The sequence below is a fragment of the Leuciscus leuciscus genome, assembly GCF_965113295.1.
Source record: "Leuciscus leuciscus genome assembly, chromosome: 11".
NCBI classification, from domain to species: domain Eukaryota; kingdom Metazoa; phylum Chordata; class Actinopteri; order Cypriniformes; family Leuciscidae; genus Leuciscus; species Leuciscus leuciscus.
This window is the reverse complement of record NC_138735.1, coordinates 21508399-21753784: the sequence shown is the minus strand read 5'-3', so window position 1 is coordinate 21753784 and position 245386 is coordinate 21508399. Positions and strand designations below refer to the sequence as shown.

Below are 245386 nucleotides of genomic sequence, written 5' to 3'. Positions count from 1 at the left end.
TCTGTTAATATTTTTTAAATGCTTGAATAGACGCTACATTATTTCAACAAATCATAGGTTCACAACCTTAAGAGTAAAACCGTATGATTTGTTGAATTTCTAGAAGTAATAGCCTAGGCTATTATTCAGTGGGAGTCCGGAGTCGCTAATAAGAGAAAACAGTTTACGCGGTCACTTTAAAACATGAATCAATTAGTTTCAGTGTAATGCTGTGCATGGCTAACTGCAATCATACAGTAGGCTAAAGTAAACATTTATGTTGTGGAAACAGCCTTTTTGTTTGTTTCAGTTTGCTATAAATGATTGAGGATAATTTATGTCCATAATACATAACGTAGGCCTATTTATTTTTATTTAGTCGGATGATGATATTCATGACGGCTCTATTATCCAAAGCTTGACAAAAAGCGCCTTGTAATTATTCCGCCATCTCATCCGTTGTAGCCTAGGCCTTACAACTTGTAGAGGCGCTAAATTGGACGCAACATCTGTAAATGCCCAACACAGTTAAGTCCCTTTCTCATTAATGAAGTAACAAGCAGTTTATCAAAAAGTCTTTCTTTCGAATTCCTTATTTAATTCCCCAAATCCCTCTCCGTTGGATCTCACGCGCGAAACGATGCCATTACGGCAATCAATGCGCTCCATTCAAACGAAGTCATTTTCGCCCATTTGACCCGTCCATGGTGTCGAACCAAATCGCGTGAAATTACCTCAAGGATTAATTTTCTCCTTTATCGCGCGCGCCGCTGAAAAGATTTCTCCTTTCCTTGTTTTACCCACGCTAATCCGTTTCATTATGACGCCACAAACAAGCAGGATCAGTGAAGATGGAAACGACCGAAATGAAGACGGGTTGGGAGGCGTGAGGGGATCAGTGCTCCTATAACGCCCAACAAATTGTTCTAAACATCGCGCGTCAAGGACCCCCCTCTTGCAGCAAGTCCGTATTAAACATGTTGGCATGCGAGAATATGTTCAAAGGAGCATTAAGCAAAGGAAACCAATTTTCTCTCCAGTGCTATACCTCCAAGCGAGGTGCATAGACTTTTTCTTTTTTTTAACCCCCCTCTATTTGTAGAAGGGACCACTGGAGCGTGCAGCCCACTTATGTTGGGATTTTTATGAGATTTTCTAGAATGCCTTAATCTCATTGTCAACATTATTAATGAATCGCAAACCAATTTGCTCGTAATATCTAGGGAATGCTCGCCACAATTGTAGAGGCACTGACCTGAAGTGCTTAGGCCGACTTTCTCTTTAACTCTTTTCTTACAATGCATGAATGAAGAAACAGACTTTGTGGAGACTAAATGTGCCTCTCTTTTTGTGGAGAGTGTGTAGATGATTCATTGCCAATGTTCTGACCACAAAGTACACTCTAGAGTGCCAAAACACCTGTTTGGGAACCACTATAAAAAATAAATTAAAAAAGATAACTCCAGTAAATAGATGCAATTTCATTTTCAAAAAGCAAAATTCAAAGCCACAACAAAAAGGCTTTATGTGTTAATTGAAAATATTTGATTATATATATATATATATATATATATATACGTTGGGAATGGGATACATCTAAAACTTCAAAAAAGTAACAGGGTTAATAATTGTAGACAATGATTTTATAAGAAAAATGATAATTTTGATATTTCTACAAATATCCAGTTTAATAATGTATAGGGTTCCATATTTAAGACTGTGTTGTACTGACAAACTCTTGTCTTTTCAAAGTTCATTATGGCATATTTTTTTAGTTAATGGAATTGTGCAGCATTTTAATAACCCTTATGATGGTAACAGGGTTGACACAATCTTAAGTCTCTTTAATAAAATGTCCACAAAAAAAAAGAGAATAAATAATTTGCCCACAAAAAATAAATTGTCCATATTAGCTAAACAAGAAGTTGGAGAAACAACTGGAGACTGGGCAAAAAGCATCCTGATGGAGAAAAAAAGCTGGATTTTTGTGTGTGTTAAAAATGGTAACTTTTTAAGTCATAGTTTACTTGTTAAAAAGGAACACAAAAGCATTTTTTTGAGTGTGTGGAAAGACCCACCAATATACAGTACAAACTACAGCATTTCAAATTAAGTATACACTGACAGTTCATAAATGCATGGTAAAATTCCACATGCATTCCCTTGATTTTAGCTCACTGGGCTGCGCTTCAACAACCAGCGAATAATCACGCTTTTCCATCCCGACAGCTCGAGACACCGGGGGTAGGTGAAAGCACTAAAGGCGCTTTGATGAGCCTCTCGTTTCCTATTGGAGCAGTAGAGTAAGAAATCACGGTGAAAAGGGCTGAATGGCGGGCCACTGGAACCCTGTCCCCTTTTGGTTTGCCTTAATTCCTTCGTCTCTTTTACCCTCATCCAATTAGTCCAGTGTATTAAGCGGTTTATCATCTCATAGCCTGCTATTCAGAGAAACAAGAGGAGCACTTTGCAATAGGGCCGGCTTTCCTTTTGACACCCACGGGTACTTACATATTCCGCGATGCCATGAATAATAGAGAAAGAATAGGGCACTAATTCCCTCATCAAAGAGAACCTTGTCCACCGCTTTGCTCAACACCACCATTCTGGTCAAAAAGACAGGCAATAAAGCTTAGCATAACAAAAACGAATCATTCTTATTAGCTTAGTGGGGTAAATTAATGCAAAGCCTCGTCTGCATTGAGTGGCCCAGTTTGAAAACAGCCTCCGCGGGCACGACAAAAGCACGTTTACGGTTAAAGGAATGTCCTGTTGAAAGCCCCAGATTCATATGATGACTTAATCTTGTAAAAGTGCGACATAACGTTCAGGAACTACCTGCATCTGTTAAGTATAATTCCAAGCTTGGCTCACACATTAAGCTAAATGTATATATAGGCCTATATATGTTTAATACATTGGCAGCAAAGACCTACAATGCTGTCTGTCATGCTGGGGACAGAAAGTAGCTCTTAAGTGTTGCTGCACTCTCCAAGGTCGGTGCCATTAGTCGCAGCCGTTTAAGGCGATTTTTTCAAGCATGGCATTTATGGAAATTGACATCTGATGAAATGGTTTAAGACATCGTCTAACTGTCATTATAAACACATGGAATGAGCGAGTGAAGCACCACATTCTTAAAACCGACTCGATTTAAGTGGACTAATCTCGCTTTCACACACTCTTGGCTTGCCATTCTCCAGGTCTTGAAAATGAAGCCTTCCATTTGGAGAAGTTAACTGGCCCTCTTCAAATGTGTAAATGTCATCACTCCCTGCAGCATAGTGAAATAAAATAATCAAAGAGATGGAAAAAAGGGAAATGTGAAAGTGTTAAGAAATGCTTTTATTGGTGCTTCCATATCAAAAACAATTAAGAATCCTAAGACATATTCATAGGCAATGAACATTCAAAACATACAACATAAGCTACCAGGCGCAGACCGAACGATGCGATCCAATAAATTCACAACATACCAGCTGAGAGCAGTTCAAACATGAGTTCAATTGTTCGAAACTCCAGAAATCACTGGCTACCTCTGTATCATTGGCTAATTGCTGTGCTGTTAAAGATGAAGGGGGTGGTAGAGAAGTCATTACTGAACTAAGACCCCTTCAAACCGCTACAAGCCCCCCCCCCCCCCCAATGAACTTGCCTGTCATTACCCCTGATTGTTATCTCTAAAAACCCTGTGTGTGGTGCTAACGGGGGAGTGGGGGGCTGGGTTGTGTTGAGAGTGTCTTTAGCCCCTTATCATGGCCATTTTACCACAGATTCATCATCGATTAGACCTGGACAAAGGCTAAATTGGATGGGATACAAGAACACAGATTAGAGTGAGAGACAGGTGCTCAAACATGGAAAGGTTTGGTGATTACATGCAGATTGACTCTGAGATCGTCACCTTTGACCTTAATTCACGCCTAAGACGTCAGCCACAAAAACTCTGTCAGGGATTACAAATGTAAAGCAAGTGAGCTAGAAAATAGAATAGATCACAAAATCACAAGGTGTATTTACAGCAGACAGGAATTAAAATGAAAATATAACATTGTACGGCTTCTGTTGGTGGGCAGAAAGGCATAAATATTATGCCATATCTGATTCCCCAGGACTGCTTTGGGACAGTTGGTCAGTGCTTGAGGGATATAAAGGCCTGGAAAAGTTTGGCGAGGTTGACCTCAGAGTATCCGCTGGTGGCGAGGAGGTTGTCGGTTACATCCTTCAGCATTTTGTACACTTCCATTTCTCCTTTCCAGCCAGTCTTGAATCTCGCTGAGAAGAGAACCAAACAATACATTAAAAATCACCAGACTGTTCAAACTTTTTGATGCCAGGGAGCCCCAAATATCATGATCCCCTCACAAAGGACCCCTTCCCTAAAATATAAAGCCATCTATATATTTTCAATGCATAAACATCCATTTATACTGTATAAAAATGCTCATAAATGATGGAAAATTATTAATAGAAAAATAAATGAATAAATATATTTGTAATATTTATAATAATAATAAACAAGATTAATAATATTAATAATCATATTATATCTTAAGCTCCAATTGTGTTTTTATGAGGTCATGGTTAAAGTTTGCATGGTTAGCATGGTATTGTACAGCCAGTCTTTCGAAAGTAAAAATATTAATCACTACAAGTGTGACACGTCCCCAAACATACATTTGGTCACAAATATATTTTAACCAGATTTTTATTTTCTCCCACCTGCGTGCCATTAAAAAAAAAAAAAAAAAAAAACCCAGCAGCAGACAGGGTTGGAGTGGATCCATACCGAGTCAAAACTGATTCGAAAAGAAAAATATCAGTCATAATATCGAACTATGCTCACGGACATGTGCTTCGAGAGGTCTATCAAGTATCATTTCAAATGAAAGTCTTTGAGAATCGATAAGGAACCAGCAATCCAGACAGTTTGAGGGTAGAGCGCTGGCGAGAGGGGCTAGGTGTCTGCAGAAGCTAAATAGACTCTTCTGCCAGGGGTCCACGGGGTCATGCAATCGGGTCGATATCCAAGGTCATTTATCCCATCAGGAGGGCCTTCAATACCATAGAGACGATAGAGGAGTCACCGGCAGGATAGCAGGACTGAATGAGAATTACAGACTAAATCAAAAGCCTTTAACCAAAGACTTTTGTTAAAAGCAAGTCTTTGCTTTGAGAAGAGGAGATCCAGCCAAGAAGAACATTTACATGAATGTTCCTTGAGAATATTTAAATGCTCGGACTGAAATTCATGTTTATGCTTGAAAGACGATTGAATCTGTGCCCCTAAATGTTGTTGAGCACCCAACTGGTGCTGATGGTCCATTTCCATTAGCAGGTGCAAGAGAAACAGTTACAGAGTTGAGAAAGGTCAATCGCAGAAAATGGCCAAACCTGAACATCAAAAAAGGGGAATAGTATTCCAAACGCACCATCTGCAGAGCCAGTTACCATTATCACTTGTGCATTTTTACCTCCAGCAGAAGAAAGAGATGGTGAAAGAAAACAGAATGCTGGCACATAGAATAGGGAGAGGGGGACTATTTACCAGAGGAAAGAAAGAAAAAAAGGGGGGCTGGAGAAAGATGATGATGCATGATCAAGGGAAAGCAATCATGTCATCATTTTTGAAAGGTGGGAGAAAATAATTTTTTTCTCTTTCCCTCTTCTTCATTCTTTTCCCTCAATCACTGTGTGCAGAATTTATAAAAGAAACCTAAAAGCCACAGAGGTTGTCAGAGACCTCGCGTTCCCTCCCGGCCCGGCAGGGGTCGCATTTAAAATAAATAGCATTTTTAAGAGGGAGAAAAGATGTGAAGAGATAGTGAGGGAAGACGTGAGAAAAAGAGGTGAGCAGACAGCAAAAGAAAGAGGGGAATACAGAGCGGAAAAAAAAGAAAGAAGGCGGGTGCGACAGGACGGAGAAGATAGTCTGGGGAGAGGGAGAGAGAGAGAGAGAGAGAGAGAGAGAGAGAGAGAGAGAGAGAGAGAGAGAGAGAGAGAGAGAGAGAGAGAGAGAGAGAGAGAGAGAGAGAGAGAGAGAGAGAGAGAGAGAGAGAGAGAGAGAGAGAGAGAGAGAGAGAGAGAGAGAGAGAGAGAGAAAGAGAGTGTATCAGCTTCCATGTGCTCTAACAAGGTGTAAATACAATAACAAGCATGTAATTAAGTGAGCATGATGAAGTTAATGGGGATCATACATTCCATTTGGGCTGCTTATGAATATTCTATTAGATGTTATCAGGCAGCTGGAATAGCTTTTAATTTAATCATCATTCCGAGCAGAGAAAAGTTCTTTGTGCGAGTGTAATTGCACAGAATGAATAATTGATTTGACAATCGCACCCGCGGATTTCCAGCAGCTCAAGGCAGGCAGAGCGTGGGGGAGGAGGGATGGGGGAGGGCACACGCGTCGTGCCCTGAAGAGGTTGCCGAGGAGCTCGCCTGCAAATTGAGCACTATCAGTACACAGATAAAGGACAATTTCTATTTTATCAATGCAGTGAAATTACATTACTGCCTGAACATAATCACACTGCCCACACTTAAGAGGAGACAAGGCAGAGAGGGAGAGCGAATTAGAAAGAGTAAGAGATACAGAGAGCGACGGATGTTGAGAGCGGGAGAGAGAGAGGAGGAAATGGAACGGCGGGAGCAAAAGGGCTTGCCTAAAAGACGTTATGAATTGCTCTTCATGAAAAGAATGAAATCAGAGTTCAACATGATTTGGAAGTCATTGATATGGGATATCTAATTTTTTTGAAACCGCAGAAAAAACTGTTTTATTATGGAAGGACTCCTGCCGTGCATGAAATTGCCTCCACATTTAACTCAGTAGCTGCAATCAGGCAGAGGACTGTGGTTTACATGTAGATCAGACTCTAAATGTCTCATTTCTCACACGCGTACGCGCCGATATACACAAAGAAAAAGCACCCCACGCATGCTGCGTGCAGACACAATGCATGCGTGTGATATAATCCACTGGCGGAGCCACTAAGAATGTCGGTGAAGGCGGTTGGACAGGAGGATCATGGGAGTCAAATGTTCATTTTTACTGTCAGAAGACCAGAGACTCCACTGGGTCTGTAGATGTATGTTCCAGTAGAATTAGCCCAAAATAGAAGGTGCCCTAAAGGGCTGTTAATGAATTAAATCTGAATTATTAATTATTAATTAATTTAATCTATTAAAATCATAAAAATAAATTACATTTAATACATAAGTCTTAAATTTATTCTTCTTTATTTATTAGTCTTAAATGTTTATAATTTTTTTATTATTAGTTTATTACTAAAGTTTATTAGTTTATTACTAAAATTTATTAGTCTTAAATGTAAATGTAAATTTATTTAAGGCATTTATCAAATTTGACATCCCAACCGTTTTATTCTGTGTGATTTCTAAAGGCTATTCTGAATATGAGCAGAAGCCCAGGTGTCTCAATGGAATACACACAAAAATGCTTGGGGAGAACACACACCAAAAAAAAAAACATTTAATTCAAACTGAGACAGGATGTTTAAAAATAAAGTTTCATTAGCAGTTTTTGCATGGCAAAGGTTCAACTAGTATAAAAAAAAAAAAATCTACTAGCAATATTATCAATACCACCATAGCAATACTTTTTACTACTATTTTATGATATAAAATTAAACGATTGAGTTTATGTAGCAGCAGTATATATATATATATATATATATATATATATATATATACACACACACACACACACACATACATATATACATATTAGGGGTGTAACGGTTCACAAAATTCACGGTTCGGTTCGATTCGATACACTTGTGTCACGGTTCGGTACGGTACGTTTTCCATACAGCAAAAATAAATAAATGGCAGAGAAATTTCCTTGAATTAATTCTTTTTTTATTATTATTTTATTTAATGAAACTAACATCATAAAGTATGATTTTTTTATAAATTTTTTTTGTTGTTGCTTTTTTTACTGAGCAATAATGGAGCTATACTTGACTCTTCTTATGAGCATATAAAACAAAACAGCTCCTTGGATAAAATGAAATGTAATATTGTAGTAGCAGGCTAGTTATAAACAAAGGTTTATTTTAGTTCAGATTAACATTTGAGGGTAGCAATTGAATTCATAATGTCAAAATAAAACCGACGTAATGTTACTTGAAAGCATTATAGCCCACTATTCCTGACAAACTTCCATACCTTGCAGTTAGTGTTACTACAGCAAATCCATTCCACGGTGAATGTTGCTGATCTGTGGACACCGGCCAGTTCATTCATGGCACGATGTTTCTTCCTGGTTTCCACGTCAGCGCTGTTTGATCCGTTAATAACAGAGAAATGTGCATGTTTCTCACTAGATCTCGCAGCGATGTTATTACTTCAGTGGTGAATTCAAAAAGCATTTGAAATTCAAATGCTTTCTTTACTGGTCTGGATCTCTTAGCGCTGTGTGGTGTTGCTTGATCAGGCTCGCGCATAGGTCAAAACTGATAAACGGTCCACACAAACACAATAAGAGTAGCTCAGTTTCGTTCCTTACATTGCATTTGCCAGTTGATGTTGTGGTCGCGCCAGCCTCTATGAGCGAGCTTGCCACCCGCGACGCGCCTTCATTTGAAATAACTAAATTTTGGTCGGCAGAAAAAATGGTCCAACGAACCGTTCGGTACGTAATGCGTACCGAAAACCGAACCGAAAGCCTCGTACCGAACGGTTCGATACGAATACGCGTATCGTTACACCCCTAATATATATATATATATATATATATATATATACACACACACATACACATATATACATACACACACACAGAGATACACATACATACATATATATATATATATATATATATATATGTATGTATGTGTATCTCTGTGTGTGTGTATGTATATATGTGTATGTGTGTGTGTGTGTGTGTGTGTGTATATATATATATATATATATATGTATGTATGTGTGTATGTATATATATATATATATATATATATATATATATATATATATATATGTGTATATGTATGTATGTATGTATGTATGTATGTATGTATATATATATGTATATGTATGTATGTATATATACACATATACACACATATATATATATATACACACACACACACACACACACACACACATATATATATATATACACACATGCATATATATATATATATATATATATATATGCATGTGTATATATATATATATATATATATACACATACATATACACATACACACATACATACATATATATATACACATACACACATACATACATATATATAAATTGTATTAGTGCTATCAATCATTTAAAAAAAAAAGTATACCAATACTGCTATTGAAGTCTCTATGAAATAGATTTTTTCACTCAATTTTAGCCATTTATTATAGACATTCAGCATTACAGTATAATTAAAAGCTATCTATTTGAACATTTATTAAGCTTTAAAAAATATAACTTTTAATTTAAGTGAACTTAAAATTGAATAAAGTTATCAAATGCGTCACATACTTCAGTACATAAATTATAAATTAAATATAGATGAACACTTATTAAATCTACAAATGTTATCCAGTCAAGAGCAGTGATTTTTTCTTTTTCTTTTGTTCTTCGATTATCCTTAATGACAAACAGCAGCAGGTTTAATAGGCTGCTGTCACTTTAACACCTGACGCAGATCTGACACACTATAAAAAAAAAAGGTGCTGCCTTAAATTTTTAAGTATAATAACTTGAATGTTTAAGTAATTTCAACTTAAATTACATTAAACTCTGACTTAAATTAGTTGAATCTTGTATAACTTTAAAAAAAGAGTTGGAAATTGCTTAACCTATTTTAAGGAGTGAAAGCAATGTAAAAACATATGTTGTCATTACTTATTGATCATATAATTTTTTATACAGTGCACATCCCATTTTCTCACAACCCTTTATGTTCATTTAAGACTTCATTTAACTAATTTAAGAAGATACTCATCAAAACAGGCAACATTTTGTGTTTTTGTCCGTTCAAGCGCTATCTGCAGTGGCTTTCTGTGCGCACGAGTGTGTGCGCGCACAGATAGGAGTTTCACAGATGCGCACCAGTACCAGTAGTACTTTTATTGCGCTTGAATGGTTTAAAAGCATTTGCATGAATAAGAACGTGATCACATTGTACCGCTAGCCAAAGAATGGCTGGGAAAAAAACGGATGCTGCATTACATTTACATTTAGTCATTTAGCAGACGCTTTTGTCCAAAGCGACTTACAAATTGGGACTAAATTAAGCAAGTCATCGTGAAGAGGCAAAAACAACGCAAGAAGTGCTCAAAATACGAAGTTCAGGCATTATTCAGAGTAGCATAAGCCCGATAAGCGAGAATTTACAGGAAAATATATATATATATTTTTTTTTTTATGAGGTTAACTGTACGTTCACACCGCCACCGACTTGAGCTGCAAAGAAGCTCTGGCCGCCCTGTCAAGGACGCTTGTCAAAAAGTACGGGGAAGCTTGTTGACGCTTTGGCCGCTCTGAAGTCTATGTCACACCGTGAAATGTTATAATGACAGCATTTTTATAACCGTTTTGGTCACATTTGGTCGGGAAAAAATAATAATTAGCTATTATTATTGTCATTAATAGTGAGTGCGCGCGCGCGCGGCCGGGGCGGGCTCGCGGGCTCGCTCGCTCTCGCTCTCTCTCCTCGTTCTTATATATGCCCTGTCAAGCGCGCCGTGTTAAACTGACAGGACTTAAAAACACATGCAAATGATAAACTTTAACTCTATGGTTTAACTGTACAATTAATCCGATAATGATAAGAAACCCAGCAACGGCGATGATCAGCTTCTCCTCCATTTTCTCGGAACTAATGTTTTGGTAGGAACGAAAGTTTACATCGTATGTTTCTCCGGAATCAGCCAGCGCGAAGGACGTCTTCTGATTGGTTTCTGCCGTTTTGCCGCTGAACTGCGTCATAGCTCATTAGCATAAAGTTTAGCTACTTTCAACTTTCTGATTGACGCTCAAAACGCGACGCCGATGGATTTGACGCTCCTTGCAGCTGAGAGAAGCCAGCTTCCATTGAAAATGAATGACTTCCGGTAACTTTGGAAGCTCAAGTCGGCGGCGGAGTGAACGTACAGTAAGTGCTCACGGAAGAGAAGAGTTTTCAGCTCTTTTTTGAATGTTATCATGGATTCTGCAATCCGGATGCGGGTGGGGAGATCATTCCACCAGCATGGAACTGTGAATGAGAATGTTCTGGAAAGTGATTTTTTGGCTCTCTGTGATGGAACCACGAGACGTCGCTCGTTGACCGATCGAAGGCTTCTGGTAGGGATGTAGACTTGTAGGAGTGAGTGAAAGTAGGAGGGAGCTGAGCCTGTGACAGATCTGTAAGCAAGCGTCAATGCCTTGAACTTGATGCGAGCAGAGAGAGGTAGCCAGTGCAGTGAGATGAACAAAGGAGTGACGTGGCCCTCTTGGGCTCGTTGAAGACAAGATGAGCTGCAGCGTTCTGAATCATTTGTAGAGGTTTAGTTGCACATGATGGAAGTCCAGCCAGAAGAGCATTGCAGTAATCAAGCCTAGTAATGACCAGGGCCTGGACGAGAAGTTGTGTTGCATGCTCAGTTAGGAAAGGCCTGACCTTCCTGATGTTGTGCAGTGCAAACCTGCATGATCGAGCTGTCTTTGAAATGATATTTAACGCATTAATTGCGTTAAATATTTTTAATGCATTAATCAGAAAAATGAATTGCATGCGTTAACTCTGTAATTTGTATTTATTTATATATATATATATATATATATATATATATATATATATATATATATATATATATATATATATATATATATATATATATATATATATATATATATATATATAGTGTATTTATTTATATATGTACACTAATTGGACTTGATTTGGAAAGCCACACACCTGTCTATATAAGACCTTACAGCTCACAGTGCATGTCAGAGCTAATGAGAATCATGAGCTCAAAGGAACTGCCTGAAGAGCTCAGAGACAGAATTGTGGCAAGGTACAGATCTGGCCAAGGTTACAAAACATTTCTGCTGCACTTAAGGTTCCTAAGAGCACAGTGGCCTCCATAATCCTTAAATGGAAGACGTTTGGGACGACCAGAACCCTTCCTAGAGCTGGCCGTCCGGCCAAACTGAGCTATCGGGGGAGAAGAGCCTTGGTGAGAGAGGTAAAAAAGAACCCAAAGATCACTGTGGCTGAGCTCCAGAGATGCAGTCGGGAGATGGGAGAAAGTTGTAGTAAGTCAACCATCACTGCAGCCATCCACCAGTCGGGGCTTTATGGCAGAGTGGCCCGACGGAAGCCTCTCCTCAGTGCAAGACACATGAAAGCACACCTAAAGGACTCCAAGATGGTGATAAATAAGATTCTCTAGTCTGATGAGACCAAGATAGAACTTTTTGGCCTTAATTCTAAGCGGTATGTGTGGAGAAAACCAGGCACTGCTCATCACCTGTCCAATACAGTCTCAACAGTGAAGCATGGTGGTGGCAGCATCATGCTGTGGGGGGTGTTTTTCAGCTGCAGGGACAGGACGACTGGTTGCAATCGAGGGAAAGATGAATGCGGCCAAGTACAGGGATATCCTGGACAAAAACCTTCTCCAGAGTGCTCTGGACCTCAGACTGGGCCGAAGGTTCACTTTCCAACAAGACAATGACCCTAAGCACACAGCTAAAATAAAGACTTCACAACAACTCCGTGTCTGTTCTTGAATGGCCCAGCCAGAGCCCTGACTTGAACCCAATTGAGCATCTCTGGAGAGACCTGAAAATGGCTGTCCACCAACGTTTACCATCCAACCTGACAGAACCGGAGAGGATCTGCAAAGAGGAATGGCAGAGGATACCCAAATCCAGGTGTGAAAAACTTGTTGCATCTTTCCCAAAAAGACTCATGGCTGTATTAGATCAAAAGGGTGCTTCTACTAAATACTGAGCAAAGGGTCTGAATACTTAGGACCATGTGATATTTCAGTTTTTCTTTTTTAATAAATGTGCAAAAATGTCAACAATTCTGTGTTTTTCTGTCAATATGGGGTGCTGTGTGTACAATGAGAAAAAAAAAAAAGAACTTAAATGATTTTAGCAAATGGCAGCAATATAACAAAGAGTGAAAAATTTAAGGGGGTCTGAATACACACACACATATATATATAACAACGACTTAGAAATCCACTGCAGCAACACAAAATATTTTTAAAATCAAATAAAAGATTACAATTATAAATATCTAAAATAATACAAATATCCAAGTAGAAATAAAATAAAAATATATATATAATCATATAAAATAAAAATTTTTTAAGACGCATTAAAAACTGATTAAACTATATAAATAGAAAAAAGCTAGAGTAATTGCATTAACTACAGAGTAAATTTAGATTAGTGATCTATTAACAACCAAACTTTAAACATTACTGAGATGAAAACAATTAGCTGGAGGGGTCAGAGTGTGTCCAGTGGAGTGAATCTGACATTGTGGGTTGTGGCAAAGGGACAGGTCAGGGGCAGAGGAATGGGCATTCTCTACTGATTTCCTAGGATATAGATACTCGAGAGGAAGCACTCTCTTTCCTTTACCTTGCTCTCTGTGTCTGTGTGTCTGTGTGTCTGTGTGTGTGTGTGTGTGTGTGTGTGTGTGTGTGTGTGTGTGTGTGTGTGTGTGTGTGTGTGTGTGTGTGTGTGTGTGTGTGTGTGTGTGTGTGTGTGTGTGTGTGTGTGTGTGTAAGTAAGTGAGAGAGTGTGTACGAGTGTGTATTTGTGTGATGGGGGTTGGGACGCCAATTTCCATCAGTCTTTCCTCTCTGAAGGAATCAGGTAATCTAGTGAGGAAAAGACTGCAAATGGATAAAGCACTGACCAGCAATTTCACCATCAAGCAACAGAGGGATGAATTCACCACGGCCCTCCTCCATCACAGCCCTGCAATACATCCCACCAGACCCAAACCACAGCACCACCCCTGGCAAAGACAAAACACTGCAGTCTGTCCTAACAAACTCCATCAAGGCAGCATGTAATTTTAACACCTCTTTGGGCTTAACTTCCCAGACTGACCAAAAAGGTTCATTCAGCCCTTCTCATTGTTCACAATGCTTCCAGCGACCGTGGCCGAAGACAGCTGGAGACTTCTAACCTCCAGCCTTGGAGTCCAGCAGAAACAGCTCTCTCTTGCTCAATCTACCAGCAACGTGCGTCTCCAGTTATCTAAAGCTCCACAATAACAGCGGAGCAGACAGAATAGGGGGAAGATTGGTTTTTCTATTGTGCTGCTGGTCTGGCATAATGCCCACTTTAAAAGCAATTCCTCCGTCATCAGAGACAGACAGAAAATCTGGCAGATACGACACTAAATGTCTCATGGTGTGAGGAGGAGGTGGTTGGTAAATTACGAGAAGGCGTGCGTGTGTGTGTGTGTGTGTGAAGAGGGCAGCTAAAAGTTTTCTGAACTGTACTTTATTCCACTATCGCTTCCAAGCATTTCCATCGCAGTCAACAGCGGCAGACCACAGCTCAACCCTCTACCTTTGTTTGCTGTGCTCTGGTAATCGGTGTAAATGCATCGAAGAAAACACACTTTGGTTGTGGAGTGTTACAAGCTTCAACAAAGATCTACAAACACACCTTTCCAAGCCCTTGAGTGGTTTATTGTATGTTATGGTTATTTTAATTTTACAATTTGACCATTCAATGTTATGCCTCAGGTGTGACCAGCATTACTAACCTGCTTTTAATCTGTTTGACTAAACTCTTTTTGCATCAACGAATCATTATTTTCCTGTTAACCACTCTAAAGCTGCTTTGAAACAATCTATATTGTATAAAGCAGTGGTATTCAAATAGCGGTACATAATTGCGCCATTTTACTGTTTCTACAGTTTAAATTTAGTTGCACGTCACAACAACGGAGCGGTTCACACCACAAGCGCTCAAGGTTATGCTAATGATCTTTCGGTGCAACATCCTCTAATATTTTTATCTAGAGCCAAATGCGCCTCATTCAATCCCTTTCTGCTCCATGCGTGTTGCTTTCTCCCGATAAAGACGTTAAGCGCCGTATTACGAGCTGCAGATGACGTGGTTATTCAAACAGTAGCAGAATCACGGTGAGCAGAAAAATAATTACTTTTGCTAAAATGTTGTAGAAAACAAGAATGCAGCAAATACAATTATTTTTATCTGTCATACAGATGACTCTGACCGTTTAAAGTTGCAGACTTGTCATATACATAAACAGAGAAGTATCTCCAGCTACAATGTTCTTCCACAAGACGCATGCAGTTGTTTATTAACCGCTAGAGTGCCAAAAGTTATGGACTGCAGCTTTAACTAGACCAGGTTTGTGACAACTAAGTTAACGTGTGGCACCTTAAAGGGCCCCTATTATGGATTTTTGAAAATGACCTTTCTTGTAGTGTGTAACATAGCTCTAAGTGAAAGAATACATCCTGCAAAGTTTTAAATCTGAAAGTGCACCGTATATAAAGTTATTGTCTTTCAAAAGTAAGAGTCGACTCTGAGTCAATCGAATTAATTGTTTTTCAAATGAGTCATAAGCGGTTTCGTTGTGACGTCAAGACGAAACATTAGCATACTGCCCGCCAACTTATAGGGGAATTATCACCCTACATCACACAGGTTCTTCTGCGCATGTCGGGACCAAAAGTGGTAAAAAACATACGCGGAAAACATTCCGAAAACTAAATATAAACTCAAATATACATAAAATTTTTTTTTAAATCGAGCTATTAGTATTATTCTTATCCGTATCTGTGTAATTATCATCTGTTAAACGGGTCTTTCTGCAACCACGATGCGCGCGCATCCCGGATGTTTACAAAACTATAATTGGTCTATTGCGCGCGCAGACACCAGGGAAAACTTGAACCTCAAACCGGCAGCTGATTCCTGTGGATACTGGTCTGGATAGCAACGTCGAGAAGATGCTGTGCTCTACGATGTGAAGGTAAAGCCATTTTTTTTTTTTTTTTCACTGCCCAAGGACGAGCATGTTAAGAATCGGTGGTTAAAATTAATCTTTACCATGATACCACAGCAGTATAATCCTAAACTTTTGCTGTGTTCCCTTTATTTCACTGAAGACTGCTTCTCAAATCTCAGAGTCCAATGCAGGATTCGCAAACCGTTTGCTCTTGAAAGATGGTGTTCAAAAATACTTCGTTTTGAGTTTTATATTGTGCAGGTTTCCTGCTAACTGGCTAACTCACATTATCACTGTCTTACTTAAATACTTCTGCTAATCAGTTTGTGGGCCACTATTTCCTATAACGGTGTCTATTAATGCAGATTGCCTGTCATTCTCACTACTTTGAGGAAAGATTAAACATGGAGCAAGATTTGTTTTACCAACGTTTATGTTACACCAGTCATTCACGCTAGAGCTTGGCTAATGTAAACATTGTATACATGCACTGTTATTGAGTTTCCACATGTTCACTGCAATATATTACAAAAATACTCAGTAAATAAATCAATACAAGTAAAATAATCGATTTGTTGATGGACATGCACTTGTTAATGCTGATGGTGAGGAATTACAGTTGCAACATCTCATAATGTACCTCAAACTGAGTAGCGTCCTGCTTGAGTCATCCTTGCGATGGAGGTTCGGGTTGAATAACTAGTTCTTCCAGTGTTTCATCATAGGACTCGCGCTCGCATTGATATGGTAAAATCGACGTCATTGTTCGTTACTGTGTTTATTGTACGGTGTAAGAAGCCTCAGGACAGCTGACGTTGTTATGGCAATGGGCATTTTTGTTTTCGACGCACTCGAGCTGTCTGGCCAATCAGAGCAGAGTAGCTCACAGAAAGGAGGGATTTAGAGAGATTGATTCATTTGACGAGTCGTTTGAGAATCATTGAAAAATGTGATGATGTGCAAATGTATATTATGAGGAAATTAAACAGTTTTTTGACCTTTGATGCATGTAAACCTGTTGTAGGAGACTCCAAAACAACATTAGAAAACTTTAAAATAGCATAATGGGACACTTTAAGACGTTTAGTTTTTTTTTCCATATTTAGCATGATAAATCAGCATATTAAGAGCATTTCATAATAATGTTATAATTTTTTCAGAATAATTGATTTTATTACTTTGAGCAAAATATAAAAATGGCCCATACTTTTCAGGTAAACCCTGCACCCCCAGTGTCTTTTCTAAGTCCCAAGGCCTTCTATGTGCCATACATGTAGATGTCTACATGTTAAAAATAAATAAATGCATAAAAACAGCCTGATAAACATCTGATCTAACCTTTTATATTTATATCCATTTGGGAGAATTCTTTTGGTAAAAAATCTTAGAAAATCACTGCTTTGGCTCTCGGGGCCCAAGATTCTTATCTTTGATGGCTATTTTGAGCGTTTAGGATTTTTTCTTTTACAAAGTACTACGGCTGCCCCGAAGGAAAGATTTTTAAACATTTTTGAAAGACGTCTCTTATGCTCACCAAGGCTGTATTTATTAGATAAAAAATAGTAAATTTTTTAAATAAGTTTTCTATTTGAATACATTTTAAAATCGAATTTATTCCTGTGATGGCAAAGGCTGCATTTTCAGCATCAATACTCCAGTCTTCAGTCACAAAAACCATTTCTCATTATCATTAATATTAAAAACAGCTGCTCAATATTTTTGTGGAAACCGTGATTTTTTTAAAGTTTTGTTTTTTGATGAATTTAAAGTTTAAAAGCACATTTATTTGAAATTGCATTTTGTAACACTCTCAACTTTTTTTGGTAACATTGTAACATTCTTAACTGTCACTTTTGATCGTTTTAATGCATCCTTAAAGAATAAAAGTTTTAATTTCTTTCAACAACAAACAAAACATACTGACCCTAAAATTTTGTGCGGTAGTGTGTTTATTTTGATATACTGTATATATGTATAGGGGTGTTAAGATCAAATACACTAATTACAAGCATAGATAAATACAGTATAACAAAGTTACAAAATGAAGTAAGGTCTAACTGTTGTGTATTCAGGTACAGACATGTAATACATTTATAGTACTCTATTATTCTTAATTTTTTTATAAATTATTAATAAGAATAAATTAATCTAATCCATAATTAATTATTTAATTTAACTGATCAGACATGTTTTTGATTACTGAAATCTGAATAAACAAAACAAATGGTTTCAAGTTTGTTATAATAAAGTATTCTGTTTTCATTCAAAGGTCATTTTAACTGATGACACTAATAATAATTGATTGTTTAATACTGTATACTGTGAAGTTTTGGTTATCATGGTTATCATTCCGTCCAAAATCGCATACCGTTACAACCCTACTAGCATTACTGGCGTAGCTTCATCATGAACTTTCCACCTAGCTTGTTGTAGCTAAACCTACAGTAAGAAAATACACTGCCATTATAGGGGTTCTGAATTTACTGTCTCAGAGTTACATCCCAGGGTCTAAATAAGAAACTGGACCAGGTAAAGGGAAGTACAAACCATGCAGCCCTGTAATTTCACCCCTAGACCCCTGTAAACCCTGTGGTCTATAATACAGTAATGTGTAGTATTATGGTGAGAGGGGAGATAACCATTCCAAGGCTATACTTCAAAGCCGTGTGTGATGTCCTCCCCTAATCCCACAATATATGTGTATGTGGTGGAGCTGCACATACATGTGACATGTTATAGCATAATAAATAAGATCCTTTAATCTGCTACACTAAATACAACTAGAAACCAAAAATTCCAAATAATAAATGGAATAAACAAATGGTTTCTGAGAACAATTGTGAAGGAAAAAAAAGAGGAGGAGGAGGACAGGAGTAGTAACGTCACCTCTCATTCCGCCTGGTGAAAATCAGGACTAGAGGGTTAAAATCACTCCTTCAGGAATTAGAGCCCCGGCTGCAGTGATGGGCAGTGTGGCTGACAGAATGCCACAGATTGGCCACAATTACTCACAGAAACAAGTCGAGAAAAAGTAAAGAAATAAAATTTCGCGAAGAAGCCAAGTCTATAATCATGTTAGGCCCCCGCCCCCCGATACACACTCTCCTCGGCCTGCTTCACATTCTGAGTGGTCATCTATTGATTACACATTATATTTATCTACGGCTCTCGCGCCCGCCTCGGAACCTCATCGGCACATGTAAAAATAAATAAATAAATGTATAAGTCTATTCCAAGAGGTCCTTTTTAATCAAGTGACATCAATCAAAAAGGATTGTGGGTAAGTAGCCACGGCTCGGCTAGCAGCGGCCGTGAGCGGTCTGGATCCTCCAACGGCCTGTTGAAAACATATGCTCCATGTCCCATTATTTATGAAGGGCTATCCTTTAGCCTTCTCTCCAATTACTCGCCCTATCATTTTCCAAAATCTAAAAACTGTTTTCAATCAACATAGCCAGCGCTATTACCGAAGGTCTACGGGATGAGAGGAGGCTCTCTCTCTCACTCACTCCCCTCTTCCTTCCAACTGATTGGACCGCTTTGCATTCCGCACCGCGCCATTCGGTGATTGAATCCGTCGCCTGAATTACGGCTGTCGACTTGAGGAGCTGAGGATTCTTAACCCAACCTAGTGACCGCCTCCAGCCGCTGTGAGGTGTGTGTGCGCGTAAGTGCACGTTGAGCCAGAAATATGTGCCGGACGAGCGCTTATAGGTAATGTTTGGGAGTGAATTTTCAGGCTAATTAGTAATAGCTGATGTTAATGCGAAGTCTTACATTTATCCTCAGCCGACAGGACCTTGTTGATGGCATATTCCCAGTCAAAGATGTATCTGTAGAAGCTCAGTTGGTTGTAGAGGGCTTTCTCTGAATACTAAAAATGAGAAGAAAAAAAGACAAAACACAGATTAAATCAGTTATCACAACATATAGGGTGATGACATAAAGAGAAAACTCCCAGGTTATGCTGAAAACTGAAAACGAAAACAAGATTAACAAGGTTTGTCTGAAGCTGGTCAAGGCACCAGACTAAATGAAGGCCAAAACCAATGGCTTTCGCCACCTGGTTCCAGACAAACTGATCTGTTAAACTCTGTGATATCATTACTACAGGTATAACATAGGGAACATTTAACTGCATTCAGCCATTTCCTCAGGTTCCTAGCTGATTTCTTGCAGACTTCCAACAAGAACAAATTTCATTGTACTGATGTCACAAGAATTACAAACCAATGCTACAATAAAATAAATGTAACAATATTGATAGAACAGACTAAATTCAATACCCCCATGCAAGCCAGCCACAGTTTTGGCACAAAAAAAACTGGGACAAAGTCTTACTGTCTCATTCAAGAACTGCTTAAAAAAAATTATAATAAAAAAATTAAAATAAAGTACAACTATCACTTTAACATTTTTAAAGCTCTTTACCAATTCTTTACTGACACTGCAGTAGCTGATTATTCCTTTGCATATTCAATACATAAAAAAAAGAGAGAACCAATTAGGTAAAATCATACTGATGTAGTTTAGTACTATGTGTTATTGTCCCAGGGAAAATGAAAGGCTGAAGCGTAATGAGATTGGTACGACTCAATCAGGGAAAGCTGGAGAATCACCTGTGTTAATTACAGCTGTGGAGACAGGTAGTGTTTGTCATATATTCTCCACTGTCACAGACAAAGACAAACACACACGCTCAGTCAAACCCAGAGTTTGGAGTCACAGAACCTGTGAAACTGTCTGATTGGCTGAAAACAGCCAGCATACTCCCCATCTTCTCTCCTGACAAAAGCAGGAAACGGTGTTTGGTTTGTAAATTCGGCTGTAATTACCGTTAGCCATGTGTCTAACTGCCAGAGGCGCGCAGGTCGAGCGAGAGAATAAAAGACATTGGGGAGGGAGAGAGAGAGGGAGAGAGAGAGAGAGAGACAGAGAGAGAGACAGACAGAGAGAGAGACGTTCAGCTCTGAAATTACCTCTTTCATAATAGTTTGTTTTGATAAGGCAGCGTGTGTGGATCTGATGAACAACTGTTGCTGTCAATTTGATTAGCCATTATACTTTTATGTTAATTGCTGTTATTGGGTCACAGTCTTTCTGTGTCACCATAGAATCAGAGCAATGTGGATGCCGGAGGAGTTTAGCAAGGGCTCTCTCTTCAGCACAACGGCTTTTAATTGCCCTCTACAGCTTCCGATGAGCCCAGCAGCTGTTGACCCATAATGCACTGGCTGGTCAACAGCAGTGCCTGTCGATGCAGCAATGCGGCCATAATGGAGCTCCTATAATCAGAGACAGGTCACCATGTGCACGCGAATGCACTCCGCTCAGCGAAGGAGATCGTGGACTAAAACCGCAGTCCAAGAAATAAGTGGATGGACATGCGAAGCAGGGCCAGGACGAGCCTCACAGCTGTGCTGACAGGTGTCAAAAGGGGTGTGACCAAGGCGCCGTCAAACGTTATTGAATTTAACCCCCACCCCACCCCACCCCACCCCGCAAACAGAGGCCCCTCCCTTATGCAGCTTTGCTCTGCTCAATGCTTTGTTCCTGTACTGACACCATTTCAATTTTCTCCACAAATCTGCAGCATTTTCGGCCCGAGTGACTGGGGAGCAAACCAGCTGTGAAATTGCCTCTCTCCTGAGACCCCCGCCTCATCCCCCCTTCTTGATAGAGACGTGGCAGCCAGTGCCGTACCACCAAACCTTTGCTACAGCCCAAACACAACCTGCCGGAAGAGCTGAATGGAGGGGAACAGAGAAAAGGTGTCAAGAGTGAGGCCTTATACTATGACCAAAGGGGTGTAAAAATTAAGTAGTTACGTTTAAAGACACTCAAAGAAGATCATTGGCCACACTTATGATGGGGGATCATTTAAAGACAGGGAATTGAAATGATTTAGCTGCTTACGATCACGTTGCTTATATGTAAAGGGAGTATAATGTCCGCTGAGCAGAGCAGCAGAGAAATTGGCTACTTTCAATTCGCACAGATCTGTGCAGCTGCAAAAGAGAGGACAGGAAAAAAGAAAAATCTCCAAACAGTTTTAATGAGGCTTAACAAAAAAAGCTCCAATCTGAGTTAATTTTAACGGGCTGAGCTGGAAAAGGAAGGCGATCGGCATCACAAGGTTTCATAACGAGTCAATATATGTAAATCTTTACAAGGCAAACACAGTGGGAAACAAAGACATTTAACTGAAGCGCCAGTTGATGTCTCCACTTTTTGTGCACATAATTTCTCCCCATTGAAAGGTATAATTGCCTGCTATTTGAAGATATTCATGCTCAATTTTTGAAATTAATTTCAATTGGGGGGAAATGTAGAAATGTCAGCTCCCGTGAAAGGGATTTGATTTCAATTATCCTTGCTCAAAGGACTGTGATTTCCAAATACACTTAAGCAAAATTATGACAAGAATTTTTGTTCCCAGAAATTCAGTGTTTAAAGAGCGATTAGACGATAAATGGACTGGCTTTGAATTGAAGTGAATGCGCCGGTTACCATCTGAAAGGCACTCAATTATCCCTGATTGCTCCTGTTATAATGTATCAAATAGAGATACCTGCTATTGCTGTAATTTGTGTGAAAATTAACATGCTGCAATTTCCACTAGAGGGAAAAAAGGAAGCCCTAATGGGTGCCTGAACGTACATCAATAAAATGGAGAGGGAGAGAGAGAGAGAGACAGCGGGTGGGGGTGGTTGGAGAGATCTGAGCGAGGGGAAAGCAGCTGAAAAAGAAAAACGGAGAGAGAGAGAGCCAGTGCAAAGAAAAAGAGAGCGCGGGGGAAAAAAATTTAATTTACTGAAAATATTATAAATTGCACCTGTGTACAACTCCTTCAAATTACCGGCCAATCAGCCGAGGGTGCCTATTACGCATCCATTTAATCTGGATACAATGGTAGTCAATGTCTCTGTGTCCGTGGAGACACCAGAGGAGACGCATTGCTGTCAGCCGAGCTGTAAAGCCCAGAACGACAGAGGGATGGTAGAGGGGTGAGGAAGTTAATGTTTTATTCAGCCAGCAGTTTAAACTGCCATCTCACCAGGCAGAGCGGAGGAAAGCTAAGTGGCTATGGTGACAAGAGAAATTGTCCTTTTGGGTTTCAACCTGTCGCCACAGAACTAGACGCAGAAATAAAGCACGAGAAGGAGGACAGAATTGGGGGGGAGAGATGTGTCTGTACTGGATGAAATTGATAAAGAAGATGGACAGGGACAAAGATAGACACTAATTTTTGGAAGGGACATCCCAAACTGTGTCTTTGAACCAGGCAAAGATGCTCTTGAAGTGATCACAAGATGAAGTAAGAGCAAAACACCCCACATACACCCCACATCTTTTTGCAATGAGTCCAAGGCCAAGTCCATCTGGAGGCTGGATAGTAGCTTGTTGAGGCAGGAAGCAAATGCATAATGTCATATGGGTAAGACGGGTCAGGTAATATGTAATGGTTAGAAATACGGGTGATGGGATGGATGGAAAAAGCTACACGGACAGGGAAAAAAAGCCTGGGCAGAGGCAGGGAGAACATTCACAGGCTCCACAGCACCACCATCTGGACAAAATGACTGATTCTGTATGTGTGTGCAGTACCTCAGGCCTCAGCGTGGATCTGAGACAGGCTGGACAAATCGGTCCAGACCTCGAGAACGCAATGGGCAGCCGGCGGGTTCGGTTCCGGCAGGCCTGATCCTCACACAGCAGCCAACCCTGTGTATAGAGAGAAAGAAAACAATTTAAAAAGCTGATTGGCAGAGAGCTACTGCGGCCCCCAGGAGTTGGGGCGCTGGTGCTTTTGCCTGTGGTGGGGCAGTGAGAGGCCTCAGCCTGCAGCAGATGCAGCTGCCCCCCGCTAACACTGCCTTTCCTGCCCCTGTTATTAGAGCAGGGGCCAGGGGGTAATATGGGTAATGCCCTGCTAATGATGGAGCACTAAATAAACCCCTAGTATCAGAGGAGCACCTGTCCCTGAAGAATTACCACCACCTCCTTACTATAGACTGTTATCACCATCACCCTCTTTCTCTCTCTTTTTCAGCCTCCTTCAGAGACAGGAAAATAGGGTCTGGTAAAATAGGTTAAAATAAAAAACATATTACATATAAAAAATAAAATAAGATATACTCTTCTACTCTAAAAGGTTAAGATTTCTTTTGGAGGGAAATAAATAAATACTTTTATTCACCAAGGATGCATGAAATTCATCATAAATGACAGCAAATACATTTATAATGTTACAAAGGACTCAAATGCAGAATTCTGATAAAAAAAAAAGTTTCTGCAACAAAAAAAATTAAAATTAAAATTAAGCAACACGTTTTCAACATTGATAATGAGATTTTCTTTCTTTTTTAAGCACCAAATCAACATATTAGAATCATTTCTAAAGGATCATGTGACACTGAAGACTGAGTAATGGCCGCTGAAAAAATCAGATTTGCCATCACAGGGAAATTTTTTTTTTTACAATATTAAAATAAAATATTTCATTATATTACTATTTTTCTTCAAATAAATGTAGCCTTTGTGAGCACAAGAGAATTATTTCAAAACCATTAAACTTTTAAATTCCACTTTGACAACTTTTGTAAATAAAAAAAACAAACTAAAAGTTAACAAGAAAATTGTAAAGGATGAGGACCAAAGGAAGATGAGAAAACTAAAAAAGGAAATGCCATCACACACAGTTATAAGTGGTTTAATTTGCTTCCATTTTCTGAGCTATGAGCATCCCTGGATGGTTCTACTCAGCTTATCACCCCTGTTGTATCTAGAGATGAGTCTTCTCTATCTCCTCTAGCCCATCTGTGTCGTCGGTAATACCTGGTTACCATGCTCGGAATACCTGGGTTACTGTTCAGACCTCAAAGTATTATCGAATCAACAGGTTGTTTTAATTTCTGAATTAATCTCATCTGGGTGGCGTTTTGTGCGGATGTTATTTGGGTAATTAGCAGTAAGCCCTGGGGCTGAGGGGAACCCAGAGTGTGTAATTGAATCTGAACATATGTGAGCTGTTTGGCTTTCATTTTGAAGGGAGCGCCGGTGTTATCACCCCTCTGTTTGCCATAACGGATCTTTTGTGCTTCTGGAGGCCCAAGACTAAACCAACAGTTCAGTTCCCATGGGCTTAGCAAAAGACTGCGTCTACAGGAACACACACAGGCCAACTGAAAAACACAAAAGTATGTCATTGTTTTCAGACACAAAATTCAGCAGGGACAGCCATTTGAGACTTTGTTTTATGTACAGTGGTCTGATTTGAAGGAAAAGGGTAGGATGGAGACTTTTTGCCATTTCACCCGATTTGTGACCTCAGAAAGGTTTGTGGTGGCATTGGGACTGCACATGTGCATACTTCTGAAGGATTCTTTCCCTCCTCCTTGGGCACAAGAATAAAAACACAGTGGTGGTGAAACAGTGTTATCAGTGTCAGTGCACACAAGAAACATTTCTTATTATTAGCATTGTTGAAAACAGTTGCTTCATATTTTGTGGAGACCATGATGTATACATGTATGCAAATGTACACGCATATATATAGTACATCCTATACTACACTAAATCACAACTGGCCTTCATGTGTCTGACCTATGCATGCTTAGAACAATCTAAGAATCTTTTATTTCTATTACTAAGAATATGTTATTTATGTTTTTTTCTAAGAATATTTTATAGGCAGATTCTGTTTGCATCTTCATTGTAACCAAGAAATGGAGGATGGGGGGGAAAAAAGAAGAAAATCAGGGAGCAAAAGAGAGAAAAAACATCTAATTGAAACACTAAGAGCCCGCTCTGTGAGAGAGAGAGGCAGGATAAAGCTTCATAATTGCATAATTATACCAGTCGATACCTGACACTGCGAATACAGCCACTTCTGCAGCCGTCAAATGAGTTCCACATAATTTAACCAAACACTGGGCAAAGACTGGGGCCCACAGATCAGTGCAAGCTACCGGAAAAACGTTCTCGCTCTCCTCCTTTCTTTCTCTCTTTCTCCATTTCACAATTCCACCGTCGCATCTATACCTGTATGTCTTTTTCTACAGCGGTTTCACCCAGAGTATTTCAGTTCACCTCTGACTACAATCAGAGCTTAGCACTTAAGGTTTCATTTCTGTGTCAGGTTTGTAAGAAGATGTGTTGTTTCTAAACCATTTTGAATGTGAAATGCAACTCGTGCAACTGCTTTAACACCTGATGCCGGAAAGCAAACTAGATTTTTTACAGTTTCCAAAGAAAATGATGCAAAATGTGCGATGACACTTTGCTAGGGTGGTTGTCAGGGTGTGCCTATGCAGCTGCAAAGGCATCTAAATGTTTTTAGCGCATTGTCATGTGATTGCTATGGTATTATGGGGCATTACTATGGCGTTGCTTACCGGCCCAGCCCCAAGTCTCTAAGATGTTCCAGTCCATATGGATGTACACTTGATCTGAATAAAACTGAAATCGCAATATGGCTAGTGCAATTTAATTAAATAAATATATCCACTGCTTGTTTCAGAGTGAATCGCAGTATGTTCCTTTACACGTGAGCAGCTCATGATCTGGTGTTTTCAGTGTCTCAGAGCAGCAGTGGTGCAGTAGTGGCGGAATTAGAGATTTATACATAGGGTAGCCAAGGCTAATTAAAGGGTCTATTGACCATGATCTGTTTATTCCGCCATTGAAACACTGATTAAGAAGTTACACGAGACATGATTAATCTCAGCAAGTTGTACGGTTTCTTTTTAATATACCCTCGGATGTTCATTCATGTTTATTTCGTGCTGTAACTAGTAGTAAAGAGGAAGTGATTATCAGTTCACGTGCTGCTTCAACTACAACAATCCGTTAGACAACCGTCACAATCAAAATAGAATCAAAACGTTGTCAAAATTACAAAGAGAATCAATGATATTTATTTGAATTTCATCTTGTCTGTCAGTGTGTTGTCAGTGTCATCTTTGCTCTGCGATGGTTTTCACAGCCCACCAGATGGAGCTAAAGCCAGATTCCACTGCAGACACAGCCTGAGCCTGCCGGAGATAACGCGTCAGCGAGCCCAACTGAGCCGTACCACGCCCCAGAGCCCAATAACGCATCTGACCAGGTGTGTGAGTCGGCACTCAGCAACAGGCCCCAGCTCCATCTTGGCTTGAGGATCCTGTCTCCGCCTACAACCACCGAACCCCGGATTCCACCTTGGTTCTCCGAACTGTCGGTTCCGCCTTGGCTCCATGATCCCTCGTCTCCACCGTGGTCCGTCATCCCACCAGCTCCGGTGGGCTCCCTCATCCCTCGGTCTTCGCCCTGGTCAGTCGTCAACCTGGTTCTGCTCAGCCGTTGTCCTCGGTCGCTCCAGCTTCAGGGCAGTCTTATGGGTCCTCACCTCTGCCTCGGTCCCAAGAGCCACCAGCTCCACCAAAGCCCTCTAGACCTGCGGTGTCACCCTGGATCCGTGTCTCCTCGGCTCTGTCTGGGTCTCCACCACGATCGGCTCTGTCGCAGGAGACCGCATACCTGGTCCCTCCTCCCAGGCATCCACCATGGCTCCTCCCTCCTACGACTAGGGACGCGCCGATCCTATACTTAGTATCGGTATCGGCTCCAATACTGCCATTCTTTGCCGGATACCGAGACCCATCCAAATCCGATATTGTGCGTATACTATTCTGTGTTTTGTTAAGCCTCACAAAAGGCACAAAAGGTTTAAAAATTAAATTTGTCAGAGATACACAAACAACATGGCAAATGAAGAAGACTGCGGCAGCACAAGCACACCCTCCAAAAACATTTACAAACCAAATCAGCAGGGCTGCCAACTCTCCTGAATTCACCTTGAGACTCACGCAATTGTCACTTTTTACACGCTCTCACACCACACATCTATTTTCTCAAGCAGAGAAAAATCGCGAAGCAAAGAGGACACTAACAGGACACCGCCAGACAAGACAGAGAAGGTTACTATTGATATGAAACAAATTCTCAGCTCTCAGATTAACACCGTTTATCTGAAATAATAAACAAACACCGTTTTGTCGCTTGTAAATGTGACGTGACAGATCGCTGAAAGATCTCAGTTCAAGCGGCACGTGAAGCGATCATCTGTTACTCTTTACTACTAGTTAATAGTAAATAAACACGAATGATCAATAGCTAATTTGAAAGATATAGTTCAACTTACCAAAATGTAATAAAATCGATCGATCAGTGTTTTTCAACCGCGGAAAGAGGTCCATAAAACAGCTGGAGAACAATGTCACGTAACGTCACATTTACCTCAGGAAAGTCAATTATGACCATAGCACGTTAGTTGGACTTAAAAAATTTGCCATAAGAGTATTTTGCTAAATATGATAACTATATTACATATTTATTATATTTTTACCTATATATACACATTATTCAAATATTATAATATAATATTATAAAATAAATGTTATTATAAAAAACGCATTATAATTAATTTGAGATGTTATTTTTAACCTTTAATAATAATACAAGCTGACAGGGCTCTGTATGTTTACAGCATTAGGTGAGATATTTTTTGGGGAGAAACATTAACATAATACATTAACATATCTACTGTACCTAATATTCAAAAGGTCTAATAGTCCAAAAGAATCGATACTGAATCAAGATCAGAATCAAATCACAAAAATTTAATTTGTGAAATTTGTGTCACGCAATAATAAAAACAGTAGCATACCAGTCATTGTACCATGTAGCATTGTGTTGTCACTAAACTTAATAAAATTCTGTTTAGTTACCAAATGTTTTGACAATGCCAATCCACCCATTTTATGTTAGGTTACGTTATGTTATGTTAGATTTTCACTGTTTACAAAGGCAGGGCCTGAAATCTTGTCTTTTTGGCCTGTTGTTTCTGATTGCACTTAAACCCCAAGGGGGAAATCCCACAAGGGATAATAAAAATAATAATAAATAAATAAATAAAAAGTTAAAACTTGTTTTGAACAATTTCTTTGTCATCTGCAGATTGATTTTAAGTAGGAAAAAAAAATCTATTTAAATCGGAAATGGGATTTTTTGTCAAGTCAAGTCAAGTTTATTTGTATAGCGCTTTTCACAATACAGATTGTATCAAAGCAGCTTCACAGTATTAAATTAAAATAATACAACAAAGTTTGTTTCAAGAGGAATTTATTGATTGATAAAATTTAATTAAATATCCCCAAAATATCCCCAACTGAGCAAGCCAAAGGCAACAGTGGCAAGGAACCGAAAAACTCCATCAAGTGACCTAATGGTGTCCTAAAACTCCATCAGGTGACCTAATGGAGAAAAAAAAACCTTGGGAGAACCCAGGCTCAGTCGGGGGCCAGTTCTCCTCTGGCATTTATGAGCTAGAGGCCGGATTGTAGTTTGAACTGTAGGATTATATGAATGCCTGGCTGAAGAGATGCGACTTTAATCTAGTTTTAAACTGGGAGAGCGAGTCTGAGCAACGAACAGTATCAGGAAGACTATTCCAGAGTTTTGGAGCCAAATGTGAAAATGCTCTCCCTCCTTTGGTGGTTCTGGATATCCTAGGTATGACCAAAAGCCTTGAATTTAGTGATCTTAAAGAGCGCAATGGATTATAGGGTGATAGAAGATCCGTTAAATAGACTGGAGCTAAGCCGTTTAGGGCTTTATAAGTCAGTAGCAATACCTTGTAATTAATACGGAACTTTATAGGTAACCAATGCAGTGATGATAAAATCGGTGTTATATCATATGATCATATTTTCTTGATCTCGTAAGAACTCTAGCGGCGGCATTTTGGACTAACTGTAGCTTGTTTACTGAGGATGCAGGACAACCAGCTAATAAAGCATTACAGTAATCCAGTCTCGAGGTCATGAATGCATGAACTAACTTTTCTGCATCAGAAACTGATAGCATATTACGTAGCTTAGCAATGTTTCTAAGGTAGAAAAAGGCTGTTTTTGTAACATATGAAATATGATTTTCAAAAGACAGGTTGCAATCGAGTATAACACCCAGGTCTTTTACTGTAGAGGATAAAGTAACAGGACATCCTATGATGTTAAAGTTGTATTGTGTGAGGTTTTGTGGGCGGTTTTTTGAACCGATAAGTATTACCTCTGTCTTGTCTGGATTTAATAAAAGAAAATTACGCGTCATCCAATCTTTTATATCTTTAACACACTCTGTCAATTTGGAAAATGTAGCGTTTTCATCCGGCCGTGATGAAATATATATTTGAGTGTCATCAGCATAACAATGGAAACTAATTCCATGTTTCCTTATAATATTTCCAAGTGGCATCATATATATATTGAAAATAACAGAGGGCCTAATACAGATCCCTGCGGCACTCCATAGTTTACTGGAGTTATGATCGATTTTTCTCCATTTAAATAGACAAAATGGTAGCGGTCAGATAGGTATGATTTGAACCAGCTTAGTGCTTGTCCTTGAACACCAGTATAATTTTGTAGTCGATCTAAGAGTAATGTATGATCTATAGTATCGAACGCAGCATTTTTTTGTGAAAAAAAATCAAGGATTTTTTTCCCCGGCCATATCGCCCAGCCCTAGTATGTACAATGTTTTTTTACTTTATTAATTGTAGTGCACAGTGTTTATTATAAGGGGGAAGTATCCACGGCTCAGTACTCACTAATCATGAGTACTTTGAGTAAAAACTACTCGTAGTAGCTTATTTAAAAGTACTTTTTAACTCTACTCACACTACATTTTTTGGAATGTAATGGTACTTTTACTTAAATATGTTTTTTCAGTACTCTTTCCATCACTGGTCGCTGCCTCAAACAGCTGCGCTATATATTCAAAAGAAATGTCTTTTAATTTTATAGTATATATTATAAATATATTTACTTGTTTTTCATGAATGTATTTTACAACAATACAAAGAGCAATTAGTAACATTTTAACAGATTTAGTGCTATACTTATTCACTTTTATTTGTTCTCCATCTCCACTGTTTTTTCACTAAATGTTTAGATTTTATAAAAAAATTCTAGAGTAACTATTGAATTTTCAACTAATCTAGTTTATAATAGCATTTTGTCAGATTGTGATCATATATTTTTTTTCATTTGTTGTTTTTCTTTATAATGATGTTTAACACACAAAAGAGTAATTATCAGTTCAACAAACAGGTGTAGAAATTCTACATTGATTAAAAAATTGTTTTTAAAAACCTGTGCTGATATCGGATTATTTACTGCCGTTACTCAGAATTTTTGGTATCGGATCGGTTCTGAAAAAATGGTATCCCTACCTATGACCCAGCCTTGGATCATCTTGTTGGCTGTGGCCGGGGTCCCTGCCTGGTTACTCCTGGCTCCCCCCTGGCTCCTCCTATACTCCACTGCCCCATGGACCGTTTTGACTGTCTCAGTTTGGTTTTGTCTGTACTGTAACGGTTCTGTGCTTGTTTGCCTGTGTGACCCAGTTTCCAAGCATCTGTGCCAGTTTGTTCCCTTGATTGATTATTTCGTTCACCTGTTGCCCAATTAATTCACTCTTTTGTTCCTCTGTGTATTTAAGTCCTGTCTTCCTACGGTTCTTTGCTCTGTGTTGTCAGTGCAAGCAAGTGTGCTGCACAAGCAATGTGCAGAAATGGGATGCAATAAACACTCACCTAAAGGATTATTAGGAACACCTGTTCAATTTCTCATTAATGCAATTATCTAATCAACCAATCACATGGCAGTTGCTTCAATGCATTTAGGGGTGTGGTCCTGGTCAAGACAATCTCCTGAACTCCAAACCGAATGTCAGAATGGGAAAGAAAGGTGATTTAAGCAATTTTGAGCGTGGCATGGTTGTTGGTGCCAGACGAGCTGGTCTGAGTATTTCACAATCTGCTCAGTTACTGGGATTTTCACGCACAACCATTTCTAGGGTTTACAAAGAATGGTGTGTAAAGGGAAAAACATCCAGTATGCGGCAGTCCTGTGGGCGAAAAGGTCTTGTTGATGCTAGAGGTCAGAGGAGAATGGGCCGACTGATTCAAGCTGATAGAAGAGCAACTTTGACTGAAATAACCACTCGTTACAACCGAGGTATGCAGCAAAGCATTTGTGAAGCCACAACACGCACAACCTTGAGGCGGATGGGCTACAACAGCAGAAGACCCCACCGGGTACCACTCATCTCCACTACAAATAGGAAAAAGAGGCTACAATTTGCACGAGCTCACCAAAATTGGACAGTTGAAGACTGGAAAAATGTTGCCTGGTCTGATGAGTCTCGATTTCTGTTGAGACATTCAGATGGTAGAGTCAGAATTTGGCGTAAACAGAATGAGAACATGGATCCATTATGCCTTGTTACCACTGTGCAGGCTGGTGGTGGTGGTGTAATGGTGTGGGGGATGTTTTCCTGGCACACTTTAGGCCCCTTAGTGCCAATTGGGCATCGTTTAAATGCCACGGCCTACCTGAGCATTGTTTCTGACCATGTCCATCCCTTTATGACCACCATGTACCCATCCTCTGATGGCTACTTCCAGCAGGATAATGCACCATGTCACAAAGCTCGAATAATTTCAAATTGGTTTCTTGAACATGACAATGAGTTCACTGTACTAAAATGGCCCCCACAGTCACCAGATCTCAACCCAATAGAGCATCTTTGGGATGTGGTGGAACGGGAGCTTCGTGCCCTGGATGTGCATCCCACAAATCTCCATTAACTGTAAGATGCTATCCTATCAATATGGGCCAACAAATTATTATTAACAAATTATTATTATTATTATTAAATATTGAGAATGCAACAGCGCGTATTATTTCACTAGAGTTTCACCTTCACTGGAGCTTTAATCAAGAGAGGGAAGAGTTCAGAAGTGAGTAGGAGGAGGGCAGCAGTATGCAAACTGAACAGTAGCTACTGTTAGTGGAGTTATTTAATAAAGTAGTTTAAATTATATACACCTTGTAATCGTATTATTATTTTACTCAAGCCCGCTGGAGACTAAGACGCCACCACTGCTCAGCCTTTCATTTTCACCTGTCATGGCGCGAGCGCACGTCTTTTCCATCATTAAAATTTGTGATTATCAGCTGGTTCCGAACAGTGGCCGATTTGGAGTTAAAAATATCTGCTGCACTGTTCTTTGTTCCATCGTTCAGTCAACATTTAGAATATTGATTTTTGAAATATATGAATAGATTTGAATCGTTTAGAAGATAGAATTGCAATTCATAAATGAATCGATATTATAGACGATTTTCATTACGAATTTGGGAAGATGGTTGCCACATGTTGTGTTCCCAAATGCAATCGAATCTGAAAAAAATCAACAGTTCTGTGCTTTACTCTGAAACATGCAGCGCGACAGACTATATATAATTATATTAATAATATATAATTACATCATAACCGTTGCAATCTGATGATTGCACCAAGCCACATTCTCAGAACCATGCATTTTCAAAATGTCTTAAAAAAATAAGTTACCTGGCAACTGGTTAGAAACCATTTCAATACCTATTTTAACTCGCATGAAATAAATGTATTAGAAAACGTAACATTTTGCAGTTTATTTTGTAATTGTTTGAGGCCATTTTGCAATTTCAAATCATCATACAGTAACAAAAAAATTTTTTCTCTGATTAACGCAATTCACATGGGTCACACTTTTCGGGTCGGAAAAAACGAAGGAGGAGAAATTCAAAAAAAAATTCAAAAAAAAAATCACATCCCTGCCAGTGGCAATTTTATATTAGTCAAATAATAAAAAATTTAGAATAAGAAATATTGCTATTATATTAAATATTAAATGATAAAAATGATAACATTTTTAGGCTCTTTATATTAAATATTAATGATAAAAATGATACAAATTTTAGGCTCTTTTTTATAATTATTATTTTATTATTATTCAACTATTATTATTACTAGCCAAATTGTGCAACCCTACAAAAGAGTTTTTTTTTGTTTGTTTGTTTGCTTTTTATCAGAGAGTAAATAAATAAATAGTTCCCCCAAATCATACAGCCCTACTGGTCCTAGTTAAGGCAAATTTGCACCTTCAGGATTTTTTTCAGGTTAAGTGTGAAAATCTTAAGTACTTAACCCATACAATTTAAGTTTGTAGCTTAAACTATGTTAGATGAGTTGCAGACCAAAGTTTAATAAAAAGAAAAAAAGAAAAGGCACTGCTAAATGAAGGAATTTTGCCATCCAAACACCAAGAAACCCACCAGCTCCACTGAATACGCACACAACCACTCTCTGATGCCCTTAATCCAGAACCGCCCCTTTTAGGCAAAAAAAGAAGCTGCTGCGATTACAGGCGGCTTGGAGCAAAAAAGCCCCCAAGACAACAGCCTCTCACAGGCTTTGTGCCTCAGTAATCAACAGCTGTACATTCACACAGTGGCTGCGGAGCCCAAGAGCGACTGAATGGACGCAAATGCGTCCACTTTGTACATCTCTGCTTTAATCAAGCCTTTTCTATTCAGCAATCTGACCTTTTGTTCAAAACAGGATTATCACTTTTTTTTTTTTTTCACTCACCACCACCCCCCACCCCCAACAACCACCACCACCACCATCATCATCATCATCATCACATCCCCAAGCCAGTCACCAAGGGGCGAAGCACATGATGAACATAATAGCAATAATTTGTTAAACGCCATGGCAACCCACATTAGAATGGGGTAAATACGGGGGGTGCCACTTTGTGCCACACTCTCATTTTGCAGAAGACGCCAGGAGTCAGAACGGATGACAAGGAAGGAGAGAAGTGGGGGGGGGGCAAGAAAGGGGGGGGGGGGGAGCAAGAAAGGGGGAAGGGAAGGAGACAAGAGCAAAGCATATTTGCTTTGTCTCTAAAGGGTGGTTTTATTGGTAATGGTGGTGGGCTGAAGGTGAGGGTGGCAGTGATTTCTTTCATGATTAATGCCTCGCTGGTGTTCCGTAGGAAACTCAACAAACACCGCTGACTTCCAATCTGTAACCATGTAAGCCGCGAGTCCTCCCTCATGCAGGCAGGCTTTCTCCCTCTATCTCTGCGAACAAACAACTCTATTTGAGCTCTCCCCTCAGCTGAAAGGAATCCTTAATTACACAATATCAGCCTCTTCATTGCTCCTAGTGTGGGAGGGGACGGCTGAGCTGTGTCCACTGAAGCCGGGCCTGGGCAAGGAGGGGGGCGCATTCACTACCAGCAGCTGTTTCACACATACTGACAAAAGAGCCTACAGGCACCGTCCCAACGAGGGAGGTGGCTACATTCAGGCTGCTAATTGATTTTTCTGCACGGCCCTGTGGGAGAATATACCCCCACAACTTTCAAGTCGGATTCGTAAGTTTCCGGCATTCCAGAACTTCCCTGAGTTCCAGAACCTGGCTTGCTCGTCCAGATTGGACGCGTTGTGCAGTGATTATGGCTGTCAATCAAAATCCTCAGCTGGGAAATTAGATACACAGATGTATGCGTGCTCTTAACGTAGGTCCAATATCTGCACACTTGCCACAGCGCCAGGGCCTGTATTTCTGCCATGCCGCGAAAACTCTGAGAGTGCATACAAAATTAAACCCATTTGTGAAGCAACGGGAGGGGGCAGTTGCTGTTTTGGAGCAACGCTCAGGAGCGAAAAAAAAAACGCATCAATAAAAGACAAACAGCATGAGGAAGGTGAGCTCAAATTAACCCCTGTAAGATGCTCATGGAGAGCCCAGGTGGTCAAATGTGAATGTAGCACATATTACTGCCATCAGAACATTTCAGATCAACTCAAATAAGTACTCAACTACTATAATTAAGGTAGAAAATGAAACCTCTCAGACAAGGAACTTGATAATGCGTACCTGTGATGTTACTGTATAAAACAAGTTTTACAAGGGAGACACACTGGACAAATGAGCACTGAACTACTGCAAAAGCATATGCAAACAACTTTTGTTTGACTCTAGATACGTTAACATAGACGTTAGACCAATCGAAGATGACTCCAAGTCATCAAGCTATTTGCCTGTCAAAAAAATAAACTAATTGCTGCATGGTTTTGGAAAATTTGGTTTATTTGAACATTTGAAAAAAAAAATTGAGAAACACTAATATAATAGATATAATCATAGATTATTGATGTAAATTAAACACTGTAATTATGCAAAGTTGCCACTAGACTGTACTGTAATCTATTTGTTTTTTGTCATTATAAATGTATGCACATCTATACATATATTCTTTTGTTTGTTCTGACCTTTGTTTATTTATTTATTAATTAGTTGTGAATGATTCAGGTTCTTTAAATATTATTAATTTATTGTGAAATTTCTAGGAAGTCAGCTGGACTGAGTATATTTATTTTCCCTTTAATTTTGTAATGCATTTTTGAAGAAAAATATTAAATATGCTGGTAATTATTTATTCTACTTATAGATTGATATCAAAAGACAATTAATAATAATAGTAATAATAATAATAAATATTATTATTATCAACATTATCCACGAAATTATTATTTTTTTTTTATGATGTAGTATTAATGTAGATAATTAGAAAACAGAAAAATTATCCTGAATATCATAATTTGTCATTAAAAATATTAATATTAATACTTGTTAATATTAATAAGGAATGCTATTAATAATAATACTATTATTCATGTTAATTATAATATTAATATAATATATATTTAGAAAAAACTTCATAGGTTAATGCTAATGTAATTATTACTGTTAAAATGCATTAAAAAACATTTGGTCATAATTTTTTTTTTTTTTTAAGCGGGTCATTTGGTGGGAATTTTCACTAGTGATTTGCACCATTCCTGGTGCAAAATGGTCTTTAACAGTTACATACCTCATTATGCAACACCATATTCACAAAACCTGCAGTGGCCAATCTCGAACACATGGGCAGTGCATTACAAAATAAACATTTACTAATACTCACACTGTAGTATTTCCTGATGTGCCGGCGAATGTCCAATTGCAGTTTGTTGCTAATACGGATGGGATATTCCATCGGGCTGCCCCCACAGGGGATATGGCAGCAATTCTTGAGGCTGGGCTGCAAGGTGCTCCCCTGGAAACAAACAAATTCACTTTTAACACAGCATTTGATCACGATACACAAGCCCACATAAAAAAATAAATAAAAAAAACACATAATCAGGGCATTTATCCTGTTGACTGGCATTGCCCAAAGAAGCTTTTAAAGGCTATTAGACCTGACCTATTAGACATTCAAACATACTAAAAGTATAATGTCGGTGCCCCCACACCAAGCCTCTAGGGTATCCAGATAGGAAAAGAAACAAGCAGGAGCAAAAATGGCACTGCATTAAGCGTTCAGCTGTGTATCTGGGTGACAGCAAGTAACAAATGCCATACTGCGCAATGATTTGCAAGCTTTGCCTGCTTTTCTACATCTTAAAAGGCCCCAGACCTCCCATTGAGCAACAGTGGCAACAATTGTAGTTAAACAGTGGATAAGAACTATTGTAGCCTGATATTTCTTCAATCTAACCTCACATGGGCACTAGCAGAGCTGTTTATGGCGCTCATTATGCCTCAAATAAGCTGAAGGACCGAGCGTGTGTGTGCGCGGCTAATGCATCAGCACACTTGCTCAAGCTCACTGTCTCACACAAACAAATTACTCTTTATTTTATGGCACGGTGGTGGTGAAGCGGTAGTCGCTGCGAGCCATTAGCGTTTTTATGATCTTTGCATCTTTCACTGAGCGCCACTTTAAGGGAGAACTGTGCGTCTATGCAAATACCGTCTCTAGTATCGTCTGTTTGCATTCCTGTTGTCCTCCTCCCTCTCTCCATGGCTGGCTTTGATAAGAGAACGATCTGCAGTGTCTATGAGTCAAGGCTGTTCCTTCAAGTCTTCCTTTCATCAGCCCCCTCCCTATAACCAGAGCTCTGCTATAACCCTGTACTCCTAATTATTAGATACTTCATCAGATGAATACGGGAGTATATGTAACAAGCCCATTTACTCATCAACATAACATACACTGGGTTCCACATGCATGAAAGTGTATACTGGATGGGGATATCTGTAAAAACTACAAGATAGCTTAGTCAGGTTAGACGCCACATCGTATTTGTAAATAAGGCTCTTATGGGATTAGGGCTGCACGCTATACTGGTACTGGAAAAATATTGATCTATATCATATTTCAAACAATATCATGACTTTGCTCATTTCGGTACTTGATACGCTGTTGTTCCGAAGTTCACTGCTATATGGTAGTGTGTCACCCAAACTGATGCAAAACCAGCAAATGTGATAAAAGGGACAAGATTATCTAAACGTTAATTTTGCTGATGATATATCAAATTAGAGAATAACGTGAATATCAATATGTTAATGCTTCTGTATACATTTGTGTAAGCACTCCGTGAAGAGCAGAGTTTGCAGCGTTGAGCATTGTAGCCAATCACAGACATAACTATTGAGCATGTGAACATATTGGCCAATCAGAGGTGTTTAAGTTAGTCAGAAGCCACTGAAAACGCATTTTTGTTTCACAAGCTTAGAGTTCAGCACATCCACGAATCATTATAAAATAAAAATCACAATTTAAATAAGAGATTCATTGTGCAGTGTTGTCAGCTTCATTGATTATAACAGGAGTTTTCGCTGCTGAGCTTTAGTGATTGTACTGGGAGTCCTCTTTGCTCACGTTTTGTAAACAATAAGCATGTGTCATGCTGCTTACAGCTCATTGCAAAGTTTCTGAATTGATAACCTTATCTAAATGTGGGATTGAACCCAAAACTGCAATGACTGACAGTGATAACCATAGCAGCAGATGTGACAAAAATCTGTTACTGTCAATATAGATCTGTGCATAAAGTCTTGAAATGTAAATGCAAATTAATAGATCTGCCACTTGTTCTATGTAATGTGTAATATGCTTCTTTTTGTAGGAAGATAGCACTTTTTGTATAATTCAATAATAGTTCTATAACAACAAATACCATTTTAATTGTATCACCTTGTGGCAGTCATGGCCTAATGGTTAGAGTCAGACTGGTAACTGGAAGGTTGCGGGTACAATCCTCAATACCGGCAGGAAATGACAGATGCCCTTGAGCAAGGCACCTAACCCCAAATCGCTACATAAAAAAAAAGGCTGCCCACTGCTCTGGGTGTGTGTGTGTCCACGGCTTGCAGTGTGTGCGCGTTCACTAACTTGGATGGGTTAAATGCAGAGGACAAATTCTGAGTATGGGATACCATACTTGGCCTTCATATGTCATACGTATCACTTCAAGTTTACAGAGTATGGAGCACTGAGAAGGGCTATTTATGTTGTTCATAAATTTATGTTTGAAAACAAGCAACACATTTGTTACTGCAGAGTGTCATGCAGTGTTCTTAATAAAAATTACTTTTAATTCAGTTATCTTTTGAGGCTGGTTTTCACTTACGGCATCAATTTAGCATCTGTACCGAGGTATTAGATTCTGATATCGTACTGAAGTCAAAATTGTGGCATCAAGCAAACCCTAGATGGGATGCATGTATATTCTGTTCAATGGGCTTAGTGTTTCCTGCACTTCTATTCTGGAGTGTCGCCATGTTGCAGATGAATCTGCAGCACTATGGCAAAATATTTGTAAGCTAGCATACAGTGCTGCCAAATTTGTAAACAAAGCACTTAGTTGTGGTTCTTTGATTCACCAGTCAGTTGAACTGATTTGTTATACATTGGTCTAAATCAGTCTGACAACTCAAATACTCAATGATTCTGCAAAGACAACAAATGTGCTCACTGAACAATCCAATGAAGAGAGCAGAGAAATTTTAAAATACTGTAATATGAAACAAACAAAAAACAATATTAACTATAAAAAAAAACTCATTAACGTTCATTAAATTAATAATTGTAACTGAAGTTAAACATACAGACTGATCAATAAACATATTGATCAGTCTGTACCATATTCATAGACTTGTTTTCATGCCACGTTAATTTAAATATGGCTTCCACCCTGATTAAAGTCTATTAGCGCTTATAAAGCATGTTTAAGTTACAGTGCACATAAATGTCATAAAGTCTTTCCCAGAATTCCAAGCCTTCCCTGGCCTGCAGAGTGCAATATCTCCAAACAACTAGGAGGACAGAGATCAGCCCAGTGGAGAGGTCAATGTCACTTTTTATGAGTCTTGGACAAGAGAAAGCTGTGCATTAGCATATGTGTGTGCGGACCCTTAATTAGTGGCAGATTACACATGCTCCTCTAGCCCCCGCTGACCTCGGCCTGGAGTATGACGGACATCCTGTGTACTGAAGAGCTCCAGGAATACACCCTGACAAAACCGCTCTCTCTCCCCCCCACACAGCTCTGCCAAGCCTCTATAAATAAAAGTGTGTGGCTCTGAAATTAATAGGCCGGTAAAAGCCAGAAGCAGAGGAAGTAATCACCTGCACCGCTCAAATTTATTGTTACCTGTCATTACACAATATTTAACAGGAAGTTGAGGTAGGACGCAATTGAATGGTGAGAAATGCATGAATCGAGATGGACTGGTAGGCATTTTGTTGACTGATAAGATCAGATTTGTTAATGGATGTGAATATGAGAGCTGATAACTCACCGTCCCCTCAAACACATTGTCGTATATGTTTTCGGTACCACAGTCAGGGCAAGTGAAAGTAAACCTCTCGCAATCACGGTAGCGCTCTTCGTCAGTGAGCTGGGCCGGAGCACCAAGAAAAGTGTCCCCTTCTTCCTCACGTTGCTGCTGCTGTTGGGCTCGGAAGTGACTTGGGTCGAGTCCTGGACAAGCAGGTAAAATTTTTGTAAAAGTTTGTGCCGTGAACACCCTTTTAAAAGGCACTCAAACTAAAAGCTTCATATTTAGCATTAAACAGCAAAGAAAGTGAACCAACTATGTAAATATAAATTAAAAAGTCAGCAATGCAAGTTGGAACATTCTGGCACTTCCTGTGTTGGTGATAATGCCGGGCAGACTCAGACATCCCCACGGTTGTATTTATGGACAGTGGAAAGACAGTGATGGAAAGAGAGGTATAAGGAAAGGCTGAAAGAGGAGAGAGGGACAGGAAGAAAGAGAAGATGGCACGGCTGCAGAAGGCAAGAGGAGAGAGACTAGCAAACGATAAGAATAAACTGGAAACATAATAAGGGGAAAAAGGAGGGGTAGAGAAAGCACAGCTATCCGATTTTTCCCAGGCAGCTGAGATCATCAAATCATTAAGAGACAGCAGCTGAATCTCCATTTAATCCCCCCAGGTGACACCGAACACTACTAGAGCATGGAAAAACAGTCTACGTCCCCCTGGGTAATTTGGCTAAGTGAATAAATGAGCACATAAGTAAGTGTTGACTATGAGACTTCAGGGATTAGCCGGCGTCTCTGAGGATCCAAGCCCGCTGACGCCCGAGTGCTGCTGCCATCTACAGGCAAACATGCAGCATGTCACACACCGGCAGCCAAGGGAACGGGGTGGTGCGTGAACTGTAGTTAGGAACGGACACAGAACGTAGTGTGTATTTCAATTTTGAGACTACATGAGAAGCAAATTCTGGGAGCAAATGTGACATAAAAGTGTTGCTAATCGTTAAATAATTAAGGAAACCCACAATTTGGTTCTAGTAACATGGTGGATAGACTGAGTTTTGGACCCAACTGCAGGATACCAAACAACCAGGGTCTGTTGTCATGGAGACAGAGTGGCAGGGTTCATGCACTTTTTAAAGAAACTGAATTTCAATCTGGGGGGAAATGAATTCTCAGCTGCTAGGCAAAAGAAAACAACAATATATTATATATATATATATATATATATAAATACATTTAAATAAATAAATAATAAATAAATAAATAAATGTTTTATATATATATATATATATATATATATAAAACATTTATTTTATTTTATGTTTATATATAACATAAACATAAGTATATATATATATATATATATATATAAATATAAACACACACTTGATGTTTAAAAGCTCCAAAATTATCATGTTTACGAAGTATTTTTAAAAAGTGATTTTTTTTTTATTAAAATATATTTTTAACTAGCATTAAGTTAACAAATTAATGCGTCCAGAAGTAGTTTTTATTAAATAAAAGAAATAATAAATAAAATAAAATAAAATAAAATAAAATAAAATAAAATAAAATAAAATAAAATAAAATAAAATAAAATAAAATAAAATAAAATAAAATAAAATAAAATAAAATAAAATAAAATAAATCAATGGAGTGCATGCTACTTAGAAATTGGTCCTAATTCAAATGTCCTTTTTGGCAAAATATAATGAATGCTAGTCCCGAAAGTCTCACCTAGCCAAGTAGCAATCAGCACTGAATCAATGCCTTCGATAGGCTCACAGATTCGGCCCACCACAGGGTGCACCTGCTGGGACAGGTAGTACTGTGTGTCCAGGCTGAGTCCCGGCTGTTTCTGAAGCTGTTCCAGGGCATACGCCCTCTGACTGGCTGCCAGGTTTGAACCGTCCTAATAGGCAGCGGTAGAAGGTTAGTGTGGGTTTACTGCCAATTTATAGAGTCAGAGATACAAATACACTGGATTCTCACCTGACAGATGACATAAGAAACAGTATCACCCGCTTTAACCTTCTTCCCACCCTGAGAGTTGATCCAGAGGGCAACATGGACGTGGGGGAGACTCTTCTTGTCAGGGTAGTCCTGAGGTTCCTTTGTAAGGGACTGAAAGGAAAAACAACTTATTCCCCTGAACACACTACATGAGACTACCAGTCAAAAGTTTAAACACCCATGAAATTATATTCTCATGATCTCATGAAACAACAACAAAAAAGTTATTTAAATCTATTTTGTACAATTCTTTAAATAGTCTGAAATTAGCATTAAATTAGAGTACTAGATTTTAAAAAAAATCCTTGATTGCAATTTACCCATTGTCGGGTAACTGGCAAAATACTGGAAGTAGCGCATTTCACAGACAGGAAAATACATGAACCGCATTATTAGACCATTTTCTGACGGTGCGTGTCCACTGGCACGGAGCGAGAGCGGAGCGAGCGTTTTCAGTTCATTCCTATGGAAGTTGAGCTTCACGCTCGCACAGTGCATTGTGGGATTGACAGCGGACTGGAGAAAGCGTTGAGAGCGTCAAAAGGTTGGGCAGTTCTCGACTTTATGCAAATATCAAATGAAAAACGCGGTCGGCAGTCAAGCTGAGGTTCGGGATGTGACGTCTGTTTTGAGAGTTTAAAAATATGCAAATTGTGCTGGAGTTTATGCTGGATTTAGTGCGCAAATCATTTTGCTTACAAATTAGACGCTTTGCAGTTGTTATATATATGTTAAGTATTTCATTTTGGATGTGTTCATTGTGATTATATTGGCTGGTTTTATAAAAGTTTATACAATTGAAAGGATATCTTTGTTTGGTGTATTTGGAAACAAAGCTTGTCTATTTCTAAATGTAATCGCGTGCATCTCTAATGATTATACTGTGTGTTGAAAAAAACATATTAAACACACTCGCAACAGACACACACCAAAGCGGAGGGGTTATAGCGTTGCCAGCGGCACTTTTAACGCTGTAGTGGACATGCAAGTATTAAGCTTAAAACCATACTATAGCATAGTGCTGTTGTGAATTTACAATGGCTCCAATTCTATTAAATAAATATATTCCCAGAGGGTTTAATATATAGATACGCTTTAATTATTTACATGCATGTAGGTGCGTCTGAGAACGGCTCCGTTCACAGTAAATGCTGCTCCACATGAACTGTTATCATTCACATGCATGGAGTTTGCTTGCTCATATGCTGTGAGTTTGGTTGGCTTATAACTTTCATCTGGGAACGCAATGTGCACCATTACATCAGATTCGTAAGGTAAATCATTGATAAACCTATGCCAACACAGGAGAATGCATAAATATGTTTCTAAATATGCAAACTGTTCATCATGACTTCAAATAAAAGTTTAAATCCACGCTTTGAGTTTGCATGTTTTGATGTCCACATATTCTTGTTCTAGAAATTACAGCGGCTGTTACAGCCCTAGTTTGAACTCTCCTAATTTTATTATCTCCGAGTTTTTATCGTTTCTAATTCAGTCCTTTACCTTGTGTATCTCGAACATGTTGAGTGGGATACTGCTATTGGCCACCTTCTCTCCAACCTCAATCAGATGTTTCTGAATGTTCTCAACGATGGTGTCACGGTTCTGGTCTGACAGAATCTGACCAATCACATAACTAGATGAAAGGGAAAAAGATCATGTAAAACCACAACCATATTACAAAAGAATATACAGTGGGCTAAGAATACTACTACATTACAGTCTTTATAAAGGACTGATAGGGCTAATGAAAGTTCAGTGCACTGACTTGCCACACTCCTTGGCCAGGTCACACCAGTCTCTGCGCACAATGTCCAGGCCTTTGAGCTCTTGTTTGGTGGTGTATTTGCCATCTCCCTGCGGCTCAACCATCAGTGCTGCGTATTTCTTCTTCTTCAGCAGCAGAAGAGACTTAAACACGCCATCGATGTCAATCTCCAAGAGTTTATAGAGTTTATTCACCTCGCTTTTCACCTACAAAGACACATTTATTCGATTGGAGCTGGTTGCAGAATGGCTGGTTTAATTTTCTCCTGATTGTCAGTGATGTCTCAATCACTAGTGTCAGACTCATTCATGCTTTAAAGATCCGACAGCATTTTTCTGAGCGACGTGCAGAAACCCCCTCCCACTCCTTCCTAAACTTACCTTGTTTCCCAATTTGAAGACCTCCTCCAGGTTGGTGCTGTTGGTGTTGATCATGATGGAGTCGGTATCCCCGTATATGACCTCCAGATTCATCTAAGGGAGAATCGTAAACCGTCAAACCCACGCACGGCTTACAAATAACCAACGCGGCAAGTGCCGCTTAATTATTACTGTAACATACACTAATCATGACTCACCCTCTGCACCATTTCTTTGGTGTGCATCAAAATCTGTGGGAGACAAAAGACCGCATGTCACCCGGGAAACACAATAAACACTAAACACAGCAAGCAGAGAACAATATCAATTTCAAATCGGTCAAACTGGAAAGTCAAACAAACCCACTCACTTTGGTGTATATACATCTATCAACAAAATGTAGAAGAAATAGTACAGGGGAAAAAAAAAGAAAAGAAAAAACGCACATGCATAAACTCCAATACACGAATACGAGGATTCGCACATGCAAAACACACAAAGAATTTAATTAGCAAATCTATTCAGTAATTCAACATTTATCAAAGGGGGAGAGAAAAAGCCTCTGTGATTTGCTTCTAAATGGAGGATAATTGGCTAAGAGGTCTATTAGCTGCTCTGAAATGAGGCTCCAAACCCACACACCAGCAGAGTCATTATAAGGCCTAATAGTCTTAATCACCACTGGACTGCATGACGAGAGAGAGAAAGAGAGAAAGAAAGAGAGAGAGAGAGAGAGGAGAGGGGGGGGGGGGGGGGGGGGGGGGGTTGTCCAGCTGCAAAGAGAGACCCATGTAAACCACAGCTGTCAGAGAAAAAAATAGAGGCAGACAAAAGGAAAAATGAAAGACACAGAGGGAGTAGAGCGCAAGGAAAAAAAGAATACATGTTAAGCAAAAGAAAAAATAAACAGAGGCTAAGGGGGGGGGGGGGGGTGGGGGGGGTCATGGTTTAGTGGTTAGAGCTATGGTGCTTCATTGACTGTATTTACATATAAAATCCATAATGAAGCTCAAATAGGGGTTTACAATTACTGAAACATTCCTGTAATTAAATGAACTACACTACCATTCAAAAGTTTGGTGTCACTTTGATTTTTATGTTTTTGAAAGAAGTCTGTTGTGGTCACCAAGGCTGCATTTATTTGATTAAAATAAAGTTGCAAAAACAGTAATATTGTGATGTGTTCTTAAACTTTAAAATAATTTTTCAATTTTAATATATAAAAATAAATAAATAAATTCAGTAACCGCAAAGCTGAATTTTCAGCAGCCATTATTCCAGTCTTCCGTGTGATCCTTCATAAAGCATTCAAAACTTCTCTTATTATAATGAATGTTGAAAACAGCTGTGCAGTTTAATATTTATGTGAAAAGCTTGTACCTTTCCAATTGTATGTGTATATGTAATATGACAACAACAAAAAAATTACGAAATACAGGCATATAACCTGATGTCGTATTTGGAAATCTCAAAACCGGAATGTTGCTTACATATAACATTTATAATTAGAATATGACCAAATTCTGATTTCTAAAAGAATATTCCTTTGCATGAAAACACCTTTAATTTTCACGTTATTTCCTAACACCTCTTTACTTTCTAACTGATTCAAATTATAGATATGCCTCAAAAGGGCACAATAAAGGAGACAAACCTATCCTCCAAACCCACTGCAGACAGTGACAGGTAGACAGAGAGACTGTACATATCTGAAGTGTCATGATAACAGTGACTGTTTACTCAGGGTGTCCAGCCTTAAACATACACCCCACAGCCGCTGTGCCGGCATGCAGGGTGACCTCTATGGGAGAGGGACTCGGACAGGTGGGGGGGTCGGTAGGGGAATAAGGGGCGCTAATCTGAGGCCTCAAAGAGACAGGGACACACTGCAGCCTGTCAACAGCAATCGAGCAAGACACCAGGATTCATGCACCCCAGCACACACACACACACACACACACACACACACACACACACACACCGTAGCCAAACCCAAGCCCCCGGAGGGACAAGGACGAGGCTATTTCAGAACACGGGAAGCTCCACTCCTTGAAACTGGAGCAGGACTTAAGCATGCTTTATGAGGTGTAACATGCCTCCCAGAGGGAAGTAGGAGGTCAGGTCTGAGTAATAACAAAATAGCTGTCGGCATTAACCAACATAGCCAAGGTCACCCCAAAACACACAAACATGCACCTAATTAAGCAGGATTAAACATGAAACTATTATATGGGGTTTGCTGTTGGTGTGTCTTCCGTTTATCCATTCTCAAAACTGTAATAACTTTATTAAAACAAGAATTTTGCAAGAAAATGCAAGTACTTGCCCATGCAAAAGTTATTGCTAAGGTGTTTTGAACAATTTTAAGGGTGTTTTGGGTGGCCTTAGCACTAAGCTTAATACTTAATGCTAAGGGAAGGGTTTTTTCAAATCCCTAACCTCAAGTATGTGCAAGTGGCAATATTGAACCACTAATAATGCACAATACAATACAAACTCTAGGTGGCATCACAGAGACTTCACAGAAGGCTGAGGTGGCTCTAGTCATCAGACTTTGCTCCGCACCCGGCTCTCCAACGGTACCCTTAGAGCCCACACATAAATTGCTACACCATCTGTTTCTGTGTGTGTGAGTGTTTCTGACCTTAAGCAGGTGCGAGTTTACTTCACAGGGAGTCGTAAAGTTACAGCCACTTAGCAATGCAACCGTACACTGTACATAGTTTATTTAGCTCCACTGTTAACGCTGAAGCAGTCAGATATTAATGAAGTATAGTTTAGTATAGTATAGTATAGTATAGTTAGACCAGCAAAAAGGAAAGGAAAAGAGAAAAGAGGGTACAGTAGTGAGTTAGATTATGAACCTATGCATAGGTTTCCATGAGCACTGTAATGTATGTCAGTGCATTAGGACAACAGAAACAGGTTGGGGGGGGGGGGGGGGCACATGCAGCTGAAAGACAAGTCATTTGACTATGCCTCAGAAATAAGAGCGGGGACATCTCGTCTTAAAACGCATGCCAACCAACACATCTGAGAGTAAGCATACAGAAGGCACAGAGATGGGGATATATTGGGGATATTTTGGGGATATTTAATCTAATTTTAGCAATCAATAAATTCCTCTTGAAACAAACTTTGTTGTATTATTTTAATTTAATACTGTGAAGCTGCTTTGATACAATCTGTATTGTGAAAAGCGCTATACAAATAAACTTGACTTGACTTGACAGAGCCGACTGTTCGGCCCACGTCCTGGATTAATTACACTTAATTACATACTATATTAAAACAATATCTTTATTCAGCCTAAAATCTAATTCAGTCTTTATGCTGATTAAATAAATGTATAATTTCTTTGTTGTGCAGGAATGACTAAACACAAAGACCACACTATCTCATCTGTAAATGTTTTCGACATTCTGTACTTTTGTCCAGTGGGCCAACAGTGCCCCATTTAGCCTTTTCTCAGCTCCCTGTCTGACTGCGGGCAGAAGTGACAAAAGTGGACTGTAATTACAAAGCCCAGTGAATTAGCGGCTGTGTTGGAGCAAAAGCCGCCTGTTAGTAAGACGGAAAAGGGGACCAGACCCTCTCTGTCACATGCCTGGGGACACATCTGGAGCGTGACATGATAAAGAGTCAGCAGAGGGTCATTATGGAGCCTACCATCAGATCACTAATGCCTCTGTCACACACACATCTAAGCAAAAACGCCTGACTAATTTTTCTTTGATGCATCAGTAAATACTAAATTTTTTCACTTAGTTGCTTCTTAAACATCATTATTGAACTGCATTTTCTCTCCATTTAAATGCCCAATAATGTAACATGTGAAAGACAACATGGCATCAGTAAACCTGTACAGGCAATCTGTAGTTGTGACTGCAACTACTGTCCATTCTTGGCCAGGACTCTCCTGTGAAAGATTTTTAATCTCAGAGAGATTTTCCTGGTTAAATAAAGGTAAAAAAAAAATAATAATACAAAATAATAACAATAATAATAATAATAATAATAACACCTACTTTTCATACTCTAATTACATCCTGATGGATTAAATGAAGTCTCAGCCTACTTTAATATTCAATACAAACTGGAAATGCGTCACTTTACGGAAGTTAAATTCATTCCAAATGCCTCATACTGCAAATTGACTCCAATAAGCACGTAATGGAAGGTGATACCAAGCAGTGCATCCTAAAGTTAAAATGGTGTTAAAATACCACCAATGAACTGAAGCAACTGGCTCAGATTGCAGTGATTGACAGAACAGGAGTGTTTGGCCCAGTCTACACAAGGCCCTCCATCTTTTTGCCCCAATTGACAGGTCTGTCATTAACACGTTCATTTATCTCTTCCCAACCATTTCAAGCGGCTGGTGGAATGGTTATAGAGAAAAAAACGAAGTCTACGGCTGCTCTCATAAACAGTTCATTCCTCATGCCCTGTGGTGCCATTTGCTCGCCCGGGGCATCTGGCCTTCTGTTGACTTCGGTGCACATCATAGCAGGCATTTTAAGCCCCAGAGCGGTACAGAAACCTTGTAAAAGAAAGTATCTGGTGACGATTGTTTTGAAAAGCATCCTGCTGAAAAGCATTTTGAGGATGACAGTCCTCTGCCTGAAATAGCAACAACCACACAGCACTGTCAGGGTGAAATACGTCCGCTGTCATCTCTCTATCCTCTGCCCAGAGGATCTAAAACACACACACACACACAGGCAGATTTAAACCACAGTGGGACGCGCAAAAACGAATTGCCCTCGTAGCATGCAAACACATCTTTTAGGTAGATGGCCACATAAAGTCACCTCTCAGACAATGTGCAAATCATGATCCAAAGGACGTAACAGCAAACACACAAAGACAACAGTAAAATGACAGTCATTTCTAAAGACATTTATACAACAAAGGTGTGCACAGATTCTACATAAACCATGTGGAAGCAATCGGGGCAGATCACATGGAGTCTGAGCTCTATGGGGTAAAATATCACTGCAAATTCTCTCTCTGATTTAATACGACCGCCTGAAATCACTTTAGTGGGCAGCCTGGCATTCATAACTGGAGGTAAAAATACACCACTAAAAAGAACGCCGCGTCCCCTTCCCAAACCCCTACATAATACCCCTGATCAATATTTCCCAACAAAATTTATTAGATCTTGTTTCTAAATTAAGAGTTTGAGCTGAAACAGAGACACACTAATGCACTCTATTTTCTCATACTGTACAAATAATCTCAACACAGGTTGCAAGACCTTCATATCCATGGGGGCCCGTGTGAAAACATTTCGGGCTAGTTGACAGCAGGCTTATTATAGTTAACCAATACTTAAACTAAAACCATTAAAAAAATATATTTGTAAAACTTAAATTTATTGCAAAGGCAACATTTCTCATTTTTATTTAGTTTAACTTGATATGCGAAAACAAATAAAGTAATAAAAACTATAGACTTTTTTTTTTTAAATCAATCAAAACAAATGTACTAAAACTAACTCAAATTAAAATCAAAACCAAAAATATATTTTAAAAAAAACTACAATAATATCTCCATACTAAAAAAACACTATACAAATAATATATATCAATATTGGCTACTTAATTGTCCCAATTTTTACATGTAATTAATTACCTTAGCAGTCATCTAATGCTTAAAGTTAATCTTTAAAAACACTAATACTTAACATGGGTAAAAGTAATCTTTAGCAAATCTTAAAATAAATATCAATTTTGTATCACACTTCATTTAAACATTGTGATGCCTAAATGCACTTGTAGCATTTAAAAGGATTGATTTTAGTTTGTGTTTTATTTTACATTTATTTAAACAAAATATTGAATTTTATTATTGGCAATTTATGGGTAACCAATATTCTAATTCTTAAAATTCTGAATTCACTTAAAACACTAAAATTCTCAAAACACTTAAAACTAAAATAAACAATTATTACTATTATTATTATTATTATTGTTATTATTATTATTACTATTGTTATTATTATTATTATTATTGTTATTATTATTATTGATATTATTATTATTATTATATAAATATGAATTTTAGGGGGACAATGGATGCAGTCATTATATTTGTACTAATTGAGTATCTTCATTCGAATGGACTTTGGGAATAAAGCAGAACAGCTTGTTGATTCTAAAGGAGGCTGCAGTGTAATTCAACACTTTGTTCTACAGTTTACTGAACTACATCATTGGAAAATTGAATAACACCTCAACACATGCAGGGTGACATTATTCTTTCCACTTATTCATTAACAACAGTAATACCAGTCTCTAGGATAAAGATTTCATTAGAGCTAAACAGAAGCGTTTCAGTGAGCCGAATGGGGAAAATGACATCAGTCGTGTCATTAAATTTAAAGACACAACATTAAAAGAGTCCGCAGAAGGCATTAGTTAAGAACAACACATCACTCAAGATGCCAGCCTAAATTAAAAGGTGCAAAGCTCTTGAGGGAAGTTGTGCGAAGAACGTGAAGCTACGTGAGGCTGAATGCATCTCGCGCCCAAATCCAAAAATATTCTTTGGGCCCTGTGACTATTTGTTAAGTCCAGTGATATCAGGAGCAAATCCCCAACCAAAGACCACAAGGTCAAACGGTGCATACAACAATGACTAAAGGGGGGAGGAGGGCACTTGCATCTTATTCTGGGAAGGTTAAAAATGACCTTTGTAATTTGGACAACTGGATATGTCGTCTGAGAGAGCAGCAAGGAAACAATGTTTACTCAGATGACACCTAACTCAACCTCCACGTCACCACGACAGTCCATCTCATCTCACCAACAGCCGCTTAAGATCTGAAGAATTCATGGCACAAGGGCATGACATCCGTGACAGCATAATACGTTTTGTTTTACTCGTGAACTCGTCTAAACTAGGTAAAGAGGAGTCCAGGGCCTGGCGGCAAGGTGGGGTGAGAGGTCAGGCTAACTAACGTTCCAGAACCATCAGCAGTCCGTAGCGACAGAAGTTGTAAACATCACTCGATTAACCCCAGACCCAAACCCCCTCCCCAGCTCCACAGCTGAAGCTCCGCTTTTCACACTGGCTGCCGCACAAAGAGCTGAAAATAAAATTTAGGCACATCAATCAGGACGGACCCCTCAGCATGAAACCCTAAACGTCTATTCCATGGCATACATTTCATACCAGGGGAGTACAGGGTTCGCACCAGAACAAATGTTTCCCTGGAAAGGTCAAGGGCCACGGAACGTCACTTTACAAGTGCTAGTAAAGGCTAAACGCACATTGCTCTTGCTAACTGGCCAACAGGGGGATTTCCCCAAACCGCCATAAAGCAAAATGAGCCAAAAAACAGTGGCGTAAACCAGTTGATAAAAGAATGTCAAGTTTTACGTCATATTAACCACTTCGCTGATCTTGTTTTGCTTCTATAGATAAAAATACATCACTAAAGAGAACGCAACGTCTCCTTCCCAAACCCCTACAAGCAGAAAAAAACCCCCCAAAAAAACTATATAATTATATAATAACTATATCATTCAAATTCAAGTGTGGTGCAATGGATTTGGGGTTTGCAAAAAAAGGTAAAACATACTATACACTTTTCTCACACAGCATAAATTGAGTTTTATAAATGGAAATACATATACAGTAGCTGTCTTTATATTTTAGGAAGAGAGTCCCTCGCAAGCGGAAAATCTAATTAAAAACAAAAAAAGGGTTGATACCACTGCCTTAAGAAACCAACCCTATTCCTTCACTCAAGGCAACCAGCAAATAAAGCTCAAAACTTTCTCTCTTGCGGCACCTCTAGACTTCAACCCACTTGACAACACCTGCTGGCTGAATTTACACCCCTGAAGCAGGTTAGCACTAAGCTAGCTTCTCAGAAAGCATTAGTTAGCTCTATTAAAAGCAGAGCGCCTGTAATTCTTATCCCAAAACAATGATGGTGGAGACAGCAGACCATCCATCAAAAGTTGAGGCTGGCGCGCCATCTGACACAATTTAGTGTTTGACGATCGTAAAACCCAATTGTCAAATTAGATAACGGTTACGATCTGCGTTCTGCGTGTCTGGCACCAATGGAAGACACAAAAGAAAAATCAGCTATTTGACTTCTTGCCCTCTTAAAAGTTTGAATCGGAATATAGTGCACTAAATCCTTCGGACGCTGGTGCCAAACAGCCGTCATCTCCATCACGGCTCTGAGAACCTGCATATTTCAACAAGCCGAGAATCACCGGGGGCTTGTCCAGATCCCCTTACCGTAGGCCAATCAGGAAAGACGAGAAGCTCAGGAGGGCATCCAAATGGGGGCCAAATCAAGCATCTTTAGCGCCATGGAAAAAATGACATCCACAACACCAAAGCCTATTGCGAACATGGTTCTCAACAGATAAAGAAGCCATTTAATCAAAATATAAATGGCAACAGAATGCATGCGCATTCAAATTACGGCACTAATGTCGGGGTCAACGTAACGCAAGTGTGAGTATTTGTTGCTACCGTCCCTCCCTTCCATTTCCCATTGATCTCTATCAAAGCATCTTAGCACACAGTTCGGCACCTCGCTGGTTGACAGTTGAGAATATGTATCACAATAAGACTAATCAAAGTAATTAGGGTTGTTGAGTCAAGCTGGGCTTGCCGACATGAAGAATCGCATATTAATATTGGCAGACTCCATTGAAGTGGTTTCAGCACAGCAAAATTGAATCCTCAAATGCAGAAATCATTGTCACAAGCTTTCCTTTTTCCTCTCATTGAACTTATTGGGTTTCTTGTAGCTCTTGTAACAAACGAGGCACACCGAGGCAGTAAAAAGCTGCGTGTTGAATTCTGGGGCTAATGCAAAGAGATTGTAATTACTGGTTCCCCCCCAGATTTTAAACAATGCCCCACAACGCCCAGCGGCAATGTGGAAGAAGGGAGAGGGGCATGAACGTGAATGTGTCGCCGTTTGTATTACTACATCCCAGTGGGCTTTCAAAAGTCTGGTCTCATTAAACTCAAGAGCAGGTAGCCGGCAATCATGCCAAGGAGGTGGCATAAAAGGAACAAGAGATCAAGTCAAATTGGTTAAAGCACAAAAGAGAACAGAGGCTCATGAGGAAAGAGTGATTTCAGAGCCAGAGGCCAGAGGAGCAGTTTGCGTGTAGACACGGGGATGGCTGAGTTTAGACTGCACTCTAGTGGCAGGAACTGAGCATAGTACCAATGGTTTATGAATGGTAATGTAATACTTTGTGGTATTGTGGTACTTCATCTAAATCCATGTTAAACTTTTCCTAAATATTGCATATTTTATGAAACTCATTAAGACACTAAATCATTTGTCAGAAAACTATTGTTAAGCTATTGTTATTGCTAAAACAAAACAAAAAATGTTTGTAAATTGAAATAAAGCTGAAACAAAACCAAATATAAATATTAGATATGTTGCCTTGGCAACTAAATAACTGAAATAAGTGGAAGTTGAAGTATTAAAAATACTAAAACTAAATAATTGAAATAAGTTAAAGTACTAAAAATGTATGTATGTATGTATGTATGTATGCATGCATGCATGTATGTATGAAATTGCCACCAAAAAAACATCCTGGTAGGACTGTATAAGCTTTAAGGTAATCTATGTTCTTAAAATGTGCAATTTGAACGTTACAAATTTTTTTTTTTTTAAATGTATACATTTAAAATGTAGTTTCTTACGGGAATATAGGCTGAGAAAAACTAATGTAAATTAAATCAAACTAAAGTGATGAAAGATATTTTTAAAGGGGGGTGGTTGGGTTAAGTTCTTTGTTACGTTCCACCCAACATCCCGTTTCAATCAGTGTCAGCACATTGAGGAAAAATCATAATTAAGTATTTCCCTTGATATCGTAACCGTTGAACAAACGCATCTGATTCACTCATTGGCCACTGCATTCATGTGCAACATCTGCGATTGATCACAATGCTGCAAAAAACATGTTAAACAAAAACCTTTCATGCAACAGGAGTACAGTAGATCTAAACAGTATACCAACTAAATATAGTAATGTGTATTGTTACATACCTCTCTTCCTTTATGAGTGACCAATGCAGCCAAAGGCTTGGCGTAAAAGCGACTGAAGGAAAAGCCAAGGCATCCGTACATGCTGTTAGCTGTCAGCTTAAGGGCCTTCTGCCTGATATCATACTATGAGAGGAGATTCGTCAAGGATTGAATGCATTGAAAGTCTTTACTTCAGTGTTTAAAAAAAAAAAAAAAAATTATTGACAGAGAGCTAGGATAAGACTCTTAAAGGACAAGTTCGGTATTTTACACTTGAAGTGTGTATGTCAGGTTACATTTTTTTTATAGATATATTAAATAAGGTTTAGATGTCTGAGTGAAAATGTAATTATCATTCAAATTATTACTGTAATTGCCCTACAGTAAGCTTTATAGCCATTTCTGTCAAGATCATATTTTTAAAACACAGCTGAGCTGTGACGTCAGAAGAGGGAGACGTGCCAAAAAAGTTCTATTCAAGTATGGAGAGTTTTGAGTCTGAGGAGATCTAAAATCCCCCTCAAACCTACGATGACCCACAGCCATACAATTTTGAGCCTCCCAGGCATGAGACAGATGAGGAGCCAAACAGAAATTTAAATAATTCCTATCGAAGAAACATAAATAACTGGTGTGAAGAGAAACAATGGAGAGTTGGTCAAGTGTCTTGGTAAGTCTAGGCATAACTTAGAGGTGGAACGGTACATGTATTCGTATTGAACCGAAACGGTACGGGCGTCACGGTTCGGTGCATGAATATACACGGAGAATACACGGTATAAAAATAAATAAAACTCGCGTGCAAATTAATTAATGCGGAACTACTGTTAGATACGTGGGTTATTTAGGGACACCTAATCTGTAGCTCCGCCTTAGCTCTGAAGCTCTGTGGCTATAATGGACAGGCAGCGATGTCAAGACTGCAATGCTGGAATATGTTTGTTGGTTGGTTGGTTGGTGTGTGTGTGTGTGTGTGTGTGTGTGAGAGGCGCGGGCACGATCGAACAGTGGAAACATAAAAACATACCTTATCGTTTTGATTCATACGCGTTCAGACCGGGAAAACAGAGGAAACACTGGGGACAGTCACATAGACATCTAACATCTGACAGATAACAGCTGTGGTAGCCTACAACTCAGCTCAGCTCCTACATTTTTCTCAGCGACCTGGGGAGACGTCTCCCTCTTATGACGTCAAGCGATTCGTTTGGGGGGAGGAGCAGTTTTAAGTGAGTACTGAAAATAACGAACTTTTTCATCTTATATTCTGCCTTTAGGTATCGAAAAACATACAAAACAATACATCAACTTGTCAAACGTGTATTTCCCCTAACTATTTTGTGTTAATCATAATTACAAATTTAACCTGACATACACACTTTAAAGCCCTGTTTTCAGATCGTTTCTGATGAAATAGAACGGTTAAGATTGAAATTTGGACACATGCTGCTGGCCCGAGAATTTTCGGTTTCTGTGGTAGCACCCCCCCACCACCACAATGGCTGCATATGTGCACTGGAACAATCCTTCCTAAAAAGCCTTAAACTTTCGTTTACAAAGACGTGAAACTCACCGAGTGGTCAGGGGTGTTCACTGATATGCTCACACAAAAATCGCTGCAAAAGATGCTTACGATAAAACCTGTTGGAAAGAATCTTTTGCAAATTTTTGCAGATTTTTGTAAACGAAAGTTTAATGCGTTTTAGGAAGGATTGTTCCAGTGCACCTATGCAGCCATTGTGAAGGTGGGGGGGGGCTGCTAACACAGAAACTGAAAATTCTCGGGCCAGCAGCATGTGTCCAAATTTCAATCTTAACCGTTCTATTTCATCAGAAGCGATCTGAAAACAGGGCTTTAAGTGTAAAATACCGAACTTGTCCTTTAACATGCAAGGTGTTCAAATTGCCAAAACAGTCTATTATCAATGCAGAAGGGTATTTAAGTCTTTCCTGGGATTGTATTTACCTGCAAGTACAGGTCAGGGTTGAGGTCCGCTTGCTTCATTAGCTGTTTGACCTGTCGTCGGCGCTCCACCAGTTTTCGAATTTCTTTGGGAAGAATGCCCATCTCCAGAGTCTGATCTGGCAGCTCGGGAATTTCATCTTCGCGCTCCTGTAATCATGGAAGTTTAGGGCATGCTTAAAATATACAAAGCTACCCATGCAGGCACAGCCGGCCGGCCCCTCGACGCACCTCAGTTTTCTTGCGTGCATTGGTCGCTCCTCTCTCAACAGTAGTAAAGCAGATGTTGAACTCCTGAATGATGGAGGGATACAAGCTGTTGAAGTCCAACAGCAGAATGAACTTATCATAGAAACCTGGTGGCAGAAGACAGAATAGATGATTTGGGAGGCACAAACATAAACGCAACCCATGAGATCCACGAAGACACAATAGTGTTGTCAAAAGTTCCGACTTCGGTACTGAAATTTAAAAAATGCCACGCTTTGAGCGCTGGTGAGCGGAATCGTAAACACCTGTGATTGCCCATTGTACTCACGCACTAATCAATAATGTCTGTGAGTGGCTACAATGATCAGCACTTCAAAAACATGTTGTAAATATACATCAATGACGCTCTTCAGCGAGTGCTTACACAGATACACATGGGAAAGTTTGAAAGCAGGTGTCTATCAGCGGATCGGTCCGCTGGCGCTGATAGATGCCTGCTTGTGCTTTCAAAACACTTTCAAACACTTACGTGTGCTATCAAACGCTCCCGTGCGTTGATCATTGTAGCCAATCACAGACATATTCGATGAGCTTGTGAACACAATGGCCAATCACAGGTGTTTATGATTCCGCACAACAGCGCTCAAAGCATCACATTTTTTAAATTTCAGTACCGACTTGGTACCGAAGTCGGTACTTTTGACAACCCTAAGACACAATGACTCACCAATTTTTGGGTCCAGCACCAGACCTCCAGCATAAGCTGCCTTCTTCCTCGTTTTGTTGGATTTGCCTTTCCCTGGGTCAACATCCTCATCCTCAGCCTAAGAACAGAATTAAAAGACAAAAAAGTATTGGAACAGAATCAATTAAGACTAAAATGGTTTGAAAACTTCAATAAAGAAAAAAATACAAATTCTAATACCAGATTTTGTTGCGGCTTCTTAAAGAACTGCTTGTCTGGAACAATGAAGTTCCTCTCATGGAAAGCATGGAGCAGTAGGTACTCGTTCCTTTCAGAGCGTCCACCCATCAAAGTACGAGACTGCGGGAGAACAAGAGAACTGATGAAAGAGCAAGCATTAGAAAAGCATGAATTACATGCTTTATTTGATATCGCACTGAATTGGCTTAAGACAATAAATATAAACAATATACAAAACATGATGGAGCTAGTGAAAATCTAAACCACTAGTCTGAAAAGGCAAGCAGGATGCAACTCAAAGTGATTGATTCACATGTCAAAAAAAATTAAAAAATATTTGCCATATAAACCAGAACATAGACATTTATGTATCTTATACATTATTATATATTAAATAAAAAACACTATTCTAGAATGTGGTTACCATGGGTCAAGTAAAAAGTGGAATTATTTATAAAGGTATCTTACCATGACGTTACCGGCAATGTTGGTGATCTGCATTGCCAGAGGCAACACGTTCAGCTCGCACATGATTTGCAGAATCAGCTTAGCATCCATCCAGGTGAGCTCCAAAAAGTAGAGTAAGTGCGGGGAATCACTATCGAAAGAGGAGAAAAAGAAATTAAACTGCTGCAATAATAGGAAATATTCTCATGATTGAACTCATGAGGACTCAAATGCGACCCTACAGGTGCCAGCTAACCTGTAGAAGTTCCTGATGTTCTCTGGTGGCACCACAACCCTCTCTGTCTTCAAGATCTGGGCAGCCAGCTCAGTCAGGTGATAACTCTTACACCTGATCAGCTCTTTGGCAGAGATCTCAACATCACAGACCAGGCGTCCACAAGTGGCACTCTTCTCAGCAAAGCCACTGCGACCCTGAGATAAAAAAAAAAAAAAAGATGCATAAATGGATTAAAACATTTCTTGCTTGACAAAAATCATAATCTGATATGACTTCATGTCAAAGAAGACTTCTGACCCCCAGTTTGGGCATGTTGGCTCTTCTTAGACGGCCAATCTTTGACCAGTTAGGCACTTTGCACACACTGATCCTCTGCAGGAGCACTTCAAGGTCAAAACCAAAGATGTCATGGCCCTACAGCATCAGAAGGAAGATGTAGTCAAATTAGAAAAAAATTATATAAATAAAATGCATCAGCAATGTACGAGCTTACTGAGCACATTTAAACTCACCACTAAGACATCTGGATCAATCTTGTGCATCTTGGCCAAGAAGAAACCCAAAAGTGCACGCTCTGTACCGGCAATCTCCACTATCCCGTTCTGAGTAAAATCAAAATGCAAAAAGCAAGAGGGTTTTATTGAACACATTATCATCTTATGCATAAATCCAAAACTTAATCTGGGAGATAAGAACAATTACCTTTTTCCTGACCGCATCTTTAAAATCATACGGGAAGACACAGTCGTTGGGCTTGCTCACCACTGCAACAGAAAATAATAAGTTATATAAGCTCAAACAAGCAGTGAGATTTAAAAAATTACTATCAAAATAGAAAAAAGATTAATTTAAGCCTTATAATGCATAAAAAAAAACCTGCAAGTACTTTGAACTTTTACCTCATGACTGCTCAAAAACAGTCCAAATTTATGAAACCTATATTTTCTATCTGAGAGATATGGGAAAGAGGCCTTGTATTTTACAAATGTATTTTTGAGAGCAATCTAACTTAGATGTATGAATTCAGAAATCTCTTCTGGGTTAAAACAAATTTGGATGTTCATTGGAGAGTTTTGGACATTACTCTCACACTCAAGCTATAAAGATGCGGAGTGGAGGAACTTACCACAGAAATTGGTCTGGAAAGGGGGCCGTGGTGGAGCTTTGTCTAGAGGAAATTGATGATGAATGAGGGCAGCGAGGGAAACAATCTGCTCAAGGTAAGACACAAGAAGAAAAAGGGTGAATAAACTGCTTAAAAGATTTACAAGTGCGGCTCAACTACAATCTAACGAGTATGATTTAATATTCAGTTATTTTGAATCTCATTGTCTGCATCAGATACATGCAGAGAGTGTCAGAGTGATCAGATCCAGATTTTACCTCATTCTGATGGGTCTTTGGGTTCTGCACAGTCTTGAGGCTTATGGACATGACGACCAGAGGAGGTGGTGGCAGGTCTTTAACTACTGAGATCAGGTCACTCTTCTGTGCAACAGCCTCCACCTTAGACCAGCTAATAGGCTGATTGCTCAGCTCTAGAGGTGATGGCGAGAATGGACACAGTAAATGATTACAATATTATGATTATAAATCCAGAGAAATGGTTTGTTTGTAAGTTATACAAGAGAGATTAAATCTTACGAGGGGTCTTCACATCAAGCCAGCAAGGTCCCCGGATCTTCCTGTTAAGGAGGAAGTGTTCCAAACTGGTGGTGTTGGTGCCAAACACATGGGAAAATGTTGAGCCCTTCAGCTCCGATGGCAATGAAGGAAGCTCAGCCTACAGAAACAGAATGTGCACATTACAAAAAAACACTTCAGACTCATTTCAGGAAGTTTCTATAAAATAGCCATGACTGTTTTGGGTGTACAAGTGAGAGACGTCTACTCACAGAGTATTTGACTTCAAGGTACTCGCTCTGTGAAGGGATATCTGGGATCTCAAAAGCATAATTCTTGGTCACCGGCTGTTGAAACAGGGGAAGCACGTTTTATAAATGTATATTTGTAGTTTCCAAGGCACAGAAAGCAGAAATGATGGATAGCAGCAATTACCTTGGACTTAAACTTCATGATTTTGAACTTCTCAGAGAGACTGTTGAACTCTTGGTACACATCCATCATTCCTACCGCACTGTTCGTCTGCTCGCCTGTTGCCAGATTCACTTTCTAAATCACAGTGGCACAAAAAAATGAATTAAAGATGCATATTTTTGTATCTGCATGTCGACTAAATAAGGGGAGTCTTACATGTTCTCGAGGAAGGAGATAAATCGTCCTCTCGATGTTCCTTACAGCAACACAACAGCTGACATGTGCTTCAGCTGACTCAATCCAGACCTTTCCAAACAGGTACACCACACCTTGACAGGACAACAAAAAAAAAAAAGTACAGAACCACCTTTTAGGGAAATCAAATCATTACAATTATGTAGGAATAGGGGGAAAAAAGAATTTGATTTGATTACATTATTATGAATTATGAGTCACAGAAAAGACCCAAAACCATTGGAAATTAGGATTTGTATACACATTATGCAAAATCATGGAGCAGCAGATGCTCACCAGGTTGGTTGTACAGGTCTTCAAAAGCATCCAACCAGTAAAAGCGGAAAACCATATCTCCATCAGGTCCCTCCACCAGCGGCAGTTGGCTTGAGTCCACCTGCACATCCACAGGAGTCTCCATTGGTTCCCCCTCCTCCATCTTCTCCCAGCCCATGCCACCAACCAGTCCAGATCTGAGGAGACCAAACAGGAAATTATGGCATCCTTAGTAGAGTATACTGCATTAATGCATTGCCTGTGTGTTGCAAACATACATTAACATCTCATCCCGTGGCTCAGTCTTGGGCTCCACTTTAACAGTGGGTGTGGTCTCAGGCTCAGCCTTCATTTTCACTGGCTCCTCCTCCAGGATCTCTGCTTCCATGGGCTCATCAAAGTCCATCTCATCAAACTCAATTGCATCTTCTAATTACAAGTTTAAAACAAGAATGAAAAACAACATATTTTCAAGACATTTCACCCAAATATTGAGGTCAGACATACCTTCAGGCTCCTCTGTCTTGGACTCCTTTATCTGTGTGGTAGCAGGTTTACTAGGTTTAATATGAGCATAAGACCTAGGTGAAGGTTCAGCTGGAGGAATCCGCATCCCCACAGGTCTGGGCTTCGACATTTGGACCTCAGGTGAATTCTGAGAGATGGACAAAAGGTTTGTATAGTGACTATTTTATGTAACTTACAGTATGTAACTTCCTATTTACACTACCATTTAAAAGTTTGAGGTCAGTAAGATATTTTTTAAAGAAGTATCTTGTGCTCACCAAAGCTGCATTTATTTTGATTGTCAAAAATACAGTAAACAAACTGTGATATTGTGGAATTGATATATATATATATATATATATAGCCTTATCCAGTCTTCAGTGTCACATGATCCTTCAGAAATCATTCTAATATGCTGGTTTGGTGCTTAAATATTTTTCAACATCCATGTTGAAAAAAGCTGTGCCGATTAATATTTTTGTGGAAACCATGATACATTTAGGATTCTTTGATGAATAGAAAGTTCCAATAACAGACCTTACATATTTTGTAACATTATAAATGTATTTACTGTCACTTTTGATCACTTTAATGCATCCATTCTGAATAAAAGTGACAGAAACCCAATGTATGCATCTTCAGTCTCATGAAGAAAAGAAAATCCATGTTTTATCCTTTTGAACAAGGGATAACTACCTTTGGCACCTGTGGTTTGACTGAAAATGGATTCATAGGGGATCCCAGTGTTTTCTTCTTCTTCTTCAGAGTAATGACTGGCGGTGGAGTGAGCAAAACTGGCTTCTGTGAAACATTCAAATGATCATGAGGTCATAAAGCTGCAATGACTGACATGTAGTATGAACATTGTAGACTGAAAGCGCCTACAGGATGTCTGAATTAAAAGTAGACCATTATATATTAATACAAAAGGTCATAAACATTCACCTTAGAGTGCAGGTCCTGCAGAATATCTCCCAGCAGATCATCTTGAGACAGATCCACATGTTTCTACAATGCAAATCATGGAAAAAGACAATTCTGTTCAAACTACAGACATTTTTTTTTACCTCTTTGACCTCCATTACAAATGCCAAATAATGGCAGAACTTTTCTTCTTGGTTGAACTACTCCTTAAATATTTAAGTGCAAGTTCATTTAATTAATGTTTAGATTAAATAGTTACATAAAGGTCAATTACACTGAAAAAAAACATACAGTGAACAACTGAGTCTTACCTCAGTAGGTTTCTTCACATTGCTATTCATGAACATGCTTTTAATGCTGTTGGGTTTACTGACAGACCCTTTTTTCGCATTCTTTTTCGAATCGCCTCCCTTTCCACCCTGTTTACCTGTTTAAGAGAGAGCGATAATAAACTGGTAAAGACAACTCAAAGAACAATGCTTAGTACTGCTAATTGGCAAAAAAGGAAAATGAAAGGCACTGATTGTTTAACACTCACTTTTAGGGCCCTTCTCCAGTGCATCATCATCCAATTCATCATCAAAGATTTCTCGGCCATCCTCCACATAGCCTGTCCCATCTGACAAACACAACATACCTTCAGCTGGTGTGCTTTTAAACATTGAGTTTAGCAGAGAGGTATGAAAATTTAACTGACCGTCATCAATGATCCAATCATCATCCTGTCTCTCCCGCACCATTTTCGAGTACTGCTCTTCATCCACCTCCTCATACACGCTGGTGAACTCCTCCACCTGATCACAAGACAATGTCAAAACACTGGAAAAGCACAGGTGACGTGTACCAACATGCAACGTACCTCGTATTTAAACTTCTCTCCCTTCTTGGCTCGTTTTATTTGCTCTAAAGCCGACTTGCGCCCCACTTTCTCTTTTTTCTCCCGCCTGGAACGTGTGGCAGCAATGCCACATGTGTCGGATGCATCTATAGGACAAGGAAATGTGCTTCAGTAAAATCAAACTGCAACAAGCATAAATCATACTATATAGCAAACTGAAATGACAAACATCAGATTATAAACAAATCACAGTGTTGTTTTTTTATCAAACGCAGTCACTTAGTTAAATCATACACTGATTTTAGGTTATTATTGAAAATAAAAAACAATGCAGTATTATTATACATATTAATTATTGTTTTATTTTAAAGAGATGTAATATGAAAACAGTAATAATATTTGTGTAATTAAAGAAAAATATAACTATATAACAATTTGGTACGTAGACAAATATTTTAGATTTACATTTTTCTGGTAGAACTAGTCAAAAAACCAAATAGCTGAGTGCAAGAAACCACTGATTCTACTGTTGTTATTATTATAATAAAGACTTAAATGGTCCAAGAAACACAATTTTATTAAGCATTCTTTATTAAAAATATGTTATTGCAAATGTAAAAAGATATTCTGCAGGCTATAGTCTACAACACAACGGAAATAGTTGCAAATTCATCATCATATGAATAAACAATTATGTGTCTGGTAGGAAAGAGTAACTTGACAGAGTAAACATTGACATTAATGTTCAATTTGCATTCAAATGATGAAGCGTCAAAGAAAAGCACATTACACGTAAGTATATTTGCATAAACGCATATTTTAGGGATTGGTATAGGAAAATAAGTTCATTTGTATTTAATATTATATCAGCGCTGCCGCTGCTAGTACATGCATCCAAGCTACCGGTCTAAATGAATTGCAGTAATATTTTGAAGGCTAATAACACTAAGCACTGTAAACACGCTCACCACAATCCCCATCGTCCATGTCTTTATCTGGATTTGAGACAGGAGCCATTAATATAAATTGGTGCCTGATGTGAGGTAGAATTTCACTCTTCTTCAGAAGCGCCAAGCCAAAACAACAGATTCCGCGCCAAAGTGACTTCCCGGGGAAACTCGAGCAGCGGATATGACGTTGTCAGCAGTCGTCCAATCTGATCTGAACTAGTTCAGTGATCCGTTAGACAAACCCTATCTATGACAAACCTGATTCAGTTTTTTATATATATATATATATATATATATATATAAATATATATATATATATATATATATATATATATATATATATATATATATATATATATATATATATATATATATAACGTTATACAACGAAATATTAAGAAGGTTGGAGACTTGAAAAACACAGTTCTAATATAATTTTAATATAATTTGTTATTTACCAAGGTTTTTTTTTTTTTTTCATACAGTAGCCAGATAGAACATATTGTTTATTTGACTAACAACCACACAAATACAAAACACAATCCGTTTAACAATAAAAAAAAAAACTAAAAACATGAACTAAATAACATGAAGCATTTTTACATTCGTTTCCCTTTAAAATGATTGGAAAATGACATTTTACAGTATATGTTTGTTATTGTTATATCTTTATTCTAAACTCTAACCATATTCGTCTATTTAACGTTACTGCTTCTGTGGTTTGTATTTTAGTGCTCTTCAAAAGACTCGAAATAATCTGAACATATTTACATAGAAGTGATAAATATAAATAGAAAAAAGATGTTCGGTTAAGCTCTACGATTCACACATTCTCGGAGTGAATCATTGAATCACTGTTGGGTTGAATCATATTTCCGAACACTCAATGTAACTTCTGACCTATGGACATTTTATTCATACTGAACACAAAATGCGACTCTGGTGGGACTCGAACCCACAACCTTTGAATGACCCCATTCTTCAATCTAGAAGTCCAATGCGCTATCCATTGCGCCACAGAGCCGATGGGACGCCTCGCTAGTTTGTCGGTACTCCTACTGACTTCCGAAGAGTACTTTATTTTGTAACAATAATAAATAGACACTACTATATTACATTTATTATTTTTCCTAAACCTTTGTGTGCAAAACACGATTACATTCATTTTATATATATTTTTACAAATATATCTGAGTTTTTGAAAAAGTGAGTTTTCAAGTCCTTTATTTTGAAATAAAGTCCTTCCGCTTGCAGCAGCACATGTGAGAAAACCACGTTGTATCATTAGAACCAAAATGGCTTCGTGCAGCATAGAAGACGTGCTCGCTAAAGCAGAAAGAGACGAGGCTGAAAAACTAAGAAGTATTACAGTAAACAAAGAGTTAGATCTCGAATTTGACCCGGGTCATTTGCTTGCGTTTGACAAGAACCGGATAGATACTCGAGAATTTAAAGACAACAAAGGGGAAGACTTTCTACGCTCTTTAGCGAGAGATAACACACAACTTCTCATCAACGAGATATGGAAACTTCCAACAGAAAAGGTTGAAGAAGTAATCGTCGCCAAGCTACCAGATCCAACCACACCATTACCCAGGGAAAAGCCTGCACCGAAACCAAAGCCTCCTACAAAATGGGAACAGTTTGCCAAGCTGAAGGGCATTCAGAAGAAAAAGAAGACCAACATTGTGTGGGATGAAGTTCACAAGGAATGGAAGAGGCGATGGGGTTACAAACGTGCCAATGATGACACCAAGGAATGGCTGATAGAGGTCCCAGTGACTGCAGATCCCAACGAGGACCAGTTTGCAAAAAGGAATAAAGCCAAGAAAGAGAGAGTGGCCAGGAATGAGTACAACAGACTCAAGAACGTCGCCAGAGCTCAGAAGATCAAGGTGCCTGGGATGGGGCTCGCTCCCACCCCTCAGCAGTCCAAATCAGAGCTGGCACAAGCTGTCAATGTTGCCAAGATTTCCACCGCCTCTGTTGGTAAATTCCAGGAGAAACTGCCCAAGGAGAAAACGTCTAAAAACACTGGGAAAAAGAGAAAATTCCAGCCTCTTATTGGTGACTTTGGTAGTGAGAAACAAAAACAGCTGGATTTACTAAAAGTAATGGACAGTAAGAAGCCACGGCTTGATGTCACGAAAGCTGTGAATAAGCAAATGAGGGAAGAGGACAGGGAATCGGCTCAAAAGAGCAAGAAAAGCTTTGGGAAGAAGGGACGAAAGGGTAACATGTCTGGTAAAGGTAAAGGAAAAGGAAAAGGAATGGCTGGTGGAAAGGGTCCCAAAGGCAAAGGACGGAAACCTAACATGAAGCAAGGAAAGCGCTAAAATCTACAGCAGTGTGGACTTTTTACTGTAAAATCCTATATATATTGTACACATGATGTCAACCTGTCATGTTTCAGATAAAATCATAACTTTGAGTGCCTCGGTGCTGGAGTTTGAATCTGTACAATATGGTTGTATTTTGATGTTCAGATTTACCATCTTTATAAATGTCATGGATGCAGTGCTGGACTGAAGATAATGACTTTTTCTTGTTGTATGGTGTGATTTAATATTGCCACCTGTTATTCATTAGTGATTTCACAATAAATTTAAATCTTCTCTGATATGTCAAATGTTCTTCGTTGAATCTTGCAAATATTTCACCAAAAAAGTTCAAATATTAAAAGCATGTTATTATGTTTTGCATAATACAATATGTGCTGTAATATAATAATGAGAATCATTCTGCCTGGATACAATATTTTTATAAATTAAATTATAGATAATACAAACATCTAATGCTAAAGATTACTACTATGTGTAAATAATTTGTGATTTAAAATGTATTATTTCAAGAAATAGGATGGGCATGCTTGATTATAATAAAAAAAAGTGCAAAACTACTTCATAAAAATAAATTTTCTTTATAAATATGTTTCTTGCATTTGTTCATTTCTGGACTGAGTACATAACTATATTTGTTGTTCCATTAAGGAATAAATTGAGTTTAATTTTCAAACCATATTGATAGTCCTGGAAATGTTAGCATAATCTGGTTCGCTGATTACTTCTAAGAACTTAAACGGGTCTGTACTTCTCGCATGCTAGCATACTGACATGGTTATTTGCCATTTAATATCAGAAAATATTCATTTGTATTCATTAAACATTTTAAAATCAATACCTGGAGGTACATTCATGTAATGCATCCAAATGCATTTTTAATTAATTGCGTTGGTTGAAAATCTAAGAAATTAATAAATGTACTGTAGTGACCTCACATAAAATGTAGACATTTGACCAAGCTAAACTGTAACTAAACAACATTTATGTCTGGATTTGTTGTTCTTGATTGATTATGAGGCAATTATTAGTTGCATATTACTTTAATGATGTAGTAATTTAATGCGAATTAAATGACCATAAATACCCTCACCCATCCACCAAATGAAAAACAAGACGCCATATGTTCAAAATATTGATGCGTCTACAGAATTGGTGGCTCTTTCTAAGCAAAATAATACGCTGTTCTTGAGTTGATGGATGGTGTTTGACCACCAACACCATCTCAGATCAGCTGGGGGGCTTTGGGAGGGGAAGTACCCATCTGTTGACTGCTGTCAGGCTTGTAAAGCATCATTAGTCAAACAATAACGATACACACCCCACGCCAATGGACAGAAATATAGGGCACACTTAATGCCAAAATCAAATAGCACTGCTATGCTGAGGATGCAGGGTGTGTATTGATACACTAGTTGGTTGGTTAGTTAGTTATTAGTTAGTTATTGCAGTATACATTGTACTCTATACTCTGACATAGCTTCAAAACCCCAAATAAATAAGTAATGTGTTTGCATGAGTGCTTGGAAATATTTGCAGAATCTAAATAATTTTTTGTGTCCACAGAATCTTGCAAAAATTTACATATTCATCATATAGCCTACATTTCGAAACTCAAAAATGCATGCAGCATCATCCACAGTATATTATCAAAAGATGTTGTTGCAGAAGATCTGGGTTGATGTCAAGTAAGCCCTAAATATCAGCAGCAGTGGATTAGTGAGCAGCGTTTATTTAGGACAGATACAGAAACAGAGGGATCTCTGTCAGTGGATCTCACAAACGGGCCTCCGGATGCAACAGCACATTTACATGCAAAGCAATGGACAGTTTGAGGTTTTCACAACCGTTTTCTCTCCACAAGATTTGTCCCTTGCGATTTAGCATGTGTTTTGCCTATTTGTGCTTATTTATGCATATTTGAGTTGTCTAATGTCTGACTAATTTAGAGTATTATTGCATTTGTTGATATGTTAAACACATTGGAAAACAAATTTGTTTTAACAATGTGGACAACCCAATGCATAAATAACAATTTCATTTCATTTTAAATTATTTGCATTTCTGTGCATTCCTGTTTTAACTGGGGAGTTAATCCATATTTCATTCTTAAACGGGAGTATATAATTCATAATCTGTCCACTAGATGGTGGTAACACATTGCTATACGCCTCAATTGCCGGACCAGGGCATATTAAATATATGTCTATGGGCCAGACCTGGCCAGACCATGTCTATGGGCCAGACGACTCAGAGAGGGTGACGTCATTGAGGTACTCTCAAAGCATGAATCGAGGTGGACCGGGCGCGTGCAGGACAGCCAGCAGGGGCTTCTTCTATGCTTCTTCCCCGTCCCGTCCCATGTGTCTCAGGTTAGGTCGTCTGAGTCATGACAAACATATCAATGTAATAACTAAGCTCAGACAGTGACAAAAGGTTTATTTTATGAACGTGCATAATTTCATACACTATATTCCTCCTGCATCATATTTGTTACATAAATTGGTGAATTTTAGCACAGTACGAGAATGCAGCAAATCTGGTCTCTTTGTGATTTAAAGCTTTGTTTATGTTCCTAAAGGCATGAGCTCACTAAGAATGGCTTACGACGGGACAGTTCAAACCAAGCTGGGACTGTCGTGATCCTTGGGGAGGGCACGGGGTGCGTATAATGCCACCATACATAATGAGTCTGCAAATTACAGAAGTTGACGCCCGTCGACCCCCACCGAAACACACGGGCAGCTGCTCCCCCTCCCAGCATCACACTCCCCAAACAGGTGGCTCATAGCTCATTAGCTAACAATGCACACAGATAGCACACAGGCCTGATCGATTCTTGCACAATGAACCCTTCCCGGTGGCTTTTATGCATTTTATATAAACTGGTCAAAAGTTTGTAATAATCAATATTTTTTTAGGTTTTTGAAGGAAGTCTCTTTTGCTCAAAGGCTGCATTTATTTGATAAAAAAATTCAGTTATCAGAAATAATGTGAAATATTATTTTATTACAACTGAAAATACCTGTTTTTTGGGCAATAAACGTTTGTGTTTACATAATATATGTGTGTGTACTGTGTATTATAATTTTGTATATATAATACAGTATACACACACATTCATGTATATATTTAAGACATATTTGCATAAATGTATTGTATATATATTTATACATAATTTGTATTATATAGAAATATAAATATTTTATATATTAAAACATTTAAAAATTCTTAAATGTATACATGCATGTGTGTGTATTTACATATACAAAATAATTATACACAGTACACACACATATTTTATGTAAACACAAACTTTTATTTTGGATGCGATTAATCGTGTCCCAGCACTAATTTTAATGTATTTTAAAATGTAAGTTACTCAGTGATGACAGCGCTGAATTTTTACCAGCCATTACTTAGAAATTATTAAGCAACAAAAACTGTTCTCAATATTGACAATAATAAGAAATGTTACTTAAGCAACAAGTCAGTATTAAACTGATTTCTGAAGGATCATGTGACACTGAACACTAGAGAGTAATGATGCTGAAAATTCAGCTTTACATCACAGGAATAAATTACACTTTCTAATATATTCAAATAAAAACAGTTATATTGTAATAATATTTCACAGTATTCTGTATTTTTCATCAAATAAATGCAGCCTTGGTGAGACTTATTTTAAAAACAATAACAAATCTTAATTATTCCAAACTTTTAACTGATACTGCATAAAATGAGCAGGAAACATGTTTGCATACTGTTCTGAATTCAATGGAAAGTCTTTTCATGCCATTTCTCAACCAATAAACAACGCTGCCAGTGCAATTACACACTTTTCACGAGCATGAATTCCTATGTGATGACTCTCTGCGTTCGAGGGACTATGTGGTCTTGTTCTGAGCGGTCAAGGTGTGGCGGATTAAACCTCGATGTGGTCTTTTGATTGGTGATGGTTTAGGACCAATACTGAACAGCCTGTCACTTATCTCCCCTCGTCAAAGCTCTGGAATCTGGGTCATCGAGAATAAACAGGTCCTTTGTGCTTGTTGTTTCCTCCTTGTGTTCCCCAGCAGAGGCAGGCTACAAGTCCCCTGGGGGAAAGATAGGGAGGAGGGCGCTTTCCTGGCGCTCAGACGTGAGGCCCGGGCACACAGCTCTCCCAACATGCTCTAGAGAATCTTGTCCAAGCACCGTAGGAAAAGCCACTGCCAGGAGGCCACCAATGGGGCTTCTGAGGCTGATTGAATGACTCCTTTACAGAAGGCTTAGGAGAAGTAGTACTGTAGCTGTTTTGTGCATTCTTAATAGCTAGGTTGACTCATTAACAACCCTGTGATACTATACTGGGGGAGACGGGGGGCAATTATTCTGCTTTGTAACTCACAGACCATTGATGTTAGGAACATACAGTACATGTGCCAAAAGTAACAGCATCATCAACATATTTGCATGTAGAAAGAATTTATTGTAATATTGAATTTTATAAGTCACAATGTTACAACCTGCAACATTGGTTGAGGGCAATTGTAACACACTATTAAACAACTTTTTCCTTTTTTTACCACACTGTATATTAATAAATGCTCACCTCAAAATAGTAATTTCATTGCTCAATATTTCCCTTATATTTTATTTATAAATATTTGAAGGATTTGATCTAATTAACTGCAGTGTGTTATAATTTTTTTGCACTGAAATACTGTTTGTCACTTTTCTCAAATTTAGATTTTTACTTATAATCCCTATTTGTTTTTAAATTAATACATTAATCCTAACAAACATATTTCTATGCATTTGTGGATTTTTATATGTATATGTGTTATGCACAATTTTTACTATTAACTATTATACGACTTTTGCCTCAAACTCCTATTACTGCTTATTAATAGGTGGTAAGGTTGTTAAATGTAGGTATTAGGTAGGATTAAGGGATGTAGAATATGGACATGCAGAATTGTATTAATATGTGCTTTATAAGTATAGCCTACTAATAAACAGCCAATATCCTATAATATGCATGCTAATAAGCAACAGTTAATTGGACCCTAAACTAAAGTTGTTAGCGTATATTTTTATATATTACCTATAATAAATTCTTGATTGCTGTGAATTAAAGAAAACAACTTTTTTTTGGGCTAGTGGCACAGAAAAGGTCTGACCAATAAACATGTCAAACTTATCAACCACTAACATATATTTAATGTAACAATAATTATCTTTCAGACCAGTCAGGCTGCTAAATCAAATCCCTGTACTTCAGTTTGAAATTAAGTGCACACTATATATTATAAGATTAACTTTTGCTATAGGATACTGTTTCCTTTGACTCAGCCCCAGTAAATGACTTCTCTCAGGTTTTATCTTAATAAGATGCTGTGGCCATCTGCTGAGCTTGGCTTACTGGTCACAATGATTTCAGCTTTCTCCTGGACCCTTTTGCAGGGCTCTTACAGAATTTAATTAATCCTAATCCATTGATGCAGTGACTGTTGATGTCATATTGATGTGCAACTGCACTTCAGAAAATTCAGAGTAAATAAGGCATGAATACAGTGAACTGCTGCAGTGATCTTGGAGCATCTGTCACCTGCAGCTCACCTGAGGAACAGCTGCTAGTCTGGAGAAAGACCCAGACTCATCTGCCCCACCCATAACACCATCCCATTGACCAGGTGCCTCTTCACCAGGAAAAATCTGTCTTGAACCAGTTTTGGTTTTGCATCCAACTCTAAAAAATGCTGGTTGTCAACTCGTGTTTGGGTCAAATATGTACAAATCAAACCGTAGGGTTAAAAGTTAAACAAAAAAAACTTAATTAATTATATTCTAAACTTTCTAACTTAGAATTTAAAAAACTCAAAAAAGTAATTGCTACTTTTTATCTGACAATTCCAAGTTCATATTTCACACTTTTTGAGTTTAGATCTCACAATAATAACTTTTTTAAAAAAGTTTATTGTGAGTTTACCTATATCTCATAATTCTTGCTTTTTGTTGTGAAAATCACGAAAGACTTTTTGTAAATTAAATATTAGTATTGTAAATACAAAATGAAAATTTGGGAAGAAAATTGAATTTCACGATTACAGACAAATCCTTTCATCCACAAAATTAGTCACCCCTTAAAAGAGATATAAACTCAGAATTGAGGGGGAAAAAGTTGAATTCCAAGATGTAAACTGAGATTTTGTGGGGGGGGGGGAAGCATACACTGTAAAATAATATTGTTGGTTTAACTTAAAGTAAGTATAGCCTAACCTGGTTGCCTTAAAATTAAGCTCATTAAAAAATTAATTAAAAATGAGTTAATACAGTGAAAGAGATTGGTTTAATCAACAGAAACTCAAAATATTGTGTTATCTGAACCACATGAATAATCTAAGTTGATTTGACAAAAGAAAAAATGTTGTGATAACAAATAGGCTAAAGAAAAATTGTTTTACAGTGTAAACATGCAATTATGTGGGGGAGGAAATCAAAAATGTGTGATATAAACAAAAAAAGTATTGCAAAATGTTAATTCAAAAAACAAATGCGAGAAAGAAAGTCAGAATTGTGAGATAAAAAGTCGCAGTCACCTTTATTATTATTATTTTTTAATATAATTTTGTGGCATAAATGGCCTGCATGCTAAACTGTGTGCACAGCAGAATCATTCATAGGCTACTTACTACATGAAGCGCAGTATCCTACTACACTATAGGCCTCTGTTGAGTTTAATGGCAAGGGCCCCTTTTGCTCTCGAAACTCAAAAATCACCTATGAGCATATTTATAGCAAGTCTCTACACAGTATAGCTATGTGCCTGGCCAGCTTAGTGTCCACACTCTCAGCAGTCAGCCAGTCATAAACAGTGGAAAGACTGACCTATATTAATAGGCACCTTTGGCAGCAGAGCAACACGCTTGAGTTTCCCGCCTGAAATGTGGGTGCCTGCCAGATGACTAGGTCTGTCACTGCTGCGATAGCCTACCATCTGCTGTCTACTGCACACAATGGCAGGCAATGTGCACACAGTCCCAAGGGAGGGGCTTCAAGGGATGGCTCTGCACCACATGCTGCACTGGGACACCTCAAAACACACAAACACACACACACACACACACACATATGCATTTATGGAAGTGTGCATGATAGTGGTATTCCCTCACGGACTATATATCAAGCTCAAAATTGCAGTAAAATATAAATTATATTAGGAAAAAGAGTGACCAATAATAGTAATTCGGGGTGGTTGATATTGATATTAATGTAAGTTTGACAAACCTCACTCAAAAATTACATTTCTTTTATCATTTACTCACCCACACGTGGTTCCAAACATGTAGGCTTTTGCTCTATGGAGAATAATATATTTTTAGAAATATTTTTATTTGTGTGTCATTGGTAGGCTATAACCAAAATGGTTTGGTAAGCAACATTCTTCAAAATAATTTATTTTGTGTTCTCCAGGTTAAAGAAAGTCAACAGGTTTTGAACATCATGAGGGTGAGAAAATGATTTTTCATTTTCGGTTTAACTAACCCTTTAAGTAACCAAAAAAAGGCTACATTTTACGACGGACATCACTGAAAATAATAATAAGTAGCAGTTCAGTCAATGAGTCAGTCAGATACAGTAACCTGACGGATTCAGTGAGTTAATTTAGTGATTCGTGAAAGGCGCGAACTCGTAAGCTTTTTGAGCGATTCTTTAAAAGAACCGACTCAAAAGAGTTATTTGTTCGCGATTCAATTTGACTATGCTATATTTTTGATTCACTAAAAAGAACCAGTTCATAAGAGTCATTTGCTCTTAAATAGGAACATACTGTTTGTTTCTGCGAAGCACCTGGCGATTGGCGAAGTCTTCTGTGTAGAAAGATTTTTTGTTGTTGTTGCCATTGTTATGCGGTAGGCTAGTCTGTCTTTTAAGCTAAGCTCATTATATAGGCTATAGACCTAAGTAAGACTGACAATTTCCACTCACTCTAGCAAGTAGGCTATGAATAGGCTATTAGATAAATATGATTTCTTCTGTAGATTCGTCACTACAGAGTAGTAGCCTACAGTTAGCCAATGAATTTGAGCATGACTTTTCATTTGTTCGCGCTACTGGATAATGATATGAAAAGGTAATTTTACTCGATGTGCATTAATAAAAAAAAACATTAATACACATTTATGATAAAAATTTTAGACCAAAAATAGACATAAATAGAAATAGACTATTCACTACATAAATATCAGTCTTTATTAAATTCCTTAATGTTTTCCCATTGTTCTAAATCTTCTTGTTGCCTACGTCTTCTTTAAACACATCTAAAATAGCCAACATAAAGCCATTACAAATAGTCAGCATTTTATAAGCTGACCAACAGAGTAGGCTAATTTTACAACTTGAAGACCAATAATCACCTCAATCAGGGTCAAGGCTTGGATTTCACCCTAAAGATTAAAGTGCTTTCTAAATTTACACATCACTGTCAGGGTGTACAACAGGTGTTTGTGTTGCGTTGAGCCAAAATGGCTACAGTAGCCATCAAGAACACACTGCACTACAGTAGCCATCAAGAACACAGTGCACTTTACAAAAGCCCAAACCAGCCATCCAATTTATCCCCAATGGGCTTTTGACATCTCTCAACCTGCACACTGACCATTTGAAAAATACAATAGTAAAGTGTTCTCTAAATTTGAAAGAAACATTTAAGAGCATATGTGTTATAGGCTTGTAATGGCCGTCAACAGCAGAAGGCATGTCAGTGGGGTCTTGCCCCCCTCTATTCAGGGGAAATTGAGTGAATGGGCCTGCAAAACCAACAGACATGCAGAACAATAGAGCCAGAAGACATTATTTCATGGCCGAGTGGGCCTCTTTAGAGAGAGCAGCTGACCTGTGGAGAGCTGTGTTGTTCAGGGAGGGTGTGGGTCCACGGACCCCAAAGGGTGGAGATTGCGGCACCCCCAGGTCTGGTGACAGGGGATGGCTGTCAACTCAAAGAGACCTCAACTTCCATTACTGCTGTAAACACCCAGCCTTCAGAAGAGAACAGGACTCTCTTGAGGTCTTTTACGGGGTGACATGAACATGACGGTGATTATTAGATGAAAAACTAGGTTCTGGGAAGGATGGAAGAACTGTCAATCAAAAAGTTAAATACTGTTTGAATCAGTTTCAGGGTGCAATTCAGAGAATAACCCACAACCTACAAAGAAAAATACAAACGTGGCACATTTGAAGAGCATATTTTTTTTTATTTTTAGGCATGTAAATGACAACATAGCTATTCAACAAGTTTGTTGTAATATCAGACAAGCAGGTAATTGTTTTTTACGGAAAATGTCAAATACATTACATTGCATGAGAAATGAGTATGTCAGTTAAAGTGTGCTGCTTGTTTTCATGCATGTCAGTTTGCTACATATACTTGCTTCCCTCAAGTCTAAAGAAAAAAGGAAATAACAAAGACAAACATTTAGAAAGTAAAATGAAGACAAACAAAGAAAAAAACACATTAAGCAGTTATCTACAATGTTATGTGAGACAAAATAAATGAATCTCTCCGTAACGTAGATACGGTGATGGACACAATGTGTAGTGTTTCTTTGAATACAGATGGTGAGTTTTTGCATTTTATTGGGTTACAATTAACAACAAGTAAACTTTTTACAAAATATCATTCTGTCTTATTAAACTATTAAAAACGTGTTAAAACCCCAATACGTAACGCTAATACTGCCGAATCCTTTAACATCGGGGTCTTTTTTTTGCTCAGACAAACTTATCAATATAAATAACGTGGAACTATTTTACATGGGTTCTTCTCAGTATAAAATAATAAAACATGACATTTCATTCAACATTTCATCTCATATGAGAGCAAAGCAATTGTCCAACACTTCCTTCAGTCAATTGTGCTTGTATCCATTCCTGCTGTAACTCTCAGTAGCAGCGAGCAAAACCTTATGAACATTTTTCGAGAGCGAGAAAATGGGAGGAACTAAGTTTACATCATTTCCCCTTCGGATGTTATCCTGACCCGTCAGTGTTAATGATATGTTTAAATACATTCAGCCACCACTAAAAATACCCACATACAACAAAACGTAAAGATACTAATGACAAACCAACATTTATACAATATTTAAAAGTGCAATTTCCCCACCTTTGGAGGTTGAATGCTGCTACTTTTACGGAAAACCAATTGGTGTAAAGAGGACGGAACCTTTGAAAGGATGGTAAATTTACTGTACAGGCCAAGAAATTAGTGGCAGTGTTATTGAAATCAGAAGTATGAGATGGAAGGTAGTCAAATCTTTAACAGAACAGAAATATAATTAGAGCATTTCTTTATATCTTTGAAATAAATAAATTAGTAAAGATTTAATAAATAGAACCTACAGCTCTAAACGAACAAATCTCACCTACGTATCTGTTCTTGGAACGTGTTATTTATAATGCGACGTGCGCATTGATATTGGTACCAAACATAATTTTGGCTAGGAGGAGAACAATTTCATAAGCAGCAACGATGCTAGATTTAGACTTCAGTTGCAAACACAAGTTGATTTTACACCTCTCCAGATGTTCAAAGTATAATTCACTTCAACAACCTTCATTTTACAGCAAAAAATTATGGAAAACAAAAAACAAAATGATCGAGGTACCTTCCAGTAGACGTTAACTTAGCAAATTCACACTATACAATACATTCAGTGAGTGTCCTACTCGTAAAAATAATAATAAGCGGGGTGGAACATTTGTTACGTTTGGAGCGGAAACGATTACGTTGCAAGTGCTATCCAGTTACTCCTCAACACTGTCTCTGCTCCTCACCCTAACAAACAACCACAGTAGTGCAACACTGCCAGTGCTCCCCTATCCTTAACACCAGTCTCTAAAATCCTCTAAAAAGAGCTTAAAAACTATCTGAAAATGTCATTTATACGATTTAATCCTTCTTAAAAAAGTTCATTGAAAAGCAGCCTTAAAATCAGCACACTTTTTACGGCTAAAAATGGATAAAAATAACTATGTTAAAATGCCGTTAGCTAAATACTGCAAATCTAGGGCTATTTGTATTTTGACTACATTTCCATACAAGTTTTTTTTAATCCTAAGCGATACATTGTTATATCAGTAGGTGTTTAGCAAACATCATAGTGAGTGTTTCTGTTTCCTACACCAGATTGTCGGAGAGGTTAAATGCCGGTGTAATAGAGGAAAAGAGGGAGGGTTGCTGTAGTGCAGAAGTGATGTTTAAAGGATGAGAGCTCTGGAAATGCAGGCGGTGGGGTTGGTGTTTAAGTAACGCCTGGCCTGCTCCGTCATGATCAGCTGATCCTCCGTTTTCCCAAAAACCACTGCCTCCCAATTGCTGTTGGCCTGTTGGATAAGAAAATAGGTATTTGAGATTGACCCAGTGTTATTATTGTTAACTAAAACTGAATTATTTTTTCGTTAACTGAAATAAAGCTGAAATAATGTAAAATAAAATAAAATAAATTAAATGTTTTCTTAGCAACTATCTGAAATAAAATAATTTTAAGTTGAAATAGTAAATAAAAATAAAGGAAAGCTATATAAAAACAAATGACATTAGATATTAAAGGCCCTATCTTGCACCCAGCGCAATTGACTTTGTACACCGAAGCATGTATCATTTCTATTTTGCACCCGCGCACTTTTCCCTCCACAGACGCACGTCGGTAAATTAGGGAATGAACTTGCGCTCCCGAGGGCGGTTCAGCGAAAAGAGGAGGCGTGTTCCGGCGCAAACGTTCCCGATGCTATTTTGCAGGTTTAGAAAACAATTCCGCCACTGACCAGGAAAAAACGAGTCTAAAGTCAGTGGCACGTTGCGCATGTTATTCGCGCATACACTTTGATTCTCTCATCTACACTAGGCCTGTCACGATTATGAAATTTGGCTGACGATTAATTGACTAAAAAATAATTGCGGTTATGCCGATTAATTGTCTGTGTTAGGGCTTTGGCGATTATGCCGATTAATTGTCTGTTTTAGGGCTTTGTGCTTCATTCATTAAATAATTGTGATGAATTTAATCCTAAGATTACAGTTAACACCTTTAAATATTAAATAAATATATTCAATAGCTATGACAATTAGTTTATTAAACTTAGTGAGTGTATAAATCAGCAGCAAAAAGTAATTTTTGAAAACATCTGCACAGTAATTTAATAAAAAATAAAAAATCTAAACATGTTAACAAAAACAAATGTGCACAAACCATGATAATATGATACGCTTCAAAACAGAGCGGAACAAAGCGCGTATGCGCATCGCGGGTGCAGAATGATGTGCTCAAAGCAACATGGAGTCACAGTGAGCAGCGCTGCACAAGTGCGCATTTAAAAGTTCACGGCACAAAGCGAAGAAATGTCGAGGGCAACAGTTTATTGATCATTTGTTTCTTAACAGTTTTAAACTCCAGTTATTGTGCGTCTGATGCCAATTCATAGTCCTTGTGCTGTGTAGGCACACGGTAGCAAGCGAGTCATTTAGAAACAGCAAAAAACTCCAGCAAAATAGTCATTTTATGCAAATCCACAGCCCTTTATCTACAGATCAAGCATTATAACGTCAATGTCACATTGGAGAAAGTTTTACCGTGTATCCTGTCGTAACCGGACGACGCGCGCTGTTTGAATGCTGAACGGAATGATTGACAGCTGCAGAGTTTGAATGCTGAACGGACTGATTGACAGCTGCAGACGAGTTTGTGAACTTTAATTTAACAATGTAAATACTGTCCCTCACATTAAGCTATGGAATGGCTTCAGATGACTTTGAATATATTGCTGGAAAACGTAATTAGTGCTTGTCTATTTATTTTGGTCCATGACTCCCCCTTGTGCCGTAGGCCTATAAAAGAGTGCAATAATCGCGGTTGTCTGAAACAATCGCGGTTAGATCAAATAATCGCGATCAGACGGTTATTTAATTATCGCGACAGGCCTAATCTACACAGAAGCAGCAGTTTTCATTTGTGCAAATCATAGGCTACATTATTACAAGGAAAAACATTAACACACGAGGGAAATCATTGTTGTGTCCATGCAGATGTGAAAAAATAGGCATAAATCTAGCTTACACATTTACCCAAATTATCATACGCCTGTTTAACCGAAGCGAATTTGGGTGGGTTTCTCCCATCCCCAATGTCACTTCTCTGTCTTTTACGGCCCTGATGAGAACGTCTGTCTCCTCGGCTGTGAACCGCTCCTGGCGCGCGCCTGGCAAATCCGCCGTTGTAATAGCAATCCGCCATGGAACAAGGACGCCTGCTCTTAAAGGGAATGTGAGATATCGCTCTGATTGGTTTATTTCACGTTATGCCCAAACCACACCTATGAATAATGAAGCTACTTCAGACCAACCCATTTTAGATTTGCGTCGGGCGCAAGAGTCATTTATCCTGCTGGTATAATAGCAACAGCGCCCAAGACCCGCCCACAAAGTTACTTGCATTTCGCGTTTGATACTTGCGTTTCAGATCGTTAAAATAGGGCCCTAAGAGTAATTGGCAATTATCTGAAATACAATAGGTAAGTTGAAGTTCTAATAAAAAAAAGATTTAAGCTATATAGAAATATAAAAAGTATAAAAATGTACTACAACTTAAATTAAAAATAAAAGCTAATTCAAAATATGGATAAATACTACAATAGTATATAAATAATACTAAAATAACACTGGTTTGTCCACAAGGTTCAAAGGTCTCAAATTTGTGTATAATGACGAAGAATAAGAACATAGGTATTTGAGTTTGACACAGTGTTGTTATTGTTATTAAAACTATGATTTTAGTTGTTAACTGAAATTTAAGATTAAAAATGATTAGATTAAAAATATTAATTTAAAAACGTAAAAAGAAATATTTTCTTGGCAACTACCTGAAAGTTTAAGTGCTAAATTAAAGCTATATAAAAAACACAAAAGCACATATAAAATTTAAATATAAATGGCAATCCAAAATAGTAAATACAATACTAGTATGTAAATAATACTGAAAAAACTGATTTGTCCAAAGGTCTCATGTTTATAACTAAAATTTAATTGAATTATAAAAATTTCTGAGGATGATTTGAGTTAATGAGGGTTAATTATGTGTTAACTTGCAACACACTCAATATAAGGAAATTAATGTCATATCAGATCCTTTTCTCTTGATGGCCAGGGAACAAATGAGTAAATTACCGGAGTGGGTGTTTGGTAAGGTGGGCTCCTTTGGGTCATGTTTTCTCTCTTGCCCTGTGGGCTAAGGGAACATACTAATGAAAGCGAATCCTTCAGTGATCTAGGAGAGCAACAGTTCTCCTCTCTCTCTGTCAATGGCATCATGAGCATGGATCTGTTCAACAGGCCGTCACTGTGAGACTATGTGGAAAAAGAAGGGCGAAGATGGTGGGTGAAGAGGGAAAACAAAATGATTGTAAACTCAAAACAGAAAAACGCTAATGATCATTAGTTAGTAGAGTAGGATAATGGTCTTACCACGGCATTGTTGTTAATCTGCTGTTGGGGAAACAGCTGTACATTCAAACAGTCTTTTTCCCAGTTGTCCAATACCAGAGACTTTCTCACTTTCCTTGCAGGAGCTTCCGTCTGCTGTGAACCCAAAATGACACAGTTTAAAAATTATGATGAAACCTTCTGAATATTTAAACTAAACCTATTTGCATGACTATGAAAACAGGTATGTAAGAAAGTGGCCAGTACCTCGTAAGATCTGTACTGAAGCTGGTTCTGCACTTGTGTGAAGATGTCAGCCCCTGTTTCCTCTTTCAGAACCTCTCTGATGTCCTCCTCAAGAAGTGCCAGAGGCTGGGGCTGAACACACCAATGTAATATATCAAAAGACAAATTAGCGACTGAAGCACAGAATAAACACATGAAGAGCCTTTATAGGTGAATCTCATGAACCCTGTCAAGTCATAATATTTAACCTTAAAATAAAGAAAAATAAAACCTGTTTTTAGAACCATTAAGATTTTTTTGCATTGTGACATTTTCAGGACAATTAAGCATCTCATACATAATTCTAATCAGGGTTGTTATTGTTAAAGAAAAATAATAAAAATAGTAAAAATCATCAACTTTAATAAACCTGAAATAAAATCAAATATAAATATTAGATGGAAAAACTTTAACTTGGTGTCAACTAACTGAAATATACAGAGCCCCTCAGGGGACATGGACATAAAAAAAAAAAATTAAAAAAAAGTATTTGTTGAACTGCCTTTAATTTATGCAGATTTTATCAAAAATAAAGGTGTATTACAGTGTTAGGAATCTCCTAATAATAAAATGAATGAAAGTCATCATTACAAAAAAACTTTAAAACACCCTGACACATAGTAATGAGAATTTTGGGGTCACTTAATTGTCATGAAAAATATCACAACAGTACATATAGGCTTTTTTTTTTTATGTGTATCTTCCCTGCATTTTTTACAGCAATTTACAGATTTACTAACAGCTTGTGCCAACGCAGACCCTTTTTTGGTGTTAATAAACTACTGTCAGGATTTAGTAAAGACACACAGTGAAAAATAAGTGAAATAGCGCGCTCACTCTAATTAGCTACTTTAATAAATCTGGCCCTAGGACTTACCACCATTCTTAAAGGGCCATGCATCTTCTCCTGGGCAGCCAAGGCATTTTTGAAAGGGGTGGGTGTTCTTGGAGTGTGGATTATAATATTCTTATGGAGTTTCGGGGTCCTAAAACTGTGAAGACAAAATACTGTTAGTTATTTCTTGATTCTGAGATTGTCAGCTCATTATTCTCAAACAGCAGATGTGAAGAATAGGCCCTGACCCTGCGTTCTCCTTCTGGTGTTTTGGTGTGGTTTCTCTCTGGTGGGGTGTATTGAGGAGGCATTTCTGTCCACATACTGGAGTGGATGTAAGAGCAGGATTGTCGAGGCTCAAGGGCTCACCACCGGACACGTTGAAAAACTAAATGAAAAAAAGTTTTAACTTCAAGTTTGAATGAATCCACAAATTTCTGTGCTTTAAAAAGTTGTGAAATGTTATACATTTACCCATACCTGAGAGGGGGAGAATGGCAAGCCTTTGACAGGGGTGTTTTTTGGTGAGTTCCCACTGTTGTCTATAAAAGAACAGCAGTTCCTTTCATCTGTGGGTGACTGATCCTCTCTCTCTCTCCTCTTCTTTCTCATCATGGAAGCTGGTTGAGAGATGAATCTATTGGAAAGAGCCACAGACTTGCCCTGGCTCACTGCAGCACACTGCCTGCTCATCACTGGGACAGTTGGAGCATTTATTGAGTAGGCAAGGCTTTCTGTGCACCTCTCCTCAGTGGGGTTAGCGTGTTTTGGGGAGGAGCCTCTCTCAGAAAGATCAAAGCTGGCCACATCACTCCAGGCCAGAGGGTCCTGTAACATCAACACACACAAAGTATTCCATTACCTTTCATTAGGTGGCGAATAAAAACTGCATCTTTGATGTCATTTTACTAAACTAAAGAACTAAATTTACAAAGCATATTGAGTAAATGATATGTAAACAATCCCGATATTAGTAAAGTTTTGAGTTTTTGTCAGAAATACAGTGAAAAATATATACATGAAATCTATAACATATATAACTTCATACCTAACCAAAGTAAATACTGCCTTTAACATTCTTTAAGATTGAAGGGTATAATGTGCCACTAGCAAGACTAAATACAATTTCAAAAACAATTAATTTACCTATCATATCTTAGGGATATAGGTACAGTACCATATCTGTTCTCGGACAAAATTATAGTTTTCATACATTATAATGCTGTCAAAATTCACTTGTATTCTTTATATTATAATACATTTTCATAATATATATATACACATTTTCATAATATATATATATATATATACAGTATATATGTAATTCTCTGCTTACTGAGTCAATGAGCTCCATGGTCTCAGCAAACTCTGGAATAGTCTCTAGTGTGGACAGCACAGCACTGGCCTCAGCAGCCAGGAACTTGCTAGGAGAGAGAGGCATCCTAGCAGGCTGGCCCTCCTCTAAACGGCCCAGCTCCACCCCTCTGTCATCCACACTCTCTGTGGTGGTGACAGTATCATCCGGCAGGGTGTCTGACCAGCTGGAGTAGCTCTCTGGATTCTGTATTGGACCAAACCATTGAATTCAGTAAGGGAGTTTATGATAAGAAAAGACCAAAGGAAAACGATAAACTGCAGTGATGTGGAGGGGAGCATAAAACTGCAAAATCAAACACACATCTGTGCCAATAAACCTATATTAATAATATCGGAGTTTATTACTTTTTGACCATAAGCTAAAATCTCTGGTAAACATTCAAGATATTAAGGTAACGATATTATGGTAATGATAATAGTAGGTTTGCTGACTATTGACAGGGAAACTGTGAATAATTAATTAAATTTAATAATAATATATAATAATAAATTAACTGTGCCAATTTATTATATTAATATGATTTTTTAAAGATAAGATTTTATAAAGATGCAGAAAATAATATAAACAATAAATAAGCGTAATAAAACAAATATATATTAAAAACATGCTTTTAATAAAAGCAAAACTTCATCAAAGCGGTTACTCTCTGTAGTTTTAGTAAATAAAACCACACAGGAGGGTGTGAGGCAGGGAGGCAGTGAAGGCGGGCAAGATTTACTAAGCACAGCTAGAAATGAAGGTATGGGGGAGTAAGATGGGAATGGAGGGACCAATAGCGAACTATTCTACGCGCACACACAAGTGTTTCTTACACGAGGGCCCGACCGTCTTCTGACTTCACTCTCAGCTGACATTAGCAACAGCTCTAGCTCCTTAATTCTTTTCTCTTTCTCTGGGTCGTCATGGCACGGCTGTGAGGAAGAAGAATCAGGAGGAAGAGGCGGAAAGAGAGACTGAGACAAAGTTTACTGACAATTTCACGAGATTTTTATGAGGTCCTGAATTTCACCAAGCAAAACCACCCAGGATGCTGATGTAGTTTATATTCAATGTACTAGATTAGATTAATGTCAATACGTTTCAATTCAAATTTGTATAACGGCATTGGTGAAATTCAGATATGGATCAGTTTAAAACACCACACCACACACATGCAGATTAAACAATTACCAACAAACATTTGAGTCGGATTTTATTTATTTATAGAAAAGACAAACAGACTTCAGAAAGCAGAAAGTTCAGAGATACAGAGGAGACTGAAGCATGCCGTGAGAACTGCACCATAGGACTTACCATCATAAAGCTAGAGATCTCAACACTTATGTTTTCCATACACTGGTCGCTTGGTGAACCATATGGATATCTGGGCGGCTGCCAATCAAAAACAATATGAAAGCTTGTATGTTTACTGAATACTTCATATCTAATATTTATTATATTAGGTATAAAAAGAGATAAACAGATCAATTCTGTCCAATCAAAAATTATTTTCATGTCATGGCTGATTACAGATAAATGGATACCAAATAAAAATTCCATACTATTTTGTCTAAATAAATTTAAAATAAAACACTTAAAAGTAAAATCAGGCATTTTTATTACCAACTGACTTAAGACATCACAACTTTATAATACAGAGTATAAAAATGGATATTCATTTTCATGAAATTAAACAAAGATTACATTTAACAGTGTTATTAAACTATTAGTGTTTTCAAATATGAACATTAATTGAGCTTTAGATGACAGCAGAGGTAATCTAATTGTAAAAAACTACCAAGGAAAACTAGCAAGCATAATTAATATTGACCACTAGCAATATACATTAAAATAACTCTAATCTCACCAATATGGTATCAATATATTGTGCATCCCTAAATATAAATGATTATCTATAAAATCACTGGTAGCATGGTTTAGATAAAAATTCTAGAACATCTATTATGTGAAAAAATAAGTATGCCACACACTTTATGATACTGATGCAAACATAGTATTCTTGTGAGTGTTATCACCTGTGATTGGCTGCTCATGATCAGTTGATTCTGGCTATGTGAATATTCCACAGCTTGGCTGGATTTGGGACGTTTCTTCTGGCCAGGGTCACTTCTGTAGCTCTTGCTGGCCTCCTGCAAGTAACCCTCATGTTCCACCTTCCTGCGCATGGTGGAGTTCCAATGATTCTTAATGGAGTTGTCTGTCCTATAAACATACAGTAAGGTAAATGTCCTTCTCTGGCCTACACAAGAACACTGGTATTCTTCAATATTCTGTATAGCTTTAGAGTAAAAATAAGAGCTTTTTACCTTCCAGGCAGCAGCTTTGAGATCTCAGCCCAGCGGTTGCCCAGACGTTTATGTGCTTCATAGATAATTCGATCTTCTTCCTGGGTCCAGGAGGATTTCTTCACTTCTGGGTTGAGGTGATTGTGCCAGCGCTCTCGGCACTGTTTGCCAATGCGGCCCTGTAAGTGCTTGGCAATCACTGACCACCGTTTGGGCCCATACTTGTGAACTAACTCAATCACCTGTGGAGAGGTCAGAAACAAAGTACGGCACTAGGGTTATAAAATATCCTCTTCATTTGGAACTCCATCCATATTAATATTTTGCCAAAATCTGTAAAGATGAACTTGGCCAAATAAAAACAGTCAACCCTAGTCGCTGGACTGACGTAAAATTGGACAATCTGATATCCCCTCTATTTTTATTTCCAAGAGCTAAACTAAATTCTAAACTATAGATTGCACATTTACATCATGATATTCAGTACCTTTCAAAAGTCTGTCGTCTGGCAGATGGTTTTATTCAACAAGATGCATTAAATTGATCAAAAGTGACAGTAAACATTTATAATGTGACAAAAGATTTCTATTTCTAAATAAATGCTGTTCATCAGTTTCCATAAAAACATTAAAGGAACACTCCACCGTTTTTTGAAATAGGGCTTATTCACCTTCTTTCCTACATTTAGATAGGTGGGCAAATGCATTTTTGTCTCAGTGCATGCATTGTTTTAGTTTGACAGGGTCGGCGCTAGCTTAGCTTAGCATAATGAATGGAATCCTTTGTTGCCAGCTAGCATGTCCTGAGTAAAAGTGATATAAAAAAATTAAAAAACCCACCTAATTACTTCTTGTGGCCTGCGTATTCACAACAAGTACAAATAGTGATGCAGATTAACACTAGACGATTTCCTATGCAGATATTGACTTGGGACTATATTAGGGGAAGCACAGGTGAAGCACTGCTACTTGGGCGCAGAGATATCACGCCCAAGTAGCAGTGCTTCGCCTGTGCTTCCCCCTAATATAGTCCTTAATATATAAGTCAATATCTGCCTAGGAAATCGCCTAGTGTTAATCTGCATCACTATTTGTACTTGTTGTGAATACCTAGGCCACAAGAAGTAATTAGGTGGGTTTTTTTTATTTGTTATATCACTTTTACTCAGGACATGCTAGCTGGCAACAAAGGATTCCATTCATTGTGCTAAGCTAAGCTAGCGCCGACCCTGTCAAACTAAAACAATGCATGCACTGAGACAAAAATGCATTTGCCCACCTATCTAAATGTAGGAAAGAAAGTGAATAAGCCCTATTTCAAAAAACGGTGGAGTGTTCCTTTAAGCAGCACAACTGTTTCAACATTGATAAAAAAAAAAACTAAAAAAACAATGAGCAGCAAATCATCATATTAGAATGATTTCTGAAGGATCATTTGACACCGAAGACCTGAGTAATGATGCTGAAAATTAAGCTTTGGAATAACAGGAATAAATTGCATTTTAAAATATACTTAAATGTTATTTTAAATTGTAATAACATTTCACAATATTACTGATTTTACTGTATTTTTGATCAAATACATGCATCCTTTATGAGCATAAGACTTTCAAAATCATTAAAAAAATCAGACTAACCCCAAACCTTTGAACGGTAGTGTATGTACAACTTCAGTTTTAAATTACCATTATGTAATGAACAGGGCAGAAAGAAACCTCTCGCATTTATAACAGCGCCAGTTCTTCTGAAATGTTGTCAAAAACAAAAGCTTTCAGTTCTATTGGTGGTAGAGGAGGAGAACAATGACTTTTGCTTTCTAAAACTCAGAATCAAAACTAAGAGATCATCACACCCCTCCTAATCCTACATCTATCGCCATTTATCCATCCATCTCTGTCTTGCTCTGAGGACACAGAACACCCAGCTCGTCTTACCCTCTGATCCTCCTCTTTTGTCCAGGGTCCTTTCACCAGCTCCGGGTTGAGCACCTTTTGCCAACGGTGCTGACATTGACCATCTGTCCTTGTCTACCAAAGTGCAACAAAATCCCACATCAACACCTGCAGCTAGTACACATACACCTATAATAACATCTTTACTAACACAAAGACCTGTCACTAATAATACAACATAAATTGAACAATAGTTCTGCTGTAATTCTATCTAGTCTTCTCATTTGCAACAGTATTTTCAGTCTAAAGTTAGAACTTGATACGTGGCTCACCTTTTGCCTAATTTGTGTAAAATAGATTTGTTTTAAAGGTACACTATGCGACTTTTAGCACTCTAGCAGTTAATAAACAAAACTACATGCATCTTGCAGAAGAACATTGTAGCCGGAGCTACTTTCTCTCTGTTTATGTATATGACGAGTTACACAGGTACTGGGCCACTCCGCAGCGGTTGGCGTCCCGCTCAGTCTAAAATAGTCTGAATATAAAAACTCATGATATGCGTACTGAAGTTTTGGAAGATGGATTCATGATATACTCACTTATTATGCATTTGTTAACAAAAAAAGTTGCATAGTGTTCCTTTAAATGTTTTACATTTTATTTTAATTTAAAATATTTCAGAAGACACTTCTACACTTCTTACAACTAGACCAGTTTTTAACATTCCAGCCACAGGTACACAATTTTAAAAACACTTTCAAAGTCGTGATTTAGCATCTGATTCAGTGAGATACTTACTGGGAAATAATTGGCAATTAATTTCCAAGCATCGGCTCCGTGCTGCTCAACAAGCTTCTTTAGCTTCTCATCCTGTTTGTGAAACAGAGATCATGAAGTTTTCCATCTCAGAAACAACTTGCCCGCTGTGACAGAAGCACTGAGCACTGTAGCAATTCCCACCCCTTCCCGTTTCATCATTGAAACCCAAGGAGTAAGTATGATCTCATTTGAACTTAAAATAGCACATGTGGAATTGGTTGCAAATTAGAATTAATGTATTAATAAGTACCTCATCCCGGGACCATTTAATTTTGCTCAGGGTCTTTTTAGAATTCTTGGAGTCCTTGCTGTCAGGATCTGTAGAATGACGTTCATCATCCTCATCTTCACTGCAGCCATTAAACACAAACAGAAACACACACAGTCAAACACTATTAAAAAGAAAAATATCTATTCTGACACAAACCATTGAACAGACAAGCTTGATCAATCATCTGTAAAAACAAAATTGCAAACAGTTTAGAAATGCTGCTAGCTTGTTAAACAGGACATGCCTGAGTATAATTAGTCTGCAAGCAAGCAAAGCAAGCTATAAAATGAATTCCAGAAGTATTCAAATGATTCAAGTGCGTTGGTTTTTGCATTCATACATAAATGTAAAGATGTTTGTTTTTATTTGAATATATAATATTTTTTCCATTATCCTAAAATCTACCCATTAAAATACATTTCAAAAAAGAAAAAGAAGTTATTTTCACACAAGTAACTCAAAGTGACAGTCCAGACTTCAGCCTATAGTCTTGTTGCCTGGTAACATTTCACCAATGCAGTGAGGTAGAGAGTTTTTAATCAACACCATGTACTGGGTAGTTAAGTCTCCCTGGGATAACAGAGCACAAACTTAATGGAAAACCATTTATCCAATGCTATAGGTCACTACCAACATACACAAAGCTCAAGCCTTATTTGTTGTCAAGCTAAAAGATTTTCTAGAAGAACAAGGAAGGAAGTCTGATCATTAAAGAAATATGCAACAGCTCATTCAACCAGAATGCCTTGCTGCAGTCTAAAGTTGTGAGGAAATGTGTTTAGGCTGAAGTCCAACTTTGACTAAAGTGGTACAAATATGGAAGTCCAAAATCCTTCTTGCTGCCAGTCTGCATGTTTATCATTGAAACATTGGCTCTCTGTATTACAAGCCACCAGATGAAAGACGTGTTTCATTTAAGAAACATGATTTAGTATGATCTCCACCCTGAAGGAAGGGGTGAGGTGATAAACAAGCCCATTTTACTTCAGAGGTGATTTGCTTACATCATTCAGTCAGGAGGCAGACCAAACTGACCAAATCTGTACAAATGACAAATCCACTCAGTCAGATTAAGGCCTTCAACTGGTCTTCTTTTTGAAATTACATTCAGATATCTTCCATTATTGTCTGACACAGAAATCTACACACACTTTCACATAATGATTTTTAAACAGTACAAACTGTACATTCTCTCCCCTTACACTAACCCTCCCCTTAAACCTACCCATCACAGAAAACTTTCTGCTTTTTTACATTTTCAAAAAAGTATGATTTATAAGCTGTTTTCCTCATGGGGACCAAATAATGTCCCCACAAGTACATGGATTTCGGATATTGCCATTTTTGTGGGGACATTTTGTTCACATAATGTAGGTTTTACTAGGACACACACACACACACACACACACACACACACACACACACACACACACACACGTTAATATCTTCAATTCATCCATAAATAACATCATGGTCATGTTTGTTTAGGCACAGCAAGCTGAAGGCTATGTCACCGTTCTTCATAAATATCATCGTTTGGAAAATCTGACTCACGTAGTTTTATAAACCAAACTAGATGTGAATGAGTGTGCAAAAGCATTACGCACAAGATGAATATTCTTAGACCTTTATTATTATTCTAATACACATTAATATATAGTTTCATATTTATTGTGTATCTCTATAAACACAAATCCATTTTTTACAGCTAAACAACTTAATATAAGTTGTTGTATGTTAATTTCCAGTTACTGTAACAAAACTAATTCCTCCTAAATCCCTCTAAATCATGGCAAATTATAAACTTATAATAACTTTTCAGATTTATGTAAGTGTAAAAATATTTCAAACATATGCAAATGTTTACAAAGAGTAAGATACAACTGATTAAATATTCTGCTTTAGTAATTTGATTTTTTTCTACATAAATGTTATGTTAGTAATCTGTAGTTATTATGTAATGCCCTATTAAGGCATCAGTACCCAACTGTTTCATCTAATACCATATAATCCTCTAAAGCTGGATCACTTGCACCTTCCCCCATTTCTGTTTTGTGACCACTCTTACTTGTAACGTTAAATTAATTTAAAATACATTTAAAGTAAATGAAATTTAAATTACATGTTTACAATTTAAAGTACATTTTATTTACTTGTGGCCAGTTTCGTTTAATTTTTGGACTAAGATTACTTCAGAAATTATAAAATAGCCGGTTAGCATGCTAGTTCACTCCGGGCTGTACTGTTCACTTCAATAGAGAATGATCTAGGACAGGCTAACCGCTAGCATTCAGGCTAACACAATAAACTTATCTTAAACATTTGAAACTGTTTGACAAATGACATTTGGCATGAGGAAACATTATGGTACAACTAGCAATAAGAAATATGTTTTTTAAACACGAGTCAGTATTTAACTCATGATCAACCTCGTTGATCAGCAGGTGCAACGTGATGCGTCACAGGGACCTGTCATTTCATGTTAAATATCATAATTTAATAACGTTTTAGTTTATATTGTGCAGTTAAATTCTTAATTATTGTTATTTTGAGCTTCAATGTTGCCATAGCGATTTCTGTTGTGACACAAATATCTTAAAAACTCCATATATATAACTTATATACTATACTATACATGATATATACGATCTCCCGATGTTTTAAGCTGGGCATCAACAAACGATATGTACACAATAAAATAACAATTATTATTCTCATTTAATTTAAGATTGATTTCGCTTTTTATATTTGATTTAGTTTACAAGGCACTGAGTAAGATCCATTATATCTCACCTGCGAGACTTCATATTGGGCATGTCAACTGTGTTCAAATCCAGTTCTTTTCAAAAGAAAATGTCTTTAAAACATCCAATGTTGCAATTCTTCTTGAAATCAAAACACACAGATGACTTTTATCCACACATGCCACTGTCACACATGGGTATATTTTCCGCAAAAAGCTTCAGATCCGTACAGTCACATCCCCGAGAGCCCTAATGCAATAAATATGAGACAGTGAAAAATGTCCTTCCAAAATTCTTATTATTAAATAATAAAAGTATTCTAAAAAAACGTTTAACTTAGTGCGATCTCAAAATGGTAAAGGAAGAAAATCCATAAATATAGCTCTGTGTTAGTCTTGCCCGCATTGAACACACACCCCTCTGTACTGTCACCCTGTACTGTGTTCTCAGCGCGTGTGTTTTTTTCCACTCATTCTGTTTCATTTTTTGTCCATCCCGCCGAATCTCGCGCCCAGCCTTCTTCCGGAAACGGGTTTGAATCTGCGCACGCGGCCTCGCCGCTGATTGGTGAAAAAAGGTAGGCGGAGCAGCGCGCTCTTGTTGTTGAACAGCAACTGGACTGTGACACTCGCTGACGCCCTTTTTTATTTGCATGCAGCAAGAGTTACTTAGTTTTACTTATTACATAGTATGTTTACTGCTGATAACTTTTTATATTTAAATAAACCAATTGAAGATATATTGTAGCGCTTTATTGGCAGGGTTTGAATATTATAATGTCAGTTACATAGCACTGCAAAATACAACTAATCTCATTGAATACGTCACAGAGTTTTCTTATTATAAACCCATGCTGCCCTCTTGCGGATATTTTTGGATTTTATTTTGCCTTAGGAGGATTAAAAAATTGAATAAATATCTGCTTTGTTGGGCATAAAAATATTAGTTTGTTAAAAAATACTATAAACAGGTTTACGATAAACAAACATATAAGGAATTAGCATGTAACAAATATTATTAAACGCCTTGCCATGTTATATGTATTTTTTTCTATTTTAGTTATGATAAATTCCATTATTTATAATATAATATAATATAATATAATATAATATAATATAATATAATATGACTTTTCAGCAAAATTTTCAAAAGTAAAACAAATATAAAAACAAAATAATTCACAAATGCACATTTTATTTACACTTGATATTTTTGTATCTTACAAGATATAAAAATATCAAGTGTAAATAAAATAAAATGTTATAACTAATACATTTTATGAATGTATGACATTTAAAACGTGCCCCCGTCATTTATTTTAAAATATCCTTTTCCTAACAAGTTACCCTGTAAAAATCTACATAATATAAAAATGTGATTGACAGTATGTGTGACAGTTCTGCCGCTAGATGGCGCTGTTGTATATGCTCCTTTACAACATTATTATTCTTCGTTCCTCGTTCGCATTTAGTCGCGTGACTGATTGTTTCGGAACTTCGAAACAAACGTCAATGTGTCTTTCTTTCACTGGCGGTTCATTGGTAACATGATGAATGTAGGAGACTACAAATTCTTTCCGTTAAGCTGGGTCAGTATTTAGTACCCAGACACGCCGAGTTTGGTATTTGAATCGTTGGACTTCCTTTGCCTCCCGACACGTCACTGGAGTCAGTTGGATGGAAAAAGTGAGAAAATAAGGCAAGTTATGTCTTGACTCTCTTTGAACAATATGAAGCTCGTGAGCGACTCTAGAAGTACGTCGGTGGTTGTAGTACAGTTTGGGTTGTAACAGGTCTTTTCTCTGCGATAGTACACAATGTACATTACGTAATAAAATGTTTATTTATTTATATAACAGGCAAGGCAAATGCAGAAATACAGTGCTCTACAAAAAAAGGAAACAAATGTCAGCCACTGTCTGCCAGAAACCAATGTCTTCCAGCCGGGGTTTTGTTTTGAAGCTTGATTTCAGTTCAAAATATTGTTTCTAGCCGTCTGAAAATCTAGTTACAAAAATCTTCCTATTTACAACATATGGAAATCATGAATTAAAGAATTCAGGCTAGGGTCATTATTTTCAACCATTTATGTCATTTGAATGTGTTGTGCTGCAGCAGTGCAAACATTTTTTTTTATAGATATATTATTATTATATTCTTATGAATAAAAATAGAGACTGATAATCAGTTTTATTATCACTCTTTACTTAATCAGTAATCAGTTATTCAGTACCAGCTACTAATTGTTTAGTTATTTGAAACTATGAATAAGTATCAGTTCTGCATATTGGTTATTACTTATTAGACAAAAATAATCTGTATTTGTATCAGTCAAAAAGTATATATTGCTCAATCCCTTGTTTTGTAATATTTCATTAAATTGAACTGATTTCTTTAACCAATTCAACAACAAAACACATGGATGATTTGTTTTGAAATTATTCATGGAATAGTTTCTCATTGAGAAATGAATCTATGAACCCTGTGTGTGCTAGTCTGTGTCATCCAGTGTTCTTGAGGAGTAATGTTGACCATTGAAATAAAAATGATATGACCAACAAGTGAAATATTCACCAAGCCTTCCGTTAGAAACTTTATTGGAAGTTAAACTGTCCTAAGTTTTTTTTTTATTGGTTTCTTTAACACACATCCCACTTATAGATTCCAGTGTGTTTAGATATAACATTTTTAATAATGTAGGATTACACTCAGTCTGAGATGAAAGCTGTACAAACCTGCACTGATGCATTTTGGCACGGCATGAATCTAGATTTTAATGTGTGACATGTCTGTGCTAGTTCATGTCTGTTCATTTGCATTTTTTTTTTTTTTTTGCTGCTCAAACCTGTTTGACAGTTTGAGGTGTTATAGTATGAGGTCAGGTTTAATAACAGTAATCTTTTGACACTTTCTATGTAGTGATGACATTAACTAAGAGGCTATAGTTTCCTGAAATTGCATAATAATGAGCCTGAAGCTGTTGTATCACTTGTCCTGATTTTATTTTGTTAAATTGAAATAAGCCTTTGACAGTGATCTTTCACTTCTCATGTCATGCATAACAGAACCCAGTTTCTAGTTTCAGTTTCAAGGTGAAGTGTTTCTGTTTGATTATTTGGCTCTGACTCTGGAACAGACATTTCAATAAGTCTATTCTTTCAGTTGAAGAAAACTGCAGGTAAATCATTATGGCTGTGCAGATGCACTGGGCAGTTTATTTATTTGCATATTTAAAACAATACTAGAGCGCCAATATATCTGACACATTTTAATATGCATGTGAGTCATTATTAAACTCCCTCATATTCCTTGAATAGTTCAATGGCCACGTAGGCAAATAAACCTGTGCCATTCCTCCAAGCACACGTGAATGTAGAAAATACAGATCTTAGCGATACGATAAACTATGCAAAAGCTACAGTCTGTTATCTCATCTGGACACGTTTAGTTTGTATTTCATGTCACGCAGTGTGATGAAGAGTACTTATTCTACTGCTTATTTTAAAAATAAGTATAATGTGCGTAAAGATGTTTATTATTCTAGAAAATTGCCTGTTTTTCTTTGTTTTGGTGGTCACTATTTTGATGAAGCTGGTGCATTTAAAGTGTCTCACAGAATTTCGGTACATAGCTAATTATTTGAATTCAGGTTTTTGTAATATGATAATAAAAAGCTTTTTATATCTTATTAAAACACTATATATTTTTTTCTGTTTAAGTTTTTTGATATCTTGCTATATACAAAGTACTATATATATAAAGTTTCTCTCTCTCTCTCTCTCTCTCTCTCTCTCTCAATATATATATATATATATATATATATATATATATATATATATATATACTGTATACATAGATTTGGTTATTTAAATTTTATTTATTTATTTATTTTTAACCTGTCATCAAGCTAAAACTGTTGCTGAAAATGCAGATTTAAAAAAAAATTAAATCATAAACTGAGAAATGTTAGTGTTCCTGTGCACAGAAATATTTCTCAGCGCTCATTCACTGTCTCCTGAGCTGCTCTTCAGAGCCTCTGCCTGGCCTTTAAATCTGCATCTTCTAAAAATACCTCATATACAGTACCTCAGAGGGGAAGGGGAATGTCGCCCACCCAGAGAGCACTGGTGTGTTGCACTTGACAGAGGGAGTATGTAGAAGTGGCATATGAAAGAAGAATATCCCCGTTTGCTCCCTCCCAGTTGGAGAGAAGCAGAGGGGAGGATAAAAGAATGCGAGGAAAAGAGAGGTGGAGACTCATCGCTTGGCTGGCCAGACTGAGACTCCTCTCTGTGTTCATGCCACACTTGATTAGTGACTCTGAGTGGCCTTCCTGTCCTGTCATGCAAGGCCCTCTGGAGCTAAATTGGACGCCGGACACTGCTGAAAAGAGCACTTGACGGTGGTAGAACATCTTGCTTATGTTTATGTTCTGTGCAGGACCAAAATGGAGAGTTCCCATCCGAATCAGGTGTGCACAAGAGGCAGGGGAGCGTTCTGAGGACCTGTGAGCCGTTGCTTGTGAGATTCTGAGAGGCCTCAGGATGGAGGAGCAACCTAGCTGCCCCAATGTCAGCATTCCCTGCTACAATGAACAGAGAGACAAGAATAAACGCTATACTGTGAGTCATATTACCTCTGATGCTCTCATACACGCTCTGTCTCACTCTTTTTTAAATATAATAGAGCATCGCCTATGTGAATGTTTTCATCCTTGTATCGTTAGGTTTACAAAGTAATGGTCCGTGTTGGGAGGCATGAGTGGTTTGTGTTCCGGAGATATGCAGAGTTTGATAAACTCTACAACACTGTAAGTAATGTACATTTTTTGGAATGTATCTTTTTTTGTAAAATGTCCTGCAAACCATACACTACAGATTTTAAAGAACTCTATTATAATCACTAAGGCTTCGTTTATAGTATTTGTTTAAAAATACAGTAAAACAGTAATACTGTGAAATATTATTACAATTGAAAAGTATTCTATATTAATTTGTAAAAAAAAAAAAAAGTTACTGACTCCATGCGTTTGAATGGTAGTGCTTTTTAAAAATATACTGTGTTTTTCCACAGTTGAAAAAACTGTTTCCTGCTCTGAATTTGAAGATTCCTGCTAAGAGAATATTTGGAGACAACTTTGACCCAGGTATTTCACATTTCCTTGATTTCTCATGAATTAATGCATATTGTACAGAGCCCGTAGGAAAATTCTGTCATCTCGTGCGCATATACGTTAGTGACTTTGCTTCATTTAGCTTAACAGAGATCATGTGTATTTGACAAATTTGATTATCCAACAGTGTTCCATACAGAAAAGCAGCCATGCTAAATCCGCTCTGCCCGAGCCTATAAAATCTTTGTCCTTGTTTAATCTCATGTTATGCTCTCAGACAATGTGGCAGCAAAGTTGTGTGCATAAATAACAGAATGAGAATGCACACCCAAGTACCAATTGTATTTAACTCATGTGCGACCAATTATGTGGCCAGTATGTGGTCAAGATCTTTTTCATAGAGAAATCCATCTGGTCATTGGAAGCACATGCAAAATTTGTGCACATGTTCTAAAAGCTTCTTCACCATTGGTTGGATTCTTTCTCTGCTTTTCTTTTCTCTTTCCTCATTCTCTCTGGATAATTGCTTTCTCACTGGACAATAACAGTCCAATTATTTGGTGCATATTTTTACGGTAGCTTCCCATGCTCCACTGAGTGTTCACTTTGTATTCACATTGGACAGCATTGGCTTTGATAAGTTACTAATAAATTAGTTATTTCCTGTCAGAGGTGATTTTAGTCATGAAAAGTTCTCAAAAATGGGTCGTAGATCTGATTGGGTCGTGGACAGAATGATAATATCAAAAGCTTGCATTATCACTTTTGGATGCACAGCTTTTGACATCAGCAATCATGCTTTCCTTTATTTTGGTGCAAATTCACATGTCACTTCCTGGAAGCTAGGTAAATAATCAGATGCTAAGATGGACAGGTTGCTAGACATCCGCAAAAACATGATAAAAAATATGCTAGATTAAAATAATGATTCAGACTACATGAATAAATATGGGTTCACTTGCAATGAGTTTGTGGTTTGTGTCTACCACAAAGTGTTTAGTGCAGTGAATTATTGGCTACCAAGAACATGAAACCAAAATTCAAGAGCCATTTTGAAACTAAAATTGTAAATGATCCTATTCAGCCTGTTTCATGGTTATAATTTTGAATTTTTTAACCGATGCAGTTCATAATAATTGGGATTTTTGTTTCCTTTTTTATGATAAACATTTGTTATATTGTGTTGGCTCACTACTTGATTAATGTAAAATCAGGCAAAACCAGACGAGAACTACTGCAATGCACATTTTTATCAAAATTATTTTTTTATGAAGCGCCTATATTTTTTGTGTAATTCTTAGAGTTTATAAAACAGAGAAGAGCGGGGTTACATGAGTTCATTCAGAAGATTGTGTCCCATCCACAGATCTGCAACCAGTGAGTATATCAGCAAGTTTTTTCAGCCAGTGCATCTACATTTTTGTAAAATTTGAATAGACTTTAGATGGAAACAAGCCAAAACCAGCCACAACTTGATATCTCTCTGAACTTTGAGTACAATGTTGATATGATTGTATCTTGTGAACTTGTGCCAAATAAAAGATGCTTCTTTTTGATTCTCGGTCAAATTCACCATGGTTACGGTTCTTGTTACAGAGAGCTGTTGATGTTAGCTTATATTTCTCCTCACAGCTGTGGCTTTGTATCGCCTCAGTCAGACCTCTAACATGTGAATGTTCATTTCAAATGCGCAGTCCTGATGTCAAAGACTTTCTGCAGATGGACAAATCTAAAAACTTCTCTGATGCCTCAGAGGATGAAGATGACAAGGTTGGTATTTGAACTATTATTATTTTTTTAATATATAATGTATTGAGTAAACTGTCTTTATACTTTTCTAGCTGTCCCGCTTGCTTGTTGTGTTCACAGACATTGAGTGTTATGTTGTTATATATTAAGCATTTTTGACATGCTACAGTTATTTATAAATGAATGTTTTGTTAAAAATAGAATTATGTATAGCCTTTTTTCCCTTCTTTTTTTAATCCTTTCTAGGGACCTAATATGCAAAATAACTTGCGCTACAATCTGTTCATGATGTACTTGTAGTTGTTTTGTTTTTTTAGTTTTTAATTCTAAGATTATATTTATGTACTGTCCATATGCAAATAAATTCATAATAAAAAAATTAAATTAAATAAAAGTACATGTTTCTCTACAACTTTGAATTGAGTTGTATTTTTGTCATATCTCTTACAGAGTAACTCTACCTCTAGAAACATTAACCTGGGACCATCTGCAAACCCACAGTAAGTGTTTTATAATTGTTTAAAATAATTATATAGACTTTATTACTTTGTATAGTGATAAATATTTATAAATTTGGTGTCAAAAAATGGTGGAAATTAATAGGGATGCACAATATGTCCGCCACCATATCAGTATCAGCCAATATACGTTCATTTTTAATGTTGTCGTTATCAGTTCGATATATTAAAGCAGATAAATAATGGATTATTTCCTTCAACTGAGATACTTAAGATACGCATTGTTCGCCATGATGTTTTTGAATTGCTTGAAATATGATTGGAATCACTTCAAAAAGGAAAAATACCGTTAAGTGTAACATACTTACACATATACTTACAGCAAGTCAGTCATATAGGCTACATAAAATTATAATTAGAACATTATTATAATTGTGTGCTTGGGACATGGCTTTTAATGGTGAGACTTTTGTTTTTGTTATCAGGCTCTCAAAAATTATATAAAAATTTGGATTTAGATTTATCGGGCAATATATCGGTTATCGGCTTTCAAATATAAAGAATTATCGGTTATCGTATCGGCCAAAATTTTCATATTAGTGCATCCCTAGAAATTATTGATGCAAATGCCTTTATTTTAGCCTTAATTTCCTTCTTTTTTTTTCATAGAGCAAAGCCTACTGACTTTGACTTTCTTAAAGTCATAGGAAAGGGAAGCTTTGGAAAGGTACATTTTCTTTTTAAATATAATATATTTTTATGTAAATTTTGTGCAATTATTGATTGCGACATTAGTGAGAGAAACTGGGTCAATTCCTTGTTTGTAGCATGTTATGTGTCAGTTACTGAAAGCTCTGAATGTCACTGAGCCTTAATAAATTCTCTGTTTTGTTTGCTGTATAGTTAGCCATAGTGTTTGTTTCTAAACCTCGGACTCTCCATTCAGGAAGTGAAAGTATCTCAGTTATGAAGTTAGAGCTTGTTAGAGAGTGGGCGTACTGGAAGGTGAAACCGTTGCTAACCCACCGTGTCCTCTCCCACACAAAGGTTCTCCTTGCAAAGAGGAAGCGCGATGGGAAGTGTTACGCCATCAAAGTCTTACAAAAAAAGGTCATTTTAAACAGGAGAGAGGTAATGATTTTCTTTGTTTTAAAACCAAAACTTTATTAATCCTCTCTCTCTCTTGTGATCTTTGACATTTGATTAATGAATGCCTTTGATATTCTTTTCACACCAGCAAAAGCACATTATGGCTGAGCGTAATGTGTTGCTGAAGAATGTTAAACACCCCTTCCTGGTTGGACTGCACTATTCATTTCAGACAACAGACAAATTATACTTTGTCCTGGATTTTGTCAATGGTGGAGAAGTGAGTATTATTTGTGGTTGTGAAACTCAAGGCTGACATCTGCCATATCACATCTCAAAAGCCACTGTTTGGCAGATTAAACCAAAATGTTATAAATAGAGCTATTGATGACAGTGACATTTGTCATTGTATGTCTTAAAGGGATAGTTCACCCAAAAATTGTCATCACTTACTCATCCTTATTTCATTTCAAACTCTCTGCCTAACTCAAAATATATTTTGAAGAACTGTTTTTGTCCGTACAAACAACAAATTTAAAGAAAAAGAAAAAAAGTCATACAGGTTTGGAATGACATAAGTGTGAGTGAATAATGACAGAATCTTTTGGTGAACTATCACTTTAACAAGGAAATGTAGGAGATTGCCATGTGACATCTAAGTGAGATGAAGCCCATGCATGACTGTTGCAAATTATTGGTAATTTTATTGGCATTTTGCATGGTTCCTATTCACATGTTGAGTTAAACCACTGGTCTGACTTCCTGTTTTTTAGTTTTTATAAGTCTGATGAACATATTTTTAAATGTCAGCTAATGAAAAATCACATAAACAGTCAGTATCATTGTGAGGCAGGCTACAAAATAGCCATGACAAACCATGATGTAATAGGTAGCCTGACTATTTTCTGCATTTACTAAGTGAATATTGCAATTTTTGATTCTTTCCATTACAGCTTTTCTTTCACCTGCAAAAAGAGCGGACCTTTCCTGAACCCAGAGCGAGGTTTTACATCGCAGAGATGGCAAGTGCTCTGGGTTACTTGCACTCTCTTAACATTGTTTACAGGTAAATGCAGCTTTATTAAAGAATCACTCAAGCTATAAATACACAGGTTTGGTGGTTCTCAGATGATGTTTAGCTGTTAAAGTGTGTGAGAATTCCCAGGAGCAGAGAAATGTTTAACAGACACATTCTACACCTCCTCTGGTTTTCCCCGTTGTTTCCATAATGTGACTTGGAACTGTATTTGAAAAATTGTGATTGATGAACTGACTTGACTGTAGTCATTTGAAATTACACTCACGTGTGAAATGGCCATCATGACGTTGGTATTGCTATTCATATGAATTAAATGGCTTGTCTTGTCATATTATAATAGCCATAATTCATTGTTGATGGTTTTTCTGTGTAATGTTCTATGTAACCTTTTTCAGTTGAATTGTTCCTGGCTGAAAACATGACAAAATGCTAACGTGTTAAGTGTTCTTGTGTTCCCAGGGATTTGAAACCAGAAAATATCCTGCTGGACTCTCAAGTAAGTATCCCTCTTTTTTCCCCACTTTTATCATTGCCAGAGCATAGCTGATCAACGTTGTGAGAGTTCCAGGGGAAACAGAGTAATCTACCCTCACTGTGAAGTATAACAAACTCTTTTGATTTTCCGAGACGAGGTGTACGAAGTATAGCTTTGGCCAGCCAAATAAAACATAGCAATGAAACCGAAGACTTATTTTTAATTTGTAAGAATGCTAGAGATTAGTTTAAGTTTTATTTGTGCATTTCCTGTCAAATCTGATGAAACTGTGAGGTTTCAAGGCCCTGCCAAATATTCCAGTCAGACACTAGATTCTTTGGCTCTGTGAAGAATAGGCCTTTTGTGTGGTGACATGCTTCCTGAAAATGTTCCTTTTGGCATCTTTTGTTTGTTAAGGGACATATAGTCTTGACTGACTTTGGACTGTGTAAAGAGGGCATCTCCCAAGCAGATACAACGACCACATTTTGTGGGACACCTGAGGTATTTTATAATATAAATACGATGGATGAATGATGCTTACACTACTGTTAAAAAATTTGGGGTCAGTAAGATTTTTTTTTTTTTTTTTTAGGAAATGAATACTGTTATTCAGCAAGGACATATTTAATTGATCAGTAAAAAGTTTTTATTTTATTTTAAATAGGTGCTATTCTTTTGAACTTTCTATTCATCAAAGAATCCTGATAAATATATATCACGGTTTCCACAAAAATATTTAACCGCAAAACTGTTTTCAACATTATTAATTTATAAGAAATTATGTAATAATCATCACATGATCAATGCGCTGAAAATACAGCTTTGGAATTTGGAATTCACAGGAATAAATCACATTTAAAATAAGATTTAAATGGGAAATTTGTTTTACAGACCAAAGACTTTTGAACGGTAATGTATAGCATGTGTCTTTAATTTTATGTTTGAAAAGTGTGTTTAACATGTCACTGTGATATGTTACAGTGAGTATATGGTTTAATTAGTTGTTGCATGGAAAAAAATACTTATTGTGATTATTTTTATTAAATTGTTACATATTTGGTCATCACACTTGCCTAGATAACCCTTGTTGCATTTTCCTCAGAGAAAATAGAGTGCTGTAGTCGTGTTGTCGAAACCCGGAATACTAATTCACCAGTGGTTCCCTCGAGATTTTCCTAATGGGTTTTTCAATTTATGAGTAAAATAAGGTCTGTGGTAAACATGTTTTGCTCTACAACGTAAATTACACACACTTGCACCCCAAACGTTATTATGTAGTTACTTATTAGGAACATACATTATAAAAAACATAACAGCTTCAAAATTCGCCTTTTCGATTTGGCCGTGTGTAATTTATGTTATAGAGCAAAGCATCCAAATATCGTCAAGTTATGTTTACCACAGACCTTATTTTACTAAGTAATCTAAAAACCCATAGGAAAATCTTGAGGGAACCAGTGAATTAGTCTTCCGGGTTCTGGCGTCATGGCTGCTGCACTCTATTAACTGCAAATTAAGCTTTTGGAGGGTAGAATAATATAACGATTTTAATGCAATAATTGCATTCTTTTGTTGTTTTGATAGTATCTAGCTCCAGAGGTACTCAGGAAACAACCCTATGATAACACTGTGGACTGGTGGTGTCTGGGATCTGTGCTCTATGAAATGCTTTATGGGCTGGTAAGGTACAAATAAAAATCTGGCTAGTTGTCTGAAATACATAGGTAGTAAAGCTTAAATCTTGTTTTACCTTTATGCCAACAGCCTCCGTTTTACAGCAGGGACACACATGAGATGTATGACAACATTCTTCACAAGGAGCTTGTCATGCGCCCTGGGGCATCCACAGCTGCCTGGTCCATCCTACAGGCCCTGCTGGAGAAAGACCACACCAGGAGGCTTGGCTTCAGAGATGACTTTGTGAGATATTTAGTACTTATATATCACCCCCTGGTGGATGATTGTGTCAAACATTTTAGTAGAATCTCATTAGTGTTTTTGCTGTATAGTTTCCTGATACATGGCATTCAATCAGGCAATGAAACACTTTCGATAAAAATAAATACACAATTAACCCTGAACCCCATTTTAGTTTTTTCCAAAGCAAAATTTAAATAGCTTTGAATAGAAATTATAATATTTCTATACATCTTATAATATTGTTACTCGCCATGAAAATAGCCAAGGAAGCTGGCATGGCGTTAAAATGCCAACAAAGCAACCAAACAGTCTGTCTGGCAATGTTGAATTTAAATATAAAATCTTGAAATTGTATTGAAATATGAAATATATAAAAAAAGACCTTGTGTGCTATTTGTTACAGAATGAAGTCAAAGAACATGAATTTTTCTCATCCATTAACTGGGATGACCTTGAACAGAAAAGGCTTCCTCCTCCATTCAACCCTAGTGTGGTGAGATTTAACAACATGATTATTTTGCTAAAGTTTCTAACTTTTATACATAAGTATATTAAAACAGTCAACTCTAAAATGTTTTCTTGCAGGAATCCCAGTATGACATCTCAAACTTTGATCCCGAGTTTACAGAGGAAACCGTGCCAAACTCGGTGTGCTTCTCTTCAGGGCAGTCAATCATCAATGCTAGTGTCATGGAAGCTGATGATGCCTTCCTGGGATTTTCTTACGCGCCGCCATCAGAAGATTCTTTCCTGTAGGGGTGGCGCTGCTTATGGCGATCCACAGAGAGCTGCATTAAAAGTCTGTGAACGCTCTCTCTGATGAAAGGGAAGCATTTGCTGAGCATGATGTCCCGATCGGAGAGTGGACCCTTTTGTTTCTTAACAGAAGCAGTGCATAAACCTTTTGGGATGCAGGGTGTTTCAAACTTTATTTTTATGCAGAAATAACATTATATTTTGTTTAACATTGAGCTGAAGTAATGATGTTGTTTTCCTGAGAATATTTTCAAGGGCTGGTGATATTTGCAAACAAAACATCCACTTTGACACATTCCTTGTTTTTGCCCCAACTCTTACACCTGATTGCTTGTGCAGTATATGAAAATAAAAAAATTGTAGTTTAGTCTTTTATTAGAAATTTACTAGAAGGGGATATTCTTTTTTTCTTCATATAATGTCAACACAAGCAATTAATTTATTGCTTGACATATTAATATATATTCCCTTTATACTGTGTATTATGTGAGTTAGATAAATAGGCAGACCTTTAAGCTGTTTTGAAGTGAATTTCAGTAAACCCTGTAAGTTACGGGTCATCAACAACCATAGTGTATAGTGTAAATTATACATTTGTCGCTTAAAATGTATATATATAGTTAATTATAGTTAATAGCACTTAAATACTCACAATGACCCTGTTATAAACCACTATTTCATTTGCCACCCTCTGCTTATGAGATGAGACACCATAGTGCCTACTGACCTATGACATGACCTTTAAATGATGTACTGTACAAGTAAACACGTTTTCTTGAATCACTTGGCTGTCACATGTTGCCTATTTTTTGCATGTATTATGTTCACAGTACATTTGGGATTGGGAAATACATTAAATTAAGCAATAATAATACATTTAAATAGATGTGGTGTGTTTCACACTCATTACATTTATTATTTAATTATTATTAGAAGCGTTATTCGAGGGTATGTTCTTGAGTCACGTGTGATACATCTCATTTGCATTTATAACATTGATGTCTAGCTTCTTCTCGTCCAACTGCTGAGCGGAGATATGGATAGTCTACTTTCTTTAAAAGAAGCAATAGTAATTTATTTAGATAGAAGTGGTGGATTACGTAAACTCATTGAAGACTGTAATGTCTTTAAAGGTTTGTTTATAAAGTTTGGGAGCATTATTAGCGGTTTAAATGCATCTAGTAGTTTCCCTCAGTGGACAGGAGCTCGTGCACGTCACAAATACCGTGTCCGCATCCGTTTTTATGTGACGTTTTAGATTAATCATTACATTTTATGTTATTATTATTATATCCATAACGGTTGAAAGGGGGGTAAATGTCTTTCAGGTGCACAGCAGATGGGGGCCGTGTATCGGTTCAGTTTTGATGTAAGTCCTTCAGATATGCTTGAGCTCGACGCCCCACTGGGAGACTGTATACTACACGACCCTCTCAAAGCTGTTTCACTCTTTCAGTCAGTGAGTTGCACAAATGAAATATACAAAATACCCAACTTATTATTAGTCAGTTACCTCATGTTTGCTTATCCAAAGTGGCATAGCCATGCATTTTCTACCAGCTACAGTTTCCTCTTGGTGAAAAAAGAAACAATGTCGTTTTTTGTATTGTGCTTAACAGACCACATTGATATTTACATTTAGAAACTACTCTGTATTTCAAACAAATGAAAATGCAGTGGTTATTTTTCAGGTTTGTTATCTGTCTATAAAAACTCTGTCACTGATTGACCACATAGAAACAGAAAGCCAGGTAAGGAACAGCTTAATTAAATTAACATTTCACTTATATTTGTTTGTTTATGTGTTCACTACTGGTCAAAAGTTTGTAATGTTTTTGAACTATTAAGCAGCAACTGTTTTCAACATTGATAATATAAAAAAAAAGTTTTGCAAATCAGCATAGAATGATTTCTGAAGGATCATGTGGCACTGAAGACTGGAGTAATATTACTAATATTCAGTGTTCCCATCACAGGAATAAATAAAATATATTAAATAGAAAGCAGTTCTTTAAATTGTAATAAAATGTAACAATATAAAAAATAAAAAACAGTATTTTTGATCAAACAAATGCAGGCTTGGTGCGCATAAGAGACAAAAAAATATTTCAAACTTTTGACTGATAGTGTATGTGTGAGTACAGACTTGGATATTCTTGAAATTCACTAGACAATCATATAATAGAGCCATCAGTGTATCAAAATATAAAAAACATAAGATAATTTTTTTCTTCTTCTGTAGGTTAATGTTGTTTTAAAGCCAACTCACTTGCCGCCTTTTCCTGACTATTGTTTGGATCTTTCTGAGTTTCCTCGTGGATATGGTCCAATGAGACCTTTTGCTTTGGAGGGCCTCGTAATTGCCATGACACGTGTCACCAAATACACACAAGGGGCCAGATTTCTCTGCTCAGAAGAGACATGTCCTTGCTCAAGAGGTAGGTAACCTAATTAACTTTATGGGTATCATTTGTTATTATTCTACTACACAATTTGTCAATTTGTCTAAAGGGTTTCATCATATCAGAGTTCATGCACCGGGTGCCACAGAGTCTGCCACGGTTAGAAGTGATTTTACCTGCTTTCTCTGCTCTTCACCGCTGAAAGAGGATGTGAAATCTCGTGTTTTAGGGGGTGAGACTACATCAATTAAAAAAACATTATTGAAATATTATATAAAATATAAACTTGATACATGGGGGAAAAAATCTGTGAACTTTAGTAGCAACTAGTTGCAAACACTACCATTCAGGTTTGTGATCAGTATGATAAAAAAAATGATAATAATACTTTTATTCAGCAATGACACATTATGCATTGATCAAATGTGAAAGTAAATATATTTATAATGTTATTAAATGTTACTTTAACTTAAGTTCAACAGAAAACAGTTATTTTATAGACAAAATGTTATTATGTGTAAAATTGGATTTATATATTTTTTATTCAATTCACAGATAAACAGCTAGTTGAGCTCATGCATGTAAAAGCAGTGGATATTTTGGGAGTTCATGATGCTGCTTCCTTGAGATATCAGTCTGTCACCCTTTTTCTAAGAGGTAAATGCACTTTTTGTTTCCTAAATTACCCCCTTTTACTTTCTCATGGTATTGCAAATAAACTTTACTTTTAAACCAACCATTAGGAAATAATCCAGTTAGTTTGTTACTTGTCATGCCTGATTAACCTGGTTTTCATAAGGTTGAATCAGAGCTCTCAAATACATAAACTGCCGAAACACATCCTCTCACAGTGTCTTTCAGTATTAGATTGGGTGTTCCTGTCTCCTTCAATAATATTTCTCTGTTAGCCAACTGGAGAGGCCACAGATTCTCTGGATGGTATTAGCATATTGTGTTGACCTAGTATTAGTCTGGAATTCAATACGCCAGGCTCTAGTTACTGAACATACATGTTAATAAATGTAAGGTACACTCATTAGTTGCTACAAGTCATAGTGGAATCATTGTTTAAAAGAGCCTGCAGTGTTTCTTTTGGCAGTCGTGTAGGTGGTGAGCTTGTTTCTCAAAATAATAAGTGAAGACCAGCCCCCAACTGTGATTGTTTTGTTTCTCTTAACGTAATTAGATGAACTGTGTAACTCCATGAGAATCGGCCATCTGTACCGAGTTGTGGGGATCCCAGCTCATGTGCACCAGTGGCCCAATGTAACTTGGAGTGTCGAGGCTTGCAGCATCCAACCATGGACCCCAAAATGTAAGGTCTTGTTTTGACTTTTATGGTGTAAAAACAGCCAGGCAAATTCACAGCATGTCAAAGTCATTTGCTCCTGACTGCCGCTCACAGGCTCCTGTCTGGTTAGCAACAACTTCCAGAACCTGCAGGCAGCCTCGGCCTGTTCCCCGTGGAGGTTCGCTGCCATTGTAGCCAACTCATTCGGTTCCCCGGTGATCCCACCGGGACTCTACAACACATTAAAGTTGGGGCTACTTCTTAGCTTGGTGCAAACTGAAGATAATCCAGACTCGCCCAACCACCTGGATGTGCTTGCTCTCACCAGTGACAGTCTAATAATTGATAGGTACAGCTTTATCAAATGCACAATCCATTTTGATAATGATCATCAAAATATGATGCATAGTATGTGTTTATTCGTTGACAGGTTGATGAGATATAGCCTGCCATTGGCCTCACGAGGCATTCATCATGCGCTGACAGGAGAGCTGTTGGCATCTCTATCTAGAGATGAACATGGAGCAGGGACCGCCAACATCCATGCAGGTTCAGCTTTGCTGGCATCTGGAGGAGTCTGTCTGCTGGGAGACCTCACATGCTACAAGAAAGACAAGATGGACATGCTTCAGTCTGGTGCAAATGAATTCTTTTACATTATTTCTATCGCAGATGACAGCTAGATATGAAAAACTGTACATGCATTAAAGCACAGCAAACCTAAATACCTATTTTTCCTTCAGCTCTTGAAAGCAGAACTGCGTCTGTTTTCATTCCTGCCAAGAAGTATGGTGATGATATAGACCAGCAGCTCTCCTTCCCCATCCAGTGTAACTTTTGGGCCTTAGCTGATGCTGCTTCCCCCTCCAAGAGGACAGCCAGATGTGATAATGTGATGCTGGGTTCTGTGGTGGGTTCATATCCAATCTTATTATAGTCAAATGGAGCTTTTCCTCAGGAAATGAGATGGGAATGATAATGTGGGAATTTTATAAGCAAGCAGTACATACCAAAAGACTGATTAGAAAGAATGCTGGAATGCTTCACAGATGACCCCACCTTTTTCTGTATTTGGGAACAGGAACCAGAGACAATGCCATCTATTTTAGGAGAGCTCCTCATTGTGCTAATTTGTATCAGTTGCTGAAACGCACCCTCGGTTACTCCATATTGTCTAAAAAATTACTTAAGTGTTATTTTATATTACTACATCAGTAAATATTTAAAGAAGTCATGGTTTTACAGCATCTGCTTATTTTATAGTGATTATGATTTATTTTATAAATGCAGGAAATGGGCTCAGTTCCCCTTCAACTTGCAGGGGCATTTGGACTCGTAGTCCAGTGTAGAGAAACAAGCGGCAATCATCCACTTCTGTCCATGACCGTGCATACCCTGAGACAGGCCATGTGCCCAGGAGAACCCCTTTACCCAGCATGCATGCAGTTTACCACACAAGACTACAAAGAGGTCTGTCAATAATACACTACCGGTCAAAAGGGATCGGAACCCCTTTAAATAGTAATAAAGGTGCATTCACATCATATCGTAATTACCATAATTACAAGATTTCAACTTGTAAAGCGCTCACGCAGCCATTCAACGTGAACATTAAAGGCTTTTTTTTATTTATTAATTCTTAACTTTTGGCCAGTAGTGTACAGTATAACACCGTATTTGGACTGCTGTTTCTTTTTCGGTTTTCTAGTTTGAAATGTTAAAGATTTTAAGTAATGTGCATAAGGTTAGACTTAGGTACATGAAAATAGCCTGTTTTTCCACACTTGAATATCTTCTAGCTCTTGGCTCATGCAAGGGAGCTGAAGGTGGACATGAGCCCTGAGGCGGGAAGGATGATCCATGGCTATTACATGGCCAGTCGCAGGGTTCGCTCAGACTCAACACAGAGATCCTCTGTCACACTGCTGTAAGCGCTACAAAATTAAGTTTGCTGCAGCATTTGAACTGATTTAAAAAAGGAAAGCTACATAATGGCAACTCTTTACAAAGCCTTAGACCACTAGATGGAGCAGTTATATTGCAAGTCTGTAAATTAAGCACTTCCCCATTTCCAACAGATTGTCAGAAAACAGAGTTGTGTAAATTCTTTGTGATAGTTTATTTAGAGATAGATGGAAGACATTTGTACACCAACAACTGGTTAAAAAAGGGATGGGGGGGGGGGGGGGGGGGATAAAGCTTAAAGAATCCAAACTACTTCTGTAAAACAAGCAGTCACACCACAAATAGTAGATTTAAAAATGTAACCATTTCATAAACAACTGATATTGTTTACTGATTCTGTTAGGATTTCTCTGGCCCAGGCTCATGCTAAACTCAGTCTGAGAGAGCAAGTTCTGGAGGAAGATGCAGTCATTGCAGTACTGCTGTGCGAGAGTTCAGTCACCCTAAAACATGGTTAGTTCTCATTTTATTTATTTCTAAAGTCTAAACAAATATTCAAAAAACCTTTGAAATCCAGTCAGTCATTCTAAAATGACATTCAGTAAAGTAACACAATCAGGAATTTTTTTAATAATTTATTTCAACGTGCATTTGATCAAAACCCATTCACATTTTAGCACTTCATTACTAGTTTAAAGTTAGGATCAAGCTCCTGTTACTGTGTGTGCGTTGAGTGTTTGGGAATGAGAAAGTTTGTCTTGGGAATGCAGGGGCCTCTGCGCTTGTTTTTCCACCCGATGCAGTGTTTCCCTGTGCTCTTCATGACCTGGACTCCTTGCACCAGCGGGACCTTACACTGGAAGAATCCCGCAAGCAGATCTTGAATTTTGTGCACACCTACGCAACCTGTATAGAGGAATGAAGCAAGGTATTACAAGCAGGAATTAAGCTTTAGCCCATTTAAAGTCAAGACATGTCCTCAGATAGTCACAGTTTCAGCACCCCAGTCTGGTCTGATGGGTAAACGGCGAATATGTGAATTCATCATAGCAAATGACATTAATATCAAATATAGAATTGATTGTATATAATTTACCAGTATACAAGTAACCAGTCTTCATTCATCAGCACTTCTGTCACCATTTTCTAGTTTGTCCTTCGATCTGGTAGGGGAGGTAGAATAAAATCAATACTGTAGTATTCTCAAGTAGAGTTCTGGGTAGTCAATTCAATTCTGCTGTAGCTTCAGGTTTCAGATAGTCACAGTGTCAACAACCCAGTCTGGTCTGATGGGTAAACGGCGATAAAGTGATATCATCATGGCAAGTGACATTATCAAGTATAGAATGAATTGTATATAATTTACCAGTATACAAGAAACCAGTCTTCATTCATCTGCATTTTTCATGTCACCATTTTCTAGATTCAGTCCTTCGATCTGGTAAGGGAGATAGAATAAAATCAATACTGTAGTATTCTCAAATGGGGTTCTGGGTAGTCAATTCTGCTGTTGCTTCATGCTTCAGATAGTCACAGTGTCAACAACCCAGTCTGGTCTGATGGGTAAACGGCGAAAATGTGATATCATCATGGTAACAAGCAATTTTCAAAAATACACATTTTGCACTCCAAAAGAAAAAAAAAATACTTGCCAGTCTTCATATGATCTGAACTTCTCAGGTCACCCTTTCCTAGGGGAATCCTTGGACCTGGTGGGAGGATAAATGAGATCAAATTTAATGCTGGGAAAATCTCAAACAGGCTACTGGCTAATTACTCTGCTGTTGCTTCAGATAGTCACAATATCAGCAATCCAATTTGGTCTGATGGGTAAACGGCAAAACGTGACTCATCATGACAACAAGCATTCCTCAAACACTAATTTCACACAAAAGAAAAACATTAAAAACTAATTTACAATGTATATCTAAAATAAATAAAATTTCTCTTCATCTGCACTTCTCATCACCCTTTACCAGTAGAAATCCTTGAACCTAGTGAGGATAAGTGAAGGTGGAGATATATATATATATATATATATCTCCTTACTCGCATACTAAACAGTTAATTGCTCTGCTGCTGCTTCAGATAGTCAGTTTGTGACTTTGTACCCCAATGTGGCATGAAGTAAACTGCAAAAACACGAAATCATTGCTTTTGGTTTAACCAATCCGACACGCTTTACAGCCCAGTAATCTTGTCCACATCTTTTAGCTTTAAAAATCAATTTAGCAAATTCAGTTTCTTACCTTTGCATTGATCCTTTCCACTGGCTGCAGCCATCTTCATCTGCCTCTTCTGTGACTGAAAAAAAGGATAGATTTAACTTCTAATTCTTCTAAGTAAAGAAACATGACAAAAGCAGCAGAAAGTTATGAATATGATCACTAATTACCCATGTCATTTCAGTTATTGATTTAGTGCCTCAAATAAGCAGCACTGAGGGAAAAGGAAAATGAAAAACTCAATTCCACCTCAAAAAGATGACTGATGATCTAGAGGTCAAAAGGCATTGTAACACAGCTTGAGAGTAGACCCTCACACACAAACACAAAGGCCTAGGCAAGGCTAGTTCAACTCAAGGTCAGGACCTTTACCAAGACCACAGCACCTCCAAGTGAATCAAAGCCCTGATTACCCAATCCAGGTCATGTAAGACCATTCCCAAACCAGCCAGGCCACACAAGGGACAGCAGACCTATGCCGGACAGAGCACAGTCCTGCCGACAGCAGAGCAAATGGCAAAGGAGCAATTTATCACCAGATCTGGGACACGTACCTGCCAAAATGATTTATAACAGTCCTCATGGGATACTTAAAACCTTTTCTAAGATAGGTCATGATTACAACAGGATTTGACAAAATCATGTCACCATTACAATATTGATCATACGGTCCCTAAAGAAACAATACATCCAATCAAAACTACTGTATTCACTTTGGGCTCAAGATAAACCCTTCAAACGAAGTCTAAAGTAACGTAATTTGAGATCTCTTCTCCACATCACTGCTCAAAAGCTCATTAATAAAAATATACAGTCAATTAAGTCATAACGTATAAAGGTAATGTCAATTTTTAATACTCGCCCAATTTAAGACATGAAAGCTTAGTAGTAAAAGCACACATTTGGGCTGATCTGTTTTGCATCAGGACGAGCTGGCTCATCATCACCACGAGGTCTTTTTTTACGGTCTATGGATGCGACTCATTAATATGAGAAATAGCGCGAGTCGTGCCTGACGATCCATGATAATGCTCGGGACTGACTCAAATCCTTCAAATTCCAGTTATTAATGACTAATGATGCTTCTACGAAATGACGTAGCAGATTTGTATAATAACTTGGTCTTTTTGTAACACATGTGGCTGTGGCATCCAACCACGTGGCCAACCCAGAATGCAAAAATCTCTAAACGAGCTTATAACCTCATGAACAGTTCCACAAATCGCTGCAACAATACTTTCACTAAGAATGCATCAGTACAACTATTAATTGAAATACATTTACCTCAAGTTATACTGCAACATGTAGAACGTGCGACCAGCTCAGTCCACTCCCGGGAAGAAAAGGATATGACGCATGCGTACTTCGGGTTTTAAGTACTTCCTAGTAGGACTAGCACATGCGTGCTGATGTGCTAGACTAGTGTGATGAAATAAAATCGGCTGAAACTCTGGCATATGTTCATATGTTTGTATTGATATCAATCCAAAACACAGTAAAGTTTAATGAAAATTCTTTTGGAATTTGATTACTTTAATGAAAGAAGCTTGCTTATTGAATCTAGCTACTCAAACAAAGTACCCCCCCCCCCCCCACACCCCACCCCACACACCCCACCCCACACCCCACACCCCACACACACGCACACGCACACGCACACACACACACACACACACACACACACACACACACACACACACACACACACACACACACACACACACACACACAATATATAGTAAGCTATAAAATATATATTATATATTACTATATATTATACCCTATTTAATAATAATATCCACAATTTAGATTAAAAAAATCAATTCAGTCAGCAATATATAGGCTACTTATAGATCAATAGGCCTAGTGCAACTGGGGCTATAAAGCTTTCTCTTTAGAGGGTTTAAAACGGCTTTACAGAGTTAACACTATCCATTGCTTCCACAACTTTTCAGTAATTTGTCATTACTAAACTTTAAAGTTTTTTTTAATGTTTCCATGATAAATTTCACAGCATGCTGCCATCGCATGAGATATAAGCCTATTAGAACTAAATAAAGTTTAAAATAATTAAATCTTTTGATAGGCTATTTAAAATGTTCAGTGCATGTCAAATACCTTTGGAACACATTATATTGCATATTGTGAATGATCGAAAAACATCGATAAGAAAATGTATAATAAACTTGAGATCAGTGTAATTTTAGTTTAAGAATTGTTTTATTTATTATTCCACATACTATTCACGTGAAAAGAAGAAAGGGGATGGTGATGCTATTGTTGCGATTCTGACAGACCACTTCACATGACGAATGTTAAGTTATTCACACATGCATTTAGTGCAAATGTTGTAACAGAAAGTGCATAGCCGACAGCTCAAGCATGACAGCTCATTATAACCCAACACACGGAATTTCAGACAAGTACAGAACTGCAAATAGCTACAGAAGTCTGAGCAGAAACCCACAGTTAAAAAACACAAAAGTTTAATATTTCAATCTTATTTACATATTTGAAATAATTAGGATATATTAATATGCACAATTATTCAGCTGTCTGTATGGCAACATAATAATAATCAGTTCAAAGATTTCTGTTCATTTGTAGCGTAAAACAAAATTTTACAGGCTGCAACTGGACAATTTATGCAACAAAATTACTAAAACAACAACATTTTTTAACCTTCATTTTTAAATCATTACCTCCAAAAACCTTTTGTGCAAATAATAGGCTATGTTTGAGACGATGATGAAGATGCCCCTTGATTTTCATTCGAGTTACCCAGGAACTGGCCAGTGGCACCGATATACAATCTTGAACGCATTGGCCATTTCTGAAAGACAAAAACGATGAATACAAACACTTATTTTAAAACTGTTAGTATAAAACCTCAATCTTAAAGTAGCCTATTCAAAAGAAATGTGAACATTTTCTTCTTTAAATTTCTATTTCATGGTAAAATAGGCCAATAATTGAACAGCAGAATTGACCAAAACTTACTTTCACTGGATGCAAGTAGCCATCGCCTTTAAGTGAATTCAAAGCTTCAGTTTGTTTTGTGTTGTCCTCTTCCATCCCTTCCTCTTGTAAGGTTCTCGTTAAATGCGCTATGTATGTGGTTGCCAATATCAAGACGTCGAGTTTGGACAGTTTGGTGTCCGGTGGCACCGACGGTAATGTTCTCTGCAGCTCGAGGAACGCATGCCTGAGCGTCTGCACGCGACTCCTCTCGCGCGCTGCGTTGGCTGCTGCGGGTCTCCCTCTGCCACCGAGGCCACTAGACGGGACCACCCTGGAGTGGGACAGGGCCTCTGGGCGCCGGCTGTCCGCTGAGAGCGTGTCGGGACTGGGGCTCGAGTTGGGGCTTGATGCGGGACTGTCATCCATAACTGTCACAGAACCAATGCCATCCATACGGATCGACTGTCTTCCAACCATTGAAATCACCCCTTAACCTGGTTAAAATAGTGGGCTACGTTAAAAATACACATTTATAGGCAAACGGGCACATTTAGACAAATATTGAAGACTATGTCAAAAACACGTTTAAGCTCATACACTCGTTTAAAACTTTTTTTGGGAACATTTGCCTCAAGTGAGCCCAAAAAAATCTCATATCCAGTATGAGTCATTCAATGTCAAAGCAATAAAACAGCCTAATATACGACTTAAGTTATGATTTAGGTTACATTAAATCATATCAGAACATGCAGTTTTAATACAGCTCTTTAAGTAGACTTGTAAAGGTGCATTTTCATGAGAACTTACTGAAATGTTATAATCATACCTGTGTTATCGTTTCAAGTGCTGTCCTAAGAAACACACATCAAGGCATGAAAACCTCCACAGCTCGGCAAAAGTACCGTTGTAAATATTAGTCCCTTTCTCGTTGTAAAAATATATGTCGTGGTGCTGCGCGTGAAAGGTCGTCTACGGATAGGCTGTATGTCCGCGCGCGCGCAGCGTCCTCACCTGAATGACTGCGTAAAGTCTCATGAGCCTCTAATTTATCGGGCAACACAAAGAGCTGACAAGTGTTTCACTCCGGTGTAATTAATCAAAAGCCACAAAAACTCTGGCAACTGGAGCCGTTCTCGCATCGGTCGGTAGGAGGGTAGCCTATAGTCCATTTTCCGACGCCAGAGGCAGCATTTTTGGTTACTTTGTAAACCACAACTTCAGAAAATTATAAAAAAGTATTGTTTATTTAAGAAATAAATAGGCTACTCGTATCCCCTTTATTGGCTTTGTTTGGTTCTAATTTATTTTGTTTGTTTTACCCATGTATTCAACAATATTGTAATTTTCAAGCTGACAAACAGATCGTTGCATATTCGATCGGCACGGTGCTCACGACAATTTCAGTGCCTATACTTTAACATTTAAAAAGGCATGTCGATATTATAATTTTGAGCCGCAGACATCAGCTTCATTTTCTGGGACAACGCCAATAAATAAACTCTAAACACTGCAATCAACTGGCATGCTTGAGGAAATTCTTGTGAGACTCCAAATTAATCATTCTGTTTTCCGCAAACGGAGATGTGGGAGAATTAATGAATGGAATTATTCATAACATGTATATCTGAGACTGTTCTTAATAAACATTGTTTTCGTAAGGATGAAGTAACAGTATTGCCCGCAGGCCAATAATTATGAAGCAGAGCAAATGAGGTTAAGTAAGCTTCTCTGTCTAATTACTCTACATCTTTCAGAGGTTATACCCTGGTGTAGATACACATTTCCCAAATACGCAGAAATTACATTAGTGCATTACTGTACTCACCGCGTATTCTATAGGCCTATATGTCTAAACATTATTATAAAATCAGTTTTATATTTCATATTCATTTACCATTCCAGTCCAGAACGCAGTGTCCATGATGTTGATAAATCTGCTATAATGTGTAAGTTGAAATAAATCCTCAGTCAGAAAAAAAGTTAGCTATGAATCTAAAAGATAATATGATTAGCTCTGAATGTAAAGGACTATGTAATTAGTAATTTAATTTAAAGCACAATGCAGTGAGATTTGGAGCATTCATTTGTTAAAATACTCCATATTTGATCAGATAAATATAATAAATATATTATTTGATAAAAAAAACCCCAAAAAACACAACATGCTAAAAATTATATTTGATAATGTAAATAGCCTAACTAAAAGCATTATCAAACCTTAAAAATAGAAAATTAAACTATAGATGTAGTCAATATCTGTGATTTCACAGAGAATTTCCAATGGCAAATAAAATCTCACTTTGAGATTTTGTTATTAAAATGACCTATTTCCACTAGGATTTTTTTTAAACTATATTTTAATGAACAATTGCTAATACATGTATATCCTTATCCTAAAGAATGATGTACAAAACATGATGATATTAAAAATACTCAAACATTTTGCAAAGTAAATTTATTACAAACAAACAATCAAACACATACACAAATATTTAAGAAATAAGAAATATAATTGAAGATGCAAACTAGGCAGTGTAAAAGACGAGAGTGCGTTATGGTGAACCTGCTCAGAAATTCACATTGTATGTAAGTTGCAGAGCTGAAGACTCGCTGTATTGAAAGTATTTATAGGAAAAGTCCTCACACAGACGACAAATACTTTAATTAAGCCAAAAGGACACTGATAAAGGGTTTTAAATCAGCAGTTTCAGATTTTCAGAGTCTGCCACTCCGCATTGGGATATTTAGCCCTCTTGACCTGTGAACACACCAGAACATTCATGAATTAAGTAAATAAAAATAAATGTCATGAATTACACTATTAACGCAATATTTAAACAATATTTGTTGACTTGAGATCAGTGTAATTGATTTTACACTGATGATTTTTGTGTTTAATTTTTTTGTGTTAATAGTCAAAATAATAAATAGTTAATATTAAAAATAGCCAAGAACAATAACATTCTGGCACACACTGTCTAATATATGCTTATATAAATTATCACTAAAATCCTTCTGTTACTGGACCCCTATAATAACATAGAAAATTAGGGCTTTAAACAACTGTCATTCAGCATTATCATTCTTTTTACTCATACTCTTGCTTGTTACGTTTTTTTTCTCTTATAAGCACAAAAACATTCAGTTCATATTTATTGTATATAGCTACATTAACAAATCATTTCTGCATTTCAGAGGCCACACACTGATAAAGCAACTGATATGATAACCAATAGGATTAACATATTTATAATGTGAGACATCAAAGGGGTACGATTTGTGCAGTAAAAGATGATGTCACATTACACAGCACAGAACTGTGGTTAACCTCAGGCTAGTTCTAAAGGAGAAAGCTGTTTATTTGCATGGTTGGGAAAAATAAGAGTCATACAACTTGACAAACAGCAGGCATTTATCCAGCATGTCTGAAGGCAACAAATGAGTAGTTGCACTCAACTTTACACCGATAGCTTTTATCTAAGAATTTCTTTCCCTTTTTTAATAGAAGATAAGTCGTAAGTATTGGATTAAATAAATAACTAAATAGACGAATAGCATACCTTCTTCCTCTGCTGTCTGCTTGAACTTGGTCTGTCCGAAATGTAATGCCGGGCTTTCCAAATTCTGACGGCTTTCTAAGAGAGCTACTGCGGTCATGGGCAAAGAGATGTTGGGGGCCCCTTTGAATATCAGCTAAAGCAAAACACGGGTTAGTCACACATTGTCACAGAAACTGACATAATGGATGTAAGGCTTACACAACCACATGCTGATGATATACAATAATGGAATGTAAATAAATTATGCCTTGCCCATTACTAGGAGAAATGCATTATAGCTAAATAAATAAATAAATTACTGTAAATATCAAAGAACAATAATGACAATTTCATTGCAATGCACTCACAAAAGAAATTTTGTACATTCAAATGCGATAATAGTGACATGTTTGGGTCCTGTTTTTTTGTAATATAAAATAATGTAACATTTATTTTAATCCTCTATATATAATGCATTAATGTAAATAATGACACACTCATTCACACAAACACAAACACACACACACACACACACGCACACAGCAGCAAATATTTATACTTGTAAGTGGATTTGTGATTTGTCCTCTGATGTCTTTTTCGTCCTCTAGTTTCTTCTTTGCATCTTTTGAGGCTTTCCAGTTGATTAGAAACTGCCTAGACAGCTCATTTATTTGTTTTCCATCGAGGTCCTCTAAATATCAAGAAATAATTTTTAGTTTCTGTATCATTTTACTGACTAAATAATTATTTAAAATGCAAAGCACACCACCAATAAAAATAACTATTAAAATAGCTGTAATTAAAATGCTTAATAAATATTATTGAAGTGTCATTAAAAGGGATAAATTAAATACATAAAATAATAATGATAAGAATTAAAAATAAATAAATGACATAATAAAGGACAAACAATTTGAGCCATTCACTGATTCTTTTACAACAAATAATTACATTTTACAAGTTAGCTAATTCTCACCTAGAATTTTGCAGACAGTTATTAGTCTGTCCCTGTATTTAGGTTTGTGACACACAGGATTTCTACTCAGATCCAGTAGCCGCAGTTGAGACCATTGGCTGAACACTGTCTCTAACTCCTGAAAGCGTAAAATAAAGGCATTATATTTGACTCTTAATCAGTGTAAAATAAAATCATTGGTAGACAGAGTAAAATACATCTTTTCCAAATGTTCCAAATGAGATTTTGCAACCTGGAAGAATCCTGAACACTGAAAAGATTTTGAAGATTTAAAAGAAGATCTGCATGGTTAAAAATAATCAGGGCGACAAAGAGGGCACAAGCATAAAAGACAAATTAAACCAAAAATTTGGAGGGGCAAAAAGTATAAACAAAACATCAGCTTGTTTTAATAAATACTGTCACACGGACTAACAAGTTCCCTTGGGCAGTAGTCCTCAAGCATGTTGCCTGAAGTGTATGTTTATCTAAGGACACATTAATCCAGGCTGGAAATATGAATACTCTCTGGACACGCTCTGATTGTTCATTGCCTTCCTGTCTCAACTAAAATGCTTCCACTTTTCAGTCCGCGTGCAATCAGCTCTAGCGGGACCCCAGCGAGCCGCGCGCTCTCAGGCTTTGATAAATGATCGTGTCAGGTCTGTCACTCTGAGGGCTTGGCTGGGAACTGCCCAGCGCCAAATTGCCCTCCCATGCGCGGGAGTGCTGAATGCACTCCTGACTGGGCCCTTTCCAGCCTCACACTGGGTTAATGATGGCCAGTTATGAACCTGTATTTGACCAGCGCTTCGATCCCTATCTGCACTGTCTGGCCGTGCGCCACTAACAGCCTCTGCAGTACCCATTTGTCACTCGGCTGACTGCCTGTCATAATCTATTTTAAAAATCCATAATGTTTCCTCTGGAATTGGACCAAACTGCGCAAGGCAGGAATTGATCCTTTGGGTGCTGTCGCCACTGAATCAATAGTGGCAAAGGGGTTGTATAAATTAAAGGAGATATCTGCTAAACATGAAAGCTTCCTCTGACACATGGATCACTATTATCGGTGGCAGTTGCTGAGAGAATTGTCTTTTGTGCTGTTGGACAAAGTTAGCGAGGTGCTTGACAAGGTTTTTTTTACTCGTTACACTACGGCAGAGTTCAGAAAGTGTTCCTTCACCAGTCTTTTAGTCACTGAATGTGTGATATCGATAGGTTGGAAAATCCCTTTTCCAGAAGAGGTTACTTTTCAGCTTTGGTTTCACTAAATGTTTGCCTCAAATGGTTTTTTAATACAAGGCTGAAGTTATACGGGGCACTGAGTGTATTTCAGAGGAAAATCAGTTCACTAAGGAAGGAGGAAAACTTGTGCTTGTTTAAATTGTCAGCAGAAGCTGTCCCTGGGGACCGGTCCGCTGATTTGTTGAATAATTCTGACCCTGTGCAAGTTGGGGGATTGCTGGAAGGATTTGTAGGATTAGGTTTTTGCACTACTCTCCCTCTATCATTTCACACTTCATAGGAACATACAACTTCATCGTATTTAAACAGAACAAAAATTGCTAAATGTAACTTTTATTGTGCTTATAAAATTAACCATTGTTCATAAGTATCTTATTTCTGGAAAATCTTATTTACCTGTAAGTCCTGTAGCTGGTTATCAGCAGCAAAAAGATGGGCCAGTTTTCTGAGAGGGGCCAAGTCCCATATCTCATCAATGTTATTTTTGCAGATATTTAAAATGCACAGGGTTTCCTGAAAAAATATAATATAAATATAATTAGTAATGCACTTTAAATTTGAAACCAGTTCCACTTCAGGTGAATCAATGAAGATTTCACTGTTAGTAAAAGGAGAGCATTTAGGATTTTTTTTTTGCGGGGGAAAAATTGGGTGCACTTACACTTGCAATTTCATTAATTATCAAAATAAACAAAATTCTCAACTTTTCGGTTTGTTTTCCCATAGCCTGGGCGGTAAATACTCCCTGTTGATTTGTCAGACAAGGAGGCAGCCACAGAGACCTCTTTTACCCTCATCAAATTTAGCACAGAACTGCTTTGATACACATCTTGGTCCTTGAGTCGTACGCCTCTCTTCTGATTCTGACAGCAAACTCACAAGATGCTTCAGGACACTGTGCTTTGTCAATCCAAATATAAGTGCACTAGATTGAAGATATAATTGAACAACCTAAGGCTCTTCTTCACTGAGGTGAATGTTAAAAAAACGAGTTACTCACAGAGAGGCTAGAAATGGATCGCGGGTCAAAGACCAGCTTTTCTCCACGGGGTAGTCTCTGACCTTCCACATGAAGCTCCTTCAGGCTTTTCAGCTCCTCTAATCCCTCCACCACAGTGATGCTGTTTCCCCCCAAGAACCTCAAATATAGAAAAATGTGTAGGCAACAGCAAAATATTAATGTCATATTTCATTTCAATGCAAGCAGGAATGTGATAAAATAATAACTATGCTTGCACTTTCTTATACTTACAATTTGGAGAGATTATGCAGAGATGAGAGGTTCTCTATGCAAGAGATATTGTTATTTTGCATGTATAAATGTGTAAGGTTTGAGGCAAATCCCAAATTGCAGATTTGTGATATTTGGTTGTCATAAAGGTAAAGGACTGTGAGGTTTCTGCAAATCGATAGATCATCCTAAATGTTAAAGAGGGAAAATAATCAATATACATTAAAAAATATTGCCATTGAAAAGTTTGCAGTTGGTAAGATTTTTTTATGTTTTTGATAGAAGCCCAAGGCTGCATTTATCATACAGTAAAACTGAAATATTGTAAAATTTAGGATAACTGTTTTCTATTTTAATATATGTTCAAATGTAATTTATTTCTGTGATGTCATTCATTTCCCCAGTCTTCAGTGTCACATGATCCTTCAGAAACCATTCTAATATGCTGATTTGGTGCTCAAGAAACATTTCTTATTATTATACATTTTGAAAACAGTTGTGCAACTTAAGATTTTTGTGGAAACAGCTAGTAATACATTTTCAGGATTCTTTGATGAACAGAAAGTTCAAAAGAATTTTTTTTTTTTTTTTTTTTTACAATGTAAGTCTTTAATGACACTTTTAATCAATTTAATACATCTATGGTGAACAAAAGTATTAATTTCTTTGAAAAAAATCTTACTGACCCCAGACTTTTTAATGGTAGTGTAATATTTACTTTAATGGAAACTAGAATTTGAACACATTTGAACTTGAAACTTACAATGTCCTCTATACTTTTGTTTGAAAAGTTGAGATGGGTCAGTTTCTTCAGATACTGCTGGAGAGATCCACTTCTGCAGGTTTTTGAGTGACTGCTTGATTTTGCGATCAGATGCACTGTCAGGCGGACCATAATGACTCTGTGTGTAAAAATATCACAGGATAGATTTCTCTTTTGCAGCACAGCATGTCAAGGGAATAAGAAGATTTATGAGAGAGCCAAAAACACAATAAGCAATGCAAGAACATGATCAAATAGAATTTAGAGTACTAGGGCTGTATTACTGGGGTTGTAAACTCAGAATGCTATCCTATCTATTTAGTAACCATGGTAATTTTGCTTAGGAAATAGAACATTTTCAAATCTTAAAGGTAGAGTAATTTTTGGAGTGGCTAGCAATAGCAAGCTAGCTTTGAAAGCATGAGATCCCACCCTTCCTTCAAACTGCTCTCCAAAGCCACGCCTCCTTCAAAACCATAGACTGTATGGACGTAAAAAAAAAAAAACTATGGACATAGTGTCCGTGACGTCACCCATAGTTTCTGAAGAGTGGTTTTGAAGCCCAAAAGGGGGCGGAGCCGGCCGTCGCCATCTTGGCAGCGTGTCACTGCATGTCACTCCCGGATAACCAAACAATGGGAAAAGAGGCGTATTAACTGAGGTGACGTGCCGGCTAACAGACAAACGGCTAGTAGTGACAGCAGCGGCAATCCACCTGTCACTCAAGAGGCAACGCCCTTAATTATGCAGAAATGTAAGGCTTAATATAATTTAAACGGATGACTTATAAAAAAATTCACCCCCTCACAGTTGTCATGAAGGGCAAAATTAGCTATATAGACCAAAAACACTTTTTGTACCAGGCTGTAAACATATTTTTTTATATTCTGTTTTGGAGCCTGTCTCTAGTGGCCAGTCGATGAATTGCAGTTTAAGTCACTTCCGTGTTGGATTCAAGAGAGAGATCGGAAGGTTGCCGCTTGTTCAAAGCACATGACACAGCAGAGGTTCCAAAGCGTCACGAGACGAGAGAAGGCGTTAAACTACCTCATGCCTCACCCCTCAGGGGTGGTGGTAGCGCAATGGATAAGACACATGCCTTTGGTGTGAGAGACCCGGGTTCGAATCCACTGTGAGACACCAATGTGTCCCTGAGCAAGACACTTAACCCCTAGTTGCTCCAGAGGCGTGCGACCTCTGACATATATAGCAATTGTAAGTCGCTTTGTATAAAAGCGTCAGCTAAATGAATAAATGTAAATGTAAATGTAAATGTCTCAAATCACATAACATTACAATAATAATGAACATAAACAACTTAAAGAACTCTGACCTGTACTACCTGACTGCTGCAGATTCATTTAGGCGTGATACTGTTGCAAATTGCAATTGAAGCGTAAATTCAAATCACAAACCACTCAGAGTATAACGCCACAGGTTTCCATCAGTTCCAAACTATGGTAGTTATGGTGTGAACTCAGCATAAGCTCATTGTTTTGGTTCAGGAGGAACTGTAAAATGTGGTTGCTGCTTCAGTTGTGGTGCTCACTGACTGACGTCTGTCTAACTCTGCATAGCATGAAATGCGCTAATGACATATGATGTCTGCACAATGTCTGCACTAGCAGGGAGCGCGAAGGTATGAAAATACATATGTTGAAAGGCAGGTAGGACACCTAATGCAATGATGGGACGAACATTTTATGGCCCTACGCCTTCCACAGACGATATACATTTAAATCTTTAGACCACTCAAGTTAGTGATTGTTATCAGGATGTGAAGAGACTTTCAACCAGCATAACAAAAAAAAACAAAATTCTGGAACAAATCGCCTATCCTACCTTTAAGTGAGAAATGAAGATCAGAAGTTTCTTTAATACAGCCCCTAATCTCTAAATATGTGTCTATATTGATTTTAAATAGGTTTTTGAAAGGAATAATTGATGTGGTGACCATTATTTCTTTGATGATATGTACTTTAGAGACAGCATAGTCAATTGACCCGCAAACCTTTGTCAAAATTACATCTTTTTGAAAAGTGAGATCGAGGCTAAAGGTGAAATAGACATGTGACCTCACATTATCATAAAGGGAGATCTGTTCTCCCAAGGAAAAACAAAATAACTCAATACCCTTGAGATAAACATTGTCTGTAAGCTTGACACATCTTGCACATGCTGTAACGTTATTATATAAAAAACCTTACCAAAAAGACTTACTTGGAAAGTAATTCTATTTTATTCCGTATACTGATTCTTCTCTCTATATTGTCTTTTAAGAACTCTCTATATTGTCTGCCACACAGACGATGAACATTAGGACAGAAGTAAAGGGAATACATACATCAACACATGACAGCAGGTCGGTTTTACACTTGATCTCAGAGCAGCAGACTATGGGGAGTTGACATGGGGAGCCTCTTAAAATCAATAACTTTCTGTGGTTAACGTTACACTCCAGGGAACGGGATAAAGATGGCAGTTTGCCAATCTTTATAATACACCGCAGTATATTTAACAATATATTGCAATACACATTTATTTCTAATAAACAATGACAAGCAACGTAGGCCACTGTTGGTATGTAAACAGAAAATGCACACGCGCGCTATAAAATAAGCACTGCATCTTCTTACCTTAATATAAGTATAATACAAATGTTGTGCATTAACTGTCAGGTATGAACGCAAAGTGTTTCTGCTGTTGTAATGTCCTTCTCTTTTCCTCTTGTCTCGGCTTTGTTTAGGAAGCGAGCTGATGTTGCCATGGCGAAGCGACGCGAGCGCCAGAGTTGTTCAAAATGTGGCATGACATTCCCAACCGAAATGGAGCAAAGTTTACATTGTTTTAAATTCAATGTGGACTTTAGGACACGACGTTCACCGCTTGTACTGTTTCTCGATATATGTGTGAAAGAATGTTTTATGATGTTGTTAAAAGTCATTTATTCTACTAAGAGCTGCAGTAATTAATAACCTGTTTAAATAATTTAAATTAGAATGAACTTCTATCATTAAAGGAATAACATAAATGAACGTCTGAGTCAGTCTAATAAATTAACATATAAAAACATGCCTATGCCCTTTAGATAGTTGATATTTGTCTGAGAAGGCCACTGCTGAGAAATTATTTTTATAAAGTGAAGGGATTAAATGACACACAAAAATGTACCCTACACGTGTGTAGAGGATTAAAAGGAGAGATACAATTGTTTGGGAAGAAAAAATAGGTTCAAACCAAAACCTGTGGTCAACCGTGAGGCTTGTTAGAGTAGACAAGACCCTAAAGGGATAGTTCACCCAAAAATGAAAATCCTGTCATCATTTACTCACCCTCAAGTTGTTCCAAACCTGTACGAATTTCTTTCTTCTGCTGAACACAAAAGAAGATATTTTGAAGAATGTCTGTAACCAAACAGTTGAAGGGCCCCATTGACTTCCACAATATTTTTTATATGGAAGTCAATGGGGCCCGTATGGTTACCCATATTCCTCTAAATATCTTCATTTTTGTTTAGCAGAAGAAAGAAATTCATACGGGTTTGGAACAACTTGAGGGTGAGTAAATTATGTCAGAAACCATGTTTATCAGCTTCGGCTCTCTCATTCCAAGCTCAAACTGCTGCCCCTTATAATGCATATCAGTGCGGTGGGCTCCGGTGGACAGAGGCACTGCAGTGACCCGTATATTGTTAGGCTATATACTGTGAAGGAATGTGCTTCCTGAGACTGAGTGACCTCTATTTAGCATGCAGAGTACTTGGCAGAAAGGAAATGTTGCTTTGGTTGGTTTAGGGAGGTAGAGGGGGAGTTCTCCCCTTTTCAGACTCTCGTCTAGGGCATTAAACATGTTTCAGCTCCTTACTGCCATGCTTGTTGAGATTATTATTATAAGGTCCAAAGAAAACATCAGTGCTACCAAATATCTTGAGGTCATAGGTCCCAAAGGCTAGTTTAACATTGTCCTTGTGATGCTGAGTATTTGTGCTTATCGCTCGGATATATTCTCTTAATCACATATTTATCATAATTTCTCAATTTGTATTATTTTAAAACATTTTCTTTGGGTTCAGCAAATGAAGTGGAATTCCAAGTAATTTAAGAAGACTTGCTAATGGAAAACATACCGTAAAATTAGTTAATGGATTTGGCTGATGTTCATTTGCTCATGGAAAACACAATATGCTTAGGCTTAGGTTATATACAGTACCTCATCTCATTTATTCTCTCAACTCTCCTTTCCTTAAAGTATTAAAAATGCTCATCTGGTGATGATTATTAGCATCATTTGTAATTACAATGAGTGAAAATACAGAACTTACGAATGGTGATTTTTGATGACTGCGATTTTAATTGAATCCTCTATGGACTAAACAATTGGTCATCATTACAAGAGCAAAAAAAAACCACACACTTTCAGGCCAAAATCCACAAGGCATAATTGAACAGACTGTTGCTTTTTCTGGAACATAACAGTACATTTTAAAATTAGGTACAAAAACGTGCACGAGGATGACGTCACCACTGTTGTCTCTAAGAAAATGCAGACAAGTTTGTGTGCATGAAACCACACAGGCGTTGAGTGTCTGCCGCGATAAAGAGCAGACACGCAGTGCTGAATAGACTCCACTGTATCGAGCTCCTGTTTCTGTGATGCATCAGTGACAGGCCACAGTGTAACACTCAGAATCCTGAAGGATTGTGTACAACGCAGAGACAACCTGCACAGGGTCGTCCTGACAGATGCGCTGTGGCCATGCCAAGCTGTGTTTACCTTTGGGCCGTTGAGTTTGTTATTCCATTATGTAATGCTATGACTGGCAAATATGAAAATGACCTCTTGCGGAGCACTGCGGTTTCTGTTAACATGTTAAATATAATGTTTTTAGGGTGTGTGAATGGAATACTGCTATTACAGATCCCGACACAAGCTGTGGGAAATGGGAATGGTGCGGTACTGTGTTACACACTGAACCCAGAGGAGAATACATTTCAAACGTCTGGTAACATGCGGCGCTAAGGAAAACTCATTTGTCTTGATCTATAGGACAGCTTTGACGATGAGCTGCTCGAGTTAGAATTTCAGACAAGACTTTATTTTAAGACAAATTGAGCCGTTTACAGATACAAAAAATTACTTTTAAGTTAAGAAAAGATGAAGCAAAAACACAATGTACATCAACTAATAAACCAGAACAGCGTTTATTTCTTTGTTTAAACAAATGATGCAAATATTCTTACAAGGAGAATTGCTTTGAACCAATACGAACGAACACATAACTAAGCAAACACAGAATGTGAAGTCATCTAACTTCAGTTCCTTCCCAGTTCAGTTGGTAGATGTGTTCACTTGATTGAAGAGTTTATCTTTGATAACCTGGGACATCAAACCATGAATTGCTTCAATGGTCGTTTTGCAGCTGAGGGGCAAAGAAAATGTTGTTATAGTGTTAAAATGCATAAAATGTATTAGGTCACTAGTGGCACTAAAAACTGGACTTTTTACACAAACAAGAGACTCATGAGCTCATACAAAATATGAATGTGAAATCAAGATTCAAAAGGATTTCAAAAGGAAGGATTTTCAAAACTAATGTACCACCCCCGCCCAAAATTAAAAGCAATTTTTTTTAAACCATTTTAAATTAATTGTAGAACTCAAAGTATTTAATTAATTTTTTTCAAAACTTTTTTACAGTTCTGTACAACTGATTTTTTTATTTATACAAATGTCTGAGACCACATTAAAATTCTGTACTTTAATTGAGAAAATTAAAAAGATAAAAAAAAATTACCTAGAATGAAACTTTTTTCAGGATTATATCAAAATGTTTTAAAAAATTTAAAAACATTTTTTTTTTTAGAATGTCTCTATAAAGCATTTGAATTATCAGTGCGTCACATTTGAAAATAAATTTACATTAATCATTTAGCATTTAAATGAGGAGTGTAATAGAAGCAATCAAGCCAAAATATGTGCTGTGACTAGTCCCAGTTAGTCTAGCACAGTACACGTAGGGAGTTTTTTCTCAATTATTTATCATAACTGACACTTTATATAAAAAGGGAAGCACTTAATATTGAATCAATAGAGATTGTATTACCTGTCACGTGTTGCCTTTGCTAGTTTGTCCTCAGATTTCCTATCATGTGTGTCTAAGCCCAGCATGAAACTGCCTCGTCCCAGCTGGGCTTCAGCCTGCTCGAGCTTCTCCGACAAGTCAAAAACCTGTCCAGTGGTGTACTCTGCATTCTGAAGGAACAAGAGCCATTAACATCACCATTTCGCTTGCTCTAGATTCTAACCTAGAGTCTAGGTTAATGCACGATTTCACAACAATACTTAAACATTCACAACATGCCTTTCACTGATGGTCAATTCAAAAGGTTTTTGAATTGTTTACTGAAGCCCCTTGAATGAGGTCTCAAAAGTTTGCTGAAGGTGAGGTTGTACACTGCCCAGACGAGGGTTCACAATAAAGACAGACTCAATGACTTAAGGTCTTGGTCTGTGGTGACAACGTAATCACTGACAACACTTCTCCTTTGGCGTAGCAAGACGCTCTTGACAAGTAGTCAATTTATCTCTAACGCAGTGCTCTGAGGCTGTTGTTTAAATAGTCTACAGCTCATTGAAAGTGTTAAACAAGGTTCATGACAGAATGTCGTAGTCAACTATGACAGGCTTTCAAAACATAGGTAAGGAAACAAAAGCAGCATCTACAAATATTAATCATGTGCACAGGTTGTCAACAAACCCCTGTCATATCATCAATCTCATCCACGTAAAAAACTTGTACCCTCTAGAACAAAACAACCTAGATGATAAGATAATAATTGTGTAAATATTTTAACATAGATGGGAGATGATTTTGAGGGACGAAAAAACCTTTCCGTTTTTAGTACATCGTTGTAGTGTAAATGTACCCTTAGTTGCATATAATTATGCATAATTGACTACAGTATGTACATGTAACATGTAAAAAGGACACTGTAATTTTACACCAATAAAAGAGAGCGCTTACTGTCAGCAGACTGGAGGAGCTCAAAGTGTTGACCCAATACTTATTCCACAGCAGCTCTAGGAGTTTGCGATCCAGGGAAGACTTAAAATAAGCCACTTCTAAAGCATAATACCTAAAAGCAGAAGACGGTTTATTGTGAAGTTCCTGTACAGCAAATTGAAATAATATACAACAATTTCCAAGTACAATAAAAGCACAGAAAAGCTTACTGTTTGCAGTGCACTCCAAAATCCTCAATCTTGTTCAGAGGTATAGTCTGGTACTCAGATGGACCCTCATCTGGAGGCTTGTAACCCTACCGTTAACATTTAAATATGTGGTGATGTAACTCATATAAATGAATAGACACATAAATATGAAAAACTACACGGTTACAGCAAACAATTTGCTGATTACCTTCGGATATGTCCTGAAAGCTCCAAGATTGACCTTCCCTGCGGATATAGTCCTTGTGGGATCAATCTGAGAAGGATGAAAAATTACAAGGACTGTAATTAGCAAAACAGTTCGGTCAAATATAACAAATAAAAACACTGAGCTGCCAGTTTAGCAAGTGAAAGTTATGAGCGCCCAGCTTGCTATTTGCCCTCAGCACAAAATAAACAATGGAAATGAAGGGTAAACTGTATAATGTATTCAGTTACAAAGCCAACAGCAATTAATCAGACACCACTACAAATGTCACCAAACTCTTTCGTATTTCGGGGGTCAAATATGGATCACTGATATTGCTGAATTTAAATTGATACTTCGTGGATGAGCTATTTTTCCCTTCTGTCTTTAGAATCTCTGATGGTATAATGGTTCAGAGAGGACTTTGCAAAATCAGCCCTAAAGCAAAATAAGCAACAAGTTGAACATTTCCAACAGCGCTTACCACTACTGCGACAAAGGGCTCTTGAAACTGCTGGTTAAGCATCTGAGTGCTCACATCTATGCCTGAGAGCCAGCAGCCGTATCCAGGATGACTGTGGTACCATCCAATGGCATTCTCCAACCGCCCCACCTAAATGAATCCATAGACGAGCCTCAGAATTAATAACATTTCATCATATGCTGGCCATGACATTCATGGGGAGTTGACACATAAAATGTCTATGAATGTACAAAGTGTAAACTATTTATTTAAAGATTTGTATTCTTTTTTAAATCCCTATTTTGCCTTCATGAATTCATTTTAAATGGTCTTGTGATTTAATAAATACATTTTTAAAAGTGCAAATATTCCACGTAGTCTCTGAATGAATAACAACCTAATGCATACAACTTATAAAAGAATAAATAAAATATTTTTGAAGATTATATTATATCACACCACAGAAAATCTCATGATTCAATATACACAATGCACGCATATTTAAGTTCCTCTGACGGGATCCTTTGTTTTAGGATGTTTACTATTTTTAAATCATCTTTTTGACATTTTTAAAAGGGCAAATATTCCATGTAATCTCTCAAATAATTAGTAAAATAATGTGTTTAGAGGAGCATATATCCGTTAGAAATTGAAAACAGATGTAAGCATACAAAATGTATCTTTAAAGCAGTGGATATTATCATATTTGGAAACAAAATATGGGCTTATTCTTATTCGCTATTTGTCTAATATGAATTTTAGAGAATCTGTTGTGTTCAGTGTACCTGTTTAGCATTCTCTATATAAGCAGCCATGTATTCATAGGCTGCAGCCTGAGCATTGACTCGAGTTTCAGTGCCTTCCACGGGTAGAGCAAAACTGTCCATGATAATCATGGTCTCTCCATCCACCTTCCCCAGCATGAGTCCCATCACCTCCAGGTTTCCTCCAGAACGGGCATGCATCACCATCTTCAACAGTGCCAAAGCTGATATCTTGCAGTATTTAAAATAATGATGGCTGTAAACAATAAACGCAGTATGGAAACCTGTGTTATTAATCTTTCGAAAAAAATGTTTTGAGGAGGAGGACATTCTTATAGTGTGGTATACTCACTCTTTAGTCCATGGTTTGGCCGCCAGAATCTCTTGTTGTTGTTTTTTATCATACTTATATATTTCATCAATACTCTGAACTTCCTGCATGCTGTTTGACAGCTCCCATGTTTTCATCGCTATGCTACTGCCAGCCATAGCTCGTAATCGGTTTTAATGTCAAGATGAACTATAAAGAAGTATGTTAAACACCACTAGCAAATTAGGATATTTAAAGTACTAGATAATAGATCAAGTGTTTAGTTTATCTAAATATTTAAACGCAGCATTTAGAGATCATTAACAAACCTTCTGCTGTATCCCTTTACAAAAACCAACTCTCAAACCTGAGTGAAGCTAGCTAGCATATGCGTAACTAAGGAATTATATTGGTTTCAAAATAAAAGTCTCAACATGACGCGACTGTTTAGTGAAGACAGCTAGCATACCTCTCAATAAAGTTTTATATTGGTATCAAAATAAAAGTCTCAACGTAACGCGACTTTTTATTGTTGCTAAGTCTATCTATCTATCTATCTATCTATCTATCTATCTATCTATCTATCTATCTATCTATCTATCTATCTATCTATCTATCTATCTATCTATCTATCTATCTATCTATCTATCTATCTATCTATCTATCTATCTATCTATCTATCTATCTATCTATCTATCTATCTATCTATCTATCTATCTATCTATCTATCTATAAGGCAGGGGTGTAAGATGATGTTTTAAAATTTAAACTTAAAAAATAAAACGGTATTCGGAACGCTGCAGCCTTTTCATTTTTGAGATACTTTAGTGAAACAATATTTCCTTTACATATTTTACTCTCAAAGAACACGGCTGGATAGACTACTAATTACTAATTATGGGGCAAATAAAATGTGCTTTTTTTTATAGTAAAATGATTGGAATCAGTACTATATTACAGCTTATCAAAATTTAAAGAGCATATTTGACTTTTTAATTTTATGTTCCTGTAAAGATAAAGAGACATTATTGTTTTTAGATGGCTTCCGTAAAATAGGTCAGTATAATAAAATGCATTTAAATTCATTTTATAGTCAGAAAATAACTGATATCATTTCAATGTATTGACATTTTCTATCATTTGTCATCTGAAATCGCATTCTTAAAGAGAGAGAGAGAGAGAGAGAGAGAGAGAGAGAGACTCACAGGGCAAAAACTACATTTCCCAAGATGCATTGCGCAGATTTCCAGTTCAAAGGTTACCAGTACAAGGAAGTAAAGAAAAGTTCTCTGTTAATCTGCTTACAAACTATTTGGTTTAGCAGGTCAATAGCCAAGTTGCTCGCCACACACATAATAGCACATTAAAACAAGATTATGACGCGGTTTGTTTAGAGGATGTGTTGTCTCAGACTCATGGTCACTCATGCTCTGCTCTGCCGGGTCCTTTCATTGACAGTAGCTGATGTGCTGATATATATTTCTACATCTTCGATAAAGCGACTTTATGTTTGTGTTTCAATCTGAAGTTTGCAAAGAGGTAAGAATATTTTTTGTTCAACACTATTAAACCGATTAGGAGGAAAAATGCAAATGTTAGGCTACTTTTGAGATGGCTATGGATCATTTAGTCCTTTTGAATGTACAGTCATGTTAATGTGTAAAATCTTTATGGCAAACTTCTAAAGACTATGAAAATAACAGAATGTATTTCAAATGTCCAACTTTTCGCTTGTCTTCCTTTCCTTTTTCCAAATCAGTGCCACAGGTCTGACAGCAGACAAAATGAAGATGATGACATTCTTCATTGTGGGACTCATTGTCCATGTAGTCTTCTTTTTCTCAATATTTGACATCTACTTCACGTCCCCTCTTGTCCATGGAATGACACCACAACGTGTCCCTCTGGCCCCTCCGGCCAAGCGCTTGGTGCTCTTTGTGGCAGATGGTCTGAGAGCCGACAGTCTCTTTAAGCCAGACAACAATGGGACAGGCAGGGCTCCTTACCTAAGGTGATGACCATGGGTTAATCTTTGTCCTGTTTAGCAATGTGGTCCAGAATAGTTCAGTCGCTTTTTTTTAGTGATTTAATGCTTATTCGTCAAAAAATTCACCATCCTTCATTATTGCATATAGAAAGATTCAGAAAATATTACTTATACCTGCTGTATATACTGTATATGTTAGTGAAAATATAAATCTCATTCAACAGCTGTATTACAATAAATACAGTTTATACCTCTTAAATATAATTGTTTTATGTGTTCATTGTGTTCTTTATGGTGTATGAATAGATTTAACTTGTGCTTCCTATTGTTCCCTGTCATAAGGACTGTGATTGAAGAGCACGGCACATGGGGAGTGTCACACACTCGAGTCCCTACGGAATCACGGCCAGGTCACGTAGCTCTACTAGCCGGCTTTTATGAGGACGTTAGTGCTGTTGCCAAGGGTAAGCAGTCATACATGTGTTTATGTATAACATGCATGTGTGTAAACTTAATAATGTGTCTCACATCTCTGTGCTTACAGGCTGGAAGGAGAATCCAGTGGAGTTTGATTCTGTTATTAATGAGAGCAGACATACCTGGTGTTGGGGCAGCCCTGACATATTACCAATGTTTGCTAAAGGTATATCCACACACCTGTGAGTATATATATATGGGAGTTTAATTACCTTATTTGGTAGCTTTACTGGCATGTATGTTTTGTAGGAGCCACTGGAGACCATGTGTACACTCACACTTACCCTCCAGAACGGGAGGATTTCGCCTCCACTGATGCTTCCAGACTTGATACATGGGTATTTGATGAAGTGAAGGTAGGATACTTAATGTGCTTTTATGCAGTTGCTTGAAACTAAACTTGAAGAAACCCCGCACAATTCTTATTTCAAGTCTTTTATACTTATTAGAGCATTGCCCAGCATTTAAGAATCTGCTGTTCGGAAAATCATAAACAGTTGTTTAAACATGCTTTATCTAAAGTATTTTAAATAAAATGTATAAATCTTATTTAAATCTTGAATAATTATTATGCATGCATTTTTTATGACTTCATAGTAATCATAATAATATATCCATATATATATATATATATATACACACACACACATTATTTTAGTTTTTAATTTGTTTCATTAATATTTTAAATTAGCTTTTATTTTTACATTTGTAGTTTTCATGTTTAGTTTAATGTTTAGTAGTTTTGTTATGTGCTTTTGTCATTAATTGTTTAAAAAATATTGTTATTTAGGTTTAATTTATTTTTATTTTTATTTCAGTTTTAGTTTTTATTGATTTCCAGTTAATAATTTTAGGTCTTCAACTTCAACTTATTTCAGTTTATTGGCAAGGCAACATTTCTTATTTAATTATTTAATCTAATTTAATTATTTAAATCAAATTAAATGTTTATATTTTATTTAATTTCAGCTTTATTAACAGAAATGTTTTTAATAGTTTTAGTTTTAGTTAACAATACTGTAATAACCCTGATATACATACATACAAACATATTGGATATATATATATACTAAAATGTTGATTATTCATTATTCGATGTTCAGTCCTCGAATTTGATTGGCTGAGCATACTACTGTTCAAAAGTTTGGTGCTGCATTTATTTGATATATATAGGCTATACAGAAGTAAAAATAGTCAAACTGTGAAATATTATTACAATAAATTTTTTCTAATTTAATATATTAAAAAAAATTAATTTATTCCAGTCATGGCAAAGCTTTATATATATATATATATATATATATATATATATATATATATATATATATATATATATATATATATATATATATAAAAACATGTTAAAACATATAAAACATATATAATAATGCAATAAGACCCTGACAACTTGTAATAAAGAAAAAGAGAACATGATTGTTAATTATCTTATTTGTTTCCTTTTTTGTTAAGGATTTTCTCAATGTTGCCAAAAGCAATGAAACTCTGCTGAATAAGTTACATGAAGAACAGAATGTGTTTTTCCTTCATCTTTTGGGGTTAGACACCAATGGCCATGCTCACCGGCCCATGTCAAAGTAAGAAAAATGTATTTCACCACCAGTGTTGGGGAAGTTACTTTTAAAAAGTAGTGTTTGCTCGTTACTCGTTACTTTTAAAAAAAGTAATCCGTTACTTTACTTAGTTACCCCGTTTGGAAAGTAACTTTTTACGTTACTCGTTACTTTTACGTTACTTTTATGTTGCTTGACTTTGGGCAGAACCCAATATCTGTTCCTAAATATGTAGACATAAAGTTATACAATGGAGCATATAACATAGGCTAACAGGTAATTATTTTGTGCTTTTTATTATAAAAAATAGTATCAATTTCAAAAGAAAAAAAGTCCTTCTCATTGGCGCTGCTGTGTGCGGCGACTTTTATTCTCAGCCGGCTCTGCATCATGGGGTAGAGTGCGACACTCCGCGATGAGCCGTGTGCTCGCGCCACTTCTCTCCGCTCCGCTTCCCCTATCCACCGAACTTTAAATTTCGGCAACAGCCAATAAAGCTTCCCTGCTCTCTAACACCGGTGCGAATCGCGTCTTGATAACATAGGACAAAATGATATAGAAGACATAAGCTTAGTTTTCAGACATACGACTCACTCTATCAAGGGAGTAGGAGAAAAAAAAGAGATTTTGAGAGAAAATTATTTTTTTTTTGTTTAAAAGTACACATATTCAAGCTTTCTATATATTTCTCAGGTCTGTGAGACAAGTAGCTTATGAGTTTCGGTTAATTTACAGTATGGAGAGGAGCTCCAGTTCACGCGCTGGTGCCGTCATGATTATTTTGCATGCCATATTTACTTATTTATTAAAATCAGGCAATTAATTGGTTGGTAAAACATTGATTAAAATTAAGATACAATTAATACAAAACGAAATTCGTTTTAAAGAAAGTCTTTCTACAAAAACAAACTTAATAAAGTGGTCTAAATCATGTCTGCCCACTCCATTTATCTCCCGATATATTGCACAAAATTATGATCTTACTCACGCTTTTCACTTTTCATATAATCAACATAGATTAAATTATTTATTTATTTATTTTATTTAAACATAAATATGAAACTAAATAGTTTTCTTTAATTTACTTATTTAATTCAGCCAACTGGTTGATAAAACATTGATTAAAATTAAGATACAATTAATACAAAACGAAATTCACTTTAAATACAGGTTTTCTACAAAAACAAACTTAATAAAGTGGTCAAAATCATGTCTCCACACTCCATTTGTCTCCCGATATATTGCGCAATTTTTTTATTTAATTTAATTTAAACATAAATATGAAACTAAATCGTTTTCTTCAGTTCTCAACAGTTCTCTTCTCTCAAGCGCGCAGCTGAGGCAGTGTCGCTGTCAAACATATCCATGGGAAAAGTAACGTTGCGCCGAATTGAAAAAGGAACTACGTTTCGTTACCAAATTTTTTGTAGTAACGCGTTACACTACTTTTTACCCAAAAAAGTAGTTACGTTACTGTAACGCGTTACTTTGTAACGCGTTACACACAACACTGTTCACCACATAAAATATTGCAATGTGATTGCAGTGCGTTTTTATTTGATTATCTTATGTAAAGCCACTTTCAAACCATGTTTGTTGTAAAAAGTGCAAGAAAAACTGTATTGTAGTTTAATGTGTTGAGATACCTTAAACTGTAATTTACAAGTTGCCTATATATGGAAATTCATATAATCAAATCACCTGGACATCAGTTTTACCATTAGGTGGAGCTACTACCATTGTTAAAGCCTCACATGTACTATTTTGTTTGGGATTTCTGTGCTTTTAGGGAATATCTAGAGAACATTGGCCTGGTTGATGCTGGTGTCGCTGAAATTGTCACTGTGATGGACGACTTTTTTGGGCATGATGGAAAAACCGCTTATGTTTTTACGTCTGACCATGGCATGACAAATTGGGGTAAAACATCTCTCTGACCTAGTCTTTGTAACTTTAAAACATGTTTAACAGTTAAAATCTGTGACAGGAAACTTTATTAGAAAAGATTAATAACTTACTTTTATCCCTGTGATCAAAGTCATATTTTTAAGATTGAAATAACATCAATGCTATTTTAGATTTTGCCTGATTTATATTAAGTTCAAGTCAGATACACTACAGTAACTGAGTATGTGTTTTATAGGATCTCACGGTGCGGGACACCCATCAGAGACGCTGACCCCACTGGTTGCATGGGGCGCTGGGGTTCAGACAGCACAACGGGAGCCGGGCTCTCACAAATATGATGATAATTATTTAAAAGGTTTGTTTAATGGCCCTTGATTGTCTAACACCCCCTCCGTCTCCATCCTCTTCTAAGCAAATTAGTTTTCAGACATAATTTAATAGAGATTCAGGCATCATTAAACAGCAGAATTGATTTAGTCAATATTTCTTCTAACCCTTCTTTTGTTTCAGAATGGGGGCTAGAAACATACAAGAGAGTGGATGTCAATCAAGTGAGTTTTTCTGTCTCATTTACTTTTGAAATGTCTATAAATGTTTGAAACATTGCTAATCTGATCTTTTTATGGTTTTCTAGGCTGATATTGCTCCACTAATGTCATCTCTTATAGGAGTTCCCTTTCCTCTGAACTCGGTGGTGAGCATGATTTCAGAGCTTTCAGATCTCCAGTATAAATCATAAAGCAGCTTACTTCTACACAGATATGCATGCAGTGGTTTTGTTATCTTCTGAAGCATTTGTTGCTTTATAGGGTGTCTTACCACTGAATTACCTGAATAACAGCCAGCACTTTAAGGCTGAGAGCATGTATGCAAATGCTATTCAGATCTTGGAGCAGTTCAGGGTAAAGTACAGGACATTTTGGTTTATTCTTCCCTTTTTTATTTGAAATAATCAGCTATCTTGTGTTTATTTAATCAGGTGAAAATGGCACAGAAGAAAAAAACAACACTATCCTTTCTCTTTACACCTTACCAGTGAGTAAAAGGCAATGCTTAAGGAGACATATAATTAAAAAACTGGATTATTTTTGCTTTTTCTATAAATAAAAAGGCTTGATTTGTCATTTGGCTTGATTTGTCATACCCAAAAATAGGTAATTCAGTAATTGTCATGGTATTAATGTCAAAATCATGAGGACATTTATATGATTGCCATTTCTGATAAACGACAACATGAACTATATTATTAGTTTTCACATGTGAACTGGCTAGCCAATCATAACAAGTAAAGTAATTTACGTAAAATTCAATTAAAAAACCTTAAAGGTTTAAATTTAACATGGCTATTTACCCATCCTACTGTAAGGATGGGTAAATAGCCATGTTAAATTTAAACCTTCACTAATGTTACGACTAGACAAAGACGATGTTCAGTCCTCGAATTTGATTGGCTGAGCAGTTTTCTGGTATACAGCCGGCAAGGTCAGATCAATATGTGAGATTCTCCTTTTTGCTTCTAGGTCTCTCACTGACTCTAAACAGATGGATTTTGTGCGTCAGACAAGGGATTTGATCCAGAGAGGCCAGTTTAATGAAGCAGTAAGTGTTGATTGGTTGTCGTCATGTCCAAACTGACTCGTGGATTATCTTTTTCATTTTGCTATATCTCTCTCTCTCCGTTTTTTCCTCCAGATCCGTTATTGTGAAGATCTCATAGCCCAGGCCATGGAAGGCTTGTCATATTATCATACATATGATCGGTTCTTCCTGGGTAGCAGTGTGGTTCTGGGTTTTATTGGTTGGACCTCATATGTGGTTTTGTTCATCCTGAAGACCCATGCCAGCCTACGTAAACCACCATCTAACACTCATATGGTAAGCAAGAGTTGTTGTATTTTAACATGCAGATCATTATCATTTACTTATATGAAGGTTTGTGGTTTATTGGTATAACATAGTGTGTTCAAAGGTGGAAGGTGAGTCATCTCCTGTTTGTTTTTTGTGGTGTTCTAGGTAACAGAAATAAATCTAGGCCAAGCATTTCTCTGTTTAGGTCTTCTCGTGGCTCTGTTCTTGTTGGTCCAGTCGAGTCCTTGGACCTACTACATCTACTGCTTGCTCCCTGTGCCCGTGTGGTACTCCGTCATGAGGGAGTAAGTTACTTATCCCTGCTTTGTTAGAACTCACCATATTAGTGTTTTTTAACTGGTTTTGCTTCAGGACCCAAATTATTATTACCAGCATTAAAACTGGCAAATAATTGTTAGGCCAATAATTATAAATAAATGTTATGATAAGTGAGACACATTTTATGTAAATAAATAAAAAATAAATCACTAAACTCAAATTAATCAAATAAAAAATGTATAATTCATTTAAATTCTACAAGCGTTTCTTTTTTATTTTAGACATCATAATGTACAAAATGAAAAATGTTTAATCTGTGAGATTTGCTATAGATCACATTTAACAGTGTTATCAAATTGTTAGCATTTTTAAAGTTTAACTTTAATTGAACATTAGAGGACAACAAAGGTAATCTAAATGTAACAATAGGAGAAATGGCCATGGATTATTAAATATCTAATACCCCATTATTAAAACTATGGCCAATAATTATTTTCATGTTATGGTTGATAACCAATAAATTACTGATATTAAAAGTCTTTAAAGGTGCATTAAGCAACTTTTCATGTTAAAAATACCCGGTTTCTAACCCATACATGCTTAAACAATTGCCTGATGGGCTGAATGAGCCCTTCTCTGATCACTGAGATTGTCTCTATAATCCTGTAAAGTAAAATAAATAAGAGGGATTCGGGCCGGAATTTTAGACTGGGCGTGACGTCATGCGCGTTCACGGCACGCTCACATAGCTATGTCTGGCAGGTTTGTGTATTCGCCGGCATTCTCCGTAGAAGATGGATTGTAAGAGACCTGCTTGTAGTTCATTTCAAACACCAACGCAAACTCCACGCAAGATAAAAAAAAGAAAACTTGTCTCTAGTGCAACCAAAAGGGCAAAATTGGACTCAGACAGGCGTCGGAATAAGACGAGAGTAAACATAGGGAAGTGTATAGATGTTGTGTATAGTTACCCTTCTTTTGTCTTATGAACTACTGTGACCTTGCCCAGGGACAGCAGTTGAAAAGTATTGACACATTTCACATAAATGTTCATCAGTGTGTAATATTGGCCCTGGCAAAATATCTACTAAATAAATCTGCACTACATGTAGTTTAATGATTTGCTATTCGATTAAAACAGTTCAAATATCTTGAGTGTGATATAAAATGCTGATATATAGCCTAAGTTAGATAATTAGACACAAATTTTGTGCAAATTACTGCTTAATTAGGATGTATTGCTATTGGAATATGCTACTTAGCAGATCAATAAAACAGGCTAAACCCCCGCAAATCTTCGGCGGATTAGCCTGTTTGGCTTTTATGGTAACGTCATAGTGCCATTTAATTGTTTATTACCTTGAGACAATTGAGTGTACTTTTTTGACCGACTGTGCTTTGAGCTTTTACAAAGTAACAACTTATATTGTTCATGAACGTGTTTCCATAATAATACAATCATAAGTGGATACAGTAAACACATAACACAGTTCAACATGGAGATAGATGGAAGTTTTCTACTACCCCCGTTTTTCCCTCACACATAAGTGTGTAATTTACTCAATTGCCTTTCCTTTCACATATTTAAAATGACTTGCAGATTTATAACTTTATTACCTCTGAAGACATTATGATTGTAAACAAAAGATTTGCGGCTGATGCTCCTTTGGTTATGAACAGCTTGTGCTCGTGCAAGCGTGCGTGTGCGTGTGGTCCATGAGCGTGCACATCTCTGGCTGCAGTTTCACTTGCCGCCAGAGGTGGCATAGTTCTGCAAAAACTCAGAATCTTGCTTAATGCACCTTTAAGAATTTGTCTAAAGAAATAAAACATAAAACATTAAAATTGATCATTTTTAAAACACTACAAGTGAAGTTAGCCATCACAAAACTATAATCTACAGTACGAAAAATGGATATTCTATTAAATAATATGTAAATAATACTTTGACGCCTGTATGGTGTGAGAGTGGCATAGGTTAGTTGTCATAACAAGCCAGAAAGGTTTACATGGTGCATACTGAATCTCCAACCTCCGGGGAATCACCCGTTTTAAACAAACGTCGAACAGAGGAGAGTCTGCCAGCCAAAAGGGAATGCGACAGAGCTCGTGAAAAAAACAAGAATCATAATAAATGTAAATTAGTTCCCAGACCTAGAGAGTGGTGTGTATCTGCAATCATTTTATTGACTGGTAACAGGTAACAGGTTCCAATATTGTTGATATATACTGAACAAAATAATAAATGCAAAAGTTTTGTTTTTGCCCCCATTTTTCATGAGCTGAACTCAACATCTAAGACTTTTCTATGTACACAAAAGGCCTATTTCTCTCAAAGATTGTTCACAAATCTGTCTAAATCTGTGTTAGTGAGCACTTCTCCTTTGCCGAGATAATCCATCCACCTGTGTGGATGGATAGTGTTGCATATCAAGTGTTGCATATCAAGATGCTGATTAGACAGCATGATTATTGCACAGGTGTGCCTTAGGCTGTCCACAATAAAAGGTCACTCCAAGTCCAATTGGAAAATGGACATGTTTCATTAAAAAAGTGACCGTTTAGAAAATCGACATTTATTAATCACATATTATTAATAAAATATTATTCCAGGTATATTTCTTTTCCCTACTGTATTTTTAGAGTTTGTGTGTTTTCTCTCTATCATAGATTTGAAACTCTTTCTGGTCTGATTCGATCGATCCCCTCATTACCACTCAGCAAATGCTTTGGATATTTTTTGCTGGTTACATTCGGAATAGAGTTACTAGTAAGTGCTTGCTTAACTTTGTGCTAGACATGATGAAGACTGTTATCAGTGTTTTAGCTATTTTAGTGATAGGACTATTTAGCACTCTTGTAAATTAGAGGTGTTAACTATTACACTTCTCATTTCCCATCTGCTGGTGTTTTTTAGGTCATGAGTTTTTTCTATCGGGCCATGTTAAGCTTGGGCCTGGTGGTCCTGGCACTGTGGCCTATGGTTTCTGGCCTCTATACAAAAGCAAAGGTAAGGTGACCGTGACCTTAAGGCCTCCTCTGATATGAGGTATGAAAGGTGTGTTTTTGAGGTCTTGTTTTTGTTCTTTATGCTGTTGTAGTTCAGGTCACTGAGCTGGATGTTTAGCTGTCTCTTTCTGGCCGTGTTTCCACTGTTGCCTGTGGTGGGACGGGAACCCAACGTTAACTATGTGTGAGCACTCTTTGTTCACTTACTGATCCCAGTGCTGTCATACACAATCACAATCATCTTTCTTCTTATAAACTGTTAAACACATTTGTACTCCCTTATGGGTGATACTAAATGACATCAGAAAGGTTCATCTTCTAAATTCGATGTGTTATACTGCAGAATTTGTGCTGGAGTGCTGACCCTCTTCAACTTGTCCTCATACCTCTGTTCATCATGGAGATGCTCTCCTCTGATCCGAAGGGATCGTCAGCTGTTCATCTTCCAGGTCATTTTTTCCTTTCTTTTCATCCTTTTTCACTGTTCAAGGACATTTTCACCATAGAAATTTTGGTGCAGACTTTTGAGGTCAAAATTTTGAGATGAGGGATTCCCTAACTTTGTCATGCAGATAAACATATTAAGGGTGTGTTCACACTTGACATGTTTGGTTTGATTAAAACGAGCCCTGGTGCGATTGCTCTGTTTGTGCGGTTCATTTGTATAAGTTTGAACGCAGACAACCGAACCCTTGTGAGCACCAAACAAGCAGACCAAGACAGCTGAAAAGATCAGTCTTAGTCCACTTCCAAACGAACTCTGTTGTGGTTTGAATGAAATACGAACACATGTTAATGAACCAAAAAAGGGACATGATGTCACAAGATGCGACCCTAAAAAAGGACAGAATGCTCAAGTATACCTGTTTTTTCTCGTCATAGGTTGCGTCCGAAATCGCATACCCTCTTGAGTAGGTACTTATTTTGAATACGTTTGTGAAGTTAATTCACAACCGCTTAAAAAGTGTGTGCACATGTAGTATGAATGTGAACTGGACATACTACATTCGCCATGTAGTCATTATCATGTGACCTACCAGTGTCAGTTGTGTCGCTTCACTGCCATTCATAAATCCTCTCCTGTGATCATCATACTCTTCAGAATTTCGCCGGAAGAAGTAGGTCATCCGGGTACTTTTTGCTTATTCTTTAATGAGTGCTGTGAATTCGGACATACTTCTTTTGTCACATACTGTTTTTAGTTTACTATATAGTAGGGACGTATGCGATTTCGGATGCAGCCATACTCGCGATGTTGCTCATCACAGTTCGGTACAGGCATCAGAACCGCTTCTCCTCGCAGCAGATCTTCTTTTGTGTGTGTGACAGAAGGATTCCTGCCACTGTTTTGACTTCTTTACACATTTTATAAGCTCTTTACGAGTTCTCAGCTTGTCAAAATACCATCAAGGCTACACACATAAAACAAGTGAATTGTTTTGTATGTTCGGTAAGTTCTGTTGCGAAATATACATAATAAAAGCCGACCAATCAAGTTGTGGACGTATCCGTATTGGTTAAAAATGCCAATGTGAACACTAAGCAGACCAGGACTAGAAGTTTTTTTGTTGTTGTTGTTGGTCCGAACCAAAAAAAGCAAAGTGAACTACAAGTGTGAACACACCGTAATATACATATAAAAAAAATAAATAAAAAAATGTGAGTTTTGATTGTTTTGATAATTTTTTTATCAGCTTTTCATCAACTCACAGACCCCCTGCAGTTCCCTCATTCGCAATCCTCTGTGTTTAAAAATAGTGATCCAGGGTAAGGTTCTGTAAAGAGCAGGATCAGGCAAGCTGGAGAAATGCAGGACGTGATATGAGAACTAGGAAATTAAGGCAGGTGTCTCACAAAAAGAACTAGGCACTGAACAAAAGACAGGGAGGACACAAGGGCTGTACAGCAAATACACTAGGAAGTAATGACTTATCAAGATATGCCACAATACAATTAGGAAATAATAAGCTAATAAGAATGTAAAAAAAAAAAAAAAAAAAAAAGCCATTCAAAAGCTAAAAGCACATGGAAATCAAAACAAAAGATCCCCAGTAACATTATTGTTCTCAATGGCTATGAAAGAAGTTCAACCTATTTTGCAGATGTTAACTGCAATTGATTGTGTATAATGTGTCTGTTATAGTATACACTGCATTTCCTGTTACTGATTATCTCTGTGATTAATTTTGTTTGTACCATTTTACTTCCACGATCTCATCGCTTGCTCTTTCATTATGAGTACTAAATATTATAACCATCTAGATCGTATCTGCATGCATTTCCAGATGGTGCAGGTGGTGCTGTGTGCTTATACCCTGACCAGCACCCACTCCAGTCTGCAGGTGAAGCAAGGCCTGCCGCTCTTCAACCAGCTCGTAAGCTGGTTCACACTAGGTTTGTCATTTCCATTCCCATGATGCTCTATCACTGATGTAGACTCAGTGAATTAAAGGGGTACTTTACCCAAAAATGAAAATTCTGTCATCATTTACTCCATTTTCAAACCACTATGACTTTCTTTGTTCTCTGGAACACAAAGAAAATGTTTACAAGAAAGTGTTTATTTTTATTTTTGTCCATACAATGATTATGTGTAAAATATTATGTGTAGAAGAAAGGAAGTAATACAGGTTTGGAACGACTTGAAAGTGAGTAAATGTGTCAGTAACCCTTGAATATCTATTTATGTTACCCCTGTTAATATGCATAGACAACTATAAATAAGCCGTGATGAGTCTTTAACCAATGAATTGCACTTCTTCTTTTCGTCCATCCTGTTTGTACTTCATCCCCTATTCTCTCACACTCTTTTTTTAGTTTCCTCATTTTTGATACCATTGTTAAGTTCAACCAGGCTCTTTCAGAGACTGCTGAGTATCCTGATGTCCTTGGTGTGTGTCTACCTTCTTCTGAGCACAGGGTAAAACCCACGGACCTAATGCTATCTTATCAGCAGTTTTTATGTGTCAGCACTAATTTTAACAGAAGTTCTGTCCATGATAAATTTAGTCAAATTCTTCTATTGAGGTTGTCTGTCTCAATGGAATTTGAAAGGAAACCACATAGTGCTTACAGTAAGCAGTTAAGTTGCAAAAGTTTTCAATTCAGCAGCTGTCTGGTTTGAGGCGGGTTCAACTACAGACAATATATTCTAATAAATAATCATTTAAATTCATTAAGAATTAAATACACTACCGTTCACAAGGTTGGGGTCGGTAAAAAAAGGGGTCTAAAAAAGAATGAAAATGAACATTTTAAATTGAAAGCTCTTATTCTAATAGCTCTTTGGCTTGTGTTCTGTGAAGGTATGAGGCCCTTTTTCCTCCGGTGCTGTCATGGCTCATGTTTGCATGGATCAACATTGAGCAGGAAGCCATGAACACTCAGGAAAGTTCATTTCGAACTGAGGTAACGCTGTCCCTTCCTCTAACAGGGGATTCTTTAGGGGCTTCCCTTCAGCCTCTGAGAAATAGCCTCAAAAATGTTGTTGAAGCTTATTGCACTGTGTATAGTTTTCTTGATCTTGTCTTCTTAACCACTTCCATGGATAAATGTCTGTTCTCTATAAACTTGTGTAACACATGAGTAGTACAGCTTTGTTTCTCTTTACTGATGGTACCGTTTCCTGTTTTCTCAGCTCTCCAGCATTGATTTTGCTGAAAATATTGACATTACCAAAATCAGGCAGCTGAGACTGGATGACATTCGGAGATCTTACTTTTTTGCATCCTTTTGAACTACAGACTATTTGATTTGTGTCTTTATGGTTGCTGATATATTTAGTCCTTAACTGTTTAAACAGGTGTTTTTCATAATAACTGCATTCTTCGGCTGCGGTAACATTGCCTCCATCAACAGGTAAGCTGCTTGAAGAACAATAGTGTTATAAAATAGACTTGAATATAATTATGCCTTGATCTACCCTCACAGTTTTGATCCAGCCTCAGTGTACTGCTTTCTGACCGTCTTCAACCCGTTCATCATGGGCGGCCTGTTAATGTGGAAGGTATTGGCACTTGCTCAACCAGCAGTTTCAAATTGATACTCTTTTTTTACATTTTTTATTTATTAGTATGATTTATTTATCTTTTCACTGTTTCATCCTCTTTCAGGTTTTAATTCCATTCATAATTGTGATGTGCACATTCGAAAGCATTCAAGTGTCAACGCAGCTCTCATCGCGAAGGTACGTTGCACTGCTTAATGATTAGTACAGCAGGAAACCAGCAGGTCTTTCTCTATTTGTGCACATTTGCTGCAGACTACCACTTCTTATAGAATGAGCTATATTTGGAGACGCTTCCTTGTTCATCAGGACTTTGGAATCAAGTGTATTTGATAAACAAATTAACAATGGATGGAGCCCTGTGGACATGCAAAAAAATGAACACACTTGAAGTATACTAAATTAGTCTGGCTGCAAGTATACTTTGCATATTTTTTTTCTCACCAGTGTGCCAAAAAAAAATAAAAAATTTATAGATCGTTTCGCTAGATAAGATCCTTATTCCTCGGCTGGGATCATGTAGAGCCCTTTGAAGCTGCGTTGAAACTGCAATTTGGACCTTCAAACCGTTGTACCCCATTGAAGTCCACTATATGGTCCTAGAAGGTTTTCCTCAAAAACCTTAATGTTTTTTCGACTGAAGAAAGAAAAACATGAACATCTTCGTGGCCACGTTGTACTACGGTAATTTGTGCCCTTGTTTTAGTTTAATCAAAACGAGGGAACAAATTAGTTCAGCATGGCCACGGTTTACTAAAATGAGAGAACGTATTTTTAAGTCGTGGCCATGGTATATATTGTGCAGGGCTCCATATGTTCCTGCACTGGCAGAACAAAATATATATTTGTATTTATACAAAGTTTTATAACATTATTTTTCTTAGGTTCACATAAAATTTGCATTTGTTTTCTAGCCTTTTCCTCGTTGTGCTCGTCATCTCAGACTTGATGGCACTGGTAAGCTTAGTATAGAGAATAAATTAAATATTTTATTATTGCATAAAATACTTCTTTATATTAACCATTTTATTTAAATATTTCTGTTTTTTCACCAGCACTTCTTTTTCTTAGTAAAAGATTATGGAAGCTGGCTTGACATAGGAACTAGGTGGGTTAACTGTATGGTTTTAGCTTCCATCTTGTTAACTATGTAAAACAGAAGCTCACTTTTGGTTTGCGTCTGTCATTGCATGTGTGTAAATGCACAAATATGATAAAATATTTCTTCTGCTTTTCAGTATTAGTCACTATGTCATCGTAATGTCCATGACCATCTTCCTCATGTTGCTGAGTGTCATGACGCACATTTTAACCTCCAAGAGAATCATCATTGGACAGAAACGAAAGATGCACTTTAGGTGATGATGACCTTACACCTGGACCTCCCTCCTAATGATTACAAGGTTCAAAAAACAAACAAAAATCCGACTGCACAGTCACATGACTGATGTTCAGCATTGGGTCTTCCTGTTTCTGTGAATTTCTTAACATCAATATTACTTAAGACATATATGACTCTGCATTTTAAACTGTAAGAGAAAGACTCTGTTTGGTATAACTAATAAGAAAAGTGATCTGTTATTAATACATTTATTTAATTTATAGGTGTTTTAGTTATGAAACTTTAGGGGGGAAAACACCTCAAGACAGGCACAGGTTAAAGGGAAAGTACTTGATTATGTACTGTATGATTTATGCCAAAGTTGAGGAATGTTACTGTACTGATATGACAGCTGATTTTAACTGGGATCTAATTCTCAGATGGTATTATGGTAATGTGTAGTTTTATAATACTGTATTTTTAATATTTTTGTGTAAATGTGCAAAATTATTTATTTACAATAAACCTTTATATTAAGTGTCATGCCATGTTTTAAATAAAATCCACAAAAACACTGACCTTGATCTTTGTCAGCACCAAGTTCAAATAAAATACATAGGAAATATACATTACTTTTCAAAATGTTGGGGTCAGTAAGAATTTTAGGGTAAAAGACAGATTAAATTGATTTCAATTTAATAGAAATCAATAGAAAAATATTTATATTTTAAATACATGCTGTACTTTTGATCTTCATGTTGATTAAAGAATCCTGAATAAAAAAACCTTTATTAAGGTTTCCCACACAAATATTAAGCAGCACAACAGTTTTCAACATTGATAATAATAAGAAATGTAGCACCAAATCAGTATATTACAATTATTTTTTAAGTTTGATGTGCTGAAAATTCAGTTTTGCCATCACAGGAATGAATAACATTTTTTAAAATATTACAAATAGAAAGCATTTATTTTAAATTGTAATATATATATATATATATATTATTTTTTTTTACTGTATTATAAATGCAACCTTGTTGAGCATAAGAGATGTAAAAAAAAAAAAAATTCTTACTGACCCCAAACTTTTGAGCAGTGGTGTAGTTTAAACATAACTGCCATTATATACATTACATTAATTTAACATTATGACATATACAGAATTTTATTTACTAATGTAAGCTCGCGCTCGATCGGCCCAAAGCCGGCATTCGAGCATCCGAGCAGCGCGGAAGGTCTTAACCTGTCTTTTCTCGAGGCAAAGTATTTTTGGATTAAATGGAACACAATTATCATGTGTATTCTCTCGTTATTTCATCTGACTCCATAAAGGAAAAGGTTTTAATGATATCTGTGGATCATTAATTATGAGCGAATGTTTGACTACTCTGTTTAACTCTTCAATGAAAATAATGTCAAAGTCAATTAGAATAATCAAATGTAACAATTTATTATGTCAGGTAAATGTATCACGCCAAGTTCATAATCAATTCAAAGATAATCGATACAAAACATCAAATTCTCTGGAATAAAGAAAAGAGATGCATACCCAACATTAAGAAATACGTGAGGCTAAGAGATCTCTCTCTCAGCCTCACGGACCAATCTGAAGTACAGTAAAGGCCTCGAACTCCCTGCTGCATTTCATTATATAGAACAAACCCCTCCCTGTGTGTCAGTTATCCATATACTCTTAAAAACCTTATTACCTTTTGTTTTACTTATTTGGAAATGAGACATTTGTACCAGTCGCACTGAGACATTTTAAATGATACCAAACATGAAAAATACTCTGTGATAATCATTCACATTCAACTATACATTTTCTTGGGTGAATTCAGGTGATCATCTGAGCATGAGAGAAGAGGGGGTGAGGGGAGAGGGAAAGAGATGTAGATTAGGATGACTCAGAGGTGAGACTTTCGTCTCGATGGTGAGTTAACCCATCATCCTCCCAGGGTCTGGTCGCTCTTGAAACAGACTGTCCGGCATTTTGTAATTTCTCAATTCTTACACTTACATATGTTCTCTTACATAAATATTGTAATATTTTGTTTAAAAAATTGAAAAATCAATATTATATAATAACTTTATACTTAAGCACCACCCTAACCCCCCACTCCACCTCACCCACCCACCTGCAGCTGTGACAAACATGCTGGGGAAAACCAAAAACCACAAACCTCGCTTTTCAGCTGAAGTCTATAGACACAGGAATGGAGTGATATTAAGATTTGATACCTGTAATTTCTACTAAGAGATCATTTTAAGAAGTACTATTACAATACAGAACAACAAATCTAGATGGCTGTGATCTTGCAGTATTTCATCATAACCGGAATCTGAAAACAACGGTTGGTTGGCAATGGTACTTTCATTGTCTGAGGTTGGCCACCAAAACTGAAGAGTCAAACGTGCAACCGTGTGAATCATAAAACACCCAGAAGTCCGGCCTCCTCGTCAGAGAATGTGCTAAAATAGTGGTTACTGAACGAGCAGCAGAAGCAACAAACACATTACCATACTTCCTCATCTGGTCTGCATCTCCGACTTCTGTGTATTTGTTCTGAGGGTACGTATCTCGCTTCAATCTCTCATTAAGCTGTTAATTTTGATTATGCAAACTAATTTGAACATTTTAAATGCACTGTGTTGTAAAATATAGTTGAAATGTCTAGCTTTCACTTGTCTTTCTGAAGGAAAAATAACCACCAAAAAAGTATAGCTACATTGTGACATGGCACATTCAAATGATCTAAAATTATTGTTATTTTTTTGTATATTTACACAAAGTATTCAAAATTAAAGTTTTAAGGAATGCAATGAGGGTTTACAAAATATATTGACATACATAAGCTTTTTATTGGCCTGTTTCTACAGAACACTGCAAAAACACTGTAATTGGTAATATTTTACAGTAAGGTCCTATTAGTTAACATTAATGCATGTTAACTTACATCAACTAACAATGAGCAATACATTTGTTACAGTATTTATTAATCTTTGTTGACGTTACTTAAAAATACAACGATTCATATAATTAATGTAAGCTGCAGGTCAATTAAATAATATTAACAGAAGCTTTGGTTTGAATACTGTATTAGTAATATTGTAATTAACATTAAGATTAATGCATACTTTTCATAAAGGCTAGAAGTATTTTTTTAAATTGTTAGTTCATGTTAACTAATGGAGTTAAAATTGAACCTTATGGTAATACCGAATAGAAAACACCCTTGTGTCCTTCCAAACCTATATGGCTTTCTTCCCCCCATCTGAACATAAAATAAGATATTTTGAGAAATGTGTGTGTTTTGGATACCAGCATTCTTAAAAATATCTTATGTAGGCCTATTCAACAGAAGTGAGAAAGTTAAACAGTTTTGGAATGACAGTTTTGGGTTAACTATCCTTTTAAGTTTAATTGTTGCATTATTTTTCTATCTCTTTGAATAATTACTAATGATTAAATTAAGTTAAATCACTTTAAACTCATAACATCAAAGGAACTTTTTGTGGAAAATAGGCTACACGTGATCAAAATGAAACATTTTACAATGTAAAAGTATGGCAAGCCGTTTTAACATTTAATCATTTCAACCGACTAGTATAGGGCCCTATGAAATCCGTTTTATTTTTTCACAAATTCCGTTTAATTTTTTTTCAAATTCTGTTTTTTGGGATTTATTTTTAGCCCTTTCGGATTTGCTTGTTTTCTTTTCACTTCTAAGCAGTATTGATTGACCTTTAACAATTCAGTTACACAAACTCACAATTCAGCTTTTTTATTTAAACTGTTAATATATTCAGCAAAGCACATTCAAAATTCACCAAAATTCAGCCAAACCTTCAACAAATCTCTGGCCAAAAATAACAGTAACATGAAGGTAACAATTACAAGGTAGGATTGATGAATATTAAATTAAAGATTAAATGCAGCCATGCTGCAGGGAGACAGAAACACTGAAACAATGATATGTGCCTGACAGAAAGCCAACACAATGACACATAAAAGTACAGTGTTAACCCATCATCATCAGTGACCCCTCCATGTAAGCAAAAAAAGATAAATTACTGACATTTACAAATACAATGCACATTAGCTTATTTTTTATTATTAATAATCAAATTCGGTCCGATTTTCCCGTGGTGTCTGTCGTTATATGCGACCGTGCACTGCGCTCTCCACAACGACAGAGAAGTTTTAGTAGCTAATAGATTTCCACCACCGAAAAACGCTTGCTGTAGCTCTGCTACAGGATTTATTTACGGAGAAGAGAAAAACACCCGTAGTGTTTGTGGTGCACCCCCATTCTTTATGTTGACTGAGCTTTCAATGTTGTTACGGAAAGGGTTAAGTTAATATGTTGGTTCTTGTCACATGAACTGCGGTGCGCTTGCGGCATTCGGAAAAGTTGAGGTGTTTTCATCTCGCTGCGCCTGGAAAAAACGAGCGCATCGCTTCAATTATGAGCGCGCTTGCCACGCGCCTACATTTGAAATGATGAACTTGAGCGCGCAAAAGACACGACATGTGAACGAGCTTGCTTCGACATTTTTTTCCTTACGCGGGAATGTAAGGACGTATGGTTACTAGGCAACATGTTTAACAATGCCATTTGGCCACGGTTTAGGTAGAGACCTTTCTACGTTTGTTGTTTTAAACTGAAGAAATGAGAAGGAAGTAAAAAAAAAAATTGTTTATTTAATATGTCAACAAAATATATGCAAATTCCGTGCGATTCCGTGCGTATAAGAGAATTCCATTTTCATGTGTAAATTCCGTGATTCCGTCCGCGTTTTCCGCATCACGGAAATCATAGGGCCCTACTAGTATCTATTTTCATGCTACTAGTACTTATTTTTTAGATACTAGTATCTATTCCATTAAGTACTAGTACTTATTCATTAGATACTAGTACTTATTCATTAGATACTAGTACTTATTCATTAGATAATAGTACCTATTAATTAGATACTAGTACGTATTAATTAGCTACTAGTACTTATTCAATAGATACTAGTACCTATTTATTAGACACTAGTATCTTTTGTAATTGTTACTAGTAACTATTCTTATTTTACTAGTCACAACTGCTATTTTACTAGTCTTATGTTTTGACTAGTCAGAACGGCCACTGTAGAGTTAAATAAAAAATCTTACTAGAAAAATAAAAATTCTTACTAGTAACATTTGGAATAAATACTAGTATCTAATAAATAGGTACTAGTATCTATTGAATAAGTACTAGTAGCTAATTAATAAGTACTAGTATCTAATTAATAGGCACTATAGTATCTAATGAATAAGTACTAGTATCTAATGAATAAGTACTAGTATCTAACGAATAAGTACTAGTATGTATTGAATAAGTACTAGTATCTAGTAATAGGCACTAGTATCTAAAAAATAAGCACTAGTACCTAATGAATAACTACTAGTATCTAATATATATCTACTAGTCACAATTGGAATACATACTAGTCAGAACTGAATAGTTGATATCTGAATGACAGATCCCCATAGAAGTCAATGGCAAAAAAATTAATTTGTTACTAGTAACAAAAGAATAGTTACTAGTCACTATTGAAATAAGTAGGCCTACTAGTATCTAATGAATAAGTACTAGTAATAAATACTAGTAACTAATGAATAAGTACTAGTATCTATTGAATAAGTACTAGTACCAATTTAATAGGCACTAGTATCTAATAAATAAGAACTAGTATCTAATGAATAGGCTAAGTACTAGTATCTAATAAATAAGAACTAGTATCTAATGAATAAGTACTAGTATCTTTAAAAAGGTAGCCTACTAGTACCTAAAGAATAAGCACTAGTAGCTAATGAATAAGCACTAGTAGCTAATGAATAAGTGCTAGTACTTAATGGAATAGATACTAGTATCTAAAAAATAAGTAGGCCTACTAGTAGTAGGCTAGCATGAAAATAGATGCTAGTCGGTTCAAAGGATTAAATGTTAAAACGGCTTGCCATAGTAAAAGTGAGTTTAACAAAACAAGAAACAATGCAGATGTCTTTTCCACGTGTTAAATGACTATCACACTCTTCTTTGAGTTTGACTTCCAGTATGTTTTCTCTCTAGGGACCATGACGACGAATAACATCACCAACACCACCACCAACACCACCACCAGCACCAGCAGCTTTGCAGTGACATCCACCTCTTCAACCCCCCAAGACCACCTCACAGTGCCCTACAGAATCGCCCTGATAATCATCTACTCCGTCGTGCTTCTGGTGGGCATCACAGGCTTATTTCTCATGATCAGTTTGTTAAAAGCCAACATTCGCTCGTTAACCACCATCGCCTTCCTGAACCTGATGGTCGCACATTTTCTGTTCCTGCTCACCGTGCCGTTCAGAATCTACTATTTCGCGACTCTAAACTGGAACATGGGTCCGGGGATGTGTAAACTGATCAGCGCCATGGTGCATATCCACATGTACATGGTGTTTACCATCTACACCATCATTCTTACCCTTCGTTTCCTGCAATACTACAAGAAAACGAAACGGACTGAGTTTTACAGGAGGCTACACGCGCTAGGCGCGAGCGCTTTAGTGTGGTTCCTACTTCTGCTCATCATGCTACCTCTCGTGCAGATTCAATACGGAAACAAGTCCCAAAGCACTGATAAATCGTCTGAAAGCAATGATACAACAAAATGCTTCAGATTTCAAAATATGTTAACTAACAAGCCCGTCTACGTCCTGAACATGATTCTGTCCATCTTTATTATCAGTGTGTCGGGTCTTCAGACCTGCACCCAGGCGATCATCTTGCACGTTATGATACGCAAGTACGGACAGGCCAGTCGTTCCCAGCAGGAGTTTTGGGTTCAAATAAAAAACCTCATCTTTGTACTTATCTTGCTCACCTGCCTGGTACCATACCACCTTTTCCGGCTGCAATATCTGAACCACACTCAAGATCTTCTTGCGATAAATGAGGTGTTTCTGGCCATCACGGGACTGACATGTTTCGACATGTTAACGTTCACAGGGAAGAACGTGTGTCAGGTGTGCTGGAGCTAAAGCTGTGGCTTGACCATCAGGGTCAGCAGTTGTGAAAATTATAATACGGTGACAATAGAGGTAGCCTAATGAGCACCGCAAATGACAAAAAAGAAGAAAAAAGTTTTTTTTTTTTTAAGAACGTCTAGCTACCGTTCATTAAGTTACGAAACCGTTCATTTATAAATGATCTTTAAACGTCCAGTTAAACAAAATAATGTTTTTAAAAAGTTTTTCTTGGTTTTGCTAACATTTTGGGAGCTTTCTATTTTGTTCTATTTTCGTTTGCATATGTTGGAAACATTCATTTTGAATGTTCCCTGAATGTTGTGAAACTAACATTTTTTAAAAAACCGTTCAACTAAAATGTTTCACAATTGTGTCATAATAGGGCTAGAAAGGAAATTACTATAGGCTACTAATTATTAACTGTGGTAGCTGTGATAAAAATAAATGGAAAGAAAGACACGGAAGCTTACAAAAAGTACTATTTCCATAAATGTAAATTTATTTTTTAAATAGGCCTATTAAAGGGATAGTTCACCCAAAAATGGAAATTCTGTCATCATTTACTTTCCCTCAAGTTGTTCCAAACCTGTATGGATTTTTTCTTCTTCTGCAGAACACAAAAGAAGATATTTAGATTTTTTTTTTTTTTTTTAAATATGGGTGACCAAACAGTTGATGGGCCCCACTGACTTCTATAGTATGGAGAAAAAAAATTACAATGGAAGTAAATGGGGCCTATCAACTGTTTGGTTACCGACATTCAAAATATCTTCTTTTGTGTTCAGGAGGAAAAATAAATTCATACAGGCTTGGAACAACTTGACGGAGAGTAAATGATGACAGAGTTTAAATTTTTGGGTGAACTGTCACTTTAAAATACCTCAAAGATTTTTTTCCAGTTATTTATAACTTAACCAGCTTGAGCCGCTACTACAATTCGCGAGTGATACCGCGTCAATTGGTTTCATTTCTTGGGACGATTTAGACTTATGCAGAAGTCTTGTATGTATGAGTTTAAAAACGTGGATTTGTGTTCAATTATAACCTATAAAACAATGACCAACCGGTGCTCGACCTCTCATTGAAAAACAGAAAAATAGGGATTTGGCGCCCTCTTCTGGTAAACTTGGAGAACGTCAAAGACCCATTCGGAGGTTGGCTAGTTGAAAGGTAAAATTATAATTCTGTAAAACAATGATTTCGGCTATTAGCGTTCAGCCAAATTGTTTATAAGCAAGCATTTTATTTTTTTAATGTATTTGATGAAAAATACAAAAATCTCTGTTACATAGGATATGTATTCGTATTAGGCTAACAGTTAAACATTAAAGGCTAAATTCAAATTCTTCTACTTGTGTACAGGCTTCGTAGCCTACTGTATGTCCGTGTTCTTGACGTCGTGAACCCACGCAAAGGCAACACGATTCATGTCTTCTGTTTTATTGGGGCTAGTTACTGTTTAACATCTCCACCCAACTTTCAGTTTGTTTAGTAAATCGATCTAATGAGAGGCTCCCCCAACACCACCAAAAGTATTATCCAATGACATGTTAAACACTTCATGTACTCGAATTTGCCAACATCGAAACATCATATTTAGTAGCATAAAAGTTTGACCCATGTTGGTTTGGGTTTTGGTGGATTAATGCAAATCGTAGTTGGACGTGGAGAAGGTAAGACCTGATAGTTTTGAGTTGCGGTCATTGAATTGTGGGTCAGTTAAAGAAAAAATAATCCGTTAAACCGTTTGTTTCTATATTTTACCTGGGAATGTAGGAATTTAAAGAGTTCCTTACTACTAACCTAACGTTCCATGGGAAAAGAAAATATCGCTCGGTTTGAACAGTCAGGCTGTGACGTCGACGTTCGTGACTTTTTTATTTTTTCTTGTTGACAAAAATGTAAAGGATTTTAATTTGTGAGCACAAATAAGCAGTGGTTATATTTACACATATTTTTCTTAATTATTACTATTTTATTTTTTATAGCTAGTCAATAAAAAAAGGTTTAAAATATGCTACATTCAATCTAAGCACATTTACGTTCTCTCAGTTATCTTTGCTTTGTAAATAATTACTTTGCATTTTTCATTCAAATATGCCTTACTACTATTATTATACGTAAAAATATATTAAACGTAGGCTAATATATGTATTATAAGTAGGCTACTTGCCTAAACAAGACATATCAATGGGCTTTTTAAATACAAAACTGAACGTAGCCAACTACCTGGATACCATGATATTTACTTGATATTTGTATCAGGTATTGATATTTTACTTCTAAACAGTTCTAGTTTGACCTTGAATTTATTTTTCTTTTGAAATTGTATCATAGATCAACTAATGTAGAGTACATTGCAGTATGATTTTAAGTAAAGTATTCGTCTTTCTGCATTGGATTTGTTAGTGTGTAATGCAATGTATTGAAAATAGAGGGCATGGAATAGATGCCCTCATAGCAAAACTCTTATCACGTGAACATTTGAGCACTTCCTCATTTAAACATTGTTTGTTGAAGTTAAAATGTAACCTGTGCAGTGTTTCCTCAAGAGTGTCCATGTGCTTACTGAATCTAATGTCAAATATTTAAAGTCTGATTTATTTCATATTTTGTTGTCTTTCTTGTTTTGTTGTAGGCTCTGTTTGTACAGTAATGGTGCTATTCTGTTTGACTTTCTATAGTAGATTTTAGTAAAGTAAAGCAGTTTAGTCTTCAGAAAAACACAATTCTCACAGTTATAGATATTATAAAATTAAACAAACTGTTTGGGAAACCAAATGGCAAAGTATTTCACTGAAGTTGAATGTTTTTAAAACTATATTTTGACCAGAGAAACTTGTTTGGTTTCCTTTATGGCTTTGCACATGCATTGCATAGGGCTGTCGTGCTGCACTGATGTCTTTTTTTTGGTGATGTTTTATTCTAATTTTGTCAGAAAGGTTTTTTTTTTTTTTTTGTCAGGTAAACAGACAGTTTGCCTTTACGGCTGCCATTTCTTTCCAAACCTGTATACATTTCGTTCTTCCGCAGAACACAAAATTAGATATTTTGAAAACCACTGCAGTTCAAAATAACATTGGACCCCATTGACTTTCATTGTACAAATAAATAATTTTTTCCCAAAAATATATATTCTTTTGTGTTCTTGGAAGTGAGTAACTTCTTGGGTGAGTAAATGATGACAGAATTTCCCTTTTTGTGTGAACTATCCATTTAAGAAAAAATGGCTCATCAAAATATTACACTCAAATGATTCTCTTAGTCTAGTTTAAATAACATGCTAAACAGAATTTGAGTCAGATAAATGTAAATTATGTCTATAATCATCATATAATTAGAACAGAGCTGCTGTAACTGAGATATCTAGTTTATTAAATATTGTGTAAATTAATTTAATTAAGCATTAACCTATAATAATAAGCATGACATTTACGCAACTTCATTTTAAGCCATGTCTTAGATTAGATTAGATTAGATTCAACTTTATTGTCATTACACAAGTACAGGTACAAGGCAACGAAATGCAGTTTAGGTCTAACCAGAAGTGCAATAGCAGCAAGTGCAGGATATACAGTGGTTCCATAAGTGCAGAACATGGATATGTACTGAATAAATATAGAGTTGAATACTATTATAAACAAAAATTTACAGATAGATTTGTCCTATGAATATAATATACAGATAACTATTACTGTGAACAGAATTTACAGCTAGATATGTACTGAATATAATATACAGATGGCTATTACTATAAACAGAATTTTTACAGATAGATATGTACTGAATATATATACAGATGGGTGTTACTATAAACAGAATGTGAGCATAATATACAGATGGCTATTACTATAAACAGAATTTTACAGATAGATATGTACTATGAATATATATATACAGATGGGTGTTACTATAAACAGAATGTGAGCATAATATACAGATGGCTATTACTATAAACAGAATTTTACAAATAGATATATGTATAAGTTAGGCTAAAATGAGCAGTATAACAATGGATTTAAAGTAGTGCAAATAAAGTTTGGACAGAAGCTATCCGAGTGAAAGTGCAGTGGAAGTAATTGCATATTACAGTTAAAGTATGGTATTGCAAATGTATATGTAAACAGTCGGTACTGTAAATAAACAGTCGGCAGTGCAAATTGAGCATATTCCAGTCAAGGTAGTAGTGCAAGATGCATATGTAAACAGTTGTTTCTGTAATAACAGTCAGCAGTGCAAATTAACATTATAGTATTGCAAATAACAAAATGGAGGCAGGTGTGAGGAGGGAGAGGAGAGTCAATCAGTATATGAGGGGAGTGGGATCAATGAGGGTTAGAGTTTAATAAAGAGACAGCTCTGGGGAAAAAACTGTACTTTAGTCTGCTGGTCCTGGTCCGGAGGCACCTGAAACGCCTGCCGGAGGGCAGGAGAGAAAACAGTCTGTGGGCTGGGTGAGAGGAGTCCTTAAGGATGCTGCGCGCTCGATGCAGACAGCGTTTCCTCTGGATGTGCTCGATGGCAGGTAGTGGAGTCCCAGTGATGCGCTGGGCGGTTTTCACCACCCGCTGCAGTGCCTTGCGCTCTGCAACAGAACAGCTCCCATACCACACTGTAGCACAGTTGGTCAGGATGCTTTCTATTGCACAGCGATAGAAGTTCACCAGGATAGTGGAGGAAAGCTGATTCTTCCTCAGTGTCCTCAGGAAGAAAAGGCGCTGGTGAGCCTTCTTGACCAGGCTGGAGGTGTTGGTTGTCCAGGTCATGTCCGCCGAGATGTGGGTCCCCAGGAACTTGAAACTGGAGACACGCTCAACAGCCATTCCATTGATGTGGATGGTGTCGTGTGTGCCTCTTGACACTTTCCTGAAGTCCACGATGAGCTCCTTCGTTTTGGTGGTGTTGAGGAGCTGGTTATTTTCAGTGCACCATGTGGCCAGGTGCTTGATCTCCTCCCTATAGGCAGTCTCATCGTTGTTGCTGATGAGACCAATCACCGTAGTGTCGTCCGCAAACTTGACGATGGAATTAGATCCGTACACAGGCTTGCAGTCGGAGGTGAAGAGGGAGTAGAGAAACGGGCTTAGCACACAGCCCTGTGGTACACCAGTGTTGAGTGTGATGGACGTGGAGCAGTTGGAGCCTGATCGAACATTCTGGGGTCTGTTGGTCAAAAAGTCCAAAATCCAGTTGCACATGGAGGTGTTGATGCCCAGGTCTCCAAGTTTGGCTATTAACTTAGTTGGGATGACAGTGTTGAATGCTGAGCTGAAGTCAACAAACAGCATGCGTGCATAAGTGTTCTTATTGTCCAGATGTGTGAGCACAGAGTGCAGTGCCATGGAAACTGCATCCTCTGTGCTCCTATTGCTACGGTAGGCAAACTGGTGTGAGTCCAATGTGGATGGAAGAGAGTCTTTTAGGTGTGCCAGGACCAGCCGCTCAAAGCACTTCATTACGATGGGTGTGAGTGCTACAGGGCGGTAGTCGTTAAGGCACTTCGGGCTGGAGTGTTTTGGCACTGGCACAATGGAAGTGCATTTAAAGCATGTTGGTACAGCTGCTTGGGCAAGAGACAGGTTGAAAATGTCTGTAAAAACCCCAGCGAGCTGCTCCGCACATGCCCTGAGTACGCGTCCAGGGATGTTGTCTGGTCCAGCAGCCTTGTGCGCGCTGATCCTGCTCAGTGCATTGCAGACATCTGTGGAGGAGAGTGTGATCGGCGGGTGGTCAGCTGAGGATTTGAGCTTGGTGGCAGTTTCTCTGTTGTCTCTTTCAAAGCGAGCATAAAAGTCATTTAGCTCGTTCAGGAAGTTGACATCAGTGGCTGCGGGGGTGGAGTGAGAGGGTTGTCACATCCCAAGCTGAGAAAACCCCAACCCCTGAGAAAACCCCATCGATTTACAACATCTCGTTTACAAAAGGAAGCTCCTAGTTCTCCTAATGTGCATTTATAAATTTATTGTCCTACAGTCTTTGCCATATTTTGGTTTAGGGATGTTGCATTACTTTGTAAGACTGTTATTTTGCCTGAGAACAGGGCCTGTTGTTTGGGCTGCACCAATAAAACCTCTGGTTCACTCTGGAACAAATGGGGAAAACTATTATCTCTTCATCCTTCTGATAAGTATAGGATAAGGGGAGAAGATAAGTTCTGTGCAAGGAGGTGAGGAGTCTTGGCCAAGGCTCCTCCCTTGTCTTAGAAGATGACAAATCAGCATTCTGAAGAGATGGTCAACCTAAGGCTGCTCTCTCCTAGAGACACTGTCCCAGGACGACTTTAAGTAGAGATACTGGAGCAAGGAAGGGATGAAGTTTTCACCAAGTCCTCTCCCTAAATCCTTGTTGGACATGGATGTAGCCAATTACTGCGAGGGCCTAGACCCGACCTATAGCACACTGGGCTTTGAGAATGCAGAGGTGCTTTATTGTGGTGGTGAGTGCTGTGCATTTTGTCCAAAAATAAGTTTTTAAGTACTTTTGAAGCAGATGGGGTTGATGCTGCTTGTAGTATGATCATTCTGGTCCAATTTTGTGTTTGCTATAATGCTGTTACTGAACTGTTAACTGAATAAATGTCAATTCTAACTGAGGTGGGTGTTAATTTGGCTTGGTATGACTGGAGGGGACAGGCGCCATGTCATGGCTGGTTTAATAGCTGTCTGAACTGTCTGGAATGATTTGTCCCAGCAGAATCATTTACCTCCTAAAGGAGATAACTATTTGCTAACTATTTTGAAAGTCTTTCCATTCAGTTTAAAATTCAACAGAGGGTTTCACTCAAATCCTGAGAAAAGAGTTCTGAGTCTCTGGATTAGAGACAGGGTTCTCCGTGGGTTGATAGGTTGGGAAAAAAGACAAAACGGGATATACTGTATTTAAGTGTAAGTTTAGTATATTTTTTACAACTTCAATGTTAAAGGGATAGTTCGGCCAAAAAAAAAAAATCTGTCATCATTTACTCAGCATTAAGTTGTTCCAAACCTGTAGGCCCATAAACTGTTTGGTTACCCATATTCTTCACAATATCTTCTTTTTTGTTCAGCAGAACAAAGAAACTCATACAGGTTTGGAACAACTTGAGGGTGAGTAAATGATGACAGCATTTTCATTTTTGGGTGAACAATCCCTTTAATTTAAAGCAGGAACAACAATGAAATTAAAAGAGGAGGACATTTTGAAGCGTGAATGGTAGTTTGTCCCATGATCTTATTTTGTACTTTTATTTAGAAAATAAAATAACATTTACTGATGGGACTGGGTCATCATGGGACATTTCTTTGTCAAGGGTGCAATGTTGCCACTTCTAACTTTTAAACCTAGGCCCTTTTGGTTATCCATAGTTCATATCTTTAGCCACTTCGTCATCACAATCTGATGTGATTTATCCAGTTCGGTTCTCCATTAACCTAATGCTGGAATAAAATTGCTGAAGAGATTCCCCAGTTATCTTTACAGTTCTTTACAGTACATCTAAACACAGAGATAGAGAAAGGTCGTAAAATAACTGGAATAGAAACTATTTAAAGGCAAACACACACTCTCTGATGGACAGCTAGACAAATAATTAACTTAATACAGATTTTCCTAAAATTAAACCAATCAGTACACATAGATCTGTCATACTAACTTGACTGAATCTGTTGCAGATAAATGCTAACTAGTGTAAGCATTGACAATTTTTTTTTTTAATGTGGTAACATCTACATGAGCTGATTGTATAAAATAAAAATTAAAAAACACTACTGAATCATCCTCAACCAGTCCACTCCCATGCAAAGCATGCTGGGAACTGAAACTTGACTAAAGAATAAAAATTATTACAAATTTAAATAGATTTCACACAGTGGAATTAAGCATTGTGTTGCTTTGTGTTATTTAAATTGCGCAAAAAAACAAATCTCACAGTTTGAGTTGATGTTTTCATGCAAAATATACATTTAATACATTGTAGGAAAGAGTTTGAGATGGACTGTTTGTTGCATTCAGGTAATTTGTATACATCTGGGCTTCTTTCAGCTTTTTAAAAAATAATCCTGTGTTTAAATGGATAGTTCACCCAAAAATGAAAATTATGTCATTGTTTACTCACTCTCATATCGTTCCAAAACTGTATGAATCTCTTTCTTGTGTGAAACACAAAAGAATATATTTAGAAAAATGTCTCAAATGTTTTTTTTTTTTAAATCCATATTATGGAAGTCAATGGTCACCAAAAATGTTTGGCTACCAATATTCTTCAAAATATCTTCTTTTGTGTTCTGCAGAAGAAAGCAAGTCATGTAGGTTTGGACCAACACGAGGATGAGTAAATGATGACAGAATCTTCCTTTTTGGGTAATCTGTCTATTTAATTAAGCCCATAATGCCATGAATGCAGTGAAATAGTTTTCCAACCCATTTTAAGTTCTGCAACACCTTACTCTGAAACTAAATACTTCAAACAGCCGACAGGAAGAAATTTCCTCTCTCCGAGACCACACGTGCCCTTTGCATTCAAATGATGTTTTATTCTGAAATGAGAAGGAATCACTTTGGGAATCAACTAAATCAGAAGAGATTGCTTTCAACCCACATTAACATTTATCCATGAGATGTCAATCTCCATTGAGTGTCTGTCTATGCTATAAAACAGAGGCTAATCCTAATTAAGTCTGTCCTACAACAGCGGGAGGCTCCAATCAGTCTCAGCGCATAAAAGGCTAAAGTCCCCTGCTGCATTTCTTTTGTTGAAATGTTATGATTTTGGATGCACAAAGGAATGATTGATTTCTCATCCTTGTCTATATGAACAGAAGGGTGCCACTCTCGGTTGCATTAGAAGGTCTTTTAGGATGAGCATCCTTTGTTCACTTATGCAGAACTCTTCCTTATTCCCCTCATTAGTAGTTATGATCGAGAGACCGAGTAAAAAGGCTGAGATTTGATAGATGTGTTGTGCTGTAGCTTTATGAGACTCACTAGGCTCTGTGTTTGTTAGTCTAGCTTGAATTAGCATGCTTAGCTTAGCATCTAGAAGCTTAGCAGCAGTAGATCTCCTCTATTTAGAGTTCTGGATGTACAACAGACATGATTCTCTACTTTAAAATATCTAAAAGCCACCCAAGTGAATCATCGAGCCCTCACTTGACTGAATGAACAGTTTTTGCTACTCAAACCAAAGTGTTCAGGTGGCAATAACAGTTTTGTGATGATCTCAGTCCTGACTGTCCGTGTTGTTGTTCACAGAAAACATGCCGACAGAGCCCAGCATCAGTCAAGGAGAAAATGGCGTGAGCTCCAACTGCGCAATCTGTGGCGACAAAGCCACAGGTAAACATTATGGCGCGTCTAGCTGTGATGGCTGCAAAGGCTTCTTCCGCCGGAGCATCAGGAAGAGTCATGTCTACTCCTGCAGGTACACTGTAAAATAAATATTGTGTATTGAAAATCATTTTTATGGTGGAAAGAAAATGTGTTCTGTTATTTTAGTATTACATACTATATACTATATGTTATATTATATATATTATATAATATAATATAGTATATATTATATTACTATATATTTACTATACATAATAAATGTTTTATTTCAGTTTGACAAATTTTAGAACTTATTTCAATTAGTTGTCAGTTTTTTTTTAGTTTAAGCAGTTTCGTTAACAATAACAGAATGAGATGGGAATCGCGAGCAGATTTAAAAAAAATATTTTTAATGACATTCTGTTGCGTTAATGGTTACTGCGAACATAACAAAACATGGTAACACTTTACAGTAAGGTTCCATTTGTTAACATTAGTTACTAACAATGAAAATAGGTCTACCTCTGAAGCATTTGTTAATCTCAGTTAATTTCAGCATTTACTAATGCATTATTAATATCAGATGTTGTATATTATTTAATGAACCCGAGCTAACATGAACTAACAATGAACAGTTGTATGTTTTTGAACTCACAAAGATTAATAAATACTGTAACAAACGTTTGGATTATTTTTGGTAACACTTAATTTTAAGGTGACGTAGTTACACGTTGCTACATGTACTTACTATAGTAATAACAGTAAATTATGCATAATTACAAGTAACTAACCCTAAACCAAACCATAACACTAACCATTGCTCTATAGTAAGAACATGTAGTTAATTAATATTACTCAGTATTTATTTAAGTAAGTACAATGTAACTATGTCACCTTAAAATAATGTATAACCTTATTTTTAACTGATGTTAGTTAATGCATGAATGGGCACTAATGGAAACTACTGTAAAGTTTTACTATTGTAAAGCGTAAACTGTATAACCTGATTCACAACTGAGTGCCCCTTATTAGCTGGTTCGCACCAAACGCACCAAGACTATTTTTTATATATATATCATATATACATCTAATTTATTGCTGTAATGTTAACAAAGTGTTTACAAAGTATGGTGTTTGCTCTTCTGAAAAAAAATATCTTCTTCTTTTGGGCAGGTTTAATCGCCAATGTGTTGTTGATAAAGATAAACGGAACCAGTGCCGTTTCTGCAGACTTCACAAATGCTTTCGAGCTGGAATGAAGAAAGAAGGTAAACATTTTATATGCATGCAATTTTTCCCACAAATGCTTCCATTTCCCACAGTCTTGAACAGACATCTCATGGAGTAACAAGGAAGAGGGAACTCAAGTGAGTAAAATAGATGATGCCATAAAACTTGCCCTGATTACACAAGGATGTTTAGTTTATTGGATGTATAACCTTGGCTTAGACTTTTATGATGGGCGATCATGTGCTCTCCACCTCACTTTCCGTGCGTACACGTTGTTCAGGACTGTGGTCAGTTAAAGTTTTACCTCTAGCTTATGCAGGGTTTTGTACGACAGTCATGCATTATTTTTTAATTTGCTCACCATCGTTTCTCATTTCTTCTGAGAAAAAACAGCTTAAACCAGCCTAAGATGGTTTACTGGTGTTAGCTGGCTTAAAGGGATAATTCACCCAAAAATGAAAATTCTGTCATCATTTACTCACCCTCAAGTTGTTCCAAACCTGTATGACTTTCTTTCTTCTGCTGAACCCAAAAGAAGATATTTTAAAGAATGTTGGTAACCAAACAGTTGATGGGCCCCAGTGAAAATAATACTATGAAAGTCAATGTGGTCCATCAACTGTTTGGTTACCGACATTCTTCAAAATATCTTCTTTTGTTTACCTGATTGTCAAACTGGTCTTCCAGCCAAAACCCCTCTTAGCAAACTACCAAAATTAAGACTGGCCAACACCAATAGCCAACCAAGAACAATCTTAGGCTATTTTCTTTCTCACAAGGTATCTTCTGAAGTTTGATTCAATGTCAGAAGTCTACATATGAGAAAAATCACACATACCTGTATAATTTTTTTGTAAGGACAGTATATTTATTTTCAGCTGCTATTTGTAGAAGTAGAAATCAATATAATTTAAACAAAGTATCCAAAAAAACATCTAAATAATTATGTTTGCATAGAGAAAAGTATTTATAAAATGATTTAAAAATGTAATGCAAGTAAAGTAATGCAAAATACAGTAACATGGCTAGTAGGAAATATTTATGGCTGGCAAAATTTCCCAATTCATTCATCATTATGTGGCAAAACACAACAGGTGTAGCAAAAAGGTAATTTTTGACTCTTTATACGTTTAATGACATTAAAATACATTATAAGGAATGATTTATTCTGCCAGTGAACCCCTTATTTCTTGGCTGTTCGTGTGTGTAATATCTTGGCAGTGTGATTTTCTGCAAATAAGCGTGAGAAACACACCCATCATCTTGGCTAATCAGTAATAACTCCTAACTGTTATTAGCTCACTAATCAGCAAAATTGTTTGTGCTTGTTTTAAGCTGTGCAGAATGAGCGGGACCGTATCAGCTCTAGGAGGAACATGCAAGACTCACATGATCTGCCGCCAATCACAGCCCTCGCTCATGCTGAAGCTCTCTCGCAGCAGGTAAACTGTCCTATCAAGGTTAATCGAAACGCTCACACGCACACACACAAAAAGAAAGAGAAAGAATATCAGTAGAAAAGGGCAGAGACATGGAAAATGAAAAACATGCATATTACGGTATCTGCGGCAGTAACATTTATTGCTTTTGAGCAATAAATCATTGGCATGATTGTCAATTATAGCAAAGGTGTATGGGTTTAATGCATTCTGCTAGAGATAAATAGTCACCAAAGACAAAAATTAACCAGCGACAGGGCTGATTAAAGAAGGAAGAGAGGTTTCATCACAGTAACTCTGATGAAGTTCTGCTCAGTAGTTAATAATAACAAAGAGAGATAAATAACAACTGTAATTTGCATGAGCGTTGCTTTCTTTGAGCATCAGTCAGTGAGTGTCATCAACATTTCTAATTATTTGCATGAGTACCTGTGTGAATTTACTCCGAGAGAGGCAACAGCCTGTGCGAAAGCATTTTTAGAGGACATTGTAAATTCAGTTCTTCTCTCTTCTGTCTCTCAGCAGATCAACGCTGCCAGCCCAATGGACCCTGCTGATGTTTCAGAAAAAAAATCAGCCACTATCAGTGACGTCTGTGAATCTATGAAGCAACAGCTGCTTGTTCTGGTAGAGTGGGCTAAGTACATCCCAGCCTTCGGCGAATTGCCACTTGATGACCAGGTAATGGCCTTTGGAAAGCAACACTGGCTGTGCTAATTGGGGAGGCCCTTGGGTTAAATTGCAGGGCCGTTCACCGAAGCTCAATATTTGCTATTCTCATGGCTGACTTGGTTTAGCCTCCATTTAGCATGCTGTCTGTGTTGCTCTAAATTTCGGATTTCCCACCTTGCATTTATTGTTATTGAACATGCAGAACCTTCCGGTGTTTAACTATGAGCTTAAAGGATAAAAATGCCATTTAGTTCATGTGTATTAGCTTTGAGGTCTACTGTATGGTGTACTCCTAAAAAATGACTAAATAATTTTTAGCTGTTTTTAATGCATTAAAAATTGGCAGTTTTTCTCTTCTGGACCAAAATGAATGACTCATTTAGCATTTTGACACCTGCAGTCAACTAGTAGTAGGCAAGATGGCAAATGTTTGGCTGCTTAGGATTGCCCAGTTAGCCCTCTGCCGGTAGAGATAATAATTACACTATTTGTTTCCATTCAAATTTTTTTTTTTATATATACTATATATCTAGCTATAAATTACAGGAACGTCTGTCATGTAATTTATGATATAAATGATCTGTTATTCGCATATCTCTCGAACCTTTAGTCCGATGGATTTCAAACTTGACAGGTGTCTTGCACGAGTAAGTGCAGTGCCAAGTTTGACGTTGTTTGGATTAGAAATGCAAAAGATATCGGTAAATATATCGGTAAAAGAAGCACTTAGAAGGTTGTGGTTTAAAAATAAACATTCTGACATTAGAGGGTTGTGGTTTAAAAATAAACGTTCTGACATTAGAGGGTTGTGGTTTAAAAATAAACGTTCTGACATTAGAGGGTTGTGGTTTAAAAATAAACATTCTGACATTAGAGGGTTGTGGTTTAAAAATAAACATTCTGACATTAGAGGGTTGTGGTTTAAAAATAAACGTTCTGACATTAGAGGGTTGTGGTTTATTCTGACATTAGAGGGTTGTGGTTTTATAAACAATGTCAGTTAAACAAAGTCAGCTACACTGTTTATTTCTGAATATTATATTTTATTCATGGACATCATTTGTAGTAGCCTATTCACAAACTGTTTGCTCAAGCGTAGCGTTTTTTCGGAGTTCACTGTGTAGCCTTCTCCCTGAATCGTTGCGCTTATTCATTTGTGGATGTTAACTGAATCTGTAAGTCAGCTACGCTGTTTACTTCTGAATATTATATCTATCTATAAATTACAGGAACGTCTTTCTGTCTGTGTGTGTGTGTGTGTGTGTGTGTGTGTGTGTGTGTCTGTTATTCGCATATCTCTCGAACTGTTAGTCCGATGACAGGTGTCTTGCTACGGGCACGAGTAAGTGCAGTGCCAAGTTTGGCGTTTGTTTGGATTAGAAATGCAAAAGATATCATTAAATATATCGGTAAAAGAAGCACACATTGGCTTTTGCCACTTTAGCCGCTGGCCACTCCCCCTCTCACACTGACACTGAGTGAGCACAGCGCAGGACCAGAGACAGAGAGGGTCGAAGAAAGCAGCGGAGCTTAAGTAGCGTTTTCTCGGAGTTCACTGTGTAACCTGCTCCCTGAATCGTCATGCTTATTCATTTGTGGATGTTAACTGAATCTCAGCTAACTGAATCTGGTGCGCTTAACGTTATCGCTACTGTGTAATAGTAGCCTATGCTATTCACCAACTAAACATATCCTATTCAATGCGTTCACAGTCTCTTTCACGGCCATCATTTGTAGTAGCCTATTCACAAACTGTTTGCTCATAGCGTAGCGTAGCGTTTTCTCTGAGTTCACTGTGTAGCCTGCTCCCTCAATTGTGTAGTTCAATTTTCCATATTTATTGTATGTCATTATGTCAGTATCAGTATTTGCTTTCTACCATGCACAAATAAAAATGTCACTGAACTTTTGCTGTGTAATTGTAACAATGAGCACTCAAACACACCGAACCAACAATTACACACACAAAAACTGATTTTGCACGGGCACTTTGCACTAGTAATGATTAAAGACATTTATAATATTCGAAAAGATTTCTATTTAAAGGGATAGTTCACCCAAAAATTGTATTAAAAAAAAAAAAAAAAAAATGCTGTTCTTTTGAACCTCCTATACTTCAAATAATTCTGAAAAAAACTATCACAGTTTCCAAAACAATATTAAGCAGCACAAGCTGTTTTCAACATTGATAATAATAAGAAATGTTTCTTAAGCATATTAGAATGATTTCGGACGGATCATGTGACACTGAATACTGGAGTAATTGCTGATGAAAATATATCAAAATAGAAAAAAATTCACAATATTACTGTTTTTACTGTATTTTTGATCAAATAAATGCAGTCTTGTTCAGCATAAGAGACTCTTTTCAAAAGCTCAACTCAAGTCATACTGACCAAACATTTTTGAACAGTAGTGTATGTGTGTGTGTGTGTTTTTCTTAGCATTTCCTTATAGTATAACATATTTTCATTACATTTCATTGTGGTTTAGTAGGTTTCCAGAAAACTGTTAAACCAGGCCTAATTTTTTTTTACAGGTTAGTTTATTACGTGCTCATGCTGGCGAGCACCTTCTGCTGGGTGTGGCTAAAAGGTCAATGCCATACAAAGACCTCTTGCTTCTAGGTAACTTCTAATAGAAAGTAATTTTCACCTTTCAACATAATTGTAGATAGACACACACACACACACACACACACACACACACACACACACACACACACACACACACACACACACACACACACACACACACACACACACACACACACACACTAACTCGAGCGGATCTTTTGTTTATTATTTTCATTGCAGGTAATGGCTGTGTTGTCCATCGAAACTGCCCTGAGCCGGAAATAGGTCGCGTATCTAACCGAGTCTTGGATGAACTGGTATTACCCTTCCAGGACATCCAAATTGATGACAATGAATATGCAGCTCTAAAGGCCATTGTGTTTTTTGATCCAGGTACTGTATATGCAAATAAAACAGAACATTAATTTAACACTTAATATCTATCTTAAAACACAGCCCTACATGTTACAAATTTTCTTCTAGATGCCAAAAGCTTAAGAGACCCCTCTAAGATCAAGGCGATGCGCTGTCAGGTTCAAATGAGTCTGGAAGACTACATTAATGACCGGCAGTATGACTCGCGTGGGCGATTCGGGGAGCTTTTGCTGCTGCTTCCTACTCTGCAAAGCATCACCTGGCAGATGATTGAGCAGCTACAGTTTATCAAGCTTTTTGGTCTTGCCAAGATAGATAACCTGCTGCAGGAGATGCTTCTTGGGGGTGAGTATGAGGTGAAGCATTCAATTGCATGGGCTTTTGAAGCGGAAAAATGCTTCATGATCATTTTTTAAATTAGGTGAAAGCAGGTACTTTATTCTGAAACAAGTTTGCTTGATCTTTCTCTTATAATACCGCATATTACACTGCAAAATGTAAAACGATGAGGCAAAATAATGTATGTGCTGTATACCATATTAAGACATTACTTCTGGAGCGGCTTCATTTAATTATGGTAGACTAGCTAAAGGAAACATTACTATTATTATTGCTCATAATTAGCATTATGGATCTGATCAAACACTTAACATCAAGTATAACATTTTGGAACATAATTTATGCTACGGACATGAATGCTACGACAAATCATCTGGATTCGACATAGCTAGTTTCTAAATGTTATTGATCTTATTGAGATCCATGCATATGGCTTCAAGTTTCATTTTCTAAAAGAAAATGTCATCAAAATATCTTAATCTTTCCCGTGTAAATGAGAGACTACTCTCTGGTGACTTGATAATATTCATTAAAAATGGTTTATTCATGCACATCATTATTTTTGAAAAATTCATGTGCCCTGTCGCTCACATGAGATCGCAGCAATGGCAAACAACAACGATCCCACAATCCAATTCCAAAAGGAACAAAATCAGGTCCCGTCCTACATTTTGGGGGTCTAGGGTTCAGGAAAAAATAGAAAGGATTAATTTGTTGCATTGCAGCCAGTTATGTACTTATGTATTTATGAATTGTCATTTGTTTCAAGTGGTGTTTATAGTACTGTAATGTATTGTATTGATGTGTATTGATGCGGGACAGTGAATGCTGTGGGATACGAGACAATTTTTGGAAGAAGTTCCAACAGTAAATAATTTCACTTTATTTTGATGGTCCCTTTAACACATTCTGTTGACTATAAGCAAGGTTTTACCTGCATGTCTACAAACTCTCATTAGAGTGTTAGTAGACTGGTAGAGTTAGGGTTAAAATAAGTTGACATACTTGCAAAGTTACTTATAGTCAGTGGAATGTCTGTTGGAGGACCATCACAATAAAGAGTTAGCAGATATTAAGCAGACAGTCTACTAATACTCTAATTAAAGTAAGTTCACATGAAGTTGCCAAGTTGCTTTTAGTCAACAGAATGGGGATCATCAAAATAAAGTGTTACCATAAAGTGAAACTGAAATATGAATTGAAATAAAAAATGTCATGCTGGTGTAATATTACCAAAGATTTCAGACATACAAAGACGGTGCACTCATGAAAGTGCAACATATAGCAGAATAAGTCCCGCCTTCAAAATAAAAGAGCCAATCGCTATTTAGAAAAGTCATTGCGTCACTGCTGCTGCCTTTAGGAGAACAGTCAGTGTTCTGAGATGCGCACTTATGACTGAACATGCGCATTGGCTGGTCCAGCCTGAAAAATGATTTTTTTTTTGTCATGATTTGAGTGTTTAGAAACAAAATTTATAAGACAGTTGTTGTCAGATATCATTGGTGTTGTCAGCTCCACAGCAGACTTCTTCCCGACATTATGTCACGAAAGTGTGGATACGGAGGAACATTGTGTGGGCTTAGGGTTCCATTTGGGACAGGGCCGATATTACTTCAAATGTTCATTATGTAACTTTGGTATCTCTGTCACCATCTGTGATTAAAAGTTGGAAGTACTGTAGCATATCTGCCACCATATAACCAACTTACTTATGGATGTGATGCAACAGGCACAGATGAATGTGCTAAACTTGAAATTTTTCCGTCAAATTTGAGCTGACCGCTCAAAATATGAGTTTTGTAGGCTTACTTACTTTTGGAACACTGTTTTTTATATAGTAACTCAATAATCGAATTTATTTTTGCAGGTTTAACCACAGAACAACCTCACTTGTATCACAATGGTCACCCTCAGGCTCCATTAACAGGACAGACTATAGTCATTAGCTCCATACCAGGACCTGCACACTCACATCAGATGGGTAAACATTTTTCTTTTATTTATCCTTTCATAAATAGTCAGTGTCAGTGTCCAGACATCATACATTAGTGAAGTGTTATTTTACTTGATTTTATTTTTATATTTGAATTTGAATAATTTGCTCATGACATACCAAGCTACTTTAAGTGTGTTTTATAGCTTTTCTGTTTTTTTTTTTTTTCAGCATCCCCAGATACCCCTATTCCATCTCCCACTTCAGTACAGAACCAGGAGGCCTACAAGCCCCCCGACAGCCCGGCTCTCCTGCTAACGCCACAGCCCATGGCAAACAGACTCTCTCCTGAGCCTCTATGAGCGTCCTTTCTAGCGCAGGCCGTGTGTGTTTGTATATGTGTAAATTGTGTGAGTTACACCCTTCCCCTCCTCCAGCGCAACATGTTTAACTGATCCAAAGAGAACTTTACAAACACATTCCAAACGTATTGTCAAATTGGACCACCACAATTTGAAAAAAATTATATTGGAAAGATTTATTGTTGGCAGACCTGGTTTCTCCTTATCAGCCGGAAAACTTGTCAATGTAGACAATATTCGTTTATTAATAACCAATTATTGTCCGTTTTTGTACTATTAAAAAGTCGAGATTTAATTTATTAAAAAAATTATACTATGCAACACTCAAGAAATGTAAATTTTTGCTTTAAAATGTGCTCTTTAACAATAAATAAATACACTTTGGGTCTGAGTTGTTTTTTATTTATTGATTAATTTGTAAATAGCTCTTTTACTTTTGGAAAAGTATCAATATACTATACACTCTATATGTTCAAACATATATTCTAATATATATTCTGAAAAATGTTAATGGACCCTGCATTACAGGGCAGCTGTATAAATATGAAGCATTAAAAAAAAGAAAAAAAGAGGTAGTTGGGACATGTTACTTATACGTCCCAATTTGCAACTTTTGTCAGTTTTCTGAAGCAAACCCTGAGAGTGAAAAGCCACAGTGAGCTATACATGGAACCTATACAATTATAACAAAACGATGAAGCTGAGACTAAAAAGCAGATGATCATAACATCTCATCTGAGCCAGGTGAAACGGTGCGCTCTCTGACATATCATGAATCTCTGTCACCTCATTGCCTCAGAAAGAGCGACAGACAGAGAAAGAGCAAGAAACGAATGCTCATTCGAAAACACATCAAATCAGGCTATTTTCTGCATCTAAACAACAGCGTTTGGTGCAGGTGAAGTCCGTGTTGTCAATACCTCAGCATTCATGGGAAACCGTAATAAGTTTTGGAGTGCGCCCTGTTTGGATGGTTTTCCAGAAAGCAATCTGATATCTCTAGGTGTAAGTGCACAAGGCCTGGGGGCAGATGATGCCGTCAATAGTAGCTGTCTATTATACTGCGGGAGAGCTTGGAGGAAGTGGAAATGGAGACCGAGCAAGCTAAGATAAACAATGCAAACCCTCCAATCAACTCCATAATAGAGTGGCAGCTTGCGTGGGGTTAAACGGCAAGCTTGACGGGAGAAAGCTGAGCATCCAGTGATCCTTAATGAACAAGCGCACAAGGCTGAATGCACTTATTTGTATACAAAACATTATCTTGGTATTCAGGGCACACATCTCATCTGAGGCGTTCAGCTTTGTGTGACGGTGTGGTATTAAGCCTCGGTAAGCCTCCTCTGAGCAATGTGGAGTGGATGGAATAAGCATATCTGTTCTTCACCTTTGTGGTGAAGGAAACTCTCACACACTACACCTTGACATTCATGACAGCGAGGATACTCAAAGTGATTGTAATCCACATTGCCGGCAAGCTGAAAAGGAGGAATTTTCCTCCCTTTTCTTGTGTAGAAACATCATTTGTTTGCATAATGACACTTCCAGACTGCTTCTATTCCAGTGTTGCACTCAAACCCCTGCTTTGGCTTTTTTTGTGTGTGCAAAACTGTTTCAAACTGTTTTAATCTGTTATGAGGCAAATTTAGATTTGGGGAGGGATTAATGTAGGCTATATTTTTCATTTTGGCATGATTCATTTTCATATTTTGTGTTTTTATTCTTTCTTCATTTTTGTGGCCTAACTACTTTATTTTAAATATTAGAAAAAAATGTTTTAGGATAGTGGTTCCTACTGAAATCTCCACAAAAAAATGAATAAAACAACTGTGCTTTTAATCCCATTACTTTTAATCCCATTATATAAAAAAAATTAATTATAAAAAAAACCGGTGACCTCTTGCTGCTCAGGTGTTAGTTATGGGCGGGGCCTCAGAGGGGCATCAGACGTTTATCAGACAGCTTGGCCAAAAAAAAAAAAAAAAAAAGAAAAAAAAGGTAAACACATAATATAAAAATTAGGAGTTGATGAAAAATTTAAGATGTTTTATTCTTATTATCTGCGCTGGCATATCCCATTACATGTCACGCCGGAAGTGGAGGCTGATGCTGAGGCCTAACCGTTAAGTTTCTTGATTAGCATTTGATACGTTTGTGATATACAAACTAAAAGATAGTCGGATAAATATTGTAATAAGAAGATGGGATTATCAAAAATGAAGCTTTCTTCGACTTTACTGTGGAAAGTCCGCGAAGGTGAGCTAGCCTACTGTTTTTTTCTATCTTTTTGCTGTGAATCCTGTGGTGTTTACTATGTTTGCTTTTACACTTTCTTCTACGTTAGTAAACAAACATGTCTGAACTAATATACAATTTTTTTCTACAGCAACCCCTTTTAAAACGTATTCCTTATTCCTTACTAGGGGCTTATTGCGAATTGATGAACTAAAAAGCGAATAGAGAATAGTGTTTTTTTTAAATGTAACTTTTTTATATTTATTTCACTAGTAACATGGATCTATTCAATATTTATAATATACTAGTATTTTGCAGCTACAAGTCACTATCCCAATTATTCAGTTGGGGGAAAAAATGAATCCTGTGGGAATCTGTGGTTCCAGTTTTACTATTATTTATTCATTGTACGTATTTACATATCAAGCTATTAGAATCATTCCAGTTTTCTAGTAGCAACTTAATTTTTTTGCTAGTATTTTGCTAGTAATACTTTAAATTGATTTATTTTTTATTTCATTTTGACTAGTCATTGCATATGACAATTTGAAAAAAGGAATTGTACAACTTGAATACATAGTTAACTTGGCAGTGCTTAATTGATATAGACAGATTCCCATGAATTCAATGACAAAAATTGGCCACTAGGTGTCATTAGAGGCGCATTGTAAATAGAGCCGCTGTAGTGATGGTTCTCATTGTGAGGAATTTCTAGTAAGTATCTCCACAAAGCTCACTTGATCTTTTATTTTATAACGTATGCAAACGTGGATCAGAACTGCAGCTGCCGTGAAGACTCTTAGCTTAAGTGTTCCATGCTGGGTTATTTTAAAAAGCATCTGTTGATAGCGTGTTCCTTTTTGTGTGCAATCAGGGAATATTTTTTTATTAACTCTTGCTCTCCATTTAAAATGAATGAATGGTGGTCTATTAGCTGTGGTGGGCTTGAATTCAGGCTTGGCTGACAGAGCACCCTTTTCAGGATCAAGGTTCAGGCAAAGGAGAGAGAAAAACCCCACCACACACATACACTTGGTAATGTAAGTACAGTTTAAAATTAATGGTGTCTGTCAGGCTGGGGACCGGCTTGCCACTCAATGAGAGATTAAGGGTAAAGATTGTGCCCCATCATTATTCAGCTGCACATTTTACCCATAATTCCCCTCTTGATCAACTGAATTTTTTGGCTGAAAAGCAGGCGAAGGTGTGGAAACCCTGTGGCTCCCAACATTCAAGGAACGCATTCACATCTTGAATGATTCCCACCCTTTTTCAACGTCTGCATGTCTATCCTGATTAAACCGCAGAATTGCTTTGAAAAAGGGAAGTGGTGAAGCCATTTAAAAAGGGTTGAAATGCTAGTTTCTCTCATCAGAGCAGCGCCCTCCCTTTGAGGAGTTTCATAAATGTGGGCTTTAGTCTGAGAATAGCCGACTGTTCCTGGCCTCCTCTGACACCTTGCATTCTTACATTTTGTCCGTGCGGCACAGCTGAAAATGCTCGTGAAATGTATTCAATTCAAATCAAATTGATGTAGCGCAGAGTAATCTTTCTCTATTAGATGTGTCACTTTTGCCAATTGTTCCCTAATATCCTTTACTGTGACTATATAAGATTAGTGCTCTCCATGCTGCCAGAGTTTTTCGTGCCTTACTGAATTATTCACCGAGGCGTAACCTTCAGTTATCAGGTTAGAAAGACCTTGATTATAACAGGAAGTCAAGTGTAGAAAATCACTCTCTCCACCGAAGGAAGTGTTTCAGCCCTTTTGGAAATTTGAATAATTATGAAATGTACACACAAATAGTATAAGAAATTAATTACACAGGCACAATGGCTTTCTCTGTACTTGCAAAGGAGCAAAGCCTAATTTATGAGTAAAATAATTAGAGTTTATCTTTTTCTAATTCATTTTAATGCGTGGCAAATGAAATGTGGCCATTGTTATCTGGAACTTACTCCTATATTAATAATTGACACTATAAAATAAACTCTCTGCTTGATGCTTGTCTCTTAAGTGACGACACTCAAACGCAGCCAAAGTTTTGTGAGTTATTTAATTTCTAAATAATGTGCTTACCATCGTATTCTATCATATTTAGTTGTGGAGTCGTTAATCAAAAAGAAAATGATGATGACTCCCTGCTGTCTAGACTGATGTGTTGCTCTCTGCGGGGCACCGTGGCAAACTGCTCCACAGGCGTCTTCTGGAAATAAGGGAAACGGATAGCCGATCGTTCCGCACACCTTGAAATTATAGCCATCCTTGCATTTTTTTTTTTTTTCTCTCTCTCTTGAATAGTCATAGTAAATGAATTTAAGTTCATTAGCTTCCACCCCTGCTGGAATAATGCAACTCTCATTACATCTCTGATAGACAACATTTGACGAGGACATTTCTATTAGCATTATTCCATGCGGAATAATACACCCTTCATTATTTACTTAGTGAACAAGGAGATTCCCGGAACAAACAGAGACGTGGTCTAACTCGTAGATTGTGTTCTGTATTTCCTTTTCATCGCCTTTATAGTGTCATTAACTCATACTGCACTTTGCAGTTAGCCTATGTTTTGTTTGTTTGATTTATAGTTGACCCTTATGTCACTGACCGTTAAGCACCAAGTTCTCAGAAATGCGCTCTTTTTATTCATGTTGGTTTCACATAGTTTTAAAAAGGTTTTATGTCATTTCCAAGAAAAGTTTCAGTTCAGTCATGGTGAAACCCTCAATTAAAAAGTAATGTTTGCTCTTTACCTTGAATGTACATTATGTATTGTAAAAGGTATGTGTGGGTTTTAAGGTTTTGTTTGAACAAAGTCTCTAATGCTCACCAATGCTTTATTTTATTAAAATACAGTAAAAACAGTAATTTTCTGAAACAATTATAATTTAAAATAACTTTTCTATTTGAATGCGTTTAAAAAAAAAAGTGATTTATTTCTGTAATGGGAAAAAAGCAGTTTTTAAAAAAAAGTTTTTTTAGCAGCCAGTCTTTAGTGTCACATGATCCTTCAGAAATCATTCTCAAATGCTGATTTGGTGCTCAAGAAACATTTCTTGTTATTATTAGGGATGCACGATATTAGATTTTTGTCAAAATCCGATATGTCGATATTTTTCAACTCATTTTGGCCGATACCAATATACATTAATTTTTTTCCCTTTGTTTGGAAACACCGTCTCTCCTGTGCAAGAATTATTAATGAATTATTTTTCATTTCATTTGACCAAAAACTGTTTTTTCATTCTGTTTTCATTCTGTCTCCTTACCAAAACGTTACTTGTTAAAGATAAATAAATGATAATTTTTCATAATAAGAGTATTAAAAGCTCTGAAAATGACAAAAATAAAGTCAGTCACATTTGTTCCTTCCCAGACAGATGCAGTTTAAGTTGGATTTAACATTTGTAGAAGAGCTAGAGCAGTGGAGTCATCAACACATGAAGTGTGGGTGTCATGTCTTCAGTTGATGCTGCTTTAGCTTCAGATAAAAATTCTACAATAATTTTAGAGCTCCTTGCATGTATTTATGTCATTTTCATCATCCATTTGATCATTTTATATACAGTTTATTAATTTGTGATAAAATTATGTCATGCTTGTGATTTATGACATCAATTACTGCTTTATTTATTCAAAAACGGAAGTAACTTCAAGTTATTTGTGTATTCTACTTTAAAAATTGTATTACAGCGCCTCCACTAAATAGCCTAAATAGCCTAAATCTAACATTCTTCCGGCCGGGCACTAGGGCCTGAAGGAGGCTGCTGCTGCTGTGAGTGACTGTGAGAGAGTAACTGTTGATGGGTATCGCACAACGGACGCGTCCTTCTGTGCTCGCATTCACAAATTCAAGGCAGCAATCGAAAACTGTAAATATAATAACCACACAATATTTTCTTAAAGAATGACCACACTGCTGACGTCATCTTATAGCTAAGCACTCCTTGCACACCTGAGTTATTGCAGGCGCATATCAACACATTATCATATCGGCAAGGCATATCGGCATCATTTTTTCATATCTGCAGATTGTTATATTTTAAGCCTTTATCGGCCGATTCCGATGTCGTGTTTCAGAATTCTTTCATTTATTTAAAAACAAAAACAATTTATTTGAAATATAGATAAAAAACACAAACATTTTAAAGTCTTTACTTTCACTTTAACCAATTGAATGCATCCTACAATTATTAATAAAAAACCCCCTCAAATTTCAAATGGTAGTGTAACGTAATTTCCACAAATATAATACATTTTTGGCAAGGTGTAAGAAAAAGGTCAAATTATCTGATATTTTACCAAACTTTTTGACTATTATAGACCTTATGACTTCACTAGACTATTTGATTTTACTTTCCTGTTTTATTATTATTTTTCTGCGTGTTTCCACAGAAAAGTTAGTTGTTACCAAGTTAGTTGGACCACATGACTGACAAGGTTTTTCAAATAAGCAGTGAATCAGTTTCGTTAAAATATCTTTTTTCACTAATAAAATAGAAAATTTTTGAGAATTCTGCAGGGAGATTCAAGATCCGGACTTATGATATCAGGACTGTTGTATAGCCATCATGACAATATGATTTTTGATTTAAATTATTTGCTTTAGCACTCCACTTTCCTTTACACCTCTTTTTCAATCTGTGAGACTATGCTTGCCTCATCATCAGGTGTTTTTCTTTTATAGTCTGTTCATTGAAATTGAGCTGCAACACAGTCAGACTAATACAATATTCAGATGCACGCTGAATTTCACCCCTTTAGAAACCACGTGCATGCGTGTGTCTGGGGAAAAAATGCAAGCTGCATTTTAAATGCATTTGTGCATTCAGCACGGTGTTCTGTCAGGCATGTGTCTGGGACAGATAGTCCTGACTGCTTCAATACTGCCGAGTGTGCTCTGGAGGTAAATGACCTGCCTGGCAGAGAGAGATTGGTGCCCAGCATGTCTCCTGATAAAGTCAAGCGCTTCTGCGACTTTGCCTCGCCGCATCTATTTGCACTCCATATTTCAACACGGCGCAGATGTAACAACTTAATTTGCCACCAGTCATAATTCTGCCCACCCGCACATAATGAGGTGATGCTGGTTATTTTAGACTTCGCTGCATGGACGCCTGAGGTAATTTGAGTTCCGAGGTGCTTACAAGTTCCCATCTCGAGCAAGATCTCCAAATTCTCGGCCCCGCGCCCCAACATGTGTACGGATGTTTCACCGGCTGAAGTTCCTGGCCATATAATTTGACTAATGTTTTTAAAACACAACCCCGATCCCACAACTCATCTTGGCACATTCTGGAGAAATCCCACCACATTCTTCACTGTATGTGCTGGCCACCTCTGCGGGAAGCATTTTTGGGGCTTTTTTTCCTCGTCTTTCTTCTGCAGATGTACGTTTCTTTGGCCCAAGCTGTAAATTGAAAACACCGGTTGTGTTGCTCTCTCATCGCACACCTCGGAAATGGACTTCATTCGTTCACGTGAACTTCCCATAACCCCTCATGTGTGAGACACTCATCATCTAGCGAAGGCCTCGTAGTGAAGGCCGGTCCATCACGACAATAGCGAGAAGAACCCGGGCGAATGACACCAGCACCCTTCTACCCTTTGAGATCTGATTAGTCGCCTCCATACAATCTAGCACGACACAATGCGCTTTCATTACCCCACAGATGTTGTCATCTCTTTCTCTCTCTCGCTCTCTCTCTCTCTCTCTCTTTCTATTTTTCCATCAGCCTCTTTTTTTTGAGAAGTGTTCATCTCAGAACTCTGATCAGCGGCCTCACTTTCATCAGTCTAATGCATGTGCCTATCCCCGGGCCCAATCTTACGGCGGTGCAGCATGGGGCCTGGTCCTTAATCTCATTTCTTTAACCTCCTTCAAAATTGGTTCCCCTCTGCGAGAGGCATCATGAAGATCCAGAACTATTCGTTTCCATATTGTAAATCACCTACTCCTCCGGTTATGAGGAGAGGCTTGCAGGAGCTGCAGGGGGGATCGAAGCATCCGATTGGGCGGTCGTTGCCCTCTGTCGGAGTGACATCATTGTTCCGATCTCGTCCCATCAACTCGGTGGATTCGAAAGTGTCCAAAAGTGCATAGATATATAAACATGTCACCCGGCTTTAATCAAAAATGTGTGTAAAAATACCAAAATAATGGTTTTGTTTGGTGTCCGGGTGCACCGTAATCATGCAATTACAATAAGAGCCCTGTTAATATTCCGAGCTTCTCGCCTTCACAGTACTCAGGTGAATTAATTCGCTCAAGCAAACTCTGCTGATTCCGCTGCCCCCTCTGCCCCCGCCTGGGTATTCATGCTTTTCAACTGCCACACTCTCTCCACAATATCCTTTATACTACAGGAACCCCAGACTCTGCCTCCAAAATCAAATGCTTCATTCATTATTCATTCTCTGTGGATGACTTCCCCGTCATTAAAATTCCCACAAAAGCTGTTTTATGGCAAAGACTCTGGTTTTTAGTTATGGTGGAACGATAAGCTGTCATGTTTTGTGTTTTTACTCTGTGGGTCAGCACATATTCTGTTGAGGAGCAGCCTTTTGTCGCCGTGTCATCATGAGTTAGAGTAGATGGGTGTATTTTAGTTCTGATAAATTAATATTAATTCACTGCTGATAATATTTTCAGATAAGATTCATTGTTTTTGAATGCCAGTGTGATGGTTTAACTATGGGGTATTATTGGGTGTAAATTTGCTTCAGTTCCATAGTGCTCCAGCAGAGTTATTTAACTTTTTGGACAGGGGCATTCAAATATTTTCTTATTGTTTGCACAAATTTGTCAGTTTTGAGTGAAAAGCAAAGTTTATAACTGCGTTGTAGCCATTAAAAAAAAAAAAAAAATGGTATAATGTTATTACATACCCTACTCTCAAGGTTGGGGTCTCTAAGATTGTTTTATTTTTTAAAAGAATTTTTTTAATTGAGAGAAGTCTTATGCTCACCAAGGCTGCATTTATTTGATGATAAATACAGTAAAAACATTAATATTGTGACATAATTACAATTTATCATAAATGTTTTCAATGTATATATTTTAAAATGTAATTTATTTCTGTGATGCAAAGCTGAATTTTCAGCATCATTACTCCAGTCTTCAGTGTCACATGATCCTTCAGAAATCATTCTTTCCAAAATGATAACCAAAGAAATTACTAATTTAAATTGATTTATTAATTAATACTATATTTATAATACAATATAATACAATTTGATGATCAAGAAAAATATTAATATTATCAGTGTTAAACAGATGTGCTGCCTAATATTTTTGTGGAAACCATGATACTTTTTATTTGAGGAATTTTTGATGAATAGAAGGTTTAAAAGGACAGCATTTATTTGAAATTGAAATAGAAATCTTTTGTCACATTATAAATGTCTTTACTGTCACTTTTATTCAAATTAATATGTCCTTGCAGAATAAAAGTATTAATATCTTTCCAAAAAAATTAAATCTTGCCTCACAGAGTGCTTTCCTGAAAGCTGTCCTCTCTCCTTAGAACCATGAAACAACATTTCCATGCCTGCAAGTTTATATAAATTAAAACGTTCATTAGGAGAACAGAACACATGTGTTTTAAAAGTTTGAGATCACTAGTGAAGATCCTTTTATTTTTGGCATTTCATATATATATATTTATATATATATTGAAGACAGCAGCACAATGACAATGAACAAGCTTGACAAGCTACATACATTTGTGTAACTGTGGATAATTATCTCTAGCATGCTTTGAGATGATCTAAAGAGCATGTTGTGCCTAAATAGAACATCTGACCCAAGTGTCACATGGACTTCGTAAATGTCAAATTTGCTGACTTGATTAGTGACTTAGAAGTAATGAATAACATTAAATTATTTCCTTGTTTTAAATTCTTCAAAATGCTAAACATTTGACATTTTTCCAGGTTTAAATGAAATGATCTAAGTCTATTGGACTTTAATGTAATTCATTTTTGGCACAGACTTCTATGTCCACTAAGGCAGATTATGGCACACCTTACCTCACACGGGACGGGTCATCCTGTACAATAACATTTACGAAGTTCGTTTGGTCATGTGTCCACACAGCCCAGATTCATGACCTTTATAAGAATGTGCTCTGTCTGTCTCGGGCTAACAGCCGCTGATAGTCTTGGTCAACTTTGTTGCGCTCGTGTTTGCTCATCGAGTCCCAGGGCTATTTGTGGCCTCTTCCCAGAGCGGGGCTGGATTTCCACCCTAAAACCCTCTCAAAACCTGTGTTTCTAAATGTATGCATGAACACACTTACCCAAACTGATTAAAAGATTCACAATTCATTATTCCCCACCCAACCTGCATCTCTTCCCTACATTATACATGAATGAATACCAGTGTTCCTAGTGAATGGACTCAAATCCAAGTTCATTAATCAGCGCGGGCCCGAGGGGGCGCGTTAAAATGTTTGTTAAACAGCGTGTCAGGCGCGCACGTTTGACCGAGAGGTAATATAAACAATGGAAGCGGTATAAAAAGGGGTGTGTGTAGAATGGGTTAGCATAATCTACATAATCGTTCCAGCGGTTAAATCACTCCTTGTTGGTCTTCCTGATGCGATCTGCAGTGCTCAAAATGCGTGACTTTAAATTACAGCGAGATTCTCGCGACTGTAAGCCACCTCCATTGTGGTGTGGCCCTCTCCCTGTCTTCATCAGAGCCGGCTGTCCAATGGGATTACTGTAAGCCTGCGGTAGGAGCAGCTGACCCGCCACTGATCAGAAATTCATATCCCTGGATGCTAGATTGCTCCTCTCCCCACTTTGCCCTTGTGACGGCAGAGACTGCTGTCATGGTGTTAGACGAGAGGGGGGGAAGAAAAAAAATTTGCATTCACAGCCCCCCAAATTTCTCTGTCCAGCACATAATCAGAAAAGAAAGTGAATGAATAGTAATTCAGTCTGTCAGAAAATGAGAATCAGCACGGCGCAGGGGAGAAGAATCTCTGGTCGGAGAGGAAAAAGAGAGACTATTATAATGGCTGTGGTTATGGCTTCCCTTCTGCAAACCTCCATTTTGACTGACTGGCTGCTTTGTTTTCCTTTAGATTTTTTCAATTCAATTTCCCTCCCATCTATAAATGCACATCCAGTCCACATGTACACATTTGAATGTGTCTGTTTATTGTTTGTATTGAAGCAAGTTTGGTTTGTGCGCCTTTTTGTGGGCCAGCCGAGCGCAGGGCAAAGGGAATTAATCACACAGAGAGCGGGAGGTCACTGACTGGCTCCCGAAACATCACGGTGGGTCATGCGTCTCGGGGCCACGGCTTCATACACACATCACACTGTCTTATCCCCCGTCTGCTTTTTCCCCGGTCCAAGAAGAGGCTAGCTCAACCCCAGACACACAGGCACGCTCGCACACACTCTCTCAAACACAGTCAAATAGGGCGGTTCAGAGGACGGAAACATTCTGGTAAATATTTTTTTGAATGTCATCTCTCTCTCTTTCTCATCGAGTTGCCATAATATTGCATGAACCCTCGTGCCGTGTGGTTGTTTTACTATCTTGTCTCTGTGGTTGCTTGCAGTATGCGTGTAATTTGGGTTAAATGGTGGTTACTGTTGGTACTGCTGTGTCAGAGTTTGGAGCGCTGCTAGTAATTCCATGTGCTTGTAATTCTGCGCCGTTCCTGATGAGGGATGTATTGTTCTAGCCCTCCGTTCAGTTCTCGGGGGGCACCGACTGCCCATTGTAATATACAGAAGCTACCCTGTTATTTGCTTCAACTTAATCTCCCTGCATTAATTCTCCTTTTATAAGTGAGAGCGAGTCACGTTGGCTGACGTTTAGGGCGAATAGATTTACGGTGGGCAGTCTTTCTGGTTTTTTTTTGGTTTTTTTGGTGGTGGTGGTGGTGGTAATCATCCAGGGAGATCCATCATCTTTAATCACGCATGGGGCAGTATTACTTCATCTGCCATTGGCCAGGCAGGAGTGCACATTTGCATGAGCACAGAGTGATGCGTGTGACAATCGCAGTCAAACGATCATTAAGGAATGTAATTTGCAGGCAGAGGCGTCATTGGTTTGCTGATGCTCATTCGGGGCAGTGATGTGTATAAGCCGAAATGTTCGGCTGAGGGGGTCTTGTGCCTGTTAGAGCGCACTTCCCCAAGCCGAGACTTAGCGTGGATGCTACATGGTAATAAGCCAGGCTTGCTCTCACCACTCACAGGGCTTTAACAAACACAATGTCAGTCAGCTACTCGTAGCGGCTTGATCGACACGCACTTTTCCCGTGCTCCGATTCTCTTCATCTTTTCTCCGCTGATTCTGTTTGCATACTGATGAGGGCACTTGCTAGGAACATGGTCATTTGTAATTTGTGACGCTTATTTGCTTTTTTTAGTGTTTTTGTTTTTATTTTTTATGTTCTTAATGCTCCATGATTTTGTGGAAAAAGATCTGCATTTACAAAGAAGGAATTTGTGTTGTTAATTTACTGTATAATATAATAGCTTTAAGGAACAGCCTAGAGCGAGTGACACAATCCTTCCATTTCCATATTTATATACACGCACACCTACTCAAGTACTATGATATATATTTTATTTAAATGTGTAAATTTTATTCCGTTCCACTCCTTCTCGCAGAAACATCTGGTTTTGTTTTCACAAGCACCGCAAATTCAGAAAATATCTTTTGTTTAGTCATATTTAGAGATGTTTTGCAAATATGTTGAGTGAAAACAGATGAAATGGGGAGATCAGGACTTAACTGTTAATTATGGCCCGGGAAAAAGTTTGTGCTCGAATTTGATCTGATGAGATGCATAAGATAATTTTTTTTTTTTTTTTTTTTTTTATGATTAAATTTTTTTTTCATGTACATTTTTTTTGTATTCACATTTATGCAATTGGCAATAATATAATTTATCTATTTATTTATGTAAATCTAAAATTGTATACATTTCATCTACTTGGCAATCCTATAAAATCCTTATACTATTTTATTTATTTATTTTGGATTTAACCCAGAAGTAGGTTTAGATATATATATTTTTTGCAAGCTTTTAAAACCTTGGTAACACTATTTTAGGGTTCAATTCTTGCTATTAACTAGTTGCATGCATATTAGGATATTGGCTGTTTTTTAGTACTTATAAAGCAAATATTAATACCTTATTCTGCATGACCTTTTCCTACATCCCTTAATCCTACCCAATCCCTAAATTTAAACGCTACAAAAACTACCTTACTAACTATTAATAAGCAGTAAATTAAGAGTTTGAGGCAAAAGTTGTAGTTAATAGTATATGTGTTCCCCCATACTAAAGTGTTACCAAAACCTTTTTAAGTAAAACCTCTCTCTCAAAAAAAAAAAGCAAAACACAAAAAGGTCCTTTCTAGTTTTGGTTCCCTGCATGCAGTATTATGAGGCATAGGTAAAAAGGAAAGAAAATGCATCCTCTCTCTCTCTCTCTCTCTCTCTCTCTCTCTCTCTCTCTCTCTCTCTCTCTCTGTGGTTGACATGAGGCTAATGAAAACAGGGTGTGGGTTTCCTTCAGCTCCTTTCATACGCTTCAATAAAAGGTGCGGCAGACATTTTGGCTACTACCTCCATGCTGTCACCCTCCTCTTCTTCCTTTACCTTTGTCTCGGAACGTGTGTGTGAATATGGAAATTCAAAACACCTAACTACAGGGCTTAAGTATAATCACGCCGCCAGGGCGGAGAGACTTATTTTACAGTTAACTGCTCATTTTTGCAGTAATCCTTTGATTATTCTTACAGTATTACTATACCCTTCATTTGAAGACTACTTCCATATGATGTTCCCTGTGGTGTGATTTACACATCAATATTTTTTTTAAAGCTAATTTACTGTAGTATGGCTTGAGTCCATTGATGAATAATTTGCGCCTTTAACTATCACTGCTAACTTTGAACACACTCTTCTCACTAGAAGCTCTGTATTTCTCTCCAAAGGGTTTAGAAAGCAGTACAATTGTGGCTGTTTGGGTCTCAATGTATTTAATGCCTCTTTACAGACATAAAACTGTCATTGGTTCCACCGTGCCATGCAGCAAGACCTGCGCTGAGCTGTTTAAAGGCTGAAATGTGCATGGAATATGTGTTGCACACACCCCGAGGAGCTCTGTTACTTAACATGTAGGCTATTTGCATGTTTTCTTATGCGTTTTGAAAAGGTAACCCTCTAACATGACACTTTTGCATGGCCAGTAGATGGCAGTGTTTCCCCAAGCATTAAAATTGTGGGCGTGAGGCAAGAAATGAACTTCTTGAACCTTTTTTTCCTAATGGGAAATTGTAAACAAGGCATTCTTTAACCACGGTTTCTTCAGATCATGAAAGTGACGAGTGCAACTGTTTGAACTATTTGCGTCGTCGAGAGAGCATTTGTGAATTTAAGATTATAAGTGTATTTTATGATGAATGAAAGACAAATGTAAATGAGTCTGAGAATGATGTTCAGTTGGTTGCTATTTATTCCCTCACTAAATCTGCTTTTTGAGTAACATGATTCAGAAAAAATGAGGACGTCACAAAATAATTAGAAAATTCTGAGAAAAGGCTGACTGTAGTTTCCAAGCCAGGCTTGGATGATGATGATGATGATGATAATAATACTGTTTTTACCCCTCCCTCTTTTTATCGTTTTTAAATCTACAGTTTGCCCTAATCAAATCCATTTCTAATTTCTGGGGATTTCTTCCTGTCTGTAGCAGCTCTGACCCTAAACTTTAGGATATAATGTTCTTAATATCCAGATTAAATTTTCTTTAATCTGTTCTGGAACATGTGAAATTATTTCTGCAATAAAACGCAAAAGTCCCCAGAGCCCTCTGATTGCAGTCTAAGGCTATTAATATAAGGCCATACACTGGCATTTTTTTTTTACATACCACCAACCCACAATCAAAGCGAAAAGCCACGAAGGTGGCATTCTGCGGTTATCTCCACTAATGAAAGAGAGATTAAAAAGAGGTTTTAAGATGGATTAACAGTGCCCACACTGAGACAAAAGATCTGAAAGGGCCTTAAAAACAAGCTAAATGAACACACACTTTCCAAAGCTTCATTAGCATAATGCTAAAACACTTCCACTAAATGCTTGACAGGGTAAGAAAGGCTTTAGAACTGAGCACATGGACGTTTGCCTGCTGTAAATCAAGCTTTCTGTGCCATTTCACATGTACATGTAGAACCCAAAACAGCTGTGTTCTGAGGGTGAAATTTGTGTTTTATATGCAGACAAAAAGGACGACACACACACACACACCAATGTGAACATTCACACACACACACACACACATATATATCCAGTGAACCATAGTGAGCTGTGAGTTAAGGCTGTGCCCTTTCTCCTTGGTTTCCCTGAAGCTTCTGAGTCTGATGAACAGCTGTTTGTAATGTACTCTATAGGAACGGAGCTTTATATAAAAAAGTGTGATTTTTCCCTTTGAAATGGTTGGAGAGAAATAAGATGCACTGCATGTTTTAATTCAAATTGTTTTAGAAACATTTTCCATATATTTTTCCCACCGGTTCAAGGTGTTTTTGCGGTCCCACGTCACGGAGGGAGTCTTGTGTGTCGGCGCAGGAAACGCAGTGGTTAGGCTGGACAGCTGCTTTTTAAAAGCACTGATAAGAGGCACCCTGATGCTGAACATTGCAAATTGGAAGTGAAGATTGCCTTCCTGTAGACTTTATCTTAAAGCAGTAAAACAAGAAGCTGTGACTACAACTGCAGGTATTGATTTTACAATTTCAGCAAATTAAGAACAAGACAGAAAACCTATTTAACCTTTCAGTGATTGCCATTGGTACTTTTTGGTGATGTTGAGGCTGACATTTAAATTAGCCCCCTGCCCCGGTTCTAGGGCCGGCACCTGACTCCCAAACCCTCTGTTGATTATTCAGCTGAATAGGGGAAAAGAAGCTGGTTATGAATGAATATGGAGGCCCGTGCATGTTTACCCCCCCCACCCCCCCATATGCATTACAATATGTCACCAGGCATATATTACGGATGTATAATATTTCCACCTCACACATCAATTCATGCATGTCGCCGCAGCCATATAGTGCAGTAATAAGGGAAGGTGGCCATCTGCACACAGTAATAACATCTGTGGCAATAGAAGGAATAATGAAAGGAATAAAGGCCATTGGTGAAACAATCAGGGTTGCTATTGAATTAAGGCTCCTTATGTGAAATAATAAGCGGTTCTTTTTAAGTTTTACCCCGCTTCTAAAGTCTAACACTCTGTAGGGAAATAAACCACACATGCAGAGCGAATCTGGCTTCTTATTGTCGATTAACAAATTCGACTGACGTGATTCCCAGCAGTGTCTGTTTTGAATGTGCACTGTTAGCCATGCAGCTTGAAGTGTGCCACTTAAGGAGATGTATTTGCGACATGATCGATGGTGCGCTTTCGGATTTGGATTGTTTTTAATATTGTTGATCAAAACGAATGGAACACAATAGGGATGAAGATCAGTCTCAGGGCTGCACCTGCTTCAATAGTTTTGTTCAAATCAAATTGTACAATATTATTCATAATAAATGGCTCTAATGTGAGGAGAATGATGATGGAGGAAAGTCAAATATTCAGAATAATTCCTCGCGGAAACATGGTGGACAAAAAGAAAGCGAGAGGAAATGAAAAAAGTGAGAGGGGGGTAAAAAAAAAAATCAACACCACAAAAGGTGTGAAAGGTGCTTCAATTCACCAAGGGATATTAGTAATCTTAATTGGTACAAGTGCAAATTACTTTTTATTCTTTGCACAGAAGGTGTCAGTCTGAAGGGCTGCATGCTTTTAAATGAGCAGAACAACACTGAACATGTGGGAGAGTCTCCTAATTCATTGATTGCCCCTTGGAACTGATGGCTGCTAATTGTTAGGTGATTAACATGGAGTCGTAATTATGTCGGCCCAAGGGGGAGATTACTGTTTCAACATGCCATATTATCACAGAACGGAGCTCGCAGGGCCCGGATTTGGAAACAGATGGCATATTGTCAACAGCAAGGCTGTGTTTTGCTCAAGCTGAAAAAGTGCACCAGGGGAACTGTCTCTTTGTTTCAGCCTCATTAATTAAGTGCTAATTGTGTGTAATTATTTACAACACTGCTCTCTGAATAGAGACGTCAAGTGGTCGTGACATAACTGAGAGTCATATCTTCCTAGCATATGGCATAAATGTGTCTTTGTAGCTTTAAACATGATCAAATAAAATAAGTACACAAATATTAACTAAGGAAAAAAGATATACATGAATTATATAAATATTATTAGTGCTGTCAAATTGATTGCATCTAATATAAAATTTTGTTTATATAGTATATAAATTTAAATATAAATATAAACACTCATACATTATTTTATGTTAGATGCGATTAATCGTAATTAAACGATTTAATAGCACTAATTATTATATAAAATGTTTAATATATTTATGCTATTATTGTTATTATAAGCATTTTTTTTTTTCTACTATTATAATGGATTTATTTTGAATGTCTTTCAGCCAGTCCTCAGACTGTTAATCTGAGTTTAGATAGATATATTCATGAACTGTCTCCTACATGTATGTCATGTATGATACTGATCAGTCTGCGAAATCACTTTGGCAATATTCCAAACATTAACATCTCCATTTAATAGAAATGTCAGAATTTTGACCTGACCTAGAAAACATATTTCCACATGACTGACAAAGCCAAGGTCCCATGAGCTGGATCTAGAATTGGCTGGTCCATGTGGTCATGAAGATTTGCATCTTGTGCTATTTATATTATTAACTTTTTTTCACGATGTCTGAGCTGGTAAGTCACAGGTGGACCAAAAGGTGCCATATTTTTTGTTGTTGTAATAAAAAAAAAAAAAAACGTTTGCTCCATTTCAATGTACAAAAAAAATTAAATAAAAATCCTCATGCAGTTATTTTATTTGTAACAATTAGAAAAAATATTTTTGCATGAAATTGAATTGTATCCGTTGCTCATTCAAATATATTTCCCCCAAAATATAGCATATTGTATTACATGTTAAGCAATAGTATGTTTTTGCTTTTGAAAGATGAAAAGCAAAGGTACACATGCAATCAAAGTGGCGCGCTTTTGAATCTGCTCCCAAAAATCTTAGATGTCAGGTCACATAGGCAGGAACAATTATTTTATTCTGACCTCTCCAGAATTGCCTCAGAAACACAAATGCAGCCACAGAGAACAGCTCCCAACAAATTTACCTTTTGTAGGACTGAAGCACCACCATTTCCTTAATGGCACTGTGAGGATCTCAACGAAAATATTTTGCTTGATGTACATTTTCATTAGTAAATGCTGCGGGAGTGAATTGTGAACCGCATGTAAAAGATAAGGCTCCCTAAATATTCAAGACTTGTACACTAGGTGCGGCAGACACTGCCTCTGAATCCCCCCTCGAGTCAACTGCCGAATTAATTTCAGCTGGCAGCATCATGCTGTGGTCATTTTGTCTGGAGAGACATGTTGTTATCTTGATTTGGCCATCACAGTTCTAAAATGAACACTCAGCATGCTGGCGAGCGCTTGAATTTAAAACATAACTACAAAAGACTTGGAGTTTCCTTTCAGAATTTATATAAGGGGAGAGAGGGGGGAAAAAAATCATGCCAAATTACAACTGCCATCAAACAAGATGTCCAGTGCAGGGAGAAGCAAACTGACATAAATGCGGCCCATTTTCATTTCCAAAAGAAAAGGCTGATTCAAAGGTGTGTAGCCTGGAACAGAAAGCGACATTGTGGATATTTTTTGACATTTTATTCAGCTTCATATTGTATTTGCATATGAACACCTATAAAGTTACTGTAAATTTAGTTGTAAATTTCTTGTTACAGATCTGAACTGAAACCAACTTATTGAAAATATATATATATTTTTTTAAATATTAGAAACTTCCTTTTGTGTCATGATGTCATGTTGAGTAGTATGCACATCTCTTATTTCCTTCTGGATACCAGTGAGCGAAATCTTAAGTTTAAATAACATTTTTCTCTATTCGTTTTATGTCTTTTTCTTTTAAAGTTGCACCATTAATTTGCTTTTGTGAAAAGATTATTCCCCCCCCCCCCATGAAAGTCAGAATTGACCTAGTAATTAAAATGTTGCAGAGATTAAAATGAATGTTTTTTCATGATGTCAGAAAGATTGCGAAGGGTTTCCATAATCAGATGTTACATTTTAATCAGGTGAAAATGGAATATAAATTATAGATTTTAATACAAACGTGTATATGTAATGTGTGCTCGCAGAAATCCAATTCTTCGGCATACTAAGGAGCTTAAAGCACAGATGCATTGATTCAGGATGAAAAATGAAAGTGTCTGATATTTAACATGCAGGATTATGACCAGATTTCCCAGAATATAATATAAAACACATAAGTTGTCTTTCTGTCCTCCCATAACTTTAATCCATGTGCAGTATGCAGGAAAACTGCTGTGTAACTATACAGATTTCTTTAAAAATCTATACTTCATCACAGTTTAAAGTTTTCTTCACTGTCAGTTTGAAAGTATGAAAATGAGATGAATAAAATTAAAGTGATCTTTTGCCCTGTGAGCAAGACATCGACATCATTTACATAAGATCGGTATACTTTTTGCAGCACACACTATTTTGTTCCTTAATGGTAAGATATTGTCTGCTTTTACATTTGTTCACAAATAGTTTGTGTGTATACATTACCATTCAAAAGTTTAGGTTCAGTAAAATGTATTCATTTTATCATTTAATGTTGTTTTTTTTTATTCAGCAAAGACGCATTGATTAATTGACAGTAAATACTTTTTTTTTTACAGAAGAATTCTATTTCAAATGCTCTTATTTTGAAAAAAATGTTTCACTGTTTAAAAAAAAGTGTTACAACTGTTTTTGGCATAATATTAGCTTAAATATTTCTTGAGCACCAAATCAGCATATTATAATGTTTTCTGAAGGATCATGTGACACTGGAGACTAGAAAATTCAGTGTTGCCATCACAGGAATAGTAATTTAATAAGAAATAATTATAAATAAATAAATAATACTTTTATATTATTAAATATTATATTAAAATAGAAAACAGTTATTTAAAATTGTAATATTTCACTAATATTAATTTGTAACATTTACTGTTTTACTGTATTTTTCAATCAAATAAATGCAGCCTTGGTGAGCACAAGCAACTTTCAAAAACATTAAAAAGACCTCAAACTTTGAATGCGTGTGTGTGTGTATACAAATATATATTTGTGTGTTTTCATAATCTGAACTGAAACAAACATAATGCTATTTAACAGAGCTGTGTCATTCTTTCTGTAGTATGGTTATGTTTACCGCTCTAAAAAGTTTTGAAAAATACATCAGTTAGATATTTAACAGTCATCTCTAGACAAATGAAGCCTTTTGTAAAGGCCTTTAAAGGTCTCTATAGATTTTTCTCCCGTTGTCCTTTGTTATTTGAAGCATTGCAAATGGAAGTCATGGTCTTTATGTCCTTAAATTGGTTTCACACTTCTCCAACAGTTTGTTCATCCAAATCTGGCCATGATATATCATTATCACTACTTTTGGAGGAAATCCATAGGATCAATACATTTGCCAGCTACTGGGCTTTGGATTGCCTACATGCTGAGTGCTTTGTTGCACCACAAGTCAAGTAGATTGAGCCACAGGCAACCGCAGCCAGACTCACAGCTTCTGTCTGTTTCTGCTCCTCATTCAGAGGAAATAAGCCAAGAAACGTCAGGAGTTAGCGCTTGTCGATTCACAGAGAAATTCTGTGGGTGGCAGAATTTGTTTTGTTTTCAAAACTCCGTCAAGTGCAATCGTTACAGCAAAGCAATTGTTTCGCTTACAAATATTAACCTCGATCTTTTTTGCAGAAGTCATCACTGACTGGTTGAGAGACCGAAAATGACTGTTGTCAAGTGAGCATGTTTTCGGCATCAGTCACATCCACCGCAAGCGGGTCAGAGTGACGGATAGATTTTGTAATTAAATTTCTTTTTTTCTTTCTTTCTTTTTTTTTACACGTTTCCTTGTCTGGCTTTAATCATCAGTGACCCCATCATTTAAAATGCAGTGGTCAAGCTCACGGATGGATTGATCGCTCAGGCCCTGTGCTTTTTTTTTTTCTTTTCTTCCTTCATTAATGCGCTCTGGTCAGTGAGAGCCAAAAAGCTGGGCACTTCCGAAGTAATTACCATCCCGTAAACAGGTCAGCAGTGTGTTCGGCCACAGCTGCTGCCACTGCGGTGGTAGACACTTCAGCCAGCTAAGCTTCCAGTATTGATTGGGCAGTCTGTGACATCTCCTAAGCCATGTCACCCAACTGAAAGAAGACTCCAAATTGTCCAATAATAAAGTGTTGGAAGTTGTAGCTGCTCCCTCCTGAGACTTGCTCATGTTAGGATGGGGGTGGGGGACACCTTCAGGACCATCAATCCTCCCTTGAAGGCTCAATATAGTGCTAAATTAGCCAAAGGGAGAACGGAAAGACCACTGGACATCTGCTACAGACCTTTGACATATTTTCCCCTATGCTCACTTATTTAAATGCTGCTGTAAAACAGTCAAAGCCTGGAGGAGTATAATACCAGGATTTACTGTTGAAAAGAGCCAGATTCAGGGAATCTTTTAAATCCCTTATGGCAAGTCTATAAGGGCAGGGACCAGCATCCAGAAAACAAAGCCAGATCCCAAATCAACACAGGAGACTCCTTTTTTTTGGGGGTCCATTTGTATTTTTCTCTGACACAATGCACATTGAACAAGCATAAATTTTGAAGTAGTGGAAAAACTTAGCTTTTTTGGTTTCTGTTCATTTATTTCATTTAATAGATTTTTAAATAAAAAAATTTCCTTTTAATTTTTTTTTGTTCAGTTCCTTTTATTTTATTTTAATTTAACAATTTCATTTATCATTATTTCTTTGATTTAGGCCTATTATTAATTTTAATGCATTACTTTATTCATTATTCCATTGCTTTATTTATTAACTTATTTTATTTATTTATTTTATGCATTTATGCATTTCTTTTTAAGTGTAGATTAATCAGCATGTCATGTAATTAATTCTAAAACGTTTTAATCAATTGACTGTGCTAATTTGTATTAATTAAAATGCATTGAAAGTGCTTGAGTTTGTTTTTTTGAATAGAGACTAGGGAGTGACGTTCGTTTTAGGGCAAGTTTTTCTTTCTCATATTACGCAGAGAGATCTAAGCAGACATGATTTTGAATACTCATTGGTGAAGAGTGGAAATTCCCTAAAAGCACCAGTCTTGGCTCTGTGAATTAGGTCTTATAAAGCTCTTGATTGGCATGCCATCGACAGTGGTGTAAACACAAAGTGACAGAACTAGAATGAGTACATAATCATTTAACAGCACAGTTACTTTCCTGCTCCCTTCCCATCTAGAGCAAGTGTTCTACCAGAGTCGCTTGATTTATACACTTCCCGTTTCCTCTTGCCCATGTAAAAATGGGGGGAAAATGCCAGTAATTGTTAGCTATTTCATGTTGATTCTGGTACTTTTCTGATTGCACTGTCCTCCCCGTTAGGGGCCAGCGAGCACACAAGCGCCTTAGCTCACTTCATAGCAAAGAGCAACAAGCGTAGAAGTTGTTGGTGTAGGAACAGAGAAAAGCATCCACTATAAATATTTAATCCGCTATGACTGGCTCTGGATTTCAGCTTTGTCTTTCATTGGATTACGCATTTAAGACTTCAAAAGATTAATGGAACTGCAAATAGAAGAGGGCTTCTCATCTCCCCACCGCATCTCAAAGATAAATGGAAGAATTACCATACAAATATCTATTTCAAGACACTAGGCTTTGTTGAGCGTTTAGAACGATCAAAGGAGTATGTTTACAGATCGATGTGTTTTCATTCAGCGTCGAGAAAGAGAAATTGTATAATTTTGTTACTCTAAAGTCAGCCACATTATTTGGTCTTTAAAACCTAGAGTATTGTATCATCCGTGCAGTGAGGAGGCCTGTTTGTTTGGACTCACTGTCAATTTAATTAGAAATCAGTGAAATAGCAGTTTGCGTTTAAGGAGATGATAGCTCTGTTTCTGCTCATTGATTTTGCATTATTGCTAAAGACAAACCATGGTTCCACTCAACACTAGGGGTCTATTGGGAAAACCAGGTAAAAGGACTGCTGATGTATTTAAAATGATTTGCAAAAATCAATTGTTTTGTCTTGCATAAAATGCAAAGCATGGATGCGTGCTGCCCCTGTGCTTCTCCATCGATGGGCTTACTCAACACAAACATTCTGCTAATGATATATATCAGCTTATAAACGCAATCTGGGATCAATTTGCTTCGTCAGGTGACGTGAAAATATCAATAATTAACAGCTAAGATCAAAAAGACACGGAAACAGGTTTTGGAATTGGCAATAATTATTTTTTGCCCATGTATAGCTTACATATAATATTTTGCATTTATTTTTTTAATTAGTAAATCAGTGCAAGATTTGTGAGATGGAGTAATTCTGAATCCACCAAACACTTGTTTTCAATGAAAAGTTTGAATCTGCGTTAATCTGTTGCAGACCCTCACAAAATGTCTAGCGCACTTTAGCGATGGCATGTTAATCTGTCACGCTGTTTAATATTAGTCACTGGTGTGCTGCCATGTGTTTTCAAACAAACATATGTCCAATTAACACAGGCGTTAAAATGACCAATCGCTGTGAGTGAACAGTTTTTTTTTTTTACACTTCATTTGCATAACGTGCATTCAGGAACGTTACAATGGCAATGACGACAATTAACATCTTGCCTAGATGTCAACTGCCCCATGCCGCAAGCCAAAGCAATTATGTCTATGCTAATTAGACTATGCTTTTAGGGAACAATTAAATGATTTAGCATGCCTTCGTTATAAAGCTGGGGGACATCTCCACCCCCCTGACCAACTCGACACACTCCACTGCACATTTTGGCCTCTTGGTTTGTCCCTCCAGAAAACAAGATGGACTTTGTGAAAGACAGAAACAATTTCCATCTGATCTCAAGAGCCTCATTGGTATGACGGGTGCAAATGAAAGTGTGTGTTTAATAATACAGTGGCAGACCGTGCCATCAGCGTGCCTATTGACGTTAGGATTTGACGCTCGTATCAGAGGCAGCTCGTGCCTGGGATCAAAATAACCTCATGTTTGGTGCATTTAGATGTACTTTACTTATTTATTGTGATATTGATGTTTTTTTGTGTGCATCTGTTGTTTCTGGGTTAGTTGCATAGATTAGCCTACGTGATGATTATAAACAACCAACTTTACTTTATCTTGCTGTGTGTATAGACTTTCTTAGTCTACACAGCAATATCTATCTAATCTAATATCTAATCTTAATATCAAAATTTACTAGGAATAATTTGTTTGAATTAAAAAAAAAAGTTTAGTTTTTTTCTTCCTTCCTTTAACAGTAGGTCATTACATTGTTTGGAGCATAAGAAACAACTGGAATAAAGACATTTTTGAAAAAAATATATTTTATTCCTATGTTATGCTATGTGTCCCTCTGTAGAGGACACCAGGACCCATTTATTAAGGAAATTCAAATATATTAAAGGGGTCATGAACTGGATTTTTTAAATATTTTATTATTTTATGTTTCCTGAGGTGCACTTATAATATGATTTTTGACATCATTTTTTTTTTACAATTTAGAAATGGCTATTTTCTATCCTGATTTTAGCCCTCTGATTTGAATGCTCTGTTTGTAGGGGCGTGTCTGCTGTGAGACTTCAGAGTAAACGCCCACTGCTGTGACTGGCTGAAACCCTCTCAAATACTTTTACTAGGCTATAGGGGTGGCACGGTACATGAAAAAACATCCGAACCGTTCGGTTCGCTTGTCTCGGTTCGGTGCGTGTGTGCGTCGCGCGGTTCGCACGGTTCGACGCATGCGCAATGTAGCCTTGTGCCCGTGCTACTGCTAATACAATGCTAAATCATAAATCAGACAAATGTAGAATAACATTACAATGTCCAGCAATCGATTTAAATAGTACACTGGGTTTACTTAGACATTTAATGAGATCAACTCCACTAGGCTATATGTTGTTTTTTTCACGTGAATAAATAGGCTACATAGATCGACTGTTCCACGTACCGGTATGTACTTTAATGGTCCAGTGGCAGAACTTGCCAAGCGTGTCAAAGGTTCTGAGTTCTAATCTGCACTCGTATATATTTTTCTTTTTCATCAAAACCGATTATGTTTATCAGCGGTTGTATATCAAGCAGGGACAGATTTGTATGAATTTTGTTTTGTGATTTCATCGGAACGAATAGAGTAGCCTAGAGTCTCCTCAACGGACTGAAGCGCGCGTCTGAGTGAAGAATGTGCGGCCGCTGCGGTGTGTGCGCGAGCCACGAGAACACTGTATCAGCGCCACTGATCGCAACGGCAACGAGCACTTTGATCACTTGATTAAAAAAAACACATTTCAGCGCTAGATTGCTTCTTATTTAACAAACGAACGAAACGAATACTTTGCTAGTTAACTGGAAATGTTTTATTTATTTGTATTGGTACATCCGTGCTGGGACATAATATCAACCCTGGCAAAAAGTGGTGACAAATAACTGTCCGACACAGCCCACGGGAAATGAGAAGCTGCGTTTTGCAAACACACCCCATTTATGAAATAAATTAATTAATAATTAGATAATTCAGCTATATATCATATGCTGAAGTAAATTTTTGGAGTGTTAAAGATTAAAAGAAAAAACAACAACAAGAACCGTACAGAACCGAAAACCGTGACCCTAAAACCGTGATACGAACCGAACCGTGGGTTTTGTGAACCGTGCCACCCCTACTAGGCTACATTTTTCTATTTACAGCTGCCGAGATTGACGAATCATGAAAGGTGTTGATTATTGCATTCTATTTAGATTTATTCCCATCACATGAAGGGTTGCAGTGATGAGCATGTGAACACGTGAATGCAGTGATCTCATCATTGCAATGCCATTTCAATGCCATCATTGCAATGCCATTTCTGCACCCTCATGAATGCTTCGTTGTGTAGTGTAACAGCATCATTGATTACATAACTGAAGTTTTGGCAAGTATCCTGATAAACTCGTGTAGGGCCCTATGATTTCCGTGATGCGGAAAACGCGGATGGAATCACGGAATTTACACATGAAAACGGAATTCTCATATATTATATTTGTGGCGTTGCTGGCAGATCCATATCATAAAAGTCTGTTTGCAAAGTCTGCGCCAAAATTGCGACTGAATTACATAATCCACAGCGAAATGTACCGAATACAAACAATGCACTGCTGAGACTTTCGCATAGTTTAAAGTAAAAAAGAAAAGAAAAGAAAAGAAAAAACACGTTCCTAGCATTAGGATCCTTTGGAAGGTAATGTTATTGATCCTGTGACGATCTTTTATCGTTCTCATGTCACTATTCACTAACGCACCAGTAGGTGGCGCCAAAGACTCGGTGATGTAGACGTAGGCGTTGATCTTATTCTGCAAAGGCGGTATTTAGTGGCACTATGACGTCATAATTCCCCACTTTTCAGATCCTGTCATTTTGGTTTCAATAAAAGCTGTTTCTGGAATAACAATGAAATTTTGAGTTTTGAAACTTGCAGGATATTTCTGTAGTATAACAACCTCACAACTGTCAAAAGATCAAGGGAAATTTTTATTATCAGTTCCTGACCCCTTTAAAAGACATGGATAGACAAAAGCAATGTTTTTTTTAGGTTTCAAGCTTTTTTAATCCAAACTTTGTATCAAGATGATTCTCAACTGTTATAAAAGATAGCCTATAACAGAATGATTTGATATACCATTTTAATTTATGCAATATGCATGTAAACATGGCCATAAATGTCATTCCCATTCTATACAATGGTTTTATACGCATATTAATGTCTTCTTGGATCAAAATGTAATGAAAAAAAGACGTGTAATAATGGTAGTAATAATTAACCTATTCACTTGTTGTGTCTCAAAAATACCTGAAATGCCATAAAGCAAGTCCTTGTGTCCTCTACAGAGGTCATGTATGAAATCGATGTTGTTTTCTGATAAACAATTAGAAAATTAGTCAGATTTAAATGATAATTGCAAAAGATGACCATATTTCAGTGCTCAATTTGATAATTCAGTCATTTTTAAAAACCAAGGAGATAGAGTTGTCAAGGTGAAACCTCAAATCATTTGGTATCTCTGCAAAGCCTGTGCTTTTTACAATACGTCACAGACTTAAAACTGTGACATGTATGTTGTCAGAGAAATTCAATAAAATATAACGTTCTTTACAGAGGCAATACATCTGTTCCTGGGTCTCAGGAGGATAAAACTAAAATCCGTAATGTTACAAGTGAATTTAGGAATCATAATATTATAATGTACACTGTACAGTATGGAAAATGAATATTCATTTTGAGATCAAATTTCATGTTGTTGTCAAGTGAGCGTTAGATGATGGCAAAGGTCATTTAAATGTATAAGGTAAATGAGCATGCACAGTTAAATATTTAATAGCAACTATTACTGATAAATAAAAAACTATGGTTGGGATTATACTGAGCATCTCTAATATTTTATCCAATTTTATCCACCAACTATATCCTATGTGTGTTTTTCATACAAGGTGTTATCAATACAGAGAACACCAGGTCAACAGATCTTTATTTTTATGGCACTTATGTTTATTGCTTATCAAATTTGGCATCCTCAATACTGCTTTTAAATCGCAGTCTGAAAAGCTGCCCTCCAGAGCCGCATAGGCAATAAGCTCAGTGAAAGGTTTGCCATTCTGAGAGTCCTGGTTGTAAGTTGAACAACATAATTCTATGTAATCTACCTCAATAAAATCCATAGACATCGTAAAAACATTACAGCACACGTGGCGGTGGCCTCGGACCCCTGAAAAAAAGGGTCTTGTTTTGGCAAATTTGTGAGTGTTGCTACCATTTACGCTGATCGATACCCACATGTCCCTGTATTGATCCTCACATCTGTGAGGGAACTTGAGAGAATGGATCTGTTTGAGTTTTCATTTAGACCACACATCGGGATCAAGAGAGATCAGCACTAAAGAGACTAGTGAAGGTCTCTCTCTGTAATGCCATATTGGACATGACAGTACAAGAAAAGAAAGATAGAAATGGTCAGAGGTCTTTTCTGTCAGGTTTATTTATTTTATCGATAGCCCCGTTTATGCATCGCACAAAAAAGCCTTGGTGGTGTTGTGTGTGATAACAGTTATTGCAATTTATTTCAGCGCATCAAGTGTGACTGATGATGTTTACGTTATTTGGCTTAATTGCCAATTTAAATATTTAACTGGTAATTAAAAGCATCCTCAGTCTATGATTACATCATCGAGACAACATAGTCCACAATGCACTCAAACTGCCATGCCGTAACATCAGTCTTTATTTGTCACAGGCCATTTGAAAGCGGTTTGGATTACATCAGGCTTCATTACTGCGCCGTGACAGAGCCCCCGAAGACATTATGGAAACAATCCTTACCACATAATTTCTCTTAATTACTCAATGTCAGATTGAGCATATTCAAGACCAATCAGTCCTCTCATTTAGAGTCAATGTGTGTTCATATGTTTTTTTTGGGGGGGGGGGTACTGGAGGGCTCTTTTCACACCCCCATCCCCTCCCGTCACACTGACCTCCCAGAGTGCCTAGAGCTTCCTCATTAATCTCTACACGACAGCCCTTGACCATTTGACTGTGCGTGTGACTTCTCCGGAACAAAATCTCTGGCCGACAGACGATGATGGGACTATTCCCAAGTTTCCTTCCTCGCTTTGAAGCGGCACCCTTTTAAATTGACTGACATTATTACCATGTCAGGGTGTCACTCAAGTGATACCTGTGCGGAATCTGGAGGAAACCAATTAAAATGACTCTTTCCTGAGTTTTTTGTGTCTTCTATTCATACTTTAGGATTTGGTCGTTTCAATTAATTGTTTTGGATTTTAGGGTTTGTTTAGTCTCTCGATGAGGTGAATGTTTGGGTGAGATGTCTGAAGAAAATCTGAATGCATCTCTCTTCCCTCTTGTTTTTATTATGTCTTCCCTGCCCTCTGATCCTCTCGCAATGTTTTAATCATGATGCCGCTTGTTTGTAATTATAAACACCTACGAGCTACATATATGAAAAACTGTTTGATGGAATTTGAGCCTATGGGTATCTCCCGTTTGCTTTGAAAACGGGCCCCTCAACATCAAAAGCCGGTCCTCTTTTGAGGTGTCCATGTTGCTTTTTGCATATACCTTTAAGGCCTTGAGTTTTGAACAGCAAGGTCAACATTTGTTGTTGATGCACGGAGTCAAAACGGGCCTCTGAGGCCAGAGGAGAGAGGATTACAACTCTCATCTGCCCATCCCATTTTAAAAGCATAGACATTAAAATGCACCCAGAACATCTGAAGACTTTAACCTTAGAGAATTAATGGCTTTAAAAGCTTTTCCAATCAGAAACTAGTCAAGCTCTGCAATGTTATGTTGTTGTTTATTTTTTACTTTTATTTTTTCTTTTTCTTTTATTAACAATTCGTAATAAATTAATGGCATGTGGAATTACTTATTTCTTTGTTTATAACAACTTTAAAAGCTTTTTCCAATCATAAACTAATCAAGTTTTATCCTGTTTTTTTTTTCTGTTTTTTTGTTTTTTTTCTTATTATAATATGTTACTAAATATCAAAAACAATTCATAACAAATTAATTGCATATGGGAATACTTGTTTATTTATTTAAATTTTATTAACAACTATTTTAAAAATCAAACTTTTCCAATCAGAAATGAATGAATTTATTATATTATTATATTATATTATATTATATTATATTATATTATATTATATTATATTATATTATATTATATTATATTATATTATATTATATTATATCAGAAACAATCCATAATAAATTAATGGCATTCTTGGCTAGCAAGAGTAATATATTGTATGAGTGGATAAAATAAACAACTATAGTGGAGTTCAACAGATGCCAAAAACATGACCAAATTGTCTCTCATGAAGGATTAGGAGCTCAGATTTAATCAAGTAAATAGATCTCAGGACCTCCACATAAAAAACGCATTCTAGTGCTTTGCTTCAAATTAGATATGTTTACAGCTGCTCATACTGTCATCACAAGATTGAAATCCATCATTTTACAAAGTAAACTCTTTACGTTGTCTAAGTATTTATTGGCAGAGAAATGTGACCTGTTGACGTATTAACCTCCTCCATGTTGTGTGAAAGAGAGATTTAAAAACATAATCAACTCAAGATCATTTTAATGTAATTGGGTAAAAATATTTTTAAAACCTTGTGCCCTCAGTGAATGGTTACATAGGTCTCCTATGGCCTAAGAAAACGATACTGAAAATGTTTCTGTTTAGCATTTTTCTGATTCTTCCCCCCCCCCCCCCCCCCCATTATAAATTATATTATTTATCAGCATAATTTCAGAATCTCCTTTTTCAGTATTTTGTGTCTCTCCCTTTTGCTTTACCAGACTTGTGTAAAACCTGATGATTATGTTTTCAAGCATGATTTAATTGATTGTGTGCTTCAGTGGAAGCAAGAATATCTGGGTGTTTGTACAAAGGAATTTATGGATCTCTATCACAAATTTGCTTTTTTGATTAATGACTTAGAAAAAGTGCAGAATTTATATATTAATATTTCTTTTCATTTAACATCATAATGTTTCTCTGTTTAAAATTTCTCAAAATCCTACAACTTTCCAGGTTCAAATTTGATTTTGATTCTCAGATTTTTTACTTTTAGGCCTTATGATTGACAACTAGGGACGTGTGGCACGACTAATTTCATTAGCATTTAAATGGGTTATTTTGTAACCTACTAATCATACAGAATTATTTTTTTTACTGTATTCTGGAAATTTGTTCAAACGATTCATTTGAAATAGCCTACTACTTTAAATCTATGAATCAAAAAGTCAAATCCCATACTAATGCCACTGAAAAAATATCATATATATGTGCTGTGCATTATGGTCATAAACTTAAGCATTCACTTAATCAGTGTTAGCAAATATAGACATACTGCCTATTGAACAGTTGATTTTAATAAGTACAAACTCGATTGTTGAGTCATCTAGTCTCGCACATCCCCAGTGGTGACAATAGTTGCTTTAAAGGAGTCCTTCATTTTGTTAGTTGTTCTGGTATACATGGATTGATCACACAAGGCAGTTAATCAAATGATACAAATGTGAAGTGTTTTTTGTTGTATTTTTGTGTCCTGCTATTCGGAAAAGTCATTTCCCAACCTTTGCTTTATTGAGCGAACTGTATTTGCGAGATGAAGAGTTGCAAGTAGTCTTGTACCTAGTGCACCTTTGATTTCAAAAGAGAAAAAAGACCGACATGCTTCAGGTAGTGTGAATGCTGAAATGGATGTCCTTGACTGACCTTGGTTGCATTTTAAAGCACTTGAATGGTGAAAATATGCATTTTTGGCTGAGCCGAAACTTTTCTGTGTCTCCAGAGTAATTCCCATTCACCTGTAAACATGCACTTCTGTACTGGTAAACAAGATTCAATGTAAGAAAAAAAAGAAGTGAGACTTACTTGATAGTCATAAAGGATTTTTTCATTTCAGTGAGTAAAGATCAAAGCCGTGCTGATTTCTGAAGTAGCACATAGCCTGAAGCACTGAAGCATATATTCACAACAAATCTTGTTGCTTGTGCAAGGTATTACTTAAATTTAACTGCTCTGATTGAAGGACGGGGGCAAAACGAAATATAGATATCACACATCTTCTGTATAACCATTTGCTATCAAAATAATGTACCACCTGCTCCTTATTTTTTTATATTTTTTTTACTTCAAAATCAGTTTTGCATCAAAATGAAAAATAATTTTCCTTCATCTATAATCCTCTCTAATAGTCAACCACCAGTTTTAATCTTTAGATGCATTTTAAATCCAAGCTGTAATGTCTTAACTCTTTCACAAGGTCAAATATCTTAGCAAATAGAGCTTAAGCTTTGTTTTATATGAACAAAGTACATGATTAATACTGAAGAATTAATCATGCACTATTCATATACAGCAGATTGGGTAGTGATGAGGATTAGATTGATAGTTCCTGGCCTACTTTTTCATATGACATAAATTGACATTGCAGTCTAGCAAAGTATAGCTAAAAAAAAAAACTTTTAACTCTTTGTGTAATGTGTCTGACCAGAGATTGTGAAACGAATATCAATAACACAGAATTAGTTGCAGAATTAATTACAAAAGCAATAGTACTTTGAAAGCGTACTTAAAGTAAGACTTGGCCCATGGGGAGTACAACTTTTTGTCTGCAGACATACACATGATCATAGTATCGAGAGCTGTACACAATTCAATACATGTAAATTTATACGGCAAATATTGTGCATTTTGCGTGCTGTGACTAAAGTTAAACTTGTGAATGTTTTGACAGAAATCTTATCTGATGTAGGCCTATTGTATTTCAGTGAAGTGTGCGCAGTGTGGTTTCTCTGGATGGCCGGAAGAATCCTCTAAGGACCTGGCCTGACTCATCTGCGTCTGTGACAGGTAAGAAAAGATACCAAACAACTCACAGTAAGACAAGCAGAGAGCTGCCCTGCACAATGCGCCCTATTTTTTTCCCCTTTCTTTTTTGCGGGGACTAGATATTCATTTTCACACCTCACTTCTCCATATTTATGATTGCCCATGAGAACATTTTTTATTTATGTTGACTTCTTTCATAAACTGGACAGCGGGTTCTTTTTTTTTCTCCATGTGTGTCAAAACAATCTCTGATTTATAATTTATGTGATTTATGATCGCTATAAGATATAAGTTTTTATACAAAAATGTGTATATAAAATCTTTTTAGAGAGAGATTTTGCCTATAGGGGTTTGTACCTGAATCCTTAATGTGGAGTGTAGTTATGTTATATAATCTTTGCAGCCTATGCCATGAGCAACGAGTGCCTAGAGAGAGTAAAAGAGAGAGATTTGAGAACATGTTCAGTTCTCTGTTTATCATGTCACCTGACCTGCACTTCGAGCATCTCTCACCTGGACTTATACAGTATTCTGCTGCTGTGGGTGGAATGTGGTGTGTGGTGTTTTGTGTAGGCTAAATGTCTTAAAGTCCCTTGCGCTAATGTTAACGCACCGTTGGCACTTGACTGTCATTTTCTGACAACGATACAGTAATGCATCACTGTGATCTTTTTGGAAGTGGAACGAATTTAAAGCACAACATTAAAATAAAACATCCAGCCGGTGCATTTTTCCTTTTTTTTTTTATGTTTGCACATGATTGGTGATTTGTTAGCCGGTTTATGCAGCTATTATCATAAAGTATGTCAAAATATTTGAACCGTGCCAATGACAAATGGAACTCACTGTACTTTTATGTAAAGCGCTAGTAGTTTTCACTTACTGTGAGTTTCACCCTAAGAGGCCGAGTCAAATTGACTTTCATGTCTGCATTGATTGTAGATATTATTACACGATGCAAGCATCTAAACCTGGCTATTTGGCATAATTGAAGCTGTTTGACAATGCGTTGTGTTCTGCAGAATAACCCACCTTTCTGGATCCTTCCAACTGCATTTAATGCTAAAACATATTGGCAACTGACATTTATGGACTCCATTAAAAGACTGACAATTACTTAAGGAAAAAACTCTGCTCTCTCCCGTATGTTTGCATTTGATTGTGCTGATAAGCTGCAAATGTGGGTGTTTTTGAGTGCTCGGTTTAAATTACATGTAAAGTGCAGAGCTGTGTTTATTTTGGATAAAATGAATTGATTAGTTGTGGTGAATTATGTTTCTTATCAGCATTTTGCTGGCAGGTGATGTAGTTTACATGACTGTCAGACCTTTTCTTTCTACACAATTGTTTTAAAATGTATAATTCACTAATGTCCCTAATACACTAAAAATAAATAAAAACATAAACAAAAATAAAAAAAAATTATAATTGAATTAATTTTTATAATTTGTTTCAGAAGATTTGCTTTAAATTTAAATTTGTTCAATAATACTAGTAGAACAAAGAAGTTTATATTTATAGTTTTTTTCTGCCATAAAGAATTTATGAATAATAGTTTTAAGTATTAAATTAAACTACACATGAATGATTTTAGATTTTAAAATTAGGCTGTATTCCCAAAATTCATGTAGTTTGAACACAAATTGATTTAAGTACTTGATTTGACTCATTTAAATTGATTGCATGCAGTGCAAATCTGTTGCAAAACAATGTTTTACTTTTCTCTCATTTTTATTTAATCAAACTAAATTGAGGGATTTTTTTTCTTTTTTTTTTAATTCTGAAATTAAACATTTTAAAATGGTAATATCCCATGTTAGTTAATGAGGAACTGAAAAGAGAGATGTTTGAAACCAGAGAACTGAAGTGGATCATGTTGTAAGCACTGTTTTAATGGACCCAAACTTATTCCAATTCGAGTCAAAATCTTTGGACTAATCTTGCATTCCGGAGCTTCACTAAGATGTTCAAGTCCAAGGTCTTCAGAGATCGACTCATTAGTTTAGCCTGCGGTAGTCGGCTGCTTGGTCTACAGCTTTCAGTCATGGAACTAGGGCAAATGTTGTGAATCATAACATCTGTCAATCAAATTACTTTAATGAGTCAGATTTGTTGATGAAATCTGGTTGTCACTGGGGGGGTTTTCTGCTATAAGAGGTTTTCTCAGGACAGATTAGACCTAAGATCCCTTTTTTTTTTTTTTTTTTTTTTGGAGCCAAACCTCAATCAGGCCTCATTGGAGCAATAATATCATGTTCTGAGAAAAACATGATTTGGTCTGTCAGGAAATTTTCTGGAGAACATTTCAAATTGGAATAATTGTGAATTTGACTAATACAGCACTGTCTGATATAATCTGAACATCCGTTGTTCCATTAACAAGATTGATATCAATCTAAGTCTTGATCTGCCTAAGTGGACAGACATCGAAATCCATTGTTTCTGTACATTTCTCGTTTTGGTTAAATCTGAGATTTCTTTGATGATTTTCTTTTTATAACCCAACTCTCCACGATGGCACCAAAACGTACACGGTCCTGATTGTTAATTTATGACAAAGTAGCTCAACAAGAGGTATTGTAGTCTAGACCACATTGTTTCCATATGATTAAACCGTGTGCCATTGAAGGCTTACGTCATTCGTGGCATTGTGGTATATTCTCACTAGTACCTCTAAATGAATGTCAACTTGTTTTACTTCTGCTGCAGCCGATCGATACTTCATTAGGCTGAATTGTCTTGTGTCCATGCAACCTTGAAGCTGTGGCTTAATTACCTCCAGTATTATGCAGGGGCTCTGGATGTGAGGCAGGCTCAGCTGTGTCCCCCTCCAACAAAGCCCCTCGGCTTCCTAAAGGTTGGGCTCGGGGTGGGGGCGAAGGGGGGGCGGGGATGCGAAGAAGAGGAGGAGGAGGAGGAGGTGGAGATATGAGCCATAGATGCAGCGAAGCTCAGGGGGCTGCCATTCTTTCAAGTTGCCTGGCCGTTTTATTCATTCCAAATGGACGATTGAAATGAGGGGAGATGAACATTTGGAAATGTCACCAAGCTTAGGGTTTGATGGTCTGGCTGTGTGTATTGTGCTGAGTGCAAATCTAATTCCCCGTCTGTCCACAGAAAGGTTCAGGCTTTGAGGAAGGCAAAGGAGAGGAGAGTGAAGGGAAAAAAATGGAGAAAGCAAAAGGAAAGCACTGATAAATTTGATTTCCACGCACATGCTAGATGCAGTTAGGCAAATTTGGATAATTTAGAATTAATGGCTATCAATGTATCATTCATTTGTAGGCAGAAAAGCCGGTGGAGGAGGGGGACTGGGAGTGCAGTCAAATGGCAATCATGACAAATGACATCCCCTGTCTGAGAGCCACTTCTCCTCACTGGGCTGATTTGTCATCTCCACTTTTGACATTTTTCATCCTAGTATCAAATCACAATGACAGTCTGATATTTTCTAATTCTCTGTAGCCAGGAGCGCACCAAAAGAATGCCTTATATATGCTTTTGCTGCACTGGGCTGGAGAAAACTGCACTAAAAATACATCAGACCTTTTCTTTAAGTAGCATGTATGTTATTCAAGGAATATACACAAGAACCATGTTTGATTTAGTATTTGGTTTAGCTTTAGTAAAAAAAACGTTGATTTTGAAAAAATCTTTGAAAAAATCAAAAAACGTTGATTTTTTTTTTTTTTTTGATAGTTGCACGATCTTTTAACCTGTTAAATCTGTTTATATACAAACTACAAGTAGTATATATTTTACTATTTTATCAGATGAAACCTCATCTAAAAATGTTTCAGAAGTTATTGTAATTTATGGACTATAATAATCTGATCATGGCCGTGATCATCTTGATTTTAGGGCAGTGTGTGTGAAGATGAGGATTTGTAATATTTTTTTCTTTGTGATGATATGTGATATTTCTATATAATGATATGTGACATTTTAATTACATTTTTTAGTTTTGGGAGAAAATTTTGATAAGCTGTGGATACAATAAAGCTATTCTTTAGAACTAAAACGATTTTAATAATAATAATAATACAATTGTATTATGATTTTTTTTAAATAAATAATTATTATTGTCAGTATTGTATTTTTTTAATATATATATATATATATATATATATGTATATATGTATATGTATTTTTTATATACATATATATATATATATATATATATATTTATATATATATAAAATACTGACAATAATAATAATTTATATTATTTATTATATATATTTTTTAATATTTTTTTTTTATTTTTTTTTATTTATTTTATTTTTTTATTTTTTTTTATTATTTTTTTTATTTTTTATTTTTTTTGTATGGTGGACAGTAAAGTTCCCCTAATTGAGATTCACCCATGATTTATGGGAATTGTTGATACTAAAACTTTTAGTCTAACAAATATTTAAATTGTTGAAATACCACCATGGTGTTAAACTAAGCTTTCCATAAGTCTGAAATGAAGACACATTGTCTTAATACATTTCTATAAAACGTATGCGGTAAGATTAATCTGTAATGCCTGCTGAGTCTATAGCACATCTATCTATAGCACGATCAGAGCGAGAACTGTAGGGCTCATTTGAGTAACATGAAATCTTTATGAGTCCTGCTCAGTGAGGGGAGATAAACATTGGCCAGAATTAGTGTCATTCCGAGCTCCTAAAGTCTCACATTATGTGTGATGTCCCTCCGGGGTGGTGGCAGGCCCTCCAGGAAAGCAGATGGCAACTAATTCCTTTTTTCCTGCAGGTCTCTTTCATTTCATCTGATCCAGATCGTGTCTAAATGGTGTAATTATGCAGCAAGAGGTTTTTGCTGCTTATTGTTTTATGTAATAAATGTCAAGTATGCATGGCTTCACATGATTCGTTAGCATCTGCCGAGGCTCCACCAGTGCAGGCCACTGCCTGATTTCTGGCATTAATGACAACTGCAATTATTTCAAATCCGTACATGGACTAAAGACGGCATTTGGCTCTGACAAAGGCTGTTAGGTTCTGTTTTTCTTTCTCTCCATCCATCTACAGTAAGAGATACCGGTATGGAGGTTGACAGGAGCACTGGCTTTCTGGTGCAGGAACACAGTCCCATGGTAAATCAGGTTTCTCTGCGGATCGCCCTTCATGTAATGAAAGCTTCATGTGAGGGATCTCGGGCCCCGAGCGCCCTCTCCCTCGCTCATTCTGCCATAATCTCTTCCTCTCCCACTCGGGTCATGTCCATGAGTTGGAGTGGATAACCCAAAGCACCCAAATCGGCCCGCTACCACTGAAATCCATGTTTAAAGAGGCTGTCAGGTTTACGATGGAAAGGAAACGCATGAAAAAGTTGCTACCGGGTCATTTCAGCGCAATAAATGATGCGGCGAGGTGGAAGTATATCTGTATTTTAAGTACACTACTGTTCAAATGTTTGGGGTCTGTAAGATTTAAAGGGATTGCTCACCCAAAAATGTTATTCTGTCATCATTTACTTACCCTCATGTTGTTCTAAACTTGTATGAATTTCTTTCCTCTGCTAAACACAAAATAATATATTTTGAAGAATGTCAGTAACCAAACAGGCCCAAGACCTTGTTGACTTCCACCATAGTATAAATAATAATAATAATAATTACAATGGGGTCCATCTACAGTTTGGTTACTGACATTCTTCAAAATATCTTCTTTTTTTTTGTTCAGCAGAATAAAGAAACTCATACAGGGTTGGAACAACATGAGGGTGAATAAATGATGACTGAATTTTAATTTTTGGGTAAACTATCCCATTAAGATTTAAATAAGAAGTCTCTTATGCTCACCAAGGCTGCATTTATTTAATAAAAAATTCAGTAAAAACAGTGTGAAATACAATTTGTGAAATATTATTACAATTTAAAATAACTGTTTTCTATCTCTAACTATTTCAGTATATTTTAAAGTGGAATTTATTCCTGTGATGGAAAAGCAAATTTTTTTTTAGCAGCCATTACTCCAGTCTTCAGTGTCACATGATACTTCAGGAAAAATAAAAAACAAAACAAAATAAATAAATGTTTTGCTGCTTAAATTTTTGTTCTTTCGGGGTTCTTTGAAAGTTCAAAAGAACAGCATTTATTTGAGATGAAACTCTTTTGTAACATTAAAAATGTCTACTGACACTTTTGCTAAAAACAAACAGTACAATAAGTGTCTATATTTGTGCATTTAAAGTGTATCCACCTAGTAAAACTTGTTTGTCCTTCTTTTGTCGTTTCTTTGTTCTCTGTAAGTAACAATTAGATTAGCTTGTGTAATAATAGCATGCTAACTATAGCTACCAAATTTTCTCAGCTGAACGATTTTCTTTCTCTCGTACACAACTACAAAAAGTACAACTGAGAAATGAGAACAGGCTGACGGGGAATACAAATAAAAAGCAGGAAGCAGGGGAAAGGAAATATCTATGGCAATTCATTTCGGAGCAGAACAGTTTTGTGTTGCGCAGATGGCAGCCATTGCACTTGTTTTTCATATTACTTTTCTCATCCTGGAGGAGACGTGATTGATTTTTCCTGGCTGTGTGATGACTTTCAGTTGGAAAGTTGAGATAGCATCTAACTCGTGCCCAGAACCTCCCAGGCTAATCCGTTTGAAATTCGCCTTGATTGTTTCTGAACTGCCATTTCCAAATTTCTTCCCGCGTCTCCACACGCCTGTGCCATTTTTTTAAACAGTCGGAGTCTTTTGGAAAACCCTGATTTGACTGAACGGATAGACAGGGGACGGGGGGCCAGTGGTCACCCTCACCTTGGAGGCCTTAGGGAGGTGTATATGTGTGTCGGTGTGTGTGTGTGTGTGTGTGTAAGTGTACCCCAGCTCACTGCCACCTCCTGGGAGCCAATGTGACTGACTGCTCCTGGCTGCATAGACTTGCACACGCACCATCATTAATGCGTATTATTGCTCTCCCACTGTCAGGCGCTGAGACAAACAGCCACCGCCAGATTCTTGTTTTGTTTTTTTTTCTCCCTCGTTCTATCCCTCCCTCTGATTTAGACTGCAGAGAAGGCAAAGAACACAACCGAATTATTCGGGAGAAGCTTCATTTTTCCGTTATCTCTGCCGACCGGCTGATAACAAAGCTACACGCTAATATGGTTTGATTTGTTTGTCAGTCATTTATCATGTGACCTTTCCCAGTATCGCTAATACTGCTGGAGGATTGTGGAGCGAGATGGAGAAATGAAAGAGGGTTGCCAGATTGCTTTTACAAGTACCGGTGGTCAGCTTTGGCAATTCACGTGCAATACGAAGAGACAGGAGAGGGATTGTTCTTACAATTTATTGTCACTTGCATCCCATTTTTCTCCCCTCTAGCATTTCAGACCAAATTATGTTTTTAGAAAAAAGTCTAGGCCTAATTTTACTAAAGTGCCAGATACTAGGAGGATCACATATTATTACATGTATTATCACATGTCTGTCTAAATCATAGCTTCAAGTATGCTGATTCAGAAAGGAGGTACATTAGAATCAAGAGGTGAACTTGGATGTGTATATATTTTTCGGACATTTATACAGAAACCAAAGGGGAATTCAGCAGTCAATTCATTTTCAGTGCATCTCCTGAATTGATTTAGAAATGGAAGTGATATTGACCTGAACCTGAACAGGGTCAGTATCAATCAAAATGCTAATTCTAGGATTCTAGGATGGTAAATAATTATGAATTGCATGATGGCCTAAGCAAGCTAAATCCATTGATTTTTATTTATTTTTTTCTCCCCCAAATATATCATCATCAAATATGTCATCTATGTTTTCTTTTTTTTTTTTACATCAATATATTAATGACTATTTTATGATGTAAAAAAAAAAAAAAAGGAGACTACAATTTGCACTCAGTGGATAATATTTTATGATATTTAATTCAAATATTTGTCACAGTAAATAATACATATATTTTATAGGGTTACCATATAGCACAACCTATTTATTTTTAAAACTTCCTATTAATTTGTCTCTAAATGATTTAGTTCTGTTTTAGTTTACATGTAAACATATAATGCTCAACAAAGACAGCCAGACCTACAACATTTCTCATCAGTGTCAAAACCTGCCAGCTACTAGTCAGCACTGCGTTGCCATGGAGACCGGGTCAGGAATAAGCCTTTACTTCTCAGATGTCCGAGACATGCTGATGTCACTTGTGGAACAATGAATTTTGAATACAGGTCAGGAGATGTATATCGGGGAAATAAGCTGGGAAATGGACCATAATGGCAGCCTGCGTTCATATGTCTTTGAAATTCATGATTCAATCTTAAAAACAGCCATTTTCGATGACCTTTTTATTGCTTTTAGGTGTAATTTGCGTATAATTCGAAAAACTGACCTATAGAAAGGGGAGAAATGAGAAGGAGGGAGATGAAATGAAAAAAGATGAGCATTTTTAAGTAATATATGGGAAGGAGAAAAATAATAATACAGTAAAACAGTAAAAACTTTGCAATTGTAAGTAGCTTTTATTGAGGACTTGAGCTCTTAGTTATTATAAGTATCTTAATTTCAATGCAATTTAAGCCATCAGCGTAAATACTTACTGTATTTTTTGCCAGATTTTAATAATGAGGATATTTTGAAATGGACAAAAGAATGGGTTTATGTGGATAATAGAGATTTGTCATAAACCCTTCAAATGGATCAAGTGCTCCAATCTCTTTGTGTTTCTTCATCAGATCGGTCTTAAGAATTTAATACTGTAATGTCAACAAAAGGATGATTATTTTCCATTTCATTATTGATGTACAGGATGATGATGATTTAGTGTTTTTTTTAATACATGATTTTAAGGTAAAACAACAACAACAACAAATTTAATCGATCACTCAGTTTGTCCAGTAAATGTGTGATCTATTTTTACTTCATTTTTTTTAATCCGCCACATATCTTTCATAAATGAATGGTTGTTCTCACCTTGAAGCACCCCGTCCTTCATTTAATTGTCATTAAATAATTCAAACAGCGTATTGATTGCACTTCAGATTTGACCCCTATATAAATTTCTCACCTGATGGCTGACGACGGCTTCCTAATCAGAAATGTTTTATCTAATGGCTTACAGAAATTCATCACTTATTCTCTCAATAACGGCGTTTTATGACAGGATCCCTATCATCCTGTCTCCTCGGTTTCACCCTTTCCTGACCTTTGTGACGCCCAAACGTGTCTGGGTTATATATTTTCCGTCCCGAACGCAGTCCTCGACCATTAGCTAGTCCCTAAACCGCTAGTGAAAAGGATCAACTCTGAGCATTTCTACAGTTCATTCATTTTGTTGCTCCCCAGTGATCAGTCGGCCTGCCTTTAAATCCCTCTTTTATTGTACACTGCACTGACAGAGGCAGCCTTGTCTTTCATTTCCTTGATGTGCTTTGTACAGCTGTATGGCCTTTGTTTGTATTGATACTAACATTACCATAAACCACCACCCAGGGGCCAGAAACAATCGACTAACTCTTACCAAATCCAATACACTTTAGCTTCTCAACCTCTAAGTTTGAGTTTGGTTTGGATGACACACGCTGCATGCGGTCTGAGCTTGAGCTGGCGAGTGGAGAGCCTCTGCGAACGAGTGTCAAGAGGGAATCGAATCGGTCACATAGATCACTGTCTTGATTTCTGATGACTCAGATTACCCAATTTTTTTGTCTCTTGCCACTTCAGTGCTTCGTTGGCTCTCACCTTCTGTTCAGGTTCAACAATAGCGGGATTACTCTTAAAAAGAAAAAAAAGCAGCAGTTCAGTGCAGAGAGAGGGATTTAGCAGAGATGAGTATTTAAAATGAACCGCCTTTGAAAAGAGGGACATTAATTATCGCCCCTGCAAAAAGAGTCACAAACGCTTTACTCATTACCAATGGAAATGTGTGGGGGTTTTGTGAGGGAATTTCAAAAAAGTTTCTTGTATTGTAAATGCAAAATGGAGCCTGACCCTTTTTTTGTGTTCTGCCTAATGGGAGGGTCATATTCTTTTTGGAACTTAGTGGGATCCCGGAGTCAAGCTTTGTAAAATGGGGCCATTGAGAGTTCAGTTTCCGATACATGCTTCAAAGGCGTCAGCTGCATCTTTGATGTGGCCTCTTAAGTGAAGTAATGGAGGAATTGTGGCAGGCTGAAAATAATGGAGGTGAATCTAGCGTCATTACATGCTTCATTTCTTCAAACATTCTAATCCCTCTGATTCCACACATTTATGCTGTCATTCTTAGCATGCATCAATATTTATTACTATACTAATGCATGGTGTTTCGGCCCTAATGCTGAATGTATATGCGTTTGGTGACAGTGTCCTCACTGGTCACGTATGAGGCTCAGAATAGTCGTGTGCTTTTGTTTAATCCAAACGTTCCAGATGGAATATGTGCATTTTGTGTTGCAAAATATATAATATATAAAAGCTGAAACACCGTGTCTTGGAAATCCAGGCTGGTTCCTCTCATCAGTATGGAAATTATCAGAACCTTAAGATTTTAGAATTAAGATTAAAAGAAATGAAGCGAGGTACTGCCTCACTTTTTTTAGTTTTTAGTTAAAACTGTATATTTATATTTTGAAAAATGCGGCTTGTCTGACCATGTGTTATGAAGCCAATACATGCATCACACACACACACACACACACACACACACACACACACACACACACACACACACACACACACACACACACACACACACACACACACACACGATTAAGAGCTCAATATCAATATTTTAGAATTATGAGTAAATTAAATTGAAGGGTTTGTTGTTGTTTTCAATTTAAAGCCACTTTTTCTCACCTTGAACTATTAACACTATTATTTTTCTCTGTTTACTCATATATTTGTGTACCTACCTATAAATATTTTATAGTAAACAGTATTGAGTCACTTTTTTTGTTTCTTTTAATCATAAGACATGTAGAAATTCAGTTTTTAAGAAGACAAACGCTGATGTGAGGGTAATTTAAAATCTAAGTGTGCCTTGTCTCATCATGTTTTGCTGTGTTTGGGAGCTATCATTCATTGGACTGTGTGAGACGCAGCAAGCTTGATGATAACTGGGGCTCCTTAATCTGGGTCCGCCATCTCCTCTGATGTGAATGCTTTTAAATGACATTACTGAATCAGACTCCATTCTCCAGGTCTCAGCGGCAAAAGCCTCATTTATTGTACTTAATGTGCAGATTTATGTAAGGAGACAGTGGTCAACATTCATAAGATATCATTCCTTCTCTTTCTCTCTTAACCTCATCCCCCCCCCCCCCACTTCACCCTCCCACCCACCTCTATTTCTCGCTGTCTTTCTGCTCTCTTAGATTGAGCTCAGCGTGCAGTGTAGGGTGACTGAATGAAACAGGCCAATAGGAGGCATAGGTAGACCGTGGAAATTAGAAATGCTTTAGGACCAGCCTTTAACAAGACAATGACTTTCAGAATGCAGTGCAGCAAACCAGACAGAACAGCGGATCATGCATGCGTTGTATAAATATTTAAAAATTGGTTAAAAAATATAATATAATGTGCTGTGTACATATACTTTACATGTATTAATTTCCCCCTGTTGGTTCAGTGCATAGGTTGTTTAGTTTTTGCTAATATTTTCATGTGTTTTAAATAAAACAAAATTCTAAATATTTATTAAATATAAACTTTTGATATTTGCACATTTTCGATATTTTTGCATTTCCACATGGGATTTAGAATTAGTATTATTTTTATTATTATCATTATTAATATGATGTGTTTTTGTGTATTTTATTGATAAACATTTAAAATAATTTTTATCTTATAAAATAAAAATTCGCCTTGCCCAAATTTTTTTATTCGGCTATATTTTCTCTAGAATTGAGATCATATTTTGGTTTTTCCTTTGTGCAGTGCACTAACACAACACATTTCTTTCTTTATTCTTGAAAATCCTCCTTGAAGTGATATTTTGTTCGTATGATGAACAGTGTGAATTTTTTTTTTCTGATTTATGAGAAGTATTATACACAATATATGGCTAGAAGAGAGAAAAATCCTAAATGAAACTCGGTACAACTGCTTCCCATGATGCTTCTTTGACAGAGGGTTCGTATTATCACATCTTACATGGTTAAAATATGGTGAGCTTGTCACAGCATTTATGAAGGATAAGATTCACTCCCATTTAGATGGCTCGTGACTAAAAGGGAAGCTTAGATGCTCGGTTGGAGAACAAAGAGAAGCCTTGTAGGAGAAGTGTGAAGACGACATGCTTAATTACATCAGCTGCTGTGAAGACCAGTGCCGGTCTTTAATTTATGATGGTGGTGGGAGAGGAAGACTGGGAGGCCAGAGACAGAACTGAGAGGAAATGATTCAAAAGGCAGAGGAAGAATCAAAGAGGTTTGAAATGATGGGAAAAAAAAGAAAAATGCTGCTCTGCCTCTAACTACCTTTAGAATCAGAGCAAGTCACTGTATTATTAAATTCAAGAAGTTTATTAATAACTAAACTGCATTTCCTGAAGTAAATACCAGTGCTTTTATGGCAGCAAAAGGAGAGTGTTCAAGTTTGAGCTGGCTTAGGTTTCAGGCTGTTATTTTCTGTTGGGTAAAAATCATCACACAATGTAACACCATCTTTACAGTCTAAAGGCAGCTAAGAAAGAAAAGACCAATCATTTGTGACCCTAGACCACAAAACCAGTCACATGGGTACATTTTTTGAAATTGAGATTTATACATCATCTGAAAGCTGAATAAATAGTTTTTTTGGTGTATGGTTTGTTTGGATATCGCAATATTTGACCGAGATACAACTATTTGAAGATCTGGAATCTGAGGGTGCAAAAACATCGAAACATAGAGAAAGTCGCCTTTTAAAGTTGTCCATTTATGTTTGTGATTGTTCTGCATTCACTCACAAAAATAAATGTTTTATATATTTACAGTTGGAAATGTACAAAATATCGTAATGGAACATGATCTTTACTTACTATCCTAATGCTTTTTGGCATAAAAGAAAAATCAATAATTTTGACCCATACAATGTATTTTTGGCTATTACCACAAATATACCTGTGCGACTTGTGACTGGTTTTGTGATCCAGGGTCACACATGATATGCAAATACAGGTAGATATGAGAATGAAGACCAATCAGAATTCAATATGCAAATTTTACAATGAGGTCATCACTCTAGGTTATATTTGGAATGCCGAACATTTAATGGGAGGATTTTCAAACTTTGTTAAAATAAATAAATCTGCACAAATAAATCTGGAATTATCTACAAATTAAATTTAAATGAAGTCTTTTTTCAGTTTGAATAAATTAAAATAGACACATTAAATAGTGGTTCAATATTTAGGGTGAAGGTATTTGGAAATGATATGGAAAAAGATGAAAAAGGTAAATGCATTATCTTGTCAATTTGTTCCATAAAACCTCAGTTTTTCTGTTTTCAGATATGGCTAAAATGTATTTATATGGGTCTCAGACATTATTTATAACGTAGGTGGCTGCTGGGTATTCATCTAAGAGCCTGTATCTTCCTGAGCTTAGCATGCTGGGATAGAAAGACGTGCTGGAGCCTCGCACCTTTAGCCCGGGTATCAGTATGACTGCGGAGTCTCCATTCGACGTGCTTTAAAGATGAACTGTTTGGTGTGATCCGAGCCTGTACGGGGTGGAAGGCCTCGGGCGAGGAATAAGACATGCTCTGCTTCAGGTGCTGTGTGGAAAGCAGAAGATGAGCTCCATTGTCTTCTCTCTCTCGTCTCCTTTGCAGAGGTAAAGAGCAGAGGAGCATAATGGCCTGTGTTAGCTTTTCTCGCGCAGCTAGCCGGCCCTGGCGTAATGCTCGTAGGTTAGACGCTTAAAACCAGAGGGCATTTAGATCAGAGGACATTTGTTCCCCCAGCTGTCTTGCTGTGGCCTAGCGGGGCCCCTACGTCATTTGTTTCCCATTTCCGTGTCAAAAATTTCGCATCTGGGGAGGAGTACTTTACCCTCAGATTTCATTTATTTCCCTAAACATACGTTCAGCCATTGTTTTTCCTCTCCCTCTCTCGTTTTTCGCAGTGGACTCCATTGCTTCAGTAAGATGGATGGCGAGTGTGTAAAGGAGCTGACATCACAACACTTACTGGGAGGCAGCGCCAGCAGCCCCCCGGTGACCTGCAATTCAAGCTCCAGATTATGGTTGTTCATTGTTTGTTTCTCCTCCTCGTTCAGGCTCGGCGACAGAACGCTGTCCTTACGGCGCACACAAATTAAAGCCTCGTAACTAAACCTGCGAGTGAGACTTGTCCAGTAACATAAAGATGGGTTTATTCTTAACCCATCCGGTCAGTTTTTATGATTGTGGTTGAATTGTGCCGTGATTATCATTAACGCTAAACATCTTTAATGCCCAAGCCATTTGCGATATCAGAAACTTTCTTTCATAGATATTTAATTAGACAGCTGTTTATGTTTGCGCAATTCTTGCATTTATGCAAGTGTTAATGTATTATTAAAGCAAACACTAAAGACAGATCAAATGAATCAAATCTCTGTGTCAGAGGGATTGAGTTCTTCAGCCTGCCAATCTACAAATTCAAAGCAGCATTTCATCACCATTTTCTGCTTGTATAACTAAGCATCTACAGTGTTATGGGTTTTTGTGATTTCGCCCATCACCATTTTGCTTGAACTGAAGCTAGAAGTCCGCTGTGTGTTTTTGCCAGACGCGGTTGCAAGATTGACCCGTATCAATGATTTATAGTCCCCGTGTGATTGGATACTCATGGTTTTCACATGGCCAACAATCTGTTGTGGTGTGTTATATATAACTGATAATTTCAGTTTCCACTACAGCACAGAATAATGTAGATTACTAGTTTGGTTCTGTCGTTCAGCTCTTGTGAAGTGGGAACATTGACTAAATGAGCCAAATCAGACAGAATGAAGCATTTGCACTCACTCAGAAATTATATCTAATGCACAGATATATTCTTAACCAGTGGTTTCTCAACCTCAAAAAAATGGGCTGTAAGTATGTCCTGTTCTAACATCAGGGGAAAGAAACTCTGGAAAATGCAAATAATTAAAACGCAACTAACTGTAGTATCATGCATAAGGATGCATAATATATACTATGTCGGTTATCAACAATATATATATTTTTTAAGTGTGTTTGTTTATTTAGACTTAAAAAAAAATGGTATTTAAATTTTTTAAACAGAATTTTAATATTGGCCATTTATTGTAATTGGACATGACATTAAAATAATTATTGGAAATTAATTTTGTTGCATCCCTAATCATGCATTTATCTTTGTTTTAGTTGACATCAAAGGCCTTGAGTCCTATCAGATAATTTTTGTTTTACCCTTTATCCCTGATTTTTTTATTTAACTGAAAATTCATCTGTCACTGGACAGAAGCTAGGCAAATTAAGTAGAACAATAAAATGCCACTAAATATATTATGCATATATGTACAGGACTGTATATATAATGTTATAGACGATATTGTATTGGATCAGTTGATTTTGGATATTTAATTGTACATGTTTGTTTTATTTTTACATGTACTGTATATGACTTTTTGTAATCTAATGTATATCTTTAAAAACACTTATCATTTAACAGTGTTAAAATCTTTAGCAAACCTCACCATTTTTCATACTGTACATTTATAATGTTTTGGTGACTAAATTCACACGTAGCATTTAAAACGATTGATTTTTAGTTTTATTTAGATTAAATCATATTTTAATATTGATCATAATATTAAAGTAACTATTGGAACATTTTAACATGACTGAATCCTGATTCACCCATAGTCTCATCAGACTATGCTGTTAAAAAAAAAGAAAAGAATATTAATACATTTGAGTGTTTGATTTTAGTTTACATTTGTATGATACAAATTTTAGTACTGTTGGGTGCCATTTGAGTTGAGAACAACTGATCTACAGTATTGTGCTGCAAATCCATCTGTCACAGGGCAGAAACAAGGCAAATTGGGTAGAGCCTCACATGGACAGGTAGCTTGACATTTCGGTTTTCTCTTGTATGATAAACAGTTTTGGTACTGTGTTGCGGTGCAACCTGATGTCCAATGTCCTGAAGCAAAACCAGTTGAGAAACACTGCTCTAAACAACACGTTTCTTTCTAGTGTTGATGAGAACACCCAGGATTTGACTAGTTCCACCTTACAAATGATAAGGTGAAGCTTTCATCAGAATATATCCCCCGCTCTGGCTGTCCTGCTGCTGTTGATCTGATCTGGGCCAGTCGGTACTTGAGCAAAGAGGCTTTGGACTTCACATGAACAGCAGGTGTGCTGCCCTCTGAGTCAATTTCCCACCTATGGCTACATCCCACGGCGACTTCTCAGCATTGCAATATCTAGCACTGATATTCCTACCTCCTCTGAGGTCACGCTATATATTATTGTAGTGCTGTTTGGGAGATTGCACTTTTTTTTCCCTTTTTTTTTTTTTTTTTTTTTTTTTACATCTGAACCATATTTTGTCTGATTGTGCCGTCTGACTTTTTTTTTTTGCTTGTTTTGTCTTGTTTCTCTTCCATATCCTCCCACCGCAGCTTTAGCTAACGGATTTAACATGTTGCTTTTCTTATGTAAGCCATTATGAAAATAATGCCCACTGACATACTTTTCTGACTGTGTTGTTGTGGATCAAATATGATTAATTATCAGATCTGCTTCCATTGCGTTTATGGAGCGAGAAAAATAGAAGAGAAAGAGGTTTGCGTGAATGGAAGGGCGAGTAGGTATCCAACGCTACAGTCTTCAGTTGCTCTGAGATCTCCATGGTACCACTTCATCTTACACTCTTAATGACTTAACTCATCTAATTATTTGTTCAGTGAGAAGTCTATTAGGAGATTCCCAAGGTCTTGAGCAACTGCTGATGTGAGAGATCAGTGAATGTAAGGTGTAGGGTATAGCACAAAAGAGGAACGAAATGTCTCAAAATGTCCCTGAGAATCACTATGATATTACCACAATGGTATTTAGTTTGTGATGGAATGAACTGATTCATAATTTTAATGGGAAAAATATGAAACCGCTGAAACGATGTCATTTACAATCATGTTCAGTCTGTCTTTGTTGTTTCTCTTCGGTTGTTTTTAAAAATGCACTGGAATTAGTTCAAAAACGAGGCCAGAACGTATTGTTCATTTTCATGAGCCAAACTGAGCATCAATTTGAATCCAGCCTCACATTCAGTATTAATTTCTCATCAGCTTAGAAATAATCTCTATTAGTTTGGATTTACTGACCCATTAAAGCTGATTTTTGCTTGTACCATATGTAGATTTAACATTAGCAAGTAATCCCGAGCTTGTCTGCTACCGAACGCTCCCCGCACATGTGTCTTGTCAAAACATAATCTCACATGTGCGATCGTATCATTTTGTTTTTTTCTGCAAATAAACAAGTCGTGACAAAAACAAAAGCATCTTTGCCTCGGGTTCTCCGTGTCAACATCAAGCACGATGCAAAACAAAGCTAATTGTTAACATGTTGAAAATCAAGATTTTTCTCATTTTCATCAGAGCAAACGTTCTCATTTGCGTTTAATTAAAAGCGAAAGCCTGGTAAATCTAGGCATTGCATGGGCGGTGCTTGAAATAAGCAGACCCACAAAGGTCATGCTATGAAAGAAAGGCTCATCTGTAATGATCAGTCGTTCATATAGAAATAAAGAGAGAGCGAGGGAGATGAAGTGTGTATGCGGGGAGCAGCCTCACAAATTTCGTAATGTGTGTAGCCACATGGCTCAACTTTCAAAGGGACTAATTAATAAAACAGCATTGGCCTCCTCATGTTGCTTGTCAGTGTTGACAAAAGCAGGCCTGTTAAGCTCCGGACGCCCTATTCCCCTGCCAACTAACTCAAGCCGGCCAAATGATGGGAGGCCCTATTTTGCCACGGGCAAGGCAATCGCTAATCAGCTGTTAATGAGCTTAATTAGACGTTAAAATATCTCAGAGTATCAAACAGGTCCGGATTTGACATGTGTCTGATGCGCTGTCAAGCTTGCTTTGAAAACGAGCTTCATCCAAATTAGTATAATTACTAGATGCATCTGTATATTTATTATATTAAACAAGTATGTTTGCTTATTACATATTTAACCAATAATTTCGAAGTCTTACCCAACTTGTTTTTCTGTGCGGAAGTAAGCTATTTCTGACAGGCTCATTGGAAAAAACGAGCATGTGTTGACATTTCTGCGAAATATTACAGTGCTTCTTGTGTATTTCGCAACACTTTCAAAGTGAAAGCATGTTTATGGAAGTAAAATAATGCCAAATGTGTTTGAAACAAAAAAGCTTGTTGAATTGCTCTACTTTTTAGGGCTTGCATTTTTATGGGCTGAAATTTATTTAAGCTGTGAATATTTCAATTTAAAACATTTCAAAACACATTTTCATTATTACAAATTCCATAATCCATTTTCACCTTTCAGATTTCACTTCCAAAATGTTCTTTCTGTTTAAAAAAAACAACAACCTATAATATTCGACAGGCAAAATCAGTCCATTTTATTTCGCTTTACAAATTCGCTTATACATATTTCCAATATATATATATATATATATATATATATATAAATATGGAAAAGCTTACAGTGTTTACATTTAAGTCTTCATGGTTACTTTTGTACATGTAAGCAGCTTTCTCTACCGTGAAAGAGATTATAATGTTATTCCTCAATGCTGACGTATAGATCAAACGTTACATCTGAGGTAGAAATATGGTTGTTTAGTTCCCTTAACTTTATATCGCGGCGCTGTGTTGCAGTTCTGGGGGTTCCCTCAATATCTCATACTACAGGATTCCTCTGCCGTCGGGACGCTTAACGTAGCTTAATGGACTTAAACAGTGATATAAAAGACCAAACTCGCACCTTATTGGGAGTGTAGGTTATACTATATAGGCTACAGGCAAGTGGACTCAGAATATGAACGTAACGTGCAAAGTTTCACACTAAGCGATTCCCAGTGAAAAACTGGTATAAAGTTGGCTTGACATTGGACGTTTGATATTTGCAAATTTAGGGACCGTCTCTAAAGTCACATACGACATGGGTATACACGTTTATAACTTCAATAGCATTTGAAGAGAATGCCTTAAGGGGTCGCACACCGGACGCGCAGCTCAGCGCCACGTCTTTTAAATTCGAACACATTATTCTCTATGAGAGTACACACACCGGCGGCGCCTTTCGGCGTCTGTCCGCGGTGGCTCAGGACCGTGTTCAAAATCCTGCCGCGCCACAGAGCGCCATTTACATAGTTTTATATTAAATTGACATGTATGTGTCTCAAATCGTAGTTAATGTATATACGGACTTCACCCTGTGCTGCAATATACATTTAGTTTTATATTTATTTACAGAAATCAGAAAATTGCTAATGCTATCGGATTTTCAGGTGAGAGTTGTCCTAGACGTGGCGCGGCGCGGCGCTGAGCTGCGCGTCCGGTGTGCGGCCGCCTTTACAGTTCATGTAGGTGTCAGGCATAATGCACACCTTTTAGATTGTTTATATTCAAATAAATATGAAACCTAGTGAAAAAAATTCAATATTTACACATGATTTGACAGTTTATTTTATTAAATATCAAAAATCTAAAAGGTGTGCAAAAGAACCTATTTTTTCATGTTCGTTTTGCCATTGTTTTATTTATTTTCAACAAATTGCACCACAAAATCCAGCTCTGCATGCTCCATATTTAAGATTGTTAAAAGTGTCCACTATGTTATAAATGAATTTTTCTTGCATTAATTGCAAGCTTTGAAGCTTGTACCCCTCAGTACATTGCCAATTTGGCCCTGACCTGGGACTGACCTCTCCAAGTGCCTGTGCTCGAGGGGACGTCATCTTCGCCCAAAACTCAGACGTGCACACGCAAAAAAAATCTAATAAAGCATATTATGGAAATAGAACGTGTGCAAGTGAAAAGAGAGCAGATTTATTCCCCCTCTCCGCCTGCTAATATGTTTATACATGATGCCGTATAATGGCTCACTTTGAACAGATGCTCAATGGCAACAGGGATAGAAAATACAGCTCTGTGTTTGTAGGCCAGATTCGCATTGATTGCTATAACAGTGCCGTACAGTCGTTGACAGGGATCTCATGAGGAAATTGAACCAAGAGGCCTGTTCTGTAGTGGCAAACCACTCTGTAGAAATGTCAATATTTTAATCCACCACGTTAATCATTTTCATCAGTCTGCTTACATCTTAATGTGTTACATCTTAAGTTTTGAATTTTTGTCCCTCAAATTTGATTTATGGGCTTCATTTTATCAATTGATAATGCGTGAAGACTGTGGGATGCTGTGCTGGTAACCGCTGTCCGTTTCTCTTTGAATACGCATGAAGGGCAGGTCTGGATAAAGTCGTGTGTTCTTCACTGACAATGCTGGTTTCATTTGGAGTGATGATTTACTTTAGGGTTGTTATGCAGTGACTGAAAGCAGCAGCTGTCAGAAAGATAGGCAGATGTATCAGAGATGCCGTGACTTTAATTGTGTTGATTATTGGAGATCTTTCATAGTCGTATTGACTTGCTGTCTTGCCGCTGTTACTCACCTGATAGTTTCATTGTTTAAATGTAGATGTAGATGTATATGGATATTGAACACTGCCACGGTTATGCAAGATGAGAAACAATCCAGTCCAACTGGACATAAGAGTGATGGGGCAATTTACAAACACTGTAAGGCATGATTCAGTTATGCATTTGCATGTTCATGTGAAGAGTTTTATTATGTGTGCATGCTGAAAAAAAGATAAAATGCCTTGCGGAGGCATCTTTTTCCCCCCCTTTTTTTTACTCTATTCCAACTTGTGTGTTATTTTTCTGTTAGCTGGTGTTTTAGCTTTTTTACGGTTTTAATTGGGACACATTGTTGTCCATTAAAATCTCTCCAATTCTGGCTGATACAATAATCATGCGGATGTTATATTACTGATAAATGGCCAAATATGTTTATCTATAATATCTGTTTTTTAAATTAAAACATTAAATCTCACTGAAAACTATAAGTAAAAGTGAATTAAAGTGAAAAAGATTTATTACATCATAATGTAGGCTACAGTCTTTTTTTTTAAACCTGTCATAGATAAGGTGTACTGTTTGAATAAGAAACAATAAGTGCTCAAGATACTAGAGGAGAGATCTCTGGGTTACAATTATGGATTTAAATGAGAGAATTTATGCTCTTATGCTAACCAAGGCTGCAGTTATTTGATCAAAAATACATTAAAAACAGTAATATTTTGAATTTTTTTTTGAATTTTCTATTTTAATCTATTTTAAAATGTTATTTATTCTGCAAAACTGAATTTCAGCATCATTACTCCAGTCATCAGTGTCACATGATCCTTCAGAAATCATGCTGATTTGGAGCTCAGAAAATATTTCTTTTTTTAATATCATCAATGTTGAAAAGAAAACAGTTGTGCTCCTTAGGCTAATATTTTATCAAACCGTGATACATTTTTTTTTTATAGGTCTCTTTGATGAATAGAGCATTCAAAAGAACAGCATTTATTTGAAATAGATTTTTTTTTGCTTTTATTTCATGCATCCTTGCTGAATAAAAGTATAATTTCTATTAAAAAATCTTTTAATTATCCCAAAGCAACCTGTAATAATGTGTGTGACTAGGATACCAAAAACATTGCGTTGTTTTCCCCCCCAATATTATTTGATATTTTTTATATTTACCATAAAATAGATTTGTGAATCATTCTGCAACCATGTCATCAGGTTTTTTCTCTCTCCCAGTTTTGGTATTTTATAACCACTCGCTCCTTTTTTTCACACAGGTGTAAAATGCAATTTCTGAAGCAGCATGGCTGCCGGTGTTGATGTATTACGGATTCATGCGGTGTGAATCTCCTCTGCTGATTCCTGTCTGGGCCTCATTTGCTTTGGGGGTGAAGATAGACGGGGTGGGCGGTAGTGAAAATTTAGATGCAATTTTGCTTCAGTCTCCCTGTGAGCAGTGAGATCGAGTCCAAACCTTACGTTGCAGAGAGAAAAAAGAATCCTTTTCAAGTTGATTTTTGGTCAAAAGATGAGCTCCCTTCCAATGATTCCCTTAAATAATTTTCCCCTTGATTGATCTGACCTCTATTAAAACGAATTCAATGTTTTGTGCAAGGCATAGAGAATATAAAGGAACTGCATTGCTTTTAATGCTGATAAAACATTACAGTGTTTTCTCAGTTCTGCAGTTTTTAATGCTCTTTCTACATTTACACACAGATTCTCTTTGCACAGGAGACTGAAGATAGCCAAGCTCTCGACCTTTACATCAAAAAGTCAAGGTCATTTTTGTTGGGGTATTTAATAGTATTCACCCTGACCTGCAAATAAAGTTTCCACCTTGCCAGTGCTGAATTCTGATTTGATCAGCAAGCCCCTCAAAGGTCAGTCTAAGCATTATTTCATTTTTTTTGTCCTTGCTTGATTCCTTGTGTGAGATCTCAAATGTTAGATTAAGACGTATTGATCTGTGTTTACTGTTGGGGTTATTTGTGAGTGAATGCACATGTATTACACTTAAATCAGAATTAGACCAGATAAAATAATCAAATATTATTGTACAATTTTGATTTATTTGTTGAAATGGAGGTCCATGACTCAACATTCAATTTGTAGTATTTATTTAGAGATTAATTTTTAAGTCTGGCCTACTATGGTTATGCTGGTCTGTTCAATAGAAACCCACTTGAGACAGTTGTCATGGTTGTAATATGTTGGGTGATTGCTAGATTATTATAAAATTACAAGTTTAGTTTTACTAAGAAATTCATATAGGGAAAATTTATTTAGCAAAACTAATCCGGTCAAGAGTGATTGGATTGGACTGGTTGTGAAGATAGGTGTTAGAACCAATTATTGCATACAATATTACCATATCAAACATTTGCGCTTTTTATATTTACTGAATTACTAATGATTATTTGCACTTTATTTATTTGAATACTTATTTATTTGAATAAATGTGTGACTCGCTTCATTCATTCATTCAAATATTTATTTATGCAAATGTTTATTTATACAAATGTTTATTTATACAAATGTTTATTTATACAAATGTTAAATAAATATTTATTTGAATGAATGTTTTATTTTTTTCACCACTCTGAAAGTTGTTTTCTAAGTCTAGCCATACAAATCATCTTGTATTAATTTAACAAAACAACAAATATCAAAACAGAAGCCAGCCAACTTGATTGAGATATAAAGGTGTAGATGCATCAGTATGTATTCAACTTAAATTGTTACAAAGCATTATTTAGATAATAGCATTATAGATAAATAATATAATTATTTAAAATAGCATTATTTAGATGAAATAAAAATTAGTTTATGAGCAAATGCTCAGTGGTACACAGTCTACACACATAAAAGCAACCCAGTGTTGAGGATGTTTATTTTTATTTTTTCACATAGAAGAAATTGAAGGAAGGTCATATGCTAAAAGACCACAAGCATCCACAAGCTATTATGGTAAATAAACTGTTACTACGTACTGTAGCTAAAGATGCAAATCTGACAGTAGATTTATTGCTTGGTTTGTTTGTAGTGGCTTTTTAAAGGGGCAATACTGTGGTCCATTTCTGGGAAGCAAACAAACAAAAAAAAAAGGGAAAAATATATATTAGTGAAAGGTTATGCTTTGTGCACTGTAACCACGTGGCTGACTATAATATGATTGTTGAAGTTGCGTGATGCATGAAGTTTTATTTTTGCTATGACAGATATGCAGACAAAGTTGCAGCACAAAAACGAATTGAAGTGCATTTTACAACTTATTGTGCTTACAATGCAGTTCTGTCCAGAGTAATTTCCATGAAGTTTTAGCACATAATCACAATCATGAGCTATCAATCCATTTAGTTTAGTTTGTTGGTGATATTTTATTTCGCATTAGACCCTAGATATCTATCGTATTATACGGAATATTCCCTGGAAATAGGAATTCTTATTGCCTCGGCCTATCTCTAAATTCAGACGAGCTGCCGGGGATTAGACCGCATGGGGAGGATTATCTGCATGTCCTCCTCCGTTCAGTTTTTTCCTGCTTGGAAGTAAAAAAAAAAAAAAAAAAAACACGGGTAAAAAACAAAAGTCCAGCTGTTCCTTTTTAACTTGACCAAACAGTGTCCTCTGCACGTTTGCCCCTCTTCCAAAAGTCCTCCCGTATTTAACATACGCAACAGACTGTGTTAAATGCTTTTAAAGGCTAAGCCAATTAAAACCGAGTCAAGAATTAATTCTCAGGACTGTTGTGACTATATGCTAGGGCTGCTGGGAGGTGATGAGACATTGAGTTTGTCCCATCTGACTCGTCACGATGTAGAGTGAATCAGGACGAAAAACCGTAACATGGCCCGGAGAGGATTAGATGGGCCTCACGGCCCTGCATCCAGAAATCAAACCCCATTGTCTCGACGGCATTTGAATAACAATGCGCAATGTAAGCTGACATTCTTTGATTGTACACCAGCAGGCACAGCATGGAAATGCTGCTGTTTGGAACATGGCTGGAGTCTATGAAACAGACGCCGGCGTCAGGAGATAAGGGCTTGCTGAGCTGGGACAAAACGGCCCGTGACTGGTCTGGCGTGTGACAGGCTGCAGGGCCGATCTTCACTAAAGCTGCATGATGAACACATATCAACGGAGTACATATCATTTGTTAATTGATTTGTTGAGGGTAATGCCGTGCAGGCACCCTGTAATCCTGATCAGAGGTCCAACCCGGACCCCTTAAATGCATATTGATATATTGATCGTGTACGTTGCTCTGAGCTCTCTCATCCGATGGGGATCTTTACACCTCACCCCTCGGCTACTAATCAGCCAATGCAGAATTATGCTTTTATGCAACAGCTGTTTGCTTTCAGTCTTGGGATGGTGTCACCCAGTCGCCCACTGTCATTTTTTGTTGTTCTTGCTATTGACAGATTTTGATGTGGGCCAATGATGGGTGTGCATGCCCAAGTTGTTTATGACCCACTCCAGCTAAGCAAAGGTGTATCTGGGTCAGTAAAACACATAATTTTGTCACCTTCAGAGTATGTTATATCTAATTTATGCATCTTCATGGCCTCTGGGACAAACCTTGATGTTCTAGTATGCTTCTTGGCTGCTTAGATGTGAGTAAGGTGGAAGAAATAGAGCAAACCTTTTCCTTTTTTTCCAACATGGTAGTGTTGGATATTTAAAGGCCCTGTTAAATTAAACTTTTGTACATGCCTGTTTGCTTTGAGGGTGTCTTTATGCTAGTGTGGTCCTTAAAGCTACAATATGTTTGTTTTTTTGGCCGCTACGGGTCGCTAACCTTATACAATAACAAAGGCGTAGGTTGATGACGCATAAGCGGAATTATGGAACTTGCCGTTATGCCGAAGGATCTGAAAATGTTTATGGATGAGTGAATACATTGATGTTTTTAACATGACTGTGGTATGAAGCAGGGTGCGATTGCTAATGAGAGACAGATATCAGCGCCACACGCGAGTCCCGCGGATATAAAGGAATAAGGACATTTCATTCTACCGAACTACCCGCAAGTGCTGAATTACTACTCACACAGGTCAGTTTACTTGTCGAATTAAACTTGAGGTAACGCAGCGCTGTTTCACTTGGTCTAACGTTACACTATCACACTAAACTGCATTTGAGTGTGTTGAAAGTTATAATGTTATTCCATGTGTTAGTTTGTTTGGTATATGAGACTAGCAGTAAGCTAGATCAACATTAGAATAACATACTGATCATATTCTAACATTTCATCATGATGAGCTGTATAACATTGATTAGTTTTATGTACATTTGCTGACCTGTCTAATAAAGTACATGCAGGAGCGGCGTCTCTGTCAAGTCGAAGTTTGTCACGGACGTGGAGCTCTCGGCATCTCGAAAACGTCACGCTGATACTGATCCTCGTTTTAGTTCTCCTTTTGTCCCAAAGTCTGCTTGCCATGGTCCATAATGTTTGAACGAAACAACAGCGTGAGCGTGCCGCTAGACATAACGCAGTTGTCCACGTCTGACGCCATGGTTACTATGGCAGTACAAGCGGAAACCAGGCATAACGCGGATATTACGTCATTGACAGACGACAAGTGGGACAGGGCGACAGGGACGAGCCGTTATTTAAAATTGGAATTTCTCTGAAATTAAAAATCTTTGGGAACTTCTGGGATATTGTAAGTACACGACTGCAGGAAATATATATCACACTGTGCAAGTGATTTTTGGATATTTTATTACAAAAATCTTACATATTGTAGCTTTAATTTAGAAAACATGCACTTTTTGCAAAAATATACTTATTTATATATTTTATTTATTATTTATATTATATTTTTATTTTTAATACATTTTTATTTATATATTTATTTTGTCCATTTTTCTTTTACTTTTTCAGAATACAGTGATACAACAGCCTGGAACATGGCACAATTAATATATTATTAGTATTTTTTGTAATTTATTTCCTATTTTTTTTTATTCATAATTGATCAAAATTACAGTAAAAAAGTAATATTGTGAAAATGTATTACAAATACAAATGAAAGAGCCATTACTCCAGACTTAAGTGTCACATAATCTTTCCAAAATATGTAATAATATATATGAAATTATATTATTGTGTTGATGTGGTGCTCAAGAAACTTTTTTTGTTATTATCAATGTTGAAAACAATTGTTCTGCTTAATATTTTTGGGGAAACCGTGATACATTTCCCCCCCGGATTCTTTATACAGTAAGTGTAAAAGAAAAGCATTTATTTGGAATATACATTTTTTGTGATCTTAGTGACCTCAGACTTTTGAAGAGTAGTGTATTACATTCACATCTTAATTTAATTTTAAATGTGTACTCATACCATTCAGTCTTTCTTTCCTGAAAAAAATTGACAAAAAAAAAATGTATGACTCATCTTGCACTACAGAGCTTTTAGTCCAATCAAATGTCCTCTACAATGAGAATCTACTGTACTTCTAGCATAGCAAATCTCAGTTCAAAGATGTGACGTAATTAAAGATGACTGTTTAAAACAAAATGACAACACTTTTGAAATGTCCTGTTTCAAAAGGCAAGAAAACAGCATTTTATGGAAATCAGATACTGTTTCAACTGTAATTAAAACACATCTGTGGATCCAGCAAGATCTGTTTCCAAGCAGTAGCAAAGATGAGAAAAAACAAGGAAACAAATTCATCAACCTTTAGGTCAGTCGTGCACAAAAGGTCTGTTCCTCTCCTTGTAGAAGGTGTCTGCCATTTTCACTTTGCCGTGAGACGCACAACCTTTACGCTGATGGAAGTATGGCAGTACATTTCTCTTGATCGGTCACTTTCAGATACATTTATAACAGTTGCCAGCCCGGCCTCGCAATCAGGGTCTGGAATCAATGAACTTTAATATGATCAGGAAAGATAAATTATAAGAGTGCATTAGTCATACACTGTAAAAAGCAGTTTGATAAGGCCATGAAGCGCTGCATAGATGCCAAGAATTGGTAATGACTCTCTCATTTACATTTTATCATCCCTCCGGCAGCTGAAAAACAGAGAGAGCAATTAGTTAATTTGTTTAAATAAACTCCTTAGTCTTTGCAATTAGCGAGTAGCAGATAATGGGGAATAATTCATCAGTTAGCGATTAATCGGGTCAGTAATCTCAGTTGTTAGATCTCAAACTACTCTTCACACAATGTCACTGAGCCTTTTTTTTTGTGCGCTAATTACGAAAGACAGCTTGGCTTATAATACAGAGAATATTATATGAGCAAGCCATTAAGGAATTAGACATTTCAGTTTTGTTCACAATTAATGTCCAATCAAAGAGTTAATTACAGCTCTGCTTTGAACGAAGTAGCTAAACCGAACAAAAGTGTTCATTTCCTGTGTGGGTGACATAGTGAGCGTGTTGATTTGGGATAGTGAAGTACATTTTCCTCTCAGCGCTGGTGTCTTTGTCTTTGCTGCAATGGAGGTGGAGAAATCTGTTCCTGTTTTACGTTCTGTATGTGTCAAGCAGGCCGAGCAACCTCAGAAATATACATCGGAGACCCTTTTGATGGCACTTTGGGGGGGTTTTACAGGGTGCAGTAATTGAAAACAAGTCCAGACCTAAAGAAAGGGCTTTAAATGTCAAGTCAAGGTCAAGTTTACAAACTCTTGTATGGGCTGATAACACAAGTGTATTACTGGGGACTGACGCAGTACAATGGCCACAGTAGTGCAACTCCCTGAAAGTGAAAACAATGTTTTCAAGAGCTGGAACAGTAGGGGGGAGAGTGGGGTAAGATGTGTCACTTGCTTAATCTAGTAAACAGTGCACAATTTTTGACAAGTTTCTTCATTATTATAAAGGGCTCGTTATGCGCAGCTGCACATGAGAAGTCTTTTTTTAATGCAAATATTATGAAAAATTGTCAGAAAAAGTTCTACATGGCATGTAAGATTCATTTTAAGTCAATGCAACTTTATTCAAATGAAAAAATATTTAGCATGTTGGTGGAATATAAATATTTAAAAAATCATGTAAATTATTTGGCTAAATATGAATTATTAAAGGTGAACTAAGTATCTTTTTTACCTTAACCGAACAGCTTCGGAGTCATTGGAATAGTTATATGACTTTTTTCGGGTTGAATGGTGGTCGTCTCGCACCCCCCAAGCACCTGTGAGCCGAAAAACCACCCTTGCAACTTTGGGCCGGCGGGCCTGCTTTAGGCCTGCTTTAAATTAAGCATTTCCCCCCCAAAACAAGATTTGCCTCAAAAAAGAAAAGAAAAAAAAAGGCGATTAAGTTATGTTCAAAGATACTGAGTATTAACTTTTCCTGTCTAGTTTTTTGAAAATATGAATAATGTGCAGCAAAATAAGACTTAGATGTCAGGTGCAAGAGTTTGAGGTCAGAAAGATTTTTTTTTAAAATATGCCAGCAAAGACATTGAAATGATAAAAAGTGACACTAAAGACTTTACGTTGCTACAGAAAAATTATATTTCAAATAAATGTTGTTCTTTTGAACTTTTTTATTTAAAGAATCCTGAAAAACTCAGCCTTGTCTGAAGTTTAAAATCATTGGTTACCCGTAAGCCAATCACATAACGTTATGCGCTGGCTCAGCCGCATCTAACTTCCACTGTAAACAAATGTATGATGCGAAAACAAAACCATCGAGCGAAATACCAGAGTGAACATGGCTGTGAACGACTTTTGCAGATTATGTGAAGTAAATCTACGCATCCACGGTACAATCAGCGTCTATACGTCACGGCTCTCAGCCCGCCCTCTGTTCGTTGATTGGCCGGCTGTTTTCAGGCCGGAGGAAAACTGAGAGATGGGTCGCTATCTCAGACTGAGTACAGAAGCGAACTGAAATTGAGTGGAAGTATGAAGTCTGAAGTAGTCAGGCTAGTTGATAGCAGACATCCTAAAATATAATTCAACATAACCTTTCACCTCCATCTCAATTATCCTTATAGAGAATAGGAACTTGAATAAAAAGTAGCACAGCTTACTTCATTCCTCCCTACATTATGATATGTATAAGTTGCCTGCAAGCTTAACTAGAATAAAACAAAGCTGCTGAGATATTAATAAGCACGTGTGGACACACTGCACTGTTAATTAAAAAGTCTGAGTGAAAGAAATAATTACATCTTGTGTGGATGCCTTTAATTCTAATCGCAGGTGATTTAAAATTTCGTCCTTAAAAAAATGCTGGTGGTGTTGCTGGAGATGAAGTTGCAGGCAGACGGGGCACTTGCCCCCAGACCAAAGGAGATGTTAACCTAGAGGGAGATCGCCGGCAGTGAACTCGCATGCTAAAGCGGCATGAAAGTTACAGCCCTCATGTGGGACAAACAGCAGAGAAGGGCTTCACACAAGGCAACACATGCAAAATTGACAAGAGGATGTGGGGAAAAAAGGGGTTGGATGAGGATGAATAAAACAAATCATGGTGCTTGACTTGAGGTGATTTGAAAAATTCTTTGTCTTCATTTACGCTTGAGAATAATATAACGTCCCGACAGGAGGCCAGGCTAGCGAGGGGCTACAGTGGCACGCAGGGGATAAAAAATTAATTAAAAGATGAGAGAAAGAAGAAAGGATGGATTAAAAATAAATATGGGCTGCAATGCCAAACAGTAGGGTCGTTGTTTCATTGCGAATGCGGTGAGCCCACTGTAAAAAATGGATCATACCCTGCCTCAGAGAATTAAACTTTTTTTTGTTTTTTTGGGGAGTTTGTATTTCTAGAGAAACTTTGTCAGGGGAGATGAAAGCCACATCTGCTCCATTTCTTTCCAACTATACATACGTGTGAAAACTGTTGGTCTGGCAGACCAGTATGGACAAGTAGACCCACCGCCATGATGAAAGACAATGGGCTCGGGCTTAAGCCTATTAACAGTTGGCAATGTGGGTCCTTTACCCAGGGCGCTGAGCGGGCTCCACGCCACACCTCGAATGTCTGTTAGATGAAGCCGCTGCTGCTCTAAACTGTGAGGTGATGCTTTCGTGAGCTGATTCATTTCCACCCTTCGCTAAGTGGACGGGGGTTTAACTGGAAACACATTACCTGTCATGGAAAAGTGTTTTCACGTGCTGTGACACACCGCAGACGTGGTCAGACAGGCAGCGGGGTGTTTAGGGTGTACGCTATGGACATGTACACTGTGCTGATAGACCCTGGGTGCTTGCTTTCTGCCTGATAAGGCAGTTTACACTGAACTTGTGTGGGCTGAGCTGGAGAGCACTTGCTATGTTACATTTGTTTGTGTGGTGACTGATATTATATGTCTAGGTATGTACATGTGAATGCATTTGAAGTTTAGGAATGGTAGATTAGAAGCACCATATGAATTGCTCACTGTTGTAGATATGCTGTCATGCAAAAAAACTTGGCAAAGTTTGAATTTCATGTGTTTCAGTTCATATCTCAGAAATTGAACAAAAGCAGTAAAACTTTTTTTTTTATAATTAAGTACTACTTTAAAAAAAAAAGTTGTTGTATGTGTAAAATTACATGTATTTTAAATGAATGTGTTTTTAAGAACAGGCTTTTAATTTATAAAAGACAGATACGCTGTACCGATTCTTTCCAAAAACAGCCGAGCTCCTTGAGGGCGTCCAGGAGGGGACATCATCGCGTTATCCCTGGATAACTTTTTGATTCACTATACGTTCATGGTGTTTACATTACATTATATGCCCTTATGCGCCAATTGCCAACAAGGCACTGGCATTTGATGTTACTTATCGCCTGCGATTCCGTCTCATGACCGGGATATTTTAGCGCTGGGACTGATCCATCTTTCAGTTTCAAACGTTCAAAACATTTGTCACCGAAATGCCGGGAACAAACAAACACACTTGCACAACTCTCTTGCTTCCCTCTGAAAAACTAACTGCATCCACTGTTCCCCTAACGCTGGGTTCTTTGGGAAGCTGAACACGGTTATCTTTCCCTCACAACCAAAAACACACTTCTTTGGTGACATTGTTGATTTGGTGGTCTAAAAACAAAATGACAGCGCTGTCGACGTCTTCCGTAACTCGAACGAAGCACATTGATGGACGTTGCTCTTGCTCTCGTTCTGGTTGATGTGTGCACGCGCTCTTCCGGGAGAAGATGACGTCATACTGGGCCATACTTGGGGAAAAAAACTTTCAGAAATTTATACGAATCCTAAAGGAGTGTATTCGGCACAGAAATACTCCGTCATACGTCCAACTCATTTTTTAAAAACTTTGGCCATGTTTAGCATTGAGAATCATTCGTCAAGTAAAAGTTTTCACATAGTACCAATATTTTAAGTTTAGTTTCTCTGTTCTTTTTACAACCCCAAACATGTGTACCTAGACCCTTTCGACAGACCGATATTCAACAAATGCGCAAGCTAAATAACTATAATCGTTAGTAGTAGCGATAGTAGTTTTTGAGGCTGACTGTACGGTGAAACCACAGCGGTCTGACAAACTACTCAATTACTCAATAGCAGAAATCCGGCTGTTACCAGCGGCCAGTGAGTCACTTCTTGCATGATGTATGAAGGTGTGAGGTTTTTTAAAAAGTCACAAGACACCAGGCTGTTTTTTATTTTGAAGGGCATGTGGAGCTGTTCAGTATCAAATTGGCTAATGTATTGCAATCCACATCGGTCACACCAATATAAATTGTTTGGAAGCTCAGGCTGCCATCTGAAAAGACAGGAGAGCTATGAGGTCATTAACTCAGTCCTCACGGTAGGGAGCAATTTTAGGCAAAACCCACTCTCTGGCCCATCTTTAGAAACCAGACCACGATATACAGTTTTGTCAAAATGTCCACAAATTTACCCTCTCTAACTGGAATTTCTCCATGACTTATTTGACCTAATGATCTAGAACATTGCAATTGCTCCACCCCAAAGGCAATTTCGGAGGCTCACTGGGCCGATTTAAATGGTCTGTGGTTACTCTTCCACCCCCATCAACACCTCCACTTCCCCAAACAGAGGCTGGTAAGATGCACCTTCCTGTTGTGGATGCTGCGGTTTCTCTCTTAGTAAACACATGAATGCACGAGGGTCTATGGAGGCCACATCAGGGCTGAGGTGGGAAAAGCTTGAAATGGTGCTCAGAGCAACACTGTGAAGGATGACTATGCGGAGTTCATTGAAATGACCGTACGCCGGGCTCACTAACGGCTATGGTGAACTTGTGTGCATCAGAAGAACGGGTAGTAGTAGTGAGAAAGCAAGGGTCAGCGGCATAGTCCGTTTCTTACTGCTAAATCAATTTTACTCAGTGTTTTGATGAGTTTGATGGGCCTTACTCCTGATTCGATGCCTTGACTTTGATGCAGAACCCAAAAAGTGTTATTTTACTGAAGCTGAACATTTTCAAGGCATTTATTGAGGTAAATGTGGAATGTAACTGAGGCATCATGCACTAGTTTTTCAGAGGGGGCACCACTGGTTATCCTGCCAAAATATGCTCACTAAGTTGGATGAAAACATTTAACTAACTTTGTGGTTCTTAAAGGAGAACTTGGTAACTTTTTAACTTAATAAAACTGTCTAGAATTCATTTGGATGGTTAAACAACCTGTTCTGGTGATATTGGTGACTTTCCCCGCTCCCCCCAGCGTTCCCAGGCGGAAAACCAACCTTGCAACTTGGGGACTACCGTCCCGGCAAGATAGAAATTGGAAGTCTCGTGAGAAGCGAGAACGAGAACGAGCGCGAAACACGAATTGCTTTACGGCAATTCGACATAAACACACACGCATGTATGATGTATTACCAGATGACCCACCTCGGTAGACATAGCTCCACACGATACAGTTGGCTTGCTCCGATCAAAACAAACGCACATGAGCAGCGGTAGAGAGGGGGAGGAGGCCGCCGCAAGTGAGTTTTTTACGACCGTGTTGTGAAATATACGCCCCCCCACAGCTATAGGGGGAGCTCGTGGGGAAAACATGCGACAACAAAAGGAAAAATCAGCGAAGAAGTGACTAGAGTTCGCTAGAGTTGCCGAGTTCTCATTTAATGTAAGATGTTAGTTTAGTGGTGCAGTTTTTGACCTGGGTTCAGATACCAACCTCATGTATCTCATATATATATATATGTGTGTGTGTGTATATATATATATATATATATATATATAGGCTATACATAGAGATAGAGATAGAGATAGAGATAGAGATGGAGATAGATACATCAGGTTGGTATTTGAACCCAGGTCAAAAACTGCACCACTAAACTAACATCTTACATTAAAGGTCCCGTTTTTCCTGTGTTTTTGAAGCTTTGATTGTGTTTACAGTGTGCAATATAACATGTATTCATGTTTCGCGTGTAAAAAAACTGTATTTTTCACACAATTTACTTATCTGTATACCGCTGTTTTCACTGTCCTAAAAACGGGCTGATGACTTCCTTGTTCTATGAAGTCCCTCCTTCAGAAATACGTAACGAGTTCTGATTGTGCCAGCGGTTCCTGTGTTGTGATTCGACAGCAGCTTAGCGCACGTTGCCCGGAAAGGTCACGCCTCTTACCATAACGTGGAGATGCATGCGCTCAGTGTTATTGTAAACATGTCTTTAATATTACCTTATCAATTTGAGCCGGAATCAGACCCGGAGAACATAGATGAAGAGGATCGATTAGAACCTGTTCAAGCACGACTTTTGCAGGATGTTTCACAATGGTAAGCTGTTTATTTAGTAGTTGTCATACTTTTACGTTTGGCTGTTACCTTGAATTGGTTAAATTTTAAAGTTAAATGTTACAAACTGTTATAAAAGCTTGTGGTGGTTTTGTCCGTCTGTCGAATTAACGATGGTGTTGTTGAATTTTTTAAATAAGTGCATTGTTTATTCCTACCTTAGTTACACGTGAGCACGAGTTTTGATTAGTAATATATGTTGAGGAAGCTGTCCTCAGCAAAATGTGCTGCACATAGTTGGATTGTGGATTATAATTTTCGGGAACTGAGTTAAACATAAATTGTAACCATTGATTTCTAATACAGCGTCCCTGGGAAGGCCAAACAAAGGTGATTTGACTCCGGGATGAAAATAACAGCGTCTCGACGACATGGCGAAAAACACATTCTACAAACGCAACTCTTCCTCTTCTCCGTGGGAGCGCAACAAGACCACGCCCCCTTTTTTGTGTATTTCTGTGGGTGGAGGTTAGTCAAAAAACTGTTCTAGTGAAGTCATTAAAGCAGGAAGTAGAGGGATGTAGTCCAAACCGGCCGTTCGCTGTAGGCTTTGAAAGGGGACTTCTGTTAAATAAAATATCTCGCTTGGCATTGAACTTTGAGCTTTATAATTTTACAGGTATTATTTATGCTCTAACAGCAACATTACACACTAACTAAAGTTTGAAAAATGGGATCACGAAGAACAGGACCGTTAAGAACCACAATGTTAGTTAAATGTTTTCATCCAACTTAGTGAGCATATAATGGTATATAAACCAAGCAAGATTGCAGCTAAACTTGGCAGCCAGTGATCACACTGAATTTTCACTGTATAGAAAATATTAGCTTTGACATTTTGATAATGCATTTTGTATTGCATAGGAAAAAGTGACCGTGAGTAACATGAGGGTGGATAGATGATGAAAGAACATACAGTGTTAAGCAAATTATCCGGCGTAAGGTGCATTTAAAAAAAGTTTTTTTTTGTACATTTTCGTGTGTAAAAAAAAAAAAAAAAGGAGATTGCAAGAAAATTGATCAACAAATACCAATTGCATAATGCAAGGTAGATGAGAGAAACTCCCCCCCCCCCCCCCCCCACAAAACTATATGCATATTTGTTTGTGTCCTACAGATTTACTTTTTATTTTCCTAAGTTATTTCATGATTTCTATTTATAAAGCAGAATAAAATGGTCATAATGTGAAATTCTGTATATAATACATTTTTTCTTTGTGTTTTTCTCATATCCTCTTCCACCCCTCAGTTTAAAAACGGAGTATTTCCGTCATTTATTTATGAAAAGTTTTTTTTCTGTGACAATGTTTGCCCTACTGAGATGTACAACATCAAATTCTAGACCAGTGCTTGTACTGATCCTATCCCGTTCTTTTAGCGAATCCTTAAATCTTGTTTAAAAGACTGGATTTGATTTAGCATGCAAACATTCTGTCAAGAGCCACTGTCCTTCCCCATTATATGTTAGAAATTGCCAGTGAACTAGTTAAATCTGAGCTTAGCATGGCAGCTTTCAAACCGAGCCATGGCATGTCATTATCTATTAAAGGCTCATGTTTCAGATGTGTTTGCACTTCAGTGAAAGCGAATTGTTTACCCTCATCGCTGAAAGACTGCCTCTAGGTACATACAGCCACACAAAGGTTGCATTATTTTTTTACAAAAGTCAAAGGTGAAAAGCCAGGTTAGTCTCATTCTAATTTGGTATCTAAAATAATTAACGGGAAGACTGCAGGCAAGTTCTTAAAAGAGCTCTGGCACTGTTAATTTTATTTTCATTTATTAGCACGTTTTTTTCCTGGAGGTATTTACGCTAATGAGGTCTCTGCAAGCGGATGGGTGATCTTTATACAGTCTGTCAGTAAATTATTGATTTTTGGAATATACTTTTCAGGGAAGACAATGGCACACTCAGCCTCTTCACAGTGGAACAAGGCGATCTGTCTGCCACGGCTACGTTTATTTGTAGCTCAGACTGCTATTTTGCTAAACCCAGACTCCATTGTTTGTGGGAAGGCCATGTGTGACTACACGAGCACGCTGGTGATAAATTTTCCTCCGTATAAGCGCTCAAATTTGGCTTTGTGCTGCAAGCAACTGTTTTCATTACGCCACTTCGGTTTGTAATGAAAGAGGGGGAAAGCCACAATATACTGCAAAATATAACTAAACAAAATTTCATTGAAAATAGGTTTAATTCATAAATCACACTGGCATCTCTGTGATTCCCCTCCGAGTGAACCAGAGGGCCTCTCTTTTGCTTAAGTTCTCATTATGGTTTGTTGATTGTGCAGAATTGGAGAACTCCACAACAGTTACGGGAAAGAACCCTAATCGGTCAAAACCCAGTTGGCAGTGATGATTGTCCAATAAAATTTGAGGCCAAGAGCCTCTGTTTTTCAGTAACCCGTGATTTACACCTCCCCATAGAGACAATAATAGAAAGGAAAAAATATGGCTGCTTTCATGACTATGCAGAAAGAATATGTATTTTTTTATAAAAATGTTTTGCAAGTATTTTATATATTTGAAATTAGCCTACTTTATTTGTTTAATATTTTATCTCTTTAAAAAAAAGTTAATGGATTTTTTTTTAAATTAATATGCAAACATACTCACCAAGGCTGCATTTATTTAACATGCCAATTTAGTGCTTTATTATCAGTTATTATTGGTGCTCAAATATCAGTAATCAAATTTGTTGCTTAATATTTTTGTGGAAACTGTGATACATTTTTTTTTCAGGATTCTTTGATGAATTGAAAGTTCAAAAGAATCATTTATATGAAATATGAGTCTTTTGTAACATTAAAATGTCTTTAGTGTCACTTGAATCAATTTAATGCATCATTTGCCATCACAGGAATTAATTACATTTTAAAATGTATTCAATAGAAAACAGTTATTTCTAAATTGTAATAATATTTCAGAATTTTTCATCAAAGCACCCTTGGTGAGCATAAGAGACTTCTTTCAGAAACAATAAAAACCTTGACCCGGTATCAGGTTTTTTTTCAATGTTGAATATCCACTGTTAATGATGGTAAAGTCGGCCTTATTGCAATTCTGAGCATGTCTCTCTCAAGTATGTTTGAATTGTAACCATTGATAAACACCCCTGATTATTTCCGCAGCAATATTATGGATGTCTTAAATATCACTGTAGTCATATGTCTGTATCATGTAACATGTTGCCTTAATCAGAAATGTTAATTAACTGGAACATTGAGTGATGATAATTCAAAGTGAATTCCATCAATGTATATTATATGTACCTGCTTTAGAAACATTCCAGTATTGCTTGTAGGGATTAGAAGTGAAAAGGGGAGACAAGGTGTAAACAAACCTGAAAAGAGGTGTGAGGATTTGAGGAGAAAACGAGAGATTCTAAATGCATTCCAGTGAATTATTAATAGGATATATTGTAGATTAAATTGGGAGAGCGGAGCACAAATCCGCAGTATGTTGTCTTTTTTTTATAGTGGAATACAAAGGGGAAAAAGATGATAATCAGGAGGAAACGAATGCAGCGACTGAAAAGAGCTCTTGCCATAGATATTCTTGTTATACCATGTCACATTGAAATACCAAGTCTGAACATGAAGGAAATTTCACAGCTCATTCAGGATGATTTGTAGTGCAACCTTATGATTTGTTTTTAAGTCTTTTTGAGTGGAACTTTCCCAAACCGGTGCTGTCCATAATCTAAAGCGCAGTATCATTAGGCAAAAAGTGGATAAAGTCAGAGCTTCAGTACATCTGTGTTTTGAATGCCCTACAAGTCTCCTTTAACGGCTGCATCAATAAAGCTATTCCTGTTTTAATCCCTCCTTTTTTCTCCCATGGATTTGGAATGAACTCTTAGTCAGACAAAGGCAGTGGAAGGCAGAGTCTCTGTGGCTCTGTGCTTTGACCCTGGATCTGTGACAGTGACAAAGGAAGATAGATTGCACTTAGACTGCATAGAGGTGACCTAAACAGCATTTAACACCAGACTTCCAAGGTGTTTGTAATGAAATAAGAAGGGACACCTTTTTCTGAGAAATCGAATTACATCTGCTTTACATCTCAAGCAGCCGGCGGGGTATAGGCATTTATTTGTGGGTGCCATTCATTTGCTTGTGATGTGTTGGCTGTCTGTCTATTGGCGGTGTCAAAGTTGACGAAGTCACTTGCCTGATGTCCTTGTGAAGAGCATGTTTTATCTACTTTCTTTTTACTAAAACAAAACATTTCTTTCGGTTCTATGTTCGAGCGCTAGACCCCTTGAAAACAGAAAAGCACACTTTTAACAAAAAAAACCTTCAGGTTTTGATTAACTGATTGTTAACAAAGGCCTTTATCCACCCATACTGAATCGGCTTTCAAGGCAAAATGTTTACAACTGCCATGTTTATGTTTTCAAAATGAGCTTTTATGTTAAAAAATGTTTTTATCTGAATGACACTTAACCTTTAGAGGCCATGGCGTTTTTTTGTCTGTATGTGTTGTGTGGCTTTAGTCATACAGGGTACTATATGTAACTACAGTATCCTTTTTTGTAAGGGTAGTGACTGAGGGTTTATCAGACTCGATTAAGGGTTTTTCAGACTTTTCTCAGAGTTTAAATAAAGGAAAGAAAGGTGTCCGTGCTACTGCAATATTGGCTTGTAATTGCAAACTGTAAAAGTTTGTTCTACACTGTAAAAAATATAATAAAACTGTATACTGAAAATTCCTTCATATTTATACAGTACATTTTGCACTGTACTGACTTTTTAAACAATGTATAGAGCAGGGGTGCAAAACTTCCTGAAGGGCCACAGCCCGAAAGAGTTTAGCTTCACCCCTAGTTAAATGCACCTGATCCTTCAGGTCCTTCAGGCTTATTTGAAAACGATAGGTATGTGTGTTGGAGAAGGGTTGGAAC

At 37.2% G+C, this 245386-nt stretch overlaps 11 protein-coding genes and 4 long non-coding RNA genes across 24 annotated transcripts in view; 8 read left to right on the top strand and 7 right to left on the bottom strand.

Moving 5' to 3' along the window:
* Nucleotides 1-3306: 3306 nt before the first annotated feature.
* On the bottom strand, nt 3307-64430 carry pola1 (polymerase (DNA directed), alpha 1). 2 transcript variants are annotated; one of them, XM_082183236.1, is made up of 37 exons: nt 64275-64430; nt 63328-63452; nt 63166-63262; nt 63007-63087; nt 62780-62895; nt 62490-62552; nt 62241-62345; nt 61545-61692; nt 61316-61466; nt 61059-61234; nt 60744-60856; nt 60549-60662; nt 60386-60460; nt 60135-60273; nt 59874-60028; nt 59617-59701; nt 59193-59254; nt 59003-59092; nt 58788-58904; nt 58509-58684; nt 58274-58403; nt 57806-57925; nt 57608-57704; nt 56902-57026; nt 56674-56820; nt 54729-54851; nt 44890-44922; nt 44693-44785; nt 44313-44518; nt 44048-44180; nt 42521-42652; nt 42266-42440; nt 40541-40722; nt 36873-37004; nt 23570-23686; nt 19739-19835; nt 3307-4254 (listed from the first exon to the last, which is right to left on the bottom strand). In XM_082183236.1, the coding sequence occupies exons 1-37, from the start codon at nt 64321-64323 to the stop codon at nt 4112-4114; spliced, it is 4422 nt and encodes a 1473-aa protein (XP_082039362.1). In that variant the 5' UTR covers nt 64324-64430; the 3' UTR covers nt 3307-4111. The 2 variants fall into 2 exon arrangements, with proteins under 2 accessions (XP_082039362.1, XP_082039363.1); XM_082183237.1 differs by having other exon boundaries at nt 57608-57698.
* A 1100-nt stretch (nt 64431-65530) lies between these two features.
* Nucleotides 65531-66876, top strand: rrs1 (ribosome biogenesis regulator 1 homolog). Its single transcript, XM_082183201.1, has one exon. It carries the CDS (start codon nt 65552-65554, stop codon nt 66590-66592), a length of 1041 nt encoding a protein of 346 aa, XP_082039327.1. The 5' UTR covers nt 65531-65551; the 3' UTR covers nt 66593-66876.
* An 8936-nt stretch (nt 66877-75812) lies between these two features.
* Nucleotides 75813-92029, bottom strand: mybl1 (v-myb avian myeloblastosis viral oncogene homolog-like 1). 2 transcript variants are annotated; one of them, XM_082184424.1, is made up of 16 exons: nt 91620-92029; nt 88806-88905; nt 88535-88606; nt 87776-87868; nt 85864-86084; nt 85573-85759; nt 84851-84928; nt 84370-84468; nt 83516-83740; nt 82660-83007; nt 82428-82567; nt 82222-82336; nt 81327-81437; nt 81102-81215; nt 80805-80984; nt 75813-77968 (listed from the first exon to the last, which is right to left on the bottom strand). In XM_082184424.1, exons 1-16 carry the CDS (start codon nt 91640-91642, stop codon nt 77843-77845), a joined length of 2232 nt encoding a protein of 743 aa, XP_082040550.1. In that variant the 5' UTR covers nt 91643-92029; the 3' UTR covers nt 75813-77842. The 2 variants fall into 2 exon arrangements, with proteins under 2 accessions (XP_082040550.1, XP_082040551.1); XM_082184425.1 differs by lacking the exon at nt 84370-84468 and having other exon boundaries at nt 91620-92028.
* A 987-nt stretch (nt 92030-93016) lies between these two features.
* Nucleotides 93017-104954, top strand: sgk3 (serum/glucocorticoid regulated kinase family member 3). The gene is made up of 17 exons (XM_082184584.1): nt 93017-93268; nt 96010-96191; nt 96296-96379; nt 96643-96715; nt 97984-98059; nt 98377-98452; nt 98882-98931; nt 99559-99616; nt 99937-100020; nt 100127-100258; nt 100932-101044; nt 101477-101513; nt 101910-101996; nt 103080-103175; nt 103260-103415; nt 103819-103908; nt 104001-104954. Exons 2-17 carry the CDS (start codon nt 96114-96116, stop codon nt 104169-104171), a joined length of 1461 nt encoding a protein of 486 aa, XP_082040710.1. The 5' UTR covers nt 93017-93268; nt 96010-96113; the 3' UTR covers nt 104172-104954.
* A 147-nt stretch (nt 104955-105101) lies between these two features.
* Nucleotides 105102-127733, top strand: mcmdc2 (minichromosome maintenance domain containing 2). Of its 3 annotated transcripts, none has more exons than XM_082184579.1 (14): nt 105102-105304; nt 105500-105630; nt 105863-105922; nt 106414-106609; nt 106683-106805; nt 107129-107230; nt 107760-107888; nt 107979-108213; nt 108295-108500; nt 108608-108774; nt 109155-109334; nt 109664-109791; nt 110173-110282; nt 125438-127733. In XM_082184579.1, the coding sequence occupies exons 1-14, from the start codon at nt 105208-105210 to the stop codon at nt 125500-125502; spliced, it is 1929 nt and encodes a 642-aa protein (XP_082040705.1). In that variant the 5' UTR covers nt 105102-105207; the 3' UTR covers nt 125503-127733. The 3 variants fall into 3 exon arrangements, with proteins under 3 accessions (XP_082040705.1, XP_082040706.1, XP_082040704.1); XM_082184580.1 differs by lacking the exon at nt 125438-127733 and adding an exon at nt 110540-110859; XM_082184578.1 differs by having other exon boundaries at nt 107979-108500.
* LOC309509774 lies at nt 110535-113381 on the bottom strand. 2 transcript variants are annotated; one of them, XR_014210055.1, is made up of 6 exons: nt 113279-113381; nt 112019-112067; nt 111418-111478; nt 111136-111207; nt 110866-110932; nt 110535-110675 (listed from the first exon to the last, which is right to left on the bottom strand). It is a non-coding gene; the product is annotated as an uncharacterized lncRNA (long non-coding RNA). The 2 variants fall into 2 exon arrangements; XR_014210056.1 differs by having other exon boundaries at nt 112019-112073; nt 113279-113378.
* Nucleotides 111071-111830, top strand: LOC309509776. Its single transcript, XR_014210058.1, has 2 exons — nt 111071-111210; nt 111425-111830. It is a non-coding gene; the product is annotated as an uncharacterized lncRNA (long non-coding RNA).
* tcf24 (transcription factor 24) lies at nt 113724-117057 on the bottom strand. The gene is made up of 3 exons (XM_082184602.1): nt 115782-117057; nt 114995-115449; nt 113724-114827 (listed from the first exon to the last, which is right to left on the bottom strand). The coding sequence occupies exons 2-3, from the start codon at nt 115430-115432 to the stop codon at nt 114726-114728; spliced, it is 540 nt and encodes a 179-aa protein (XP_082040728.1). The 5' UTR covers nt 115433-115449; nt 115782-117057; the 3' UTR covers nt 113724-114725.
* Nucleotides 117394-125443, bottom strand: ppp1r42 (protein phosphatase 1, regulatory subunit 42). The gene is made up of 9 exons (XM_082184589.1): nt 125328-125443; nt 122692-122828; nt 121950-122116; nt 121698-121836; nt 121094-121210; nt 119471-119588; nt 119054-119185; nt 118516-118648; nt 117394-117713 (listed from the first exon to the last, which is right to left on the bottom strand). The coding sequence occupies exons 2-9, from the start codon at nt 122821-122823 to the stop codon at nt 117671-117673; spliced, it is 981 nt and encodes a 326-aa protein (XP_082040715.1). The 5' UTR covers nt 122824-122828; nt 125328-125443; the 3' UTR covers nt 117394-117670.
* Nucleotides 127734-127873: 140 nt separating the features above from the next.
* cops5 (COP9 signalosome subunit 5) lies at nt 127874-132039 on the bottom strand. The gene is made up of 8 exons (XM_082184588.1): nt 131688-132039; nt 131357-131591; nt 130593-130721; nt 130112-130177; nt 129925-130010; nt 129716-129827; nt 128795-128943; nt 127874-128110 (listed from the first exon to the last, which is right to left on the bottom strand). The coding sequence occupies exons 1-8, from the start codon at nt 131822-131824 to the stop codon at nt 128020-128022; spliced, it is 1005 nt and encodes a 334-aa protein (XP_082040714.1). The 5' UTR covers nt 131825-132039; the 3' UTR covers nt 127874-128019.
* An 845-nt stretch (nt 132040-132884) lies between these two features.
* On the top strand, nt 132885-148594 carry pign (phosphatidylinositol glycan anchor biosynthesis, class N). Its single transcript, XM_082184576.1, has 29 exons — nt 132885-133184; nt 133405-133656; nt 133975-134096; nt 134177-134275; nt 134359-134465; nt 135580-135704; nt 137470-137600; nt 137824-137943; nt 138099-138139; nt 138223-138282; nt 138398-138490; nt 138568-138623; nt 139109-139187; nt 139281-139463; nt 139602-139741; nt 142386-142485; nt 142633-142725; nt 142817-142908; nt 143068-143173; nt 145010-145118; nt 145542-145644; nt 146030-146132; nt 146362-146448; nt 146527-146582; nt 146655-146730; nt 146837-146910; nt 147645-147687; nt 147786-147838; nt 147969-148594. The coding sequence occupies exons 2-29, from the start codon at nt 133430-133432 to the stop codon at nt 148090-148092; spliced, it is 2802 nt and encodes a 933-aa protein (XP_082040702.1). The 5' UTR covers nt 132885-133184; nt 133405-133429; the 3' UTR covers nt 148093-148594.
* Nucleotides 148595-150483: 1889 nt separating this feature from the next.
* gpr141 (G protein-coupled receptor 141) lies at nt 150484-158230 on the top strand. Its single transcript, XM_082184047.1, has 2 exons — nt 150484-150623; nt 154159-158230. The coding sequence occupies exon 2, from the start codon at nt 154164-154166 to the stop codon at nt 155109-155111; it is 948 nt and encodes a 315-aa protein (XP_082040173.1). The 5' UTR covers nt 150484-150623; nt 154159-154163; the 3' UTR covers nt 155112-158230.
* On the top strand, nt 156634-173704 carry hnf4g (hepatocyte nuclear factor 4, gamma). Of its 5 annotated transcripts, none has more exons than XM_082184042.1 (11): nt 158386-158555; nt 160969-161535; nt 164328-164496; nt 165558-165652; nt 166950-167056; nt 167579-167734; nt 170265-170352; nt 170542-170694; nt 170785-171021; nt 172886-172999; nt 173183-173704. In XM_082184042.1, exons 2-11 carry the CDS (start codon nt 161409-161411, stop codon nt 173311-173313), a joined length of 1377 nt encoding a protein of 458 aa, XP_082040168.1. In that variant the 5' UTR covers nt 158386-158555; nt 160969-161408; the 3' UTR covers nt 173314-173704. The 5 variants fall into 5 exon arrangements, with proteins under 5 accessions (XP_082040170.1, XP_082040169.1, XP_082040168.1 ...); XM_082184041.1 differs by having other exon boundaries at nt 167576-167734; XM_082184044.1 differs by lacking the exons at nt 158386-158555; nt 160969-161535 and adding an exon at nt 156634-156772.
* Nucleotides 173705-206164: 32460 nt separating this feature from the next.
* The window catches only part of LOC309509780, a 107868-nt gene continuing 68646 nt past the window's right edge, over nt 206165-245386 (top strand). Inside the window, exon 1 of the long non-coding RNA XR_014210062.1 lies at nt 206165-206216. This is a non-coding gene — a long non-coding RNA (uncharacterized lncRNA). The remainder of the gene's footprint in view (nt 206217-245386) is intronic.
* LOC309509781 overlaps nt 225332-245386 on the bottom strand; it is a 667378-nt gene continuing 647323 nt past the window's right edge. Inside the window, exon 2 of the long non-coding RNA XR_014210063.1 lies at nt 225332-225698. This is a non-coding gene — a long non-coding RNA (uncharacterized lncRNA). The remainder of the gene's footprint in view (nt 225699-245386) is intronic.

Bases quoted from the DNA above. Each gene is read 5' to 3' on its own strand.
- rrs1 (XM_082183201.1), top strand. From the start codon at position 65,552: ATGGCTTCGTGCAGCATAGAAGACGTGCTCGCTAAAGCAGAAAGAGAC.
- pign (XM_082184576.1), top strand. From the start codon at position 133,430: ATGAAGATGATGACATTCTTCATTGTGGGACTCATTGTCCATGTAGTC. The intron at 138,283-138,397 runs GTGAGCATGATT...GTTGCTTTATAG, and splicing joins CCTTTCCTCTGAACTCGGTG to GGTGTCTTACCACTGAATTA. The intron at 142,909-143,067 runs GTGAGCACTCTT...GTTATACTGCAG, and splicing joins GAACCCAACGTTAACTATGT to AATTTGTGCTGGAGTGCTGA.
- mcmdc2 (XM_082184580.1), top strand. From the start codon at position 105,208: ATGGATAGTCTACTTTCTTTAAAAGAAGCAATAGTAATTTATTTAGAT. The intron at 106,806-107,128 runs GTGAGACTACAT...TTCAATTCACAG, and splicing joins GAAATCTCGTGTTTTAGGGG to ATAAACAGCTAGTTGAGCTC. The intron at 108,214-108,294 runs GTACAGCTTTAT...ATTCGTTGACAG, and splicing joins GACAGTCTAATAATTGATAG to GTTGATGAGATATAGCCTGC.
- cops5 (XM_082184588.1), bottom strand. From the start codon at position 131,824: ATGGCTGGCAGTAGCATAGCGATGAAAACATGGGAGCTGTCAAACAGC. The intron at 129,828-129,924 runs GTAAGCTTTTCT...TTCTGCTTTTAG, and splicing joins TTTGGAGTGCACTGCAAACA to GTATTATGCTTTAGAAGTGG. The intron at 128,944-129,715 runs GTAAGCGCTCTC...TTGTTCCTTCAG, and splicing joins GCTCCTCCAGTCTGCTGACA to AATGCAGAGTACACCACTGG.
- hnf4g (XM_082184041.1), top strand. From the start codon at position 161,409: ATGAAGTTTTCACCAAGTCCTCTCCCTAAATCCTTGTTGGACATGGAT. The intron at 167,057-167,575 runs GTAAACTGTCCT...TCTGTCTCTCAG, and splicing joins CTGAAGCTCTCTCGCAGCAG to CAGATCAACGCTGCCAGCCC. The intron at 173,000-173,182 runs GTAAACATTTTT...TTTTTTTTTCAG, and splicing joins TGCACACTCACATCAGATGG to CATCCCCAGATACCCCTATT.
- gpr141 (XM_082184047.1), top strand. From the start codon at position 154,164: ATGACGACGAATAACATCACCAACACCACCACCAACACCACCACCAGC.
- sgk3 (XM_082184584.1), top strand. From the start codon at position 96,114: ATGGAGGAGCAACCTAGCTGCCCCAATGTCAGCATTCCCTGCTACAAT. The intron at 96,192-96,295 runs GTGAGTCATATT...TTGTATCGTTAG, and splicing joins ACAAGAATAAACGCTATACT to GTTTACAAAGTAATGGTCCG. The intron at 101,045-101,476 runs GTAAATGCAGCT...TTGTGTTCCCAG, and splicing joins TCTCTTAACATTGTTTACAG to GGATTTGAAACCAGAAAATA.
- ppp1r42 (XM_082184589.1), bottom strand. From the start codon at position 122,823: ATGGTCCGCCTGACAGTGCATCTGATCGCAAAATCAAGCAGTCACTCA. The intron at 121,211-121,697 runs GTGAGTAACTCG...ATATTTTTTCAG, and splicing joins GATCCATTTCTAGCCTCTCT to GAAACCCTGTGCATTTTAAA. The intron at 119,589-121,093 runs GTAAATAAGATT...TTACGCTTTCAG, and splicing joins ACCAGCTACAGGACTTACAG to GAGTTAGAGACAGTGTTCAG.
- pola1 (XM_082183236.1), bottom strand. From the start codon at position 64,323: ATGGCTCCTGTCTCAAATCCAGATAAAGACATGGACGATGGGGATTGT. The intron at 60,029-60,134 runs GTAAGATTTAAT...CATCACCTCTAG, and splicing joins GCTTGATGTGAAGACCCCTC to AGCTGAGCAATCAGCCTATT. The intron at 57,027-57,607 runs GTGAGTCATTGT...TTCTGCCACCAG, and splicing joins GGTGCTGGACCCAAAAATTG to GTTTCTATGATAAGTTCATT.
- tcf24 (XM_082184602.1), bottom strand. From the start codon at position 115,432: ATGGTTGGAAGACAGTCGATCCGTATGGATGGCATTGGTTCTGTGACA. The intron at 114,828-114,994 runs GTAAGTTTTGGT...TTTGTCTTTCAG, and splicing joins GCTACTTGCATCCAGTGAAA to AAATGGCCAATGCGTTCAAG.
- mybl1 (XM_082184424.1), bottom strand. From the start codon at position 91,642: ATGCCCAATATGAAGTCTCGCAG. The intron at 86,085-87,775 runs GTAAGACGAGCT...ACCTCTCCACAG, and splicing joins CAAAAGAGGAGGATCAGAGG to GTGATTGAGTTAGTTCACAA. The intron at 81,438-82,221 runs GTAAGTCCTAGG...TGGTGTGTTCAG, and splicing joins ATGGCCCTTTAAGAATGGTG to CCCCAGCCTCTGGCACTTCT.